The sequence below is a fragment of the Ischnura elegans genome, chromosome 1 (genome assembly GCF_921293095.1).
Source record: "Ischnura elegans chromosome 1, ioIscEleg1.1, whole genome shotgun sequence".
In the NCBI taxonomy this organism is placed as follows: Eukaryota; Metazoa; Arthropoda; class Insecta; order Odonata; family Coenagrionidae; genus Ischnura; species Ischnura elegans.
This window is the reverse complement of record NC_060246.1, coordinates 34,345,202-34,633,559: the sequence shown is the minus strand read 5'-3', so window position 1 is coordinate 34,633,559 and position 288,358 is coordinate 34,345,202. Positions and strand designations below refer to the sequence as shown.

Sequence of the window (288,358 nt, the reverse complement as noted above, 5' to 3'; positions counted from 1 at the left end):
GTTCTGGTTAAAGCCAAATTTGATATTTTCAGGTAATCTACAGTTTATTGGAATTGTAAACTATTTATATTATAATCTATTTGAATCATTTTTGAAATAATTTCCTCGGTTTATAGTAATGCGTTTGCGTGATCATGGTAAAAATAACTTTTTCCTGGTGAAAGAGAGAAATACACATTTTACTAGACTGAGAAATATGTCATCACCTTTATGACGAGGCCTTTCTTCACTAATGGTTCTTATAATGATTACGATTAGCATTTGCTCTTCAAAGCTTGGCTGTAATGTATTAAATAACAGCTCGTATGCGCCCTTCGTTGCCTCGGTTATGTGAATTATTCATTTATATTTCTTTTACGCTGACGTGTTAGCCTTTTTGGAGCTGCTCGCAGAAGATGCACTAGGAAAAAAAGGGAACAGACTTCGGTCGCGATGATTGACCCCAAGAAAACCGTAGTTCCAAGTTAATAATCCTTGGCACCCGAGTGAATTTTACCGCAAAAATTTCCTTCGCCTCAACATGGCTGTCGTGGGCATAAATTTCTTGCGGATAGATAATCCCTTATTTGCTATTATGGTGATGAGGACGTCGAGGCACTGATGAAATACCGAATGAGGTAATCTAAAACAAAGCCAGTCTCTCATCCATTCTTCAGGGACGCATTAATATGAATAGCCTAAGTGTGGTTTCAGAAGAGGGAATTGGGGGCTCAGAAGGCTGCTGCTACTGGAACACCCTCCGAAAAGAATAGCGCGCCCGATGTGTAAGTGGCAATAGACTCGGAAGCAAATGGGCAAAAAAATACGAGGGGTGATGGCCGAGTGAGGAAAAAAGGCTGTTTCGGGAGGAAGGTGGGGGGGTTGAAGAGAGATAGGTGGGGGTTTGGGGTGTCACGGTCTGATATGAGCCCTCGCACGAGAGTGGGGGCTGATTTCGTTGTGAGGTAGGGTGGCTGGATGCTAGGGGGATAGGAGGGATGGTTGGGGGTTTGCTGAGGCGAAGCGTGCGATGTGGAGGGCCTCGAGGAGGGCGGCGCGGGGAGGAGAGGAGAGGGGAGGGGTGGGCACGGAGGCTCCGTGGGCCGATCCATCAAAATTGCATGTCAGTGGCCATTAGCAGCCTTTACCTCCGCTCCCCCACCCCCCCTCCTACCGCACTCTGCCTCCTCCGCCGCTCCTGCTGCCGCTCTGCTCCTCCCGCATCTCTCTCTCTATCGCTCCCTCCCCGGGCGGGTGTTATTGGCGAGTGAAAAAAAGGGAGAAGACGTCTTTCTCTCCGAGTGGTAGCTAGAGGATGTAAGTGTGAAAGGGCCAGGGGGGGGGGGGGGGGGTTGGGAGGCAGGGAGGGCTGCAGTTGCGAGTAATTCGGAAGGAAGCGGAAACCTCGGAGAGGAGCGAGGTGGGGCGAACGACTGCGGATGAGATGGGAATGCAGCTTCGATTTTACTCAATAATGGTGCGAACAGGATGTATAGGCAGCCTTGAAATTTTTTTCATGATTGTAAATGAATTTTTAAAATGAGATTATTGCCATTTATATCCCGAATTATATTCATAATACAGGTTCATAATTATTGCTGGTTCACCCATTTATGCATTGGGCTAAAGTGGATTAACATTGAAATGAAATAGGTAAAAAAAACGGCCAAGATTCAAAAGACTCAGGAAATCCTTATTTTCGGACCTGTCATTGACTTTGCGTAATTGGATTATACCAAGCCATTGCCGGGCGCAGTGGCGGATACATATGGGGAGGGGCGCCCACCCTTGCGGGACCGTCCGCATTGCCTCACTTTGCAGAACCGCAGTTGTAACTATTTTATGTCATAAGATGGCATTGTCTTTAATATAAGTAGTCAGTTTAAATAAGACTTTCTTAAACTTTTCATGTGACGTGATATTTTTTCATTACATTAAAGGTAAAGTTAGCTCAAGATATCTTTTGCCCCCCCCCCCTGTGTTTTTTCTGTATCCGCTACTGGCCGGGGCGAGCTAGATTAGGATGACATGCTGATGTGATGACAGGCCCATTTAGCTCCCTATTGTCCCTAACGTTATTTTGGGTAGAAAGATCACAATTTTCCTCGATTTTATTTTAAAATTCTGAGGAAAATTTGCCGTACTTATGATGTCTTTGTTAAGAGTTAATTCCTGAAGCATTCAACGGCGCACTGTGGGGGAGGGAAAGGAGCGACCGAAGTCTTGCAATAGCAATCTAAACCGCTAAGGACCCAAGATTGCCTGAAGAAGTTGTGGTTATCCAATCCGGCATTTTGCGTGATTCATGTTGACGTAGGATTATATTTATTTACAGTGGTGATACACAACGGAATTATCTGAGAAGCAGACTTGGAGACTCAAGCATTATGCAAAAAAGTGTAAATCTGTGTCGCCTTGTTCGTATTTCCATTACCAACAAAATTAAATAGTAACTCAATTCGCCGAAAAACTCAAAGATTTCGTCTATTTCCTTTTCAATGCCACTCCGACGGATAGCGTTGTTGATAGCTTTCGGGTCTTCACCTGGATGAAAAACGTCTTCATCGTTCACGTCATAGGTGTCGAGTATTTAAGCATAACACCACGCATAATTTTATAGGGAGGGAATAGCCAAAGAAGTCAGTTTTTAGAAGCACTAGCTTTCATGATGTTGCTTGGTCTGTATTCCTTTATCACTGCAAAAATTGTCGTAACTACGGGTATTTTCTGGAATTGATTACTTTGTGTATTCAGTGTATATATGTTTATTCAATATTTATCCATCGGAAGCGCTAGCATTTCATTTCTCTCCATAGCTTTTCGGGTTTGCTGCGTCGAAGTTGTGTTCTGATGACGTTTCGTGGCCTATGATGCCATTCTGTTTTGCGCATAAGTCTTTTCCAAGTAGTATTTAAGGTGTGTACATCATCTCTATTGAAGTTTTCTGTTGATTTTTCTTTTTTATAAGCATCACGAATGATGCGAGGAATATTAAAGTCCGTTTATAGCTAGGAGCTTTGATTCCTCTATCGTGATATAATGTCTAGGATTATTGAACGAATGTTCAGGCTGTTCCAGCATAGGCCACGAAACGTTATCAGAACTCAACTCCGACGCAGCTAACCCGGAAACCAATGGAGAGAAATGCAATCTAGCGCTGCGCAAGTCTCAAGCAGAACTTTAAACGCTAACATTTCAGTATGGACATATTAAAAAAATCATTCGTTTTACTCTCAAATTCAAATATGAATCCAAACCGTCTCACCTAGAGCCATCCATTATCTACTTAAAGCGATAATATTGATGATCCACGTGAATCGACCTTCTGCCTCTTTTGCTGCTCTACATTTTGTGGATCCTTCTTCACTTACTCCAACCATCTCAGATATGGTCTTCCCTGTAGTTTTCTTTCTTTTGGGGTCCAATTCAGCACCTCTTTCATACATTCCTTCCATTTTCTATTTGTCCTGTCCCCCTGATTCTTTTGGACATAATCTCCTGTTTTATTTCAGAATGTTTGCATGTATTTTTTGGGTTCTCTGTTGTGCATTTTTCTCCATCTTCGTATTTTGGCCGCATTTTATTTGTTTTTCTCCTTCTTTCATATCTTTCCTTTTTAGCTGTGGAAGAAATCTTTGTATTTTATAGTTTATCTTTGATATTGCATGACAAGTATGTAGATGATAGGATTCAGTGGACATATATGTGGTGATTTTTTACGAAAAGTATTTCTGGCTCTTCCGTTTTATCATTTGTAAAGTAATTCCTAAATATTCAACGTCGTCTTCTTATTCTAAATGATGTACGTCTATTAGTTAACAGGCCTTAATTTGGTTTTAGCATCTTCAGAGGTGCAAGTATTTGGCATTTGTCTGATTTATTCTCTAATTTTTTGCGTGTACGTCATGTCACCTTAAGTGCCTCTCTATACAAATGAAATAGTATCCTGCGTTACACTGTTACCTTTATTTTTCAAATTTATGTGTTAAATTTTAAACAGGCTAGGCAGAAACGCATTCTCGTATGACGCCCCCTATTATTTGAAACGAGTCTCTCAATGTCCCAGTCTACCCTCAAATCTCCCTTGTCCTGCAACTTTGAGTCTGGTGAAAGAGGTAAAATTTCTTTAACCAGAAAAAAAGCTGTTTTTTGAAACTTGTTTCTAGGTAAAAAAATATGCAATCAATGGTGCGCTTTAGTTTCGTAGACAGAAACTAATTGTGTCTTCGTGTAAAATCTCTGACTCCAAAGATCACTTCACTAATGTTACTCGAGAAGGCACGATGCATGGCTTGCTTTACATCTTGCCTCGTCTCAAATAAGTGGTCCATAAGATTGCATTCCATAGTTGGTCAATACTAAAGGAAGTTCTTAATTATTTCTACTTGGTGATACCCCCGATAAGGCAGCAAGCGTTAATTATGTTGGTGCGTACAAATACGCGCTGTTTCAACTGTTTATTTATTTTAATTTCAGTCAGAAGAGATGAGTCGATTGAATCACCTGAATAATCACCAAAAATACCTCAAGATCAATTCCCTGTGTATTATTCGATGTATCAATGAAATGTAAATCTTTGTAGAAAACTGCTGTAAGGACTGGGGACTGAATTTTTTCCTATTTTCTCTTGCAAGCTATTTTCCTCAGGCTTAGATCATTGTCATAGGATTCTATTTTAACAGGCAAAGAGTTTCCTGACCCTCGAGTCCAAGAAGAGCATTTAATGACACCTAGTGGAGTGTTACCGATGAGGTCTCTGAGTATGGTCTAAATGACATAACTTTTTCTTGGTATTTTAAGCTTCCGACTAAAGTTACGTCAAAGAAGTCGATGTCGTAGAAAACGAGAGGATTCACTTCTGGTCGAGGGGAACGGAAAACGGTGGCGGCAGAAAATGAGATGCGTCTCTGAGGAAGGGAGGAGTGATGGAAGGAAGCGAAAAGGGTGTTAAGAGAGGAGAAAGGGGTTTTTGTGGGAGTATTCGGTTCGCTGGCGGCGTTGAGCGAGCGCGAGGAAGTGGTTTGAAAGGCGAAAAATGGAAACCCCTCGCGGAGGTGGCTACTCCCAAGACGTCTTCAGTTTCATTGAAACATAAACAGCTACATACTTCCCCACTATGCAGTCATCCATCATGGAGGGTGTCACCCCCCTCCGCTCACCTCCTCCCTCGGCCCCATGCTTGCATTCCTCTCGCCCCCACCTCCCTCCGCCTCCTCCTCCCCGCCCCTCCCGGCCTAATCACTCCTAACCCTTTAACCAACTGTCCGCTGCCACCGCTCACCCATCCGGTCGCACCCCCGCCAATCGGTTCATCGGAGTGATTGACTCGTGATTGGGGGCCACTCTCCGGTTCGTCACATTCGGGGCCCGCGTCAATCGCTCGATTCTCTCTTTAAGTAGGACATATGCAATCGGGAATTCTCACATCGATGGATTGGTGTTAACGGCCGGCGTGCTCGTGTCTCTTCGCTTTCGCGTCTCCTCATTCGGGTGAGCGATAAGCTTTCGGAAAGGCGTTATTGATGATCGGGCCGATTGAAAAATGGTAGCGTTTTATTTGGTCAGGGGCTCTATTGGGTTTCATGAATGGTATTTTAAACTAGAATAAATGAAGTTTTTTTTTTACATTGTGTTCCATTCAAGAGTATAAGAGTACATATTAAAATGGAAACACGAATGAACTAGCCGCATTATTACTATAGAACATGAATAGGTGGTAATCCCTTGTATATATATTTGCATCTGTTGGTGCATTCTCATCTGAGTATGAACATTTGCATACTACCTACCGCCTACCGCCTCAATTGTTGTGAGTCGCAGCTGATGATCGAACTTTTTCATTGATCTTTAAATCCATTTCAATACCTATGGTATTAATTTGCACCGCCTTAGGCGATCAGCCGTTTACGAAAAAAAAGAAAAGGGAATGCGCGTACTAAGTGTCGCCTAGCAAGTCCTTTGTTGCTCAGGGAAAAACGAGTTTCTATACCTAACCGTTCGGCAAAATACCTCTCTTCATTTAACTTCTCTGTCGGACCTAGAAATACAGTGATCTTTTAAGACGATCTTCTCCGTGTCTCTCTTAAAAATATCTAATTTTATTTGCTCCATCAATTTAAGCCTAGCAGTATCTTCTGAGTCTCGAGTGGCTCCCAGCCTAATTCGTATAAATACGGTGTAACGCTCTCTTTTCCCCCGTTGCAGTTTTTGACGAATCGCGCTGCTTTCCTATTTTTTTTATTAAGCTGATGGATTAAGTCTTAAGTCTTTATGTACCGGATCCCATATGCTCGCTGAGTATCCAAGATGTGGCAAGAAAGGCTTCGAAATAGCACCTCTCTTTTAGTTTCCTCCTGAAAACCCTCCCTTTTAATAGGTGTGGCAATTTGTGTTGCCATTTGGGGTTTGGCGAACTAAAAAAATGGTGACCATTGTTTTGTTTCAGTCGGATGTAATTAGTCTGCAGCTCATATCTAAGAAAATCATATTATTCGTCACTAATATCAATTTATTTTGGAGGCTATGGCAGATTTTCTCGTCGAATATTGGAATTTTCTTGCTCAATTAAGTTTGCATCCCTTGTCTTTGCTTCTCAGCTGATGATCGAACTTTTTCATTGGTCTTCAAATATATTTCAATATACATATATTGTATTCATTTGCATCGTCTTATTTTTGTCACGTAAATTACTGTTTTCTCTTCGTTGATGCCTCAGTGCCACATAGCTGTCATACGCAGGCTTCCTCATACACATCTTTATCTACATAATAGGTATCCCACGAGCCACCTCTGGGGTGTTTGGCAAGGGTGACTGTTTAAAATATGATTTCATGCAGTTCCATCTTAATTCATTCGGCCAAGAATAATCTAAACCGGTTAACGGTTTATAGTAAGATTCAATATCGTTATGCATTAAGATGTTCCGCAAGATAAAGCATGTCTCATTACATTGTATTTATCTGGATTGACAAGAAGTTTACGTATTGACTGGTTTCAGCGCTCTATATTCTTTCTATGGAATTAATGAAAGCCTTTTTTGAATTTTTGCCATTATGTTTTCCATGACTTTCACTGCATAATATCAAATTTGGTTTATGAAGGTTTTTCTATATCGCGCGAGATATCTATAATGGTCATCCTATGTTATTATTGGTTTGGAGGATTCCGCGGTTATTTAATGACTGTATTCTTCCTGGTAAATGCAGATCAGTTCCTTATACGGTATTAGTCAGGCGCGCACTCATTGGTCATACGGGAATTTGAACTAGATTGGTGGAAGAGCCGTTTAAAGTTGAAGCCTACAGATAACCGTATTCTCTGTTTAAGTTCTTTGTGTTTTTCGCTATTTCGATGGCATACCTTATAAGCGGAGGAATATATTTATTTTCTCTGATGATGGTCTTACGCTACCCGTTGTAACTAATTATGTTACCAAGTTCTAAAAGGCATTCTCTGAGCCTGCGGAAAGGCGAATTTTTTCCTTTTCGGTTGCTCATAAATGTTCTTCAAACCTACATTTCAGGCATATAGATGTTTGCCCGATTTAAGATTTTTCACAGGTCCACGTAACTTCTTACACTCCTTCGTAAATATAACCGACGGAAAAGGATCTTTTTCATGTCGAAGGAGGTCAGAGGTCTTCTTGCCGCTTCAGAAACATGTCAAGACGTCGTGATTGGCGATGACTTTTGCAATTTCTACGTATGGTAAAAATGTCTGTTCGTTCATCATATAAGTATGTCTGGCGGCGTCTCGATAACCATTTTCTTCGCGTGATATGTTTTGAATGATTTTTTCGGCTGTATCCATGCATTTGCTGCGTGGTCAGGAGATGCAGCTATACTCTCAAGAGCGACCTTGCGTAAGAGATGGCATGTACCCGGTGGAAAAGAGTGTGAATGACCGATGTGATTTGGCCAGCATGATAATGAAACTGTTTTCATTCCAAAATTTATCAACGCAGCAAAAACCCGAAGAGAATACGGTCATGCTAAATTATGTTGAACAAAACAAATGTGCTTCGATCGAGCAATTATGGGGTGCAAGAGTTTTTATTGACATAAAGAATGGGTAGGTGTCCATCATGTATATTTAAAGCACATTTTTTTAATGTTTACATAATTTCTCGGGTTATTTTTAGAAATGTTTGGATCTGCCATAAAAGTTGCTTAGTTATGTGCTAACCATTCAATTGATGTGTATCCAAGTTTAGGCTCGTGCCTTTTTATGCTGTTGAAACATTACTTTTAATAAAAAAACTTGTTTTTCAATTCGAAAAGAGAGGAAGCATATAAAGTTAATGTATGTAATGATCTTGTAGGTATCTTTTATATTCGATCGTTCAAAAAGTTATTATCAATCGCAGAGACGTACAAATTAAAATATTTTGAAGATATCAATCATTAATTAAATTTTTTTGCTCTAAATATCATTTTTAGTAGTTATGGCATTATAAAAAAATAAAATACCAAGGAATATAAGGAAAATAACTGTAAAAACGTAGTTGAAATGCCTCCTCATTTATTTAGGTACTGGAGCCGTTTTTTTTAAACCTCCGATGAGCTATGAACAGCGGACTAAGTGATTGATTAAAAACCATTTCATCGCTAAATATTGGTGTCCTATCGACATAATCGCCTCGGCAATTAAGGAATTGGTCGTGCCTTTGGATAACTTTACTATACCATCTTCAGAGGATGTTGCCACCAATGACCCTCGATGAAATTTGTCTATTTCCTAAAGCTCATCGCCCGTTTGAAAACGCTTCCCTCCTACCCTCATCTTCATTTCAGCATTAAGATGGAAGCCACGTGGCACTAGGTCTGTATTGCACGGCGGGTGATCGAAAATGCCCCATTGAAATTGCTCAAGGAGCAGTTTGGGCTGCATCAGCCCTGAGATGACGGGCGTTTTCATGGATCACAACACTTTCAGGAGTCATCATGTCTCTTCTTTTGTTTTGAATGGGAATGGGCGTAATGTTTCACACCCGTGCCTAAATGCATTTTAAAAATTCTCTTTTATCGGCATGAAGGTCAAAACGTGCCCATTCTAAAGCCATTCGACGAGTTTTCTGGCTATCGCTCCGCGGTGCACACTTGGCGGGAGAATCAGAGAAGGTAGTGTAGTGACTGAGATTGCTACTTACTTTAAACTCTGACTTATGGTCAGAAATTACTTGAGTGTGTCGTGCGGAGGACGCGCAGAAGAAGCCCTATCTTCGCAGTACCCGCCTGTTGCTTGAATGGTGTTTTTGTTGAGCTGTGGGAGGTGGAAAAAAAACGGCCCTCGTAATTTCAGGTTTGATTAATAGAAATATTCTAAAGCGTTTCCAGAAGTGGTAAGACACTAACGCTCACAAGTGAATGCATAAATGCATATAAACAATTTTGATGGACCGAAAGGGGATCATGTGTGAATACATGAATCAAATTAGAACAAATTCCATTTCCTGTTTATTTATACATTAAAGCTGGGTGATTATGCGGTGCATTATCGCGTAGACCTTGAGTCTCTGGAATATACAAACTCACAACTGCGTATACAACGATGATAAGCTGAACTTTTCGATCAATTTTTCATGAGTAAATCTTCTCACTTCAGCTAAATTGACCCCTTTCATTGCTCACAGGTACAAGGTGGCAGGTAAAAACCGATGTACGAAAAGCAGCGGGTACACCTCGATGATACAGTGTTGTTGTTGCGCTGGTAGGAATTAAGTACGTATTTCACGCTTTTAGATTTTTATATGACGATATCTATTTTTCGCGATTAAATGAAAAGTGAAAAAAAAACGCGACGGCTAAGTATGAATGCCGGCAAAACTCCGTGTGACGTCGTTCTGGTTCCCGCTGCCGTTAGTGAGGTGACTTTAGGGCGAGGCTCTGAGCGCTGATACGACGCAGGATGCTAGCAGGTAGCAGAGCACCATGCTAGCTGGTAGCGCTTGGCTTAAATAAGGATTATTAATACCTTCAAACGAAGAAAACTTTCCGACCCAGTTTTGGCTGGTGATTATTAAGACATGTTTCTCTGAGCTCTGTGCCTCATGCATGCATTGGTAACCTTAGACGATGTATAACTCCTATCTACTCGTATAGAAACTAGGTCCCTGTGACGTCACGTGGAGTGGCATCGCATGGGCGCCAATCTGGCCTTTTTCAAATGAGAATAAAATTGACCCTTGCCATTCGTCTAAATCGGTACTTCTAAAACCAAATAATTAGTATATTATGAATACACTAATGGTGGGTAACGAATCCCAATCAATGCCTTTCGTTTTCTTTAATGAAGGAAACTACCCTATTCTATACAGGAAATGACTTTATACTAATATTGAGAAATCCCGTCACCTATCTAGGTTGGCGAAAATCTATGCCCCACTGGAAAAATCCTACTCATTATTTTTATATTCTACTGGTGCAAAATTGAGGACAATTTTTAACGCCTTATTGTTAGCCGTCCACCGCCCGTCCCCTGCAGCTATCGCGGTACGAATATCGCCTCAGAGCTGGATTAAGAAGTGATACCTTCTCCAATTAATTATTTACTATGGATATAATTATATTAACGTGACTGGATTGAGGTTTAATTGTTTAAATACGCGCGATTAAATTCGATCAAATTGTACATTATCGCTATGTACGCTTAAAAACTAACTTAACGTATCTTCACGTATTTCAAAAGTGGAACAGACTTTTTCAAAGCTATATTGATTCTCACGTATTTTAAAGAAAAATGTCAGGTGGCATATTTTCCCGTACATGTTTTTGTTGGTGAGGATTTGCCAATTGAGAATAGCATGAAGGTTTGGGGCTGCTGTGAAAAATCATTTATTCATTCTCACCATTGACACAACCGTGAGGTATTACTTTGGGCATTAAACCTACGAATTTAAGATACAATAATGTTTATCAAAGACATATTTGTGTTGAACTATTTTTTTGACATTTTCATTGGAAGCTTGCGTTTACTCGCTTTATTTTGGAGGGAGGACGTTGTAATCATTATGACTTATTATTGTTAGGAATCCGCGCCTTGGGAGTGAGATCCGTGAATGGACGGATTCATGGCGGTAGTGGGACCATTGAGAAACAGATGGCAGCAGGTGCCTGCTCGAGGCAGTTTCTGGAGCGGAATTAGTTCTCTCATTCCGCGGCGCTATACAGATGGCGTTGCTCTCTGTGGAGGGAACATGAAATTCACGAGTAGGAAGCATCGGGGTTGAAACAGTTTAGCAAAAGTAGTTTTATTTAGCTATTTCGGGGATGTGACCTGGATGCTGGGAAATATGTAGAAGAAAAACTATTTCGAGTGTACCAACGTAATGAGAAGTAAGACACTACGCCACGATATTTTAAAATATGTGCAATAAGTGTGTGATCGGCAATGAATCCTTCCTTCTATGCCATTTAATCGTGGCTAAAACTGAAACATTGTAGCAATCATTGAATTGACGCTAATGAGTGGCCGCATCATATATATATTTTCCGGATATTGATGAATTCAGTAATTTTTTTTACAGTTTATATGTCAATGAAATCTTATGGGCGTTCGTTGCTCATTTTAAGATTACACTCATCGCGACTGAGTTATAAATTGCCCGAGTATTTAATGAAATACCTACAATTTACCTTATTAGCTTGTATTATACTCACTGAAAATTATTGAGTTTTAACTTAGGCGGCAATTATATTGGCCACCTTCCTTGTGCATCATAGGTGATGACCAGCAAATGCTGAAGCGTCGGAACAGTCACATTTGAAGATTTCAGGTTTTTCTTGTATTGACCATCTTATAAATAATACTTCGTCATTGAACCCAGTCGCTAAAAACTAGTGTAAGGTCGTGTTCCATGATAAACAGTAGGTTCAGATAGCCCTTACTTATGTACTCTGAGCAGCCAGCCCCAGGGAGGGCAGCTATCCTTGGAGTTTTTGCCTGCAATAAATATTTTTATTTTCAAAGTCATGTCGGAATACTTATATCTCCCTGAAAATTTTTGAATTAATTATGCTTATTTGCGGAATTTGATGCATAAATATCGAACATTTTAACCTCTCCTGATAAGTGAAAAATCATGAATTACTTTTTGCTGATGGCATGTAGATTCGTCATTTTTTTACTTTAAAGCAATCTAAAATGAAAAGTTTAAATATTTATGTTCTGTTCATGTTATTTTTGGAAGGTGGAGAAGAAATAACTTGTTATTGATCAAGCATTCATATTTGAAAAAGAAAATCATCACATGAGATAGGAAATTAATTAAATCCACTCCAAATATTTATTCATAATTTATCTTGGGATTTATAACTGCTACCCAAGAATGTTTAATATAATCATCGTCTTCCACGTGAATAAATGAATTATTATTATTAAATACGTATTTATTCTATTTTGCATCCTTAATAACCTGTCATATTTAACTCGTCCTGGGACACCCTGTTGCCATTCTTCCCATCCGCTTTTCCGTCGACGATTGTCTGCATCAGGCGATCATCTTTCATGACGTCGCCCATCAAGTTGTCCCGCCATTTTCTTAGGGTTTTTGGGCTCTTTGCCCCCATTCATCTAAGCACTTCCTCATTATTCACTCGTTATCTATTTTATCTTTGTCATTCTACCGCAGCACCGCATTTCGATTGCTTCCACTCTTGACTTTTCTGCTGCCGTCAGCGTCCATGTCTCGATCACATAAATAAACATGTTCCATATGTATCATATTATGAATCGTTTCCCTACTTGCTTGTATTCTTAGCCGCAAGAAGATTCTTCTTTTTGTAGAATACCCTCTTCGGCCGTGTTATTTAACTGACAATTATTTTTTTCTTGCTCCATGCATCACTTGTTATTCAGCTCCTTAGGTAGCAGAACTCTTTCACCTCTTAAAATCTTTTGTTTTTCTAATTCAATGTTTGCCCGAGTCTCCTCTCCTTTGTTTACTACTAATATCTCAGTTTAATCTTTGCCGATTTTTAGCTGATATATAGACGTCTTTTTATATCTTCATAAACGTCTTCTTCAGATCCTTCCGTGTAGGACATGTCTGCTATATCGTCATCCCTCTCCATGAATATATACCTGGATGTCATCTCTTTGATTTCTATATAGGATTTTTTTAATATAACCATTAATAATTATTGTGGACAGTGCACACCATTTTTTCACTTCTCTGCTTCCACTTACTACTTCATTTTTGGATCCAAATAGCATCAAGGTACTTGGTTTTTTTGATTTTTATGTAAATTGGGTGTATTTTTTCGGTCATTGTTGAGCACAATTTCTTTCATAATTCTGAGAATTCAATTCAAGTCCGAGACACTAGTCGGCTATGATTTTTCAATTTGAGCCCTGAATCCTGCTGCATTACTGGTAATATGAGAAGAAAATTTTATTATTTTCATTAGCTTAGCGTTGAATAATCTTCTGCAAATAAAAAATGAATTATAGATACAATTTGTAGCAGCCTAAAAATATGATCTCTCTCTACTGCCGCTTAAATGTCGGGGTGGCTCCCTATTCTAAATGTTAAAATTTTCTTAAGAGGATAAGCGTCTGTACATATGCATTTCTGTTTTATTTCTGAACATTTTACATCATGAAAAGCCGATAATTTTATTGTTCGGCATGAGATCCTTAATATATTTTCCAGAAAATGAGCATGTAATGGGAACACAATGGGAATAATGTTTTAGCATGTGCCTATGTATTTCCTTTTTTCCGTTTTGAATTTCTTTTTTACCGATTGTATGTTCAAATAATGTTTTAGCATGTGCCTATGTATTTCCTTTTTTCCGTTTTGAACTTCTTTTTGACCGATTGCATGTTCAAATACGCGTTTATCGACGTACCTAGTCTGACCCGAAGTTTACAGCGAATACGCATATAATCTCACCCTTGATGGAATAGTTAATATTTTAAAGTTGAGCAAATCAATACAAGTGAGTCTAGTTATAAAAAACAAAAGTTGTGATCCGTATCCCGAGCTAACATTTTTGCTATTCTTCGTATAAATTTGAAGATTAGGTACTTTTTGTTTTATGAAATTTGCAGGATTTTGAGTTATCCTTCTTAAAAATTTCACTAAAGAGGTTACGTCACAATGGATGAGCGAAAAGATTTAATCCAACGCATGGGAGAATTTGAGCACAAAATTAATTTCATTTTTGTGCTTGATATCTTTGTCATTTTCTGCTTAAATTGTCCTGCTGTTAACATGAAAGAAGCTTATATTATTTTAATATTTTGCGTGCATTTAGTGTGCCAACTACGGCTATTTTTTAACACGGCTCCTTATAGCCCTCGGAGGAATGTATATCCATTCAGCTATTAATCTCTCTTTATTTATTTTACGTGATATGCCGTGATGAAAAAATATTTTTTTATTTCCTTCTCTCACCAGGTTACCCTGAAACCTAATTCCTTATGGCGTCTTGTTCGCCGCGACCACCGTTGCCTTCCTCAACGACCATCTGATTTTTACATTGCTGTTGCTGCAATAAGTTCTACTCTGCAGTTATTCGTGATCATTGGTATAGTGGGAACTTCTTGCCTTCTTCTAGAGCTAAGAAACTTCGTAGACGGCTTTAAGATGATTAAGCTGCTACTCTTAGTTGGGATACGCCGATTCTTTTGGTGAGGTTATGATGGATTTTGTTTTACGTATCCCGCAATTCTTAACAGTCACAAACTCATTTCCTGGAATGTTTACGTCGATGGTTGGTTGATAGATCTTCAGTCGATTTTAATGCCCAATAGCTTACCGAAATCTTTGTTGAAATTTGCTGAAGCGTTTTAGTAGATTACCTCAACTGCAAATCTTTTCCTGGAAGATAATTTTCCATATTATGTTTATGTAGCCGTGATTTATTGAGAGGAAGTGGATTTTTAGAGCGGGAATTGCAAATGAAATAATTATATCTGTGTTGAGGTGTACCAAACAAGTTATTAATTTTGCCCTTTCATGTATTTGGTGATGAATGTATTATTACTTTTTCCTTACAATTGAAACAACGGTCTCCTAAACAGTTTTTAGTATGGATAGAAAAATAAAATGCATCATCTTAAAGGTTTAACGAAAAGAGGTCTTTTTAGCTCTAACCACTTTAACTATTATCAATGTATTGCTTGAGTTTGGCCCTATTAAATTTGACGGATATGTTACGCAAAGGTTTGAACAAACTACGTAAAGTAATTTTTCAACCAATTCCGTAGTTTCCAATCTGATTTTATTTCTTGCATTGACCATTTGAATTCGATTAGTTTTTTCCATTGTTTGATTTGAGTTTTTCCTCCATTATAGGGATTTCATCCTGTTTTTGTTCCATTGCGAGTTGCACTTGAGCCAGCCAGTGATAAATTACTCAGCCCTATATTGGCGCCAAGCAACAACGAAGTGGTGGATATGGAAACAACCATTTACTGAGTAGGCAAAAAATTTACTCCTATGTTAATATATTATGTCTCTCATTCCCTGATTATTAATGATACATGCGATTATTTGTGTCGTTAATGTAAATTATAGATAAAAATATTCTTACTACGCAGAAATCCAACTTCATAGCGATACAACTTCTTTAAGTGTGGTAGCACGGGCCGATTCTAATCTCGAAGACATCTCTCTGATAATATTCTTATCAACGTGATAAGGATCGGGGTTTATGGAGAATTTCAATCAGTCTGTGTACTATGGGATATTTATGATGTGATTTTATCAAATTTTTTACTTGTACCGTAAAGTGTTATTCCCATTTGTAACACGAATGCCTATTTTCGTGTGCTACATTGCATCCTAACATCTGTTTAACGTCGGTATTTAACTACCGAAAAGCAGAATTATACCAAAAACACCATCTACCGAGAAAAATAAACCTTCCGGCGTGAAGAATAAAATTCACGCACAAATGGACCAATCACATTGTTTGAAAAATCCAAAAATGTTCCTATTTATTTTATGGACCAAGGAAAATATTAACGCTCAAACAACAGACACGAAAAGTCTGTGTATAAGTGAAATGAAAAGAAAGTCTAATGCAATTCGCATTCCAATGAACATAATTACATTATAATTCTTAAAAATACTTTGCGAATCTTTAATGAATATTATAATGAATTAATGAGTTAAATTCACTGGTGGGGTAGCTATAATCAAGGCGAAACTTTATTAAGGTGTATCTTATAAGCAATTCTCATGAATTTCGTATCGTTTTTAATACTTCTATGACTTTAACTTAATGATCAAAATCCTTCACCAAGATATACTGGAAAGTGGCTAGAAAACTATTCTTGTAAATTATCATGTCAAAACAACAATTAGAAGTCGTGTTTCACGTAGTTTCGTCTGTTTTCAGCAATAATATTCACAGTGGATATTAAAAAGTTGTTTATATGACTAGGATTGCCTCGCATTTCCATAAGATATCTCCCGAAACCGTCATGTTTGGTCAGTTTGGAAACAGGGAAATTTACTTTAGTAGAAATCATTTTTGAATCATTAAGCTGGCCGCAATATTCCTATCCTTGAATGGTATGAATAACTTTAAATAAATATTGATTACGCTCGTAATAAATTAACTTATAGTACTTTACATACCTTCAATTTAGCCTTCACGCCAGTAGGACAGGAGACTTACCATCCATTTTCACCTTTTGTTTCCACCGAAAGCTCGAATAAGTAGTGGATAATTTTGAGTTGGCGAGAGGACGCCCTATCAGGGTAATGACATAGCCTTCGTGGACCTTGAGAATGAGTCAAATTGGATACAAGATGTCGCAGAAAACGTAGGCAAGTTGTTAAAATAGTTAAGTGGACCTCGGTTGAGGACATCATTTCCCACGCTCACTTTTGGACAGATTTTATAAAAATTATTCACCAGAGAATGTTTTTAGTTTTCATACGTTTGTTAACTTTTTAAAAGTAGTTTTTGGTGCGGTGGCAGCGGGGTGAAGTCATCGCCTCCCAAACAAGACGTCCGAGGCCCGTCTGGGTAAGTTACCCCTATCCAGGAAATGGTTGTTCGTACACGTATAATTGTTATATTTGTTGAACACCCCGATATAAAATGGCCGATATGTGCTGTATTCGATGGTATGGGAATAAATTTAAAAAATACATGTAGCCTTCGCCCCTCATTTGTGTTAACTGCATTAATAATATTTTCTAAATTAGATAGTGAATGTGATGAAGTAAATAGTGGTGATGGCTCAAGTCTTGTATTGCATCTTTCAGTTACGTTGGAAGTCTTCCTGCGTCATAGGACAGGATAAATGCTTCTTATTGATTTTTGGTCAGCAAGCGTGACTTGCGTTCCATTCTCATTTCTTTTCCCTCACTATTTTACGCCTGATTAAAGTGATGCTCAATATAATATTATTGTGGTTAGCAGTAGCGTAACTGGGATTATGCGTCAGGGGGATAGGGGGCGATCCCCCCCCAGGCAACTGGGGGTCAGGGTATATATGATTCAACACTTTCCCGGCGAACAACTTTTGAAAAATATTCTCGGGATACCGCGCGGGTAAGATTGTAATAGTGCGCCGACGTTTCGGGTACCGACTCGCTACCCATTCTCACGGTTATGGGGGTCAGGGGTTTGTCACGAGTTGGTATTCAGTGACTCGTCTTACTGCCATGATATATATCTTTAACTTTTATCAGATGCAGTTATTATATTTCAAAACTAGACTTATTATAAAAAATAAATTTATCATTACTCTGAGGTTATGGGGGGGGGGGAGATATATCTCCTCATCCTCCCATAGTTACGCCACTGGTGGTTGGTATGCGAATGATGTGAAACTTGCTGAATATCTCCATCCATCTGAAACGTTGTATATTTATCCTTGCCCAATCTTTGCATATTTATCTCAGAATTTTTTTTTCTCTAAAAAGTCCTCTTATCTTGCATAGTCAAAGATCGGTCATTCTACCGAATTTCAATCCAACTTTTACGCCACGCACAAGAAGAACCAGGAGTTTTAAGCATTTGCTTTGGGGACGCGATCCGGTCTTTCGTGAGAGCGGCTGTGCGTTGTTTGCGCCAGAGTGGAATGAGATGATAGGGAAAGAGGTGGCGGAGTCGGTATATGTTGGGCGTAAAGTAAGCGAGGCGGTGGCGTTCGAGGATAGATTATTTTAGCGAAGCCAAAGAGTGGGACTCAGTGGAGTGGAAGTCTTAAAAGGGAAGCAAGATAGCGCGCGGATGGTAACGCGGCAATCAGGGATGTGGGAGGTTTTTGGTGTGGGCAAACCGATGGTGCCTTAGCGGAGGCGGTTTCAAAAGGTGGCGAGGGAAAGGGTGGATGGAAGGGGGCTGGTAAAAATGCTGCGTGGATTGGGGAGGGTGGGAAATTTTGAGAGGCGAATAACAGGAGAGAAGGAAAGAGAATCGAAGGAAGAGAATGGAGAATGAAGGGGTTGGGAAGAATTTCGCGGAGAGGCTTTTGCTGAATTGGCTCTCGGTGCGAAAGTGGGATTCAGTGGGGAGAGATAAGTATTCAGCTTGAATGCACGCATGGAAAAAGTAAAAATAAGAGAAGGATGGGATAAAGATTTCAGTGTATATGAGGAGGAATTGTCATTATATAAATTGAGTGGAGTAGCTGCGACTCCTCGGGATGATAATGTGGTGGTTTCCCCTTGCCTTCCACATCGCAGTACTACAGCCGTCAAAGTAAATGTTACCACGCACGTAGTGAAATGTGTGTCGCTGTACCGACCAGTATGGTCTCCACCTTCGCACATGTGAAGAAGAGCTGCTGCCCTTTCCCCCGGGTGATGAAAGGCATAATTGTTGGCGGCCCCCAGTCGCCAAGTCACGGTATCTTCACAGGTTGCGGTATCATTTAAATGGTCTACCTTACCCAACGGTAGCCCAAAACCCCCTCAGAACACCGCCGCTTTTTGTCCACGACTGCTTATTCGACGAGAGAACTCGCTTTATCTCGCAGCTAACCTCCATATCTAAAGGTCGACCCACCATCCGCAACCCGGAGGACGCACTCGGTGGCATAGGAGAATTGAGTGGAGAGCTGCATCAAACCAATCCTAGGATTGTTGGCCAGTGATGATGATGATGATGAGGAAGAATTGATTCAGCGTCCTTGTTATTATAGTTACGGAAGCAAAATAAGTATATTCTAAAATGTATCGTTGCTTTTGTTTGTTTGGATAGATGTTTCACATTCTGCCTTTCAAATGAAGTAATGGGTAATATTCAAAAGGTTAACTGATGATTACAGTTTGTATTCATTCTGAAAAAAATCGGGTCTAAAATCATTTGATTAATATTTTTGAAGGAAGGAGTTTTTGCGATCAGGATAATTATTTGTCGCGCACTTATAAGCTGTTGTTATTCAGAAAAATTCATTCGTAATTTTCATAATTTCCTCATTCAAGTACATAATAATAAGTGACTGTGCAGTGCAATGCACATGCAAATATTTTTTCTCCTGTTCACGAATTTGTTGTTCTTCGAGAATATTTGTCCACTCTCATGCTTTTTTTAAAGCATTTTTGAAAACCGTGAAATAATTGAATTAACCGTAATGCTAGCAAGCAAACATCATGATTCCTATTTCTCTAAAATTACCTCTTATTCATATTTTCCTCTTATGCAGGAGTGCGGAGTAGTAATCAAGAAAATAGGAACATAAATATTCACATTATTCGCATACCCGAGGCACTGCCTTAATTTTTTTTGTTCTTTCTCGCAAATATAGTAAAAAATAAATACAATAGCAATACAATAAAATGTGTGCTTATTATATATTTTACAGATAAAAGTCATCTCTAACCTCGGTAGTTTACTTTTTGACGCCTGAGGCAGGAAGCTTTATGTGGTGGTGCGAATTTTCCACTTATTCAATATTGTCACCTTACTTAATAACAGTTTAGGTAACTTAGAGTCGTGGTGCAAGAATGATTTTACATGAGACTGGTACTGCTTACACAAAGTATTCTTTGGGCTGCCTGTCTTATTGGAATGGACGTTTGCACGTGTGTTTCAAGATAATTCGTGGGTAAGAGTAGCCCTTGGGGGTAGGTAATTTCAGTTTTCACGAGATAGAACAATGTTAGTGAAAATCGAAATTTGATTAATAGAAGTAATATAATTAAAATGCACGTAGCAAAGATTATGTAAAAATTAAAAGTAACCTAAGCGTCAGTGTGGTTTTCGACCCACGCCTATGTTTTACATTCATCCATGGCCAAAAGAAGCATGGAAGACTGCGTAGGACACGACGGTGAAAAGTGCGTAGGAGGGGAAATATTTTTCCAATATCGCTTGCTCCTCTTGCCTCAGCCCTCGGTGAGCGTTTCATCCTCTTCTCCTCTGTAGCTCGCCTTTTTTATCCTCCGAGTTCCTCATTCTTTGTTGGAAATCTCATCTTTTTGTCTCCCTTATAAGTGAAAATATATTGGAGGTATTCTTAACAAGCCTCTTTTTTTTAAGGATTCTGATACATTTTAGTAAATTAACCCGGTAACGCCTGAATTAAAAGGTTTCTGCAATTTTGTGGCAATCATGTATCCAAATATCAATGAAATTCTGAGTCATTAGGTGCAAAATGTATTCTTTTACCACTAATAGTTAAGCCTAACGATACCATATGCTAATACCAAATTGTTTTGCATTATAGCATCCCAATTATTAGGCTCACATTAAATAACCATACTTTATATTAGATATACATGTTATAGCAATCACAATTACATTTTAAAAACTTCGCATTAGGTGTACATAAGGCGTAAGTAAAGAAAATCGAAATGCTTGCTCTAAAACTTCCGTTTTTTGGGCTAGTTGATGATTATTAATTTTCAAACGGCTCTAAAAACGTTAATTGCAACTTTAAAATATCAAAATTTTCGGAAAAATGTTATTTGAAATATTCTTATCAATTTAAAACTCTCAAACATCCTAATAAACTACGATAAATGACAAAAAAGTTACGTTTAGCACTGTAATACCAGCCGGTACCATTTGGTACCGCTAGGCGTTAACGGGTTAATATTTCTTTCGCTTTCGACGGGGAGATCGTGTGATTTGGTTTCTGCATTGTTAAAAAGACTGACTAGAAGACAAAAAACTACGTATGCTTTTAGGAATCAAAGCCGAAGGAGTGGAACCAAGATTCGCAATGAACACTGACGAGTTAATGGCGGCGTTAGAAGACGCGGGGACAAAATTATTTTTTTACAACTTACAAGTAGTTTTAAATGTTATTTCAAACAAAGAGATTTCATACTTTATGGCTACGTGGTCTTGGTATCTTGAAATGTATTTAAAGTCTAATTTATTCTTAGATATCATTTAATTCATAGCCTCTTCCTTAAGAAGTAAAAAGAAATTCTATTTTGAAATGCGATTTCCGAAAAATGTAAAATCGAGACTCTGTCAAACCTCCCCAGCGATATTGAATTTTCGCGGAGATATTTTTCTAATTATTTGTCCGTGCAATATTGGAATGAACCTTTTTTCATTTTACATGGGAACATTTGTTGTAGACTTGGCTCATTATGAGAGCCAAGTAAAGGATTAAGCATTTCACCATTCATGGTTCCCCGCTCCTTCAAATTTCCTCAATTTGGAATTATCACTTCATCGTTCTTTTCGCGGTTCTCCAGAAATATTACCAGGAAGAACTGACTTGATTAATATTAATTATGAAATATCATAGATGGATTAAATTGTATACTGAGGGACTCTACAACATCACGGTAGCTACATACAACTCTAAGCACGATATAACCTAGTTGTGAGTGGCATGTTAGAAGAGAGAATACAGATCTTTCAATGTGACTTGATACTGCCATTGATTTATTTGCCTCCCGCGCCTACACCCATACGAATAGTCAGTTTGTTATTTCGCCGCAAGGTGGTGTACACTGGGGCAGTACGTAGTTGATTCTTCATCCGCTGCGTGACGCCTCCTCCGCCACCTCTTCAATTTTTGAAATCCCCCGCACCCTCGTCCGTGAGAAATGTTGAGCCGAATCCCCGCTGCCGCCGTCTTCTCTTTACGCCATAAATCAGGAGGCACGTGCTCTGGGGACCCCCGTCGTCCTGTTGACAACGCATAAACAAACCATAAATCTGGGATTAAAAAAAGCACTTCTTGGTCATCACCGACCTCTCTTTTGTACTCTTTAGAGATGGTGGGCATTCAACCATAAATGTAACATCCGTGGAGTCTCCCATTAAACTTTAGATGTTATTTTATTCTTAGTGTGAGATCCACAAACAATAAATGGTGACATAATTCAGTTACTTCGCTAATTTTCGCGAGAAATGGTACAAAGTGGAAGAATGTTTTTTTATTTTATGCTTCCTTTACATGCATCAAGTTATGGTGTATTTTCGGATGCGCTTATGGGAGTTTAATCTTTTGAGAATAAAATGATCTGTTTATCAGGTCGATTACGGTTGAAAAATGTTGTCATTTTTCATCATGTCACCAACTTTTTCTGTTATTTATAGATTTTTCGGGGATAGTATATCTATGCGTTCTTTTATCGTATAACTATGCGGCTTAGCTTTAACTGCGAATGTTCATGAGTAACGGCACAGAATTATTCCTTGCTCTGTAATTGTGAGTAGTGAGATGCGCAAGTCGCCGTGAGTGGGGGATCACTTGAAGGAAATATTGTGTTCATTTGAAGTATATATTTATGAAAATGGAATATTTCAAGATAATCTGGTGTTCTCGAGCTTTCAAATGTACTGAAAAGCTACCACGCGTGGCTTCATTTATATATTGCGATATACACCAAACATTGACAGAAAGAAAATATAACCAGTATATATTACAATTTCATTTATTACTCCCTCTTTCTCCGCTTTGATTTTCAGTTACTTTTCTCTATATATAGCATTTGCATTTGTATGTGTTTTGCCATTCCAATGGAGGTAGCGGTAGTAGATACACATGCATTCCATGGCCTTTATATAAAAAAATAACTGATTTAAGTAGCCATAAATTGTGTTTTTTACCTAAATTGTAGAGAACTGAATGCTCTCATCAGACATTTTACATGAATATAGTTTTACGGTGCTATCAATGATAAATCACAGAAAATATTATCCGAAATTATACCATGTGGAGGTGATTATGTATAAATTAAATAGATGTATAGGCAATGTATGGCTATAAGGGAAGTACCAATGAATCTACATTTTAACAGTTAACAGTTATTTTAACAGTTTTACAGTTTACTTTCGCAGTTTGTGTAGTAATAACAATAGGGTTTTCCACAGCATTGTTCTCTTCAGTCACGAAATTTGGAGATTCTCTGTCTGAAATGGATAGATTGCATTAGAAGGACATTTTATCGTTGTTATAAATTAATTAATTCTATTTTTTTATTTTCCTTCTTTATGTCTAAAAACAACGTGTAGGTGGCTGGCTGAAATCGCTCACTACTTCGAATTGTGTCGGCAACGATTATCAGTCTACTTATTACATTTTTGCGTTCAATCAACGCGAAATAGCGATTGCGTCCGAGGAAAAATATCCCTCTTACGTTTTGTTGCTGCTGAAGTTTTCGTTGAAGAAATTTTGGCATATAAATTTGATGGATATATCCAAAAAGGTCGATAAAACTATATGATGGACGCATTTTTGTCACAGAGGTGGCTTGCGACATAATTCTCTCAGACTGGGAATATAACTGCATGTATACAATTTGGATACTTCCTTAGAGGGCGCATTTATTGGCAGGAATTATTTTCGTTTGGATTCCAAACTTCTTTAACATAGCTGGTATAGCAAACCGTGATTATTTGTTTGCTCAAAAAGGCCTGGCATCAGGACTTAAAAGAAATTTTTTTTCGAAGTTATGCTGCTAAGCAATTAAATATTTTAAATAATTGTAATGTATATTAATTGAACTTTGGTATATAGTGGAATCGAATAATTCCAAGTGAAATTTCAAAAAGTCGTTCAATAAGCTAATTCAAGGTGTAAGTATAAATGTCCCAGGTGCACCAAATGCTTAAACTTATTTCATCCGCAGAGACCATAGTCAGAATTACTTTTTCAGGGTGGTGGCAGTTAGTAGGAGAATGCAATTATTTGAGGGCTAATTTGGGAATGGGTGCACATAAAATTGAATTGTCGAATATAATTGAAAATTTTGAGGACGCCTGTTCCTGTCCTGGGGCATTCAATTTTTCTTCCAATTTTCAAGTGAAGTCAGAAGCACAATAACTAATAAGTATTGAAATTGTCATTCCAGTGACATTTTCTTCCATTTGCGGTGGAATAATCTTAACCAGTTATCATTCCAATGGAGGTAGCGGTAGTAGATACACAGGCATTCCATGGCATTTATATTAAAAAAATAACTCATTTAAGTAGCCATAAATTGTGTTTTTTGCCTAAATTGTAGAGAACTGATCATTTTTTTTGGTTTGGCAGTTTTTGAGAAAAAGCGGCGATCGTGGGCACCCTATCTGTCCACCCTATCTTCCTTACCTTTCCTTAGCAATGTAGTGCAATTTATTGTGTATGTCGGTTGCTTCATCCAAGTACCGTACAATTCCAATGATTTAGGTATTGGATTCCAATGATTGAAATATTTGGATTTCATTTTATTTCTACTTTGCCGTTTCAATCTTCCAGCAATCCTGATAATTTCGTTCATCGTAAAAACCTATTCATCGTAAAAACCTATCGAGTCTTTTCCCTTCCGTGAGTGGAGACCACTATAAACTGTGGTCCCCTTGGCAACTTTTGTTAAGAGCTGTAGATCGCTGACGCCACACCGGATCTCTCAGCACCCATCCCTCTTTACGTTCCCTTCGATGACATAAATAACCTTAGTTCTTGGTCTTCTCTTCCAAGGTGATACTTTACTTGGATTTTAGATCACATTTCGTTTCTACTAGCGTTTCAGCCATCCATAATGTTAACAGCCGTGAGAGTAACCCTCATGCAGTTCATCATGGAAAGATGTCAATTTTTTCTTCTCTTCGGTCAACCCACGGGGTTACGTCTTCATGTATTCGACTAGAAACTCTTCATCATGGGCTGGTAAAGCATCTGAGACATCATTGATTCTATATAGACACCACGACGGTGCGGTGTGTTATACGCTCTGTGGATGATTGACAAAGGATGCGTAAAAATTAGCCTTAAGGATTTCGTGAACTAAATTAATTTGGTTGACCTTACTCTTTTTGGAACATCGTATGCACCTATTTTAGTGATTTTTTCATGAGGTTCATTGCGGCAGCTCAGCAGCAGCTCACCTCCTTCCTGTAGAAATTCCAATTCTCAAAATTCAAAGCCTCAAATGCACCAAATAGGCATGTCTTGGTTTTCGTTCTCGCTCGAGTGTAAAGCAATAGGTTAGTGTGAGAGGTCCCCATAAGAGAAGTTTTCCTTTGAGCAGCATGGTGTGCGTGGAGGTCGCGCCGGGGCAGTCAGTTCTGGTGCTGGAGGGGGCGTGGTTGGGGCGCGGCGGCAGTACGTGGGTCGGGGGCGGATGGGCGTAGGAGCGTGCATAATCACAATGTTCTATCTCTCTCTCCCTCCTAGCCGCCCCTCGTCACACACGGACCCCAAGCGCTCATTTCCCTCCCGCCCCCTTTTCCATATCTCTCTCCCTTTTTCAAAGACTACATTATCCGACGGTCTCGCCGCCTTCTTCCTCTCCCCTCCCTCTTATGCGCCCACCCAAAGCAAACTCTGGGCCGAAAACGCAGCAACCGTTTCCTGATGGATGACCACGGGTCATGGAACGGCGAGTCGGCGTTGTTGCCTCCCCCTCCTCCTCCCCCGCCAAGCCCCTGGCTGCCGCCGAAGCCGCGCTGCTGCTGCATGCCGCCGGCCAGCCGCTAAGGTGGGCACCGCGCGCCACCCGAAAGGTGCCTACCTTATCCTCACTTCACGTTTTTTCACGTCGCGCACTTTCACTGAGCAGCAAACAATGCCTGTTTACTTTGAGACGGTGAGGAAGCGCCGTTATTTTTAGCAGACCGAAGAATGAGCGTGAAACTCATTGGAGAGGCATTTGTTTATTGACAACTTCTCTCCAGTGTGCGATAAAACATGCATAATTACATAATGAGTGGAGGTTAGACACTTATTGCCTTGCAGTTTGGTCTCGCTGTTTTCGGGATGATTTGTAATGCTATGGTTATGTTTCTAGCATGTAATAGTTCTTTTTATCAGGATCGCTAACAGATTTGCGATTGAATTACGAAGCAACAACTCGTAAGATGTCTGTATAAAGATATTAATCTATAGAATTGAAAATATGCATATTATATAAACACTTTCATCTTACATTCTATGCATGAGGGTAAGATATATTTTCATCGGAATCTCGCTCTTTTCTTTTTTCTTCTTAAATGCCAATATTCCATGTGATGGTGGGAATGCCTCGGAGCGAATCACTTTTCTCGCTTCCATCCTCTTTTTATGATCTCGCCGCTAAAAGCATCTTTCTTTTGGCGAATAAATCTTCAAAGTTTTCCTTTTTCTTCTTTTTTTTGCTGTGCGTAGCGGTCGAAGCAACTTATCAAGGAAACATAATCAAGAATGTAGTAGTTATATTCTTTCTTCTATTATCTTTCTTGCCTACGGGCTGAAATTCGATCATATAGATTTAATTTTTCTCTTATTTCCGCATTCTATCCCGACCATATGATTTTTTCTCAACTTACGTGTATCTTATGTCAGCTGTAAGAAAATATTCTTTTCATATGGCGTGAGGAAGATTGGATGACTTAGAAAATTAGGGGGTTATAAAGCAACTTCTAGGAATATTCTGGTAACCGATGTCTCACTCCAGGATCCACGCCGGCCTTCGGGCCTAGCGTCCCAGAATTGTCAACCTGAGTTTTAATTTCACCTTCTTTCTGAAAACTTGACACTTATTCTACTACGGCGTCCATCTCGCTTGGCGAAGATTTGCGCTTGAGTTCATAAAATACTTAAATCGTTTATTTTAGGCCTTTAGGAAAATACAATACGGGTTTCCTTGCTGAATCTAGAAAATCATAGCTGCAGGAGTTATATCACTTTCAAATGTGTTCCCTCCGCGCGGTAATACCGGTTATCTGGCTGCATAAGATTTTTCTTTAATTTTCACGAGTAATGAGTATTCAATTATACCAGTAGTTACTTGTCTCATGTGTCTGAGTGTAAGTTATTAGGTTGTATTCTTCTAGGTTACGCCTTTTTCCAAAGGTCTCCGTAAAACTCAGTAAACTATCGATTAAGATTTTAAGGGGTTGTTGATTCAATTCAGGAATGACTTGACTCCACCAATTACTCGGCTGACCCCTAGTACAGTTTAAAGGTTAATTTTTAAACGAATTTCTTTTTTACCCGTGTAATTTTGAAAATTTCGCACATTTATTAAAAAATAGATACATTCAATGCCCCATTTCATAGCTATTTCATGGTTGTCTGGCCAATTTATTGAAGTGCATGAGTTAGGAACTGTGCTGCACATGGATTATCGCAATACCTTCAGTCGTTTGCGGAACGATAGAACTTCAGTGAGACTGAGTGAAGTTGAATCGTCTGCGAGAGAGTAAATATTAATACCAATTCCTTTTTGTCTAATCTTTGATTAAGGATTTTTACCTCCGTAACACTATTGAGCTTAATGTTTAAAATTCTTTTGGCAGAGGCAGGTTCTCAAAGTCAAGCCAGTTAAATTATGATCGTGCTTATTTTCTTGTATTCTCTTAATATCTTTACTTGAAGTATCGAAGTAGTACCTTCCTTTGCGTTATCATTTTCAGACCATTTTTACGAGTTGCATCATATTTTCCTCGCTGGTATCGGGCTTAATTGGATCAAATTAAATGAATGGCCCATAACATGATTTTTGCCGCACAAGAATACTGGGGTCTTTTCATATTATGAGAGGAAAGCCTTCACTGAATGAGAATACACTGGAACAGTAGGATTTGAGTATCTTAATCTTATTTACTGAGCAATCGTTAGGTTCTTACCAACTGAATGCTGCCATTCATATTTTTTTGTTGCATACTTTTTCTTTTGATTGAGAAATTCTAGGAATTGAAGTAACACATTAAATCTCCCCGATTTTTCTCGTGATGAAACTGTGAACTCCATTCGAACTCTTTCTCGTCCCTACAACCGATCGGCCTTAAATTGGTAGTGTTCAGTAATCAGAGATGTAGGGTAGAGGCATTTTGTTTTATTATTGATAAAAATTGATATGCTGGAGTCCGAGTTTGAACTGAAAATTAGCATCACAACCTTCTATGTTTCTTTCAAACAAAGTGATTCCATTAATCTTCTTGCTACCATTCCTTATAGGCATTTATTACTCGAAGCAACCCTTTAGAAACGATCCTTAAAATTTGTGGTTAATTAATTGAGCTTAATGTTTAAAATTCTTTTGGCAGAGGAAAGTTCTTAAAGTCTAACCAGTTAAATTATGATCGTGCTTATTTTCTTGTATTCTTTTAATATTTTTACTTGAAGTATCGAAGTAGTACCTTCCTTTGTGTTATCATTTTCAAACCATTTTTACGAGTTTTATCATATTTTCCTCGCTGGTATCGAGCTTAATTGGATCAAATTAAATGAATGACCCATAAAATGATTGTTGCCGTACAAGAATACTGGGGTCTTTTCATATTATGAGAGGAAAGCCTTCACTGAATGAGACTACACTGGAACAGTAGGATTTGAGTACCTTAATCTGATGCATCTAAGCAATCGTTAGGTTCTTACCAACTGAATGCTGCCATTCATATTTTTATTCATAATTTGTTACATACTTTTTCTTTTGATGGAGAAATTCTAGGAAGTGAGGTAACACATTAAATCTCCCCGATTTTTCTCGTGATGAAGCTGTGAACTCCATTCGAACTCTTTCTCGTCCCTACAACCGATTTAGTGGGCCTTAAATTGGTTGTGTTCAGTGATTAGAGATGTAGGGTAGAGGCATTTCGTACTATTGTTCATAAAAATTGATATGCTGGAGTCTGAGTTTGAGCTGAAAATTAACATCACAACCTTCTATGTTTCTTTCAAACAAAGTGATTCCATTAATCTTCTTGCTACCATTCCTTATAGGCATTTTATTACACGAAGCAACCCTTTATAAACGATCCTTAAAATTTGTGATTAATTAATTTATTAATCAGTGCAAGATTATACTATTATTTTGACGCCCGTTGCCGTTGGAACCACCGCCAAAATTTCAGTCATTCTTATCATCGTTATCCTCATTTTGATTTAATTTTATTCCTTATTTTTATTGGCCGAAATTATTATTATTGAGAGCGTTCATTTCCATTATACCCATCATTCCTATCAAATATTTCAAACTTCTCTTTTTTGTGCGCATTCATAAATGTATTTGTTAGAAAATACTATCCAATATCTATCTGAATTATTTATGAAGCCTACCTCTTCACCTATGCATGGAAGTCCCATTGTGTTTAGTCATATAACCGGGCCAGCTTGACTAATAATTGCAGCCTACATGCACCTTCTTTTATCAGACAACTTTTATTTAAGTAGCGCGCAAGTAGGTATCTATTAGTTAAAATTCTTTTTTTCCTTACACCGTTTCGAATGATGACACCAGCGTCCTACTTGCCAACGTTGCAGTTGCGCACAGGTTATCGAGTTACTTACTGTATTTATCATGTTTGACAATTTCAGAAGACTACTCAAAGCTAGAAAGGTAGGTTATCCTGGTACCCATTTCCATGAAGTCCCATTGCTGGCATTTCGGGTCAAGAGAATTACTATACTGTAGAAATGCCAATTATTTGATAGGTGTTTGGTATTATACGTTGTTTGTATCATAAAATCCTCATTCCGATGAAGAATTGATGTCATCTTCAGAATATAATTAACTAAAAAATACCTATTGTTTTACCAATTTTTAGGTCTTGAGTACCTCCTTTTCTCTCCCTTAATTAGCTTGTGAATTTAGCTGCCGAAATCACCAAGTTTGATAGTTTTTTTCACATTTTCTCTCCAATTTTCGTTTACAACTCTTAGTGCACCTGTGCTGTTGCACCAAGCTCAGCTATTAGTATTTTAAAACCCTTCTTATGATATGCCTTTATGCTCTTACTTACCAAAAAAATTAGACTTTGGATACAAGTATTCAGTTCGCAAAGTACTTTGCAATGCATTTTCTAAAAGTATTCTCTGTCAACTCCAACTCCATTCATCTCCTTCCCTCCTTTTTAATTCGGATAGGTTACTGGTTTTATTAATTTGGTGTCATGATAATGGCGCTTTATAAATGCTAAATATTAATTAACACAGATCGGAAAAAATGACGTCGGCAGGTACTTTCCGCTCTTGCGGAGTTAGCTCCGTGCCTTTGAGAATAAAAACACCGATACTTCGGTGATCATATACTGATAGGTGATACCGGGGCAAAATTGGGGCTATTCATAGAGATGTTTTATTTCCTCCCCCTAACATGTTTCCGTTGACTTTTTCCCCGTACCTTTAGCTCCAATGCTTTGATTTTTTTTCGGCTACATGTCTGTAGCACATCCTCCGTACCTCCCGAGTGTTTCTATTTCCTCCTGCGCCGTCTCGTTCCTTTCCGCCTGCATCCTCCTCTGCCACCCCATGCCCCCCACCCCCCTCCGCATCCCTGCGATGTTCCCCGTCTCTCTCTCTCTCTCTCGCCCGGCGCACAAACAAAAGCACTCATACACCTTGTCCTTTTTCTCTCTTCTCTCTCTCGTCACCCTACTACAACCATTTTTCCCTTCGTATCAACCTTCGCCTCCTAGATCCCCATTTTTCTCCTCCGGCGTCCTCATCCTTCGCCCCTCCCATCCGCTCCTCCCCCTTCTCCCCGCCCTCCGCGCGCAATCTCCATTCCAATTCAGTCCCCGACACACCCTCTCTCTTCTTCTTCTTCCTTTTCTTCCTCGCGTTCCTTTTCAACTCTGGAATTATCTCCCGCCCTCCGCCTCTTCCTTCGCCGCCTCCGTCGCCGCCGGGATGAGGAAAGGAGGGCTTCTCCCTTCCCGCCTTCCTGCGTCCATCTCCCTCCCTCCCTCCCTCCTTTTTAATTCGGATAAACGCGGCCATTGGACGAGGGAAATCGTGAAGCTAACTGCCTCCAGGGGGGACTGGCTTCGGAGTTCACGCCTTCCCCGTGGAAACGGATGTGCGGCCACGGGAACAGGAAAGAAATCTGGGAAAGGCAGCGGACGTTGCTTTTGAGGAAACTCGTACGTCCATGAAGAGTCTGTCAAGGCTGGAATTAATAAATAATAACTATAATTCGAAGTAGATTTCTCTCCGTAGTCTTGCGTCAGAGAATGGATGCGTCTGGCAGTAACGAGTTTTGGTCGCTTTCAAGAATGCACTGATTTGTAGCGTTGGTTTACATTTGAGTGTACATGCCCGGTAATAATTTCAATTGCGGATAATAGTACTTTCAGCCAATGCCGATAAAAAATATCGAAAAGAGAATTTTTTACCTTCCGTGATCCGTTATATCTACCTAATCACATCTTTGCTTCAGCAATTCGTCTAGCCTAGCGTTTTAGCTAATTGACATAGATTGTTTTATGGTCAAGAGCATCAAAATACTTTGTTTTTTAAATATACCCACCTCACATGCGATACCTACTTGCAGTTTAATCCAAGTTTCTTGCATCGAATGTTTCTGCGGAGGAATGAATGCTTAGTTGTAAAATTAAAAGAAACAATGCTTAATGTTGAGCGTTTTTGAATAAGCATCATCAACACCATTTATAGCCATTGACTGCATTTTACTTTAAAGACAAGTTTCTGCTTTCTTGTGCCAACATTATATCGAGAGTGCTTAGAAACCTTAGCTTCAGTAGTTTTGATTTTAAAATTACTGGTATAGGTTACCTACGAAATTCTCAATATCCGATTTAAGGCTATGTAATATCAGATTCCTATCCGTAACCGCGTATCTCCCACGGACAGAGACCCGAAATTGCGCAATTCTGCTTTGATTATTCAACAAAAAAAAATTCCATTCCTTCCTGTGAAGCTAACAGCGACTGGTCCTATTGAGAAATACTTTTAATATAAAGTGACCTTGGAGTTAATTGCCTTCATTTGTAAAACGTTCGTACGAGCGAGAATTATTAAATGAAACTTTACAACTTTTATTTTGATCCAGATGAGGTGTTCGGTTGATGGATGGTGGGAGGGGCGATGGAAGCGAAGGGAATATGACCGCGGAATGAGAAATTAGTTTGGCCTATAAGGCCCCTTATGAGAGGGTCCTTAGCTCCCAACTAGAGTTCCAATTAGGAAGGCAAATATGTGCCCGGGCGAGGGAAAGAGAGAGAGAGAGAGAACCTTGGAAATATAATGGAGTCGAATGGGAGGAAGCGGGGTGGAGGGCATGAAGGATGACAGGAGGGGAGGGTGGTTGGAGGGGAACGAAGAGAGGAAGAGGGGGGGGGGAGGTGTTGGAAGGAAGAAGCAGACGAAAGCGCAGCGCCGTGGATGCAAAAGAGCAGCAGTCTGGAGATGAACATGAGAAAAGCGGACGGATCGGAAAGGTGGAAACTCATCTTACCGTACACTCAACGTGGATCAATTACAATAGGAATGATTATAAAGTCCCTGTCGCCAATTGAGGTAGCAAATATATTCAATTATGGCTAAGTTAAAGTTCAATTAAGGCATAGACATTCAAAAGTGGAAAATAAATTGACAAACTTTGTAAGGTTCACTAATATATTAAAAAACCAACCTGGGTTTTATAACAAGGCTACATCTTCAGGTAATTTATCATAGTTGTAATAGTCAAGAAACTATTTTATGAAACCTGGGTGGGACTTTTGTTTTATAAATTTGTGAGCCTTACAAAGTTTGGGCTAGTAGGCATAGCCAGAAAACTATGCTATAAACCCGGATTGTTATTTTTTTAAATATATTAGTGAATCTTGCAAAGTTTATTCTTTTATAATATAATATTATAATATATAATTCTTTTATATTCATAATGGGAAAGCTTCGTGCAGTTAAGCAGGTTATCAGTTATATCTGTAAAAATTTTAGTGTAGCACTCTCAGTAGCCATTATCGTATATGTCAAGAATGAAATTAGTTGGACTTGTTGCTACATTTTTTGCAAACACTTCAGTCGAAGAGCTATTCATAATTCTAAGCTCAATTGAGATTGCCTCTCATTGTTTGATTTCAGAATTACAAGCAATATCACTCCTAAATATTTAATCTTAAGCCAAGTCAAACTTGGTATAGTTTCTTATTTTATAGCTTGGTCATCGAATGCGATTACTTCATTCTTGATAACAAGAATATTATTTTTATTATATTTATTTAATGATAATTATGATCTTTTTGATCTTATGTCAACAAAAGTTTATTTTCCTGGTAACCAAAAGAAGGGATACATGAATGGGGACTTTGAATTGAATTAATTTGAAAAAGTATAGGGATCTTACGCCGAGGACACAGAGTATGGATGTACAGAATACGGGTAATAATGAGAATATACCATTACAATCTTGTAAAGGGAAATTCTACTGGCGACCATATTGATAATAAATTAAATGTTCGCCAAATTAAAAATAACTAAGCGTCAGTGCCTCGGAGTTAGTGAATAGGTATTGCTTGCGTAATTGCCTTGCATGAAACATGCATGCTTCCCTGGGGGTATGCCTGGGTAACTTTTAACAGGGGAGCACTCAATAAGGTTTCATTGCAGATTATGATCATTTAACTAACCGCTTAGCAATCACACCAGCTATAATTAAGGTTAGCAGTTCAAAGGTAAGATAAATTAGTACAAATGCCTGGGTAACTTTTAACAGGGGAGCACTCAATAAGGTTTCATTGCAGATTATGATCATTTAACTGACCGCTTAGCAATCACACCAGCTATAATTAAGGTTAGCAGTTCAAAGGTAAGATAACCCCTTCAGCTACTCGCAATTGATCCATATACGAGAACGTACCCACGCCTTGTATATGCTCCGCAACGAATTGCCCATTTTTTTTTAACTTAAATCATAAGCACAAATAGGTACGCATCCGATATTGTAATTTCCAAGCACCAGCAAAAACAGTCATCGAAGAAATATGAATTGTTCTGATCGACTAATTATGTGTAAAACAAGCCAGTATTTACAAATAAAGCTTACCTGACTGAATGTTTCGGAAAGCTGAAAATATGTACATTTCATCCCGAAGTTATTTTTGCACTCAATTGCAGAGCATCAAGCTAAACCGCTTCTTTTCCTTTCTTTCTTCTCCTCGCACATTTCCCCGAAGTGCAGCCGATATCACCGACTACTAATAATTCTTGCAATCCTACGCAAAAAGAAACGCTAGCAGAAATATCTTATGCTAGTTTACTGCTAAGCGTCCATAATTAATTCATTTAGAAAATGGCCAAATTCGCATCGAGTGATTGCGGCTAGTACTGCCTTCTGTCATATCTGTATTTATTTACTGTGTGCCGAAGAGGGGTGAACAGCGTTTTACTTTCAGCAGATTTTGGCTGTACAGATTGCGGCGGAAATAGTTAAGAGCGTAAAAAATGTAAAACAAACCTGCTCACTGATAAGTCAGCACGCACAAGGGGAATATATTTTATGGAGGGGTGGAAATCGTTACATTAATAAATAAAACTTTAAGACTACATTTTAAGAGATATTAGCTGACATTTACTCACGTGGTAAACTTTCCATTCAGAGCTAGAATTTCCTATTTCTTATTCTTTTATTTTGTAAAATTGCAATAGAACGTGAATATATCTACTATGAGAGCTAACTATTTCAAGCTATCCTTGAGTTTTTCGCGCAGGCCCTCTTCCTTGAAATCATTTTTACCAAAGAACCTGGAAAACCCCTGTCTGTCGCGATGTTCTCGTACATCAGAACGGGATAAGATATTAAATTTATCATTAAACATTATTTCTCTGGCAGAGAATATTGCTGTAACATTTTGTGTCCCATCTTTTCTCTCGCCTAATGAACTTTAAAACCTCGGAACAGAACTAGGTCGAAATTCATAACTAAGCATAATACAAAGCCTACCAATTTCACCGGTTTAAAAAAAAACCGATAGAGGTGGTTGTCGTTCAGTATATTAAAAATAAAAACGTAAGATATGCATTTTTCTGTTTTTATGATACAATAAATACCTATATCATTCCTTGATTTTATCTATCCAGTTGAGAATCAACAGGTCCCTTCCACTAGAATTGTAAAAATAAAGCGCCTACCTGCGACAATTCTGTTTTCCTCACTGCTCCATATTCGAACTACCTAATTGTTCATTTATTTAATAATTTTCTCATATTTATGAGCCAGCCCACCTTGTACTATAGCCATCTTAGTATAAACCAAGAAATCCGTAGACCTGCCAATATTTCCGAGTTCAACTTGTGCTATCTCCGTCTTCTGAATACCTTCGGTCGCATCAAACACAACTAATCCTGAATTTTAGTCATTTGAGTTGTTTATTGAATTAAAGTATAATCTTTTTCGCCATTGTTATAGCAAAGATTTGTTGGATTGATAGGATCATTGTTTTTGGGAATCAAAGGGCATATAAGGTAAATATTTTTATATTTAATGCTGGACGCCGCAAATTTTCACATAATCCGATTTGGAAGCTAGAAAATTTGAGGATTGATTTCATAATTCTTCTCCTGGAAGGATCCTTATATGGAAGTATTGTGTCAGGAATAAATGCGTTAGAAATGTATATGCATTACTTTGAGGCAAGGATAAGATCAGCCAATCGCTTAAGGTAACAAAGAGAACTGACTGCAACAATACGCTTAAGTACGAATATTCGAAAGTTTTCTTTTATTTATGACAAATCTGTTCGTTCCGATATTCTTATATCATTAAATATATTTCGATATCGTCGTTGCTTTATTTATCTAGTAGTTGATTAAACGGCATTGGAATTATGACTTAGACTTTCAATAGTGCGCATGGACTTGATACATGGTATATTTATAATTATTAAGAGAGGAATCGTCGCAGAGAATTTCAAATAGTCTTAGAAAATAGCATTATAGCCCTATTTTTCGTTCCAATACCGGACAGCAGATGGTAATGCTAAAAGTTATTATGATAATGACCGCGAGGAAAGTATGGAATCTGAGATGAATATTTTATATACATTGTTTCGTGTATTCCTTCATAATATACTCCGCAAGGTTATATGGGTGTGTCCCTTTCTGCCCTGAAAGTCACGTCAAAGAGAGTAAAAAAAGATAAAGGTTGGCAATTGGTATGGAGAAGATAGCTTGCGTGTTTTAGCGATATTCAGGACTTATAAAAAGCACGCAGTGGGCCAATTCCCGTCTTGTGAGTAGATTGAACGACCCACTTAGACCCAAATGTTACGGCTTGTTCACATGAATCAAAGTCATTTCTTATTCATTTCAACATCGGTGTTTGCGCATGATGCTAGGAGAAATCTGAAACCATTTCCAATCGGTTTGTTTTCTTTCCGTTCCCAGGTAACTGAAGGCTTGAGTGGAGGGACCAAACTTGGCTTCATGCGAACCTTAAGTGGTGACTTCAAGGTGGACCCGTTTTTTCCGACCCACTCCACTACTGAGAAAATAGGACTTCCCTGAGAGTTATCTGCGGTATGTTTCATTTATTGTTGACCTATACCTTGAAGGCGGCGAGCAGAATTCATTCTCTCACGTAACAGATGCTGCTTTACGTACTTGATAGGGCGTTTCAGGAGTAATCTGCAATCTGGTAGGGAAGAAAATTTTAAGCATTTTTTGAGGTGAACTAAGCGTGAGCTTTGACCGAGTATCCAGTACGTATCGAGGACAATACAATTGCGCAATCTCACTCATTTTGAGATTATTTGTTACAGTCAATTATAATCGCACATTTTCGTCCTGACTTAATCAATTTATGTCCTAAAAATCCAGAGTATTAAATAAAATATCAAATAGGCTGGATACCCAAGAAAAATCATTTTCATGGCAACTGCAAAGTGCATCCAAAAACGTGTTTTCGTTTCTATAGCTCAGTATCTAAGGAGTTACGACCTCATGTTCATGGAAAAAAAATGCTTTAAATTGTCTCCACTTCCTCCTCCTGAAGTAATATAGATTTTTTCCTGAAAAATCCAGTAAACATAAATGTTATCAATGTTAACGTAAACCTTGTGTTAGAAGCTTTTGGATTAGGTTGAATGAGCGATGAATTTCTAGCGATATTCCTTTAGAGTCCTCGATTGTACATGACTGAACATCCATTTGCCCAATTATGGAAATATCAGTATAGCATATTTATCTATAACTACTGAAAGTTAACTCAGCAGACTTATTCTTGCCAACGGAGCTAATTTTAGCAATTGAAACAGGGGGAAGAGTGTAACGTCCGACTATTTCCTCTAATGAGTGTAACGCTGTAATAATTCTTTAATTTACAATGTAATGTTAACTATCCGCTCTTGAAAAGTGCTTTCAATTTTCGGTCTTTTTTTCGAAGTGTATCTATGCACTCTTCTAATTGTAAGTAAAAAATTAAAATTTCATGACGAAAACTCCTCTCCTTAGTAAAGAATTCAATCAAATATCAATTAGAATTCAAGCATTAATTTGAACTAAATACAATTTTAGAAATGAAGTAAATTCCGTGCAATGCAAAATTATTTCACAAATACTCTCTGGCGACGTGGTAAGTTGAATCAAATACGTGTGCTAGCCAAAGAATTAAAAAATACCACAATCCATATTCGCTCAATTTATTAGGATATCGGTGAAATACTGGTGACAAATCCCAAGTGGATGCCTTCCTCTTCTGTCGGCAAACAGTCGGTGATAAAATTTTATTGGTTGGCTGTGCCATTGGAAGGGGAAGATTACTGCGCCTAAACATAGTGACATCGGCCAGACTTAGTAGAGATCATCACATAAAGTTCCGAGTTGCGTCACTCTCCATTCCCCGTGCGATATTTCAAGCGAGACAAATATTTCCGCCTCGCGTCAAAACTCGAGCGTTTCGGAGGAATCGGGAGGTCCGGAGCCCGCGGGGATTGTGTGGTCGTGACTGGGTGCGCACAAGTCGTCGTGGGCGATAGCACGTTCCACGGCGGGCGATAATGGGTAGCCGCGAAGCGACGACGCCTGGCCGTTTGTTTTGATACTCGCCGTGGTGAATACGGATCGTCTTGGGCGAGAGCGCCTCCCATCCAGAGGGAGGGCGACGCGATGGGGAGCGTCACGTAAATAATTAGCCTTGTGAAATCCATGCGCGCTGACTGCATGCATATTTCAGCGCGGGGGACGGAGAGAAGGTGGAGTTTATAGGGCGGTGGGAGTCGCAAGGGGGAGAAGACGGACGTGGGTATATAGGTGAGTACATAGAGAATAGTGTGTATCAAAGAGTGTACATGTACGGATATTTTTTCGCTTAAAAATGAGAGGAGTTATGGTGGGAAGGGGCGAACTTGTGAGGTCGTGGGTTAGGAAGAGAGAGAGAGGGAGAGGCAGAAAGAGAGGAGAAGGGATGAAAGTTAAGTGAAGGCTTGCGAAGGAGATGGAGTGTAGGTAAAGTGTGGGAGGGCCGTAATCTTTGTGATCGCTCTAATGAATATTCAGCGTTCTCACTCTTTTACTCCCGTGATGCGAGGACGGGGGAAAAAAGGGGAAAGAGATTTGCGTATGTGTAAGTTTATAATATGGAGAATAAACATAGGAGATGGTTCCGATTTGAAAAAAGAAAAGATGTCTTTAGTCCATCGAAAAAATTATTTTGAACTTACACGTTGTGTCAAAGTTGTAAAAACTGGGCGTTTTTTTATTTTCAGTGATATTTTTTTAAATTCTATATTTAAGATACGTAATGCCTCGTTATTTATGTGTAATTTTGTCTCATTTTCGCGTTCTCTCTTCTTTTGTAGTAAATGAATTGACTTCGTTTAATTGAAGCATTGATCGTTAAATCGAGATATTCAACTTAACATGGCTAATGGTATTTAAAATAATATTAATAATTATCGATAATAATATCATTGGCATGATGAGGTTTAGTATTGAATCAATTTCACATTCCCTTAGTTTCCTCAGATTGACAAAATAATGGTGTAGGACAGAGAAAACGGGGAAATGTTCCCACTTCACGCTTCCAAAAAAATCCAGTCTTTGCTTCCGTGTAAAATGAAATTCGTGTCATAATGATTAGAATATGGCTTAAAATAGTACTTGATATAATTAGGTGTTTTCCTTGTCCGTCTTGGCGGAATAGTTATTTCCGATGAAAATGGATTTATGTAGCCGGTGATGGAAAGAAGGAAAAAATATACAGTGGTATGAGTATTTCCAGGAAAAAATCTGAATGAGAAATTAAGCGAATGAAAAATTTGTTCCCCCAAAAACTTTCTCCTCTCTGACATATCAGAAGATAGATGCAAACAAAACCAAATTTAGTAGTATTCAACCCCTATTCAAGAATCATGCCTCGTATAAATTCTCTTATGTCATCTATGAAACCTCGAAATTCCAGTTAACTCCGATACCTCTAATTACTTGTACCATTAGTACCATACCATGTAGTTTGTTAAATTTGTCTTAGTACTGTTTGGCAGCTTGTTCTCTTCTGTTTATTTCAATGTTAATAAAAATAAAAAACTATTCATAAAGCGTATTCAAATCATGAATTAACACATTTTTTTTAGATATTCATATATTATTTAAGTATTCTGAGGGGACAAAATGTAAGGTTCTCATTTTATTCCACGGATTAAATACGTTACAATTGGCGGTAAGGTGAGCTAATACATTTATTTTCCCTCGACAGTTCATGATTCATTTAGGCAATGTCTATCGCGCCAAGAATATTCGCATTTGAATTAGATTATTCATATGCCTTATGTAAACTTTCATGATGAATTGCTGGCTTAAGATATACTTATTGTGATGAACTGTGTGAAGGATATAGCGGTGGACTTTAATAATTTATGGAACAACTTCTTTTGCCTTAGTTTTCATTCTAATTTATATCATTATACTTCAGAGGGATTTATTATCAGATATCCTGCAGATATCGAAATATCATATACTTCCATAAATCAAATGGATAAGCGTGTATTTTGAATCACTTATTCGGACGGAATTTTAGATAGCTTGTCTAACCGTCATTACTGCGTATGTGATATTAAATTCGAGCTTCTTCTCGAATAGAATATTCAAAAATATATGGAATCACAGTTATCACCATCACTTTTAAGTGATAAGATTTTCAGTCTTCGTTTGGAGGAGGCTGCTTGCGTTCCACGCGATGCTCTTAGGTGTCGCCTTCGGGAGGAATTATTTGGCATCGTGGAATTTTGTAGCTTTAGCAAGGGACGCCGAGGACTTTTCTTCTTTTTTTCCGAGCACTCGTGTGTCAACGTCCCACCATTACAGTGATGATCTCCCCGGGTTCAAAGTACCCCTTTTCCCTCCCCGTGGCTCTTATTCCCATGGCCTCTTAAGGGAGCTGTGAATGGCTCTGGCGGCCGAGCTCAAACAGAGTGCTGTGTGTCCCCCCCTGCGGCGAGCGACAGTGTTAGTGGCGTGTCGCTCACGGCGTGTAGTTGGTAGCTGTTGGTTTCCTTCTTGCTCACGGAGAGAGGCGAGGCGACGATGAGGGCGAGACAGCCGCGAGGGGGCGGTGTACGCTTCCGCCTCGGAGCAGAGAATGAAGTGGGAAAGGGGGAGGGGTGAATTTCGGGTGTGCGTGGGAAGGAGGGGGGTGGGAGGGGAGGTTAGGTTAGGCCTCCACGGGCGCCGTTTTGTACGGAAACTTGGGAAGGAACAGAGGAGGGAGGGGGGTTGAGGGGAGGAAGGAGGTGGGGTGGGTTTTCTGGTGGGGTAGGGGGTCGGAGGAGAGGGAGGTTTTTCGAGGGAGGTATATGGGGATGGGGTGACTCACGCGTGGCAATACATCACTGTCAGTCTCTCGTCTGGCTAGAACCGGGACGTCTGAATAAGGATCGCGGGAATCGGTGTGGCCGTTTGCGGGAAAAACTAGAGACTGGGGGGGTTAGAGGGAGGATGTGTGGTATGGGGAAGGGTTTTCGGCGGATGAGAGGGATTTCAGAGACGCTCGCACCCTTTGCCCCCCCCCTCTTCCCCCACCCCCTCCTCCTCTCGCTCCCTCAAAAGCCACGCGCTATTATCTTGCCCGCCCTTGCCTCCCGGAGTATGCGGTTCGATACCTCGCTCCTGCTCCGCTCACGACCTCTTGTTAAACGCGGCTCTGTGCATTTCCCGCCGTCGGTCGCTTTGGGAATAGGAGGTGTAAGGAGACGAGCTGCCTCTCTTGCTGCCCCTCCCATTTTAACCCTTTCTACTTGAGCCGCAAAGCCGTTTGCTATGTAGCAGACAAGTTCCCTTGCGAACATGTGTTACGGTGCGGTGTGCGCACCCTCGACTCAAGGGTGTCGTCCACATTGTGAGTGTCCCTTGGGAGCTGTGACGACTGACGATTCGGTGTCGCGTTTGAGAATTTTCCAAGGATCCGAAGAAGCATGGGAAAAAAAGTTTCGGACCCAGATGAGCAGAATAGAGAGAATTTTGCCGCTAAGGTCGGATTTATGAGTATTTGCCATAAGCCGTGTGGAATTCTTGCTAACTTGCATGACACCCCTCGGTAATTTAGATTTCATTACATAATTTCATATTTTTTTCTTAGAAATAGGAATGATATTGCAAGCACCGTGAGTTTTGCAGAATTATCCCCGATCTTTTGAGCTGAAAATAATCCATAAATTTTATTTTATTCCTTGAAGCTTAATTCTTTTCAACAATGGGGCTAAAATCATAGCAAAATTATAAGATTTGAAGTATGGTATAGAAGATTGAGAGAGAACATGTTCGGGACAGGGTTTAAAAAAATAAATTTAATTATCTTCAATGGATAAGTTAAGTATTACTTCCAATTCTATTTTTATGCAATTATTAATATGCTATACGCGGTACCTTCATCTTGAGAAACATGAAGGCGTTGTCGAGGACTATGCAGTTGGTAGACCTACGATCAATTCAATGGAATTATTTAGAGAATAATTAAATCAGGAACAGGTTTACCATATCGTAGAATTTATATGAACTATGACTCCACAATTAAGTTTCTCAATCGGAATGACTATGTTTCTCACATCAATTAGAGCAACCTTTCTCTCAGTGCCCTTGCTTAATAAGAGCCTTCTGGGATAAGTTGATTAAACCGTAAATGGCATGGAACGCCACCTATTCCTATCCTCTCTCTCTCTCTCCCTTGAACTGTGCTCCCCTCTCGCAGTTTTCAAATCAAACGATATCGAGGGGAGCGGATTCCCTCAACCTCCCTCCACCTTTATGGATGAGCGCAAAACAGGTCGGGAAAAATATATTTATTTCACGGGCGGCAAAGGAAAACGAGGGCATGAAATGAACGGGGGAGAATGCGGTGGGAAGGAATCCACTCTTGACGGCGGAGAACGGATCGGGGGAGGAGGGAAAAGGGGGGGGGGGAGCGGGCGGTCAGATGCGGGGAGGAGGAGGAGGAGGAGGAGGAGGAAGAGATTGGGGGAACCGAATTAAATTGAAAGGATGTGTTTGGTTTTTTTTCTCCTTGCCGTGAGATGGGGAGAATGGGTGGGGAGCTGCGGAGGGTTATTTACATCCCCCAAGGTGGCGGTGGTGGTTCTACCCTTTGGGGTTCACTGCCCCTTCACCGTTGACCACCACCCCAGATACGCGGCGGAATCTGTTAAGGAGATGAGGGAAAAACCGTTGGGGAGAGAAACTGAATCGTCCCGAAGCTGATTCCTCTCGCTTCGGCTACTCAGCAACTATTTTTTTGCCAACTCTTGAGGTCTCCCCGAAGACTCGTGAGGATTTCTGCTGCGCAGGGTTTTAGGTGTTATTTGGCAGCCATGAAACTTCTTAGATAATTCAATTCTAGTCTAAATCCTCATCTGAATTTCGAATATTTTCGTCCATTTAAGTGTTACTCACGGAAAGTAGTATATTTAAATATTTACTACTGTCGATCTAAAATAAGATCTCATTCTTAATTGGTGGAAAGCGCATCTCTTGGTGGAATTCATTGCTAATGCAGGTAATAAAAAATAATAATTTCAGTTTTTGTGTGGAATGAATCACAATTCAAACACATTGCAGTAGCGATATTATCCGCCTACTACTGGGCATAGTAGCTCTCTCATAACAGAATTATCATGATACCAATGAAGCAATGAATATAATTTAACATTTCAAGTTAACACATCGCAAGTAATAGTAGACAACAGTACATACTCCATGAAAAATATTCATTAGAAATTTGTTACAGTTGGCCACAAATTTCCTGATTACCATTGTTCTAGAAGTGTGAATTTCATTGTTTATGACGGGTAAATAAGGCTTTTATAGATATACACCCTATTAACTTGTTTTTAGAAATTAAATATTTTTTGGTTGAAGTACTTCCACAATTATCTGGAGTTACTTGTTTGGTAGTGGGACTTGTTTTTCCTTACATGTGGGCGTGTGTCAAGAAAATATCGCTGGGCTTAAAGAGTAGTCGATAAGATTAGGACCAAGATATTAAAGTGGGATAGGCATATGGGCTTGATAGAGGCATGCGGGCTATGGGAGAAATTTATGCCGCTGTACAAGCAAGTGGATTATGTTCTTCTAAAATATCTGATCAGAAATAAAAATTTTAGACTCTCATTTACGTACATTGCCTAAGTGAAGGGAATGAATATAGACTTCTTTGTCGTTGGATGCTAATTCATGACAAGGAAAATCCCCTTACATGTTTTTACGTTGCATTAGGAATTTTAGAAAAACATTAATATCAATATGGGGGACGTTGATAATGTTTGTTAGAATGCATTCCGCTGTGAAGCGAAATATTTACGCACAAATTCCTCATTTAATTGATTTTCTAATTTAAATTTCTTACTTTGTAATCATAATGTGTTTCACGCTACCTACGCTCATACCAATATATGTTGCACTTGTCAGAGCATAAAAATGTATTAAGCGTTACAATCATCTCACAATTTAATATTTAAAATGGCATAAATAGTGGAAACAGAATGTGGTCTATATAAATAATAAAAATGATGCTCAATCTCATTTATGAACTGCTCGAGGTCTCTTAAATTTCATAACGATTTTGTCTAGATAAAATGAAGTAAGAGTGTTTTGATGAAAAGGTTAAGAAAAATGCTTTTGGTAATCAAAGACCCTTATTTTTATCGCGTCGTCAGTCTTATCAATTTTAGTGTAAAGATTTTATCCATTGACGTATTAATTTCCAATATTGCTTAGATTCCTTTGCTGGTGGCTCTATGTGACGTATGCAATCAAATAATTATTTTCGTAATTTTATCGTCAGAATCCTCTTGAATGTATTTTACCCAGACTGTCTATGGGCATGCAGTTTCTATTCAACAAATAAGATTTTCATTCAATAGAAAGTGTGCATAATTTCCAGAATTTCCGAAAGTTGAGTGTCAAAAAACATTTTTTCTTATATTCTGTCTCTTTCCCCTAGTTTTTTGTAAACCTTTTATGTGTACCCGAGGAAATTAATTTCCAGCTCTCTTGCCTGGCTCCAAACTTTTAAATCTCCATCTCGATTGTACCGTAACCCCCTTTTCGTTTAATAATCTCTCTTTCATCCGCTCTCCTCATTCTGTCTACACCTTAGCTTCTCCCCTCGTCGCATCTGGAAATGCGTCGTGGTAATGCACACACCTAGGAAAGATATTAATCCTCCAGTTTAGTTTTATTTTTCATTTTCCATTCCTTTATTGTCGCCAACATTATGGTTTATTCTTTGCGGGAAAATCAACTGGATTGCGAGAAGAAATTGTGCGCCATCCAGTTTAAAATAGCGAACGCCTTTGAATGACCGTGACGCAACTTGATCGAAAACACGGAGTAAGAACAGTTAATATAAAATTTCGAAATCTGCCGCGTGAACAGTGGTGAAATATACATGAATTGCCACGAGAAAAAAATTCCCATGGACCTATAATCGAACCGCGGACCTTTAGCTTTCCGGGCCACTGCAAAGGTCACTGCTCTATCCAGTTTTCTGATTTCCAATGGAAAACCAAAAGTCCGTTGTTCGATTCTCGGTCCTGGGGGATTTTTTCTAATGGAAATTCATGTGTAAGAACAGTGTTTGTTCCGTATTTTTAACTATCTCTATCATATTTTTATTTAGAACCTTTTCAATTCACTCGTTTGTACTTAGAACTAAAGGGCGCGCTTAAGACATTATCACGGTCAACATAGGTAGGTACGGCAAGAGAATTACTCGTCGAGTGAAACACCCTTGAAGGTCGCGGGAATCTTCAACTCCGAGTTCCTCCCGTCGACCTCCTCCGTGTGTCCTCCTCCCCTCGCTACGACATCCACCCGCACCTCTCTCAACAGGATCTGTCACCCCGAGCAGAATTCGATGCCCGCCCGGCCCGCTTCCTCACCCACCCACCCACTTATCAGCGCCCACGCAACCATCCTCTCCCTCTCCTCCATGGTTTCCCTTCCTCTCTCTCTATCTACTTCCCTTCCTTACCGTCGCAGTCATCTCCGCCACCCTCTCCAAGTCTTCCCTCCCTTTATCCTCGCTCACCTTCTTCACTTGCGGCAGCTATTTTATTGGCTGATCGATGTGCAAGAAGACCCATTATGTAAATTATTTCTCTCCGGGCGGGGGAAGGGGAAGGGGTGCGGAAGGAGGTAGCGGATGCCATGTTTGGGGGGTGTGGGATTCACCCCCTCCCCCCACTCCTCCCTTATATCTGGGGGATGTGAGTTGTGCTCACTGGGGAGGGCGGGGGTGGTTTGCGCTCCGCTCCGCTCTGGAGTAGGGAAAGGATGAGGACTCGAGGAGAGAGGGATGTTCGGGATGAAGTGGAAATCTCCCCGTGCGGTTTTTGTGCGGGTTTTACGAGGAGTGTGCCGAGGGGTGTTTCGGGAGGAATGGATATTAGATTCTGGATAGGTTGGGGAGGGAAGGGCCAGGGGTGCGGATCAGGGTGTGGGAGAGTGGATGTTAACGCGGGCGAGCCAGGGACGAAGGGAGGTTTTCCGTCCAAAGTGATGGTCATATGGGGGAGGGCGCTGTATGGATATGGGAGGGAAAGTGAGTGAAGAAGAGTGGAAACGACGCAGCGGGCCCATATCCGCGCATCCACGTGTTGTTTTTATTGTTATTGTCCAAGGAAGTGGATCGTTGTTTCCCAAAGATCTGAAGCATGTGGAAGGTTTTCCTTGTTTTAATATTTTGAAAATTCAATGCCTCATGACGAGCATGTGTTATCCTTATTTTATTTCTTACGTTTCCTTTTTTTGTGCGGTGGAATCTATACCGACAACTTTGATCTGAAAGTGATGGTTTATGAAATTGAAAGATTTATAATTTGTTTCTCCCATGGCTTGTAGTGTATCGAATGACGTCGTTTTCTAATTGCTTACTGAAATACATTCTAAATTTGATGTTTACTTATTAAGATAACTTTATTTTAATTGAGGATTTAATACTTAAGAAAATAGGGCGATTTAAATGATAGTAGGAGGTTTTAAACTCATGAATGTCATTGAATTATTAAATCAATGGAAGTAATGATGTGGTATAGTGTGAATAAAAAATTAAAATAAGATTATTTTACTTTTTAGTGCAGTATTTTATCCAAATTCTTACTCATTTTTACATGGTGATTTCCTTCTTAGAAAAATCTGGGACCCTTAGTGAAATGTACACTTTCTGCTATTCGTCTACCGAGAATGTAATTAGTTTGATTGATTAGTGCACAGTTCTAAGGGTACCGTTCAATCCAAGCCATCGGTGATGGGATGTATGTCACACTTTTAGGTTATGGTGGATATTTCTGTTCCCGTAGCCACCTGTTGTCCAGGAATTGAACCGAGTACTTTTATAGCCCGCCTTCTGCCCTCAACATCCACGCAGTCTAACACATTATAAGTTGTATAATTTCAATGATTGTCCATTTAGTCCAATGGTGGAGTCTTAATTAAGTTTGCACGTTATGGTCTTACCCGGCCTTAGCATTATTGCGGTGTATGCAAGACGGTTAACAGTATCACATTCGTATAATTCTGGCTAAGTGTACGATATGTCTCCATTAAGTTCTTTTACTTGATGGTAAAAGAAAAAAAAATTCTATTGATCCTCGTTTAAAAACTCACCGCCTTGGTCACAAGTGTGAACCTTCATTGTCATGGCGGTTATCAGTGAAAGCTGGGTAAGAGTGTTTTTAGTTGAATTGTGGATCAATACTAGATGAATATTTTTCATATACCATCATGACAGAAGAGTTCCTCAAAGCAAAACCGATCGATTGTTTTTTCTTATTACTGCCTCCCTACATTTCGTGATACGTTTTTCCTTAGTCTTCTGCTTCGTGCACCCACATCTTCCGAGGACTATCTCTCTTCCTGAACCCTTATATTTTGGCTTCTATGAATTAGTTTAAGCATTCTTTTGATTCTCATATTTTTATAAGACTCAGCCATGCCAGTCGTAGTGTCTTGGAGAATCAAAATATGCCCTACTCCTATCTCCATGTTCATTTGAATCCTCGATTTCTATCCTTTAATTGGGCCATAGATCCTCTTTATGGTATCTCTTTCAAATTACCAAGGAATTTTTCAACTACTTCTATGATTGATATCATCAGGCAATCGATTTCCATTTTTTAACAAATTGTATACCTATTTGAAAACTCCTTGACTTTCGAAACTCATCACTTCCGATGCTTATGTAGTATCGATCTCCGTTGGGCATTGTATAAGTCCTATTTGAAACCAATATTTTCTATTTCTGAGTGATACCTTGACCACTTGAAACATTAACCATCTTATTCTCACTTTCAAAATCGTGTTGAAAAGCAAAGAAAAGGATGTGAAGATAAATATTATTTTCGTAGAATTTCCTGTTTTTTTATTTATTTATCTCAATTACCCCCGATAGCAGCACAATGAGGCCTTTTCATAGGGAATTTAACCAATCAGCAACAGACGATCACACTCACCCATGTCCTCGAAGGGGCATTCTATCAGGCGGGACTGGATCCCGCGACCTTTAGTATGGTTGGCGAAGACATCCCCGCCGCCTTCGAGGCCGACAAAGTCTGTTCTTTTCTGATTGTTTTCCTTCCAGCGAATATCTCATCAATGGTTTCCTCCCAGACCTGACACCACACCGTTGGTATTCCAGAATGTCTTCTGCATCGATAGCAATTCGTTTTAGTCGAATCATGGTAAACTTTATGCACTACATTCAATAGCGTGACGCCTGTGCAGTTTTTACAGTCATACTCATCACCTTTTTTGTAAGAATTATGCAAATCGAAGCTCTCTTCCAATCTTTTAGAAACTCTTCGGCTTTCCAGATATTGGAAACTACATTGCTGCCAAAGAATTAGAATATTTTGCCGTAAAAAACTCAGAATCGGTGGAAAAGTTGGATGTCGATTGGATAAAGTGGGTTGAGACATCCGAAAGACCCGTTGAGAAGCAAATATGACGACTTTTGTTGACACCAGGTGATATGATCAGCATAAATAAGTTTTCATTGATTTATTGAGAGCACGAGAAGATTTGGCCGATAGTTAGCTGATACTTCATAATATTGCAGAAGAAATCAACCTCGTTTAATTTTGCTACCTTGACATGACTGATTTTACACTCCGATTAACATTACAGCTCTTAACATTACAACTCGTCTCTTTTGCGATTTTGTATGCGCTCTTCTGTTCTTGGCGGTGCATCCTTTCTACACAGCTCCTCAAAATATTCAGCCCATCTTTCTTAAAGTACTTGGCCATTTCTATTTCTGCGCGACTGCAATGTAGACCCTTGATTCATATTCCTAAGTCGTGGTAATTGTTATTCGCACTTGAATTGATCAGTTCATCTTTATGTTTTATGTTTGTCTTCATATTCTTTCTTTATTTTTTTTCTCCCTTTTTCCTGCTCTGTCCATTCTTCTCTCTATTCGGTCTGGTATCCCTTTGCATCACAGTGTATCTATACCTATTATTTTCATCTATTTCATGAAAAGAATTGTTGGCAAAACTGCGTTGTATTCTATTATTTTAACTTCAAGAGCGCCCTTTGAAGATGATTAAGTGGACTTGCTTAACAGCAATCCAACGACAATTGCTCCATTTTCTGCGCTCACTTTTTTACCCATGCGGTTGTTTTCTTTTATCCTCAGGTGAAAATAATATGGTATCAAACAAAAAATTATCACTCGCACGTTTATGAAACTTTCTTAAAATTAAGTAAAGTCTTATTTTCCATCTACGCAGAAGTGTCAAGTAACGGCTGGAATCTGAAATCTATTTAAGTTCTCGCGAACATCTTGTGTTTTAGACTGAATAACTACCCGCGTAAATATTTTCTTGTATTGTCAAGAGCAAGGAATTTGCGTGAAAATTCCAATGGAGATGTATGATGCTTCTGTTTAAAAATAATTTCCCCTTAACGTTGTGAGAGGTTCTTTTATTTTACTCGTCGTTTTCAACCGCAAAATGAGTGAATATAAAATGGATGTGGAAGGCTCCTATAAAATGCTGAAATTTTAAGAAAAAAATGGACAGCAAATATCTAAGCATAAATCTTACTGGTGTTGTTCTAAAAACAGTACCCCTCGAATGAATTAAATTTCCGTGAAGACGCGTCCATCAATCATAGCGTGGACTTTTCCCCAAAATTACAGGTTTTAGCCGCGCCAGCTGACGCCAATGGCCTTAAATAATCTTTCCACGTCTCAGCTTAGAGATGTCCAAAGAGAATGAAAAACTCCCAATTGGCCAGAATAGCTTGTCGGTCCCGTGTACCGCTCCTCCTTCTATATCTCTCTATCGCGTTCTCCTAATGATCAGCGCGTGACTCTCGGCGGAGGCGAATAAAAAATAATGGCAGCGAAGAAAACCCATGCAAATGAAGGCATTTCCATTGCGAACCGCGGTAACATGTCGCCCCCTTTTACTACTGAGACGTGTGCTCTCCGAATGTCATGCTCTCTCCGTTTTCCTCTCCAGTTTTGTCTCTTCGTCCCTCTTTCTTCCTCTCCTTTTCTTGGTTTGTTGAACCAACCTTTGAATTTCTTTGCTAAATTTTTTAACGATAGAGTAACGAACATTATGAGATGAAAATTGAAGTTTGAGATGGTGTTCAGAGAGAATATTGAAATTGCTAGGAATGAATCACATAGGAAACAATTTTGACAATGAATTTCGTTTCAGAACAAATTGTTTCAGAATTTCTCGAAGAATATGGAAAAATTCCCTTTACACTCTAAGCATTATATAACGCCAAAATATTGAGATTGAAATTATATTTTTGTAGAATTGTTTACGTTTAGTTATATTTAGTTTCATATTTACAATACGATTTATTTAAAAATGCAATCAGAAATTACTTTGAATAACTCTGAATTGACAACGAATAGGGATTCAGCAAATATTTTCTTGTATTTATAAATTGTTGACGCTAAACCTAGAGATTATTTTTTATAATGCTATGCATTGTACTCCTTACCCTAGATAGTGATATTAGGGAAATGAAAATATATTAGTCTTCTTTATGTGAAATATATTTCTTTAGACACTGCTATGTACATATTTTTACATACTGCGCTGGTATAAAATTGCTTAATTGAACAAATCATCAAAGACTAGCAGTCTCATTGAACTTCTAATTACAATTAATTTTGTAATTTACAATGTGTGAATTCTGCTTCTAATAATACCTTGGCAGAGGCAAACAGGCAGTAATAATTTCAGATTTAATTTTTTTCAAATTTTGCAATAACAATTATGTGCTCTCTTGAAGCGTAATCTTTATTTTTGTATTCATGAAGCAATTAGATTAAATTCATTGTATTTTGAAAACATCTTTATTAATTGTTTTCACAATCTCAGCAACAAAATCAGAACAAAATTACGGTTTATCTATTAGGTTAAAACCTTGCAGTTTATTCAAGGTTGGAATTACGCACAATTACACTGCCAGCGGTTTTTCTGACTATAATTAAAAGTGTTTTTCCTTTTGCCACTTCTTATAAAACTGCTCCTTCTCGATGATAAAACGTGTTCATTGCAGATCGCATCTAGATTTAATCAAGGTAAACTGTTTTATTTTAATGACTTACCCATGCTCTAATAGTACCATGGTCCATTAAGTTATTTCCTATGACACTACTCAAAGTGCGAGCTATTATTTACACCAAACAATGTAGGAAGGAACAACAACAACACTTTTAAACATGATAGTCTTCGAATAGATTTTTACTCAATATAAAATGTGTCACGGCACAAGACGCATGTCCGAACTGTCTTTATGTTATGTGCATTTGTCATTTATCTTATGTTCGTTATAAATAGAGAGGCACAAATATGTCTATGCCTAAGGTTTCATCACTTCGCCGTGAGGCGCCTACGAAGTCAGCCAAAACTGTTCTCTTTGCACCTGTTCACTGTGTATTTTAACAGCGGCACATTCACTTCAACGCACAACATCCGATTTGCATTCACATAAAATTCTTTCAGCTGAGCTGATAATATTCTGGGGCAAAGTCATTCGCGAGATTAGTTAGGAAGTTGAAATCCGAAGAACTGTTTGAGTTCTCGGAAGGGTTATTTTGTTCATAAAAGTTAAAACCGAAGTTCATGTCACTTTCCTGCGGCATCGCTACAACTTCGTGCTGCCCTCCGGCCTCCAGTTGTTGTTGGGCCACCTCCGTCGATGGAACTGAGCCCGTGCTAGACGGCGGGAATATCCCCCCGGGTGAAGTCGGGGTGCCGAAACTCCCTTGAATATTGGTCTCGCCATAGTAGACGTTTGGTCCACCGTTCACGACGACAGGCCCAGGGGGTCCCATGGACCCTGGGAGATGTTTTGGGTTGTTTCCGTTGCTGGAGGGGGGCTGAGGTGTGACCTGGGTTGGATGCTGACTTGTGGGTGATGGGTGGTGCGCGGGTATCGAAGAAGTTGCAGTTGCATTGGGGTGCTGGGGAGTTGGTGTTCCTTGTGCGGTCGCTCCGTGTGGATGGACCCCGGGAGGTTGTGCCCCTCCTGGAGGATGTGCCCCCCTGTAATCTTCCTGCATTTGCCCACTATAAGAATGATGAACGCTCTCATAGTATGTCGGATCATGCATGTGTGTTCCTGGCATACTCTGTTGCGTTCCATCTCCCCCTCCATTAGGATACATCGCTCCGTTATATTCAGCTCCCATCCCTTGGTGCCCGTAACCCCCGCTGCCATAAGCACTCGCGCCGGAATTTTGATAGTGGTCAACTTGTGGGCCACCAGTTGCACCCGCATTCCCGTATGCGTGATGGTATGGATTAGTGCCTTCTGGACCTCTAAAGGCATGGTGCGCGGATGGAATATTGTGATGCTGGGCTGCATTGCTTTGTTGATTCGTCTGCATTCCCGGGGCTATACCTCCGTTGTAACCCGAGTATTGCTGCATGTCCTGTTGGTTTGGATGATGGTACGCCGTATTTGCGGCAGTATAACCTCCGGGCCCAAAATATTGATGAGGTGGCTGCTGTTGCTGTGTCTGGTGATGATGGTGCTGCGAGTGAAGCTGTTGGTTCCCGGGATGAACGGCCTGAGTTCCATGTGATGATGATTGATATTGGAAGGCGTGCCTAGGCGAGGAAGCGTGCGTCTGCTGGTGATGTTGTTGCGAAACAGCAGTTCTACTTTCAGCAGCTACTCCTACAGCCATTCTACCTTGTTGGATTCCGCCTGTCGAAGCAATGTGCGGACTATTTCCGGGAATTCCATGTCTGCCCGTGGTCTGCATTGCATATGGCTCCGCTGCCGTCGTTCCCGGTCCGCCGACAGGACAATGGCCATGAGTTTGAACCTGCGCTGGATGCTGTTGCGATGGGTAAGAATCTTGTTGCGACGGAGGCGCAGCTACTCCGGGCGAAGATGTCGACATCATGCGCGGAGAATTGCAATGGCCCTGAGGCATTTGGCTTGCGTGCATGGCCATTTGGGGGTGCTGATGTGCAGGATTTTGGTGCTGTTGGTGGTGTGAATATTCCCTGGCTCCGTAATACATTACTGGAGGTTGGCAGCCCACCCCCATCCTTTGCTGCTGAGGTCCGATCATGTGCCCAGTGCGGTTATAGTCTGCTCTTGCATGATGAGGCCCCCTGAACTCTGCCGCGCAGTGACCATAAGCCGATGGCTGCTGCACATGGTGCTGCTGCCTTTGCCCCACTGCGGACAAGTTCACGTTGTGAGTCGCTTGAGCCATCGAAGGAGACTGCCTCTTCATCGGGGACGAGTGAAATCTCGGGGGCGTCTGACACCGGCTGCTGGACGAGCTGCTGCAACTGCTTACGCTGCTGCTGCTACCAACGCTGCTAACGCCGTTATTATGGTGCATGGAAGATGCCATGGATCCCATCGGTCCCGCCGCCACCGAAGCCGGGTTGGGGCTGACGTGGATCCCTCCACCACCTCCTGCCACATTGGACGACGTGGCAGAGGTCGCAGTGGTGGCCGCAGTCGGGGAACTGTGCCTGAAAATGCCATTGGCTGCCGCCGGGCCTTGCGGACTTGGCTGCGGCGGCGTCCCCGGCGTGGACGGCGTCAGACTGCCTCCCGCCGAAGTCAGTTGCGAAGGAAGGCTCTGCGGTGGGGTTGGTTGAGGAGATGGGCCGACACATAGCTGCCCATCTTGTAGTCCCACGATCGTTGGACCGATACTCCCTGGTTCTTTCTTGCACTTAGAGGCTATGCCGATCGGTGACATTCTTGGAGTCCCTTTCAGTGTCGTGGGTGGCATTTCGGGTCCACCCATTACGCCGAGGGTGGTGATGGTGGTCGAGGGACTAGACGCGCGCTCCACTTTGACGTCTCTATTGGGCGTCGTCGGCATTTTCCTGCTCATCGGAGTGCCGATGCCGCTCCTGTCCGATCGGGAGTCCTCGTCGTCTTCGTCGTCATCGTCCCGGTCGTCTTCGTCCTCGTCGTCATCTTCTCCGTCCTCAGCGCTCCTCGACGCCCCCAGCAGCCGGCCTCGCCTGCCGCCGCCGGGCCTCGACGCCGGGGCCGACTCGTCTTCCTCGTCCATCATCATGCCCATCTTATCGTAAGGCGTGCTTCCGCCGCTGCTCACGCTGCTGGCGTTGCTGTTGGTGTTGAAACCTCCCGTGGAATTTTGATTTTTCTGTGAGGAGCTGTTATTGTTCTTGCCGATTTTTCCCCTCTCCCCTATTCCTCCCGGGGCGAGGTCGCAGTTTTGGCAACTTTTCTTATCGTCCAACAGACTGCCTCCCTTGCCCTCTCCCATCTTGCCCTTTCCTCCGCCGCCCTCCCCCTTCTCCGAACCATCTTCTCCTTGCTTGCTCATCGTTTGCCGTTTGTGCTTCATTCTCCGATTCTGGAACCAAACTTTGACTTGTCTCTCCGTTAAGTCCAGGGATGCCGCGATCTCTATCCTCCTCGGCCGGCACAGGTATTTGTTAAAGTGGAATTCCTTCTCCAGTTCAAGGAGCTGGGTGTTGGTGTAAGCCGTCCTCAGCCGCCTCGGAAGGCCATTTTCTGAAATGAAGGAAAGAAAGAATTACGTTAGTGATTTTCTTCTTTTAAGATTTTTATTACAACTAGTCGTTAGCTTGATCAGCGACTGATTAGATGGCGTCCTTTTATTCAGAACATAAATTAAAAATTGCTGTTAAGTAGCTTAAAAGTTATCACCTCGACTTATGTCAAATTATATTGTTATCCGCGAATTTTTATTTTCAACGTCGAAAAGAAACTGCATGCTTATGTGCGATACTATGACTTCTTTTAATTCCTATGAGATGATTAAAATTCGGACCTTAACTCGTAAATTCACCGCCACCCAAATACTTAAGACTTAATTTTTAATTTCGGTTTCTGTATACATTGTTTCGTATTTCATCATGTATGTTAAACATGTATAAGTATGGAAAACAAGTGTTGATAATTGATGTTTGCTTAAACATCTCCATATTGACAAACGACGGATTTTGTTGCCTTATTGTTGGTGGAATCAAGACGTAAAAATACTTTGAAAATTAATGTCTCGGCATTTTCTTGCGTGTGAATTTGAAAATGGTTTTGCACTGTACTTGGGTACCGTGGTTTTGGAATAATTTTGTGGCAATAATTAACTTATGTATGGTTTATTATTCTGCCAAGTTGAAGTTAATATTTTAATAAATGTTCCCGAGGACATCATTCATTTTTTATTTTTATTACGTGATGGGAATTGTTAGGGCTCAATATTTGGTCCCTACATATGACCCCGTGGCTTTCCCGGTGTGTTATGTGTCTATTAATCTATCACATTTAAAGCCCCTGGAGTCTTTACTTAATTCAGCTTCTGAAGGATAGTAAAAAATCCCGAAACAAAATTATATTAGATATATGATGTGAGATGCATGTACATAAGCATGAAATTATACTTTTTTAAATAAGATTGAAACTTTTGCTAACTAGTTTCGCCCGACTTCCATTACATTATGATGATGTACCGTTTCGAGACGAAGGTCGCTGCTAATTTTCTGAATTTGAATTTTAAACGTTAACATTGTTGCGTTTTCATTTAATATAGTTTGGGAATTTTTCAAAAACTCCATCTTAAACATTTGCTGATAATTATTCTAGTCCAGCCCCTATAATGGGTCATGAGTGTCGCCTCTTTGAGCTAGCCCATCTCAACTGCGAGAACTAAAGAAAATACTCCTGGGTTGTGAGGGAATCCTGAGCCAAAAGGAATGGTGCTAGTCTAATGCATTACTCAAGCACTCTCTCCCAGTAATCTGTTTGCAGTTCCACCTGTGCATTCGAGTCGGCCGTGCCCTCCATTCTTTCCGTTTGCGTGGAATCCTGGCCTTCCTGCACACCCGCCCTCTTCTTAGACCTCCCACTTTATTTGGCGAGGACGCGTGCGAGAGGAGGAGGCAAAGTAAGAGAACCAAATGGAGTTTAGGTGGGTGGGAGAGGGATGATCCATTTGTCAAAAGCCAAAAGCGAGTCTAAGCGGGACGCGACACGAAATGAATAGAATCTGTTCTGTCGACACTTGTGCCACGGAGGAGAGGGAGGATTGAAGAAATGCGTGCGAGGGAGTCTCAGGGTTTGGAAGGGATTGGATTGGCAGAGCGAAGAAGACCCCTTTTCCTCCCTCCCTCTTTCGTCAGAGGAGGATGATGACTTGGGGCATCCGCGCATTCGAAAGGAAAACGGGTGGTACTTGATGGCGAAGTGAAGGAAGTGCGTGGAGATGTGGGGGACCATCTGCGAGGGCGGAGACGCGGAGAGAGAGAGAGATGAGCGATCGGCTTCAGGGGAAAGGGAGCGTGACTGGTTTGAGGTACTTCATTTAAAATCACGGGTTTTGAAATCGCTTCAGGCTTTGTTTGGTGGAAGTTCGATGTATCCATAATATGAACTCAAATGGTAATTTCCGAACTTTGAATCAAAACTCAACTACCGACCATCGTTGCAACATATCATGTAATTTCTAGGCCCTTGAAAACTGAAACCTTGTAAATGACTAAATATGTTGAAACCATGGTCGGTAGTTGAGTTTTGAATTAAATTTCGAAAAATACCATTTTTGTTTTTATCATGGATATCACAGCTTTTTTCTACATGAAAGGCAGATTTATCCGCTGGGAATCTCTGAAGGTAGGTAAGAAGTGCTTATTGAATGATATACAAAGATGTTGTACGGTCCACTAGTTTTAGTTCACAAATCACAAAACTTGTTTCGATTGCCTTACAATCATCATCAGACACTGTGTACAAGATTGTCTTACAATCGTCATAATGAGTACCTGATGTTGGTTGTAAGGCAATAGGAACACGTGTTTTGAGCTGTTAAATAAAATAAGTGGGTTGTGCGATATATTTGTTTTTCATTCTATACGCTGTTCCACGATATCTCTCCGGAAAAAGTTAATTTTAAGGAGTGCATAGTTTTGCCCGCCTTCTCTTTTCTCCCCTATGATGGGAATATTTTACATTTAGAAAAGCTGTCTTTATAACCAACGCAACGTCTTTCTAGGATATTATGAAAATTTGCCCGAAAATAAACAGAGAACTTAAATTCTTCCATAAAATTTCAGCAATATTAGCAGCGTTATGTTCGCTCTCAACTCGTTCGTTCCGAAGCTCCCCAATGAGCCTCACGAGACTTTGCGGAATGTTGCCCCAGAAATGGGGTTTGTTTCGATGCAATAACAAATCGTGGGAAGACAAATGGTGGGAGCATGATTTTGGATATCGGAATTGGAAGTTGGAAGGGATGGGTTAAGGGTTTCGCATCCGTCAGTTGAGGCCGAAGAAAAAAAAAAGAAATGAGGAAGAAAAAAAATGCGAGGCAGGAGATGACTCGCTCCAGCTTGAGGGCTGAAATGAAGGCGGAGGAGAGTCGTCGTGTGCGAGGGTGAATAGTTAAAGGGAAGGAGGAAAGTGAGCGGTGCAGGGAAGATGGCTGCTGCTGTCCCTAAGTGGGTGCTGCATCTGTGGAGGGCGGAGAGGGAAAGTGGGGACGCTTTATATTAAATTCTACCTGGCATCACGTGGCATCAGTCTTTTGTCGCCGCTTGGCGAGTGTGCGAGAGGGGGTGAGGGGAGGCGAGGGAGGGACCGCACCGCGTGGAACAGAAGGCGTTCTCTGGGGGCGGGGGCTTTATGGGGGGGGGGGGGCGCATTTGCAAATAGAGGCTCCCGGCATGAGGGATAGGGGACGAAGGAGAAGAAGATGGGAGGGACCTGCGTCTGATTCCAAGTGCGAGCAAAGTTCTTTCTCGGCTCTTCAATCCGGATCAGCTCTCTCTCTCTCTCTCTCTCCCTCTCTCTCTCTAAATGAGACACTTTCCCATCTTTCCCGTCCTGTTGGTGCGATCATTTCTTCCTCAGCTTCCAAGTTAGGCTATCGCACCAAGGGTAGGTTCTGCCTAGCTCTTTCGTGAGTGAAGTCTTACGGAGACAGCTTCCGAGTATCATTTGTCCCCACGTGCGTTGCAAATTACCTATTTGGACCAGGAGGAGATAAATCATTCCACTTAGGAGAATATGAATAAGGCGTGAGGAAACGTGATCAAGGCCAGTTGAAGAAGGAAAGGCGTAGAAGAATAATCCAAAGGTTTCAGGGTATTTTGGTGGAGTAGTTTTTTTCATCCCCGGGGAAGTTTTGATAAAATGTTTTGGCTTGGAAGGAGTACAAACTGGTATTCCGTAGCTATATTGAGTCCTTTAGTATTTGAGCTGCTTATCATCAACGTTTCCCTGTTCTAAAATTTTATTCATATTAATTGCTAAGTGTTCCTTTTCTTTGTGCGTATCTCGTTGTGTGGAAAAAATCTTAATTTTTAAATCTCTTGTCGAACCCTAATCTAATGGGACTTTCAAGGAAAACCACGCTATTTAATCTTATATGAATTTATTTTTCTGAACTCATTCATTTTTTATATGTATTTTTGTTTTTTATAAAATTCAATTTCCTCTCGAAATCAATGGATTACATTTGGGGTACTTAATGCTTACTTTTTCTCTTCAACATTGACTTTTGCTACACTTTGATCGTATTTTGAGGATGCAAATTTTCGTATAATCTCATTTTAGTCGATGTCACTCTCAGCTGACAGACTTATTGTATATATCCAGCCCTGAGAATCACCCGCGATTTGACCAAATTCTAACAAAAATATTGCTTGACATATTTTTAAGGACCTCAAATGGTTAGGTATTGTATATTATTAGCAGGAACGCGGTCCTTACATTTATGGGCCGGATGTTTCCTCTTGATGAATCAATTTATGATTACAGGGATGATTTCATCATTAGTAAAATCGTAAGACACCTTTGACCAACTATGTACCGTCGTGTATATCCACTGCTCCCAACCGTTTTTCATTGAACCACTTCACCACATTAACTTCTTGTTCTGAGAGTGGACTGTGTGGTCGCCTCTTTGTCTCGTGCGCTGAAACCTGGCTGACCTCACCATGAGAGATATTCCGAAGCAATTTATTTTCCGGGCGCAAGGGGAACAAAGACAAGAGGCCGAGTGGAAAGGGTTGGATTGATATGAGACGTCAGAGACGGAGCTGGGGGAAGGGAGAGTGTTAACTATCACCCTCTCCAGAGGGACTTTTCATTGTGTCATTTGGTCAACCTCATTCGGGAACTCTCCTTTGTGAAGGACTTACCCCATTCTGCCCTCCACCGCATTATATTCATTCGTATACTTGCGTGTGAGTGTGTGTTAGGCGAGCAACGGCAATCCCCAAAAGTCCTTCTGCCTCTCTTTACCTTCGTCCCTCCTCGCTCTATTCATCGCCGCTGGGCTACTCCACGCGAAACGGCCCACTCCACACTGTTTACAGCACACACACGGCCTTAGGATTTGGAGCGGCTCTTTAGAATATAGATGGCGTACCGTGTCGTGGTCCTGTGCCTCGTGGTCCGTCCCTTTTCCTGACCTCTCGGTTCCTTCACAACCCCTTCCACCTTCTCCTCCCCGCCCACGCCCCCTCACAATCACCCTCCCACCCCCTTCTCGGCCGACATTCTCACGCTGCCGGGCAAACCGTAGCATATCCGGCATTCCCCCTCCCCCAACAAATCCCTCGGCGCTAAAAGCGAGAGAACTTTTGGTTGAAGCATCGGCCGCCCGTTACCGCCGCCGCCACCGTCCGCGATTGTTGAGTCGCCCATTGTTTTTATACCCTTGCCGCTGCCGCAGCGAAGCGTGTCAGTGTCGCAGTCGCTTCACTTTTGTTCAATTGTTTTCCTCGTTCTTATTTTTTCACGGTCGTCCGTCCCCTTTTTTTGAATTAATCTGCAGAGTAACCGCTCGAGGGATTGCCGTTGAAAAAAAGGAAAGACTTGGGGTGGACGAGGGGGGAATTGGGAGGTGGTTTGTCGTGGTGCATGCAGTGGATGGGAAAAATGTCGCCTCTTGGGATTTAAGCTGAATTTTTTTTCTCTCTCTCGTGAATTTTCGCTCAGTGGATGAGTCGGTAAGCGAAATGCATTTTTTTGGCTTGTGATCTTACTGCGTTTCATGTATGTAGTTTTGTTGCAGTTTTTTCTTTCATTCCACCGTGCTTCATTTGAAGGCGGTTTTTTTTAACGCTTTTTTTGCATCTTCTCATTGCATAATCCTGTTCTACATTCGATGAAATAAAAAGAAGAGCGTTTAGGATATATGTTACGTAGTGCAGTGGCGTGATAAAATGTTTCTTATAATTTGTATTCGAGTCATTCTGGGAAAATAATTATAGGCTCCATAATTGCTTCAATATTAGAGGTAGCGAATTCGATATGCGAATCGCGAAGCGTTTTGTGTCGTAGGTTTGAAGTTCTAATAAAAAGCCTGTACCAAGATCACTCAGATCAAGATTTCGTTGTGACATTATTTTCTTTGACATCCTTTTATTTTTGGTTTATAACGATATATATGCCTATTATTTGATTGAGTTGCTCAATATGTACTACATTAGGCAATTTACTAATTTATTTATTATTTATTTCCATTCCACCGAAAACAGCACTTATTGGCCTAAAGCATACATATACCTACAGGATAAAAATTTTTGTCCATTATATTTACTTAAACATTTATTTTTTATCCAATTGTTGGTATTTTTTCTTCAAATACCTCTTATGGCCATCAAAGATTATTAAAATGTTCTGGGGTAATGAGGATAGACTGCAAATTTACAGGTTTGCAGGCCTAATAAGAACGCAAGTGAGCTAGTTATTTGCTGAACAAAGGAAGGTGCATGATGTTAATATGACCAACCGTATCATTTCGAGGCAAAGATGGAAAGCGTAGAGAGGCTGTATTTTCGAACTTTCTGGAAAAAAAGGAAATAGCGGCATATTTTTATTTCGTCGTTGAATGGCATCTCCATCTCATCTCTTTTGGAAGGGATTTGATGGGGTGGTGCTCCACCCTGAATGTCCCACTCGCCCTCCAAAACCCTCCTCGGCTAACCCCTAACCCCCTCCCCGCCCCTCTGAATAAACTTTCGGCCCACTCACCCTATTCTTCTCCTCAGCACACCCCTCTCCATTGCCACTCCCACCTTCCCCCTCCCACGACCCCTCCGCTGCTGAACATGCATCCCTACCTCTACCCCCCCCCCCCCCAGACATTCTCCTCCTCCTCGCGCGGCTTGCCAGGAGATTCCATCCGCCCTCCTCCTCTGTCCTCGGTCTCCTTCAGGCATCCTTCTGTCTTCTATCTGTATCCCTGACATGGACATTATCATACTTTAATAGGCGGAAGGAGGTTTTCGGAGGGGGTGTTGGGCGGTAACCGTGTGGGATTGGTGAGAAACCGGAGGAGGAGATGTAAGAAGGGAAGGAATGAGAGGGAGAGAAAAAGGGAGTGGAATAATCTCGTCTCGAGGGGAAGAAGAGAGACTGCCCGTATGCTCGCTATGGCTATTCTAATTCCCGGTTGGTGGTAGTATATGGTCAGCTCTCCTTGTGGGTGTGATTGATTTTTATTGCTTCGAGGGGAAATGACGGCGTCAAGTTATGACTGATCCCGTTGACGGTAGTGAGAATGGAGTTAATCACCCTTGTTGGTGAAACAGATAGGTGGGGATTTAATCATGGAATAGGAAACTTAGACGAGATCCACATTGATAAGAAATTTAATCAGAGAGGCACATTTTAAAATCTTATTCAGGTTCAATTCAGGTTGTAACTGAAGCAGCACCTTTGAAAATCATCAAAACCTTTGATACATCAAATCAACAAACTAATGGAAATAGTTCTTCTTATTGGTCTCGTTAAATATTTCATGTCTTTGTACTTAAACCAAATAAGAAATCAAGTGATAATTTAAAATCCTATTTTAATGTACCTATCTGATTGGACTCAATAATCTTGTCTTATTAACGTCATTTGTTGATAAAACTTGTCTTATTTCGATGAAATACTATCCATATTATCTTATATTTATCAATACAATCATCACCCACCACATCATAGGTTTTACTAAATTTATGAAATGTTATATGACGGTCACTCTACGGTTTAAATTTTGCGGAAGTAGAGTTGTTAAATTTGAGTTTGCATTGAGTTTTATGGTATAATTGAATGAAATGGGGACAATACGATATTGAATTGAATCGGCCTAAGACCTGCGGAGTGACGGGAGGCGTCAGAACTGCGCGGACGTAAACTTCAGGTTTGCCTCTGGTGAATTACGAGTATCCTTCTGAGAGTCAGGATGAGAGCCAATGACGCGAAGAGCAGAGCAGGAAGCAGGAAAGAGATGAAAATGAAGTGAGGAAAACAAGTGTGAGATATGGCACTCGGGGATGTCGCTGCGAAGTTATGAGAAGGACGAGAGAGAGAGAGAGAAGGAGAGGTGGAGGCGAAGAGGGAGGGAAGAGGTGGGCGACACGAGGAAAATTTCGTCGGACGGAAGAAGAAATGAGAGGAGAGTTTTGAGGGGAATAGAATGCGCGCTTGCAGGCAGGATGCTGGATGGACGAGGGGTGAGTGGAGGGTGCTTTGGTCTGGAGCAGCAGATGATGAGGGGAGGAAACCTCGTGGTGGCGTACCGAGTACAGTGTGCGTGAGTCGGGAGGAGCGGCTTTCTCAGGGACAGAGAGAGAGGGGGGAGTCCCTCACCCGCTTGATTGACGTGTTCCTCATCAGCATTCCGGCCTCGTGATTGGGCAGACGGAGCTGTCAATCAAAAGTCCACGCCCCTAACCTTCCCCACTCCACCGCCCTCCCCCTCCCTGCCTCGTCGTCTCTTCCACAGTCAACCCCCTCCCCCACGTGAAACCACCCCTCTCTCTCTCCCTCTCCGCATCTCCCCCTAAAAGGGTCCAAAATACCCCCTTTTTCCGAAAGGTGGTAGTGGTGGTTGTATCTTTCCCCCCCCCCCCCCCCGCCAACCCTCCCGAGCCTCTAGCCGGCTACCCCCGCGGCTCTTTTCATGTCATATTCTATGAAGGGCAGGAGAGCGAGCGCAGTGGCGGAAAGGGGTGGATTTAGGACTTTGAATGCTCGCATCTCTCCCTCTCTCCCTTGAAGGACGGAGAATGGTGAAGGCGATGGGTTGGACCAGGATCCGGGTGGAGGGAAGAACGAGTGGGATTTCTTGAAGGCGAGTTGCCGTGAGGCGAAGCGGCGATCGCGGGGCGGAGTTTTGAGAGTGGAAACGAAGGATTGAAGAGGAGGACGGAACGGGATGCTTGAAAGAATGGTGAAGGGGATGCAGTCGACGTTAGACCAGAAATTTCATTTGGAAGATCTAACAGCTTCTGTCACGTGAAAAACTGGATTTAACGGGTTTGGGTGAATGTAAAAGGATTATTGTACGGCTTTTAATAGTCAGGCTGGTGGGAATAAAATATGGCGAGGTTAATCCCATGAAAATATTTTATTTTCAGGGTATCTTTTACACTTCTTTTGTTCAGAGAGTTTCAATAATATTTTTAATAACATCAGGCTTCCATTTTGTGGAAGTTATTTATAGTGATAATTGCATTGGTTCTTTCCCGCAAAACTCAAACATTTGAATCACATGTTTCACATTGGTATATTCAAATGCAAATGCACATTAGATTTGAATATGAATGACCCGATGAATCCGCTTCGCTTAGTGGTTGAACATGTTGTACCTATATTAAAGTTTAGTGGAAAAGTACCCAGATAATTATGAACTGTTTCACAAATATTTTCGTGCAATTTTCTGAGACTTACTCCTAAGAATGTTATTTGATGACCGAATATTGGTCATTAACTATATCAACATCCTCAGAACATAGATATTATTCACAAATTTATATCACGATTTTCTTTCGAGCATCACTAACTCACATTTTCGTTAAGACACTGGGTTTGTGGTTTATTAATGTATACGTTGCAAAATTTTCAAGTTTCAACCCAAAATATTGCTTCGTCCCACTGAATTTTTCGCAATAAAATCATTATTTTTGCGGTGGTTAAAAATATGTTTTGTTTCCCAATTGTGTTCACCAAACAATTACAGTAGTACAATTATGTGCAAAGTCTACTGTGTGCACCAAGTGTTTTTCTGCTATTTATCTGGTACATACTTGCAAGAGTCAGTCAGGACAGATATGGCTAGAGTCAGTCGACACGTTCGCTGGAAAAGGTATGCTTGGATTGCTCTGTTATATCATTGGTGATTCATTCTTTCAGTATTTAACAATATAAATTATACATAAATGCCGAAATTTTCAGGGATGATGCTTTGGTTGCATGGATCTCTTCTCTTTATTTACTCTTTCACGATGACATGGCTAAAGCGCCCTTCAAACGAGGAGTTATTGAATGAAAGGAAAAAATGTAAAACGACACGCTATATAGCATAAAAAAAGATCTTTAAATGAATAAAAAGATAATAAAAAAACCGTACGTATGACTTTCCGTTGACGATTTTTTTTCGATGGAAGGGTAATCAAGCATTTTGAATTCCAAGCGGGAATGACCTACATCGCGCCCTCGGCACTCGATTGACACTTTTAACAAATGATCTTCTTCCTCCGCAGATAGACTGCCTTGATTTAATTAATAAACAAAGCATGAACCTCGACCCTGGAATCGAGAGCACACTCCATTCCTTCCGCGCTTCTAACCCTGACGGATCGAGACGGCTCAAATTACTCTGAATGGTTGTGATTCCACTCTCCCATTCCTCTCACGAGAGCCGCCCCACGTAAACACACGCAATCGTACGCGGCCCGTCGCACTCATAACAATCGCTCATACACAATGATGTGCCGGGATCCGAGGCACAAACACAAAAGCGATATATCCACCCACGCGGGAGCGCGACGGAGCAAACAATAACTCACACGCTTACAAACAGTCACACACGCCCAGTCTATTTTTTCCTCTCCCCCCAAAAAAAAACTCGTTCCTTCTTTCTTTTGATTACCCTTGCCTTTCCTCCTCCTTCTTTTCTTTTCCATCCTCCTCCCCCGCATCCGACCTCAACAAATCTCCCAATATTTCGGCCTCTCAGCCTCCGTTTCGCCTCCAATTCTTCTCTCTCTTCCCGCCCGTCTCTCATCGCTAATCCCGATCGCTCACTTCAATCTATCGCCCTCCTCCCTCACCGCAAGTCCCTCCTTGGGATCCCCCCTCCCCCCCCCCCACCGCATGCCTCTTTGAAATCCCGCACCATCGACGCCGCTCCATCCATCACTGTCCCTCCTCCGGCTCAGCCGCTCGTCACCGCCCCGCAGAAAAGGAAATAAATGAACAATGAGATCCGTGTGCGAAATAGCGGTGCATGTGATGCGCTCAACCGATTTGCTCCTCGCGCGCACTTCTTTCGTGGGCAAACTGCGAGGCCTCCCTGTGGCCGTCTCTTCCCAGACCCTCCATCTCCTTACGCTTTTGTGTCTCACTGTGGCGCCAATGCCGCGCCGAGCGCACAATTAAATTAAAATACCCACGAAGCGAGGGAATCTGCTATAATAGATAGCGAAACGTTCAAAGGAGTAGATCTGAAACGATTGCGTTCCAGTCTGCCGGTATTTTTGTGAATACTTTTATACACTGAGGAGATTATTTATGAGTATAATCTTGGGGAGCCATAATCCGATGAGCGGCTTTGTCACAGTATTTAGGTGCTCTAGTTTTACAATGAACCTACGAATGTGCCTTGATTTTGAATAGCCCAACTGAATATAATTTATTAAATAAATATAATCCTCAAATACAGGCTAATTCTTAATTTTGAGACTTTTTTTGCAATCGGTGGGTTCCTACTAAGGGTGAATTATAATACTCCAAAAACAACTTAGAAAGTTTTGGCGGAGACAAGAGTTTCATTAATGCAGTTTTTTGGTGTTATTAGCATCACGCCGACTTCTTAAAAGCCCGAGTCCACGGCTAAGCTACTTTAAGTAAAATCGTAATTGTATATGGGATATTTTTTCAGCAGATCATACTCAGCTTGCCAATGTTACGATGTAGAGTACTGAAAAATTTGGTGTCAGTAGCTTTAATAAAAAAATTTCTTCATTGTAAATCGATAAATCTTTTGCGAACGCGGTAATTTCCTCTGGTATGCATTGGTAATACTTAAAAAAAATTTTATCTCATCGATCTGAGATATGTTTTATTTGTAATCGTTGGCCGTATATGTTCCTATAATTTCACCACTTTTCTTTCTCATGAAGACGTTTTTATCTTCGAAACTAAGCGAATATTTTTTTTCTCAAGAAAATTCGTATTGATCTGCTACATTTTTCATTTTTCTTGCCCCATTTTTCGTTCATTATGAGGTTGGCCCATTCAGAGACTCCGAACATTCCTCTGAAGAATGACGCCTGTGTCGCCTTGGTACATCCTCAAGTCTTCCTCACGGAACCGCCATGCCCTTGTTTACCCTCGAGACCCTGCTTAGCGACGGGAGGATGGGAAGGGAGGGAATGGAAGATGTAGGATGGGTAGGAGTGGGCGGAAAGAGAGAGAGAGAGTGTGTGGAGGAGTGGTGGTGGTTTTCATTGGCTGATCGCGTGTCCTGTCGTTGAGTGACAGCTGTCGCTCCATCCGGGCGCCCAGTGGGAGGATCGGGGCTAGGATGCGGGTGGATTGGGTGTTCTGAGCGAGGGCAGTGTGGGGTACTACAGCGAACAGGGGGGGGAGGGAGATGAGGATGAAAAAAACAAGGCCGGGGGTTGGGAACCGGCGACCAATAGCGTGGACGGACAGCCGATCCGCTCGTCACCAACTTCCGGCCCGTCTATATTTTTTTTTACCCGTCTCATGTGTCCTCTTTTTCTCCATCCGCGTCCAGCCCTTCCCCCTTAATATGTACCAAACCTTACCCACCAAAGAATGCACCCGCGCGTTTTTACACGGCCTGTTTTCGCCATCATTCACCGTCTGCCGTGCTGTCCACCGCCTTTTTGAGTGCATTTCTGCCGTGCTTGCTTTTGATGTTTCCAACGGAGTTTTTGTTAAGAAAATAGTCGCACTGAGGATATTTTTTTCTGCTAGCAAAGTTCAGCTTCACGAGGTGTTTGTAACGGACTCAGAATATTATATTTAAGGAAGAGGGTAGGTAGGTATGGGGATTTGTTAGCAGTCCTTTCTCTTTTGACGCCTTAAAAGATCTTTAACAACTATAGTATTATAAATGTTCTGGTGTATATGCATAGAATTGGATTTTAGGTTTACAAGTTTCCGAGATTCGGAATTAACGGATACTTTTAAAGAGGTTATAAGGATAGAACTTAATTAAAATTTCTTCAATGTGTCCACTGCACGGTAGTTAATTAGGAAGTATGATTGGCCTATAGGCGTGTATTTCTCTGTGCAGTGAAATAACATCCTGGTTTCTGATTGTTTTTATATTTATATTCGTTTATTTTTTTATGATTGGCAGCGGAAAGTAGAAATTTGTGTTGAAGTATGACATCTCAGAAGTGAAAAATTTTCATTCTTAGTCAGGTCATTCCTTATTTTCACTACGCTAAGTATTATTGAATGTGGCCGCCAATTATTTTGGGATGTAGCCTCATAGGTGACCTGTTACAATTTTCTATTTGCAAATATCGATAAATTTATTACAAAATGGTTTGACGCCCATAGTTTTTTTTGGAATCAGGCTGGTGGTTAATAAGCTTATTTTTCTGACCGATTACTCCCATAAAACCGTACATCATCATAATTGAATAATCGTTATTCATTGTGATTCGTATGGTTGTGTTATATGTATAGAAGTAACGCATGGAACTTTCATATCGCTTTGGTTATAATCTAATTATTCTTATTGCATTATCATTCGCTACTCTAAATATACATACTTCTTGTCATTCGCTACTCTAAATATACCTACTTCTAAATATACCTATTCTAATACATGAACACCTACTAGGGTAAGCATATCTAGAAAAATGAAAAGTGGCTGATTTGTAAAGCATTTGTATAGGTTGATAGCTGACACATTTTTGGAGAAACATCCTTGATACACCGGAATATTTCTCAGTTTTCCCACCGGGTGTAGATTTTGGTAATTCAAAATATATTTTGGGGACCTGTGACCCAAGTCTTAACCCGGTGGGAAACCCGAGAACTATTCCTGCGAAGCATAGGCCGGGAAAAACTCAAATTCTCCATTTTTGATATAGTCACCGCACTTTTCATATGGGCCTGCATGAATTAGTATAAAATGGACCTGTTTAATTTAGACATGTATGTTATTCAAATTTCTGCTATTTAGGATTCTCTATGCCTAGAAATAGTCATAAATTTAGCTTCAATAAAATTATTGCACGATTATAGAGTTAAACATAGGCTTAAAATATTATATTATTAAATGAATTGCTGGAGTTACACACTTTTAAGTCTCAACTTTTTTTAATATCGACAAAAATAAGAAATAACAACTTGTTAAAGTGTTTTAGTAATATGAATTGTGCCAAACATGGAAGATCCACTTTATAGCCTCAATAGTCATTGTAGCTTCATATGTAGTTCAATTCAAAACATATTTTGATCTATATAAAAGAAAAGGACAAAGTGCTCTAAACATTGACATTTAGAACTTGCGAATTAGTTTGGGAATTGGATTTTGATGGTCGAAATGAGGGGAAGTGCTAATTTAGCTATCCGATTACCACATTCTCATCTATCACTTCTGGCCTTAATGAAATTTTTAAATGTTTTGCGTTTTATATTTTCCATAACATAATCACATGTCTCCCGGAAAGGTTTCATTCTATTCGTTGACTGTTTTTATTGCCTGAAGAACTGGACACTATAGCAAATGTCATCTTTTCCGGTATGATTTTGATGACATGGGAGAATACTCGATGAACCGCATTTATAACTAATAAATATGCGTGACTGAAGTAACAATGAACCATTTACCTATCATATCCTTAGTTTTTCCTTTGATTAACGTCCTAAATATCATCGTTAAAATGGGAATAAATACAGTTAAACTCTCAAATATTCCTATCTTGGAGTGTAAAAGAACTACCCTTTGTGAATGAAATTCTATGATTTGCACACTTTCTCCTCCCACAGTTCTTCCCCTCCCGCCATTCCTACCGTCAGTGAGAGGAATTTCCATTTGGCTGAGACCACCCTCGAAGGCAATGCTTCCTCCAACCCCCGCGCCCTGCCTGACCCGCCCCATTCTCAGCATCCGCTCCTTCTCCACACTCACACCCTTTTAAAATCCTACCTCTCCTCCCACCCCCCGACTCATTCCCTTCCCGCTATTACGCGCATACACATCTTACGGCGCTCCCATCCCCTGCTGTCGCGCTCCCCTCCCTCCCCCCTCACCTCCCGCTGTCGGCAGTGGAGTGTGCACGTGGAGTGATAGGAGTTGATGAATTAATCCTTACCTCTCTCTCACACTCCCTCCCCGAGAGTTCGCTCTTTCCTTTCCCAACTTCTCTCCCCCGCAACTCCATTCCGCGTCCTTCCATTGCTCGCCGCCACCGCCGCTATTTTCCTCCACGCACACTCACTCTCTCTTTAACTTCCCCCCTCTTACATCGCCATTCTATTTTGGCTAATTGCATTCCCCAATTTGCAAGTTTCTCATTCGCGGTCAAGCGAACTTTGGTGTGAATCGCTAGAGGACTGGCGAAAAAGGCAAGGTATATTTTTTGTTTCTTTTTTCAGCCCTGAATTTTTTCTGGAGATGATGAACTGACTGCAGAATGATAGTACGATCGTTTTCCGTGGGTAAATAGATTATGTATATTATCATTTGTATATGAAAGGAAAAGCTCTGCTCCCCAAGGAAAGGAGAAAAGTATTCATTAGCGTTTTGGCGTTTAAATGCCCTAGAATCGAGAATGTTATAAGATCATAACCTGGTAATCACACGCACAATAGTAAAAATTATATTTTATTCATTTTTGTCATATTTACTGTGAAAAGTTTTCATCTTATTTTTGGGAGAAACTTCCGCCCTAAAGGTGAGTGAGAATTTTTCGGAATGACTACTGCTGTTGAATTATTATTCTGTTTAGTACAATACGGGGTTGTGTGATTGAAATTCGTTTGCCTTAAGTAATTGCTAGCTAGCTTATCTTGGAAATATGATCGTATTGTTGGATTTTTATTTTTTTACAAAATTCAAACTTAAGTTTTTATTCTGGCAGGGCATTTACTTTATGACTGTTTTATTAAATCATGTTTAACTAAGAAAAATTGGAGTCAAAGATTCTTTACATTTTGACTATTATTTACATAAGGACGAAATACGTTTTTACGGCAAGATTTTGTTTCTCTAATTGGTCTAAAAGTTCTTATGCAGCTGTTTCATTGTATGGACTTCCAACTAAACCCCCGTGCCTGTTATCTGCCAATCTCGATGGACGAATAGCAGGAAAGCTAATGTGATGGATCCGGAGCAATACATTTTTCAGTCATTTTTAGTTAATTTTAATTTTTGATACGTAATACCTGAAAATTTAGTTTTATAATTTTTCTATTTTAACTTAATCGCATGTTGCTTTTACCCCTATGATATATGTTTCGATAAAATTTTGAACCGCATGTTTAAAGAAAGAAAATACTTACTAACCCGTTCATTATGCCAGACCATCGCAGGAATAAATTCTACGTAGAGAGAGGGGTATATTTGTGGTAAAATTCGGAGATTCACTATTTGATGCATTGCAGATAATACAGAAGAACTCCAACCTAATATCCGATCGACGCATTTAAATCTGCTAATTGCTTCTCACACTTAATGTTTCGCTGTAATGCAGAATATCATCGCTTACGCAGGTATTTTCGCAATTAATGAGGTTAAAACCTGTGATTAATAGTATGATGAAGTCCGACGGACAATTTTTGCTTCCAATATAACTTTTGCTCGATTCCTCTCTAAGGTATTTCCCGCGAAAACTTTGCAACAAATTCCAAACTTCATATTGCCTTCGTGCTGCAGGGATATTTCGTATCTCAGTTTGGAAAAGTTTCTTTTTTATTTAAATTACCTGGAATACAATATAATTACTACACAGGGCAACTTTTTCTCAAATTTCAGGTGTCGTTAGTGTCGTTCATCTTATTCAGTCCCAACTTCTCCCCCAACTTTCTCTCTCCTCACCGCGGTTTCTGTTTATATCCCCCCTCTTTTTTCTCCCCTCCCTCCTTATTCCTCCTCCTCCTATTTTCTTCCCCTTCTTCTTGAGCCCAATTTGCATGAATTAAACCCGAGGCGCGCACCGACATAAGGCCATAGTTCGCCCTTGCTCCGCAAACATGGGAGTGGCTCTCCGAACGGGAAACGTTATCCCCCCCTTTCATCCTTCTGACGATATCGCCTCATCCCCCGTTCATGCACCTACATGCTCCACAGTATTTTTTCTCGCTTTTGCGAAGAGTTTCCGAAGATCACCTATACGTTCAGGCTGCATTTGTTAATAATTTCTCATTGTTCCAACGTTACTATTCACTACTGTTTTGGCTGATTAAAGTAATTTGTGATAACCAGGCTCTTTGATTTTTGGATAATCTTCCATATCCTTTAAGTAACTGTAGGGTCCTGAAAGTATCGCAGTTGCAGCACTCTGTTCATATTCTGCAGTTTCAAGTTCCATTACAATTCTAGGAAAATGTTGTTTCCTTAGTGTTAAATCACCGCACTGATTTATTCTGGCTGCAATTTTTGGTAAAAATGTATTCCAACTACTAAGCGTCAAAAATAAAAAAAATAATTATTCAAATATTTAAAGCGTAGAGAAGTGAAAAAGCCCATAATATGAACTAGTTGGATTGACATTATAATAAATTACCCTAATCAGGCCATAATTCTTGAAATGTCTAAAATAAAGAGAATTCAGTTCATCTTAGGTGATTACTTTATCTTTAGTTGATGAAAATAAAGATTGGTCCAGAAGAATAGAATATTTTGGATATATAAGGAATTCCATTCATCTTTGGTTAATATTTAAAACATTTTTTAAATGTGTAATACCTATTGAAATATCTATGTGCAGTATTTTTTCCCTCATTTTGTGATATATCCCCAGGTAACTCGTTTGTGGGACTTTAAACGCCTTAGTCAAGGCTAAAATCACCTCATAAAATATTTTTTTAAAGATTTTAAAATGTGAATGAAAAACACTTAAAAAGAGGAGATGCCGATTGCATTTCTAGGAAGTCCCCATGTCCAGCGGTAGGGAAGAATACATTGCCAAGTCAGTTTTAGGATATCGTGTATTCCACTTCTTGACATTTTTTTGTCTTTATCGAGGCACCTAATTTTTATACTTCCGCTTATTGGCAAAATAATCTTGATACAAAGAACTTGATTCTTGAAAAATATTAGGTCAAATAGACGGCAAAAATACTTGTAAATGTTAATTCAAGTTTGTACCTTGTGAATCACATCTGGTATAAATTTGGCATTTCGAGATTCATGAGAATCCCTAGAAAATTGAGATGAAATATTCTGGATAGCAGAATTCGTGAAAAATTTAATTAAACACCATCTCAAAATTTTAAGTATCACATACGACTTTCAATTTTTATTACGCGTGGATGCTTTTGGCAAATATTTAGGAAAAAATTTCTATCGAAATTCATTCATGGATTATATGTGGCTATGAATGCGCCGAACTAATTGTGCAAGTTCACCCAAGACTTTTGAGAGCATATTGCAATCAATTTGAATTATCTGCTTCCCTTTGGCCGGTAATGAAATTGGTATTGGCATAATAAAGCTGCATAGAAAGGAATGCTGAATTCATAATGGCTTCCATCGGACCCCCAACGGTTCGCACTGACTTACGTCGCGAAGGATGTTATGATCGTTTAATTTTTCGGCCGATAGGGGGTGTCGTGGGTTTTTTTATTGTGTTAACACCTCTAAAACCCTTCACGGATCCCATCCCCCGTCGTCACTCGAAACAAAGGAGGCTCGCCCTTTTCGGATTTTCAATCGCTCTCTGCGGAGAGCGCGTGAATGATATCGGCCGCAGATCCTGCCAGACCCCCTCACAATCTCTCTCACACCACTATTTGATGCGGGACCGCTCCTCCCTTGTGTTCCCGCCGCGTAACCCTGCGGGGGGTGCCTGCTCTCCGAGGGCCGTGCGAGAATCATCGCCGGCCTCCTCCCGGAATCGGTTGAGTCATCCTCCGGCAGTGGGACTGCAGAGGAGGGTGGGGAGCCAATAGCGCGGAAGGGGGTTGCGAGGATGACTGGTCAAAATTTGCATCGGCGTCGCCGCGGGAGTTTGAGGCTAGATCTTCGTGGTGTACTGCAGCGGTTTGCGAGCAAAGTCATGATATTTCGAATGCGCGCTCCCGCCCAGGGTATCGCGGGAATCACCTTTCCGTATCCTGCACACCATACGGGATCATAACACTAAAACGAAACTGTATTATCTCCCGTATCTTATGTAAGGGAATGAGAAGCGAGTACGACGGGTGCTAGTGATATTTTTCCTAAACAGGTTTAGGAACATAATATTGGTAAGGAAATAAATTAATGAGATCAACTGGATATTTAGTAGTGAATTTGATTTTCCACTCGATGTCAGACCAGACCAGTGCACTGCAGTGATGTACTCGTGAATTCGATGTCAACACAAAACAGTTGAACTCATATACTTTGGCCACCAAGTTTTTGTGTATTTCTTTTATCAATTTCTGTAATTAGCTCTGTTAAGAAAAAAATCACTTGTTACCCTTGGCTCCTCACCCCCTCATATATCTCTCATATGTTTTTACCTAATATCTTAATTTAAATGGCGTCAATCCACAAAAATATTTTCATTGCTAATGTTTCCCTATGTCCCTCTTTGTACAGGGTGGGGCAGAATGGACTCCCTGATTTGACGGGTGAATTGTGAAAAAACTAACAAAGATAGTTTTAAAACGTTTATATTTCCCAAAACTAAATTCAATGCCATTTTATTTTTATTTGAATTTGAAAATTTGTTCATCCAGGTGACGACCTTGGCGAGCGATGCACATATTGAGTCGTTCAGAAAAGTTTTCGAAAACTCTTCTCAGCATATCTTCTGATATTCCAATGATGACATCTGTTATTGCCTCCTTAAGAGCTTCCAAGGTCCTTGGTTGAACTTTGTAAACCTCAGCTTTGAGATATCCCCAAAGAAAAAAATCGCATGGACTCAAATCCGGGGAGCGAGGGGGCCACGGAACCTCGCCTCGTAATGAGATCAGGCGGCCGAGAAACTGTCTTTGCAGGACTTGGCGTAAACGAAGGGCGGTATGAGCCGTGGCACTGTCATGTTGAAACCAAAAGACTTATGTGTCATATTGCTGACCATACTCTTCCATTTTAGGATGAAAAAAGTTCTCCAGCTTTTCAAAATAACGCTCAGAGATAACAGTAACAGTTAAACCTCGAGATTCAAAAAAGTGAGGCCCAATAATGCCTATGGAGGACACGGCGCACCAAACTGTCACTTTGGGGCTATGAAGAGGTCTTTGGTGAAGTTCATGAGGATTTTCAGTCACCCAGTACCGAAACTTTTGCTTATTAACTGTGCCGGAGAGGTGAAAATGTGCTTCATCGCTGGACCACAGAATAGCGTCGGGTTGCACAGAGGTTAAAATTGCATTGCAATCATCCGCACGTTTCAGCCTTGTGGACTCAATTCTTGAACGACCATCATCTTGTAGGGGTGTAAGGTAAGGTGAGTGTGTAAAATTTGCCTCACTGATCTGGACGATATTCCAAGGGCAGCAGCATGTTTCCGCGCAGAGCGCGATGGGGACTGCTCAATGGACGCTCTCACTGCCACGATGTTTTCAGTTGTCCTAACACTTTTAGGTCGCCCTGCTGGTTTTCTAGGAAGTGCAGATCCTGTCGCCCGCACATTAGTGATCCATTTCCTAATGATTTTTGCATCAGGAACCTTGTTATGACGAGCCAAACCAAACTGCCTACGAAAAGCCCTCTGCGTTGCCAATATACTATTATTGTTTTTAAAGAATGCTTCTATGACAAAGCCTCGATGCTCACCAGACCACTTCATGGCGATTACTAAAAAATGGCATTGCTTCCCCCACCAAACAACACTACTCCCACCCCGCTAACACACCTGCGCACTCTACAGTGATAGTCTGAAATTAGGGAGTCCATTCTGCCCCACCCTGTACTTGTCCATTAAAGTTGTTCACTGAAAATTATCTGATTCTAATAAATCACTCATCATATTGTAGCTAAGGCTTTTAACTATCGATGAATTGGTGAAAAAGTAACCTTAAGTTATTGTCAGCGCTTTGAGATTTTATTATCATATTACCTTTCTGTATTGTGATTTTCGATTTTCAGGTGATATTGGCGAATTAAGATGGACGTTTTCTCAGCCTAAGTTTCATATTAGTGCAGCACACTCCATCGTATTTCGTATTTTTTTTGGAGACATTGGCCCATGTCAGAAGAAAAATTGGTTCTATGCTTCTACCTTCGGATTCACATTTTTCTTGAAGAAAATGGTATTGCCACATTTTCAGGTGTGAGGTAAATTTTACGAAAGGTTTTATATTGCATTAAGAAGTTGGGGGAAAGTAGAAAGGAATGTCAGTATATATTAGTCGAACCAATTATTTTTGGTTTTGAAATCGTTGAAATGCATTACTAGTTGCTTCCTTATTTTGATTTAATTAGGATTTTTTCTGTATTAAACATTTCGAATTTTTCTCCTCTGTGATGAAGAAAGTTCGTACAAATATGAATGATGCGTATTTCAACTTTTCAACCATCACTGAAGTGAATAGGTATCCCTGTTTTTTATTCATTTTAAAGATGTAAGTTATAAGATTCTAATTCAATATTTCCATTTGTGTAGTTTTGAGTTGAAATTACTATCTCTTAGATTAATTTCGAAAGTAAGGTAGTATTGATTTCGATAGCCAAGTATATATTTAGAATATTTTATTTCGTATCCTGTTATAAATTTTCATATTCCGTCCTCAATTGTGGAAGCTCAGTACATGCGGATATGGATTCGTTATTTCTCTATTCTTGGTCGATTAGGAATGCTAGTCGAAATGCTGTAATCTTGAATTGATTAACCAAAATGCAATGTATATAATTTAAATTCGTTTTTTTTCACTAACCAACGGTCCAGTAATATTACTAGTTGCTTCCTTATTTTGATTTAATTAGGATTTTTTCTGTATTAAACATTTCGAATTTTTCTCCTCTGTGATGAAGAAAGTTCGTACAAATATGAATGATGCGTATTTCAACTTTTCAACCATCACTGAAGTGAATAGGTATCCCTGTTTTTTATTCATTTTAAAGATGTAAGTTATAAGATTCTAATTCAATATTTCCATTTGTGTAGTTTTGAGTTGAAATTACTATCTCTTAGATTAATTTCGAAAGTAAGGTATTGATTTCGATAGCCAAGTATATATTTAGAATATTTTATTTCGTATCCTGTTATAAATTTTCATATTCCGTCCTCAATTGTGGAAGCTCAGTACATGCGGATATGGATTCGTTATTTCTCTATTCTTGGTCGATTAGGAATGCTAGTCGAAATGCTGTAATCTTGAATTGATTAACCAAAATGCAATGTATATAATTTAAATTCGTTTTTTTTCACTAACCAACGGTCCAGTAATATTTTCTAATCACTATAGAACCTCTCTATTTACTCTTATTTACGTATCTTAACATATTTTTATCTTTCTACTTTCAAATTTAACTTGATTTTTCAGTGGTTAAACATATTTTTACAGTTTTTAATTTTCACTTTTAATGCCATTAGTGCTCTTCGCTAACCAGATTCAATGATTAATTATTTTCTAACTATGTAGTTGGTTTCCGCAAATACATTTCGGCAAATACATTGGCAAAAAGGAAAGGGGAGCGCTCCTAGCGGTCAAATTTAGCTTTGTATTTGTGCTTAACTCTTACAAGGTATTATCTCTCCCTATAACATTTTATTTTGAATTTAGCTTTCAGTTTTTATTCACTTTTGTAATCAGAAGGAATGGAAACCAAGGACCTCTTAATGTAATAGCATTATTTGAAGAAATCAATTTCCCATTAAAATTTCTGGAGCCTCAGACTTATCAAAACTTCTAATATCCTTGAGGCATCATTTCAGGTTATTGGGATTTATTACATAGAAGGATAATATATATTACTATTGGTACATCATAAACAATCAGAAATTGGAGTACTGGTTGAGAAAATCTCCTACGTAAGCAAACCATTGTATGTAGCTTTCATGGACTTGGAAAAGGCATTTCATAATATCGAATGGAATAAGATGTTAAAGTCAATAGACTAGATTTCAATGAGAGAAGAATCAAGGACCAGGTGGCCAATATACCGACGCAAAGAGAAAGAAATATAGAAGAAACATTAACGAAGGGGTCCGGCAATGATGTAACCTATCACCAGCACTCTTCAATATACACGTGGAAGAAACGATAAAAGCCTTAGAACTACAAGGAATCAAGGGGATCAAGGTGAATTGAAAATAAATAAACATTCTAGGATTCGTAGACCAAGATATTTGTATTTTATGCCAAAGTGAGAAAATTCCGACCGAAATTCTCAATCGCCTCAAAGGACAGAGAATGGAGCAAGTGGAGTCATACACCTATCATTGGAATACATTCGATGGGACGGTAGAAGCACCTAGGATTGAATATCCCAAGCTGAGGCGGCGTTGGTGGAGAAGAGGCCGACACTACGCTTGAAAAGATCAGGAATGGAGATCAGGAAACTGTTCGTGAAAACATTCGCCAGGGCAGCGGCACTTTATTTCAGAAGCTTGGCCCATCGGAAAAACGGATCAGAAAAGAATAGATGCATTCGAGACCTGGTGATGAAGGAGGATGATGATATTTAGTAGACTGATTTGGTGAGAAATGAGGATACATATATAAATAAGAATAGGAGAAGAAAGGTCACCATGGATCACTGTACGCTAAAGAAGAATGCGGTGCATAGACCATATAATTATCGACAGCAACTATATGGGAAACGTAATGGAAGGAATAATTGATGGAAAAGTCCTCGGAGGAAGACCCAGAGACGGTACCTAGGAGATATCAAGAAGGATGCGGGGAAGAAGAACCGCCGGGAGGTAAAAAAGCTATGCCGGGATAGAAAAAAAAGAAGGGCATCAGTATACCTATCTTAGAATTGCAATTCTGGAAATTATGTCTCTGACTTATCTCTCATTCTCTACCTCGTTCGTTTCATCTCATCTTTTTCGTCTCTTTTTCCTCTCTTTTACATCATCTCTCTTGAGCTTTAGTGCGTACTTTCATTTTTCAAGCCATGCATGAAGTTTCAGATGTATTTATTTGTAGAGATCTTCGAAGTTATACTATAGCACATTACCATTGCTAGTAAAGTATTTAAAATGGTTTATGGAGTATTTCAAATAGACAATATTTTCATGATAAATGACAATCATGAACTATTTTATGGATGCGGGACATAGGCACAAAAATGGAAAGGGAAAACATATTTTTTTGTAATGTGTTGGGTAAATAAAGGGGTTCACTTTTGTGGCTGTGATTGAATACCACAAGAATTCAGGGAATGGATGGAATGGAAAAAAACACAAAACCTGAGAGGACAACCGAAGAGTTTTTAATTTTCTTTCCCTTTCATTTATATTACTTAAATATTATGACTGTGGGCATTAAAGATAAACTTATAACTAAATAAAGAGGATGGCTGAGACAAAGGGTTGTTGAAAGTCGTGGCCGATTGCTGGTTGACTAGAGCCGAAAAAATGCGTTTAGGTGCCTGCAATTTGCTAAATTTCAGCTTCAGTTTCGAATTCCTTATTTTACTTGCAGACAAAAGAGAAATAAGTAAGTGTTAACAATATAGATTTATATAAGATTCGTTTTTTCCCCGGCGAATTATATTAATAAATTATTCTCGGTTTTCTGCCGCGTGATAAATGCTTTGCTGACGTTTCAATGGAACACTTTTTCAATGTCCTCAGAGCGGTGAACACTTTTCTCACTTGGCTTTTAACTCGAGAATTATTTATTAAAATATGGAGCTAGTTTGTGGTTGCGTGAGGGGCGCAGAGCCTCTGAGGAATTGATATTTGTAAAGCAGCAGCACTCCGCGTGGATTCTCGCGCATCGCCCGTCGCTCATCCCGGGATGCGGTTACCTCGCGTTGTGTTGATCCAGCGTCCATCGTCGGGCGTTCGACACGCGTCCCTCGCCAGGAAAACAATGCAGCCCGCGAAGAGTGACAAGTGTCGCGGTGACGGACACGTCCAAAATGTCCCTCCCTCCACTTCCTCCGTCATCGTTCTCTCTCTCTCGTTCGCTTTCTCTCATCTTTTTCATCCCATCCCGACATCGTCCCTCCTGGATTTTAATGCGTTATTTCGTTTTTCGCACCACGCATCAAGGATTCAGATAAAACTTCTTGTAGAGCTCTTCAAAATTTGTCGTTAAAGTTATATTACAGCAAATCGCCTTGCCGCGGTGCTAAACTTAGTAAGCTATTGAATCAAAAATAAATTTTGTGATATTCCACGCAGTATTTTGTAAAATCTCAACCGGTCTCGACGTTTTCAGGTAATTATCTAGAGGTAACAAGAAGGTTCTGATAACTCTTGATAATGACCTAAAAATGTCGAAACCGGTAGAGTTTTTAATAAATATTGTGTGGAATATAGAAAAATTTATTTTTGATTCTATCATGTCACGATTCCACGAGTTGAACCTGCGGGCCATTGATTTGATACATAGTAAATGTTTATAATTTGATATATTCACGTTCGCACTATCTTATTAAACGGTATGCATATATACTCTGTGATGTTGCTTTGAATTTCTCGAGCTTCTTGAGGCCTACATTTTTATATGTGGACTTAAGAATAGGCAAAAATATTACGTACGCAACTGGGAACTTTACGTCCGAATTTGAGTACAAGTCGATGCAAATTAAGCTCAAACTGTCTCATTATAATTCGGGCCACTAAGCAATTGGGGAATTTTTATCAAGAAAGAATGGAAAATGAATCTTCTGCGATGGGCTATCAGAGTAGGGCCTCATACCTTTGTTTATGGCTTAATAAAAAAAAACGGACATTCATAATTATTGCTTAATAACGCGTGATGTCTCATTTTCTGATCGTGCAAAAAAAAAAAGACTTAAAGCTACAATCCATTACGTCATGGTGGTGTTGCGACCCCTTTATCGTGTAGGGGGAGGGGGTAGGTGCTATAGTGGTGCGCGCCAGGGGAGGGGGTGAGATAGCGGCTTTCCTGCTGAGGTGATGAGGCTGGGGGGGGGGGGGGGGGGAGAGAGGGGAGGAAGTGACCGCTCGAGAGCGATAAGGGAAGTCCCGCATGTGTGTGTGTGTGGGAGGGGGTGGGGGAGGAGGGCGTCTGAGGGGAGAAAGAGGGGTGGGGGCGCAAAAACGACGCCTTTGGCCCCTAAGGAAGTCTGCGAGGCCGTTTCCTCATTTTTTTGCGTCTCCTCCGGCGCATCTTCCCCAGCGTCCCACTTCTTTCTTCATCCACGCATTCTCCTCTCCCTTATTTTCTATAATTCCTCTTCCCAGCTGTCCACCCATCTATATTTCCCTCTTCTTCTCCACCATTCCCTTGCAGTCTCTGGAAATAAAATTTCTTTTTCTCCATCTTTATAATATGCGAATAGATTTTCCTGCAGTGTTTTTTTTATAATTTTCTCATTTCCCGTTATCTCATTTTCGTCGAGTTTCCTGTGACATTTCATTATTTTTTGTTATTATTGGAGTTATTATAAACATATATTTACCTAGAATTGAGCAGGTGCTTTGTTTGTATTTAAATCGAAGTGATTCATTTTTGATACGAAATTTCTCTCTTTCATACCATCCTATATATCTGTGTGCCTGCTCTTTCTTCTGATTCCTTTTTTTCCTTACCTTACAATATTTTATTATCGATCTTAATTTTTCATGCATTTTAGAATTGGAAAGGGGGTTGTGGAGAAGATCTTTGCTGGATTTAAGTATGCAGAAAAAAAGCTTGAATGTGGTAGTGTTGTGTTAAATAGTTATTTTTCCGTGATTTGAACGGTAATTGTTCCTTAAAATTTTCTGAAACATGACGTTCATTGGTGGGTAACTGCCTACTGCAGCTTGAGCTTGTAACGTAATCGAGAGGTAGAAGTAGCTGTTTGGAAGTAATTCTCGATACTTATAAAATTCTCAGTAATCTCAATCCAGCTTGCGGCTGCAGCCCAAGCTCAAAGATTTCAACATTTCTTGTCTTGTTTCAGCATTAACAGTTGATTTCGCTTGAATAGGGATGTCTTGAATCAATAAATATGCAGTATACTGAAACTTTTTCTTACTCCTTGATTATTATAAATAGCGTTGGCCTCTTTTTATATTGTTAGTAATATTCAATATGTGGCTGATGTTGAAATATTGTACGACGATTATTAAGTAAAATGCCCGGTAAATCAATACATATATTTTTAATAGTACACAGATGTGAATATTAAGAAGTTTTCTTTTTCCTGTCGAAGTTCTTATTCTGGTAATTTCTACCCGTTTCGGAGGCTGAGGAAGGTGAGGGAAGATATATCTTTATGTGAAGCACGCAATTAGGAATCATGCCTTGCTGGAAGTATTTTTCCGAAAACAAAAGGAGAGATACCGCTTTGCATAAACTCAGCCGGATGGTCATCAATTTGGCCATTTTAGGTATCGAAGTGCCTATGCAGAAAGGAAAGTTTACAATATCAAGCTTACATTTCTGCCGACAATGAGATTGGAAATAATCCAATCCTTCATTTATGTGACGCATAAATGTCCAGCAAGTAAGTAAGTATCTTTTTCTTTCCTTCTCGTTTGTTCAACCTCTTTTAGCACCGCTATTTTGCTTCTAAGTTCTCATAATAATTTGGATTCCATTTTGTTCTACAGGGTTCACGTATCCGTGTCTTAAATTTCTTTGTATACACTACAGGATAAGGTTTTTGCTGCCTTGTAGATGTTTGCTAGAAAATTTTGACTAGTGTTGCTTATGCATGTGCTAGGTCTCTCCGTTATTTTGTCAGCGTGGGTAAGACTGCAAAAATACATATGAAGGTCTTAAAAACACGGCTAGCGTGCACTTTCTGAATATCCTCGTTCACCTTGGCAATCTGTCAGGTTCGCCCCTTCCCTCGCTTCGGTTTTCTTTTTTATCACCGCGACCTATTTTCCCCTTCTCTCGGAACTGCAATTCCATTTGTAGTTAGCTTTTCGTTTCGTGAGCTCTTTTTATGTTTGCCAGTCGCCCCTTTGCTCAGTTTTGATGATCCTTTGTCATTTATTTTTATTTTCTTCTTTCTCTTACTCATTTTTTTTCTACAGCCGTCCATTTCTGCGTACTAACGGTGAGTAACACTTTGTGATTTGCTTATCCACTACGTTTATTTATAAAAGTATTTATGCTTCCTGTTTCGAATTAATATACCTATAGACTACATACAGACTTCAGATATGGCCTGATTATTTCTGTTTCCCTTCGTATACTCCATAGAAAAAATAGAAAAAATTAAGGAGACTAGAAGATTACTTCTTAGTCTTAAAAAAAAAACTTGAGACAATAAGAATTAACGCATTTAGCTTGACTCGAAGAACATCGTGTTGGTACTGGCGAAATTTCTTGACCCGATGGATGTGAAAAAATGCGGGATTTAAATTTATGAAAAGATGATTTCAAAATTACCCTTCTCCTGGAATATTTGAAACAGCAATAAAAAGAAAGCTGTAGGCAAAACAATACCAGGAACAATTATGTGCTTTTCCTCTCTATTTTTATGCGTGGAATTCAAACCCCCCCTACCACTCACCCATTGCCTCTGGGGGTTGAGGGTTTATGGACACCGAAGTATTTATTGCATTTGGGTTCATGCGTTTCGTTCCGTAGTATACAATCCCTTCAAATACATTAAATTTATTGCTTATTGTCTCCCTCTGTCTTTTCATATTCACCTCCCGTGACAGAGAAAATATCCATTTACCACGTCGAAACCATTTTTTATGTGATCATGTTGGCATTGTAAGAGTATTTAATCGTATTAATCTGGCAAGTGTAATGAAATGGACCGAATCTATCAAAACTCGTCTTCTGTGAACTATCGTATACTGTGCTCTGGTGTTCTGATGAGATCCTCATTTTTGCATTCTATTTTCATAAATAATGGGCGTACGACGTGTTTTATTACCGAACTCGGGGGTGCCGGGGTAAAATCCACGCCAGCATAATCAAAGGTCTTTTCACTATTCGAATTGCGACAGGCTTTATTTCTGGTGGCGTCGTGAGGTTTTTACCTAAAAAAATTGGTGTTTGCAGAGTGAAAGGAAGCTAAGATTAGCAAAATTATTGTGCCATTTTTAGGAGACTGCAGCTGACAAATATATTATCGTTTTCTATAGCAACCATAAGTAACAAAGCTTTCCATGGATTTTTTGCGCTGGACCACATACTAAAAAATTTAGGTAGCATAAAAATCGTTCAATCCCAAACATATATGCTATTTTCTAATACCGCAGACCTGGATACGGAGTGAATTCTTTCATGAAAATTTATTTACCACAAAAGGAATGCTGGTTTAAATTTTGGTCCCCCTTTTTGCCTGAGGATGATGAGCTTTAAAAACTTTGGGAGAGAACTAGGTAGAGATTTTTGATTATGTAGTCTGTATGGCCTACCGACTTCAGTGAAGAAGCATTAAACCTAAAAAGAGCATTAAATTACAGCAAATTGACAATAAAAAAGCCAGGCCTGAATTTTTAATGACACAATTACTATGGCTTTAATAAAAAATACACTGTTGTATGTTCTACAGAAGTTTACTTGACCGACCCCGGTTTCAACATTACACTATGTCATTTTCAAAGGTGAAGCGGCCTTTGAAAATGACATAGCGTAATGTCGAAACCTGGGTCGGACACTTCTGTGGAACCCACAGCAGTGTATCTAATTTTATGTTTCCTGTCACACAGTTCCACCAAGTATCGCCATCCAGCCTTAAGTTGAATACTATAGCTTTCCTTGATTCTAATTTCCCAGTTGAGAATCAACGGCTCTCTTGTTAATGATAATATAAATTAGCGATATATATATTCTACCGGCAATCCAATAGGGTAGTTTCCTTCATCAAAGAAACCGAAAGGCATTGATTGCGATTTGTTACCCACCATTACTGTATTCATAATATACAAATTATTTCGTTTTAGAAATACCGGTTTAGACGAATGGCAATGGTCCATTTTTATCCTCATTTGAAAAGGGCCAGATTGGCGCCCATGCGATGCCACTCCACGTGACGTCACAGGGACCTAGTTTCTATAGGAGAAGATAGGAGTTATACATCGTCTGAGATTACCAATGCATGCATGAGGCGCAGAGCTCAGGGAAACATGTCTTAATAATCACCTATTAAAACTGGCTAAGGTCGGAAAGTTTTCTTCGTTTGATAAGGTATTAATAAACCTTTTTTAAGCCAAGCGCTACCAGCCAGCAAGGTACTCAGCTACCCTCTAGCATCCTGCGTCCTATCAGCGCTCAGAGCCTCGATCAAGGTCACCTCACAAGACGGGAGGGGGAACCAGAAATACGTCACACGGAGAGATTTCCTTACCCGTCGCGTTTTCGCGCGCTTGAAAATTTTCACTTTTCATTTAATCGCGAAAAATAGATATCGTCATTTAAAAATCTAAAAGCGTGTAATACGTACTCCAGGAGTAATTATCTTCCGATATAGGCAATAAAAAATAATAGGAAACCACCCTATTTACTAAAGAAAAGTGGATCTTTTCGAAGGAATCTGTTTAATGTCTTTATAAGATCTGCTACGAGTTATATTTTTACACATTTTGAGCTACGCAAGCGCGAAATGCGCAGGGAGTTGCGAATGGAATATTTTTCGAGAAATGAGGCGCAAACGGTGTGTGGGGATGAGAGAGTCTGAGTGTGTGGTGTGATGCAGTCGTGAGTCTCCACTCTCCTGTGGTCTTTGGACCGCCTCATCCTCTCCCTTTCCTCTCTCTCTGTGGCGCGGCAAGAATAACGCCGGCTAAGAGGGATTGCCTTCGTGGGCACATGCCAAGGGACGACGTCGATAATTATTGACCACCTCTGCTTGGAGTGATGGTGTAGGGTGACCCCTGAGAGGGGGTCTTGGCTGGAGGGTGGGTGGGTGGTGGTGGAAGGGACAGGTGATGGAGGGTGGGTGCCGATGGGGGTGGGGGGAACGTGGAGTCTCCGGGCAGGTGGGATGAATGAGGCGAAGGATACGAATGAGGAGGCCGAGTAAGATAGAGTGGAAGGCGGCCTCAAAAAATAAGAGAAGAGGGGGGTGTCAAAGTAGGGGAAGGCGGTAGATAAGAGGGTGGGACTCGAGGAGTTTCTTTTTTCCTTCTTTATGGCCGATGGGGAAAGTGAAGATTTGAATTTGGAGCCGGGAATCTTTTGTAAGGTAGCATTGAGGCAAAAACATCTCATAGGTATGTGTTTGCCGTTGCGATGGAAGCTATTGTATTTTTTTAATAGGCGAAAGAAAATTTTTTTCAGCGTGGCTTGTCACCTTTGTTACCTACCTGGTTATAATATAGGCAGGGTTTTGCTAAACTTTGTTCAGTTACGCTGAAGAGTGTATTTTATGTGATAGTTTGTTATGGTTGATAAATTTTTCCCATGAAAAGTTTTTCACGGAATAGAAAATACTCAGCTGTCATGGTGGATAATAATTTTGAATCTCGTTTCTAAAACTGAAATAATTTTGTAAAAAGCAACGTTGTGCGTTGACTTGAGGATGATAGAGGCTTTGAGCGATGAATATATATAATAATAATCTTGGAAATAGGAATAAATGTATTCATTCATTTTAATTGAATAATCATAATCCTTAAAGCGCTCTGAATGGACCAACATCATTGCTACATTGTCTATAAGAGATTTTTCACCAATCAGAACATTTTCATTTTCCTTATAAACTGAGAGACTTATTCAGTCAGTGGCGGATACAGAGAGGGGTAGGGTAAATTTGTTATAAGGCCTATATAAAGCCCCCCACCTTAGGGTATCCAATTTACACTAGATAAAATGGTAATTTTTTTGGTTGTTGAATGCATACAGGAAAGGAGAGCCCTTTGTCCCTATCCTGGATCCGCTGCTGTTCGTAGTTATTCTTTGAGAGGATTCAAATCCAAATCTATATTCGCTATAAGCTATTCCGTGATTGTTAACCTCGAATTAACGTTAATTAATATATACTTATACATTAAAATTCTATGAATATGCATAAATTACACAAATTGATATTTTTGACGATTCTGTCAAGGCAGCGAAGATTAATCCTACCACTATGAGCAAAACTACCTCTCATCCTCCTTACCGCTGGTAAAATACTTTCTTACATGGATAGTAGTACCAGTTCGATTTTATTTATCCGATATATATCACATCAGTGTAACAGTCATGTTTAACTGACTAAATGGCGGCTAGGAAATCCTATAAACACAGAACCGTTATTTTGACCATAATTTGGAAATTAAGGCTTGGTAGAGAGCTTGAATCACGCTATCTATGTTTTGGTATCAATTCCTCATCTCCTTTACTATTTAAAGCTTTTAAGTGAAACAATGGTCTAAGATAAGGTTACGAGGTAAAACTATTGATCTACTTTTCATCTTTACAGCAAATTGGTCTTCCCTGCAATCTGAAAAAAACGGATGAAATAGTATGCTTATTAATGCACAAATTTGAATTTATTTTATTATAAATAAATCAGCTAGTAAAAGCCAAACTCATACGTCTCACTTCCGTAAGGCTTTTTATGCTGTGGTGAACGGAGCAGTATCAATCGAATAAGCGATCTATCTCTACGAATACTTAAAGGAATTCGACTAGCTGCAACTGCCGTTAATAGAACCACGTTATATACAGACTTGTATTTACGTTTCTTTATTGACGCGCGTGAATTCACCCAACTTGCGTGTACAAGTAACGTGGACTATCTTCAGGAATGGAGTACTTAAGCATGTTTAGTTGGTGTCCGACTTGTTTGTCGCTACTGTGCGGTGGTGTTGGGAAGCAAAATATTTTTCTACTGCCGATCTCCAGTGACATCATCCCTCCATTTAATTTTAAACTCGATGGGAAAACTTTTTGCCTCATCGGAGAGAGGTCAAGTTTTTTTCCATCCCATTCCCTCTCGGACAAGGAACGTGATTCGTCGCGCGCACCCCCAACCCCCTCCCACCCGCCATGATATAGTGTGTATATATATTTTTTCGAACTGTAAAGAGCATTAATAAAACGAATGGCAACGGTAGCCACGAAAGAAATACCAATTACTTGTAGAAATCAATCTCTTAAATTGTTTCTTTGATGAGAACTAAGAGTGGAGGTAGAGAGAGAGAGTGGTTGGTTGGGTAGTGGGGAGGAATAATGTGCAAACGGCCGTGAAGAAGTATTGAGAGAGGCGGTTCGGAGGAGAGTGAGAAAAGAGGAGGGGGGTTTGGGATAAAGAGTGGGAAGAAATGAAGTGGGGGAATTGGGAGGGGGGGGGGGTTAGGTGGAACGGGAATGCTGGGAAGAGTGAGAGAGAGGGAGAGGTTGTTCGCTCGAGGCAGGGAATGGGATGAAAAATGAAGGAAAGGACGTTTAAAAAATTGTACTAACCTAGCCTCGGACAAGAAAGTGGACGAGGTTCCCATCCTTCCACTCATGCCCCCACCTCCTCCTAGCCCTCTTCACCCACCTCCCCCACCCCGAGGGCATTCACCACCCCATTTCTCCTCGTCCTCCTCCCTCTCTCTCTCTTATCTACCGCTCTTTTTCCTTATCCTCCCTTCCCACTCCCTTCTTCTTCTTCTTACGCACTGCTCACTCTTTCATTATCGGATGGGAGGTGGTCGGTTAGGTATGGTGCATGCGAGGAGGAACAGTCGGGTTGTAGCGGGGGAAGAAGATTCCTGGGAAGAGGGGGAGAGGAGGCGACGGCGCTGGGGTAGGAATGAAGGGAGGTCCCGGAGTTTGAAGTGTAACAAAGTGGAGAGAATCGCAGAGTGCTTATTACTTACCACGACGTCTTCGGGCGGAGGATGCATGCGTGCGTGCATGTGTGCGTGTGGGATTCTCCCTCGTCTCAAACCCCCTCCTACTCCCTTCTTCCCGACGCCTCATTTCCACCTAGGCGCCTTTAATTTAGCGCACCTATACCTCTAGTGTCGCTTACTCGGACGTATAATCTAACTGTGTAGGTGCTATTCTGTATTTAGGATTCTACGATGTTATTTTATCGAGATGTGGTAGCTGTTCTGGTCCTGGGATTTCGATTTTCTTTGCTTGGTTTTTAACCGCGGTTCTCTAAAATTTAAACTGGTCCCAATAATATGGAATTCGTTGTATTAGAAAGAATGACTTCGAAGATAGAAAATATAATACGAACATTTTTAATACTGGAGAAAAAAAACTGAAAAGTTATTTTTGGAAGCACGTCTATATTAGCTGTATGTGTTTCATGTGTAAGTATGCGCTGGGTTTTCTAAGTCATTTCATTATTCCCCTTGTCTGGGACAACAGACCTGTGAGTGACAGACCTCTCATCCTGTGAGTGAAAGACATCTGCCAATCGCTTCCTCTAATTTCCAAAGAATGATTCTGTGAGGAGAAACATATATGCTGTGGGGACCCAAAGTGACCCCACGATAAAAGAGATTTGTATTTTACCCGGTAGAATAGGGAGTGGTGAACTGTGAAACGAAGTGCTGAACACGATCTATAAAGCAAAGATGCATGGGTCACAATTCATATCCTCTCTTTCCCTTGCAGCTTTGGCTTGTAAACTGACTTGTGTATTGCATCCGCACATGATACATTCGATTTCATCTCACTTCAAAGGTTTTTCGAATATTTAATACTTAGGTATTGAGTGATGCAAGGGTGTGTAGGTACTGTCGTTGGACAGCACGCTCACTAAGGCGACTTAACTGGAGGAGTGGTGGATCGCTTTTCGTCTCGTCCTCCTCTCGCTCATCCGTCTCTCTTCTATTTCCCTCCCATCCAAACCCCCTGGCCCATCGCTGCCACTCCTGCGTCTTCCCCTTCTAGAGCGATGGATAGAACTGTCTCCCGCAGTCGTATATAACTTAAGACGCTCATAGTCGGCGCCCACGGACGCTTGGCCACCCCGACAATGCAACATTTATCAAGGGATAGCAAGTTCTGACCCCAACTCACCCCTACACTCTGTCCCCCCCCCCTTATTCCCGCGCCATCTCACCCTGGGATTTTTTTAGTCACTCCACCCACACCTCTCGCTTCGACGCCCTTACCTTCACCGCCTATCCAACTGTAACCCCTCCTCCTAATTGGAATTTTGTGGAATGAATGGTGGCGCTAATATGAAAAAAGTGACCTTACCCTTTGGGATTTAGACCGCTTTTTTCTTTTGCATTGTTTTTTAAGTTGGATAAAACGAAAAGTTGAAATATTTTAACAGACTCCATCTTTATCTCTCCAGTTTCATTTAGTCTTTCTAGTTGTATGACTGGTTATAGATATCCACGTTTATCCTCTTACGCCACAAAATGTTGAGATAGTAAGTCTCAGGCATTTCTTGACAACCATTCAGAGTATACCTACCTATTCCTTTATGATGGGAAGTTTAGAGTGATGTAGGTGCTGAAAATATTTTTGGTGAATTTACTCAGAGGGTTTTGAGAATCAATGGTGAATACATCAATAGGTATAACAAAATACATTTCATAGATTCCAAAAAAATGCTCGGAAGAGGACAGGAAAACAAATAAAAATTGTTACAAATGCATCGGAATGTATTTAATGCGAATCGGAGGACAAACGGTGGCCTGGAGAGATAATAATGCGTTGACCACCAAGGAAGACATAAATAGGGAAACCAGCGGAAGACTAAGTGAAACTAGTCGGCCAAAGAGAGGTTAATAGGCGGATGGAAAACGCAGATTGGAATCCCTAATAGGCGTGGAGAAGAGAATGCTAAAACTCGCAGTAAAATTTCACTTTGGCTGAAAATTAAATGTTGCCATGATTTTTACACTTTTCTACTCGTCTTCAGGATAATATTTTGGATGTTATCAAATGTATTACAAGCAAGAAACCTCGATGATTACTGCGATTTATCTGCATTGATCTCTATGCTTGATGACAATCTACTTTTATTTGAATTGACAAAATAAACTCGCATAAAATAATCACTCGCAGTAGTGAAAATAAAAATAGTCCGTGCTATTGGTTTTGTTCTACGAATACCTAAAATATCTAGTTTGAAAGTAATTTACGATTTAATTCGAAAGTTTCTTTTATGCAATCCCATTTTCATCGAACTCTTCCCTCACAGCGATAGTTCTCGCCCTACGTTTTTCCATTTAAAAATCGTTTTTTGTTTGAGCGAGAGCCTATCAACGTGGGGTCGCAAGCTCCTCCCTCGCACCGATGGGCCGATGATTGTTTCCATACGTGATCGAATGGTCCTGTCCGGCTTGCGAGAGCCTCACATAATTTCCTTCCTAACCGACCCACACCCTTAACCCACCCATCCACTCTCATTTGTAATGCACTGGTAAACACCTTCGATGTAGCTAAACGGATCTCCTTACGTATCATTTCACTTGTGTGGCCTTAGACATATATTATGCTTGCCAAAACCGTAGCACACTGGTTTGTATATTTCAACGAAGTTTCTTGTTTTTACTAACCCTATTTTTAGAAATCGTTTAACAATAATTGGGTTGTATTTTTGAATCTCTCGGAAAAGTTAAATTCAGAATGGCAGAAAATAACTAAGATTTTCTTTAGTTCATTTTTTGTCTCTGTACTGTAAAAAAGGGCTCGGAATCTACCTTTTCATGTATTCATGTTTGCATTGGAATGGCTGAGGGAAGCATGGAAAATTACTTGTACCTGTAGTAGGTATTGTGATAAATTCATTTCAATGATTTGGTAAATACTTAATATCAAAATCTAAGGTGTAAAAATAATTGTCAATGTTTTTTTATGCGCCAGCCTCATGAAAAGTATCACGATCAAGCTGAAAACTGTGGTTTATTAAAACTCCAACACTGAATCACATTCTTCTTAAAATAAAAGTTTTTTCCGGACTTCCCATCACAACAAGAGGCTTAAAAAGGCCGAAAACTTGATGCGGTTCTGATGGAAGAGGAGGAGACAATACGCTTCATCTGACCGCACGTCTGCGTTATTTCAAATTTACTCTCCTTTCAATTTCTCTCCTAATACTAATTATGTTAGTAATTATTGATACTCATTCTGTGGTAAAAATATCTTTTATTATGTGCGATAAGATGAAATGCTCACTGACGTTTGAGTTTAACGATTGCGTAATTATTCGTTCCATTAATATATCTTCTTCATTTGCCTTTTGTTGTGTGAACGACGAGGTATTTCGATCCGTTACCTAAATGGATTTGAGTATTCGCCTGTTATGAGATGTAACCTTGCGATACTGTACCGTCTCGCGTTTCGGAGAGCGGGAGACGCGAGGAGGCGAAGGAAAGAGAGCCTTGGGCCACACACATGTGCGTTCACAAACGCCATCCATAACCGATGGATGGATGGAGTGCGTTGGCAGCGGTGGTTGTCTTCCATCTCATAAAGTGCTTGTCTCTTTCGCTTAAAGTAATCGGCGTCTAGCAAATGATAAATCGTTCGGCCATCTCTCCAATGCATTTTTAAAGAGGTACCTTGGAGTGAGCACCAGCTACCGTCCGTGACTCCGTGGCGCTTATTGATAATAATGTGAGACTCCGTCACGATTACGACTGTTTCGTCCATTCTTCTGAGGCGCACATATTTTTCTTTTGGGTGCGCATTATGATTCATAAAATTTGTAATTCAATAATATCTGTAGCCATTATCACCGCGAATATGTTGTTGAACGGAAGAATAATTGTTGCTTCTAACCTTCAGATCACTTTTGCGGATATCCTGCTGACCTGTTATACCAAACTCCACTCTACTCACCTTTGCTCGTTCTCCATCTTCATGGTTGTTTAGGAGATATTATCAGCCTTATTTATCTCGCTTTACGCCTATTTCTATTTATATCGAACGTTATTTATTATTTTTTTCCCAGTTTTTCGAAATTAACTGCATCTGATACGAACAATTATTATGTAAATTATTGCTGGAAAAATGTGTAATTGCTCTCTGCACTCATATACTAGTAGTTTAGTGCCAAGCATATTTCGCTCCTTGCCGGATAGTAAATGTCTTCATTGCTGAAATAATTCATTTTGTCTCCCATTTTGTCTACAGAATCAAGATTGTAGGCCTCGCTCTAATTTTTCCAATTTTTCACACCCCTCCGATATTTAATATCCCCCCGCTGTGAAATGTAACACCATTTCGTTGTAATTGACTGGTTTAATATATTTTCAACGGGGAGAAACCCTGAGGTTTCTACACCTCTCATAACTATCGGCAGTTGACGTATAAATTTGAAGATACGACAGGCAGGTCATTGCCGGCGCAGCGGGGAGGAGGCTGGAAAGAAAGAAAGGAAGAAAAAAAAAAGGAAGGTGCGGAAACGCGGCACTTTCTTTTCACAGCGGTCCCTCTATCAATGTCGGACTTGCCAGCCACCGAGTTGCATGACGGGTAGGGAACGATTAATTAGAGTGTCAGACCCGGATGTGGGAGGGGAGGGGGGAGGCGTAGGCGACAGGAGGACGTTTGAGGTGTGTTCATGGGGTGAATTTGGGAGGGAGGAGGGGGGAGGGGCGCTGGAGGTGGGAGAGAGAAATGATATGATGAGCTCTCGAAAACCTCTCCTCGGCCGTGTGTCTCTCTCTTCTCTTATTTCGTCCGCTTTGCCCCCCTCAAGGAGGACTGGCGTCAATAGCCTATTCTGCGCCACATTTCGGTGATACAATAGTATCTCTCATCGAGGACAGAATGACAAAATATGTTAGCGGTAATAATATGCTCACTTGTGTGAATAGGTTGGTAATAATACAGCTAACCTCTATTCGTGACGTTCAAGATATTATCTGCCTAATGAATGCGGAAAATCACTGGAAATAGTTAAGAGAAAGATTGTCACACACTTACTTTCAAGTGACCTACGAATGCTGATTTTATAATTCATTTATCCTTTGTTAATTGATATAATTAATGTTCATCGTTATGTTGGCAGATGCAATTAAATCATTTTTTCATATTTTTTAATGACAGCGTGGTTACTTTTGTTACGTTGTTACTGAATTTTCTTACTGTAACTGAGTTAATGAGTTTTGTTACGTCGCCAATGACTGAGTTAATTAATTATTTGTTAATTGATATGTTTAATGCTCATATTTGTGCCGAGAGAAGCATTTCAGTTATTTTTTCACAATGTTGAATGAAAGCGTTGCTACCTTTATGTCAATTGTTTACGATTCTTATGAAAATTTCCCTTATTTTTTTCCTGATTGGCTTATTCCCGTATTAATTGTCTTGCACACCATTGTAAATCGATACTATGTTCCAAAGTAGTTCACTCCTAGAACAATAAAAGAATTTATTTTTAATGTTGCATGCGATCTTATGGTGATACATTCTTACTTCGATGGAAAATTATTCTATTACAGTCATCAAGTATAAGATATATCTTCACAATTTCCCAAGGCGTGGTGGCCTGTTGACATTCTTTGACCTTTAACGATAGCCGTATTTTCTTCGGGTTATGGCCGTTTTGATTTATTTTGGGGGACAATAGAAAATTCGGTCATCAAATACCCACGGAAGCCTTTTTCGCCCTACAATGAGTTAAAATCTGTCACCAACAGGATGCTTCCTTTTTTTGTAGTTTCCATTCAATAATTCGTTACTCTCGACCTGAATTGGATATCAGGAGTTGGAGTAGCATTAATTGTACTGGTAAGATCAGTACGTGCTGTTGAATTAACTTTGATTTTTATGAGTAAGAGTGGAACGTTCAACCTAGAAATGGAATTATTAAGTCTGAAATGCATTCTCATCACCACATTATGAGACTCCTTTTTGTCACATTTTTATGTGATTTTTCCTTAGAATTTATTTAATGGAACTTAGCAATTGATGATATTTCACAGGTGTATACATTATTAGGTAACGTGAAGGGAGCTATTGAGGGGGAGAGCACTCCCACTGTTCCGAGTCCGTGGCTTCGCAGTCTGCTACCCTCGGCCTTGCCTCTCTCCCGCAGACCTCAATTACGAAACCTTCTTCGCCCCGTAACTCCTTCACTCCTCAACCCTGCTCCATCGAGCCGCCACGAAACTAATTCACGAGAGAAATATCTATCTATCCATCTGCTAGCTATCCCAGGGCCTGCCCGACTACTTTCTCATTCCGCGGCCTCCGACTCTTCTTCCTACCACCCCTTTCTCTCTCTCCTTAGATCCTGCTTGTCTCCGTTTATTCGCCCCTACCCACCCACCCCTTCATCTCTTAAATCCCCTATTAACGCTATCCTCCATCTTTACACCTCAACTCTCCCTTTTCTCAGTCAGCAGCTGGTCTTATGTCATTTAATTTAGGAATCCATTCAAGTGTTGCCAAGAATGGAATTACTAATATTACGTATAACTTGTAGCATAGGCTTGGATCCGTTTTAAATCGATTGATTCCAACCCAACCATTGACTAATGCGTTCATATATACAATTTCATTTTTGTACATGCTTTGCTCTCACTTATCTATCATGTCCAAATCTGTTACAGGAAACTATTTATCTTTGCGATATTGATCTGTATTTTTATCCTTTTTTTCCACATTCATGTTTTCATTATAATGTTAGTAACTTTTAAATAAATACAAGTTTTAGCGGAAAATTTACAGGTCTTTACGGAAAATTTACTGATATTTAAATACCAGCTATAAACTTTAAACTTTAGCGAGGTAAGGTGATTATGAAATGAAAAAAACTTCGTTTTATTCCACCAATTTTTGTAATGGTATGACTAGTTTCGACGCAGCGGCGTCATCATCAGATGCCTTAAGAGAAGAGGTAAGGTGAATTTAACTTTACAATAAAATAAAATTAAATCGCGGATTTAAATGGATCGAATTTGGATGATTACGCCGGAAGCCTATCATAAGTTACGCGATGACTGTGGAGTAGGATTTTCTTCTATTTAAGATCCCTCCTTTTGAACTAAAACAAGTGATGAAATTTTGTCACCACTTTTCCTTTCCGGGAAGTGGTAGATTGTTTCCAGAATGGGTATTTACGGCGCATTGTTACGAATGGATTACTCTCCCTTCCCATATTTAGCCATTATCAACCAGTCGGCTGGCTCTTTCATCCCTCAAAAATCCTCGCTTGAAATTGATTGTTCCTTCATCCCCGTTCCTCTCAGTCTTCCAAAGAAACGCTTATCTTTGCTCTTTTTTTTCCTCTCCTTCGCTTTCCCTTCTTCCTCCCGTTCTTTCCCGCTCCCTCCCACACTCCACTCCACTCCGCTCCCCATTCCATTTTCCTCATCTCCTCACACCCCGACGCTCTTTAACAGGAATTGTCTTTTGATCATTAATCTGCCCGACATCCACCGCCTCCTCTCTCTCTCTCTCTTATTTCGGTTTCGTTTCGCTGGCTTTCCCTTATGGTTCGTTCTCGCGGTGACCCCCTCGAGGCGAGGGCCGGGAGGGGAGGGAGGCGCTCGCTGTCTTCGCCGTCGCCCTCCGCTGCGTGGGAAGTTATTTCGCCCGCTCCTCTCCTTCCAACCTTCCTCTATCCCTTCCACGCTCCCCACCCCTTAGGCGTGGTTGAGGAGGGGACGGACTCGAGTAAGGAACGATAAATAGAGTGAGAATGAGAAAAGGGGAGAAAAGAACGAGGGAGATGACCCGAGAAGATACGTATTCTTTCCTCTCCCCTTCCTACCCGTGTAGTGTGATTGAGACGTTTATGACTCTTTTAAGATGTCTTTCTCGACGGGGGATATCCTTACGGAGGGGATTGTGCGGAGGAAGCGTGGGATATATTTCGAGCAGTAGGTTGCCAAGCGTCTCGTTTTCATCGGATTTCTCACGGATTTATTTTATCACTTATGTGCGAATATATGATGAGTTTCGGCGATTACCCTTATAAAACTAATTGGATTAGCTTAAAGGTGTTTTATTTTATAGCTATAGTTTCTATACAAGTGTAGTGCAACTCAAATGACGATGCCTCCAAAGGTTGAAAGCGCGTGCAAAATGAATAAAACCAATTTAGCTGTCGAAGAAAATGATAAATACATAAAATTTGACCTCCGAAATCGACTTAATTCAATTGAAATATTTTGCTCCGCCGTACAGTTTTCATGCGAAGTTGTTATAGCTGGCTTTAAAAAATCTTAATGTATTTTAAATTTTGCTCGGATGATAATGGTACTTCAGGTTAGATTTCATAGTTTTTCGTGTTGCAGTTAGAATTCTGAGGTAGAATAGGAAATTTTTCTAAATTTTTCCTGTGGTTTCAAACATTTATATGGAGTGATTATAATGAAATTATTTATTAGTATGTATTTGGGCGATTAAATTAAGATATAATTCTTTCGAAAAAAAATTTGCTTAGAAATTGTTCGCTACGCACGTTATGCCGAAATACTTCATATTAAGCATAGCTAATCTAGCTGTATTAGAGTGTTGGTTGTTTGTACTGAGCTTTGAATTTGAAAGGAATTTGAATATCTATCGGTAAATGACTGAGGAGCGAAGCTCTAAAATATGGCGAAAAAGAATGGATACGAAATTACTTGTTCTACATAATTATTAGGTAGTAGTGTGCGGAAAACAAATTAAATATCGCATGCCACCAAGCATATATTTAACGATTCGATGGACCAAAATTTGCCAAACATTGAACATAACGATGTATTTCTTTATGCGAACTCCGCGATGGTACTTCATGATGTTGGAGAAAAGCTTATTTTCATTCACATAATTAAGTGGGAGATTTCTTTTTCCCGTAAAAGCAGATAGTTATGTAGAGGCAATTATTTAAGTACCTTTATATTTACAGTAATCTACCATGAGTAAAATATTAATTAAAATTGGACTTTGGCCAAGTAATGAAATCTGTCAACTGTGGAAATATCACAAAAAATGTAGAATATTTTAATATCATGTCGATATAATTTCTAATACTTTAAGTGTGGGAATACACTAGGACTGTATTGTATTTCAATAACATAGTTTTATTTCATGTTTCCTTTTTTTCGCACCAAAATATTAACAATTCAAAGGGACTCACGGCTTCAGTGCACATTGTTTAGTCCTGGGTATTATCTTACTTGTATTTATTCTCATGATTTTGGAAACTTAGACAGTAACAAAAAATTAATAGAGGGGTGACATCGAGAAATACTGCAAAGCTATTACTCGTTTTCCTGGAATCTATAAAAAGAGTCTCAATTTGATCGAACGACCTAAACAAGTGCACATTTTGGTACAATTATTTGTTATCATTCCTCGTCCAGGCCAACCACCTATTTGAAAGCCTTGAAGACGATAGAGGGAATAGAAGATGAACATTTGAGTGCGTTCCTTGTCTATTTTTTTTGGTTCGGAATGGCACACGGACTGCGAGGGAGGGCGACGGGCGTCAGGTGCTGGCACAGGGAAGAAGAGAAGTGTGCTTTTGGACGGGCGCCGGGAATGATTAGGAGTGGCTCAAACCGCCTTCCCGTGCGCTCTCAAGCGCGCCCCTCCTCTCCAGAAATCAGCCAACTTGCTTAGCATAACGACTCTAGAGGAGTCTCGTCAAGTGAAGGAAGGAAGAGGGAGACGGGCGTTCTCCTCGAGCGGAGGGAGCTGATGCCGAGGAGTTGGCTCGGGGCAGGAAGGGTGGGAGTGCAGTTTAATGCTCGAAACGGGGGCATGAGGATAGGGTGTCTTGGGGGAGCGTGGTTGGAGCGGGATGAAGGGTTTTCGGGGCAGCGCGACGGGGGTTGATCGCGGTGTGACTCCCATCGTCTGCTCCGGCGATCAAAAACTGCCGGCGAAGAAGCCCCGGGCTTGTTTTATTATTATTTTTTCTCGGCGCCCCGCAGTCAGGATTGGAGTAAGCGCTGGAGCTGGAGGAAGGAGTTCCCTGTTGTGGGTTCTCGGAATCAACATCTCTCGGTAATGTGCTTGCTATTGCGGAGGTGTGCAGTTTTAAGCCGGAGAGAGTTCTCATTCTCTATCGCAGAATGAGTCGAACTTCTTTTTCCGCACTGGAAAACGTGTGAAGTCAGACGAAAGCTACAGTAGACGAGATGCCTTACCTCAGGAATATGTGAGCATTAAACCTTAAAATTATGTAAAAATTACAGGAGATGCATAAAAAAAATAATAGTTGAGTATGTGTATTCTGTTTTTGGTCGTAAAATGTGATGGATGTTGCATACTTATGTATTGTTACATATTTATGTTATGACGGAATAGTTGAAAGGCATTAATCGCACTGGATATTTATGAAAAACTTTTGACGGTAATTTGGGATTTAGTTCTTCAGCTACGACGTGCATGGAGTATAGGAAGGAAAATACTCTGAAAACAAAAGAAAATTGCCTTTTGGCATTGTTTCTCAGTCGATTAATATGATTGCTGGAAGTAATGGAAAAGTATTTATACACTCTTAAGTATACTTTAATAATTTAAATCATCAACCGATGAACTTGATAAACTAGAGCTTGGCTAGTAAATGACGGGCGGAATCAAATGAAAATGCATTGATAGGCATCTTATGTGGGCGCCTTACTTTTGTTTACTTAGTTATTGCCAGATTCTTGTTTTTAAACTGACTTATAAGCTCCGAATCAAAAGAAAGAAACTTTTAAAGGCTGATAAGGGCATAAAATAAACAAATCGAGGATGAAATTTGTTTTGATACACAAAGTTTTCTGTTAAAACTTCATGAAGCTTTTTCTAATGAGTGTTATTTATTCGTTAAAATTACGTGACCGATGTCTTCTTATACCTACGTAAATAATTCACTATTTTCAATCCCACTCTTTTCCAGAGTTTAAAAATACATGTGAAAAGAAGATTCTTCCATAATATTCATTCCTTCACAGGCTTGGCAGCTCTAACATTTGGTGCACAACGATGTTGAAAATGTCTATTCCCCTACTTTGAGCTAACCATTTCAAGATTCAAAGCTTCAAAGCTGGCTGAAATATTCCTGCCTTTGCTAATAAAAGTACGCATTCCCGGGAAAGGCTCCGAATTTGCGCTTCCATTTGCAGACGGTAGTTATTTCTAATGGAAAATGTGCATTCGGTATTCAGGGTGGAACCCACTCTACATATTCAGCGTGTTTCTTACCCGTATGGAACTCGCAGTTTTCCCACTCAATCCTCTTTTAGTTCGACCTCATCACCCGCTTCCTGAGTGCATGCTGAGACTCTGCGGCACATTGAAGCTCCCCGATTCTTTCTCCTTGGTTGTCTCCGAAATGCTCTGCTTGCGTCTCCTTTTCATGCCCCGTTATTGCAGTTCTCAACCTCCTACAGTTTTTGGCCGTAAACGCTTTTGTAATTCCCCCTTTTCTCGTGCCTTTTCTATTCTATTACTTCCACGTCTTCTCCTACTCGACTCCTTCGCCTCCTCCCCTCCAAAATCCTTCCCTGACCTCTTACAACCCCACTTCCTGCTCAACTTGTACGCTCTTCTTTGACTCCGGGCCATAGAGAGCGCCATCAAATCTTTCCACGACTTCCACCCTGCTTTCGAGCCCGACGTGCACCGGCGGAGACCATCATCTCGCCGAACGATGCTCGTAACATGGCCAATAACCATCGGCATTGCGCGATTACGGTAACGGCGGCGTATGGCGAGGATCTTCCGCGAGGATAACGGAAGAGGAAAGGGGGGTTGGTACATTTAGATGTACTGGATCGGGAGGGCGGTGGGTTGGGTTAAGAAAAAAGTGGGATGAGAGATGAAGGATCGTGGGGGGAGTTGGGGCAACGTTGGGTGGATAGGGTTGAACGGGCGATTGCAGAACGGAGGAGCGAGTCGGGTAGGGGTGTCGCCCATGCTGGAGATAAGGCGCCAAGTATGGCGGTGACGGGGATAAGAAAGCTTCTCTATTGGAAAGGAGCTTCCCATTGGACATCTACCCATCCAGAAGTATCAGTCGCCGCCGCATTCTAAGGCAATTGGTTCAAATAGACTTCTTTTTCTGAGGCTATCGTGAAAAAATTCTTTAGGTATCTTTAGGGAAATAAGAAACGTATTTATGTGACTTAAAACTTACTTGTTTCCTAAAGTAAGCCTTAATAGGGTTGTCAGAGTATAAGAATTGCTTGTGACTATTTCCGGAAGTATGTTATGCTGGTGAGAGTTTGCTAGATTTTGAGATTTTTCAACATTCACGCTATGGGCTTGATCAAAGATTTAATTTCTCATGGAGAAGTTTTCGTGCGTGCTAGATGGATATTATTGTTCCAAACTAATTATTTAATTTGGGATAAGACTAGTATTTTTACTTATATTAATGTGACGAGTAACTAGTCGATTTTATTGCGAGTTGTATCGAATGAAGGGCAATAAAGGAACCGCTCCTTAACGTGAGTAAATTTATGTTATCTCTATCAAAATAATTGGAGTCATACGCGAATAGCTTATACCTTGTTGTTATTTAAGTATTATTAAAAAAGGTCAATAAAATTTATTACTGAAAATTATTTAGCTACTATAAAATTTGAACTCCTTAGCGTACATTTCGCCCTAGGGTCTTGGTCGATGTCGGACTGGGTGTTGTCGCTGGAATAAGTCTGGAGAGGCGTATATTGTTGATGGCTATGAATTCCACCTGGGCATCATTCTCTTATGAGGTAGTGCTCAAGAGTCGACTTATTTTGATGGCATAGCCCGTAGAAATGTTCAATCTTTTTCAATTACCATTTCGGCTGAGGATGCTCCGCGGTCAAGAATAGCCGTACAAATCCTCTTCATCTTTTGCGATTCGTCAGGAACTCAAAGAGCAGTGAACCCTTGAGGCACGATTATGCAAATCAGTCTCCTTTGTCTTTATCCTTCCCACCCTTCCCTCATACTGAAGGGGGAAATATTTGCCATTCGGCCTTCGTTCAATAACCTCCTCTCCATCAAATGCTTCATTCTCCCGCCGCACACTCATCACTCCTTTCCTTCCCACCTCACACATTTATTCATTCTGACATTCATCTTCTTTCCCTGTTTCATCTGAGCACGTGGGGGAGAGGGATGATCGTGCGAATACGCAAGCCTACTCCCTATCCATGAGGAATGCCTCCCTTACAGTTTCCGCATACGACCACTCGCTTCAATTCCTTAACCAACGAATGTGGGCTGTACCTTTTTTATCTAATCTCTTTGTGGAGCCGTACGTCATTTAATTTGCATGGAAATTTTATCTTTAATTATTTTATTATCAACATATTCATCGTAGCCAAAAAGAATACAGATTGGTATGAGGCATTTTTTTCCGTTCTCGCGAGTATGTAAATTCCTTATTGAAGGATGAAGCATCAATTTAATTGGGGAAAAATGGGAGAGAACCCTAATATTTCAGCAAAAATTGAACTTATCTTGTAAGCCACGTCAGCATAATAATAAGAAGTTGAAGCTTGGCGTATTTTATGTTTTATTGGATTGCTAAGAAGTTGATGTTTTGTAATTTCTTCATAGCGAAGGGGCTTTTCAAGGATTACTTCCCAACCCTCGCTTCCACCACATTCCTGTACAATATCTGTCCTTGTCCTCAACCAAATGACTGAACTGAAATACCTTTCTCCGCGTAAACTATTCCAAGTGACCATTCGCAAAAGCTTGAGATATCCTCAACCCTTCAGTTGTTTCAATCGCTCTTTCCTTCTTGCAAAGATATTTATATATTGAATACAAAAACGATGCCAGTGCACCTTAGGATGCTTCTCTGCCACAAAACCAGACCTGACCATACATATTTTTCCATGTTGATTTTTAGACTTAATTGTTCCATTTGTTGTAGATTGTGGAACGCATTTTGCGGTAGAAATTCCTGTGATTTATTACGAAATGTTTACACAAACTCATTGCTGTATAAATAATATTGGAAACTAAACATAAAACTTGTGCCAATGCCAAAACTTTTTTACTTTCAGCCGCAAGAAAGCAAATATTTAGCATAAATTCCATTTCAAACCATGAAGAGTTGACCGTAGTTTAATTAATAGTTTAGTTGACGTAGAAATTAATATATATCCGCTTCATACATAGTTTGATTTCTACATGAGAACATGTGTTATGAAGCAGCATGGTGGTTATCCAGTGTGGTAAGGAGCTTATCCGAATACGTCAAGATGACATTTCCGGGCAGGTTTTTCATTTCAATTCGTTTCCATACATTAATAATAATAGCACAAATCATCTCCCCTGAGATCGTTTCCAGATGTATCCGTCACTCGTAAAACGTTTTGTCTCTGTTTTCTTTTTAGAACTCGAGTTTTTGAAAGAAAGATGTAATTTCAAAAGTTCCAAAAATGCATTTACACGCTCATCCGAATCTTTTTCCATTTGAAAATAAGAAAAGGCGCGCGACCTCTCCCGCCCCCTTTTCTTATTCAACTTCTCCATAGCATCCCCCTCCTCCTCAACCCCCCCCCCCCCACCAAATCGCGCCTCCCCCCGTTCAACCACCCTCTCCCCTACCCAACCCACCCGAGCGTCTTGGTGTGATTGCCGCGGGGATGAAGGAGGAGGCGTCGGCGTTCGAATTCTGGAGGAAGTTTTTTCCTTCTCCACCTCGGGGGCCGGAGCGGGTAAACTCGTTGCTCTCTCTCTCTCTCTCTCGGTTTCCTTTTTTGCATCTTTCCCCGTGTTTTCATTTTGTTTTGTGCCCTCCTTCCCTTCCCCCCCCCCCCCGCCACACGAAAATCCCGTCATGAAAATCGCTGCGGCGGTCGCTAATCTCGCCTCAAGGCTCACAACCCCCTCTTTCGCCTCCACATCTCCCCTACCCTCTGCTTCTAATTCCTCATCCCTTCAACTGCAACCAACCTCCTTCCCCCCTTCTCACGTTCCGTCGCCTCCCCATTACATAATTCCCACCCCCAGAGGAGTTCCCAAAAAAAAAGAGAGCTCCCCGTTTCGTAATGCGCGGACAAAAAAATAACATCTTGTCTCGCCCCTCCCGGCGTTCTCCCCTCCCCCTCCTCCTTCTCATTCTTGCTTCCTCCTTGTGTCTTTTCAACCTCCCGCCTACGGGTGTTTCTTAAAAAACGGGAAAATTTCCTCTTCTCCGTCTCTGTTGCTCTTGCCGCGTGTCCCTCCCTCTCCCGCCCGTCCACCGGTTCCTCATTCCCGAAAACATCCCTCCTTTTATTCGACTCCTCCTCTGCATCGGAGCATCCGCCCGGTACACACACTCTCTCTCTCTCTCTCGCGCCTTGCTTCCAATTTCCAACCGAAACCGCCACGCCCCCATCGGACCGCAAACACAGATTTCGACCTCGCCCTCGGAACCAAAATATGTTACCATTTTGAGTGTATTTCCTCACATTAATTTGATTTCTTCCCCCTTCTCTCTTGGTTTCTTTTCCACGTCTGAAAATATAATTGCATCTTCCAGTGCACACTCATGATGGATTTTTCACTGGGAATTTTCTAAATTTTCAATTTTGTTATACATTCAGGTTCCAATATCGGCAATTATTGCTGTCACTGCGAATATTTAGCTTCCGTGGGTACACAAGTATCCAAATTTTGGCTTATATAAACTTCTTCATTTCATTTGCTTATCTTATCAATGATTACGTCGTGATGTATGATTTAGATATGTGTGTATTTGCCTTTTACTTCTCCGCATACCATAACATTTTACTCCCGTAGAAGAGAAGCAATTTAAAATATTCAGATTAAGCTAGACATTTAAGCTGTTGGTGCTATCAAACGAAATTTGTAAATTACCATGTGAAGTGAGTTGTGAAGTGAGTTGGATAGTTTTGTTAGTTTTTCATGCTGTGGGTGCCATTGAGCATAATATGTTAACCATTAAATTGGATATCCCGAAAAGATTCTCTTAAGCCTTTTTATCAATTTTATGATATTCGTTTTCTGGTCATTAGTGATTCGAAGTTCAGAGTTAATATGCTGTATTTATGTCTAACAAGCAAACCTGAGTTAATAAAAGTTTGGATTTATTTTCTGGGTAAAGAAATGAGAAATCCATTGTCACTTATGATAAAAAGCCATAATAAATGTAGCAATAAGCAAATAAATTTACAGTTAACGTTTCAAGGGTGTATGGACATATGTTTCCGCATATTGAATCGATACTGATGAAATTTAAATTTTGTATGCCCTATCGTTACGTATAAAACGATTATTTACCGCGTTAGCTCGAATCCCCTTTAAATATCATTACATGACCGAGAAGAGGAATCATTTTTTAACTTTTAAAACATGAATAAAGGAGCTTTGAAACAATAGGATGTTTTTGCAAGACACCGCCATTTCAAATGGGCTGGGATTCTCGGAAAGGAATTGTTATTTGTGGAGACTGGTATTTTAACTGATATAGAGAGATGTGTGAGCCCGTTACGAAATGGTCAGTTAATTATTTCAGCTGAAACGGCCGAGAGTAATTACGTTTTTTATTTTCGCCCGAAGAAGGAAAATACTGCAGAAAATAAGGTAAAATATATTCACACGGTACCCAAAAGCATGATTTCCAATTGAGTTTCAAAGGCTGTTGCCGTCGTTTTATTTTCTACCCACTCGTTTCTTGGGAAAACAAAGATGATCATTGCCAGAAAAAATCCGGTACTTATATTTTTCATTTAAGCGGCTGGTAACGCTATCTCACTAGGGTTGGCCAATGTGTAAAATGCTCATAATATTTTCATTAGATTGGTAGGTGTCTTAATTTTTTGTATGATTAAAATTCACACCAAATTATCTTAACAATAACGTAGTGAAAGGAAGTAATATAATGTGACATAAATTGTCTTGGTCTATGCCACTTTCACTGTAATAGACTTGAAAATTACATTTAATCGAATGATAGTGACTATGGTAATTTTTTTCAGTTTTATTGACACTCGCAACGTGTTTCCGCCTTTAAATGTCATTCACAGATAAAGACTCCATCTAATGTGATATATCTTGGTATATTTTTCTAGTTGAAAACGTTAGTTCGGTGCATTATGAAGACATTAGTTGTTATTGACGCAATATTCAATTGATTGTCATTCAATTTTAAAATGGCATTTTATTTGCCAACATTATTATTTTTATATTTAATGCTATTTTTATTTGATCTCCTAGATTATTGATTATTAAACAAATACGATTCAACAAACCTGTAAGCTATTAGTTTCGAAGATATTATTACACAGTAATTTTAGGGCTCATAATGCAATGTTGTATACTTTTCAAGCATTGATGCTTAATTTTTCCTTGTCCAGAACATAAAAATTCGTTTGGAATGGTGTCATCTCTCTTATCTTGTTTTTGCTCTGTTTGCTTGTGCGATACATTAATTACTTCAAAGTTAGATTTGTCTTTGCTTTACGATCACATTTACGGCGAGTTACCCAACTTCACGAGGCTCTACGGCAATTTCCCGGAAGCGCACGTTCAAGTGCCGAGATTAAGGGAAAGATTTCTGTAACCTCTGCGGCGGATATTTTGCAGTTGACCAAGGAGAAGGGATAATAGTATATCATATTAAATTTTCAAGAAAAATCCGGGAGCGAGGAACAGAATGGGTTTAATTTATTGGAAAGGAAAAGAGTTGCGGGGTTAGCTTGAACTCTGACTGCAAGATTAAAGGAATAAAGTTCTTCTCTACCGTGAAATACAGTGGGAAGACCGTCTCAAAATTGGGTGGACCTCAGAATTATCAAGAAATTAGTTTCCTTGGGTGGCGTGTATGGAGTGTGGGAAGAATGGGGTTTTAAGGAAGGGCATTCCTTGGAAGGAGTGAGGGTGGCTGCTGCTGTGTGTAAGCGCGGTCTTCTCATAATGGGGGGGGGGGGGTGTGAGGGTGGATAAGCCAGAACTTTTCTTGGGGGCCCCGGCGTCTGCCTGGCGCTAGCTTTGCTGGTTGGGAAGGGGTGGAGAAGAGAAAGAGAGAACCAAGTCGCGAGTTGGACGTGGTCGTTTGTAAGGGGAATGCGAGGCGTAAAAGCGGCAGCTGAGACCCTAGCACCACGAAGCAAGGCATTAGAAATGAATAATAATCATAGATGACGCGATGCAACGGAAAATTTAGCCAACGAAATACGCAACTCAAGTGACTTACGCCAAATATTCTCCGTTAATCAATTGAAAATATTTTAAAAGTTATTTGTAGTTAAATTATTTTTCTGGTAGGGGTGAATTATCTTAATAAAATGAAAAAAATTGTTGTATTCCACCTGAGGATGTCGCTGAGTCGAAACTAGTCGTGCCTTAAAATAAATTGGTGGAATAGAAAAAATTTTTTCATTTTATTAACGTTAAAATGAACTACCACAAAGTTGAGCCCGAGACGATGGAGGCATGACTATTCATTCGAACTATCTTTCCTTTGTATTAAGCATGCATCACATATCCTGTATTAATTTGATAGATGATATATCAAGTGGTTAGTGTTTAAATATAACTATTCTCCAGAATAAAATGTTGCATTGCAGAAAAAACTTTTATTCTATGAAACCATGTGTAAGTAATTATTTTATTGTAGTACGTATTTATCCAAAATGGTTGAAATATACCATTGGTGAGAATATTTTGAAGTTCTTCGTTAAAATTAGGGTTATTTGGAGATATTAGATAGTGTAGTAATTTGGGTATCAAACACAGCTCGTTGTTATTTGCTGTAAATGGTCTGAGAAGTGTACATTACCTACTAGAATTACATAGCGCCGATGATGTTAAAGAGGAGGGAATGACTTTTTATCAATATTTTTTACTTCTCCCGTTTTTTATTCATAGGTTCTCTGGATTAGAAATGTGACTTTTCCATTGATTGGCAACTAAACAAATTTCAAATGAGTAACTGACCTGCAATACCACTAAAAATTCAAAACAAAAGATATTTTTTTAAAGAAAAAGGCCCTTCCTTTCCCTTTCAACCTCAGACTTCTAGAATTTTTTATTGTTTTTCTTTTGTTTTGGAATAAATGGTCAACATATTTCCTTCAATTACATAAAATGTACCATGCATATAGTACATTGGCCAAATATTTGTGTAGGTAAGGCGATATAGGTGAGGTATGGCAGTGAAATTTTTCTGTTAAGGAGAAGAGAAGTTTAAGATATTTAAAGACATTGTTCTGAATTTAAAGAAGGCAATCGTAGAGTTTCAGATGAGTTAGTGTCGAGATTTTTCTACATCTGACTCGACTAAAGAGAATTACTCTATAAAGAAATAACACAAGTGTATGGGGTCGAATGATTGACATTCAAGGCTTAGAAGGCGTGATAAACTAAAAAAATAGAACTATGAGTGAATCGTAATCGTGTAATTTCTCGGATAGTCGAAAGGAGTTTATAGTTTACTTTCCCTGAGGTAACAATGAGGGGACCATAATATGAACTGAAAGCAGAGATTTGGATTAAAGGCGCTTTCTTAAAATACCTGATTTTCATTCAATCGCCCTGAGAAATTTTAGAACTCCGTGTTGCATCAAAGTATTTTTGAGATTCACAAGAACCAAAGAAAAATATGCATATTATTATCCGTCATATTTGGGCAGTAATTTGATGTGTCAAATCTATCTTCTAGCACACAACTCATGTCATGGACGTGAGGAAGGGGCTTGAGGGTACTACAGTCTTCTAACGAAAAGGGAAGAAAATATTCTAAATGTACTTTTTAGAGTATTTTGTGAGAAAACCAATTTATATATTGATCTTTTTGTCCTTTGAAAGTCGTGGATTCTCATACCCATAAGTTTTGTGGTGTGACTCTCTTATGATATTTTTTAATGGATCTTTACCCCTGGTTCGGTATCAGTATTATATTCCTTTCGTTACACTGAATTGCATAATCGAATGATTGGTTTACTACTGATCAACACATTTCTATATCCCATATCAATTTATCTTTCGCTCATTAACTCCGAAACCAGTATGACCTTTCATAAGTATTATTACCATCGTCCTCCTCTTCATACTGACGAATTCCGTGTATAATTTCTATGATACCTGCATTTTTTTTTCGTAACTGCTCTCTCCCAATACATGCCGTACCCACCGTGTCCCTCATTTGTACGTTGCTCCGCATAGACTTTTTTCTACGATTGTGATCCCTGGATTACAACGAACACGAAATCTTGACTATATTGCGATGAAGGAAAATGCGGACACAATTTAAAACAACATCGAAGAGTACCCACGGGGAGTTCCATTTAATACTTAGGAAACGTGATTGGTGTGGAAACGAATTGATAACATCCTGTAGGCCATTGAGATATGAGCATGGAGGACTGATTAAGTGCTACAGATGGAAAGAAGGGAAGTCGTAGTTGTTCTTGCGGTTGAGAGAGTGAAAAGAAAAGTGCTGATGGAGGTTATAGAGTAATTAAATTGAGTGATGAGGATCAAGAGGTTACTAAAGTACGGGATAACTATGGGAGAAGTATGAGAGGAAACGAGGTTTATGGATGGGGTGAGAACACTCCGGAATTATGAGCCGATTGAATGAAAAATTTTACCTGTCACTGCGAAGTCCTGGTATATGTGTTCTAGTATTCATTTTCCGTCTCTGTGAGAACTTATAAATTACTCATTTTTGTCTCTGTAATTATTTTTGTTCTACTCTGCGTCTTTGATTTCCCACTCACTTTGTATTTAGAAGAGCATAACATTCCTGTATTTTAAGAACGATATTGTGAATGGCATTTAATAGTCATTTGCCTTTTTTCGAGTCTTTCAATACAATTAACGATGGTTGACTTTTTGAGTCTTCGAACATTTTGTGAGTCACGCAACACTTCTGAACGTAGTGCTTTCGGGAGACCTTGATCCATGTTTTCGAAGGAGTTGATGACAAATTTTTCCTAAAGTGTACTTTAAATTAGTAATAATACTTTTAATATAGATAATTAAAAAGTATTTATTTATTGGGCACAAATAAGTGTTGATAGATTAACAATTTTATTTGTGCTTAGTGAAATTGTTTTCATAAATGGCGTAATAGGCAGACATTTTTCAGTGGTTGGTACAGTGTCAATATTTTAATTCAGGATTTCACTCACCAAACAAAAAAAATACCCTCGTGTGATCAAATTCTCTACGACTTCCCTGCTCTTTCTAGAATATTTGTCCTAGGAATGTCTTTCTGACCCTCGCTCCTTCTCTCCGTGTCTTCACCCTCTTATTTCTCCCGCATCTCCCCTCAACCCCACTTTCACTTCGCCCGGCCTCCCAACAACCAACCACTCATGCCTCACCCCTTTTAACCCGGTACCCACCCCATCTCCTCTTCACCCCCTCTTCCTGCTTCCCAGGGCAACATACTTTGCCCCTCCAATTCGCCGCCGCTAAAAAGCCTCCGCCGCTGTCCCCTCCCGCACTTATTCTTCGTTATCTCTCGGACCGATGTGTCTCCCGCACCCTTCTGCTCCGCTCCCTACCCCACCCTCCCACACCCCTCCCAACTCCTTCCTCTTCCTCCTCTCCCACGCTGCCGTTCCTTAATACTCTTTGCTTGTTATTTCCACGCAAGTAAAAGATGCCATCCCTCTTGTTTCCAATAGTTCATACTTTCCCAGCGCCGTGTAATTAATTTTCTTTTTATGTTACATGCCTCCGGTCTCGGACCATTTTTCTGCTCTTTATTTTGCGCTATTATATTACCCCCGCGCCGAGCCTCAGTTGTTGCTCTTTAGTGCGTTCCTTTGTACGCTTCCCTTGATTTAATTTGAGGCGAGGAAATTATTTCGCGAGGAAACCCGTCCAGTTGGCCCACATTCTCCGCTCTTCAGCTTTATCATTCGCTCATCGGGTTATTTATTATCTCAGTGGGTTAAAATTTCATTTCATTTCCGGATGGATAATTATGCGGCGCAGTTATTATGTTCTATTCGCAGAGGATGAGTAGAGAAAGTTTTCCTTCTAGCTGTTCTCCTATAATGATGGTAATTTCCATGTTGGTAAGTGACAGAATGGATATTTTTCAATTGTGAAATGATTGTAATGGAACTGAAATTACATGCCTCTATAAACGTGGCAAAGCTTAGGTAATTTTCTTCTTTTCTCAGGGCTCATCCTAAGAAAAGTCCTACAGTCATTCCTGAATACGACCTTTTAGAATTCTTCAAACCTGTCTGAAAATGATAAATGTTTCGTCTTTCGACAAGTCACTTCAACGTCTCATTTCCAAGCGTGAAAGACATATGACGTGTTGTATTTAAACATATCGCATACATTACTAGATAAATATGATATTACAACGACTGATTAGTATAGTTTAATACTGATGATTGATTTTGTAACGTAATTACCGCAGAGTATAGTGGGTTCTGAGGATGGTCACTATAAAAATGTTCTTAAGCGTTTCCAAGTCCTATATACCTCTATCAAGGCTCAAGACTTTTTCTGCAGACTTCGTTATCTCATGAAAATACGCTGATGCGAAGCTCTTACATTGCGAATGCGAGGAACATACGGCGGATGAAGCTGACTTTCTAACATACTTATTGAATTGTTGATAGGAAATTACGAGGACCCTCAGATCTTGGAAAGAACCTTAAGAAGATAACTAGCAGAATATTGAAGGCTATACAGAGAACAGATTGAATGAATGAACATGGTTACATTCAATTGTAAGATGGAGTGGACGAAATCGGCCAGCCGCACAAATGACTTTTTTTCTGAAATATAAGCTGGAGGTTTCGAAGACTAGATACAAGGAAAAGTATTTCTTGCCCTTGGTATTGGTCATAAAACCACCTCATTGAAAGTCGTTGAAAGAATAGCACTTCGCTGAAATGCTGCGGTGCTTTGCTCTGAATCTCCTATCTGTTGACAAAACAATGGGAAGAATGGATAGTTTTTAGTTACTTGCTCGAATGTCTTATCTTTCGGTATAATTATATGAAGGATTTAATTAATATAGTTATTAATAATTTGAGTTATAGTATTAAAGTGGAAATATTTCCCGCTTCATGGACTTCTGTGCACTGTGACTGAACTAATGCAAACAGTTAAGGATTGCATGAAATGTACAAATTTTTAGCATCTCTCTGGTGGTATCCAAAGACCTTTGTGCTACCATTTGGCTAAAAAATGCTGTAGTCAAAAGTGCTCGTTCTAGGAACTCCGGGCCCTTTTTCATTCGTAATCGGTAAGAACAGTGATTTTGTAGCCAAGTTGGTATTTATTTTCAATATAATGTAGGAGATGCCTCTCGGTGGCAATTCCTCATTGAGGTCCTCTTAGTCACGAGTTTATTGAGTTGATGTCAACTTTTTGAATAAAAATCTAATCTGCCCGCATATCATACCGAAGACAATTGAAAGTACACTTCATTCTCAACCTATTTACGTGGATGCTTTTTTATTTTGGAAACCTGGTCATATAATAAAATCAACTCTATAATCCGGCGAACGCTAATGGAGATAAAGAAAATTCAATACTCAATTAAGAAAATACGCAGTAATGATGTCATTCCATAAAAATTCTCTAGGGAAAAAAACATGTCATGCTTTTAACAGTCCCATCTTTCCTTATATGTCAATAAGCATGACCAAGGGGTAAAAACGAAGAATGTCTTCTAATTTAATCATAAATAACATTCATGGCTCAACATCCATGTTATCTTGCCTATCTCTCATGGAAATGTAACATGAAGGGGCGAGTAGTCTTTAATGAGGTATTTGTCAAGACATTGCTTGAGGTATATTTGTCCATGCTTCCTTAATCTACGTGTCGTTTCCCTCGAGACCTCAGACTCAGGCTTATCACTTTGTCGTAATTTATTCATATATGTGAATTCATCTCCAGTTGATGGATTAGCAAGACTTAATAATTCGCCTTCAAAAAGTCAGATGATAAATTTGTGAAGGGACATGGATATGAGTTCAGTGATAACGTGCGATCCGTCGTTGATTCTTGTAAACTAATTTTTTGTGCGCGCCTGTAAGGGCATAGCCATGTAGATAACGAGTATTACGTAAGCGTGTATCTATCTGACAATGGGACATTTTCAGTGCCATATATCTTTTTTTCGATTGAGCGTTGAAAGTTTTTAAAAACATTTTGCAGCTGCCATTCTCGTTTGGTTGGGATAAGGACGACCATTCTCGCAGTCTTTAATCATTGTGCGATATCTCATAATCATACGAGACAGTCCCATATCAGTCCTAATTCCACATCTTTTCCTCTTATTGCTTTCTTATTGCTATGGGCAAGTTTTGACCGGAAAGAAATTATTTATGGGGTTATATGCTAGTGATGTTTCCCTGCATGGTCACGCTAGAGACCTATGTCCAGTGATTTCAGAAACCAAAGTTCGTAAGTTTCTGTTTTCATTCTGTATTTTATTACACCTAATTTTTTAAATATTTTATGTATCATTGAAGAATTTAAACGTATTCAAGTATGTGTGTATGTATTCCTTGTATCCTCTAAAATTTTGGAGTCATGCATTGAATTTATTTAATTTTTTTGCGTCTTATATTTCTGCTCTTGAATTTTATCTTATTAATGATGAGGTTAAAATAGAAGTTGCGCATAGGCTAGGTAGAGCTCAGTTTTACCTTAAGACGCTGTTAACCTCATAAATATTACCATGTCAAATATGCTTTTCGAAAATTTAAGCGATTTAGTATTTTCTAGTTTTACTATGCTTTAATTAAAAAAAACGTAATCGATTGTAGTTCTAGTTAGTGACGCCTGTATTCATTTAATGAAGGGGTAAAATATACACTTAGAAGTATTTATTATGCTTATATAAAAAACACATTATCGTTGTTGTCGCCTATCGTCGATTGTTTCCAGTTTTGATGTCGTGGCGTTACTCCGTGCTCTCTCGCTGGAAGGAAAGACTTCCCTCCACACCCTCTCTCTCTCTCCTTCCTCCTATCCGCATTCTTGCCCCCTCCACCGTCAACTTCCCCGCCCACCGCCGACGCCCACCACCGCCACCACTCGGGGGCATCTTTCGAGAACCGGTCGAATTGGAATTGGAGGAGTCCCAGAAATTTCTTGTGGTCGGCGTGCGAGTTTTGGGGGAGCCAGTCAGAGCGGGAGAAAAAGGGAAGCCGCGGCGGCCCCGCCCACCCCAGGAGGGCGGGAGGCCGGCCAGAGGGAGTCGTCGGAGAAAAAAAGAGGAGGAAAGAATTAGTTCAGAGTGAGAGGAAGGAGAGGTGGCGGTGAACGTGCATAGTGTGGGTTGCCGGGAGCTGCTCCCTACCCTCCATTGCTAGTAGTAGTAGTAGAAGTAGAAGTAGTAGTAGGAGGAGGAGGAGGATCATAACCAAGGAGCCGCCCTCTAATGTGGGGAGAAAAAGAGGATGCTATGAGGATGGGTTAGATGGAGTCCAAGGTGGGGTTGAGATGGATGGCGGCGGCGGCGCTCTCTTGCCCGCGGATCTCGATGGCATGGGTGGGAAGTACTCGAGGCTAAAAGAGTTATGTGTGCCCCCAAATAGAAAAAATATCTCGTAGACCTATCCTCTCCTGTTGGTAAGGAAGAAATATTTCGGATGATTATAATTCCCTTCACCTATTACCTGTTAAGCCTCTTTTTATAGCATGAGAAAAAAGTTTGATGAAATTAATCTGGATGGCACGAAATATCCCCAACAAATTCCGAAACTTTTCTCTCTTTATATCACCTTTGGGCTGCCTTTGATGGATCTACTTGAGTTTTCCATCATAATTAAGTAGTTACCTACTCTCGTAAGCTACTTTTTGTGTGACCATGATGGGAAAACTCAAATATAGCTATAAGCTATTACGAAAATTCTATTTTAATTACCACAATTATGTCTAAAGCCCATGGAGTTTCCCGATCGACTTTTGAGTTTATAAAGCAATACATATGTTTCTCCACTAACAAGGATTTTCTGTAAATTATTCAGATAGCATTAACATTGAAATAAGAAAAAGAGCTATTGATAGTAATTATCAAAGCATGAGGTTCCTGGGAACAAATAAACACAGTTTCAAATATGGTTTGCGGCCCTTGTCCCTATCAAATCAAAGAAGTATAACGTGACTTTTAGGAACGATAGAGGAACTTTTAGGAACGAAAAATTTAAGAGAAATATTATATGCCTTTCCTGTTTCTCTCTTTCAAGAACTTTTCTCACGTATAGTAAGTTATTGAGTGAATGAGCAAGAATTCACGCGGCGTTAACTATTTTTGGTTTAAAGAATTATGGGCTACTTAGTTTACTTGCATTAAAAATTGTTGGTATGACGTCGAACAGCATGTGATAAAATATTTTATTGAATGGGTATCAATTATTGTTTCAAATATGTAATGATATTGTTATATACAGAATTTTTAGTTACTTTTCTACCTTAGTGTTAGCGTCATAATCATATCCTCTTTATGTTACTTTACCTTGCTTTATACCACTGGTGACCAAAGGCGTCATCAGTGGGAATAAGTGCGTATTCAGGACCAAAGCTAGAGGGGGGCAAGCCATGATCGTTAAAGTTGCAATACTGACGTTATTTTCTCGTAAAAAATTATTTTAATTACATATTTTATACTAATATCACTTCCCTTGGCTTTAGAGAAAATTTGTTCAAAAACATAAATTTACTTTTCATTCTAGGGGGGCCACTTGTCCCCTCCGGGCCCCCTGCTGGCTACACCCATGAATGGGAATATCTTCATCCTTGGACCGTAACTTGCAGAATCATGTGTACTATATCTTAAAACTTGTATAAAACAACTTATTTAAAGGAGCCGAAAATATTTAACAACACCCAAACATAAAATTCTGAACGAGGCCGTCGTTCTGTGCTGGCTAAGTACAGGTGAAGGAGCGGAGTGGTAGAGAGTGAAGCAGGCCGACGGAATGCATTAGGAGGAAGGTGAGGTGTTTCAGGGAGGGCCACGAGAAGTAGCCGACCTGAGAAATGGTTGGGAGAAGAATTCTAATGAATAAAGGATGGATGGTGCGAAGGACGAAGTTAGAGGCATGGCAGACAAAGAGACATTCCCCGTTTATGTTGAAGATGGGAAGAGGAAAGGAAGGCGAAGTGCAGGCCGGAAGGGGAAGTAGCGCGACGCCGGAGAATATCATTTTTAAACGCAAGCCTTTGTTCACCGGCACGGCGCGCTGGAAGGGTCTGTTTTATTTATACCCATTTCAACTTTGTTTATACCGTCGTCTGGCAGCACTCTCAGCATGGTGGATCATTTTATTAAACATTCACGCCATTCCCTGCAAGTGGCGAACTTTTCTATCGAATTTTTAATATTTCACCCAGTTTTATCGTATTTTTCATCGCTTAGCGTCCTTAAAATGCAGTCCTCCGCTTTAGTGCCACGATTATTCTATTCTGCAGGACGGCCGTACTCCATTCCTTCCAGGTGAGGAAGGCGTAATAAATTCCTGGGGTGCTGCTGCTGCTCGGGGAAAAAAGTTTTGATCCCGCATTTTTTGAGGCACTTGTGAAAGTTTTGCACTTTGGGCTCAAAACGCGGCACCGCTTGCGACAGTGGGTGGGCAGTGAATTTCTGGAGTGGGTGCTTCAAGGAAAGATGAAGAAGAGGTCTTGGGAGGAATGGGGTGGACGGAGAGCGAGGTATTCTTGGGTCTTGAAGGCGCAAGGATGACGTTCTAAAATTAAAAGAGTTCGATTCAGGAGGCGATGACGGAAGGGTATGTCACCTACAATGAAAAGTTTATGATGCCGTTTGATTTTTTTTTTGAATCCTTGAAGGCGTATAATCCGTTACGATTCGTCGGCAGAGTAACGGAAGCGTCGGGTGACGTGCTGGACATTTCGGCTTTTTGATTGGTTGGGTAAGCATTCTCTCTTCGTTAGCCGAAGAAATTATCTACTTTTGAGCTGATTAAGTAATCATAGCTGAACGGTTATTTGATTATAACGTCTTGCTATTATTCTTTGTGCTAGCTCGATACTGAAAATGTAATTCGTAGAGTATTATAACCGGTATTGAAACTGTGCTTCATCATCTTCTTGAATTTGCTACGCTTACGGTCAGATGTGCATTCTTAAAATGTCATGCATAAAATAATTTTGAAAAAATTAGCGTGTTTTTGCGGTGACCCAAAATTCCCATGTCACCATGAACTTAAGTCCACTTTCGTTACATGAGCTGTAATAATACCAAAAATTGCCGTCAATGTGAAATGGTTGGCTCAATATGCCTGCCCCATATTTTGATTAGATTTTTGGACTTTTAAATAAGGAATAAAGTGTTACTAGCTTATTTTTTTAACTTGGGTGCAATGAAAGATCAGAAGCTTTTGCTCAGATTTCTTTTTAGAACAGAATACTAACTTGCAATCATTGGCAGTGGGAGCTTGAGTGGGTTAATAAATTGAATACCTTGGTTTTCAATCTCCTTATTTACCTCCAGTAGTGACGGATAAATCAAAATATATTTTCAGTTTACTCCGTGTGTATTCAAATAACGTTCATCCACAGCCCAATACTTACAAATATCGTCCCATATTCATCAATAGACCCGAAACCAAGACGAATGTTATTAAAGTATTTACCTTGATTTATACTCCTCACTCACTTGATTTCACTGGCCTCCGATTTCTGAGATGGAGGACACAAATATGCTATCTTTACAGATAAGCATTGTATGATTGAAGTATGACTTCAAAAAGAGTATCAGAAATTGATTTTCCACTAAGGAAGATTTCAATTTTTGATCAAAATTTTCCCTATATAAAAAAATTATCGCATGTTTCTCAGCATCAAATATTAAATATAATTATGAGGAAAATTCCCTTTCATACCGTTTTCCAATTAATTAAATATAGATATAACTGGCCTTTTTTTCATTGTTACCTATATAAAATAAAAATTTATGGTAAATTATATTTTTTAATGGCCGTCACAAAAGAATGCAACCGCTGTTGATACTGCTTCAGTATCAGCTGCAATTTAGGGCGGCTACTTCGAGTATAAGCAATTATAATCATTCAAATAAATGAATAATCACTATAATAAATGCTCTCCTTATTTTATTAAATCTATGCCATTCTAAAAAAACGGTACGATTGAAGCCCGAAGAAAAGTGTTCATTCAGCTTAGCCAATCATATTGGGTCATCGCATTCTCTAATTATAGGGATTTTTATTTGGGGCGCAACTCCGAGATTTTCACTCGGACCGTTAATTTTTGATTGCTACCTTTGCGTCGGCACTCGGTCATTCTTAGCCATTCGTCCTGCAGTGGCCACGAATTCTCCTTTCCACATCTTTCTCCGTCCAATCCTCCCTTCACTCCACTCCCCTCTTACCCCCGTCTCCTCTCCCACCACTTCCCGACACTTCGCCGCCCAACCTGCCGCCTCGCCGCACGGGACTCCCACCGACGGAGCACATGCAAATTCCTCGTCCATTCCGTCCTCACCTTCCTCCCACGCCCCCTGAATTCAACCCCTGCTGAGACTCCCCCACCCTTATTTCCTTTCCCTTTATCACGTCTTTCTATTTACCCTCGGAGTCGCGTAAATCGTCGGGCGCCCGTTATTTCATTTCTCTTGGAGGACCTTTTGAGGGTAAAGGGGTCGCAGCGGAGGGGTCACTTTACGGTCAGTTCCCCCCTGACCCTCCCTCCCTCCCTCCTCTCCGTCCGCGCTACCACCGCAAGTCGCCGCCCTTGTCGTCCGACGAGAACCCCTTCTTTCCTCCCCCCTCCACCATGGGAGAAACTGTGTTCATTCCTCCCCCATACCTTTGGCTCTCCACCCTCACAAATACACAAGAGTCCCTCGGTGTTCTCTGCTACTAAATGGGACGATGATAGCGTCGCCATTCATTACTGGCCAAAAACCCACTCGCCCCAAAACCCAGTGCTCCCCCCCTCTCCCCTATTACGGAGCTACTCCCCTTATCGTCTATATTTTACCTCGCTCCTTCCTCTCCTCTCATTATTCCTTCACCTCCTGGTGGCGCTACACGCACTTCTTGAAGCCATTCGTCATAATATTAACTCCCTCTTAAAGCTCCGATCTGATATTTAATCAGATCTTAATCGTTTGTCAGCTTCATTTTTGCTCTTCCCCCCCTGCTATTCTCTCTCTCGCTCTCTCATTCGGGCCGTCGGTTGAATTACTTCTCTCGGAAATTAGCTCGGGATGCATATGTATGTGCGTGTGTCTGTGGTTGGAGGTGTGAGTTTTGAGAGCTCGAATAAAATCCACCGGGAAAATCTGGATCACGGTGGTAAATCTTGGCCGCAGGAAGTTTTATCGCTCCTTTAGCTCAGAGGCGGTATTTCAAGCTCCTTCAGTTCCTGCAATTGCAGTTATCCGTAGCACTCTTCTTCGCATTAGTGTTATTTCTCCACGGATATCTAAAACGGAAGCATCAAATCAATGATTATTCATATTTTATGGTCCTCAACAGTACTATTACTATGCATCCACAACAATTTGGTCAGGTAATGAGCGACGGAAGAGGTCCATATCATGGATACCGATGGGGACGGTTAGAGCGAAAAAAGCCACGTCCCTAGTTTTGCTATTTAATCGTTGTTCCTTTTTTCGATCATTTACTCCCTATCCCATTAAGTCCATTCTTGATTCTTCATCCTTTTCTCAAATATTTCTAAATTTCAAAATTTATGCCGTTAAAGTTAATTATTAGATTCCAAGTGATGGTTGTTATCTTGGCTACCTTTTTAAGCTGAGCTCACCACTAAAGTATGTTGGAAATATTTTTTGAAGTGAGATTTGACACATTGCGGGGTGTTATCTCAGGAAAAAGTATTTCATTAAAGTGCTACTTTATCGTGCAAAAAAACATTAATCGTCCATGATTTCCATCGATTGCTACTTTGACCATAACTATGAGAAACTTTGAGGTTTTATCCGACTGCTAACGTTTTTATCTTTCTCGCCTCCTTCAGTTCTTTTTAGTCTTCCTTCTTGTTTAATGTTATTTAACGTCCAAAATTAAAGGAAATTGTGGAATTATTAAGATTAATTTAGTATTTAAAGTATTTTGCTTGCATTTAAAGTATTTAAGAAGATAAAACTGGGACTGGTTGTTTTAAAAACATATCATCATATTTTTCTTGCTCGAGGTTTTCTTGCTCAACTCATCTTCCTTCCAGAGTAGGAGCAACGTTGAGCAACAGGCGTGCAAGCGCATTTGATTCCTTCATTCCGTTCCTTTCCTTGGAATGATAAAACCTTGCGTTTATTTGCCATTCAACGGAGCTGTCTTCTTATTCGGCATTTGTCTGAAACGATTCGATCCCGTGCTTGCTTCTTTCGCCTTAAATTTGGTCTCCATCTCTTTCATGCAAATCCTCTCCTTTCAAGTGTCACTTATTTTATTCGCTGTTAAAAGGATTACCTCTTTTTACGATGCCATAAGCCGCTCTCCCCCTATCCTTCCAAAACACTCTCTTCCTCCCATTTTAACTCTTCTCGCCCCTTGACTCTTTTCCATATGCAGTGAAGAGCGAACTCTTTTCTTTTTTAGAGGCATTCTGTTATTGGCGAGTAAAGCTCACTTTTTTCTTTCCAGAGTGGTCTGAGGATAGAAAATCGGAGCTTTTTATCCCTCATTCGTATTTCCTGTTCTCTGAACAAGAATGGACGGTAAAAACAATGGTTCCTCCCTTGCAGAATGAAGGCTTTTATGGACGCTCTGATCCATTTGCATTCGTATCACATAGTTTCTAGTTCTCAGCATGACAGTGGCCGGGGGCCTTATAAGGCGACGCTGGAATCTGCAAATACTTTCATTCATCAGAATCTGTACCTGCAGCATACCAGCATTTAAGTTGAGCATATGCCCTTTCAATTTGATGGTATTATTAAATATGGGTCGGGTTGGTATCTACGCGTATTAGAACTTCATGCCTTTGAGATAATTATCGTGGACATTTAGTTGTGTGAAGAACAGAGGCATCGGAGAGCAACTACTGAGAGCTAATGCTGCTGAAAATGGGGCGAATGAGATCAGTGCGAGGCAAACTGATGGATAATAGAATAAATGAATGTAATCGGGAGTACTATCAACAAAATAAGGCCTTTGTGGAAAGCCCACAATAAGAGACTAATTTAAAGATGTCTGTAAGGAATTGAAATCAAAGTATCAAGGTAAATTCGAAGGTCAAATTCATTTCCTAAATTATAGTCGTTTGTGAAACAAAGTTGCATAGGTAGTGATTACTTGATTCAGCGGTGAAATTAGAGAGTAGTAGTTTCGGCTTGGTATAAGCCAATCTTGGCATTAAATAGCTTAATTAAAAACAATTTCAAGTTTCATTCCCCATAAAAGATTCATGTCGCGTCCTCTATTGTTTCCGACCGTGAGAATATTACGAATGCAAAAAGATCGTTCTTAGAAAATGCAAATCAAATTCGTCTTTTTTGAAACCGATTACCCTTGGCCATTAATGGTGTGAGTGTTTACTTTACCCCATTTGGAGAGTGTTCGGAGAACAAACGGCTGATATTTTTGGAGGGTAAGAGCGGCGAGTGCACGTCACAATTCGGAGAGGAGGAAAAAACAACGGCTGAGGAACGGGAATCGCGTTTCGCCGACAATATCGTTCATCAGCATCGGAGCTGGGAAGAAGGCACATGAACCCTTTTGCCACGCAACGCGAGGATCACCCGCGTCACGATGACGAGGCGTTTGTGGCAGAGCCTTCCCGTCCCGTTGGGCTGATGTTGGGGCTGGCTGGCTGCCTCCTTCTCCCCTCGTGGCGAGAGAGCCCCGGAACCGGCCGCCGAACGGGAACTGAGCAGGCCCAGGCCAAGAGTGCCATGAATCGATTATAGGCTTTCAACGCAACCGGCTTCCCTCGCGGCCCTCTGTAATATGGGTGGCTGAGGAAGACGTTTTAATTTGTAATGGACTTGCCCGCTTGTAATGTGGAATTAAGGGAACCACCGATTGAGATAAAAAAAAGAGTACACACTCACACACGCGCACTCATTCCGAGTGTTTGAGTGAAGCAATTTGGTGGGATCGGATCGGAATCAATGCAAGCGCGCCAACCCCCCGACGCCCATTTGGTTGTTGGCCAACGGTAAATTGGATGAGTCCCTCGCCTGTCTTACACCCAGACTTCCCGCACCTTTTTTCTTCACTCTCTCCCCTCGCCTATCTCCACACACCGGAAAACTCGGTGCGGACAAATTTAGGGGGCAATGTTGGTTTTTTAGCTATTACATTGTGATAATTACAGGGAAACTACTCGCACAACTGAGTGCACTCGTGGTCTCTGCACAACTTGAACAGTTGCAGTCATTCCCACAAAATATCCGACTCTTATAACCATGAGACATATCGATGGCGGATTTTTTTGGAGCGTTCATCTGTCCTGCTACTGGGGCAAATGCATTACGTGATTAAGATGAATCGCTTATCAATTTTGTGATATAGTAATAAAAATTTGTTTCTTCTACCGAGTTTGTCTGCCAGACGAGTCTACTAAGTATAAAAGGTTTTGCGATTTAGTCGCGAATTCGAGTGACTGCGGAGATGATCGCAACAAGCTTGATGTGTTTCTTTCTGAAATCAAGCAAATTTGGTCTTTTGGTCAACTTTTCTTTGCAGAATCAACTTGTTACAACTCTAATGCTTAGCTGTGTTATAAAAAAAGAAGCCATTGATAACAGCCACTCTGTCCGAGGAGCCCTACGTATTTCACGAACATTAAATAGTCTCATGTAGTTGGAATTGGGATTTCTCATTTTTTTATAATTTTCTCTTTCGTTAAATCCTGTTGTCAACTGCTGTTATCAGCATATAGACCCATCTCAATGGCACTAAAATTATCCTCCGTAGTAGGTACATTGGATTTACTTTTCTGAAAACACCCAAAACTTCTTTCCTTATTCGCCGGAAATGGCTTCTTCTCATGTAGGCACATTCATAAAGCATTCGCCGCGCAGATATTTTTGGATACATTGCAAGGAAAAATGTTCTGCTCGAATGCTAAATTTTAGTTTTTATGTGGTTTATGTTTAATATTTGTAACAAACCTTTCTTTAGGAGATGAAAATACAAAATTAAGAATTTAGTACTTTTAAAATATAATTTTTAATGCTTTGGACACATTTGGTTCAGCATTGGAGAGATTTTGTTATATGTGGTTGCTTGTTACTTTAAAAATTCTTTCGTAGAGATAGTAGGCAATTTACTATGACAGAATTTGGCAAAAACAAATTTATAAAATATATAATGTTATGTTGATGGGGATGGGATATTTTATCTATCTATTCGTAGTAATAGCATGCCACCGAGGTGCTAAGAATTTTGCGATCCACTCTTTGTCAAAATAAAGGAAATTAAGCATTACAAATTATATCTATCTGTTTCTGATTCTTCTACTCAGTCAAGAAATGTATTCCAAATAATCCGACCTTTATGTCGCATCATGCATACCTATTTACAATGTTTTCACGTCACAATAATTTAATTTTTTAGTGATTTACTTTTCATTTTGTGAAAGCTTTTCTTATTTTTTTGGAGTGCCCTCATTACATTTTTTGTGATAATTCTTGATGACCAGTACTTATTATCGTGGGCTAGTAAGCTGTTTGTACCAATCCCTCTATTTTTGGAAATATTAGGCACACTATATGGACCTGATTAGTTTTCTTTTAATTTGTAGAATGCCACCTTCCATGCATTGGGGAAAGAGAATTAGAATTAGGGAAAAGAGAACGAAAAATGTGTGAGGAATGGAGGGAGGAGAAGGCGAAGATGCCGCCTGCGATTGTGGCTAATTTTTGTAAGTGCTCTCTCTCTCTCTCTTTCTTTCCCGCCGTCCTATTCGAGGCGTCACGCGGACGCCCCCTTCCACTCCCTTCCGAGAAAGCGCACCTACTACTATCTCTTGGCCTTTGGGCGGAGACACTTGACTGACGTATGCGACCACGGCGATAGGGGCCCGCCACGGGCGGTAATTCATTTTTTCTTAACCGAGATTAAGATTAAAAATGAAGTCGTCTTATCTCACTGCATTTATCAATGACATCCCCTCAAAAGCTTTCGTCCCAAAAATTGGGAGATCCTTAGGCGTGATTATAGCCTCTCCCGATGGAAATAATGTTTTGTTTTCATCATAACATCAGGCGAAAAGTTAGTCTCCGTTTAGATAGAGTAAACATGAGGCAATATCACGTTTTCTTAATTTTAAGCCTGAATTTTCGTGGAAAGATATTTATTCTTATAATTTTATTTGTGCTAAAATGATCGATCGGTGGTCTTTCTTGAGGATTATGTAGGTCCTCCTTTGAGTATCACTTGCCTGTGTATGAAATAAAAATCGATTGATTTGAAACGGAATTTCTGAAGGTACTCTTATAGTCTCTCCAAATTTATCTTTTTTTAGTCCCAATATCATTCTGTTTTATTTAAAAATGACTTTTTTTGCTTGTCCATAATGATTGATACAATCAAAGCAATCATTTATTAATGAAGCTTTTTACCTATTGTGCTTTTTTCATGGGGTAAATGATTATGTTAAAGGACTAGGAAGCTTACTACAGTTTCCTCACTTACGTTAAGGAGTTAATTGTGCGTAATTAGATATTATTATGGATTGTTAGTGTGCTTTTGGAGCTGGTGTAGTGGTGCATGCGTTATGGATTGTGGTCTCTCGCAAATATTTGATATACACTAAAAAATTTTGGCTTTATGGAGACATTCGTAAAAACTCATAAAGCTTATGAATCTCGCTGCTCATGTAGGTACCTAATTCAAGTCTTTATGAAGCCCTCGTGTGAAGCATAGGGTGTGAAATTTTTCGGTGTGATAATGAAGCCTGAGCACAATGGAGCAATCGCTCTGGCCATCAAATTTCAACGGAGCATATCCGCGATCTTTCAGATCGTTATTTTCGGTGGTAGCGAGTTGGCATTCAGCAGACGTACAAATTAGGTCTAGGAAACCGGAAAAATAATCTCACACCTCTCGGAGCGATGTGCAAACCTCTGAATCGGTTTTTCATCCCGCTATTCCACCGAGGACGGAAACATACGGATGACGAATGTAGGCTAAAAGTGAGATGGTTAGAAATGTCTCGATTGGTTGGATATTTAGAGGAAGCGATCGCTAGTAAATGAATTTGCGCCGTTGAAGGGAAGGAAGGGTGGAGTAGAACGTCAGTTTGTCATTTACAGTAGACGCCTAAAGAATCGGATATTAGAGAAATCTGTAAGAAAAGCGGAGTAATGATCTCTGACGGAGTAATGCGCTTGAATCACGGTGTAATCAAGTAGGAGTCGGGATTCCTCTAAAGATTGTGCTCTGTCTATAAGATTTGATCTAATTAGAATCATGCACTCTCGCCACGAATACCCGGACCCGGAAGGGTGGAGGGATCTTGATATCGTGTTGGTCTGCTGTAAGCAGAAAAGGCTTGGGGTACCTACCTAGAATAAGCGTCTCATCCAAAGAACGTAGTGATGCACTTGAATCATCCGCTTTGGATTTCCTATCCACATTGGACATCAGAAAAGGCTTTAATATCTCCGAGAAACGAACCCCGTACTCTGGGAATTGTTAGCCAACACTCTCTGCCCCGAATCCTCCACGAAGAAAAAATTAAACCTGGTGAGAATAGGCAGGAGAGAGTGAGAGAGAGAGAGAGAAGAGAGGAAGTTATCTTCCCCTATTCTCTCAGGAGGAGTGAAATGCAAAGATGGGGAGGCAAGAGGGTGGAGGTGGGGGGTAGAAGAGGGGTTACTTTTGCGACTTGGCGTGGGAGCGACGGACCAGAGGCGGCTGGGAGATCTCCGCGAAGAGTACATTTGAATAACAAAACAAAAGTGCCGCACTCCTGATGTGTTATGGGTCCGGAATTTTTATATGGAGCTTTTCTCGAGCGCCCTACGGCCTTTGCTCCGTCACCCCTCCACGAAACTGGCATTGTACTTGGTCCCTCGTCGCCTCCTTGCTAGCTGCCGTGGCCGCCCTTGCCGCCGCGCCGTGCCGTGCGTTGAGAGCCTCCTCCCTTCGGGAAACTTCCTTCCTCCGCCCCTGCTTGCCCTCTCCATCGAGGCCGCCTCCTCGAGAATACACCCTTATGGGGCTGTGAACTCTTTATCACTTTTAAAACCGTCCTCTCCACCCGTTGTATCACAATGGCTGTTTTCTTTTCTCTCTTTTCCTCTGCTCCCCTGTCAGGTCCGCGACCCCAGCAGGCGCTGGCGATTTGTTAAAAGGGCAGGGAGAGGATGGCTTTCCGAAAAACGGGGTGAATAAGGGATTTTAGATTCTTAAAAATGTTGATGCTATAGGTGTGAACTTTATGAACTCGAAAATCCTTTCAAGTAGATGAAATGTAAAGAAAACTTTAAATTTCGCATACATGTTTATGATTTATGTGGAATTAAAGTTTTTTTTACCTTTCATTATGCTAATTCGATTCCATGAAGTCACGCTTGAGACAAAGGATCCATTTTAAGGACTTGATAATCCTAATGCACTGGGTCTGCCACTTTTCATGGAGTAGAAGGTTAAAATATCGCTTGCAAAATTTGTGTATTCATTCCATTGGTGTCGTCTTTCAGTGGTGGAGTAAATCATAAAAAAATCCTAATTCATCGAAATTATCATTGTAATAGTAATTCAAGTGTACTTAATTATTTAACTAACTTATATTTGTTTTTATAATTTTTAAAGCGTTTTAAGGCATTTTTGATACACATGCGTCAAGATATAGGTTCGTTCCTGTGATAAAAGATATATGGTAATTGCCTGAAATTTTGATGGATTTTGCATTAATTCTGTACGAAGTGAAGTTAGCAGTGGCGACTCTTCGCCTCACCGAACTCCTGCTGATTCATTGTCCAACCTTGAGATGAGTGTTATTAAAATTCTTTCTTTGTCATATTTTTGAATATTAATGATCAAATTAATTTGTCAGCTTACTATAAGCTCTCCAAAAATTCTGTATGAATGGACTTTTAATTTAAACTGTAATTGGAAATCAAATTTGGTCATTAAATCGTCAAACTCATATTTTTAAATGTAATTTTTGAGACATTGCAAATTTATTCTTGGCAGCAAAGGTTTCTTTAATCAGTTTTTGAAAATATCTTCGACGTAGGTACATTGCCCATTGCTCATTAGAAATCAAGTGTTCTGCTATGCCATTCGTAATTTTTACAATAAATCAACCATTCTCCCAAGAAACGTCATCAAAGAGCTTTGTGCATCTTGTTTATGCTCTCGTATCATTTCTACGTCTAGAATCATCGTTTCTTAGATAATGCCAATGCTAAAGAAGATTCGATTATTAATATTGACGATGGCTCATTTAATCTATGACGCCGGCTGAATTCTTTTTGTCTTGTGCATACATGCTATAGCTACGTTATTTATTTATATTTCTTTCCTTTCACCTAGTTATACCGGTTATACGTACCGCATTTTAGGGTGGAGTTAGTTCCTTCTATCTTGTCTGCTTCTTCACCAGGTTAACATACTTTGTGAATGTAGTTTGCGGAACCAATTTAGCCTTCCGAAGCTATTATGTGTCGGAGAACTTCTTCCCCTCTTCCCTTCAGAAAAGACAGCAGAATGAGCACCCCCTTTTTCCAGCTCCCACGTTTTTCAATTGCTCGTCCTTTCATTCAATAATTCATACCAATGAACTTTTATTAAACCGTCTTCATTCTTCAACCATGCCCCTTAAACTCTATTTAGTGCCCATGCACTTGAATTCCATTGAATCTTTTCCGTCCCGCCTTCGTTTGAATTCTTAAATTTTGTTGGCGATGTATAAACATTCCTAGAATCGGGTTATGTATAATAAATTTCGTTAATCTTTCCTTACAGGTGCTTTGGCGCGAGCCCTCTGTGGCGGCTATAATCAAGCCCTGAGTGGGCTCTATTTATGGGATTTTCTTACTTAAGAAATATTCCTGCGGAATAACGAGGATTTCATTCTTTTTTGTGAGTGTTCTTCTCATTTTGACATGGTTACGCAATTAGTACCCTCTTTGACGGTATACGTTGGGTTTTTAATATCCTTATCTCCCCGGTGCGTTTCAAAACCTTCCTTGTATAATCATACTGCTTTAAAGGTTTGGCCACGAGAATTCTTAAGATCAAATATGCGAGTCAGCCACGTTTGAAGGATACGTATCGGGAGGGAAAAATTTTAAAAAGAGAAATCGTGGTCATTCGTTGACGCTCGCTTGTAATTCGACGGAAAAACAAGTTCTGCACGTTTAGATTGAGATAAGAATAGATTTATTCGTATTTATAGACCCAGGCGCGTTTCCCATCCCTTTAATTACCCGCTTCGCCCTCTTTTTCCACCCTCATTCCTTACTCGCCCTTCCTCATTTCGTTCCGCGGACTCGCTCCCTCCCTGCCCTTAATGAAACAACCCCCCTCTCTTCCTAGGGCAATGCCTTGCATTCTTCGGGGGCGTCCGAATAAATGTCAGGGCGGAGATAAAAAGTGATATGCCACATCAACGAGACTTGTCTACGTAAACCGCCTCGTGTGAGGGCAGCTGTCTTCGAGGCGCGAGGAAGATGGGCGAGTGTCTCTCCGGTATGCCCCTGCATTGCGCGGCACCGACTCTGAGGGAGGCCCTGAGGGATGCGAAAAGGGGTGGAGAAGCGCGGGCCCGCGACGGTACGAAGGCTCGGTGGCTAAGGGCTCCGAGGGTGTGAGAGGAAAAATTCTCCAAGACATCGCCGCTATTTAAAAAGAAGGGTGTTGGAGGGGAGGAAGGTTACGGATAGGGACCAGGAAGATGGGACAGACGAGGAAAAAAATAAATGAAGGTTAATCCTCAGGGGACACATTCACTTCTGTCTTTCTAAATTTTGATCCACCCTCCCCTCTGTTTCGCGAGCAGACCCCTAGTCTTTCTTTTATCTTCCCAGTCGTCTCATCCCTCGCCTCCTCGCCGTTCTTTTCATGAGAAGGTAAGGTAGGTCCTTAGTTATCGTCGTTGAACCGTATTATGACTGAAAAACGTCTTGGGTTATAATTTTTATGGGATCAAGGGCAAGGAAAGAAAATGTAAAAAAAATGGAAAGGACAACTTTGAATATTTGTTCTTCGTGTAGGTCAATGACTTAGAAGGTGTATTATGCTGAAATGCAATTGAGAAAAAAATCGCCTTCATGCGTGAAACTATAGTAGAATATTTGATTTCTCGCTCTTCATGCACGGCAACCATAAATTATAGCACAGAATGTTTGCTATGATTTCAATTTATTATTAGGTTTTTGAATAATATAAGTTAAGATGGCTTAATATAAGATAAAGACTCTCACGATGACGGGTATTGAGGGTCCAACTAGTTGAGTCACAAACTTTCAAATTTCTAGTGGAGTATGATTAGTCCATTCTTCTCTAGATCGGATTACTTAGTGCTCATGACGAGGTAAATATATTTCAATTATTTTGACGGCAACGTCGGTGTTAAACTGTTGGGTAGCAATGGAAAAGTTGTGTACACATTATGTTTCTTTTAAATTACTTTGAAATTCAATTTCTAAGGTAGTAATCCAATCAGATGACTACGTTTGGTATTTCATTTTCTCTCATTACTTTACGTCTCGTCATGGCAAGAATATCATTTTCAAATGGGTGGACGAATTTTCCACTGTTGAGCTCCGCACTGATGTGAGTGGGGTTGGTCGGGAAGCAGTCGACGCTGTCAAGGTGCAACCGATTATTTAAACCGCATGAGTTAATTTGTGCAACAGTGCTTACTGAAAAATCTCATCCTTCAGTACCTTATGAGATGGACGCTGATGCGTAATTATCTTTTGCGAAATTTTGTTTTTGTGTATTTATTTAATTCGTGTACCCATGTGGCAAAGTTCGGCTCTTTTCTGGAAAGCCAGGGATTTCAAATCAGAAGCTGCAAGCTATCCAGACTTTTTAACTTACAATTCGATACCTCCACTTCAAAAACGCTCAACAATCGCCCACCAAATCAAATTCGCTCATCTAGATTGCCCTTATAGTACTAGATGAGCGGATTTGATTCGGTGGGCGATTGTTTAGCGTTTATGCAGTGGAGGTATCGAATTGTTATTTGGTTTTAACTTACAACGGTTTATAATGAAGAGAAACTGTGGACGTCAGTCACTCAAGAGGTTAAATGCATAAAGAGGTTTTGAGGAATCTTTAGCATCTATAGCTATCGCTAGTTACCCAGTCACATTTCCTTACACTGTAATATATAAACCCATGGTATTGTAGAGTAAACTCTCCTCGGTGACCACAAAGTTTAACGTTCCTTCGTATGAGGTATCCCCCATTCCAATTGCCCCTCCTATTCCGTCCCACAGAGTGTCAAGTATCGCGAGCCCGAATGTCTTTCTTTTTGCACCCCCTTCTCCGGACTTCAGAGGTCGACAGGTGCACGCGAGGGGGCCGGGCCGTGACTCGGCACATCCTAGCACCGGGCGCGCTCTCAAAAGACAAGCGCAATACGCTCCGCGGGAGTCAGGGATGGAGTGGGAGGAGGCCGCGTGGTTTTAAGGAACAGCAGCGGCACAGACTCTGCTGGCTTATTTCATGCGATATCGGAATCGCAGAGACTAAGGTATATTCATATGGAAATGATGTGTAAGAAAAATTAAATGAAAAGTTATCTTCATAGCCTCCTAATGAGAAATATTGTTGACTGCACCCGTGCTGTCTTGAATTACAACATGTATTTCGGAGAATTACTATGATGTTTAAAGTTATGAGTCAAATGCCATTTTGAGGGAAAATATAAATGTTGTATCGTTACTCTTTGTCTCAAGAATATGTCTTTTTTGGCCTTTTAATTCTGGAAGTAATTTGTGTGCTATTGTGATATTTTGATCCTATCAGTTATTTCAATCAAAATTGAATCCTTTCTAGAAGATTATCGGGATAAATAGCTCTTTGCAATCAGTGAATCTATAGCAGAGTTTGCCATTGGGGCCAGAAGTTATGCATGAAGCCTTTGAATCACTTTTCGTTACTCATGTTTTAATTTAAGATAGGGATCAGTTATTCCGAATGAAGATCTCAGTAGCGGCTCTTGCTGTTGGAATGCATACGCCATAATTGTGAGAAATGAAGGGATCTGGGAAGACAAAGAGATAGCGGATAAAGGTGAGTGAGATGAGGTGATTCTGAGTTGAAGAACAAAGGTCGTCCACGTTTTAATAACACAGTATCTCGTCTTCGGGTCGCTCTTTTAAGATCCCGACGTCCCTTGCCATAATAGATCCGCTGGAAACTTTCTGCCCGTTGGATTGCTTAGTCACCGAAGGCCGAGCGGGGGTCGGGGTGTGAGGTGAGACTGGTGGTTTTGCAGGAAGTCCGTGCGGACACGAGGGCCTTAGATCTCTCGGTTACGATTTCAGTGTTTCGTATTTGCCAGGGCTCCTGGACAGGGATAAAACTTTATGCAGTTTTATGTCCGTTTTTCTCATAGTTCCACTGGACTTTTATTGATAAGTAATAGTTTCCCGAGGAGAGTTTACATTTCTAGCATTTTATTTGTCCGTATAGGTGGGTATCTTAAATCTGTAACTGTACGTAGAAATGGCAATGGCTCTTTTTTTAATCTTTTATCGAAAACTTTAGTGGATAGAATTTGGGTTATGTATTCCTCGGTAATTTTGGGCATTCCATCAGCTTAGGCCTTACACTCTTGTGAATAGGGTAGTTTCCTTCATCAAAGAAAACGAAAGGCATTGATTGCGATTCGTTACCCACCATTAGTGTATTCATAATACACAAATTATTTGGTTTTTGAAATACCGGTTTAGACGAATGGAAAGGGTCAAATTTTATCCTCATTTGAAAAAGGCCAGATTGGCGCCCATGCGATTCCACTCCACGTGACGTCACAGGGACCTAGTTTCTACACGAGAGGATAGGAGTTATAAATCGTCTGAGGTTACCAATGCATGCATGAGGCACAGAGCTCAGGGAAACATGTCTTAATAATCACCTACTAAAACTGGCTAAGGTCGGAAAGTTTTCTTCGTTTGATAAGGTATTAATAAACCTTTTTTAAGCCAAGCGCTACCATTCAGCAAGGTACTCAGCTACCCGCTGGCAGCCTGCGACGTATCAGCGCTAAGCCTCGCCTCAAGGTCACCTCACCGGGCGGGAGGGGGAACCAGAAATACGACGTACGGAGATATTTCCCGGCATTCATACTTGAGCGTCGCGTTTTCGCGCGCTTGAAAATTTTCACTTTTCATTTAATCGCGAAAAATAGATATTGTCATTTAAAAATCTAAAAGCGTGAAATACGTACTCCAGGAGTAATAATCTTTCGATTAAGGCAATAAAAAAATAATAGGAAACCACCCTATTTAATGGAGAGGTAGAAATCATTATACTAATTTTCTACTGGAAAAAGTTCAATTACTAATCAATATCTCTGCATCGTTTAGCATTTCATGATAAGATCTTCCATGCGATTAAATGTGAGTGGAGGAGTCCCCTTGCAATTTCAAAGTATTCTTCTCAAATCAAACGTATTCTTGTGAAACATATCCAGGAGAGAAGACGAACATACCCTATACCTCGAATGCTTCATGATTATGCTGTCCATTTGTGATAATGTTTTCCTCCCTGGAAATATGCTCTTTGATGATATAATTCAGAAGAATCTCATGAAAACAGTGTCAGTGAGGTTACATTCGAAAGCGGTTCACCGAGTGCTTATTTCGCCGTTTTTGTTAGGGTCCCTAGGCTTAAGGAAAAAATTGATCGCAGCCCATCACTCCGTCCATCGGCAAGGGTGGGGGCCTAATCGGTCCAGAGTTCCTCAGCATCCGGAGCTTCCCGGAGAACAATTTGCTGCCTCATCATCACCCGGGAGGGCAAACACGATTCCGTCGAAGCGTGGCCCTCGCCCTTCGACTCCTTCCCTCCGTGCGCCCCTCCGCCATCTTGCCAACCCCCGCTCCGAACTCGCCCTTCTCCGTGCGACAACCCCCGCTTGCAAAAAGGGCCGCCACCACCCCCACTCCCCCCCAGTGACCCTGTCTTCTTCCTCTAACGCTCTCCATCGGAAAGCGATGACCGGAGGGGTGAGAGAGGTTCACCGCCTCGTTCCTCCCTCTCCCAAGTGTTTCGCCACTTGCAGAAGAATAATCCCCGGCCCTCGGAAGCAGACGTAGGCGCCTTTTGAGGGAGTAATCGAGTGAGGGAGTTTTGCGGGGTGGGAACTAAGGGGCCTGGACCTTAGCGAGTGCTTGATGGAGAAGTTTGGAAAGAGCGTCAGGCGGGAGTGGAGGAGGTGGGAAATACGGGGGAGGGGGATGTTGGGGGTCAATGGAGGGGTGGATGGGAGTGATGTGCTGTGAGCGTGTGTCGTTCATGAATCGTTCGTAATGAACGATTCTTTGATTTACAAGTTGAAGATTTGACCGTTGAATTGGGGATTTTTATGAGAATTACTAATCAATGTGTTCTCGAATGGGTTAATGAATGATATATACTGAAATAATGCTGTATTTGCAATCAAAAACTGTTTTTAATGCGGATGAATAATAATCCATTCGCTACGCAATGAATTCGTGCTGAATGTTAAGTAAAGGATGGATTTTACTGAGACTGGACGAATATACACGCGGACGCTTTAGTCAGGCAAAGAGTAAAAGATGTTCTTTATATGCTAGGCCGATTGAAAAGATGAAGATTTCGCGTTTCTTAGTACTTGAAATATAAACGTAAGTAATTCCATGCAAAGTATTTGGGTCCATTTCAAAGTCATTCTATACTAATCAATAATTATTTTAAGATATCGTCATGAGAGAAATCAGTTCAAAAATTACATATTCGTAATAAACATATACTTTAATTAAAACATCATACGGCTAACTACGACAATATCCCTGAAACTCAAACTACAATCATTCCATTCAAAATATTTGGAGTCATTTAAAAGATACATCTATCTTTAGTTAAATTAATTTATCATCATCATCAAAATCGTTTCAAAAATGATGCTATTGTCTAATTTTTTTCAGATTCGTGGATCATTTTCTCAATGAATAAAATCCCAAGAACCTAGCGTGACGGAGAGGAATTTTTCGATATTGAAGTGAACACTTGAAAATTTCCGCGATTATAATAAAATTTATTCCGACCTAGGTTTTGATGTTACTACAACACCTGCAAGCTACAAAATAATTCCAGGTACAAAATGGTGGCAAATGATTAAAAAAATAAATTTTATAATCGCGGAAAATTGCTAGTGTTTATTTCAATAATTTCTCAATCAGTGAATATGGATTTCGTTCTGTCTTCTGCGATTTGCTATACTTTCGCGAACTACTTATGTACGGTTAGAAAAACCAATTCATCCGAACCGAATCGTCAAAGTGTACCGAAATTCCGACTTATAGCGGAGTGAGTTCATCCCCGGGGCTGGGAAGTGGGGAAGGCGGAGAGGGTTTGGGCAGGAAGCGGGCGAGTTAATGATTGAGGGTCATCTCGGGGCGAGTTCTTCTTCTCTGCTCCGGTCCGCACTCTTTCGAGAGGAGGCTGTTTGTGGATGTGGACTATCATCCCCTCGTGACTTCGAACCTCGTTCCTCTTCTCGCCTCCTTCCCCCTAGGGATCCATCTCCTCTCCTGCACACTCTCGAGCGAAGGTGGAGGAGATGAAGCGAGGAGCTTCCTTTATTTTTTTTACGCTTTTTATTTTCCGAAGGGGTTCGTTTAACGAGTTGGGCGTAAGTTAATTATTTTTATATCGACTCATTTCACCCGCTGACGTTTCGCTAATTTGCACCTCTCCGCAGAGCAATTAAAATGCCTATGTACGATGCTTAGAGTATCTTCCCATACGCGCATAACCGATGCAGTCCATGCGATAAAGGTAGCGACAAGGCGGTGCTGCCACCCTTGAGTATCTTTAACGGTGGGTTAACCACGCATTGAGGTATGCACTTTCAGTGACAAATCGTGTATTTGATTCACCCAGTGTATGCTATATTCTCCTAGAATCAGAACATGTATAAAGTCTAGCAATGTGATTCGTTGGCATTGAAATAGAGATAAGGAACGTTTATTTGATACATTTAGATATGACCAGTAACCCGACATAAATTGCAAGTTTTAGTTCCAGTTTTTCGTTCCGCACAATTTAGTTTGGTTTGGTTCAATGGCAAAATTTGATGTTTTGGTATCACCTCATCAATAAAAATTCAATACAGCACATTATATTGCTAAAATACGTCTTCTATGGGAAATTTATTTAAAAAACCTTCTGTTTCGTCATATGGGGTTTAATTTTCCATGAGGAAGCCAACCATTAACATTTTGAGATTGAAAATTTGCTGCTACTTCAGAAGAATCTATTTAATGGTGGTAAAAAGCTGAGCTTGTGAAAAAACTTTACAAAGGCAAAAAAGGAAACTAGGTCACTAATACATGCATTATGTGGTGGAAGGTATATATTTCTTGTTGCGGCCATTGAAAACCATTAGGCTTTGCCTTTAGTCAAATACTTATCAGAAATTACGTAAATATGGATTTAGAGCAACGTTTTTAGTCTTGCATATGTGCTAATCGGTTTGCAGCAAAGGAACTAAATAATTGGCCTACTGGTTAACAGCTCACTTTCATTTTTATTAGAATATAAAGTTATCCCGATAAAAAACATTTTTGCTCATCGTATAGTTAACGCTTAAAGGAATTCAACTTCCTGAATTGAGTCAGAATCTTGTATGCATTCACAAAAGACATTGCACACCCTAACACGCTAATACTTCAGAGAAAATTATTGATCCTTTGATGGGATGAGTTATTGAGGTTCGGTCTTGAAAATTATTCAGCAACTTTTCATCAAACCGCAACAACCAATCCCCATCAGTTGTAAAGGAAAAAAGGAAAAATTATATAATATGTAAATATAAAATTTTGGGCAACAAACTCCAGCAGTAATATATGAAAAGATACTTTATTTTACAAATTACTTTCACTTTGTCATTTGCTTCAAAGGTGATTACACAGCAAATTATGTCGGCGGAATATGTTATTGGAATTAAAAATGTTAATGTTAAGATTTAATCGCAGTTTAAATTCTAAGAACCGTTATATTCACGAAGAGGTTGTGCAATAGGCAACATTATAATCTAATCTAAAAAATCCGTTTATCATGCAAAAAAAAACTTGGTCCCTCCACTTGGAATTAATAAAATATAGCATTCACCGTTTGATGAACGTGGACTTAGATTTGAGCATGGGAAATTGAAAAAGAGGTGCGACAAGAGCCTCCGAGGAAATCCTTGACCAAATCCTCCAAGATTAGTCGAGTGCTTTCGGAGCAAGGCAAGAGAAAGTGATTTAACGGTGGTAGTTAAGAGTAGGTCGGCACAGGAGGAGGTTTCGACGAAGGAGGTAGAGTAAGAAGGGAGAGAAGAGTGGAAGGGCTGATTTGGAGTTTACTGAGGGTTCAGAAGAGGTTTTTCAAGAGAGACAGAATTTCCTATGGGGGCAAATGGGAGGCACTTATCTTGAGGTGAGAAGCAGCCGAGTTAGAAGAGAGAGAGAGAGAGCCCTGAGGACTAGCTCTTTCTTAGCCCCACCATTCATTGAGGAGCAGATGTCCACCGTCATGTTATGATCACCTTGTTCCGTATTTCCTTTCATCTAGAACATGATATTGTATCCCCAACTCACAAGTTGTCGGTGTACACCGTGAGCCTAAATTGCCTTAAGCTCTTGCATAGACCCGGTGAATAGCGTATTTTATTTTCGGAGATTATCTCCGTCGGCCACTCCGGAAGCCGACGATTCAGCCCACTGTAAGCGAGGGGCTCCTAATGGCACATGACGCAAGATGGTGCCTGCACAATTCATTTTGCTGTAGGCTGTCATTGCTGCAGTAATGTCTTTACGAGGATGAATTTCCTGAGGACCTTATGTTGAAATATGTTATGATTCAAACGGAATGGAAATGTAATTGTTTTTGCTTGTCATTGAATGTATGATTAAGCCGTTATTACGTTAAGTTTGAAGTTTTGGCGTTTATCCTATGGTATCGCCTATCTAGTGGCATTAGAACTAGAGAACTGTGGCTACTTTCTTGAGGGAAAAACTGGTGGTTTAGATGACGAAAAAATTACCTTTATGTTAATTACGAAAGCTGTAATAGTAATAAGAGAAATAGGGCGCATCTCTTTACAATCTTGTTCCTTTCTCGGTAAGGAGGCTGGTAGAAGAAATGTCAATCGTAAATAATTCATTTCGATTTTTTCAGTTATTCGTAGTTTTCATAATGAAGCTATTCTTCGGCTCTTTTACGCGCAAGCGAGTTTATAATACATGCCACATTATAACTCACATAACGGGCAGACTTTGCAACGTTTGTGATGCGGCTAAACAGATACCTTCGTCATTTTTCTCCAAGGGCAACCATTGTTCCGATGGACGGCGTCCGTCCGCTCTTGATTCCTTCCTTCCGATGCGCTATCACATCCATCCACGCCGTCCAAAAACGTTGGAGGAGAATGCCTCGAAGGTGTGCACGTGAGCGTGTGTGCGTGTGGCTGTCAAGCATTTTGATCAGCCGCCAATCGCCCTTCGTCAAGTCCTTATTAGTCAATAAAAAGTCTATCTAGCTTGTCACTCCCCGGGCGAAATCATATTATTTAAGCTTCGGCCTCAAGGTGTTCGTTCGCCTCTTATCGCGTTACGGCGGACGGAAAGGAAGGAAGAGCGGCACGTAGGTATATAGCTTTCCCTCACCTCTTGTGCCTTCGCAATTACCCGTATTCTGCTGCGGTCGTCCCGCCGACAATCGCGATCACCTGCTATTACTAGCGCTTCAAAAGATAAGGATCGGGAACAAAAGAAACAGATGTCGAACTTCTATAAATGCCTATCTCCCCCCCCCCCTCTTTCTCGCTCTCATTTTCCTTTAAGAACTTCATAGGGTGACGAAGCGAAAAATGTATCGACCCTTTCAGTGGTGACGTGTTTCAGAGATAATAATATTATTTCCTTCGAGCTTTGTTTTCGTTGAGAGTAAAAAACTAGCTTTGTCCCCTTCGTCCTATGCTAACACAACTAATAGCAGTTTTATTTGCCAATAGTAGTAGCCAGTCTCAGTGTGGCAGGAAACAGATGGCCCTTGAACTAATTGGGGAGAGGTGTTGGAGTGGAAACTAGTCACTTACATTCCTACCGCTTACGACTCACCCGTTATTGTAAGAGATTCCATATCAAAAACAGAATTTTTTAATCCACGTCGACATAGTTTTATACAGTCATGGCTCATTTTATAATTCCTATCACAGACAAGGGTGCTTGTTTTTGAACGCACTACCGAAATGAAAAGAAAAATTAGTGTTTAAGCCTCTATGTTCCTGCGATACCTGGTTTTCAACCGGGAGATTTTATATTTCATTCATTTTATGACAATTAACAAATTTTTAAACATTATTTTCTTTCATTGAATTTCATTTTCTATTCTGCGCTGGTATTAATTGATAAGATAAATTGTATTACGTTGACTTATATAATGTTATTGAATTTCGTTCATTCTTGATTATTACATATTATTTTGGAGATAGTTTTTTGTGCGAAAAATCCACAGAGAAATTAATTATTCACCTTGACTGGGATTCGAACCCAGCCAGGTGCTTTAACCAGTTAAGCCACCGAGGCGTCATTCTCCCCTGTGAAAATTTAAGGACTATACCGGACAAGGTGGTATGGACTGGTGAGCATATGATTACACAAGGACAATTTTCGCTTTTTCTCTCTACTATGATCATTTTATTTGAAGTTCAACACGAGCACCTTGTTATTCCTTTATTTCCGTGGCTCACTCATGCATTGGACTCCTTGAAGCCTGCCTCCTCTCAAACCTCTCTCACAAAGCTACACGACTGTCTCCGAACTACAAGACCACTCCGACGAAACTTGTTTCTTATTCCGTCACTTCCTGGAGTCATTTCCCACACCCATCTTTCCCCGAAGCTCCTCCTGCGAGATTCTTCGCCCCGCATTGGACTCTACCTTTAACCCTCCACCCCTGTGCGACCCTTGGGGGGGCTTAGCGCTCGACTCCGACCCTCGGCTCGCATCGAACGGCCATTTCCAGCGGGCACTAGCACTACTTCCATCCGCTTCCTCGGAAGGGTCGTCTACGTGATGACACTAATTTTTCATCTGCTCCAAAATTCTCCCTTTTCTCACTGAGACCCTTTCGCGTACCCTCCTTCCGTTAGCCTTGGCTCGCCCTTATTCACCTCCCATCATCCCTTAGCCAGTCTCCCCCGTTTGCCATCCTCCCCTCGTCTCCCTGAGATGATTCCCTGGAATCATTAGGCCAACTCTGTCCATCCCGTGTGTTTGCTACTCCCCTTTTTTCCTCAGTCGAGCCTGCATCCCCCCCTTCATTCCGACAAGATATCTTGCAGAAATCCTACGCCTACCCAGCGCTTCTTCCATGTCCTCTTGCCGGCTGATATTGGGTCATCTCAGTGATTCCTGGATAATGTCACGGCTAAATCGTGTCAACTTAATTCTTCTTTATAGGAGACATTGACACCAGCTCTCCCTCTTTTCCAATGTCAAAATATGGTATTTACGTTTCCAAACGTAATTATAGGGATAAAAAGACAGCCGCATAGTCAATAAAAAATTTACTCTTTGAAATTTAATGGAACAAATTACTGACAGCTATTAGCTTGTTATAAATTTTATATTATTAATATATTACATCTTGTCAATGATATTTTGATGTTTTACGGGCCGCTTTAGCTTCTCAACACTGCGAATGGCAATTCAGTAAGAGGTAAATTATACTCACTTCTGGTCATCGTGATACGTGCCTAGCCATACGTAATTATCTGAAATTCAGCTGTAATGATTAATTATGAGTAAATGGATATGTTTATGCCTTACCGAAGTCCTACGAAAATAATAAATAAATTTATCCTACGAAAAAACTTATCGGTGTCGAGTCACAATAGGACACATAGTAATCACTTTCGGTCTATTTCCCTGTTACACTCCCTCCTATGACTATTTTATCGTCACAGTTTTATAAAAAAATAACCGATGTCCAGCATAAGTCCTGAAGTCGTGAACGGTGAGGAGAACTTAGTGAAACTAATGAAGGCAGTTTGTATCATCTCATCTCTACGTAGCATTACAAGCAGCAATAAGCGTTCTTTCTCTATCAAGAAACAGTGGAATCAAATAAAACACACATGGACCTGAAAACGATGAAATGGGGAAGCGGCGAAGCGAGGAGAGACTGATGGCCGCTCTCCATGGGGTCAACGAAGGATAGGCAAACTCAAAGGGCAGTGTGTGCGGATGGGATGAAAGAAAGAGAGAGAGAGAGAGAGTGATAAACGAAGTAAAAAAAGTTCCCGTTCCACTCCATCCCCTGTCGCCACACTATTGTCGCAGGAGAGGCGGCTTGCTGAGGGAAACAATCGCAAAGAAATGAGGGAGATGGGAGTGCTTGCTTCTCAGTTTCTACGTCGGCGATTTCGTCGGTTCCGCCTCTCCTCCCTGCCCACCAGGGATTCCCTCCCCGGAGAGGGAGGGAGACCCATCGACCTCCCAAAGCGACAGATTATTTTTTCTCTCGATTCGCTCGCTTGCCATTGGCCACTCCGCGAAATCTCGGATGCAGCGAGGAAATCCGTCTGTCAGCCGCAGGAGGGAGTGGCCGCCCCAGTTGTCTTGAGGCCTCGCTGTGAGGTCCGCGCGCCGCGTCACCTTCTCGGTCGGCGATCACCTTACCGCCATGAAACTACGAATTAAACTGCAAGCCGCCTCAAGAGGCGGTGAATATAATATAATAATAATAATTAAGGCAATACATAATATATAGGTACCATTAAATTTGATGCGTTGTTAGCGCGTTCGGCTTATAATATATTGAAGTCCTTATAATAATAATAAAATCTGTAATGATCACAGGTTCCCCCAATTACGATCATTTTAATATGTTTGGACAACACATTTGAAAATATTCATGCCCAGGCGGGACTCGAACCTGCATCCATCGGTTGGTAGGCGTGCACTTAACCCCGTCGCCACCGAGGCCGGAATTCTTCGAGGGAAAAACGAATTCCTGTACCTTTCCGTTGTGTAAAGTGACTCTCATATTTTATCGTTTCTGTCGGTCATGGAAATATAGTGCGGCACTATGTTAATGTTCAGCTTGCCATTATAAAATATGCCTGTTTTTAATTGCTCAACCAATCTAAGCTTACCGCGTGGCATCGTCGTCTCAAGCGACTCCTAACTTAATCCGAGTAAATACCGTGAAGCGCTTCCAGCTTGCTCGTCGTTGTTTTTAGACCGATCTTTCCATTTCATTTGTTCTCTGATCAATTCTGTCGCCATATCGGGTGGAAATAGATTCATGCCCGCACGTAACCGCCAGCATCGCTGTTGTCTCCGCGCCTCCCTCATCCTTTGCTTCGTCCAACTCCCACATGGGAGTTAACATCGCTCCCACCGCGACGCATCAATCCCATTTGTGGTTCCGCGCGCTGGCCTCGACTCTTTGCTGCGCGTCTGTCTGTGTGGGCATGCGTGGTGGGTAGTCGGTCGGCTTCCTTTGAAGAACCCCCGCTGTCGGAAAATTTCACGCTAACAATCACAGAGTAATCACGGATAAAAGCGTAAAAGAAGGACTCTCGTTTTGCTCCTCCCAGGACCTTCCGACTCGCCCGTTACTTCTAATCCAGGATCCCACCTCTGCATGACTTGTTCAGTGAAATTATAAAATAAAGCTGATTACTTAGAAGTAGTATCATTAATGCAGTGTACAATAATATAGTTATTATTTGAGATTATTTTTATTCAGTCCAGTGGAACGTTTAGAACGCTCTTTAATCCTGATGAGGGAAATTGAAACATTCCTCTGTTTGAATAACTAAACTAATTGGATTAGTCATGTCTTAGTTTTGTAAGAAATCTCATTTTCCTGTCATAGTCTCTATCACCATGCGTAGAATACTATAGCTATCTTTGGTCTGATTGTTAACCATCGCATATTATTTAAGGTCGTAGCCTCGATACTTGGAGGAGTTAAAATTTCCTGATGCAGTAAATTTTTGCAGCCACAATTTGTCCCATGATCGACCTATATTTGTTCGATAATCGGTCTAACGACCGGTTTTTTTTGTTGCTGCGTTTCATATTTGAAAATATGTAGCACCATACGTGGAAGAGCCGTAGTTGCTTTGAGAAACTCAGCACAATATGCGATGGAACGAATATATAACTTATATTGTGGTACACGAGATAAATTATAAATTCTTGCCGACGGAAATCTCAATCGAATTGAAAACTACCAAGAAAATTAACCTAGATAAGAATTTTAATGCACCCCCTTCCTTAACTAGCCATCATCAATAAACTAGATAGCTCGTGATCCGTTACCAAGATGGCTACGAGTGTGCACTATCGTAACTCTGGGATCATTTACTTTGGATTATGCTACAATGCCCGAAATCGTTTCCGTCTACTCTTTGGGTGCACCGAGAAACCTCCTCCAGCTAAAAATTCTGAAAGCTGGTATGAACTCGCCCCGGCTTTTAACCATCTTATATCATTCAACCTCTGTCATCCATTCCTTCCATGACATTTGAGTCTTTTTGTGCTCCCTGGCGCCCACGCGACTTGACGGATTGGATGCCATCCCATTGGCGAGTCAGGGGTGGAGTCATGCGATGTAGGCGGTACTCTTCACTCCCCTTCCCATGCCTTGCGACTTAAGAAACTCCACCTCAACTCCTACTATCAGACAACGAAGGAAATCATTTTCCACTGCCGTTCCGTCTCCCTCCTCTTCCTCACGATGTCGTCAACCCCCCTTGGCCAATGGCGACCGCTCTCATCCGAGTCAGTCGGAGCCACCATCAACATAATAGTAACAGGAATAACTCACACACTTGGCTCAAACACTCCCCTCCCTTGTAAAAGGAGGAGATTTGGTTCGAATTTTCTTCCAATGCGCTTCGTGGATATCCGAGGGCAAGGCAGTTTTCTCTCCTCCCCTTACCTTTCAGCTCAAGGAATGAAGAGTTGAGGAAAACGATCTAAAGTTAAGCTTTTGAAGAGCACGGGAATGAGCTTGTGTCTTGTTTTTTTTCTGATAAATCGGTATATTCTTTGCACAGAAAAATCATACCAATGGTCTTGGCTTTTTTCATTTACTAACGCTGAGAAAAGACTTGTCCATTGGTAGCTTTGTAATTGGTGAACGGAGCAACTTCAGCATTGGTCGCCACATAGTAACACTCTTAGCGATGAGCATTACCTAGTTGGTGACGTACTAGAATGTCTAGAATGTAGCGTAAAATTTACCTGATATAGAAATTATTTCATAAAAAATCTAAGAAATTTTATAATCAATTTTGAGATACGATTTGAACATGACCCGACGACCATGATGACAGTAAATGCTGAGACCAAATCGGAGAGAAGCGTCGATGAAATTTCGGAACACTACCCAAATATTGAGAAAATCAATTGAATGGCGGTGAAAATTTACCATATAATATAGGTATACGCGAAATTCACTTCCGTCAAAAATTAACTAACAATACACCCTTGAATTATTAAAGTCTTTTCATTCTCCGTGTAGTCTGCCCTTCAAAACTAATTCAGCTAATCAAAAAAACACGCTTCTTACGGAATATGGTATCAAGATGTATAAAGTAAGCTCTTGTACTCCATAGTCATTAGCGCTCTATTATATATTCTATCAAATTTAAATGCGTAAAATTAACACTCTTAAAGTGACTTTTGCCTGCCATATTGACGTAATTATGCCGTGAACGAATTTTTTCATGTACTTAGCTTTATCTATCCTTGTCTCGTATTTCCTGTGAGCTGGTTATAAATGAAGTAAAAGTTGTGTTGTGTTGCATTCCTTTAGTAATTACATACGCACCCATTTCAATCTGCCATTTGTCATGTTATTTAATGTCCTATATAAGTATGTATCGTATGAAAAGATTTGTACGATATGGCCTTATTTTCATCCCAGATAAGTGAAAGCTGTAATAAAAATATATATATATCATGTTACGTGTTTTTCCTCCGTGGCTCTCTGCTGCACGAAAATTTCTCCTCGCATATCTTTTGAGTAGGTTAATGGCCATCCCTCATACGCCTCTCTCATCCTCAAATAAATTATAAACGGTGGCATAAAAATGAATTTAAGATGTCCGCAAAACGGGTTATTTGTTTGAATGTTTAAGTAATCTATCTCGTCGATTGGAAGACGAGCATTTCATCAATCTTGCCTCCTCCCTCCCCTCCCCCATCCTCTTGCTTGATTTCTTTCACTATCGTTTCTATTCCCACTCTCCTCCTCTATTCCCCTCCAATTTTTTTTGCTTATTTTTTTCTTCTTCTCAGTGCTGCGCCATATTTTTAGCCCTCCTATCATTTTTTCGGCTCCCTCGCGTCATTCTTTTCCCACCCACCGCCTCCCGCCTCCCTTCCCCGCCATCTTTACCCTTATCTTCTTCCGCTTGGCGGAGCCTTTCTTTGCAGAGTCATGTGTTCGTCACTGTGTTCCCTCTGCTACCTACTCATCCCATGTCGTTCCCAGCTCATGGCATCTTCTCTCTCGCCGTCTCTTTTCTATTCCCGTCGGCGCTTTATTTTTTTATGCATCTTATGTTCGTGGACATACAGTAGTGTTGTGGTTTCATTTTACCATCCGTGTAAGAAAGGAATTTATCTTATAGAAATGGTCTTAACCATCCGAAACGTATGCGACCGCATGCTTTCTTTTAATGCTTGTGTTTCGTGGCTTTGTGACGTGGAATGGTTCGCTGAATTAGATGATGATATCTTGAAATAAATTTTGTTGTATTTGTTAAAGAATTACTATGGCATATTTGGTATTTATTTGGTATTTGGATGGTATTCATTCGATATCCATCGAGAGACAGGTAATCCTCTTAGAGTTCCTTATGGCATATTTTGAGCTGGACAATAAATACACTGCCATGCTTCCTTCGTGACTGATGAAATTAACTCCACCATTTCCACCTTCTTCAAGTATCGTACGTTATTCTCTATTTATTCCAATGCATTTCGACGATAATGCTCAAGGCAGCTTTTAAAATCATCCAATAAGTTGGATGTTTAATTCTCTTGTTTTTGCACTTTGCTAGCAATTGATTTTTGGAGTTGTAGAGGGTTGCGAGATACCTAATGTAAAAACAATAAAAATGAAATAATAAAAAGTTTTTTCGTGTTTTAAAGGATTGATATGAAGGACCATATATTTTATTGCGACTGTTTATTTAATATGACGTATATGTCTGAAAATCTAAATAACTCAGACGTGTATTACTTGTTTGGACCTCTCATTTGGTCGTCTTGATCCCTTGCATCTTAATTTCATAATCAATGTTGCGGCGCGACTTCATGAAAATGCCAGTCATCCAAAACCAGTACTTTCGAGAATATATTAGATATTTCTGAGGTGATGTAAAGACAGTCTTGGAGGTTTATTCAGCTGTCACGCAAAGCCATTACTTTCAAAAAGATTTGAAATATATTGTTTTATCGGTGATGTGAAAAAATTGTTACACGACATAAAACGTTCAACGCCTTCATCAGTCATAATTTGACGGAATGAATGCCTCCTAGTTGCAGTTGGTTTCCCGTTACTCATCTTCTTGTTTCACATTTAAATATACCTTCAAATTTCGGGGTTGAAAGGAATATAAGTGCTATCACTTAAAGTCTTAAAGGTTATTTTTCCTTTTCTTTGCCGTCTATTTGCCAGCCTGGAAATTTCCATTTGGGGTCATCTTGGGGTTATGACACTATCTTATTCTTCACAGTCGTTATGTCGCTGCCGTAAGTCAAGGAATTTGGGTAGGTACTTGATTTTGTCTTCACTTAATTCGATATCGATAGTGTTTCTTTTTATATTTCTAGTTCTGAGACCCTTTGGATATTTTCGCATTCTCACTGCGCCACGCTGCGCTAGAGCACGTGCCGTACGAAGCCGTTCGCCGAACTTTACAAGCCGGAAGCCGCTCTCAAGCGTGCATTCGCGCCCTGCCAGACAAATTAGTCGGCTCCCGGGCGAGAGCTGGAGGTGAGAAGCGAGTGATTACGACCGTGTTACGGTGGGTGAGGATGGAGGCGAGTTGGGAAAGGAAATCGAGAACTGGATTCAAAATGCGGTCGGAGAAGGTTCGAACTTGACGTTCACCTCGAGGTGCAAATAAGACGAGGAGCGACACGAGGAGTCTCCTGTCGACGGTAGACCATGGTGGTGGCGCAGCGAGGGGGGAGGGAGGGTATGGGGATAAAACCCTCTCAGAGCACAGAGAAATTTTTAAGTTAAATCTATTTTATTTAATTGGATTGTTATTACTTATAGAATAGTATGAAGGTTAATAAAATATCCCTCAGAAGGCCGTAAAACTCACCATTTTGAACCATTTATCTTAAATTTTTTTTCCTGGCGGAGGGCCCCGCACATCCCGATTACGCCGGTGGGTATGCAATACCCCCCAGTATTAGTTGCGCTTGAAACCCCCCATAGCCTTAATTCCTAGCTGCGCCCCTGGACCATGGGACAATGTGAAGTGACTCTTTCCCGACGTATGTGAGCAATGAACGTCTCTAGACACCCCTTTCGGGTTAAAAACTCGGTCTTCGCCAACGTTTCAAAATTGAACGTAATGAAAGCACTTGTCTATTTGTACGCTTATTAATTTCTACCGACCCAGGTTACGGCACATAATGCCATTTTCAAGGTAATGCCATTTTTTCTTGCAAAATGGCGTTATGTTCCAAAACCTGGGTCCGGTTGAAATAAAGGCGCGTGGAAATAGGCAGCTTCTTTAATTGCGTTTAATATCAAATATTTACACCGAATCATGCGCGGAAAATTTATCTTTTATGTTTCGAAATTTGGCCGGTAAAAAGAAAAAAAATGAACAAGACCAAGGGTTCCACCTCAGCCAATCATGGAATTCAATCATCAGGCGCATTCACCAGTCAATTCTGGTATAACCCCTGGGAAATCGTATATAATCCCGGTAGTTCTAATCCCAGTATCAAACTGCCCTGAAGACGAAGAGCAGCGCGCTCTTTGCCAGTTCGGCGAAGATGGAGTTTTCAACTTGAGGCCCGAGAGACTCATTGCTCATGAAACTATGCGATATCAAGGGTACATTCACCATGAATTCTTTCATTCGTCTGTCACACTGTGTAGTGACCGGCGAATAGATCTTCAGAACTTGGTTCCCGGCCCTCGTGGTTGGAACATCTAGAGGCCCACCGTGGGCATCCGTCCGATGTGCAGTGACAAGGTGGCCACCATAGCGGCCCCAAAATCGCGGCCTGGAGGCGGCGTAATCACTAAGATTGTTAAAAACACTGAGCTATCTTATCAAATTTGATTCTCATTGTACTCAGAGGGGGTTCATACGATAATATACGTCCTCGAGTTCGGGTTTCGTTCAACGGTTTGGCGTTTTCGCATCGGTTCAATAGCCGGTGGAGAGAGCAGGGGAAATGGTGAGGTAAGTACATTTTGGCGGTGTGAGATGAGAGCATGACTCGGGTGGAGACATAACGGAGTGAGAGGGGAAGGAGAAAAATCGGTTCCGTGCGTGTGAGTGCTGTGGTGTTGGTAACGAGGAGTGCGCGGATCGGTGCGAGTGGGTGGGATGCGAGGCTAGCAATGCAAGCGCTCCACGGTGGCGCCGCGTCGCTCATAACCATTTCCACGACCCGTCTACTTCAGGCGATCTATGGACAAACCCCTCCCGAAGTATTCCCACCGAAAAGTTTATTGCTTGACCTTCACCAATACTTCACTATTATATGGTTAATGTCTGACGGAAGATATCCCTCTTTTCGCATGAGATTTTGGTGCTTGTCGCCACGATCATACTTCACTGCATCTTTTGGTGAATATCGTGGAGGAATTATATGCGAGACATAGTATCGCGACGTCGTAATATATATGCCGGTCGCTCCTTTCATATTTCAGTACATATTTTAGTTAATGTTGCGGAGGAATAATATATATCCGTGCTTCTTAATCTTGTAGAAAAATACGGTTCTCATAAGCATTGGTATTTTTGCATAGTTTTGTCATGGTCATTGTCATGAGCTATGACAGCTAATTTGATTTTCATTCTACTAAGAGGGGGCTTATACGATCATGTCCATCCATAGACGTTTCCCATCTAGTTCTAGGTAAGAGATGGGCAATGAGGCAAGACATCGTGGGATCTACCCACCACCGTTAAGAGTTGAGGCACACAGATAGTGAGAAAGATATAGAACAGGCGTTTCGGGATACGTTTTCTTGAAATGGCAGGCGGATAGGAGCTAAACTTGTCTTGCTAGGATACTAGCAACTTTTAATCATTTAAACAACTCTTAGAAATTGGATAGAAGATATATTTTCCCATCTATAGATAATTGTTTCAGGTATTAAAGATAAACCTTGAATTCATTTAGCTACTTCATAGTTTTTTATTGTTCATGCCAAAACGTCTTATGGGAAAGTAAAAAAATCAAATGAGTGTTCTATCGTCATTATTATTTAGAAGATTTTATTCAATGGCGTGAATTAATGGTGATTTTCACGTCAATAATCCGCAAGACTTTAGATCTCGTCAGGCCTCTTCAACCTATAATCCTTTAGTTATGCGTTGGCCAATCTCTTTGGTCTTATAGCCAATAAATTCAGTTGCTTATCTTCATTATGGTAGTAAGGTCTGATTTTTTGTTTTAGCTAATCCGTAAGTTAATCTATTTCGAGGGCTATTTGTAACCTTGTGCGAGTCGCCAGGATGAAGTCTATCCTTTCCTTTGGCTTATATTAACCAGAGTAAGAGAGTATTTTGTTTCCTGTCTCTGGCAAATTCTTTCCCAGAATCCATCCATAGGGGCAATCGGCCTTCGTCCCTTCTCCGGCCCCGCCTCCCTTCCACTACTTTGAATGCACCCTCAGTTCACCTTTCTTCCGTCCACTCGGCCATCTGTCTCCGACTGACGGTGTACTGGAGTGATAAAGAAGGGAACTTGTGGGCCACTCCTCTCCCCCATGCACCCCTTTACACCACCTATCCATCTCTCCTCCGTCCGTCTTCCACGAGCATCATTTCCTCTTTCTCCGTGATTCCTCCTCTCCTCGCAGCATCTCTGGAACTCATTCTTATCCCTCCACCCACTTCCAGCAACCCCTCTCCTCCTTTCCTTCAACCCCCCACACTCCTCAATCCCCGTCTCAGACATTGTAATTTCCTCCCATTTTTATTAAAAATGGACTGTCACGTGCAACGAAGACTCGGCTATTTGGCCAGCTCCGTTTGATAAATAGCGAGCGACCTCGTTTGGTCATCTGAATTTCTAATCCCGCCGCTCCGCCTCCTCTCCCCCCCCCCCTTCCTCCGATCATCTCCCAGTCTCTCTCTCTCCTCCCCTTTTTCTCATCTCCACTCGCTCCTGCCTCCCTCATCCGCTCTGCCCAGCATCATTCCAAGCTGTCCCTCTCTTTCCCATCCCTCAACCTACTTCGTCCCTTTTGACCGTGCGATTTGTCATTTATTCGGCTTTGCGACTTTCAATCCCATTTCTACCCGACGCGGCCCATCCCCATCACTGTCAATCTCCCTGTCCCCCAGTCTTCATGTGGTCCTTGGACATGCCCGCTTCAACATTCCTAGAAGATGCCGCTGCACGTAATGTCGCCGCGTACTACTTTATATGGGTACACATGTTTGAGTTACCCACCAAAGGTTTGTCAACGAGGTCGGAAGCTGGGAATGATAAAGAGCGATGGTCTCCTTGGCCAAGACATCTGCAGAGGGCGATTCCGGGCTTTTGTCGCGCGGAATCTCCATGATATTTTCTCGTTGTGTGTGTCTTGCGCAATAATGTGGGAAGCGGCGGAGGAAAGATTGGTCTCGGGCATCAGGTAGGAGGAAATTATTCATCCCGCGGGTCGATTTATTATGCATGTGCGGTACTCGGCGTCATACCCCTTTGAGATGAAATCCTGTTTATTTTCTGGGATGAATAAAGAACTATTAATCAAATCCTTCTTTGATCTCTGGATTTATTACGTGCGAGTGATTCAGTTACACGAGGTAGAAGCCCATTCGTCCCATTGGCAATAAAGGAAAGGCGTATGAGGAAGGTGTGGACATACAAAATGTGATTTCATCATGCTCCGGCTGTCTGATATCCGCCATCAACGAAAAGCACGATTCATATCCTTTTTATTCATATCACTGCCCTTGAATATGCATTTAATTGTTTATTTCTTTCCTGTCTTTAAGTATCATTATCCCACATTTCTTTTCTAGTTCGTATTAATGCTGTTGCAACCTTTCAGTGAATTTCATGTCAAAGAAACTGTTTTCTGGAATTATTGGAATGACCTTTTAACAACATGAATTGTATATTTAATCGTTTTTTACATTTAAAATTCGTCAAATGCATCTTAATACCGTAATTTATATTTTGACGGAGATCAGCCACTAGAACTAGGCACCATTTTGTAATAGCTGTTCGTCGCTGACATAAGCCTTTTGATAATGAGCTAGTAATACTTCTTATTTATCTCTACATGTAAGCTAGCTTAATAACCTACTTCAACCTTATTTTTTTCTGTAGCATGGTGAATTATAGTTTTCTTCTCAATAAGGGTTGCGCTTTCCAATTTTTTGATCTATTCAAAAAATTTAGCTACCTAGAAGTTTTTGGCTTGAATACCAAAACAGTATATTTATCCTTAGTTACCGGATGTGATATGTAAGCCGTAAACTGATGTAAGTAGTCTGAATTAGATGCTCTATACCAATTCAACCAAGCATTGATCTGATACCCTATGTTATAGCTTCTGACTCTACTGTCTATCTAAATGATCTACCTAGATTATCACTGTGCCTCTGCTCTTTTGTCATTTCCTTCCGTAATTTAGTTGGTGCTATTACGCATCAAGAGAGATTATTTTATTTAATTTTCCACCTTACGTAATATTATATTTGATATTTCGATGCTCAAAATGTTCATAAATACCCCTAATCGACCTTTAATATAAATTTATTGTTTCAATTCATTCCTTGATTGGAATAATATATGTTGTAGATTTGTTGATGAAGTTCTAAAGAAGGTTTCACCAATTTTCAGAAGTATTAGAATTGACTTCGTAGAACACGTCATTTCCGATTGAGATTCAAAGATAAGCTGTCCTTGCCGGAGTCAAGTATGATTGGGAAAATACAGGATTACAAAGACGAGCCTGATTGAAACACATGGTACATACTTAAAATTAGCATTTTTGTCACTGTATCGGTTTCATCACAGCAGTACATTAAACTAGTAGACCTGCAAGTAAGCGTGAGAATATACAATCTTTAGAGCTATTTACGCCTTATTACACAAGGAAGGGTTCGAAACCGATTCATTACCGCCTCCCACCTGAGTTATGTATTGATTACTGTCTCATTCCTTTTTTAACATAATTTTTTTTACAGATAATGGCGGAGAAATGTTGAAATCGGTCAGGTTAGGATAAATTTGTGGCCTATTAAAAATGTTTTAAATTTCTGAGGAATAGAATTCTACCGAGTACTGGTCGAAACGAGCCATCATGATCGAAGCGTTATAAGTGGCGTCGCGTGTGATTGAAGGAACAGGAGGGGGGAGGGAATTCCAGGTATTTTCAACGCGCAGGTATTCCGGGCGAAGAATCGTCCATCGCGGTTTTTAAATGCGAGCGCACCTGCCGCCGTCACCTTGGCTCCGCGGTCGTCGGAACACGAGCGCCCTCTCGCCGCCGCCGTCGATAAATCAAAAGAGCGTCACGCGCAGTTGCATTCATTACCGCGCCACGGGTCGTCGTCTTCCCACCCCCAGCCCTCCTTCTCACACTCGCTCACGCAGCCATCCGTGCCATTTTCCCTTCAATATTTCATCTTCGCTCTCCTGGACTCTTCCGCAATCATTCCACAAAAATCCGCGCGAAGCAGACGCCCGAACCCGAAAACAGCGGGCTACGCTTGACGTCGCCGATCGGGTGCCCAAACTCACTCCCTCTGCTCTCATCATCGCCCGTTCCTACCTCCAAAAAATTAATTCCCTGCGGATGTGTGATGGCTGTGCGTGGAATTCGGCTTCGTACCCAAACCTTAGCGAAAGATTGATGAAAGGGTACATCATGAAGAACGTCTATTGCAAAAAAAAATTCTCCAAAAAAAATATTTGTTTCATGTGTTAACTATTCTTTTCTCCATTACCCTGCGACATCAATCCCTGGAAGAGTAATCCCCACAAACGGATTCATTTTTTTTTAATTGAAAAGAAATTTAAGGTGGCCGCGGTTTGAGTTGTATTCAACAGTACCTATGATTTTACACTTTCGCGGCGAACAGAATAAGTAAACTTTTCTCGAGTTTCGGCGCGAGTAAGTAATTCTAAGAGCGGCGACGTTTCGGGTTCCCATTCTCTAGGACTTTGTAGCCTGGTAATGGGTGGTGAATCGGACCCCGAAACGTCTGCGCTATTAGAATTTCTGCGCGGAAACCCGAGAAAAGTTTATTTATTGTAATCAATAGGATTGTTTAATTGTGAACTTTCCTGAGATAAAAGCAGTCAAATGTGCTGGACCAAGTGCTCTAATCCTGTATTGACATTGATGCATGTTGGTTACTGGATGCACGAGCAACAGTGTTTCTTTTGCTACGAGTTTTAAAAAATTTCGACTGCGGTCCCCGGACGTAACCCGACAAGTCTAACGTTGCCCGAGTTGGAACTCGTTGAATTTCAATGAAATAAATAAGGAGTCATATTTGACTGCTTCATCGCCAAGGGACGTCCTCTCCTCATTTACGTGTAACTTTAGTGCGGACGTTGATTTTTTAATCTGTTCTTTCACCTGTCTTGGCCACAACTGGCCTTGACAGGGTGACTAATCTTTTCCAATACAGCCCGGTTACCTTTGGTGTCACGCTGGCCTCCCAACCTCTGGGAATTATTCTGAGGGGGTAAAGGGTGAGGGGGTTTGAGGAAGGGGACGTCGCGACGGTCAGTCTCGGGTGAAACCCTAGCTCACATGTTGACACTCGCGTGCAGCCATCTCCCGTCCCCTCTGCAAGCAGGCCCGAGTTCTTTTTTTGGCACGCCCGTGTTCGTCCGTGCCATGTACACATACGCTGCAGAGCCCCTCCACCGCTCCTCCGGTCTGCCGCCCGTTAGCCAATGTCCACTCGGCCGTGTTTGTGCGCCCGACCACGTCGAGTGACGAGCCATGACGTTTCGGCTGCGCACATCACACCGGGGAGAGGGGAGTGGACGCCGGGGAGGGTGGTGGTGTGGAGAAAAGGATTACATGCGAGATGGCGAAAACGCCATTTCCAAATTTAATATTCTTTATGTTCCCAAGAGGTTTAGTGAAAGGTCATGCGGCCACTGCTAGTGACGCAAGAAAATATGTTTTAACAAATTTCCCTCTCCATCTACCTATACATTTAAACTACAACAGTCTTTAAATATCTGATATTTGTGTTCAATAATGGAAATTTAAAACTACCCATACTCCTAGTCATCGATTGATTGATTTTAATGAATTATTCGCATTAAGTTATATAATACATTTCCTTTTACCAACGCAGAAACGTTGTTTACCCCAAGTACGTGATTACGAAATTATTTAAGCTGTTATTGTTTCATTTTCTTGTTTGAGATCAATCCATCCCTCATGTATAAATGCATATCATCAATTCTTTCACTATCCTAATATGGATTCGCTTGTTGTGCCTCGCTAGGCTAACCCATTCTTTGGGAAATCAACAATCGCCTATACCATTGATTAATTAATTTATTATCAGAAAATGAAGCATCAAAGTTCCGTAAGGCTAAATGCCTGTTGACAGACCTTGTTTTCATAAATTTGGTCGAACTTAAGAACTATTAAATGTTAACGTATAAAAGACAGCTCAGGCTCATATAAATAGAAAAGGACAAAATGCACCTCATTCAAATAAAATATAATTACATATCTAAGAAAATTGCCTGCGAATGACTTTTTTAACAGTTTATTTCTTATATTTCAATTTTGCCACTCATCTTTCCTTTCCGAATTCTTTCTGACATTTCCTCAACAGTTTAAAGATAAAGTAATCCCTCTTACGTTCGCCAAACCTATTATTTATTTTTGGAATTGCAAGAAAGTTTCCTTTTGTTTTTAAGTACTCAGTGTGATCCTGTAGTCTTCACTTTCATGATATTTACTGAAAAAATAGGTTAAAAAATAAGTGTTTTTATAAAATGCAATCAAATATTCATCCAAACAAATTAAACAGATTTACTTAACTGCAATACCAGCAATATACTGTTGCGTATCATCTATACAGGAATAGGATCATAACGTATGTATGGCAACACATTTAATGATTCGATACTTAAGCACACGGTGATAAGTTTGGCATTCCTTTAACTATTCCAAGTTACATGTAGTGGTCGTCAGTTACTCGCTTCTCTTAATGTATTTGATTTTGGATTAATTGTCATTATAAATCATTGCTAGCTCAGCCTAAGATTATTAGGAATGCATTGATTGTGTATCATCTCTCTAGCCTAAGCATTGCATGATTAAGTCCCCTAACTGCAAATAAATTGACCAAATTTCAGTCAAATTTTATCAGTTTTATCATTGCGGGTTCAATTTTTGGTGGAAAAAATGTATTATTCATGAATGAATAAACACTGAAAATGACTTCTGACAATTAGAAATGGCTACCATTGTTCTCTTTGGACTATGAGTATAGTTAAGTCGGCAATATGGGAATGTCCACACTTAGTGTTCTATTGCTATCAGTAAGTTTTTTTGTCGATGTACTTGCTTTTTTGATCTTATGTGTTTTACATTTAATTACGATCTTACTTAGAATAGGTACTTGTTCTGTAAGCCGAATTAGGGTCATCGAAACATATCTGAATACGATTTCTTCCATTGTGCAATGAATACGCTCTGACTGTTTTTAGGCGAGATTGTGTTTCGCACCATTCGCATTCCCGAGATTTGTAATGCTATTGGGATGCCTGTATCGTACAGCTCTTAATTTTGAAAACAAGGTAAAGTCTGGTTAAATTATATTTCTGTATTGTAAATAAAATATATAATTTTCCCTTACCAGATTTGAGCATTCTAATATAAACATACGATTTGATAACATATTAAAAACATATTACAGCTTAAGGATATGTCATGCAGCGGTGCGGTGATGTGTGCTGGCTTTTTGAAAAAGCACAATATCTAAAAGTAATATTGTGTGGATATTGTAATGATGTTAATTTACCATTGATTTTTGGATATTAATGGGAATTTATAAATTGATTTAATTCCGTTCAAACATACGTTTAATTTGTTCCAGTATGCAAATACATCAACAGAGCAGAATATACAGTATAGGCTACAGACAACACTACCCAGATATTTAGAGAATTCGGCTGGGAGCCGCTAGAGACTCGGAAGCTGCGCGCTAGGCTTAGATTGCTTGAAAAATTGGGGAAATATATATTTAAGAGCGACACGGAGAACATAATATTAGAGCCGAACTTTATTTCCAGGTTCTATAAATTAAGATAGATATTTAGCTGAATGGGTAGATATGAGAATTCGTTTTTCCCCTGAACTATACAGGACTTTAATAAATGCTAATAGTAATTTCGCATTTCTATTTTATGTGTAAACGGCTGGTATCCTAAAACCCCCTGCCACACACCTTTTAGGCGGCTTGCGGGGTAGTATGTAGGTGTAGATGTGGATGTGAAGGGATGGGTGGCTACGCAAATAGTCTTTTCTCATACTGGAATGATGGTGGTCAGGGATCAAATACGTCGCGCGGGCGGAAGGAAGGTGGGAGACAAAATGAAATGTAGATTTTTGGCCGGGGAGAGAATTATTTGTTAGAGTTCGGGCTCAACTGGAGGGTGAGGGCGTGGGCGGGGGATGAAACGGCGATTTCGGTGGGCAGCAGTGTGAGGAGGAGGAAGAGAGGGAAGCAGGGGAGCGGTGGAAGTGATTGCCAGTCGCGGTTGTTGGGCAGTGAGTGATGATGGACGAGAGTTTTGGGAGAAATTTTGACACCGCGGGTGACGGGCGGTAATCACGGGGCGGGTGGTAAAAAAATGTAAAGATGCCCCGGAAACGCAAACATATCCATGAATCTCGAACCTTTTACCGATGCATTAAGAAGCGTATGGAGGTGAGGTGTCGCTTGATAACAACCGGCAACATATGCTGAATGAATTTTTTCTGCAGCGGAATTTATCCTGTGATTTCATTAGGTCGAAAATTATTTAGGGCTTTTAAATGATTTTCCAATGGAGTTTCCGTGGAAGAACTTTACATTCAGGGACGTTATCTCCGGAATTAATTTTTCTCTTGAAGCAATGAAATAAGTGTATACCATCTGTGGATCATATGATATATTTCTCAAGCACCAAAGGATTTTCTCTCACTGTCATTATATGCTTCACTGAAACTAAAATAATCGTTGGACGTCTGTGACACTAAAATTTATTGTGTTATTACTTACTCAAATCAATTTTACGAACGTTGAATAATATAATAATCCAATTTTCAACTAGAGGCATTTTATCATTTTAATCGTCGTATCTCAGTTTGGCATACGCGAGGTGTTTGTCATTTTTTGAGTTGATATATTTTGGCTCAACGATTATGGTCAAATTTAACTATCGCCCGGATTTGGCTCCCTTATGGCAAGTGGCCTTAATCTGGTCGACGTAAGAGATCGATGCGTGTGCTAAACCAAATATGGCTCCGAACTTGTTTTCTACGACGGCTTTTCCCTCTATAGAGGCTCTGCAAGTGAATAAATAAGAATCAAAATCATGCGAAAGAATAAGTATATGGCTTAATTTTGTGGATTTTGGTTATATCCAAATCAAAAGGGTGGCTTTCCAAGCATAGGTAATCATTTCTTGATCACCGCTCTCGCGGCCCTAATGATTGACATACCGCGGGTGAATGCCGCGCTCTATATCGGATATTTCACCGACGTTTCGTGAACGACTGCTGGTCACTTCTTCAAGTATGGTTAGATTTGATAAAAAAATCCTTTATACCACGCGACATAAACCCGTATGTGACTTTTTTTTTACACGTAATCACTTAATCGACTTAAAGGCTACGGTTCCATTACGAATGCTTAAGTGGTGTGGAAAGATTCCAAATGTGACGTACACGAACATCATGCCATTGGAACCGGAATAAAGTTAAATATAGGAGAACGTCCCCTCAAGGATTTGCGATAGTATTAAATTCCATTTCCGATCCGATTTTTCAGGTCGGGGTCGGGAGAAGCAAACTCGGCTGATTCACCTAATTGACGAGAGAAATTAAATGATTCGGTTGGCCGTGCGTTAAATCCAACACTTCCCTCCCCTTAATCCTTGCCGCGCATCACAATTTTTTCGTCTCCATGATGAAGCATTTTATTCGAATGGACACTGAAAGCAAGCCACTGACGCCGCCACCAGCGAATAAAAGAGCGGCAGCTTTTTTTTTATTAAACTCTACTCCTAAGAGTCCCTCCGGCGGATGAATGGTGGCAGAGACAAATAAAAGGAGAAATAGAGCTGCGGCTCATCCCGCGCTCTTTCCGCTTCTTTTCATTCTTCTCTCTCTCTCTCGTCTCTCCTCTCCGCCGACGTTTCCCTCTTTCTATTCTTCCCCCTCGCTCAATCACTCGCGAAGAACGGGGAGCAAGATAGAGGAGGGAGATTGGAATGAATGAAATTAGGGCCATATTAAGAAGCGAGAAAAGAAACGATCGTCACTGGAAGGAAAGGACGCCCTCCGCTTGAAATGCTGCCAAATAATGGGTTCGTGATATATTATGAAAGGGAAGAGTCAGACCTTGCCGCCGCCGCCGCTGTAGGCACCCATTGGAGTCGTCCATGCGCACAGTGGCGAAGCACGGTGGCACACATCCGCCACCGGGAGCGTCACGCGTTCCATTGACATGCCCTCTCCTCCCTCCCCTTTGGTGCCGGATGGATAGAGAGTCCGCGCGCCACCGTGGTACGCTCGCCTTCAGGATGCCGACGGGTCGGGAGACCGCCTTCCATTGTGCTCTCCACCTTAACCACACGTTTGTGCCCATGTGTGTGTATATAAAAGGGGTAGTGCCTCTTCTTTAACTGCCCATTCTCATCCGTGCTATTCAGAAGCCGGTTGCTTGGTGGAGGCGTCAACCTGACCATTTTATAAGCTTCCGACTGCTTCTTTCTGCCGACTCCCCCGCGCTCATTTATAATCGAGGTTTCAAAGTGTTACGGACGAGTGTAGCGACAGTGTTGAGGTGGCAGCAGGTGGGGGAGGGGACGATGTAAGATAAACGATCCCGAAGAGAAGCTGGGGGCAGCGCGGCGGCGATCCTCACACACCCCTGAGCTGTTGATGGGACATGTTTTCCGCCGTCTCTCTCTTTCTCCTTCCCTCCCTCCCCGTCGGACAGTAGACGCACTTCCCAGACGCGGTGGTGCACTTATCGTGCTTTCAAATTACCTTGGATGGTTCCATATCTACTGTGCGTATGGCCATATTTAAAGGATTAAGTTATAAAAGGAGTTTTCTCACTAAAGTCCATGCTATTGGTAAATATTAATGGTATTAATTGATGCAATTTTCTGATATCCAATAAATACAATCGCACAACTAGTTAATTTCATTGTATTGGGAATCTTATGAACTAGCTAATCGAAAAACTTTAGGAAAGATCTTCATGAAGAGATTCATGAGAAATTAGTACTCTATAGGTATCAGGGTATCGTACTCCTTATTTCATTTAGCCCTGCTAATAACAGAGCTAGAACTTTTTATCATTTACATTGATATAACATTTGATTTCACCTTTGCATTTATTAACATTTTTTTAATGTTACCTTAGACCTGAAAGGAACTCTTTTCCGACCTATGTTGCTCCATCATTCAATTTCTTCAGTTTTATCTCAGAATTTTTGTTTTATCCATTTATGAGATAGTTATAAAATCATTTCTTTTACTCAGTGATTATATAATATTTCATTATTAAATTGCATAAAATATAACTTTTTTATTATTAGATTCTCAATAACATTATCTTTACTGAAAACAAAACCGAATTGTAGACTATAAAAAATTCTAAACACGACTGTATCATCCATCATTTAGAAATAAAAATAATGCTGTGCGATAAATACTGATGTGTTGGCGGTGGATTTAGTTGTGTTGTGAGGTGAATGGCTAATGGCTGGTATTAAATGGCTGATGATCATTTAAACTCTATGAATTATAAAATTCTTAGTTTGCCTACGCACCGCACTAACGTATTTAATTTTTACGAGAAGTGTAATCATTTCAGCATTTCTGCTTTAAGTTTACATTCATGTACTGATCCATCATGGTCTCAAAGCTACTGTACTTATTTATAATGTGTATAACCTCGCGTATTTCCCTTTTGTAGAACTTATGATAGATTATTCGAACATGTACACTATGGATTTTTAATCGCATTCATTTGTGATTTTCTATTATAATGAATCGAAATTGGCTATTTAGATGTATTGTTTTCAACGTGCCGCACGTTCATATCTACATGTATGTGTTCACATGTGTGTAGTAATTCAGTTGCAAATATGAGGATTGTATGTCGGTCAAATTAGCTTGATCGTGATATCCATAGAATTGGATTTATTGGATGGGAGCTGAATGTGAGGCCGGAAGAGAAAATTAGCGCTATTTATCGAAGGAATAATCAATTGGTAAAATGGTCTTGGCGTTCGGAGCAAGTTGAGGAGTGGCGCGATTGGGAGATGGTGTTCTAAGTAGCTTCGCATTGGAGTGGTCGGGGGAGAGGTGGAAGAGTTTCCGCTCACCACTGTGGGTACGGCGAAAAACCGAGCGACTTAACAGAAGGATGAAACCGTAAGAAGGGTGTATGAGTGTTTTCGGTGGAAGATTTATGTATCAGTTCGAGACGTGGCGTGGTTTGGGTCGGCATTTTGGGAAGAGCGGGGAAGATGATGGTGAGGTGCGAGTGAGTTGGCGCCTCGGTGGGCCTCTGGGTGCGGCTGTGTCAGTGAAGAGGAGCGATAATAGAGGCTGGAAAGGGGTACGTTGGTAAGGGAGCGGGAAGGGACAATTGATATATCCAGGGAGAGGAGAGCGAGGTGGTGGTAAGAGATCATGCTTTAACCGGGCCTCTCGATATGGATTCTCGCTGGATGAGTGGAAGGAGGAAAGCGAACTTGTGAGTTGGTGGTGGCGTTAGAGATGAAGAGTGGGCGAGACGGGAGAAACAAAGATTCCTGAGGGTGGACGAGGGAGGTCTCTTCCATGGGAGATGGAGAAACAGCGGCGGAGGAGCCGAATCCAATTCCTTTCCAGTTTGCCGAGTCATCATCCCATCTCAATCCGACCTCTCATCCTCCTCCTCCCTCAAAGGCGCCCCACCCAGGAACGTCCTCCCCACCTTACCCCCCACTCCCGAGGTTGCCTTTTCTCTCCTCCTCGACACCCTCCTTTCTCCCCAATATTCTCTCTCTTTTTCCATCTCTCTCTCACTGCTTACCAAAAGTCTTCGCTCAAAGCTTCGGGAAAGGTTCACGACGTGTGGGAGGGGATGTTCTCGGCAGTTCTGAGTCAGGAGGTGGGAGGAAGGGAGGGAATAGATGAAAGAGTCGGTGGATAGGCAGGGCGCTGGTGTTTGGCGTGCCGGGATGAACGATGTGAGAAAGAGAAGTCAAAGGAGATTGACAAACGAAAGAGTGAAGGAGGAAGGATGCGCTCGGGAGCCGGAGGAAGAGAGAAGCGAAGGTGGCAAGGGGATAACAGCTATTTGGCGTCGTCATCGAAGTAAAGGGGCGACGTAGGAGTGGAGGGAAACGAGTGGGAAAGATGTAACCCGAGGTAAACAAATGGAGTTTGTAGAAAAAGAACGTTTTAAGTAAATCTTTTGCTTCCACGAAAAGTTCAGATGTGAGATTGAGCATGATACGCGGTTATTTTTTACTTCGAAATACTTTAGGAAACAAAAATTTGTGATTAACGGCCATTTTAAAATATTCACTTACATCTATTCCCTTAGATAGCGTTGATATAGTCACTTTAACCAGCTTTTGTGGTAAATGTATTTTTTTTAATTAACGAAAATTTATATAAGACTATGTTTATAGACCAAACTAACATTTGCAGGATATACTATGTCTAAGTTGATTTATTGATAATATTTTCACACTTTCCCTAAAAAATTACTTTTACTGTTTAGCCTTAAAGTTGCTCTTCAATCTTTTTTCCCGATGTAAACCTCCCATTCATATGAATTAACTCAGTTGCGAAGAAATCTTTCGTCTTGAGATGCTTAATTTTTTTCTAAGCCTCAATTGTTAATGCATACGACAATGAAATATTGTCCTGGTTATGAGAACTTGGAAAGAGAAGAAAAATGATATGGCAATAAACTATTTCTTAATAAGTGCCTCGGTAAGTTAAAAACAGCACGTTGCCGTACTTATATCTAAGACTTAGCATCTTCTTAGTGACGTAAAATCGATGATGGATATCGATTATTCGCTAAAGTAAAAGGAAGTTATCATTCCCAACTCAATTTTTGAAATTCAAAAAGTCATTCCCCCAGTCGGAATCCTCACAATTTAGACACAAGCGCTCGCATCTCCCTCGAGGGAGACGTTTCATTAAGTTGTCACCAAAAAATCACCACAAACAAACAAAAGAGGGGGGTCTAAAGCACTGCTACTAGGCGTAAAGGTCATAAATCGCTAAGAGGAAGAGTAATGGATTTCCACCTCTCCAGACAAAGTGTGAGGGAGCTCGAAAAACCGTTCGGGAGCGGGGGGAGTGTTGTTGGGGGATCGGGAGGAGGAGCAGGTGGGAAATAGAGCAGAGGTTGGGGGGCCCGTTCTTCGTGTTGGGGAACTCTTGCGGGTTGATTTCCTCTCGGTCGCGCGGAGTGGCCGATGGCCCGCAATGAGAGGAAGAGTAATAGAGGCCGTGGGGCGACAGTGCGGAGACGGGGAAGTGTTGTCGGGGTTGCGGGCGAGGGAAGCGAAGAAAGACGCGCGGGATGAATGAGCGACTGCGTATCAATAGAGGAGCGCTCGGAGGTGGCGAGTAATGGGGCTAAAATGTAAGGCCTCCTCACGTCATGATCACAGCAAATGGCGAGAGCCGAATCTGAGAGTAGCGTCGAGGAAATTTCGAAACACTAATGTATCAAAGCGATTATAAAAGCTTCAATATCACTTGTGGTATGACTCTATGGTTTTTATTTATTCTTAACATTTCAATATGTGTTCTAGCACAACTATCATTTGTTTTTCTCCCCCTCACCAAGGCGCAAACTCTTCACAAAACACTAAAGAATTAAAACGCAACAAAAGCAAACAGCAAATGAACTTCAGAAAATTAAACAGAATGATAACGTATGTAAAAATATTTATAAAAGTGATGTAAGTCATTCATAGTAAATGCATCAAAACTACCCAAATATTTCAAATAATTAATTAAATGGTGACTAAAATTTACCATGGTAATTCATAAACGAAATTCATTTCCACGAAAAATTCACTTAGACTCTTGAAAGTTTATTCTAAGTCCTTTCATTCTCTATTACCTTTGAACCTAATTCAGCTAATGAAGAGAACACTCTCCTTACAAAAGAATGTGGTATCAAGTTGTATACAGCAGGCAGTATGAAGGTGTTAAATTCTTTCTTTTTTCGTTGTGAAATTTACTTATTATCTCTTCCAAACTAATTTTTACGGATGGATTTGTAAGGGTGCTTATGTTCTAACGCTATCATGATTAGACAAATTACAAGAAAAGCATTGTGGCAATCATATCTCAATTACGATTTGATGACGCCCCTAACCTATGAAAATTTATTAAAGTTCATTCAAAGTGGTCCGCTTAATCTCTTGTATACCATAGTCAAAAGTGCACTACACTATCATATTTAAATGTGTAACATTAGCACTCTTGAAGTACCCATTACTTACCTTACTGGCGTAAATATGCCGTGAACTAATTTTTCATGAGCGAAGCCTTATGCAGAGGCAGTAGTGTTGTCGGGGGTGCGTGAGGGAGGCGCGGAAAGACACGTTCGATGAATGAACTATCAATAGAGGAGTGCTCAGAGGTGGTGTTGGAATGAGCAAATATTGTCCCTTTTTATTGTATCATTCATTAAATTTTTTATGTTGTTTTGTTTTGGCTCTTTGATTAAAGCAGTGGCCGGTGGTGTTTTCGTTTTTAGTTTGTTTTGAAAGATAACCAAGTATTTTGTTTGGACCACATTGTACTCGACCAGTCGTAGTCAAAATACCCGTTGCTGTTCTCAATATGTTTGAATGATAAAGGTTTTTGCAACCGGAGTTTCCCATTTTAATAGGTGGCAAGTAATAGGGCTTAATTTTAAGGGCCCCATGCATTCATATTTCTTCATCTCACGCGACCTTCGTTTCGCCACACGATGTATGTCTTCCCCATTTTGTTACCACCTTGACTCCTCGCAGTCATTTCACCTCATAGTCCTCGCAAAAACTCAAAAAAAATATATGATGGATGAGCGAGTGGGGGACGAAATCAAGGTCTCGTGTCCCATTTTGAGCTCTTAGTCGCTGTCGAATCTGACTCACTTTTATCTTCATCAGAGGCAGTCTATGTCAGTGTCAGCAAAGTACTACAATACGATGCAATGTCATGATGTCGGTCTTCTTATTGGAAATATATTTTAGTAGGATAAATATCTTGGCAGATATTTTCACCCAGGAGAGATTCGATTTTACTGATTTTTGTTGCTCCTAAGAAATATTTTCGAGAGCCATGTGCTGCGAAATTTTTTCCTGAAGGCAGTGATTTAGTAATGACTATGTTTGCAAAAGCCTATTTTTTTAGTGCTAGTTTTTCCACAAACTTGTAAACAGTGTTTTGTGTAGCAACGGAAATTAATCAAGTTTTAACTACGGTTATCATCTCATATCTTCCTCTTCATTCTTTTCTCTTTACCTCCCCTTTCTTTTGCCTTTTGCGTCTCGCTATTGTAATCGTCAATGGGTTTAATCCCTATTTTCGCGTAAATTAAAGTGCTATTCTTTTTAAAAATGGCGATATCCCTCGAAGTCCACCACTATGCTACTTCGTCATCTTCATGCAAACTATTTTTCAACACGGTTCCTTGATGAAGTGTATCGCTCGCTTCGTGTCTAGGCTGTAATATGACAGATACGTCGGACGAAGACGTAACCGGGGTTGACTGGGACGTGAATGCAGCGCGTGATGTCGTGCTGGGAGGTTGGCCATTAAATAACTCGCCTCCCGCCGTATTTCACTCCTCTTTCACGCGTCTCCCCCTCCCCATTCCTCTTCTCTCGCCGCTCACTCGCATAGCATAGCATAATATGTCTTCCCGAGGCCCCAAACCCTTCTGACCCCAGCGCTGCATGGGGTCCACTCCTTATAGCCTCCCACGACAGCTCTCCCGCTATTAATTGGTTTATTCCCTAACCTAGCTCTGACATTTCGCTGTCCACACGCCATCCATCTTCAGCTGATCATACCTCCGCTCTCTCTCTCGACTCCCGCATATTTCCCTCTCTTCACATCGACCCTACCGTCGTTTAACTTTCTACCGGTGACTACGTAACTTCTGCCCCCTTCCTTGCTTATATCTTGGGTCATGAGGAAACCTACTCAAAAGGATTTATTCGGCTACTAATTATGAAATATATTCCAATTGATGAGAGTTTGCTTTAGATAAATAAGGTTGGAAATATTGGAGCTGAAAGAATTTTACCGTCGAATAAATCATGTGAAGTAATGTTTCTTCAGGAAGAAATTAGTTATTTTGGTTTCGTAAGTATCCAAGAGTTCATTTAATTATCTGATGCTCATTTATGTAGTCACTGGATATTAGGGCAGAAAATACATGTTCATTGGCCTCTAAGTATAATTATTAGATATTCTGACGAGTCAAATATTAGAATGTTTCCTCAAAATTGAACAGCAAATGGTATCTTGAGAAAAGTTATCTACTGAATGGTTGCAATTTTAGACCTAACCACTGCGCCATATTGAAAACCATAAATTTCAGAACATAGGATATGAAAGTAAATAGGCAGGTAAACCTTCGCAGTCACAAGGTAAATGGGATTTCGTGTTTTATAAGCGTCGAAGAGCTTGCTCTACTTGAGGGAAGATATCCCATGAAATACAAGATGTACGTAAGAGAAAGGTGAGGAAAATATTTCGTTTAAAAAAATATGTGTAGCTTTGCCTTAAGCGTTCAGCAGCATAACGCATGAAGCAATAGTTCTCCAGTTAAGAAGATTTACTGCAAATAAAGCGCCATTACAGAATATTTTCATTAAATGGCTGGGAAGAATCGTCAAAAGTGAACTCTTTGGGCTAGTGAAAAGCATATGCATCGTCGTAAGTATTCTGTGATATAATGTTGGAGTTGAATGATGATGTAATTAAAGAATGGAGTGGTGAGCTGGCGCAAATCAGTTAATCTTGTAATTGGTACCTGCTAATAATGAAATGAGGTGACCAATTTGGTATCTACATAGTTTAGACGTCTCTTTTATGCATGTGCAGCTCAACGAAATTAGGTGCTTGCTTATTATATTGCGGAATGTAATCTCTAAAAATTGTAACGCCATCAGTAGCACTACTAGTGAGTTGCTATTAATTATTATTCTTAATATCCTACATGGGTTCGCATATTTTTTCATCCATGACATTTTTCTTCCATTAATAGTAATGCAGGAAGGAGTTCGCATGCACTGCAGTTTTTACGACTCGCATATCACCTCGTGAGCTACCTTGGCTTATCTCTCCAAACCTGTCTCAAGCGCTGATCCTCAATTTTGGGAGTAGCATATCTCTAAATGCATATGCCGTCACCGGAACAAAGCCGTTTGCATTCCGGCACTTTTGGAGGTACCTAGTTGTCCTCCAAAATAGCAATTGGTGCTGTAAGCTATCTTCGCGGCGCGGTATTTCACTCGTTGCGTGATACGCCTACAGGAAGGTTGAGTGAACTTGCCCAGAACGCAATCCCCTTCGGAGTAGAATGTAATTTTTTACCAGGTGCCTGACTTATCGTTCTCTTCCTCGTGGGATTAATCATTCTGGATCATGTTCTAGGTCGTATATGTTACATGAATAGCGATGGAAATTGTCCTACACATGTAAATGGAATGAAAAAGCTAATTATACAATACAAAGCATATTAATCTGCTTACGTAACACTCAAATGGACTGTTCGGGCAAAACGTAGAAATTAATTTAGATTTTTTATTGTTTCAGTATGTATTGGACATTTTTATTCCCATTCTTTAGGTCGTAGCTATGTGTTACATGAAGAGCGATGGAAATTTTCCTAAATTTGAAATAGAATTACGTGTCAAAAAGCAAATAATACAATATCAATTAAATTAACTAGTATACGGAGCATTCAACTGGACTGTTTATGTAAAACGTTGTAATTCATTTTGGAATATTTATTTTTTCAATGAGTTATTAGGGACATTGTTAATCCTCGAACAGCTCATCGTGGAAAACGATGTTTTTTTCCGTGTGTGTGTGGAATTCTCAGTGCTTTCGAGTGCCGCTGCCTCGTCCGTAATCGTCCACGCTCTCCGCTTCGTTTTTCCACTCTCCGACCCACTTTCGCTCCAGTGGCTGGTTGTTGGGCAATGACTCCCGTCGCCCACCTCTCTCTTTCCTCCGCCCCATGCATAACCCGTGAGCGTAGCCTTCGAAAAGAGCAGCAGAAGCCAGCCCTACCGTCGCCTCCGCCAACTCTTGAGCCCCTCCCCCCCCCCATCGCCTCACCTCCACCCCCATCCCTACGTCCTCCCCCACGCCACCCTCTTTCGAATCTTTTCGCACCCCTTTTTGGCAGCGATCTGAGACACCTCTCTCTCACTCGCCCTCTCGCGAGAGAACCGACTTGGAACGAACGGAGGCGCCTCTTCTTTCTTCTTTTCAAACCGAAAGGTCTCCGTCGGGAGAGCTCTTCCCTCCTCCCTCCACGCACAAGCACCGTTCCAGATAGAACGCGACACCCCAAACCCTCTGCCATACGTACCCAACGAATCTCTCCCCCTCCCTTCTCCGAGAAAACCTCAGGGGTTTTCGATGATAACTCCTCCTCCTCCTCCCACGTCTCCGCCCGCAAGGTGTATGCCACTAAACCCTCTTCCGAGTCCGTGGCCGCGAGATCCTCGGTAAAGCCTCGCCCGTTCCCCGCTCTCTCCCTCAAGCCTCGGGACGCCCCTCTTGCCGCTGCATACCTCGATGGCCTCTCCACGCCCCCTCAAAACCGTCTTGTCTTTATTTCCCCGCATAAAAGGAATGCTTCGTCATCCGTGAATATATAACCCGCCATGTTTCACCGCAGTGCACACAATGGATCGTAGAAATCAATATGATATTTTTCGAAATGTGGGTGGTCGGAGTATTTGACTTTTGCTCACGGAACAGCGAGAAGTATATCATTCAGAGTAAATACCGATGAGAATTCACGATTTTCTGTGGCTCTTAAATCTTACGTATCCACACTGTTTTTTCCAAATAAAAAATGCATTGTTTGAATAGGAAATCATTCGTAATAATAACCAACATTGTTAACGGTAGTCTAGTTTTACATTATCTATTGCATTAATTCAATTTCTGCGCCATTACTCTGGTAGTTGTGATAAAAAAAACATTTTTAATGGAGATGAAAATGCCTCCTGGCGGTGCGGATCTCATTATGTTCTTTTGATTTATCGAGCTCGATTCAATCCATACAAAATTATGAGCGTAATTTTCAGTCAGATTTGAACTCGATCTACAATCTCTCTTTTCAACGATTGGTCTACTAGTGCTTGAAACCAGGCTTGATGACATGGTGCTGGGTCCTCCATCAGCATTCGCCTTGTGAGGAAAACCCCTTCGAAGTACTTTAATTCAAATAATAGCGTGCTTGCTCAATTTATGCAGAAATTCCGCCTCTGCGCGCCATCTGCTTCTGTTCTGCGCCGCGGTCGCGACAAAAATATTCATGAATGGATCGCTAGATCCGCCGCACCTCCGATCTCTCCCTTTCCTCCCTTAAACCCCTCCCTGTTTCATCCCCCCTTCCCCTGGCCCCTCTCGGGAAAGAGGGATAGAACTCTTTCGCATATGGGGATGGATGCGGAGGAAGAGAGGGATAGGTACCCCTTAGAAGGCCTTAGCAATAGGGATAGAGAGGGGAAGAAGGGCTTTTGCGTCCGTGAGGGAGGAGGGGTTGGGAATGCGACGGATTTGATGCCGGAGAGAGAACGGGTAAGGTGGAGCACGATATTGGGACGCTTCGGGAGTTTAGGGAGGTGGGGTGGGACGGAGAGATAGAGGAAAATAGTGAAACGAAGAAAAGGTGGGGTCGGTTTGTGTGTGTGTGACTGCCGTGGTGGGGAGGGGAGGATTTAAGAGAACGGAGGTTGAGAGGGGGGAGGGGAGGGTGAAACGTCTGCCGGGGAAGAGGAGGCCGTGGGGATGATGCATGTGAATTCAATTTTTTCAAAACCGTCTCCTTTTTTTTCCTCGGGAAGCGTTGCACATCAGATAAGGGAGTACGGAAATCGAGGCTCTGGCAGAGAGAGGCGGGAAAGGGTGAGGAAATGGCAGCGAGTGGTGGTGGGGGGGTGGGGGGGGGGTGGCTGTAGAGGGAGATAGGAGGCGGAGGAGCGGGGTTTCGGGGTTCGAGATAAGGAGGAGGGATGCGAGAGAGGCGGGATTTCATGGATGCCTTCGGAAGGAGTTGAGATAGATGTGGAGTTGATAATGTGGGACGGGGAAGAGTAATGAGGTGACGAATGTAAGGAAAGGAGGGAGGAAGAGGCGGTAATGGAGAAGGGGATGGCATTAGTACGATAGGGGAGGATGGAATTGAGAGAATTAGCGATAAAGGAGGGAGGAAGTGGCGAGCTATAAGGAAAACGGTGAAAGACCTCGATGAGAGCAGCGTGAATGAAACTTAAAGAATGAATTGCAAGGTCTATTCGAAAAAGTCAACAATTATGACCTTCCATGTGCTCTTTCTTGTATAATATTGGGTAATAACAATTTTGCATTCCTCGCTCTCTTCTTATGAAAACCAAAATCCTTGGAAATATTTAAAGTTTTATTCAATTTTTTCATCCATCGTTAATTGTGTTGTTGCTTTATTGAATGCAGGTGACATCATTACATTTTTCTGGGAAATATTAACTTGATATTGATAATTATTTAGATATTTGTCAGGAATTATATGGAACCAATGTGGTTATAGATATGGCGAATTAAAATATATCGTATTAATTATAAAGTTATTGATTCCCATAATGTTAACGAGTGCGCAAATTTCTGGGGTACAGTTTAACCTCGATAGAGATTTTTCCCTTACAACCCATCTTCCTATTTTCGGATATTTAGAATGAAGAGTTCTTGAGAAGCATTTATTTTCCCAGTAAATAAAAAAGACAAGTGCTTTGTTAAAGCTCCTAAGTACAGACTTCATTTTCAATCAGTGATCACATCTCTTGTTGCTTGCCCATTTTTGAAGACAATATCTAGTTTGATTTAGCGGTGGTTCTTCATTTATAGGGGTCACTTCTATTTTTTTCTTAAGTATCCTACGTCATACGGGCATGAAAGTAATTAATACTTTTGCTTACCTTCTACCATGAGTTTCGATATAGCATAATGATCACAGCTGCTTCAAAATTTGATTTATTATGGCGCCAATCAACTTTATCCATTTTTGTAGCTACATATGGCACCAGCGAGTCTTGAAATCTACGGAGCAAATTTTCTCTTAGTAGAAGACAGATGCTATTACTTCTTAAACCTGCTGAAATATCTATATTGATACGTGGCTTGAGATGAATGGTTTCATGCCTATGTTATAAGCCAATATCTACCAATTAATAAAAGTCACAGCTTGTTTCATTTTTCTATAATAATCAAATAATATGAATGGTTAATGATGTATCATCAATTAATCAGCGCTATGTTTTTCTACCCATCAAAGATTCTCAAAAACACTCATGAACGTGTTTAAAAACTAACTGTACCAGTCATAGTATGAACTTGTGATTGAAACTTTTGTTTCATGAATAGCAATTCGTGCTCGAGATTCATGGCTGATTGCTGGCCCAAAAGTATATTATTTCACCGTTTGTTTGTATGCCGTATGTTTCAGGTGCCCAATGTCCTTGCTATGTCTCTCAAAGTGATTAACCTGCCATTCTTGTAGCACACACACTTGTAAAGTACACTTAATTCTATTAGCTGGGCTTTATCACTCTTGTCAATATTTTTCACAAGAGCGATTTTTTATTATTGTTATCAGTAATTACTTTCAGTTGATTTTTCAGAGTGAAATCATTAGCTTTCTGTGCTTTACTAAGTCTACCCATAGCATATTGCGTAGGATGTGTCTTTACTATCAGTCAGTACCATACCGATTGCGGCTAGTATACGGGTCAGTGTCAACATTAGTCATCATGTCTCCCTCCATTGCTTTGTCTCTGAAAAGCTGAAATGACTCCTTTTATTTAGTCTTCATCTTCTCCGTAAATTCCAGTTGATTAGTGAAAGACATGACGACTCGTTTGGAATGGCAGTTGGATGTCCGATTACGCGCGTGAGGCGGCCGCTTACACATCTGACCGCAAAACAAACGCAATTAAAAGTGAAATAAAAAAATAAATTTCCGAGAATGCATTTGGGGGATCGAGGGTGTGCACGCTTTTGCCGAACGTGCGTTTCCCTCCTCCATGCGTTCACCGAAAAGAAAAAAATTCCCCGGAATGTAATCACTGAGGGAAACGCACTGTGTTTTTTTTTGCGAGAGTGGGCGGGGAGAAATGGCGGTCGGCGTCGTATGGCTGAATTGTCATCCGTGGATCATTCCCTCGTTAGTGCGTAATCGCGGTTGATTGCAGTCGACACGAGAGGGCAGCAGCGGCGCGGCGGGTAGGTGTCGACCCTCATGGGTGGGGGTGGGTCAAGGGGGGAGGGGAATGCGTCCCTTGTGTATCCTGGAGCCCATGGTGTGAGAGGCAGAGGTGGAGGAGGGGGAAAGGGGGGGAGTGGAGAGGTCGGACAGCCGGGAGAGAAAGGGTTGGATGCGTATATGTCAGTGCATCAGGCGCCGGGGCGTCAGCCTGGGCGGTGGCTAATGGGGAGGATAAATATGAGGACGGGGAAGGAGAGGCGAGGTGCCTCACAGAGCAGCGGTCGGACCGCCCTCTTGCGTGGTCTCGCGTCATCCGCGCTGTCTGCATTCGGAGAGTAGGTGGCACGGATGATTTGCGGCTGGGATGATAACAAAAAGTCTTTGAAAGGCTCATCGTGGCTTTATCCTTTAAAATAAAGAAAAACATTCCTAGTTATTTCTGCGCAAGGTACTCTGGTGGCTATGGCATGCAGATAAAGTTATTGACGCTGAATTTTTGCGGTCATAGGCCCAAGTTAAACTGTGTAAAAATTCATATTTTTCGCGGGAATTCTGTTCTAATTGAGATATGTATGCGATGGGATACCATTATGAGGGGAAGTAATTTTTTTAAATGTTATTTTAGTGGAATAATGTTAATGGAAGTCCTATACAATAATAAGATTTGTATCTACTTTTCCAAGTTGCCACTTGTTTCCATAATCGAACCTATATCATCTTAATATATCATCGATGGTGACTACAGTGACCTTTAATATAATCGCAGCATCTTCGCATGCCAATTCATTAAAAATTTTAATTGGAAAAAAATTGAAATATTTTAATCATAAGGGAAAGTAGTAATGTTTAATCAAAATTCATAACATTTACTACTGCATTTAATCTTCCTAATTTATCCTTCCTTATTAGTCTATGAATGAACTATGGTAGAACGTTGTGAAATAACGGTACAAAGTAATGATATTATCAAGGGATAAGTTAATGCCGAAGACCGTCAAATTTGATAATTTTAATTTTCACTGCTCACATTTTTGTCCCAATGGATTGATATCGCTGGGGATAAAAAAAACTAAGCTCATTCCAATGAGTGTGACAAAAAACGAACGAAACCGTTTATGAAATAGCCTTACTTTTTTGCAAATGTTCGTGATTACTGTGGGTATTTCGTATTTTTCTTACCTCTAATCCCCATCGTCTGGTATGAATTTTCACATGAACGATTGCATTTTTTTTTAAATCCGACTCCTGTGATTTCTGGATCCCACTTTAATCAAACCAATCATTCCTCACTTAATATGCGTCATCGATATCATCCAGCCAATTGGCTAACCCTGTCACCCTCACTCCATTGCAGGCGCCAATCCAATTTCGCGCTTCTCCCCTCCCATCCCGATCTTAGTCCTGGCTCGACCCACACCATCCCCCTACGCTTATCCCACAACCCACCCCCTCACCCCCGTCCCCACGCACTGGAATCACGTGACGAATCATTTTAGAATTAAACTCCTTAAAAATCCATTTGCTGGCTTCGCGGGGGTTGGCGAGGGGGGAGCGGTGGTCCTGGCTCGGAGGAGGGTGGTAACTAAGTGGGTGGAGGCGGGGGTGGGGTTTAGAATGGTTTCGAAGCGCGGTGGTGGAGCGGGAGGCATCAGGGTTTGTTGGAAGAGTGGAAGGCTTTGGCAAGGAGTGGAAGGAGATTAAAAACTTTGAAGCGGAGTGACGTTCCCATTTTGTCGCGGGCGAAGCAGCGTGGAACTTGGTTAGGCCATGACAAGGCAAAGTGAAGGACTCAAATCATGCTTAAACTCGAAAACTTCCGTCTTTAAATCTCATTCATCAAAATGGAACTGCTTGTATGTATGTATGTGTTTATTAATTGCCTTGGCGAGGGAAGGTATTTTCTGTGAAATTAGTATAGCCTTTGTACAACCTGAACTTTCCAACCCTGGCGACGTACCTAAATGATGCCGGTGCTCTCGTTGGGAAAAATATTTGAAAAGATGCAACGAAGAATTTTTGAATACACTAACGCAATAATGGCTTATTATTCTTGTAAGGAAATTACGAATTATATGGATAGTGGAAATTTACTATTTCAATGTTTTGCCAAGGAAAATAAGGTAGCAAATACTTAGTAACGCTCTTAAATAATTGAGTTTGTTTTATTCATTCTTAGTTATTTCACTTTGCCTTGCACATTGCTCATTGAATTTCATTAATTTACAATTATTGATATTTATTATTATTATAATATAATTTAAATTTATATTGTATTTTATATTTCTTACCTTACAATTTATTATGTCTTTGTTTCATACATCGTAATCTGATACATACTTTTGCTGCTGTACCCTTCGGCCCTGATATAAAACTTCCTTTTTTAATTTAGCTAGTCTACCATAGAAGTGGATATTTTACATGAAATAAATATGTTTTCATATCTGCCTATTACTAATAATTACCTTCCTTAACTGTAATTTCGTCTCTCATTTCAGTTACAACTTCCAGCCCTCACCTCACTCCACTCTCGCAAACTCATCACATATATTTCCTTCGTATTCACGATATGATTTCCGACTATCTCCCTCTACTCAATGTCGCGACGTGGAGTCTAACTAAACTGGTTGGAGTAAGGATAGTGCAAGTGATGAACCGGCTTGGATAGAGTATGTGGTCGAATTGCAGGGGTAAGCTCATTCATTGCAAGTGAAAATTTCAAAGATGTGAAGTGATAGTACTTTGCACTTTTCCACGTAAAAATTTATTTCAACAAAATCAAAGAGTTGACTCCGTTGAAACTACAAAGGTTTTTAAACATTGACTAATTTTTAAGACGTGGAATTGGACTTTCATTTGAAACTGCTTTTTATGTTTTAGTCAATTGACCTTTATACCAGTACTTGTATAAAATTATTCCTAACTCGATGCTTTCATACTGCCAAGATATTTCGATTCCTGCGCAAACATGTCGAGAGTCGAGACATGTTTTACTTACTCTGATATTTTCGATTATGTGAAAAGTAGATGCATTGCTAGAACAGAATATTGATCCCAACGTCAATAAGTTTTAATATGGAGATTTCCCAGAACCTCTTGTGTAACTTGCCACGTAAGTCACGCTGCGCATGCGCAATAGCGAAAAACAAGTTCCAAACACTCAAGGCCATGTCATGAGTGGGCTCCTCTGAAGAAAATGTGAAGTGTGACATCAGTGATGTTGGTTGTTGTTGTACTTTAGTCAATGGCAAAGTGTATTTGTTTTTACCTGGTATATGTTCGAAGTCTGAGCTGATGCACACCTTTTGGTGGAGGATCTCCTTCCCTTGCCAGATTTTTTTTCAAGGTTTTCCTATTCTCCCTCTTTCTCTCTCTTTCTTTCTTCTTTCTCCCCTCCCACGCTATCTTCTCCTCGTGTGTTCTCCTCTAGTCTACCCGCTCCGCGTCTCTCGTCACCGGCTTCCTCCTCACGCATCGAGAGACGTCTCCCGCCCCTTCCCGTCCGCAGCGATTCCCGCGCCCCCTGCTCGTCCAGCGGCGCCCCCTCAAGTGTCACTCTTGCCAGTCATTAGCGCCGAATGTGAGCCCGACTTACATCTCCCCAGTGACGCTCAAAGAACGTCACCCTCACTCCCTCTCTCCCTCTCCGTGCCTCTTCCTGGAGCAGCCTCGGAATGCTCGGCAACTCCTTCAACTTATTCTTTTCCAACTGTTTCAATGGGTTTGTATTTTAAAGGCGTATCATATATTAAACCGGAAATTGCAAGGCAGTTGTAACTACTGAGCTTGTTTTCTTTCCAGAAGATTATTATAGTTTACAGAGCTGCCGGTCAGCTCTTTATTCATCGTCATATTTAGATTACATTTTTATTTATCATTTAATCTTCAGCCCCTGAATTTAATCTAGTTAGGCACTATAATTATCTCTCGATTTTTTATATTACCTACCGTTAAATGTCTTTTACAAGCTAAAATGATTTCACAAAATATCGCCATTTATTGAACGCGATGGCTTTATTTTAATTTTATAATGCATACAGTTAATTCCCAGCACTTAAGTCTGCAGTGGAAATAGTCGGTGTAAAATTCAATCATAACTAAGCATAGTATTAAATCTTGATTTCGTCAACCAATTTTCGATAGCAACTGTCTCCAGATGTATTTTTACTTTAACCTAATGCTTATGGATTTGTTGGGTCAAGCGTCAAAAGAGTCTCCGTCAAACCAGAATTAGTTGGTGACATAAATTTGGAATGACATTACTAAGAATCAGAGTTTTTCATGATGAAGAGAGTTGAAAAGTAATGAATGTTTGTCGAGGAAGATCTTTGCATATTTCTGTTCCGTCAAAAATATTTGGTCATGATGTACACATATCGAGAGCAACGAATCGTTCAGGTAATTATCCTGAATAAATGCGTGAGTCCTACAACTTGCCTAAAAGTTTTCTCTATTTGAAACATGCTCAGTCTTTTTTTTTATTTTTACTATTAAACCTATTATAGAATTAACCAGATTTCAGCCAGTATTTTTTTCTTTGTTTGAACCAGCTGATTTTAATTGCACTATCACATGTTATTTTTACCCATCTCGCACCATTCTGCTCTTCAGATTTTTCTCAACATCTGCTCGTAACTTTAGAAGGTATTTACTGGTTTTGGTAACAGTACACCGCGACATTGTGCCCGTGAAATCGGCAATGCTTTAGCTGGCTTTCGTGCTATGCCATTTTTATGTTGATTTCTGTAGCTGAATAGAGCCCGTAAAAATCGAATGAGAATATAACATGAACTTCACGAAGAATTAAATGGAATGAAAAAAAATTATCGAAGCGTCATTTTTCTGTAAAGGTGTCTAAATATGTCGATGAAGTGCCTACTCACTGCAAACGATGGGAGGGATATCAGAATATTGAAAAAATTCTCTCCATCTGATGCCAATTCACTTGTCAAGCCCGATCAACGCTCACTCTTTCATTTTAAATCGTGAAGGGTTTCAGTGTCATTGACTTGAGTGACGCGTTGACACCCAACGTGCGCTTCCCCGATATTGAATCAAGCGCCATCTCCCGTCCTGCTGCGATGAACGCCGGTTATTTTGCAGCACTGCCCCCTTTTGGACTTAGTACCTATCACGTTGATTCTATAAATGTAATGCGTAAAAAAAGCAGTTGACCTCCTAAGCCATGAAAGGTATTAATTTTGCTTTAATCAAATGTAGGCGGATGAATAAATGGGAATTTTTCACATCATAACGGCCTTGCATACTATGAATTTATTATATATTTTATTTATGAATCTATTTAATATTTGTTTCTCACTGAGATAATTCTTTATCGAATAAAATTAACGGGTTTCATAAATAGATTTTGCACTAATTTTTCATGCCCACGATTCTTTATCTCACCTAAATAAACTGATATGGTATTGTCATCATATGGTATTTCAGCACTACTAAAATATTTGTTTTTTCTTCAGCATTTATATTGCTCACATTGTTCAGATGATATTGATGACACAATGTCATAATTCTATTCTTTTATGGAACTAGCGGCCAAATCGATGTATGTATGTATCTATCTATCCACGAAATCAATGAGAATTTATACAAATATCCTCGAAATTGTCAGCTTGCATCTCCACATTTACTTGTTGACTCATTAATTAGTGCGATAAAAAAGAATAATAACCCATCTCCTAAATTTTCTGTACCCCTTATGACCCCGAGTTTTTCAAAATTCTCTAATCATGCATTTCTCATTAGTTTGCAAGTCGTGTTCCATGTTGAATGTATATACTTATCTCTCTCTCTCCTCAAATAATATTTTTTAGATCTCTCTCTCTCTCTCGCAAAAAAGAGAAAATTGAGCTGCGGTGGCATAACTTTTCATTTGTCTCTCTCCCGTGCAGACTTGGCTTTTCCTTTGTTGCATAAAAATTATGAATGAATTTAGTAGTTTATTCTCGCTCTCTGGCACTTTCCATCCCTCGTGCAATTCTGCCTTTGTGACGTGTATCGCCTCCATCTGTTTCACCTTTTCTTGCTTTATCATGACCGGCCGCTTCTCCTTTACGCCAGTCCCTCTCCCAGCGTTCACGTTTATGTATGAGTCTGTGTAAAAGTGCACTTTCGTGTCGGGCAAAGGCTCTGGTCACATGACGGGAAGCGTAATTAAGGTGGCGAGTAGCCGATGTCGATAAATCAGCCGCGTGGCCCTTGCTCCATTTCTCCGCTCTTCCCCAGCACATCCTGCAATGGAAGGAGGTGGAGAATGCGTGCGGTAAAAAGTAAATGCTCCGTAGGTATCTTTGAAAGAAGAGAAGGGAGGCACGATATTTGAGCTAACCATGGCGGGCATGGTAAAAATGGAATCCAAAAGTGTTTTGGGAGGAGGAAATTATTAATATCATTAAGTTCTTCCATGAAATTACTCGTGATTGAATAGTGATTACTACGATCAAAAATTTATCAAATTTTTATGTAATATATTTTGTGATCGGTTCCCACGATTGGTGTTTCTCAATTTTTTATGGCTTTCGGATTGGATAGCAGTTTTCATAATCTTTCATCAGGTAGAACGACCATGTCTTAAAACTGAATTATCGAGGGTGAAGTTTTAAGTGCCAATCGTTTTGTTTACTTAGGTATGACATTTTGTAGTTCAACGTAGTATTTCACGTATTTTTGAGATCAATAACTGGTAAAAGTGAGCAGACAACTTTTTGTTTGTTGAAGTTTATCTTGTGAAAGATGAGAGAGTAAAACATGAGTTTTGATACTTCAAGCCATTTTAAATGCTAAAATAATTCTTTTATGAAACTCGTTTTTATCAAAATGACGATTTTTTGAGATTATGTGCCGATTACTTGAAGACCTAGTTTCAATTGGACTAAATGGAGCTTTTAGAGTACATATGACCACTCCAGTAATGTTTTTGACTTAGTCTTTAAACTTCTTACCACTTTTTGATGCTTGTGTTTTCTTTGTAATTGCTTGTTAGAAATGTATTAACCGAGTAAGAGTTGGGAGTATGTTTGTGTGTATGTGAGGAGCTTAGAAATGTGGTGCCCAGCTGAAGCGTGTGATGGTTCTTGGGGGGGGGGGGGTGTCGCTGCATCGGGCGTCTATGGGGGAAGGACGCTGATAATAAGGCCGATAGCGGAGGGTAGAGACAGGGAAGCACTGGAGATAGGACGGTGCTGGTGTCAGACAGGAAAGGAGGTGGGAGCAAGGAGACAAGCGTTGAAGATGAAGCCCTCGGTTTTTGGTGAAAAGCAATGTCGTTGGGGTAATATCTTTCTCGTATCAGCCTCGCAGAGCAAGAAATTTTAGATCGTCCTTTGCTGATTTGTTTATTTTCCAAATTTTTCGTAGAAGCCTTACTACTGCACTACTGTGAAATGAATTTTCATATAGGAAACTGGTTTGAAGCGTTATATTTCAATATTTCTACTTCGTTCTTGAGAATGTGTTGCCTTGAACCGAGAACTTTTCCATAAACAATAGCAACGATTAATGTTAACGATAGATTTTATGTTCCATAAATTTCCTGCTAGTTGTTCAGGCCAATAGAAACTGCGAAAGTTGATCAGAACTTGGCATTTCATGATTGAAATGTTTTAGTTTTCTTACTATGGAAATTATATAATTTATGAAAGTGGTTTATGAATGATGATACTGTAAGTCAAAGGTGACTTCGGTGCGTGCGTATTTTTTCTTGCGGAGGGAAGGCGACGTATGCCTAAAAACACGCCCTCCTGGCCTCTTTTCGCCCGGCTGGAAGACTGTGCCTCCCGCCTCTCCCTCGTTCCTCTGATGTCCCCTTTAGCTCTAGACTTCAACCTGAGCATCCCGCAGCCTCGCAAGGCGAGGAGGAAATGAAGGAAGAAGAGAGAGATAAGTGAGAGGAAAAGGGTTGCGGATGCATGGGGTTGGTGACTGGGAGTGCGGCAACAGCAGGAGGAGCAAGATGGATAAGGAGGAAACTTAGGCGGGAAGAGGTTGGTGGCTGTGGGTTCTAACAATCGCTGGAGCTCTCTGAGGGCGCCTCATGCTCTTAGGGAACCCCTGCATTAGTTACTTTTTTGTTATTTAAAGCATATTTCTTCGAGATAGCCGCATTATAAAGCGGATTCGAATTTTTCATAAATTATCATTATTTCGCCATTTCTTGCGGAAACACAGACAAGTACTTTATGTGAGGAGTTGGAAATGGTAGCAATTCCGTATTTTCGGTCACATTCTAGTCACTGATTGTATATACAGTATAAAATCAACTTTTAAAAACTTGAAGTAGTGCATACAAATACAAAAAGAATTCGCAAATGTTAATACTTTTATTTAGACCATCTGCCATTCCAAAAGATGATCATGTCACTTAAATAGCATTTCATTAATAGACGTATGAATAAAGTAATAAACTATTAAAACATATCTTGAAATGTTAAAAAAAATGGAAGAACTTTCAACAAAAAAATACTAACGAAGGCCTATTTATATCTAGGATTAGCTGGAACGTCATCTTTGTGGCTTGATTAGGAAAGCTTTCGTAGTACTTAGCTAAAATCAAGATACGGCCTCCAGGAAATAATGCAACGAAAATCACAGTGTGAGGCTCCCATTTTTAGGTTAATTTATGCTGGGACTGTGAGTTAAGTGCATAGTGGCATATTGTTCGAGAAAGTCGGAATAGCCCCCCACCCTTTCCCAATCGTCCCCATCCTAAAAGCGTGCATGTAAAATCTCTCCTAAAAACCCTCAATAGAATCGATTCCGGCCTACACTTGTGTGACTATCCGATCACTCATGCGCACTGACAGCCGTGTGAATTTCACCTCCCTCCATGCAACTCCCGCCCTCCCTCCTACCACCACCATTCCGCCACCCCCCGCCGCAGTCGCCGTTTCCCCCGGGAACCCCGCCCCGCCCCCTTGCCGAGCAGCGGTGGCCGCCCCCGATGAGAGAGGTGTCGAGGACCCCCGCTGCCTAACTGGCCGTGCCCCCAGCTGCGGAGATGGGCAGGGAGGCACGAGGGAGGGGGAGATAGACGAGCCGACTGGAGAGAATTGAGGTGAATTAGGAGGGTGGATGGATGGGATGGGTGGAAAACGAACAGATGCAGAAACCAGAGTTCCAACCAAAGATTGAGAGGCAGAGAGAGAGAGAGAGAGACAACAGTCCATTAGAGCAAACATAAATGAATCGCTAACTGCAGAAAGGCATCATGTCCAAGGTGGACGATTTATCTTATTTTTTAAGTTGTTGATATGTGCAAGGCTAAACGTTTCCCACTAAAAGGAAACATGCCATGCTAATAACACCGAGCATATGTTTCCTTATAGTGGGCAACGGTGAGTCTTGAAACTAGCAAAAAATTAAAGAGGACAAAAGAAAAATCGTCCAACTTTTACATGATGCCTTTCAGTAGTTAGCGATTTAAATAAGGATCACGTTGAAGAGCCTTATGAAGTTTAAATTTGGTGGCTGAAATGCATGGTATACCTATTCCCCCATAGAAAGTAAAATTTAAAAATTAAGAGAATCGCTTGCGATCCATAACAAGCTATCTTTTAAATAATGGGGCCAGTTCTAGAGGAGTGAGGGACTTTTCTAAGGTGACTTGTTAAGTTTTCATCGCTTCCTTCATTGCTATTTGATATTCACCAACTCATTCTTAACTACGTGGTATTCCATGATAAGGTGTCTTGGATCTTTCACTTTTACTTATACCTCTACTTTTATAGTTGTATTAATGAAAGTAAACTATCCAGGAAAGCTATTTGATGTGTCTGATAGTAAGCAGATATAAAGAAAGTATCACCTTTCAATTAGCATTAAGTGATCAGCAATGATATAAAATTATTATCTGAATTTTAAATGGAATATGCAAAAATGTTACAAAGATCATACTGATGGATGAAATTTAATTAAAGTCGGGTTAAAGCTTGAATGATATCCTGCCTCGCTAATTGCAAAAGAATCTTAGCAGAAATGATGAAACGATGCTCATCCAGCTTAGTTGAAGAGATACATAAGCCATTTTTATGTTTGGCGAGGATTATTTTTGGATTTTAAGCATGCTTATTTCTTTAAATCTCTTGGAAGTCCCAGTCCAGCAAATTCACTCAAAGCTCAGCGATGAATGAGGCGTTGACTAATTTTAATCTTCAGAGGAGAAAAAGAAATAGCAGCGCCTTTACATCTGCCTGGCTGACGATAGAGAGAACAGAAACGAACAGCAGTTTGGACCGATTTTTGAGCTAAAGGTTGTGATGGATGGGTTGGTATTGTCGTCGTTTCGACATAGGCTGTCGGGAAGTGACTGGCGAAGACGGATCAACGGTACTGGACCTGAGTAGAGCCGTTGTTTCCTGCGTATTATGATTCAATGAATGAGGAATTGAATGCTGAAATTGCCGCATTAGTGACTGAGATGAGTGATGAGAAACGGCCGTTGAATCCTGAACTGAAAAACGAATTGACAGTGGGGTTTTTGAAGCTTAGAATTATCTGAATCGATAATATAGGTGGCAGTTGGTCTCGAAGAAAATGTTTAAGAGTTCTTTATTTGCTTTCTGCTGCAAGTACATTATTGAGATAGGATTAGAGGCTTGGGAACGGGATACTTTCTCATCTAAACCCACTTTATCCTTCTTATATTTCTGTACTTTATCCAAATACAATAATGGGATCGGATTAGAGACTAGGTAAACGGGACAATTTAAGCCCATTCCTCTTTATCCTTCTATACTTTCTTAAATATACTGAAGAGTATCCTGAGATGAAATAGTCGATGGAATTGGTGGCAGCCAAATGAGTTCCAACGGCCGTTTTAGAAACATTTTTGGAGAACAAAGATTCCTGAATTTTGATCTCAGCTGGAAATATTCAACGTTTCAATGCGGATCGACCCGCATGAGAGCGATTTCTGGAAGAGATGAAAGGGGAGGGTGGGCGGGGGTACAACATTCCTCTCCCCCACCCTCCCGGAGGAGTTGGAAAAGGGCTTCCTGCTGGAGGAGGTTTGAGTTGCAGCCAACCCCACCACCACCACCACCCTTTCCAGTCGAGCAAACCTCCCACAGCCACTCCTTTCCCACCAAACCCCCCTCGCCCCTGGCCAGCATAACACAGCCAGCCAGCCTCTTCTTCTCTTTTCTCTCTCTCTCTCTTTCTCTCGGCACCTCTTTCTGCACCCTCCCTCCTGCACCCGCACCCTTTTCTCACCCCGCACCAATCCCACTGCCGCCAACTCGCTCGCTCGCCCAATCTCCCGCACGCCCGCCCCACGAACGAGGCGGAAATGGCTGATGTGTTGCCGCAGATAAGGGAAAGGGAAGCAGCGGTGAAGGCGACATGGCCGATTCTGCGAACGGATATTACGCGGTATTAAAAAAAAAAAAAGAAGGGGAGGAGGAGACGACGAGTTGGGGAACGAAGAGGGAAGTGAGAGGCACGGAGAAGAAGAGAAGGGAAAGAGGAAGTACGAAATGGAGGTGGAGGAGGAGAGAGAACGAAAGATGTGCAAGGGAGAATGGAAATAGTGGGGATCGGGGAGAGAAAAGGTGTTTTTTGGAAAATTTGATCCAAGGAAGAATGCCCGGAATGCTCCTCATGGGAAGGGGGATATTTTCAAATCCTCGGATGCGGTATTTTTTTAAAATGGGAACCGCTATTGGGACTCGATGAAAAATAAAAGCAACCTCGTGTTCTCTCCTTGAAACATTCAGGGTTTAGTGGGCCAAGCCTTTCAATATAAATAATTAATTGATTTTGGAATCTTTCCTTGAAATTTTTCATCTTAAATGTAGCCTTACTCGAAGTTCGAATGATACTGAATAAAAGAAGTTGTTTTCGATAGACGGCTGTATCATTTTCTCTTTCCTTCTCGCAAAGACGAAACGGATTTGACGGAATATCTAACATGTTTTGGTTCTAGTTAAGGTTCTGTTATTTATTTCATGAAATGAATTATGGATAACTCTTCTACATTTATAATCATAGAAGACATTTAGGCGCATTGAACAGATTTGTCACTACGTCACCAATTCGTGTGGACTCTGCCATCGTTATATGGCTGTAGAATTTCTGCAAAAATACACTTTTGGAGGTGGACTTTCTTCGGTATATTTGCAATTCCATAGGAAGGAAAAAGTAGGACTCTCCTAGACGATAAAGTACTTGTCTCATTCAAATAACCTGACCCTCTTTCTTAAGATATTACAGATTGCACTAAATATCTGTTATGGCCTGTTTAGCCAAAATAATGGAAAAAGGCGGAAGGAGTTGAATGATAAATAGCAATTAAGTAATTCTTAGCACTTTTAACCTTTCATTTTCAGTTTCGGTTCCTATATTTCCTCAAAAAGTTGAGTTATCTACATCCAATTCTATTGTAGATATCAAACCCATAAAGCGTTTCGATTAAAAAATACTACCTGTAAGTCTCAGTTCCTTTCAATTCAGGCGAGGCAAATATTTGGTAATATTTACGTACTAAAATTTAAAATGGTTTAGCCTACCTTAAGGTAGATAATTTTGAAGTATTCCAGAACCTTGAGTGTTCACTTTACCTCGGTGTTTGAGATTCCCGATGAGTTTGACTTATGAGTTCGTAATTCAGAAACTAAATTCAACTTAACTCACTGTAATTGGAGTTTGAGAAATTGTGGAAATTTTCAAGGGTAAATTTACAAAATAATGTATTTGACTAAGCTTTTGTCTCTCATGGCATCCCGTGAATCAAAAACAGGGTATTCATGGAGTGCAATATAACACGCGGAAGTACTTTTACGGGAGTCATTTCAAACACGTGAAACGGCGGTGGCGCACTTAGTTGAACGTATGCGGCTCAATTTGTGCTGGAACTCAAATGATCAAGTCTGGAGTGTAGTCTGATCAAACATTCAGAAGCGGCATTGGCGACTCATAATACCAAGTGGCAACCAAGTCAAGTCGGGTCAGGGTCAAGATTTGAACAAAGTATTGCTAATACCCGTAATTTATTCCCGTAATATAAATGAACTCAGCGGTATAAATTGAACTGTATTGAAACCCATGGAGGCCGAACTACTTAAAAATGAAATCCATTTTTCAAGATTTATGAAATTGGATAGTGTTGAAAGCAACTCACTTTTTTATTTTTCCTTATTTTTGTGGGATATAATAAAATATTCGCTGTCTACTCAGAGGTTACTATTGCAGAATATATTTCCTTTCCGTTTTGCTGCCCGACTATCCCTTACTTATAGCACGGATATGTTAATGGTTACATCTTTTGTCTATTGTGCAAAATCTCACCGCGTCTATATAAATGCGTCTTTATTGTACTCGATTACGGTCGTGCTTGTGGCGTTTCGATTGGCAATATCAAATGTAATATGAATCAGGAAGCATCAGGCGAAATCGAAAAAATAACAATAAAATAAAAATCGCTAATCACAACACTTAAAAATGCAATGCTACATGTTACTAAAATCAACTATCACTCATGTAGAGCATAATCATTCTTATTTTCTCTTTTATACCTATCCGCACCGCATATATCATTGCACCGTTTGTTTTTTATGCTATCTCTCCCCTTCCATAACCTGATCTTCATTCCTATGCAAAGGGTTCCGCGGGAAGACGTGAATTTGGGTCATGATTTTTCATGCTTCCCCCTTCCTCCTCGCCTCTCCTCATAAGCGCCGATTCCCTCTACTCCATAACTTTCTTCCCTTTCCGCCTGCTTTTCGTGGGAAGGAGGCCTCCTTAGGGTCAGGTGTTGTACTTGTCGTGTCCGGCGCCCAATAGCCTTCCTTCCGCACCATCCGGCTTCTCCTGCCCTTCCACGCAATAAATATGTTCCATAAGAATGCGGGAGGCGCCTTCAATCCCAGGCACGAACGAGAGCTCCCTCCACTCCCCGACTCCATCTCATATATATGCCCCCTGCACCAGGGATGTGAGGCATATACCAGTAGATCCAGTGTATTTTTCCACACTCATCGATATCCCGATATGCCGGTATAAACCGTCCAATGCTGTAAATCGGATGTAAAAATCTGAGGACAATGAATTATATTATTATTAATATTAATATTATTATTATTAAACGCAGAGACCCGAAATCTTGCTCAAAGTATAATTTATTCACCAGAGTTTATCATTAAAGGGAGTTATGTAATTGAATTCAGAGAGTGAGGTTGTTGAAATTCGCTATGGTCAAGAAAAATGGGGAGTGCACTCTCGAGGTTTATAGCTATTGTATAAAATAAAAAAAGCATGATGCACTCCTTTAATTTGATTTTGAATCTACTTCAGCTACCACTTATTTGGCGCTGCTAATGAGCATTCTGAAAAGTATTATGCCTTAAAAAATATAAGTCATGTGAAATCGGGGATCGCTGCTTTACTGATACAAGAATTAATTTTAACATTAACTTGGAGGACATTTAACCCATATTATAATGGAGTGTAAAGCTCACCAATCGAGCTCAAATATCTAAAAATGTCTCCTCGAAAGCATTGCTCACTAAATATATATTTTTCTAAAATACGTAAATCACCTATTTGTAGCATGTTTCCTCAATATCCTTCATTGGTCAAAACTCTACTTCATCTTCTAACATTTTGAAAACTTATTTACGTTGAATGAAGACACATGTAGTATAAAGCCTCAACAAGGATGCAACAGATCCTAGAAGAAAGGTGGCTATATCGTATACGCATTATATATTGTACCGCTATATCGGTCCTCCCTTGTACAATTTAGCGATATGCCGACCGATATATTTTGCAGTCGGTATATATTTAAAAAATATCGGATTTCCCATGTATCGGCATATTTTTATGTACCGCACATCGCATATTTACGTATCCGATCATGCATCGTTGGAGAATGACGAGAGGCGGGTCAAACGGCTGTGCACGGTGTGTTGCGAGGTGCGGCGAAGGTGGCAGAGAGGAGGGCAGGTGCTTGTGGGGTGCGGGAGAAGGGGCCGTCCGTCCTCCTCCCTTCTGGGGGTCTTCCCGCAAACTTTTCGCTCCGCGGCATCTGCTCGGGGGACTCGCGGGGGGGAGGAAGGGTAGGGAGGGAGAGAGCCACGCACGGCCACGGATAAGGCTTACACACACACACGCACTGGTCCCCGAGGAGGATCCAAGAGGGGGTCGAAGGGGCCATTCTCGTCACGTCCTCATCCTCCGTGTTTACGGCCAACTTCTCTTCTGTCTCTCTCACTTCTCTCGTCGTGTGGGGGAGAAAGAGAGGACCCCGTTCCCATCCTATCTCCCCACCCACCCTTATCCTATTCCGCCGTTTTTTCCCTCCCCCCCCCCCCCCATATCCAACTATGACAAAAGGAAAGAGGGAGATGGACAAGTCTTCTCTCTTATATTCCAAGGTCCTTCCCCCCTACCCCCCTGACCCATTCCTAATCGTCTGCAACGCCTCCTCGACGCCGCTGTCGCCCTCCGCACTCTTTTTGCCATTCCGAACGCCCCATGCATGGAGACTTTTTCACGGGAACGTGACCATATGAATGGACCATATCCCGAAGGTGAAATGGAACGCGTAGACGCGTGATCCTTTGATGGATGGCGAGATCTGTATTCAAGTTGCGGCGTCTTTATATGTCCGAAGGAGAGGCGCGGGGAAGGAAGGCAGGACTTCGGTCGGCTGGTGCTCTGAATCGGAATGCATGCACCTCTCCATCGCCCTCATATCCCTCTGATGTTCACATACACTCACTCCATCCTTGCTATACCTCTCTCATGGCCTGTTCTCGCGATGCTTGTCTCCTGATCGCAAGCAATCCTTATTTTGACTGGTGCCTGAACTGTTTTCTGTAATATAGCCGTTGGACATGTTGTAGATTTAGGTCAGCATTGAGTTTTATGCGATAGGTTCACTAATATATTCGCATAAGCACGTCCCGAGTTTTTTTTTACCATGGTTACATCGTCAGATGCTATGTCGTCAAACATCATGTCATTACGAAGTAACCATGCTATGAAACCCCAGTCGTGCTTTTTCAAATATATTATTGAACCTTACTAAGTGTATTCTTACATTTTCCGTAATGGAAAGGTTTCACACAGTTAAGCCTGAAATCATCTGTCATATTAAGTTTTATATTTTCTATTAAGTGATAACAATCTTGGAATTTTATAAATGATAACTTTTTGATTGCAATGATTGTGGACATCTTAAAATAGGTAGATAGAACTTACAGTTAATTTTCCAGCGAAATTACATTTTTCACTCGAAGAAAAATTAACTAGATCTGATTGTCATTTTTTATGAAAGAAGAGCTCTACATTTTCATGGTTCCCTGTTGATTATATTTTCAACTTTAGCATTAATTTCTCCAAAGGTTGATAATTAAGCATTAATTAATGTTAAAACAAACTTATTTCCCCCGTAGAAAATATCCCCCTAGCACTAGATGAAAGTCTCTCTTGTATAATATAACCCATAAGTCAGAAACAGGGTGAGAGAAAAAAAATCGTTGCTATTAATATTGGAATAATTTCGAAAAATAGAATGCTTAGTCATTATTCAGTGATTTCGGGCGTATAATTAAAAATTTCAAATTATTTTAATGAAAAAAAGGGAGCTACCATAAGAAGAAAAGAAAACCATGATTTCCGTGAAGGTTGTTAAAACTAAATTTAATTTTGTCTTTTGGACTTTAAATTAACCATATATTTCAGTGTTCCTTGATTCGATTCTCCTTGATTAAACAAGAGACGCAATCATCAAGCGTTTGCTGCTCTGCATTCTAAACACCCCTTATTTGAGTCTTTTCATTTTTACTGAGGATACTTTATGCCGGAAATTGTGACGTAATCTGTTTATATACTGTTTTATGCACGTCATAATAAGATGAATCAAACGCTATACTTAGCATAGGAAACTAATTTGCACTAAGTGAGAAGAGAGAGGATTCTAATGATGTATTCAAAGAGTCGCCAGGAAACGTCTGATCCCTCTTAAGCTCTCACTTTGCGGGTCTGAACCCAATCGCTTTTCGGGCCACGGGAGAAGTCGGAAAAGCCAAACAAACAAATAGGCAACATTAATATGATTGAAGAAAAACATTCACCCAGTTAGATCCATGATGTAAGACTCCACTCACTGTGATACTCAAAATGCAGTTTGCGCAATCGAAAATTCCCCGTTCCATTTGATCCGGAAGGGAATTAGAAAAAAAAATCACTCGTCGCAATTTTTCAATCCTAGAGAGAGAGTTAGGGATGGTGGTGGTGGGGGGGGGATCGGTTGGGGGAAAAAATGAAGAATCGCCTCCTCAACTGCGGCCTCGGAGGAAAGGAAATTGCAAACACCAGCAAACACACTTAAGTCTGGATCCCCAATTCTTCCCCACCCCAAACTCCGTTTTCCTTTCGCCCTTTTTCAAAATCCTTCCACTCCGATACACTCCGCGCTGACGCCATCACGCCACGAGGCCCTTTCTAAAACGACCCGACCCCCCCCCCTCCCGCCCCCACACTCCCCCTCTCATCTTCAAACCCTCCTCCTCCTGGAAGAATATCCTCCCTCGCCCTCCTAGGACCTCGCAAACACCCCCATACTCTTCTCTCCCGTCGAACTCCTTAGCAACCGTTCCCTCCTCCCCCTTTTTTTTAGCCGGCCCAGAGATGAATATGCATTCTCCACCCCTCCACCTCCACTGCACAAAACTCCCCTCTTCACCTCACTCCTATATTTTTTTTCTATTCTATAAAATTTTCGGGGGCGGGGGGGTTCAAGAGGGGTGAAAGGGATTGGCAGGGGGTTGGGCGTCGATATTTAGGCTTACTCGCGGAGGGTGGGCCTTATCGATTGCAGCGACGACGGTGGCGGCGCCTGTCAAACTGAAAGGAACGCCAATATCTTAAGGAGGTGATGCCTCGACCTTCGACCCCCGCCCTGCCCCCCTCCCCCCCCCCCCATGCCCTCGCGCCATTTCTTTCTTGTACGAACCTCTCCCCCCATCTCCTCGCTCCGTCACTTCGCCCCATCCGCTGCGATCCCCCCCCCCCTTGCCTTCCTTTTCCTCACCTCCTCCTCTGTCTTCCATAACCACCGCGCTCAAACCCATCCACGCCTGATTCCCTTTGCATTTCGTCTTCCTCTCTCATATTTACCCAATATTCAATTTCCTCCTGCTCTTCCTGGGATTCATTTGCAAAGCTTTCTGCCAAGATAGCGAAGAATGCCCACTTCGATGATAAAGTTTCATCGTTCAAAAACCTCCGATTTTTCCTCTTTTCGGAAAGTATTTAAATTAATATAAAATTTAAATATATTTCAATGGATATCGGTATTTAAAATAACAAAAAGTGGCCTATTAGTGGGTAACTCAAGTTAATTACCCACATAAAATGTTTAACATTTATTGATTTTGATAAAACAATTATTATTATGTAATCATATTTTGGTGTTTAATTTAGAATATCCTTGACTATCCTTTAAGCGTCAACTTATCCAGGATTTAGTGCTTCACCTTTAATATTTTTTCCCACCTCCAATAAACATCGACCCACTGATGCATAAGTGAGTCATTTTGCCGACGTAATATCAACGTTGCTTTGATGAGCAAACATCTTATAGTTATTATTTCTTGAGCATAAACTGAGAAAAAAAATTATTGTTGCCCCCTCTATTGCTCTTTCTCCCAGAAAAGTGGATGTTGCTTATATATCAATTGAATTGGTTCGATGAGGTCCATACGTGTGACTTTGGGTCATTATGGGACAACTATCGCGTTTAGTTACTTGTTTGTGTTTCGCTTCACGAGTTTTAATATTCTGACTTGGCTTATTTATGTACAATGCAGAGAGTAAAACAAGTTTCATTTTGAAAGGCACCTAGTTTTCGTGTTTACATGTATTACAGGCAATACATATAGAATGTTCCATAAATATCATAGGAAGCGTTTTGAATTGCGAGAAAATTAAAGAAATACGGTATTGGGTCATAATCGTAGTATGATAGAGGTGGGTTAGGGAAATGATGAATGATCTGCCATTGCTAAAATAGGTGCAGTTAAACCACACCTTGTTTAGGACTTTTTATTTTGTAAATTATTTTTAAAATATTGCTATGGTAGAAATCAATGTATTCATTATATGTGAGTTATTTTGCGTCGCAAAATGTGCATATCTGTAGCGTTTCGTAGAATAGCATAATTTTCTTAATTTTTTTATATTGAAAGTTATCTATTATTTTTCGAGAAAATTCCATGATACTTTGCGCCCTTGGAATTTGCATTTATACTGAGTGAAAATATTGAAATCCTGGCTTGAGGCTGAATGATAAGGATATGTGCTCTTTTAATAAGTGGAGTGTTCGCCCTGGTTGGCTTACTCGAGCGGGAGATCTTTTTCCTGTATCATGCACTCAGTACACATAATCTCGCGTGCGGGGAAAAGAGAATCCTTCCTTATCAAGGCGCACGGCGGGCGGTGGCAAGTTTCCAGTGAAAGGATGAGTGGGAAGGCCCTTAAAGAGTGGCCTATATTTCCCTCCCTCGCCTCTCTGGGAAATGCAAGGCACGGCGGGGTGCTCTCCTCGGGAGTTTTCGGTTTAATGGCCGAGGGGGTTGATGCAAAGACGAGAGGTGGGTAGTTTGGAGATGGCGCTTTGGGAGGTGGGGGCACGAGGAATGTCGGCAGAGGTCGTAGTTTAGGCGGATTGAAGGTGCGGGAAGAAGCGAAGCGACCGTGGTGTAAGGGGAGGGAGGTAGATACGGCGGAGGGCAATAGCCCGCGGCTATCGTTTAAACAGTTTTTTCCTTATTCGCTCGTTTTTTGTTTTATCTGGGGTACGCTCGCTCTTCCCACTCCACCTCGCCTCAGCCCGCCACGATACCCTCCCTTTTTGCCTCCTGTACACATTCCCCACCCCGCCTTCTTTCCCCCCGTGTGGCCCACCCAACCAGCCGCCACCTAAATTTGACTACCTCATTAAGTAAAGGGACGTAGTAGCAGTCATTTGTTTAAAAGGTTTTCCTCCACCGGAGGGAGCTCTCTTCGGGAGGAGGGGTTGAATATAGGTGGGAAGAGAGGGAGGGGGAGAGAATGGGCAGGGGAGGCGGAGGGAGGGGGGAGGCGCAGCGGGAGGCTAATGCCGGATAGAGTGTAGCTGCATAATCCACTTTAAATTGCGATTTCCTCCTTTTCGAAGACCGAGTTCGGTTTTTTAGAGAGCAGGTTTGCGGGCATGGTGGGAATTCTATTGCATTGGGTAACGCTGATCACTCAAAGGAGTGCTCAAAAGAAACGATTAATGTGCGTTTTCTCTATTTCATGCGCTGACCCCTGCTATGCCTTCCTTTAATAACACCTCTATATCCGTAGCATTTGAGTGAGCAGCCGTTTTTTAGAAAGCTGCTTCTTTATTTTTTTTTAAACTTATGATCATTATTTTCTAATGGTGGACGAGAAAACATATCCTTGGAAATTAAGTTTTGAAATTTTAATCTTAATTGTTTCAATGGGAGCTTTTTAGTACGCATTCATCATGTGGTATAGTATTTGTGAAGTAGAGAATTTATTTTGCCAATGATATAGAATATTAATAGTATAACCTGGTGAGGGCATTGCATATTTTTAATAAGTATTTACTCTTTTCGCATTTGGTTATTTGCGGATTTTGTGGCAAGTGGCATGAAAGCATGAATCAAACCATATTGTAATGTCTCGGGTATTCATTTGACTGCTAAGCAGGAAAAGGATACAGATTTTTTAACTTAATTTTCTGATATGTTTACCATATAGGAGTTAAGTTAACCGAGAGAGTTTTTTTTCTTCAGGGTCGATTTAAACACTATGCTACCTTTCTATTTATTAGTTTTGAACGAAATTTTTTTTTCGATGATGAATACTAATTTTCCTGGCTAAATTTCAGAAGCATGAAAATGGTTGAAAAGTTAAGACTATGAATGATTCCATTCAACTATTCTATTATTCTTCAGGATTTATTTCCTATTTTCTGAGAGATTTTTAATCATCTTATTGCCTTTTTTGCTCAACCTTTGATACTGTATATCATAATATTTGTAATCAGTATTATGCTTGAGATTTGTTTTACCAAGCATGGATTAAACTTGGCTTTTATACTCAAGGTTAAATGTATTGAACAGGCTAATTCTAAATGTAAGTTCAACTAAAATAATGGTCTGGATTTTCTACTACTCCGGGAACAAAATGAAATAAAAATCTCAAAACTGGTCAAAAAATGGATATTCGAGCATAATTACTGTCTATTTAATGTCGTATGGTTTGTGTTGTGATTTCATAATTTATTTTTATATTTATCCAGTCTCTATTCGTCAGATTTTGGAGTTGGCAAAGCTCGAAAAAGAATATATTCCAAGCCTTCGCTCGTTGATGTCACCTCATCTTAAGGGGGAAAAAGGCTGCTTCCAAGGATTAATTGAGCAGTTGCCGGGATATTCCCGAAACATCAAATATTGGGAGCTTATTTTCATAATCAGAGCGGTCGGATGCCTTAATGACTCGTCAGCCGTTAAAGCACGTTTGAATCGCTCTCCGGAGATGAGGAGCTGGCGTCGCGGGGAGGGAGGGAGGGAGTGGCCGGGGAGAGAGGGAAATGAGCGGGGAGGTTGGATAGAGCGGTGATGTTTGCTTTGGCGGATCCTGAGGACGCGATGACGGACGTCACAAAGGTGATGGCGGAGGGGTGTATATTGGGAGCGAGGAAGGGACTCACTATGTCGGCGGAGAGGGTTTTTGACAGCGGGGAGGGAGGGAGAGGATGAGCGTGTCCGGTAAAGACGACGGAGGATGATAGATCAAGGCTTTTGAAGGACAAGGAGGGAGGAGCAAAGGGCTGATGCAGCGACAGGGAAGGAAAAAAGGGTTTAAGGAGAGAGTGGGAGCGGAAAAATGAAAATCGGTGTTGGGATGGAGCGAGGATTTGCAGGGAACAGCGAAAGGGGCGATAAAAGATGAGGAAGGGAGTGATTGGTACGAAAATACTCTTCTGGGGAAAGAGAGAAGGGCTGTATATGATCATCTAATTCTATTCGTCCTCGGTGTTTCTAGTGAGTTTATGTTGGCAAATTACTACAAGACCGGTCTCGGTGGCGGTGGGGTAAAGTTCTAGCCTCCCAAAATAATGGTCGCGGGTTGTGCACGCTTGATTGTTAAATGTTATTACCCCCGATTTAAAGGCCGAACAGTTCTGTTTTCGGTGTTGTGTGAAATAAATAAATAATAATAAATAAATAAGACGTTCCTACTTCTCATGCTGTGCTTAGGTAAATTATTTGTTGCATTATGGTGCTCAATTATGAAAAATATATTTTAAAATGATGTCTAACCTTTTTTCCTATCCTAGCAAGCTGACGTCAGGTCTCTCCCGTTACACTTAGTCATTGCTTCTCACTCGAGACAGTTTTTTGTTTACATGCAATATTTTTCATTGTCGATTGTTCATCCATGATTCCTTTGACTGGCTCCTCATTTCCACAGCGCTCACCCAAAAATGATCATTTTCATGTCCACTCGTGTCACATTGTTTTCAAAAAGGCTAATAACCATCTTCCCGAAATTGTAATTTTGGCTGTCCCTTGAGATAATTTTTGTTTAAAGTTCTATAACTTTTGTTAAAAATTCTATAACCTATTTTCTAGGCCTCCCAGAAATCCTATGCTCTCTGAATGTATTAACCGTCTTTTACGGTTATCCAAATGAAAACAAATTTCGCTCAAGCGACACCGAAATTGATATTTGCATCGTCCCTACCTACTCCCGTCACTTTCTAAAAATTCACTGCTTAATTTTGAGAAGAAAAACTGAAGAGGACAATTAAAACAAAATTTTAGCAAAATTCCACTCGTTCTTTGCAATCAATCAGATTATATGGGACTGAATTATTTTATTAGTTATATTGCCCTGCTCCTGACATAAGTAATGCTTTTTTATTTTAGTTTCCAAAAAGTTGAACTTTTTCCCTGGGCCAATTTTTTCTATTTCAAATTTAATTATAAGGCTAAAGAAAACCTGCTTTGTAGCCAATCAGGCTATCTATATGCCTCCTACTTTTAAAGTGCATTAAACGACTCACTTGTGAAAAAGTAAAAATCATTGATTTACCACATATGAGGCTCACTGGAAAGCTTTTTTTGAAAATCTTAATACCACTAAATTACTCCCGAGCCCCACAATGATTGTTAATTCGTAGAGGTACATTCCTGAGTTAATAACAGTCTTGACAGTAGGGTCCACTTTTATATCTTTGAAAATCCAATTCCTTTTTCGTTTAGCCTGAGTGTGAGCCAGGTATTTCTGCTTTCGTCCTTGCAATATTTTTTTAGTTGTCTCAATAGTTATGGAGCGATCAAGTCGCACTAAAATGGGCGTTTCCATTTGTTTCCATATTTAAAAGCCACTGGAATACGAAATGATCTAACTGACGTACGTCAGTTCCTTCACTAGTGGGCCCTCCTCTTTTGAGTAATTCCTTATCTTAGCAGAGGTCGACTGTTGAAGGCATAGCTGGGAAAGTGCTTTTACCGATTGCATTCAGCGATATAAGCTTAACAGTGAGCGCTCATTTATTAAAAAGTCGATAAATGTATGGAGAATATAATCTGTCTCTCATGTTGTCATTCGGTGATATTATGTCATTTTCCGCATTAAAGCTATTACTAACGCTTACGTATAGTATCTGCTACCAAAAAATTTTAGAACCTTCCATTTCATCTCAAAATTACTTCAATGGTAATATTTCACCAGCTTGAGGAGACTGCTACAGTTTAACGACCAAATTTTCTTTGAATAATTTTTGAGTCGCCTGATAGGTGAATCTATCGGTGAAGTTTACTCCACTTTTGCATGCATTCCAGTTAATATTGGCACTAGTTGTGTAAAAGGTCCCTTTCTATTTTTCATACCAGTAGATTTTTATTAAATTCTTGGAAATGGCATTTGACTTTCTATCGCCGATGCTAGGATGTATGTATAGACGCGGATTTATGAATTTGAGGCCGTTTTTGGCGCAGTTTGGATTTAAGTGGAAATTATGTGTTCTCCCAACAGAAATGGAAACTAAATGTAAGTAATATAGATGCTGTGATACTATATGAAATCTGCCTTGAAAAGATTGCTCGAATAAATCGTAAACACGTCGTGCCAACCGCACGGACAATCTGCCCTCGTATGATTTGACATGAATGGCTTGTTACAAAATGGCTTGTTGTTGTTGTTGTTATATGTAGTACTGAATAGCCACTTCAACGGGTTGTTATATTTTCTTAATGATGCAATAGGTTCTTCGGTCTACTTCCATAATTTAATTGGTAAAAATAATCGTTTTCCCAGCCTGAGACTTTCTATGGATAATTTCAATTCTCGGAATGGGATAATCTTCGCGTCAGTTTCAAATATAATTGTTGTACATTTTTATTCCTTTTATTTGAAATAAATCATTTTACTTTCAGGAACACTTTCTTTTTTTTAACTATGAATTCCCTTTTATTTTAAGTGCTCTATGTTCTTGTGGTTCTATTTGCATTTGGCCATTGTATTTTTTCTGTCTTTCTACTGATCGGCAAACTTTGTTTTGGATACGTTTAATGTTTTTACCTTAAATACGTTGGGTTTATTTAATGATTTGGTACCTTTTTAAACTTCGATTTGAAATGTTAAGCTATAGAAAGTTTTTCAATTTCGTTAATGCATTATTACAGGAATGGTAACTTGATTACTCCTGATGGTTTCTATGAAATTGGTGAAAAAAATAGATTACGCTTGCGGATGTTTAAAAAAAATATGTGAAACGAACAAAAATATTTAAAAGTAGTTAAAACATGTATATATTTCTCGTAATGTCAATGTTAACGACCCATCTAAAGAATTCCAACTTCATATTGAGATGAACGTGGTTTGTTTTCCTGATTATAGTCATATCATTTTGCAGAAAAACGAAATTTTGAAACAGTTATTGACCCCATACGTCTATATTTAATTGTAAGATATTGAGGATGTTGCATTTCAAAAGGAGGGATATGATCAATCAGAAAACTTATCCGCCATTGTGCTGAGGAAAGTACTCTAATATTAGTATTTTGATATTTTGAGATTCAAACGCGTTTTAACAATATTTAAGTAATTAATTTCACAAGTCGCTTTCTTGGACGTAATTGGCGTGCAATCATCTCTGGTATAGCTCTCTTTTCATCTCTATTTATTAGAAATAATCAAAATATTATTTGATGTACACAGCAAATAATTGCCAGATTTCCTGTTATCTAAGATAGACGCTGACATTCGTACCGTTCATAGCGCAGCTTCCGGTATAATTTGATTCAGTAACGTACTTAATATCCCTTCACGGAATACAGAAGATGACATATTGTATTAGATGAAACAGGATGTTGCTATTCTAACGAAACCACTCTCATCAGTCTTCATATGTTAAATGGCAGTGCTCATAATGTGCAATGTGACATTCCAACTGCCCATGTTCCCTAGCCTCAACCCTGTGAGAATACGTGTTTGGATACAATGATTTCAAAAAATCTACGAGAGAGAGAGCCGTTTCTAATTCATCAACTTTTTTATCGTTTTTTTTGACCTGCCATCTCTTTAAGTTTCCTTTACTTTATTCCTAGGTGTTTTTTATTTCTACTCATTGCCTTTTGCTGAAAATTCCGTCATATACTGTACGCCTTCATTCATTTAAGGTATACCGATCCATCAGTCGTAAAATCCCTTTCGCCGTTGCCGCGGTTAGTGAAAATAAAGAGATGGGGAGATGGCAAGCGAGCATTCTTATGTGGCACATACTCAAGCTGTCGCTTTTCAGGCTCTTTTTGAATTTCCAAATTGAAAATGGTAACAATAACCCACTTCCAACAAACAGCTGTCAAAATTTTTTTTCCAAACAGGACCCAATCCATTATTGACAATGCCTTACTGAACTTAGAACATAGGAAAATGTTTTTGTCCAATTTCATGGATGGTATGTTTCTTCCACTTTTTCACTCAAGTGAACTCTAAATTATTCCTCCTGAAATAGAATGACACCACTGTTCTGTAAACTTATTGTGAGTGGATTGTATCAGTTTAACCGTTGCCTTTCATACAAAATACTACTTCCTTCCCTGATTATTCTAGCATCGAAGTAGACAGGGGATATCACTAGTAAAGAATTTTCAGAGAGGTTTTTTCATCACTATCATCATAAGAAAATAAATAAACACATGATGAAATTACTTCATAAAGACAGTCGCAGTCCTGTTTATTCAAATACTTCCATGGCTCAATTCCGCAGGTACTGATTGATACAGTAACACAATAGAATGGTAAAATTTTATCAGACATTTTCGACGATTACAATCAAGATTTTAGTCTTTACTTTTATTCATTCTCAGCAATTTAATTCTTCACGGAAGCATTTTGTCGATTGGACAGATATATAAATCGTTAAATATGTATCTTTTTCTAGAGTCATTCAGCGAACTTAATTGTGAAAGAAATTAGTTAGTATTACTGTTTACTTAATTTTTTAACGGGGAGGCAGGAAATCTTACTGTTCTTATTTCCCCTTCCAATTCCAGATCTTAATACCCTGCAATCCTAAGCACGAGCATAAAATGATTGACACATGTATTTGCAGTCATGAGGCATAGGACAAATTTAAAATTTCATATACTCCTGAATAGTAAAACAGCTTTAAAATGTCATATTTAAATGTATTTGGTGCATTGAAATTCCATTGATGATAACAATGATGGCCTAAATCACATGACACACCAAGTCAAATGTTTCTTACTGAAGGCAATTGTGAAATTTCAGGGCTGAATAATCGTAAATTTAACTGCGCGTTGAATGGTGCACCTGGATCTTAAGTATTTTTCACATCATACTTCACAAATTTACTATCTGTTTAGCTAATTCGGTTCAATAGGACCTCAACTAGGAATTATTATAATCAAAGTAAAGTCTTCCGACAATACAAAGTGTTATAAGTAGAAATCTTCGTCGCAGCTGTCTTTCTCATATATCCGTTGAATTCGAAAATTTACATTATAAAGACTGTTTTTAATGGCTTGTGTGGGACTTTAGTCAATAGTAATTAGGTTTTTATGCTAATTTAAAAGTTAATCTCTTTAGAAAAATATTCCTCCAAAACTTCGCGTGATATATTTTTCGTTACCATTGTTTTATATGTCTGTAATTCATACTGGTAAATAGCTTAAATGAAAGAGGAAATAATTGTCACCTTAAAAATTACAAAATATTCAACTGCATCCTGGTAACTCGCGTTCTTAATACTCCCGTCGACACAAAAAACTTGATCTTATTATTTAGGCTTAAGATTATTCAAATGCGTTGCTTATATTTATACGTTATCTTTTTGTCTTGATCCTATTTCTCTCGAACCAGCAGGTTTATCAAGTTTAGAGTCGAAAAAATGTATTTTTCATGCAATAAGTGTCAGTGTATTAATATTTGAAGGCCAAAAATGACACATACCCATAACATTTTTTGAATGCCACAAACGTTGGGGGGGGGGGGGGGTTCTGCACAGCAAAGTTGGCGGTAAAAATGTGGATGTCATTACTTGGAGTGGAAAACGGGCGCAATAATGGTGGGTAAATAGGACTGAAACGGTTAAGAAAGCCGTGGGAAGGGTTCGGCGGGAGTTTTTCGGGGGAAGTTGAATGAGGAGGCAGACGGTAGACTGGCGGGCGGGGAGGGCGGCCGCAGCAGAGGAGGAAGGACCACTGACGGCAGTCACTCACCCCGGGAAGATGGATCGACCGTGGTTTCCTTGCGGCCGATTCTTCCTCTATACTCAGATGCATACATGCATGCCCACACACTCGCTTTACACTTCCAGCACAGTTAAAAAAAAAAGTAACTCTCGTGGTTCATGGGTTCGTCGATCGGCCCCCCCTCTCTCCCTTTGCATCACATGTTTTCGAAGCACCGATGTTTTGAAGTTGAAGTCCCGTCAACCGTTTGTTCCTTCGGCTTGACTTCTGAGATCCAGAAGAATAAATGTTCGAATGAGACATTGTAAACATTATTGACTTTAAGGAAAGCAAGTTAGTCCATTTATTTATTGGGTGCGTGACGCTTGTTTTCATCATGTTGGAGTGGTTTGTTCTCATCTGTCATGAAAATCTTGAACTTAATATCTTTCGATGCCTTTTAAACCTAGGTATAATTCATTACGGGATGTTACTGGTGATTTTTGGATCCAATTGTGAAATCGGAGGTAAAAAAAACTCAAAAATCTAGAATATCTAGGTCAGACTAGCAGTTTTGAGAGGCATAAAAATATTGCTCTTAAATGTTTAAACTATTTTTTTCGGCATTGGAAGGTGGCAAAGAGAAGAAATACGAAGTAATACGTTGGAAGTTTCCAAAAAAATCGGAATGATCTTCTAAGCAAATTCAATGTAACTAGTAGTATATATTAATGATGACAACTTCCAATCATAAGTGTTTCCTTATTGTTTGCAATTACTAAAGAGAACCTAATAGACACGAGGATATAGAAATAGTTCAAGGACAAATGCGATCTATTTCTCGTATTTTTACTATTTATTCAATCATATTTGAGACGGGGATAATAAATGAATTATTAAAATATGTTAGAACGTTTCCATTGATTCAGCGATAGGATTTAAGAATGCGTTTCATAGTATTTATTAGTTTGGAACGTGGTGTTTTACTTAATGAATTCGTACTGTAAATAAGCTGAATGAATAAGTATCAATATGCAGTAGCATGGGTTCTTGTTATGTTAATAGTTATTTATTGAAAATTGCTCATCATGAAAATGATTTTAAATAATTCCGTCTTTACTCCAGCTTTTGGAGTTGCACTTGTGACTGTGATATGTCGTGTAGATGTGGCTATGATTTTGTAGCTCTAAATTAAGTTAAGGTTTTATAATTGATGGTTCATTTTAAACTGCAAATAGTTATTAATATACCATCTATTATGTTACTTCTATCATTCCATTATATTAATCAAGAGCGTCGAGTTGTGCTTCACGTTACGAAACGACTATTTTAGACTCTGTTTGTCGCCGGTATTGAAGGGGTTGAAATGCTAAGCGAGAGTTGAAATAGTGAAAAAATTAATCACTAAATGCAGATAGGCATTACGTCGAAGTTGAACTATTTTTATTTTTTTCTTTAAGTTGTTGCTAGTTGCAAGAGATATTTGCATATACAAGTTCTAAATGTCCATTCATATAAAACAAAAGTATTTAAAAAACTGTATGTGTGGCGTAAATGGGTTTATTAAGTTTTTTTCTGTCCTGTAAATTTAGCCAAATTAGACATGACTCTCTGCAGTTAGCGGTGCAAATATTTTGCAACTTGCCCTAGCATTGAAGGCGTGTATAGAAAGATTATTGATCACTATTAAAAGTTTGTTTTAATACCACCAAGTATCTATACCATGTATGTTTTGTTTAAGACTAGTTGCCAAAAATATTTTTCATTAAATTCCAAAAGTTTTAAGTGATATAAGATGCTGTGACTCACTACATGAGACAGATATTCAGCATTACATTTAGTAATCCTCAATTGTTGTAAATACTATTAGAAGAGGTGTCTGAAGCATACAACTTTGGTGAGGTGCATGGAAGTGTATTATCAGTTTTTCTCAATGAGTAATCAATTATTATGGCGCTGGTACAAGATCAAAAATTCAGTAAATTGTATTTTTCTTCATCTCCCATGACAAGGCCTGCGAATAGTATGGTCGTATTTTCAATATCTTAAACACTAAGTCACAAAAAATCCACCAACACACTAAAACGAACACGAAGTTAAGTGTGTCACTAATTATACTGTATTCACCTCTGCTTCATCAATACATAGGTTTGAGAATGCTATCAGGTTAGTTCCAATTTGATGTGAGACTTTTTGGGTTTTAAGCTATTTGCTACAATTTTTAGTAGAGAAAATGTCATGTTTTATCCATGAATGCCACACATATATCATTTCTATACTATTTAAACATTGCTGGTGCATCACTAAAATATATTTATCCGTGATGAAATAACACAAATAGTAATTTCCACACTTTTAATACAAAACTCAACAAGCGACAATAGTTTCAGCACATTGTGTAATTTTCAAGGCTGAAAATGACATAATTTGACAAAATGACACCATGAAACCATGGTCGGTTGTTGAGTTTAGAATTGAAAAGTGTGGAAATTACCATTTGTGTTATTTTATCATGGATATATCGAAGTTCAAAAAATCGAGCCCGAATCGTTTTTATACATAAAACATCTTTCCTACAATCCTCTGCTTATAATGCCTTAAAGTCAATCAAAACAATACAATATAATGAAATTATTAGCTCTCCCAAGGTTGCAATACACCGCATTATTTCCCTCTTAATGCTTCATGTCCTGGATCTTAATTGGCGGGCTTTCATGTGCCAAAATAAAAAGCAAATAAACACTTGAAAGCATCTTAAGTGTATAATATCCTATTGCTCACTAAACTACCTGTTTAAGTAATTTTTAATTTTGGTATTAACTTAATTTATTGGGTGGAATTAAAACGCTTGACACCACTTTGCTATATCAATACACAATCACAGAATGCCCCGGGTTAACAATTGTGTCTCATCCTGACTGATAGAATGCTGTGATCCTGAGGGTGTGTAGTTTTAGGGAGAGCGAAGACGTTCAAAAATACTATTTAAAGTAATTTATCATTTTATCCGTTAGATCAACATTTGCACCAGGAAAAATAATGTTTTCAGGTGGTAATAGAGTAAAAAATGAACCATATTTCAAAACCAACCTAAGATTTTACATCAGGGCAAAAGCAATTTAAAGGACAAATACGATCATGTTTGTATGTTTTCATCATAGCGGAAAAAAGGGTATAAAAGCCTGTACATCGATTTCATGTTAGAAATAATGATTTAAGATAATAAAACCTCATTCTCTGAGTCGTGGAAATCCTATCAAGGCGGGCTGCAACGCAGTGTAGTATGCCTTACGTTTACCACAGCTGGATGAACTAAGCATATTGTATTGTTAAAGCAGGTTTAAAATTTTTCGAGAATCGAGAGAATATCGCTGAGATTGGACGCGTAAAAAACATGAGGAGATATCAAAAATACGTCCACTCTTTGCACAATTTTGTCTCCGAAAACCTAGGCCCAACTGTCGCCGTCTCTCTCGCATTGGATGCGTCTCTCGCAACATCACTTTTTTTCCCTACGATTTATTGAGCACAGAGGAAGTCATAAAAGCGTGAGCATTATTCATCACCCGCGTAGATTCGACGAACAACAACGTGATAGACTCGAAATGTTACGGCTGACAGCCGAAAATATCTCCCGAAGGGGAACTCAGGGCCAGTAGGTAGCGTGGGTGGCAGCCGTTTCGTACCAGCGCAGCGGTTTCTGAAGCATGATGGGGTGGTCGTGTTTTCAGCTGCAAGATGGGAGACCCGCAAGACATCAATAGCGGAGTGAGGCATATAGAAGGGATTTGCGAGAATGCGCAGAATACAATTTAAAAATACGGACCGGAGACTGATTTGTAATATAACGAGACTTACCGTGATGAATCCATGAGAAAAACGAGAAAATTAGATTGCAGTGGCGCAATTTTTCACAATCTTTTCTTTGTTCTCTTTCTTTTGCGTGTTCTATTTTCAATTTATCTATAACGTACGTGGTGACCAGATTTCACTAGTATTTTTATCTAGAAAATCTGTGGCTAACTCGAACTTTTAATGGAATTCAGCTATTAAATTTGATTGGTATGAAAAATTATGAAGCTTGTAATTGAAAACACATTTACATGAAATGGGTGGATTTATGTCAAGAGAAATATATTCAGTGCAGAATAATAGATAAGATGGATGAAATGAGAGATCGGTTGAAAGATAGTCATTTTGGAATTAATTATTTAGATTAATAAAATAATAATCAAGGAAAATGTTAATGAATCTGCATCCATTTGAACACAGCGTGCGAGGACACAACGCATTTTTTTAATAGCAAGAAAACGACGGATTTTTTAAAGAACCGAATAAAAATGAATTTCTCTAAACATTTTCAGAAAGAGTATCTTATTTAGTATTAAATTCCTTGCGATTCCATTTAATTTGTTGCTTTCTTTGGCAAGTTTCGGGTAGCTTAAGCAAGTCATTTTTTACGCTTTGCGGCAATTAGTATTTGAAAGTAAAGAGGTCACAAGCATAAGATGAGGTACGCGGGAAATCCAATTTTGCAGTTTGAATAAATTTGATTGAGATGGATCCAAATTAAAATAAATGCTAAGTCTTATTATTCGCCCTTCGAGTTACGCTTTGGGTTAAAATATTTTCACTACTGTCTTATGCTTTTCATTTGCAAGATTAAATTTGCATTATTTAAGCATATCATCAATGAAATCGATGGTGGAGGCTGATGCTTAGTGGAATTCCTTTTTGACGAATGAAATACTTTGCACAATTTCCACGTATAAATTTTATTTACCTATTCAACATGTTTCACTGTACTATAGCACAATCAGTACTCAGTTAAACATCTCGGTAAATGAAATTTATATATGGAAATAATGCTGCCATCCACAGCATTGCACAAATATACCCACCATCAATTTCGTCAAATCATCCAGCACTGCTCCACAGGCCCAGTTATGCACGCAGTACAAAATTTCGATGTTACACACATATTTCATCAGTGCATGTTTTACTTGATCTCTTGTCCCGAATTTATATATTCGGTACTGATTACCTTTTACATTTGTCCTCATGATGTTGCCGTACAGTGAAGCATGTTGATACGGTAAATAAGTGTGGAAATTGTGCAAAATATTTCATTAAATTTCCATATCATACATGACTTTCAACTGGAAAGGATATTTGTTATAAGGTTATTTGTATCAAAATGTAATTTTACGTGTGTAATGTCCGATACAAATATCTTGATATGGATTATTTAAAAAGGAGTTCGAGGAGTAAGTAAGGCTCATTACACCTCTTTACTTAGGACCCGTCAGGCTTGCGCCCTCTTGAGGCGCTCAAAATATGTGTAAATAAATTTACGTGAGATCTGAAATAACGTGCGAAGTTAGTTATATCTCGAGGTAATTTATCGTGCTGCAGGGTAATATTTCATGGCCCATGGGCTCGCGTTATCGTCCAGCACGCCCCCTCGTCCTATTCTGAGAATCGATCCACGAGGTCATATTTGAGTGCTGCTGAGTCAAGTAGATAGCGAAAGGAAATAATTCGTGTGAAATACCATCCTTCTGTGGTATGGAATCAGTAACGGATCTAACTTCGAAATAGTTGCATGGATTTTAATCAAAATCGAACACACTTTTTGTTTCAATGCGTTTGTTACAATTGTACGAACAAACGATATTTTAAATGTCTTCATTATTGAGCAGGAGTATGCTTAGTGCTCCATGCAAGACACTTCTTGACATACAATGATAATTTTGAAAAATACACCTTATATTTAAAATAGTCATGAGCTAAGTCAGTATATATCAAGTTTCAGTGTACCAATTGATGTTGATATAGCTCATAAGAATCCATCTTTGCGAATAAAATTTTTCATAACTTTCATAATTTTTTTAATTAATGTAATTTTCATGGAAACTAGTCTAAAGTTTGCCCCACACTGTGTTGTTGAGCATGCTGAGAAAGAGAAGCAGTGAAGTTCATCGAGTTTGGTTCATGATGGAAGGAAATAAATATTGCGTTTTATTTTATAAAAAAGGCGTTGGTACCCTAAAAGGATCTTGCATATATTCCAACTAGCTGACCCGGCGAACTTCGTACCGCCTAACATTCAATGAACTTATAGTTTAGTTGTACCATTTATAAATAAAGAGCAGCTGTATCGTTTTAATCATATTTGATTTATTATAAATTAAATGAGAAAATATTGATGAAATAAAAATTATACGCATTCAGTTGTTGGCTATTTGTGTTATTAACAGTAAAAACATGTTTTTACGTCTAAGTCCGCAGCGTAAACTTGGCTCGTTCACTGGACAGGTTAAGGCAACGCTAGACCGACGCTTGACTGATGCTCAAAATAGTGTAAAAAAGCCGCTATGAAGCAGAATTCGTATCAAATGACTTTAGGCGCGCCAGTTATAGTATCTCTGTTTGGAAAAAATGCACTGCGTAAACGTGCTGCACGCGTAAACGCACCACGGTGTGCCCTACACATTCGTCAAGCCCCTTCTGATAAACCACAGTTTTTGTTTTGTTATCAGATAAAGAGAATGAAGCCAAATAAAAATGGCGAAGCGAAGCAGGGACGCAGCGAGGGGGTTTTTGGGGGGTTAAAACCCCCCCAAAAGCTCAGAGAATCTTTTTATAAAACATTTGGTTATTAATATTAGGGGGACGGATGAGTCACAAAATATTTAACTGTTCACACAACCGCAAAACCTACCATTTTGAACCTTTTATCCTAAAGAATGTCTCGGGAGGGCCCCCACACCTCTCGCTTACCTTGGCGAGTTTTCTATACCCTACAGACCCGCCAGTATTAGCTGTGCCTATCCTTAATTCCTAGCTGCGCCCTTGAAGCGAAGGAAGAAATACAGCGGATGGTTTACCGACTCGTAAACATACCACATATTTTTTACCATGAGAAAATCATGGGTTTTCACTGACACATGAGAACAAACATCACAAAAACTGAAAGACTGACCATGCGATTTGTTAATCGTTATCACGAATGCAACACGAATTGGAAATTGAATACGTTTAAGCTGAAAAGAGCATATAAGTTGGGATCATGGAATCTTCGGATTGAGAACTTCCTCATCTTTGAATTTTCCTTTGAGTATAGTGGCGTGAATCACTTTCATTATCAGTTTTTTTAATAACCAAACACGTTCCGTTGGATAGTTTTGGTTGGTTTAGGTTTCGAAAGATCATGAACACAGAGCATACCTTTAGCTGTAAATCTTACCGTGGTAAGCCAGGTGCGTCCAAGGAGTTTAAATATTCAGATAGATAGTTGGTGACTTCGTCCTCGTTTATTACAAAGTTAAAAGATTTGAATTCATGCAGAGTACACAGACATTACTGATAATCAACAATTGCTTGGAGATTTGTTTACACACGCGGTAGTTATGTGTTTGTTCACTTTGTTGACAACTCAATTTGAGCTGAGCTTACCTCTAATTCAATTATTTTTATACTATTTTAATATTACATTAATATTTTTAACATGTTTGAACATTTAAATTTTTTTAATATTGTTAAAAAGATCAGTCATTAGTAAAAACGAAAAAAAAACTTATTTTTTTGACCGTCTTAACAATCAACTCCTAAAAACATATCTCTAAGATAAAGTTGAATTTTTTTGTGAACTTTTCCTATTTTTTAATGTCCTATATGTTATCCGGGGCTGAGACGAATCCAAAGATCCCAATGTCACTAAAATCGGTGCGGCCGTTCTCGAGTTATAAGTGTTCTAACTAACACGATTTTCGACTTTCTTTTATATATATAGAAGATATTAAAAGCATTAAATCGAAGTAGAGGTTCCTTTATGTGCAATTAAATTACCTCATGATTCTCGGGTCTATTTCCATGGTGAAAAAGATGAATTGAGTATCTTATTGTTCCATTCGATTTTCATCCAAGATTAATTTTTAACAATTTTAAAATTTTACTCATGATATTAACAATGCAATTTCAAAACCACATACTCTGGAGCGCAATTTAATAATTTCAACAAAACAAGTTGTAAAGTCTTATTGTGAGGTTATGAGCAGAATGAAAAAAAACTGGGTATAAAACTAGTAAGTTAAAAAAGTAAATTAATTATCTTGTGAGATTGCGGTGTGTTTGCGGTATATTTAGTACATCGAAGGTTGTAATAGTTTTCTAAAATTTTTGTCCAACCTTAAAAAAAATTTTCGCTCTTAAAATTTCCTCGCTATAATTAGTACATTATGTTTGTGAATTTAAGCAGTCATGAACATAATTATATGCAATTACTTGGTAAAATTAACCTAAAAAATACAGGCCTTGTCATGTTTTACGGTTGCAAAGAAAAATTAGAAGTCCAAGAATAACTGCATATGTTTTTTATGCATACCTACATCTGTGTATTCCATAATAACGAGCTCGAATTCCTTGTAAGCCATTGGCACCTGGTATTCATGAAAATATACTAGCAGAATATGATATGTACTTACTAATTTTTAATTCAATGGATAGGAAAACAAAGTCATCTTGAAAATAGTTTAGTTTGTTATGTAAGGCACATTGTTTGAATCTAACGCCGCTGGATTTTAATAGCTAATTCTCTATGTTTTTGATGAAACCAGATTTGTGCACATTCAATCATTATTGAGTTAAATTTCCTCATATATATAATAATTATAATGCTATGTGAAATTCCTCAAACAGAAGATTTGTAACTGCGTTATATATGTATGTCGCTTCAGCCTCTGGTTTGCCAGCTTGAAAATAATGCTATTAGTATTAGCCGAATGAAATAGTCGGTTTTGGTCATTTAACTCGCCAGACTTCCTTGGACTTTTCAATTGCGAAATATTGCTGTGAGTGAGGCTGCATTTGAATGATTATCCACACAATACCATAAGTATCGTCATAAAAAAATTTAAATGGTGATACTAAATTGTGAAGCTTTTGTTAATCTTCGCTGCATAATTGCGTTTCACATTAAATTTTTAGAAGCGTTGATTCCCATCGTTTAATGCAATAAATCATATACCTATAGTGTCATATACATTATAATTATACTTATTCGAGCAGAAACTAGGCAGGTGAACTTCATGGACACGAAATATATATAATAATTAATTGGGGTACAGGTGTTGAATTTCACATTACAAGAGCGTGTCATGAAAATAGATCTGCTTCTGATTAAAAAAATATGAATGAATGTTTAAATTTTGTCAAAAATCATCTAAATAGGCATAAAATTCTGGGGTTAAACTTGGTTGTTTGAAAAAAATCATCTGGAGAGAAAATTTATATCGAAGAAAATACATTTGTAGGTATTAATCTATTCTCGTAAGTTCTATTTCTTTAATGATTTCTGCCCATTAAAAATTCATTGAAAATTTAATTAAGTTTTTTAGTAGACTTTAATTATATGCTGCATGCACTCTGCACTAATTTTCATGGTAGAAATGATCTATTTCCGTAAAAGTGACATTTAGGACAAAAATATCGGAATGAAATCAAGCTGAAAGGTTTGTCCTTTCGCAAAAGTAGTTTCGCTTTTCCGTAATTTGAAACCACTCGGTTTATTTTTTGGGGAATGTACCATCGCACATCACATGATGTCAAGTTTATCTTAACTCACAATTGTGGAGCATTAGGAGTGCCGATGTAGTTGTTCCAATTCTCACCTCAAACAGTAAATAATAATAATAATAATGTCGTGATGCCCATGCCCATGAGAAAATAAAAGTACAACTTTCTCCATTTCCATCTTGGTAGATAAATAGAAGTAAAAGAGTAAATAAAACAAGATTATGCTTTATTTCGTATCCCGATGTCCCTTCATGAAATACCAAACAAAAAGGTGCAATTGAACCTTAGACTGCGAGAATAAAAGTGGATAATTTATACAAAGTTTTAAAACTCTTAATGATGTTGGTATGCACTGTCAAATCTTTTTTCGTTGTAATTGATGCCATCAAATCACATATTACCTATAGCCCAATATTATCAACCGTCCATGGTGACAGATATTTTTGGAAAATATGATGGAAGCCAAAAATAACTTAAAAATAGAATTAAATTGATTAAGAGGTAAGTTTATATGGTGTTTGGATTCTAATCACTGACGGTTTTTTAATTAAGAATAGAAGTCAGGTTTTGGTACGCTGTGCCCAACTACAGAGAAAAATTGTCTTTTGATGTTAAATGCATTCATGCTTATAGTGTACTCAAATTCATTTTCATTTATCATTTTGAAATTGAAAGTGCGTGTCCTGTTAAAAACTCGCTAAATTACTTGAATTGGAAATTAAGTGTAGTATTCACTTCCATTCCTTCTATCATTAGTGAGGCTGTGGCATTACCTATAGTTTCCTGGTGTTTATTAATTAGTATAATTGTTCTCTAATATTGTCATAAAAATATGCTCTGGTTAATGCGCTAATTTTGTATTGAAAGTAGAGTATCATGTAACTCCCCAGGCGTTATTGTCGTTGGAAAAGATATTTCATTCAATAAAACTGCATACCTCTTACCGTAAACGTGATAGGCATGCCGGTTAAAGTGATGGCAGATATTTTTCCTTTCGTATCCGAGAATTAGCTTACTTATAGATGAATTGCCCATACAAAACTTACATATGTATAAAAAATAGAAAAAAATTGAACGCTAATACTCCAACTAGCTTCATTGATTCAAGTTTGGTCCCGAACGTGTGTAGGTGATTTGACCATAGTGGCTGGACAGTAAAATTCCATCAATACTGCGGATAAATTATTAACTTCGACTTCGTGGCTAGTAAAAATTCAAAATAGGCTACTCTTGACTAATTACGATTTTATGCCAACTTTTCATTTGATGCAGCTTTCCGATTTCCTTCGACAGTTGTGGGATGTCCCTGTGACATTAATAGACTCTAAAGCATGAGTCTCGAGCGTGTATATGTAGTCTAAGAAAATTATTAACGCAGCAGCAAAAAGTGGGCCCGCTTGATACTGCCGATCGTGGTAAATGAGATCCCGTCAAATGCTACCCGCTCAGTTCAGTTCGCTCCGCTGGAGGCGTGAGCGCCCGCTGTGCGGCGTCCGTGGGTTGCCGGGAGGAATATGGCTACCATGCCGGTGTGCTTTCGTTCCGTAACTGCGAGGAGAAGCCCGAAGATTTTTATCGTTTGGCTCATGAAGTACTCAAAATTCCACCTCTGTTTTTGAGCATACGTTTGTGGCTTTTCCATGGAGCGCCCGTTTGATTTGCTTTAGCGTCCTTTATATAATCGCTTTGCCGGTTGCACAGGAAAATAAAATATTTCATTCTATTGTATTAAATGTTAAAATTCACATGTATCAACTATACTTTCAATTAAAACAATCCATAAATGGTAGCGAATATGTATCCTTGATGAAATGCAGTTTTGGTTTTCAGCGGCATTCACATATGTTAATTCACGTCAATATCTATTTTCCAATTTTAAAAAAGCTTTTATTTCATTAAGAACTTTAAGTGGCTCTCTCTTACAGATTTAAATGACTTGAGTTGCTGCAAAGAAATCTTAGTGACCAAGTTGTTGATATTACTCATTTTCATAAATAACATGGCTTTGCCGTGTACTCAATAGGAACTTAGGTAGCCAACATAAGTTCCCTCTAGGTTATTTCCATTTATAAATGCATCCAATTGCCAGAAATAATCTATTTGTCAAATTATGGATCTTTAATATTGCTACGAATAAGAAACGAACTCTATCGTATCACTATGGAATGTTTATTAGGGATTTATAATGTTGCTATTCAGGTAATGTCCAATATTCTTCTTACTGCAGTAGCTACATGCATATTTACTTGGACATTGTGTTTACAGGAAATATTGCTTTATATTTCATTGAAAAAAATGTACAAGGTGAATCCCAATTTCATTTTGAAGTAATTGTGCGTGAAAAAATGCTTTTAAGCTTATTTTCCCCTGCCGTTCTTTCCATTAGCCTTATATTATAAAAAATAGTACATTTCGCTAAAATGAAGATGCATGTTTTGCTAAGATTCCATGACAGCTTTTGTATCAGAAGTTAAGATTGAATAAAATTAACGTAAACAGTGACTTCTTAAAATATGCTGCATACTTTAAAAAAATAATTTTCTTTACTTGAAGTAAAAATATGTGCATTTGCGTGTGTGAAAAGTTTCGTGATTTTGCACAATCATGGAGATAGATATTGCTCAATTGCTCATTAATAGCTGTAAAATTTATTTTCTGCACTAATTCTTCGAAGATAAGCTGTTACAGACCTTAAAGTTCCAATTCAGTTTAATTTTCATAAAATACTAATTCGCTGTATCCATAGATAAATGGATAAAATAGTTACCTATCACAAGGTTGAATTAAATCATCGGATTATAAGTAAAAGTAAGATTTTAGTGAAAAATACCAAATATTTTCGTGCCAAAATTTTTGCTATATCGTTATGAAAACTTTTTCATGGATCCATAAATAATAAAACCAATATTTTTTTATTTTTCATTGAAAATATGTTTCAACGAAAATAAGGCTAAAGGTTTGAATCAACCTTTAGCTGATTTTCCATGTGATGCAGACCAGCTTTTTCATATTAAATCTTATATGCCTCCTGACTTGGTATTTTCATGATATTATTGTTACATATTTGAGGCTGAGATTGAAAAAAGCTTCCATTTTATATAGTGACGTATATTTAAAAATAAGGTGATTTTGCGGGAATAAGTTAGTTAGTACGCGATTATTTCGGCGAAGTATAGTAATAGTGGTGATCTGTTCCAGGCTCTATTGACACCCTGTATTTGCCTAACTTCTTTAAAATCAGCAAGAAAAGCTATTTTTTGCTTCTGCGCAAAAAATAAACGTAAAAATTTCTTTGTTGGTGATTTTAGGGGTTGGTGATTTCTATTTAATTTTATGGTATGTTAAAATTTTTATATTTTAATTTTTACATGGATAATAACTTTCCTTGGCAGGTATCTATTGTAAATGAATTCAAAATAATTTTGTTAAATTATTTCAGGAGATGAACATTTGCATCCGTGAATAGCCAGAATAATTTGGGGAATGCTGTTTTGATTATGCTCCTTAAATAATAATAGGTTTCTAAGCGTTAAAGTACTTGACCTAGAGCAATGTAAGCTTGTTACCTAGTAATTGATTCCAATTTTATCTTTAAGAAGTTAATGAAAATTTCGCAAAAAATGGAAATCAATGGATACTTATCGAATTTGAAAGACAAAAACAAAGATTATAGTGCCGGGATGTGAGGGAAATTATTTCTTTATATTCAGGTCTCACATTAAAAGGTGTTGTTTTATTAATTTTAAAAATATTTCAGCCGCAGTCGTTGAGAACCAGAAAGCTAAACAACTTTTACACTTGCGCACACTTCTATAATTTATCCATCGCCAGACAAATGACGAAGTTGTGAGAACGAGTTGCGAGTTGCTTGCTGAATGAATGGCTATATTACTTGCTAAGAATCAGAAGTATTTTAAAGACTGGAGTTAAGTAGCATTTAACTGTAAATTCAGCGAAACGTAAACTATTCTATGTAAAATCAAGAAATAAGACCTCTGCTATGATACACGCGCAACGAATTGAATACTTTGACTTTGCTGCATTATAGTTGCACGAAATGGTGGAAGTTTGTTGCGTTACTTTTAGTGTATATCTTTGTTATGATGATGCAAATGTGTCTGAATTGGAGAAATTGATTTTTTTCTTGGTTGAGCCTTCAGTTCAGAACTATAAGGTAATTGCCTAAGCCTCGACCGAAAACCATTAGCCGTGAGTTATACGGAAAGCAATGAAAAATTAAAAACTACTGCCGGCATTGTGTGTGCAACGATATTTTGATTTGAAATTCAATGTTATCTGTTAATTCTTACCTAAGAGTTAATTTTTTATGTATGAATGTAGTTTACTTATTTCAATTTTCATGCAAACATTAACACATTATGACTACTACTTATACTTCATTCTTTGAAGGGGTCTCTTCGTTGGAGCCTTCTTGTATTTTATTCACATATAAATAAGATAAATGAATATGTATGCAAATACTTAAGTGACAATTTCAATCGAATTCAATGGTGGTTAAACCAATGTGATTTTTCAGATGCATCCATCTATTCTATTGTGACAATATGGTCCTACCAACGACTTAGATCATCTGAACATTTAAAGCTACGACCAATGAAAAGCGCTGGTACATGAGGTCTTTCGTTTGAGGCATTGTGAAATGGGTGCCTCCAATGAGAATTTCCATCCTTAAGATAATGTTTTGATTTTCATATTTTTCATAAACACCTGTGTCCTAATGAAACAGTAAAACGTTTAAATGTTTTTAAATTTAAGCTGTGTAACGAAAAGGAAATTCGTCCCTGCTCCGTATTGAAAACATAGACGCAATATATTATATTATATACGAAACTTATGGGAATGTTTACCTTCAGCCACAAGTCAATAATGCGAAGAACCTTGTAATGTCATGGCTTACTTTAGCTTTTTTGAGCTCCACACTAAAGATTACATTCTCAGTGACGCAGTTCACAAGTCGATGAGTATTTCTCAAATTTATCTACTACCCGGTTCTTCTTCTCTCTTCGCTGCAATCGTCACCCGGATTGGACAACTAAAATTGTCGTCAGTCATCGCTTTTAAGAAATTGCGTTCAAGTACCTCTACAATTAACACTTTGCCTTCATTGAATATGTAATTAAATACATGATATTGATTATTGTCGTCAACAAAAGCTCAAATTCCTTGATTTGCGCTCCTGTTCATCCGGCCTTGATATTGTAAATGGACGTATATAAATGCAAACTGAAATTAAAACTACACAATAAATTATGCGTATTATAAAGTAGTTAAAACAGTAAAAGGCTTTGTGTTTAGACGGGAAGTGCGCAGTTATCATCTTCAAATAATGGCTATCATCTGAGACTTACGCTGATGTCGAATCTTACGGATTCTGACTAGTGGTTATTTTCCGTTGAGGGTATTGATACTATGATATCTATTGTGAAATGAAATTTAGTTAGAATATCAAGTCACTGAAATTTTCCGGAAGGTGATGGTTCCATTAGTGAAGCAGTTAATTTTTTATATCCACCTAAATCGCCTTTGCGAAGCACTATTTTCCGTTTCATTAAATACATTTCGTTTGTTTTGTGGCACTGCTTGCACAAAGACGCCAACGAGGTATAACATGCATGGGTTTCGTACATTAAAATCAGTAAGATGTCGACAAGAACCAATGATTATATAATATAAGTCATGTTAACCGGGAGGAGTACGAGAGCACTGAAGATGATACCATAGGATATGAGTGGATTAATACTTATGACATATTTAAAGAAGAAAATCCGTGTACAAGGGATATTCACGCTAAACCGATGAATATGAATCTATTGCACGCTAAACTTAATGCATTTGCCAACAAAATATTGACGAAAGCTTCCCTTATTTTCAATAGATCAATGAAAACTTATCAATGTCGACCCAATCACCCGATGTAAACATTAGCCGCCATATTTGTTTCGTAAGGCTTCCCCACAACTTTTTACGGCCAAATGATCTAACTGCTTGTGCTACCATAGATGGTATGTACGTAAAACTGCAATATATGTGCTATGCACGAGAAAACCAAGCGGAATTCTTTTGCTACCATGGACAAACGCTAATAATTACAGTGCCGATTACTGAAAACATTTTGCCTCTTCATGTTTCCGTGAGATTGAAATATCTAATATAAACCAGATATAGACATTCAGTAAATACTTGCGGATATTTATCACCAAAGAATTAACTTCTAATCAATTTATATGTACTAATGAAATGCAAACGTTTCTGTAGTAAAGTACACAGGTAGTTGGAATGAATGGTTAAGTGCTTACGAACACTGTGAAGAGATACTGCGGAGGAGAAGTTGAGTTGTTGGTCTTTTAGAATTGGAAAAAATTATAAATCCCTTGTTAAAATTCCACTTGCTTAGATATTGAACTTTTCTTTTCTCTTTTTGCAACAGGCCCTTAAATTATTTCGTATTTTTCAGCTGAACCAACAACCTTTGCATAAAATCTATTGAATCATACATGCTTTAATCTGCATTTTGATTAAATGCGTTAATACTTTGCCTTCATAGTTGAATATGATTTTATTGCATAAATTTGTACAAAGAAATCGAAAAATTGGCCATTCTTTGCTATTTATTTCTGTCGATTATTGAGGAACTCTATGGTGTCTTATAATAAAGTAAATGCCTTTCAAAACCTATCCATATTCTCGTAGACTATGCGAGGTTGGTTAGGAAGCTATCGTTAATAAGCGGTACATTGTAGCTGGCGATATTTAATGTATTATGAAAATAAAATTCATAAACTGTACTCGGAATTTATTTGAATAACTATTTATCAGATGAAGAAAATAACAGCTAATCATCATCATAAAATAAAAGATAATCATGTAAGGAAATCCATTTGGAAATCATAGCAATAAATACGAGTTTTCACAATTTTCCTTCTCTGAACTTGCATGCAAAGTTTGAATTTTACGCCTGTGGCTTCTTCCTCAATGAACGCTAAAAATGACCCACCGTGAATTCTAAATATAGTGTTGTTAGTGAAACTTCGTGAAACTTGATGTAAGTTTCATCTTTTGCCTAAATCAGTCGGTTCTTGGTCATGAAACGCTATGCACCTGATACGTACTGTACTAATTAAGTTTAAGGTAAACATTATTTTTACCATTTTATGCGAGATTTTAATTACTTACAAGAAGAACTGCGACAGTATATGTGGTTTGTTTCAAACCTACCTTGTGAACGACGGTGAATGTTACCTTGCTTGTCATGGTAAAAAAACTACCCAGGATCGGGTTTTGAACTGCGAATATTCAGACCATTCAATAGACAACTGCGCTATCCAGGTTTTTTAATTTGCATGGAAATTTTACCGAGTTTTAATGGTACTAAGGGTACCTTGCAGTTAATCAAGGATGGCTATAAGGATGGTTATATTGCCATGGAAATTAAAGAATCTGGATTGCGCAGTGGCGTACGCAAGGCCCGGAAAGCCAAAGGTCCGTTGTTCGATTCCCAGTCCAGGTCAGTTTTCTCTAATGGCAATTTATGTGAATGTACGTCAGTATAGTCGACCTATATGAAATTGTCGCCCAGAAGTAATACATTTTCTTTATGAACAATCTTGTGGTTTCAACGTCGCCTCTCAACCCGTCTCTTCCCTCAATAACCGAAGCCGGTCCCTCAATGGAGTTTTACCTAATGTCAGATGCGAATAAATAGAAATGTTTCTGAAAGGAGAATATGGTCATGAGAGCAGTTTCCTTTGTATTTCATGAGTATTTCATGGCTAGAAATGCGGGAAATTGCTGAAAAATTACTATCCATCTTAATAGGAGCTTACGTTGCCAAAATGTTCCATCTTGCTTCCATTTGTAGAATTTAAATATACATTAGTAATATATCTGGAAAATTAGGCAGTTTTTTTTAAATAGATAATAGAGCCAGTGAAATTAGCCTTCATTTGCTACATTTTGTCTCTAACTAACAGATCACTAATTTAAAAAAGCTTAAATAGTTACAGCGTATTGATTTTTTTACTGATTCTTATTAATGTGCTTATGTACCTATCTATAATGCCGTCAGAATACGATTGAATTATTTACTTTATTGAGATACATTTGTAGGTATAGCCTTTATTTCGTATATTCCAGGCATATACTTAGGATATGAAATATCCATTGACTGAGATACATCGAAGCTCTCACGTAGTTATCCATTATATTTTGAGTATTTTATTGATTGAAAATATTTGGAGAGACATTCAACGAATGGTGAATTATTAATACTCATCTCATTATCAACTGAAGTTAACAGGAGTGACCCACCTGGTAAATCAGACCCTGTGCAAAGCTTCTTTTAAATTTCTTATATTCTGCACCGGTATTTTATTAATCTGTCAGTGTGGCCATAAAGTGAAATCAAAATTGTTAGCCCCGAAATGATTATACGTACAAAGCATGGAATATGTTTTTGTAGGCAATCTTGGCTCAATATCATTGTAATACAGGACACCATATTTGAGCACAACACACAGGAAATAAAATGCAGCGAGAGCCTTTAACGTATTTTTTTTATTTTCATAGAAAAGCGGCTCCCAATTCTTACATTGATTTTTACACATTGGTGTATTCTGAAATACTCGACATTCACGGCGGACTCACATGTTATTGTGCTTTTCTGAATTTTCCTTGTCTTGCTTTTTTGGCATTGTATATACTATATTCTGTAATTCCAATTGAACGCACTGAAATCTTTTTATTGTTGCAGTTCTGAATGCATAAAATTATGGCTGCAGTTAAACGTCACTATTTGAGATCAGGCGAAAATTATGTGTTCTGTGAAAATTAGCTTTTGGAAATACACTGGATGTGTTCAGGATAAAGGTAAATTCAATTCAATTATAAAGGTCTATGTCAATTGCAATTCAGAAATCACATTGAACTGTGCTTTATTTTGTTATTAGCGCTTTATAATTCTATAACTATGACATTATTTTTTAAGATATCTACAATTGGAAGAAAACTACGGAGTAAACAATATTTATTCACTAATCTAAACGCGAAGATATCATGAAATTGAGCATGACAATGTGCCAGCACTTTTCCTCATGTTGCGTTGAGCTATTGTATCGCTATCAATGCCTTATAAATTCTCGTATGCTTAGTGAAGTGTGTACTTCGCGTATCAGAATATTTTTCTGAGAGTTTAGTTATGGAATAGACTGTAGTCTTCAAGAAAATAAATTATTTTACAAATTGAATGGGAACCAATCAAAAACTGATAGTTATGATGGCGATAATTGTTCCAAGTAGTAGAGTGGAAACTAACTGAAAATTCAGACATCTTGGTCAATTAATATAGTAGGTTAATATAGGTTTCTAATGTGGACTCCGTCATTTATCTTAGCAAATAAAGGCATCACATGTGGAATCCTCGTTGAAATTTAAATATCTCCATCTTCCGTGCATAGAAAATCAGATGAAATATTCTAAAAAATATTAGCGGTTAAACATAGATATATATAAATAAAAGTATTTTTTAGCGATTTATTGCGAACTTTCTGAATTGCCGAGTCATACGCGTACCGCTGCTCTCCGATTGACCGAGGAAGTCACCTTTACGAGCGATACTGCTATCGGAACCCGGCTCTGCGAAATTTTACCGGAGCACGTTGGAACACTTTTTCACCGCAGGACAAGACGACAAGAACACGGGGAACGGGCAATAAAACGCCGTTTTACGGGTGTTTTGCCGGAGCAGAGCGTATTCATTAGGGAGGTTAACACAATCCCGCCAGGCGGCCTTTACCCCCCACTCGCTCTCGTCGACCCCGCAGTCGCCGGGGTGATTTGTCGCCGCTTTGGGCCTCCGAGCAGAGGGAGAGAGAGGATCCGGCGTGTGCGGGCGGAGAAGGAGGAAGGAATAACTGTCGGAAGGCAGGATAAAAAGGGGAGAAGAAGAAGAAGTAGAGAGTGTATGCCGTGTAAAGATTGGCTCCCTTCCCGCCTCTATCCACTCGCACGCCCCCAATTGAGACGGCAATCCACTCGCAGCGACCGCAGCTTAACTCTTTCGCCGCCCGCACGTCCTTATTGCGCCCCGACGACAAGTGCGGTATGGCCATGCGGCGGCGGCGACGGCAAGTGAGCCGCCCGGCGGAAGGGATGAGCGGGTGGAGAGGTGCTTGAGAGCCGCTAGCCCCTTCCTGCGACCGCCTGAATGGTTTTAAGGCCTGTTTACGCGGTACATTAACACGTACGGGTTAATGTCTAAATGTATGAACGCGAGAATGAACGCCAAAATGCACCGTGTAACCACCCAACTTGTGCGAATGCATGCACAGAAAATAGAACCTGTTCTAATTTGGTTCATGCATTCGTACATGTTCCGTTCCGGTCCACAAAAATCATTCACGCAAACGTACATTAACTCGTACGTGTTAATGTATCGTGTAAACAGGCCTTTACGGACCACTACGATCATGTCGGCATTATTCAATGAAGTAATTTGGATTCGTGAAATAAAGACAAAGGACCAATGTCTCGAACGATCGTATTCATGTACTTGGAGAAATTGGTCTTCGATACTTTCTGAAGATCTCTACACACCTCTGCTGTCTCGTTTAACTCTTTGTAGTTTGTTTACATTTACTTCATGAATACTGCCAGAAAAATTCACTGTCATGAGAAACCATGGCTTTACATAAATTGTTAACCGTGTAACGGAGCTAAAAGAAAATGTCTCGAACGATGCAATAGCAATTCGTGTACTTAAGGAATGTGTCTCCGATATTTTCTGATAATCCCTACAAATTTTACCGTGGCGTTTAGGTCTTTATTGTTTATTTACATTTAAGCCTTTTATCCTCTGTCAAAACAATTCATTATTATGAAAAACCAAGGAAATTCGAAATTTCACTTTTTATGTCTCTTTATCCATCCAAATATCCAATGCTATGAAAAACAATTGCTTTTTTCCGATACTGTATCTAATTTATTGCCTACCTCACTGTTCAAACAGATTCGTTGCTATGATTGCTTTACTTCAAAAATTTATACGGCATGAAATGGGCAGCTAAAATTGCCTCGAGCTCATGGCAGAAGTATTTTTTTTACAATATTGTCCTAATTTATTGAGAAACGTTTGCTCTATTTGTAGCTTTAAATGGACATTGTCGATAAAATAGTCCTACGGATAGCAATTATATTTTTTAAGGAAAATAAGCCATAAAATAGTCCTTTTGGAAATATCTCAGAGTGAACTTTGCGTCTACCTTCTGAATATTTTAATATTTTTTTATTTTTAAATAATGACACTTGATTTTAAATTTCGTTCCAAAAATATCCATCTACATTGAAAAAGTTAACTTTTCGCGTCATGATATTCCTCGTTGGTTTTGAAACTATAGCGTTCACAATTAATTTTAATGGTACATTTACATGACTGACTGGGTATACCACTGTTCTGGCTCATTTTGGCATAAGAAGGAAAGCCTCCGTACTTTTGAGAAGCAATGAGAAAACTTGCTCATTTAAGGGATTCAATGAGCACCGTGATCGGTATGCAATTATTCATTGGAATACGCTCCTAATTTTCCATTTCATTTGATTGTTTTAAATTTATTTAAATCCACTTTCTTACTATTATGTGTAATTCTATCTCAATTGTGCTCTGCCACGAGAAACGATACGAAAGCTTGTTAAACACTACTTATGGTTTTCTGATTAGTTCTTACATTATTTCATTTATGTCTTTATCGATCGTTTCCTCTAAGATTGTTATTTATGTCATTTGATAGTTTAATATTTACCAAAGACTTCTACAGGTATGCTCTCCACACCAAGACTCCACTTTGATCGAGAAATTTGAAACCAGTCGCATTTGTTTCACCTCACCACCTATTTTGCCAGTACTAGTAACCTTTTTGGTAACTATCCATAATACTATTGGTTTTGTGCATTTTTGTGAAACGTTGCCGTTAGATATTGCTTACAAGTAGTTATATAAATAACGCAGCGTTTTAGACGCATAATAAAGACATAAATAATATTATGTAACCGTTATAGTGATCTATTAGCAGTCAATGTAACTATTGTAATCGTACGCCAGCATGCATGTAGAAGGAATTCAAGTAACAGCGGTATCTTTCAAGCTTTACAAAATCATCTGTTTACCTCAATAGCGACGAAACGCATTTCAATATAAACTAATGTATGCATACTAGCACTTTATTTTAATTATGGTTCCGAAAAGTGTGCATTTAAATAGAACAAGCTGAATTTTCGAGTCATAATAATCCTCACTGCACTTTACTAGTTTTGAAGCTATAGCGGTGACAATCAATTTTATGTAGTGCATTTCCGTGACTGACTTGTTACCGCAGTCCAGCATGTATGACGGAAGAATACAAGTTACAACGGTATCTTTAGTACTCTACGAAATGATTTGTATACCTCAATGACGATGTATTTGGATGCGAACAATGGGATAAAGGTACGATATGCTATTGGGGGGGGATGGATATGAATGAATGGGCTATGGGTAGTTCAGTTCACAAGTGGGGGAGGGTGACGACGAAGGGGGCAGTTAAAAGATTTACGGAGTGACTGAATGATCTGTAAATTGACCTGCGGAATGGCCCCCCTTGGTCCATTTTAGGGGACCCTCGCGCCGGGAGGCCATAACTCAAAGAGTGGCGGGAGTTCGTTGGGGGGACATCCGCCACCGACCGGGCTGAAAGGGCGCTCATATCCCGGGCCCGTTCGGTTTGCGGAAAGCCCACTCGGAGGGAAAGTGATTCGTCGGCTATCTGATGTGGGCGCCAATGGCCAAAAGATTCGGCCGAGATTAGAATGGGTGAAAAATCGTCGAGGTTATAAAGTGCGAGGCAGGCGCCTGCCGGGAAAGGTGAAAGTTGGAGTGGAAACGTAGAAGGTGGGGTCGGAGGTCATGTTCCTTCGAGCATTTACGAGGGTAATGCTAAGCAAATGAGGGGTTATCGCCTGCCGCGAAGCTCCGAAATCGGGAACCTGGATTCTCGCCTGAGAACTATTCTCGTCCCACTTTATGGAAAAAGGAAAAGTTTTGCCGAAGCTTGAGAAATGCTATTTCTAAATATTGTATGGAATTAATGGCAACAGAGAACTAGGATTCATTTCCTCGCTCAGCCAGTTTGCTTGGTCAACGACGTCAGTCACAAAGTGGGTCTTCGAAAATGTCGATGTATATTTAGAAATTTTTCTCATCTCTCGTGTGTCTAATCTATATCTTATTCAATAATTGATAGAATTTCATTCTCAATATATTTATTGCTCCACCTATATTTCTTTCTCTGCGGCATAAGGCGTCAAAAACTCGGATAACAGCAGTAAACAACAGATTCAGTAGCGACCATACTTGGATTATGGCATTACCTATAACACGTATTTACTAACAGTGTGAGTCCAGTTTTAAAAAAGAATTTCAAAATATTCTAGCTGTATCCTTTCATTAATTCTGAATTACTTGTTAATTTTTATAATTAGGAATCTTTGCGTTAACTTGTTCGTGATAATGCCTATGTATTAAAGTTCTGCGCAAATATAGGTCTTTTCTTTGATTGGTACCAAAAAAAGCAAATTCGTGAGGCTTAGATGTAAAGAATAGAATTTTTCGAGATGAAACTTTAACTCTATCATCTCATCAAGATGATTTGTAATGAAATAACCCTATGCAAAGTAGTGAGTGCGTTTCAATTTAATGTTTGTTTACAAATAATGCCATGTTCTAGTGGTAGGCAATCTTTGTGCCGACCTTATTGTTGCCACTGTATTTGAAGGGGATGGTTGGAAAAAAATATATCACGCCTATTTTCATGGATGGGTTCGTAACTTCTTATTGTTAATATTGCGCATGAGGTAAGCATCCTACGGATAGTCGTAAGATGACTTGTAGTCTCAACTATTGAATCGTCACTTTAGATAACTAGGTATTCTAAATCACAGTCAGCGAAGAAGAGAGAAGGTAGATATTGTGGAAGGGACAATAACATCAGATGGGTAGGTACTGATGTTAGTTTACAGTTAACATATCGGTACCCATCTATCCGAAACAGGGCAGCTGAACGTCCCTCAGACCGGATACTGTTTATAAATGAGATATTGAGAAAAGAATGGTGTAAGGAAGGAAGAAGTGGAAGGGTGTTATGGAAAAAGGACACTGCCAGTATAGTGTAAGAGAAATGCTTTCAAATTGTAAAACCGAATGTTTATATTCGTGTGACGATGTATATAAATGGTCGAAGGACTGACAATTGAGTGAAAAAAGAGGAAACGAAAAGGGATATTGGATGTGAGGGGCGAAGGAATCTTCAAATAGTGCGGAATGCCGTCACCGTATGGACCGATCCCGGGGGGTCTGTAAGGAATGAACAATTCTTTGTGGGGGAGGAGGTTATGGGTCTTAAAGGAGGTGGGCAAGGGATGATCCTTATGGCAGTGTGTTTTGCATCGAGGGATAAGGGCATCGGCTGAGGTGCGTGCATTGTGCGTACGGGCGTATAAGGAGATGTAAGCGGGCCATAAACATGCCCCGTATACGACGCCACGGCCGATCTGCGGAGCGATGGCGTGAGAATTGTTGCTTTGTGGTGAAGGAGCGGCTCCGGAATAAGAAGAAGAAGAAGAGGCGAGAGAAACGGAGGTGTATTTCCTGCTTCTTTCCCTTCGCTTTTATCCTCGTATTTTTACGCTACTTTTATGGGTTCCCTTCGAACGGTATAACGTCGAAAAAATTTTAGTTTACTGTTCCTTCCAAAACCTTGAGTGAAACATACGCCTCCATTCGACACTCTACAGGTAAAATCATTGCAAACAATCGGCATATGTTTTAGGGGAATTTCGATAAATTAACTGCTATTGGAAAGTTACTTCTATTCATTGGTATAGCTTAAAATAATACCTTTTACCCACGATTTCCTCCATGAAATATCATGACAATATGATTAGAATAATGTGTCAAAGAGATTCAATTCCACCATGCATGCAAAAATATTTAAAAAAAAAAAGGGATTTGCTGCATATCAAATTGACATAGACGTCTTCGGATAAAATCGGTAACTTTACGTGTAAATTTGGGACCAGTCCAATGACGATGAGGATAGTTGTCCATGCGTAAGCGAACAACTTTTAGCTGCGCTGCTCTTGTCATTTTTCCGTGGCACCTGAGTACTTATTAATGCTCTCCAATTTATATATCTTGGCATCGAATAAAGCATTTCCCGGTGATTGCATATCGTATTGATTGCCTAATAATACTTATATACTAACTCATATCCCTTGTTTGTTTTGTCATGCCTATCTTTTTTTCTTTCCTTGCCGAGGGCTGGCACGGGAATACGTTGGATTCGTTAACAATATATAGTAAGCTTCGTTAATAATATAAAACACCATCAGGTTTTAAAAACTAAATAAATGAAGACAAATACGATAAAAGCAGAGTTATTCATTCGTAACCTACATAAATTCAGCTGCGCTACTCTATGATTTTCAAAGTTACACCTTCTGACGTATAAAAGTGTAAAATATGCTCCTAATTTCTCCATTGTGGAGACGAATTAAATGCGTGCTGTGAATTTCAGATCACATCGATGACTTATACTAAATTTAAATTATAAAAATATATTTAAATTTTAATACGTTGATGCACTAAATTCGTACTTTTTTGGAACATAAGGGTAATGTAAATCGCTTAAAATCAGCAGATGTGTTTGGAATGAAACTTCAGTTTGTATGCAAAGTCAAAGATTGGTTTAAGATAGTTACTCAATCATAAGTGAGTGTGTATAACCATTTGGTGAACTGTGTGTGCAAAAAATGTATGATGATCAGATTGTCTTACCTTGTTGGCTACTTTTCCTCGTCGTCTTCTTCTCTTTCATCCACGGGTATTCGGGAACGTTGACTCCGGGAGGAGGGGGCCCTCCGACCCCTGGGGGGCCCACACCCATGACCCCCACACCTACCCCACCGCCCCCAGGTCCTCCAACACCCACCACACCGCCTCCGCTGCCGTCGTGGTGGCCCATGCCCCTCGCCACGGCCTCCAGCCCTGGGAAGCTCCTCGGGGGCCCCCCCTGCATGGACATGGGCACTTGGGAGTGGGGGTGGGGCGGCGTGGGGCTCGGCCTGTGGCCCCTCATGGGCCCCCCGCCCTCCATGTGCGGCGGCGTGGGCAGCCCCGTCATGAAGTCCGCCATGACGGGCGGCTGCCCTCCGTTCATGAAGCCCGAGTCGCAGGCCACCGCACCACCGCCGCCCTCCATGTGGCCCGGGAGCCAGCAGGGGGCGTTGACGGCCGCCGCCCCCGCCGTCGCCGCCACCGCCGCCGCCACCGCGCCGCTCTGCGCGCCCTCCGTCCCCGGCTCTCCTCCGCCGCCGCACTCGGCTTCCTCGCTGCCACTACCCGCCGCTGGTCCGACCGTCCGCCCGCCCTCCTCGTGGCTTCCGCCGACGGTTCTGCCCGTCTGCTGCTGCTCGCACTGCTGCTTACCTCGCATGCGGACCGCGTCCACCTGTTGGGTCTGCGGCGGATGGTGCCGCTTCCGGAGCGGTCATCTCGTATTGTCGGTGGGAGCGGGACGGGTGGGGTCGGGTGCTTGGCGGGTGCAGAAGGGCGCCTCCTTGCGCCGGGAGGTCGCGGCTGGCCGAAGGGGTGAAGGCGGGGCGCCGCGGGTCGCCCTCTCCCATCACGCCCTCACCCCCTCCCGACACTCGGGGCCCTCTTACAAATACAATCCGCTATAACAACTCAAAGAAGTTCTTCCCTATATTCCCTTTCGAGTTCCGCAAGATTAGCTAGCGCCCCAAAATAGTTACAATTTCCGTTATATTCTCTTTCCCTATCATTAATATCACCAAGAAATGATAGAATCAAGCTTATCAATGGACGGCGTTGCCTTTTTCCTATCCCATAAACTATTATGATAACAACGCGAGCACTGTCCTAAGGCTTTCCTGTGTTTGGTTCACACTCCTGGGAGAAATAAGCACATTCGTAAACACATCACTGGTCCGTCGGTACACCTTCGTCGATCAATTTTGACTATCGATAGAAATTCTCAGACAGTTGTCTGTTTGGCTTGATCGAATTCAATAACACTGAGGCATCACTGTCACTCCTCCACTACGCTCGTAAAAACCTCTCTCGTGGGGCCTCGCTCTCTCTCCCCTGACAGGTGGCGATCGCGTCGGCTCTCCTCTCGCGTTGCCGCCTCTTTCCGATGACGCAGCCAGCGACTGACGGGGGCAGAGCGCTGTGCATGGGGGCCGCCGCCGTCCCGTCCACGGTGCCGCGAGGACTCGGGGGCGGCGGAGGAGGGGGATTGGAAGGGGGGAGGCGGTGGAAAGCAGTCGTGGAAGGGGACTCGGTGGGCGTGGTAGGCGGAGTGCTGTGTTGTCCGGGGGAAGGGCGGCGAGGTGGGGTTTGCGTGCTTAGAGTCTTTCGCGGGGGGCAGTGGCCTCGTAAGGAGGACCGGAGGCGGGAGTGTGGGGTGGTGGCGCCGCGGTGATGTGGAGGATGGGGGGAGGAAGTGTAACACGGACGTGTGTGCCAAGTGTTGTCCCGCTCACGTCTTCCCCTTTATCACTCTGACAAGGAGTCGACTCTGGGCGCGTGCATTGGTCCCGGAGGAAGATCTCGGCGCGGTCCACCGTCGAGATCACTGCAGCTGAGGCTCCGCTAGAGTCGTCTCGCCGCGGAGGACGTCCGGCCGGGAGCTTCACTTCTCCGGAGGTGCATTGCATTTGTGGCGCTCGAGGCAATTGTTTTGTTTCACTAACGTAGATGCTTGCCGTTGGCTCCTCTCCCTTCACTTCCTCTCTCTCTCTCTCTCTCAATCTCTCTCACTCCACTTCGTCCCGTGGATGTTAGTATTCGAATCCCCTCCACGTCGCAATACTCTTCTCCCTCCCTCGAACTCACAAAGCACCACTCCCTGTTCTGCCGCTTTCTGAGCAGCGCCGCCACGAGTCACGTGATTGGCATCGACCAATGATAGACGCACGGGTGATCTTTTTTTAAATCTCCCTCGCGTACTCCTCTTTTTTCCTCTTGATGTTTCCGTGTATTTGCTGTCCCGGCTAACTCAGAGGCAGTCAGCTGTGATTTACATACCACATTGATCTTTTATGTGTATTTACTTTCCTGTCCAGTTGGAAGTGAACGTTGAGTGGCCAATTTGATTTTGTCTCCGTAATTCACCCGTGGTTAACTGGTGTTGACGAATGAGGATGTAGAGTAAATGTTGGTAAATAAGCACATAAATTGTGGAGTGGTTGAGCAATACGGTTTTTTGGCTTTAGCGAAATAATAGACCATAGTATTCAAAGCTACGCGCGGGTCCACGCCATAAATTGGCATTCTAAACCCTCGTGCCGAAGCCAAATGTTACTAATTCGCATGTATCCCGGAGAAGACGTCGATGAGTTGAGTGAGCGCCGCAGGAGAAGGATAGACTAACACGTGGACTCTCCCGCTCTCTTCACAGCCGAGTGGGCGGGGACTCGTCTCGACTCCTCCTTCCACACCGATTCCTCCTCCTACCCTCATCCTCGCTCACCACCATCCCTGCCTTCCTGGAGGCTCGGCTCGTCCCACTGAAAGAATCAAGTGCTAGAGCGTCTGCCTCCCATGGTCATCCGCTCCAGAGGAAGCACAGCAATTCTCCTTCCCCGCACCTCTTTAACTTCTTGACACTTTTCTCTTTCTGAACCGTCTGTCCTCAAGCGCGGCTTACGATCGGAGCTGCATGGTTTGCGTCCGGAGCCTTAGACGATAGTTGGAGGAGTTTGTGGTATGGTACCCCAAGGCACTATCTTTGGACCCCTCTTCTTCTTTCCCCGTTCCTCTCGGCTACTTCCCCTCCCTCCCTGCGCAAATCCCGCCTTGTCACTCTCCGACCCACCTTCCCCTTCCCCCCCCCCCTCTACTCCCCTTAGCCAAGTTCCCTGCCCCCCTTCCCCCCTACTATATCCGGATAGGCTCCACCCCCTTCTTCGTCACGTGGCGGTGGAGACTCGGAGAGTGGGTGGCGTGTGTTTGTCAGTGTGTGTACGCGCGCTCCTCTGTGCGAGGTACCCAAAAGAACTCGAATCGGGTTTCTCCGGTTTATCTGCTCCTCCATTCCGGGCCCATTGTCACGGTCTCCCTCCCACTCCGGCCCCCTTTTATCCCAGCAAGTCCCCAGGGCCAACAACGGCAACAATCGCGGCCTTTTTTCTCTCTGGCATGTCCATCGGGTCACAATGTCCCTCCGAGCTCACTCATCCTCCCACACCTCTTTTTTACACCTCTCTCTCTCTCTCTTTAAGTATTTAACATCTCTGTCGGCACAATGGCGGCGAAGAAGGCACCGTGAGACGTGGCCGAAAAATGAAGACCTCTCTCACTTCACTCTCCACGCGCCTCATCTGCCTGGGCCGCCCGTCCCCTCCCTCCCCGACGCCCTTATTTATTTACGCCCCCCGCAGCGAAATGTCTTTTGTGGAAGGTAACTCTTTGGAACGAGGAGTAGGCGATGGATGCGAGCTGTAAGAGCTGGCACGGTGCGCCCACCCGCTGTGCGAACACAAACTGCTTAATGCTTGTCGAATCGACTTCCTTAACACGTGCCTACTGTCCGTGATCAATTTATTATGGGTCCCGGGTGGATTTTCGTTGAGGAAGGATGAGAATGTAGATGTCAGACTTACACTTGCGTTGATTTTGGAGTGTTTCCAGGTTCTAAGGGCTACTCATGTTTGGGAACCAAATTACCTTCAGTTTGATTTTTTCCATACTTTTTTATGGTTCTGTCATTTGGGACTTCGGCATTTTGACACTTATAAGGGCATTCTTCAGAATCATGCATGGGATAGGTGGTTTTTACTTTATCCTGGTGGTACTAACTATGATATACCATTAAATTCTCTGAATTATCACAATCTTCAATAGGTATACTGGTACATGATTTGTCTAATCTGTTATAATTTTCATTGATTCCTTCATTAATTCAAATAATTGAAACTAAAAAATAGTTTTTAAGGGGATTCCTCCCTAAAGACCTCACCTTCTTTCCTCCAATGTAATTTTTATGATTTTTCCACGGTTAGACCGCATGGCAATTGCACCATGTATTACTTGGTCAACTTTAGATGATGGACGAAATGGAGTATTATATTTAACATGCGATATTCTTTTATAACTCTTGTGAGGATAACGTTATCATGTTAGCGCTCCAAAATTCCTTGTCACCAAAATTTTGGTAATGAACCTCAACTATAACTTGCAATGTAGCATGAGTATCGTAGTTAGAAATTAAATTAGCCCCTTAGACTATTTAGCTCCAATTTAATACGTAACTACTTCGCGAGAGCCAAAAACTTATTGAGGACGCATTTCCTCAATAAATATGGTCGTTCTTGTGGACACCTACTTCCATAGCAGGCTCTCGCATCCCAACTTAAGTGCCCAATGAAGCCAAGGAGAAGGTATGGTATGTTTTGCTTACCCCCATCGTGAACCCTTCCCGGCCTAAGGGTCCACGATATTTCCCCCTCCATTCCCCATCATCCCCTCTCATCGCACCCCTACCCATTCCCATCTTGATACTCCCGTCGACGACCACGCCAAAGGAAGAGAGAGAGAGCCGAAGATGAGCGACGGTGCCGCTCTCTTGTGGCCTAATCGCCAACCTCTTGCTCTCAACCACTCTCAGAGTGGTTGAGTCTCTCTCGTGGGGTCAGGAATGGGCTATGAGCTATAGGATTATGACTTGCGATGGTAGCGTGGTGTAGCACTTATTACCAGCCAAACCCCCGGAGACAAGCACTCAAAGGTCAACCATGGTGTAACGCTTTGACGAAGGTATTGGAGACGAAAGACAATTTAACGAGATTAAGTTACTTTTTAAAATCAACTTTCTTAGGAGAGATGTCGTGGAATATAACTAATGATAATGATGGACGGAGATATAGTATTGTCCACACTTTATTATCCGAGTGCGACACGTGTTTCGAGTGCCATACAATCATCCTCAGGCACTAAAGAAACTGACAAAAAATTCAAATACCAACTGATATATACATCTTCAAAAAAGTAGGGGAGAGGGGGGGGGGGGAGAGAAGAGCGGGTATAGAATCAGAAGGTAGTATGTGGTGTAGGGGGAAGAGGAAAGGGGCGGTTGTATTAGGGTTTTAGGAGGAGGAACATATGAGATATTACATCATACAAACAACCAGAAAACAAAACACTCCCGGACTTGCTTTACTTTTTAACACTCAACCAGTGCAGCTTTTTAGCTACATCAAATTTGTACGTTCAAAAAAATATGACACAATTGAGAGTTGTTTTCTTGTTGTAAAATTAAAGTCGCTAATGAGAATAAAATAAAGTGGTAAATTTCCACACAATTTTATTTACAAAATACCGGCCCGGTTTCGACCTTGATAATGACACTACGTGTCGAAACCGGGTCGGTATTTTGTAAATAAAATTGTGTGGAAATTTACCATTTTATTTTATTCTCATGGATATAAAACATTTCCACCAGATGTCGCCGGACACTGTGAATTAAATTCTCTAATCTGTAGCTGCCGTAATTTTCATGATAGCATTGCAAATGTTCACATTTTTAAACACCCAGTCATCAAATTTGATTTTATTTTGAAAAAAAAACGCTGAGTTAGGAAAGTTTAAAACTCCATTTTAAGGCGTCGGAAGCTAAGGTTGAGAGTATGGCTGGAACAAGCTCATAGCATGATAGGGGATTACGACACTTTCTGGAACCCTCCCCCTCAATTTATTCAGGTTTCACAAAAATACTGTGTACGGTTTAGTATCCTGCCTTCACTAACATGCAGTCATGCATCCAAACTTGTTTCATGCACAAATTCGTTCTATATACAATTCAAACGGAGTTCATGTTAGTGGTTTATGCACCAAAGACTTTGTTTAATTTCGAGTCTCAAAAACAAAACAGAAACAAGAGACAACGCCTTCTAAGTACTATTTGCAGTTCATTTGTCAACGAATCTCTGGCTTCACGACTGTGTGAGAGTTCTACGCCAGCTTTACTCTGATTAGAGTATAATGGGTATCCGGCATTGAGTTCAAAATAATGCAGAATTAACCCAATTAACCAGACGGCCTTTTTTTAGACATATCACTGGAAAGAATATAAACATCAAAATAAATATCTTGGGCCAATGAGAGAAGGCATAAGGCCAATTTGCGATTCCACGACGATTTTCAACCCATTTCAAGGACTAGCCCTTCATCATCTAACCTGGGTCACAATTCTACCCGGCGCTAACTGGAGTTACGAATACGATATGAGCTCGTGCCAGCGCTAACCATTGTAGGAATAGCAAAGTTGGAACGAGGAAATACCTTGTGCATGGTAGAGGTTCCGGGATGGCATCGCGCATAGGTTAGGGCGTAGGCAGAAAAATTTTCAGGTTCATTTTAGGAGGCGATTTTTGGGGCAGAGTTTAGTTTCGCTTATGAATGCATCTCCAAAAAAATATAAGGATACCTCCACTGCACGAACGCTCAACAATCGCTCACCGAATCAAATCCGCTCTTCTTGTAGCCCTAGTAGTACAAGATGAGCGGATTTGATTCGGTGGGCGATTGTTGAGCGTTTGTGCAGTGGAAGTATTGATAAGTTTCAGGGCATTTGAATCCCCTTGAAACCTCCGCTCTCGCTGGTTACGACCTTGGTTGGAGGTCCAGTTCCTCTATATGTATGTAATGAGGAGAGGGTTCAGAGGGTACGTGGGTGAGGATGGGGAGCCAAGTAGGTATGATGCTCCGCCGCCGGCACTACAGGGGAGGGAGGTCGCAACTATGAAGGGAAAAAATACAATAAAAGCCACTCTCCCGTGGCATCATAAATTCATTTTCCTCTCTCTTCTTTCAGCTGGGAAGCCATTCTCGATTGTAGAATGGAGGACTTTCTTCGACCCTCCCGGACTCTATTCCGTAGTACTGCGTGTGCCGTGTTTATTTAGAGGGCGCGCAGCACGGAGCCGCACGCGCCGACTCGGAAGCGGCGGACATCGCTCCACCGGCTCCGCTTCTCTCTACCGGCTCCGGTCGCCTTAATGGCACTGAAATCCCGATCTCCGCCACGTGGACTGATCCCATAAACTCGGTCTTTTGATTGTTTTCGTCAACTCACGCTCCTATTGTCGTATCCTCCCTGTCAGCTTTCTTCCAAAAACTGGCGACAATTGTTGTTGTGAAACAGCTTATTCATCCCCGGTTTCCGACACTCCAAACTCCTGGATCTAGAGGAAGTATATTATGGCTAGCATCCTGAATAGAAACACGTGGTGCTGATAAGTTTTATTCCAGTAAATACATCGCTTCACACTTTTAAAAAATGCCAAAAGAAATATTCAGTTAGACACGCTTTTATTTCGCTAGAAAATATCGTCATTTATCAAATAAAATAAAAATGAAATTTGGGTGAATCTTCGAACAAAGATAAATTCTTGCTCGTTTGGCTAGTAAACATTTCCTCTAAAGACCAAATACCATTTTATTTCTGTAGTACGATCACTGGATTACATCATATGTGCATTGAAACCTACGACCAATGGAAGCGCTGTTTGATGAAGCCCATCGGTTCAGGCAGAGAGTGATGTTTAGCTCCAAGGAGAATTTCTTTTTTAAGAAAATCTTTCCTTTTCCATATTTTTCATCCACACCTCTGCCAAATGAAGAAGTACCTACGTTTTAATGAATTTAATTTAATTGTATAACCGAAAAATTTAATTGTGGCACATGGGAAATTTTATTTTCACCTGCTAGTAAATAATGTAAAGAAATCTTTAATTTGATAATTTATTTGGTTTCTACACAAAAATTATATTCTTAACGAACCAGTGCTCATTTAGCATGATTACCATCAATTTAGATGAATCATCATTTTTAGATTACCATCGTCAATGAAAGCTCAAGTTTTGTGATTGCGGCCCAGACCACCCGGCCATGTTATTTAAAAAAAACAAGTACAGCTGTAAAGTAAAAATTACTGCCAACCTAAACTATGCGCATCGTAACATGTCATAAGGCACAACGTTCAGGCTGGAAGTACACAGTTATCATCTTCAAATAATGGCAATTCGTTTGCGGCTTACTCTGCTATCGAAACTTATGTATTCTGGCAAACGAGTTACTTCCCGTGTGAGGTTCTCGAATATTTCAGCCTTCATGAATTAAAGTTTATTATGAAGCTTATTTCAAGCCTACTGCGGGAACGAAGGTGAAATTTACGTAACTTGCCTTGAGAAAAAATTTCTCCGGACCGGGGATCGAACCTCGGACCTTCAGGGGACATTGCACAAATCGATACGCTTGTACTGGTGGCTTCTTGGAAACACAGATTCTCAATGGACCGCAAGGGCCTAACATCTAGCATCGTGAACCTCAGCATAATAGCCATTGGGATTAAAGAACCTTTTTCTCATGACAATTTATGTGAAGTTTTCCAGATGTTGAATAATCTATTGGCTGTGTAGCCCATGTTTGATTTCAAATTAAATTATATCTATGAGGCAAAATTTCTTGTTTGTTCTGATACATTTCGTTTTCCCTCTGGCACTTGTTGCACAAATACGTATCAATAAAAGGAATGGGTTTTGTGCATTCCAATTTTTACGATGCCAACAAAAACCATTCGTATGATATTAGTAATACTAACCGGTAAGAGTATGAAGCGCACGAGGCACGTCATAGTGCAATGTAACTCATGTACGAAAGCGCAATCAAAATTTCGTCGAGTTAAGCGGTGAATTGCTAGAACACATGCGGGAATGCGGGGATACGACACGGCAAAATAGCCCCTGCTATAATTCTGAGCTCGTTTTCTCGCAATTTTAACATGTTTTCAGTGCTAACCTGCGTGCCCCGTTTTAAACGACCTTGTGGGTACTTACGATTACATCTTTTTCATTGGAAGTGAGTTAATTAATACTTAAGAGGGTGACTATTCATATGAGTGGTTTGGAAGCCAAGGGGTACAAGTGATTTTTTTTCTGTTAGGTACAGAAATTAGGCATAGAAAACATACGAGATGAATTAGATATTTGATATAGTGCATTTTATTTTCCACTCGATGTCAGCACAGAACTGAGACTCACTCGTTTCCCTTGGCAACCAATATTTTTGTATTTCTTCTAATAATTAACTTTACCTAACTCTTTTGAGAAAAAAATCACTTGTACCCCTTAGCTTCTCACGTCCTCATATAAGAGCGACCGCAACAAATAAAGCGAAATAATAACGGTAAAAAAATCCTAAAAGCGAATAGAAATTCCATGCCATAGACCGTTCCCTACAGTTGATGATAATCTGAACGTAAAGGTAGTCAAGTAAAGGTAGAAGAAGTAAACAAAGTCGCTTTCCTCTGCAATGTAATGAGCGTATCAGCATATTGGGGAAATATTTTCATATTCGCAATAAATCAATGCAACCTTATCAATATTAACTTATCAATCGCCTAATGTAGACAAAATGCGCCATACTTGTTTCGTAAGGGTTCCTTTCGGCACCTCACCCCAGTTCATCCAAAAAGAGTCCAGGTCTTGGCTTTGGCGAACGATTGGCTGACTTTTTAACGGACAAATGGTCTAACTCCGTGGCAGGGCTATGAAATATCGGGTTTTCACCCAATCTATGTATAATAAAATTAGTTTAAAGGTTTTCAAAAGATCCTCCATCTCAGGAATAATGGTGAATTAATTTAAAACCGTTTAAAAATAAAACCTTGCTTACATTTATCGAAGTATCTGTGGAATAACACTAACTTAAAGATATAACCATTTTAAATCATTGAATCACATTGCAAAGAAATACGATGGCTTTTATCCCTACCGTCGAATCTGCATTGATAAGATTGGATCTATTTCAATAAAAATATTACTGAAATCCATTTCAGATTCGCCCTGATTTGTGGTTTCACGGGATTTTACATTTCCGGGGTTGTTGATTTCAATCAGGTCATTTTTTTCCACCCCACACTCAAGCTCCCCTTTCATCCAGCTTCCTCGGCTCTAATATTTCCACACCATGGCCCCGCCACCGTCCCAATCAACCGGCGTCCATTACACCCTTGTTCTCTCCCGTTCCGAGGACCCTCTCCTTCCGACTTAGTCACCCTCCCACCCAACTCACTTCCCCACCAAAGAGGTAAGTAGTATTCATGCTCCCAATCCTCATCTTTCGATTCCTTCTCCCGCCGATGATCCTAACGCCCTCATAAATTTGTTCCTTGCACCCCCTCGGTCCGCCCTTGGTCTACCTCTCCTCCCAAAAACCACTCATTCTCTTATACATTCGCGTCTGCTCTCTCTTCCTCTCCACTTCACTCTCCCTCTCAAACTACAACTCATTCCCTTACCCACGAATAGATGCACCGCGACCCCACCCAACCCCCGGAATTTAATGACATCAAACAAATCATGGCCAATGAAGGAGAAGAATGAGTAAGTGGAGCGGGGAGACAGTACGTAAGGACTAAGGGACGATGGGGGTGGCATTTTTTCTTTCTTGGGCGATTTGCGTGGGTCGGCAAGGAGGGGAAATCTTACGCGATTTGCGGGGCACAGGCAGAATAGAATGCTTTTCCTCGGTCCATTCCTTATCCCTCGATTTTTTTTCTTATTCTTCTCCACTTTTTTCTCTCTTACCCGCTCGGTTTTTTCTTAGTGAGTGTTCACGGGAGAGTTGGAAAAGGGGGTGGGGGAGTTTTTGGTGAGTGGTTTGGTTTGTCTTCTCAAAGAGTCATTTAAAGAATGGAAGGACACGGTTTGGGTTGGGTTCGTGGATGCCGTGAGGGGTTAAGAGAGGGAGTTGGTGCGTAATGCGGACTGGAATGGAGGTAAGGCAGCAAGGGAGGAGGGATGGGACGGAGGAGATGTTTGGAAGGAGGAGGGAGAGACCCTGGCTTAGATCCGTCCTCTCATGAGGAAGATGCGGGAAGGAAGAATGATGAGTTTACCCTGAGACTTCACTCGAGTAGTGCGGCTAACCATCCATGAACTCGATCGGTTTTTCTTCTCATTTCGGTACAAACATACATAGTTATGTTAAGTATTGTTTATCTACGATATTAGGAAGACTACTCAAGATTATTTGATGGAGAACTTATAGAATTAGGATGCGATGAACGTGTTTTTTTCTGGCGTTTTTTTTTGTTTTTTTCCTAATATCTAAAATGTATTCATAACTTTTTCACTCTTCCTTTTCTTAAATTGTCTGCTTAAAATGTTCCCAGAATCATTTTCAACGGATACTTTGCTTCTTCGGCTGACTTGAAATCACGAAGCGAAAGATATTACTGCATTAACCATGCGGGGGAGGAAATATTTTTCTCTTGTGTGCATATTTCCAATTTTCATTTTAAGTATAGGAATTGGTTAGTTCGCTTCATTTAATGAAGAAGAATGGGTTTTTGGTGTGGTTTGATGAATGGGTTTTCTTGTTTTTATTGTACACGCCGTAATCCTGAATCCCAATCATAATGCTGTTCATGGAATTCAAAAGATATCTTTATTCGATATTTCCTTCGTCAGCCAGCCTTCTTTCCTTAATTAAAACCGTATACTCTCTTTCCTTCCTTACCATTCCTTGCGCGTCAAAAATTCTTCTCTTTGACTCATGGTCTTCCTGCCTCTCCCTTGTATAACGGTGCTTATTATGCTTTGTAATTGTAATTTAGTATCACATCTAGCAATTTCCTATCCTCACTCACCTTGTGCGACGCTTGGTTGTTCTTTGTCTTCTCCTTCCGTCTCGCCTTTTGTAACTCTTTTCCCTCATTTTATGCGTCAATCCTCATTCTCTTTCCTCCTGGTTCTATTTTAACAATCTATGCAGTGCTAAGGTATATCAATATCATGCAAGAGTTTTCTTTGGAGTGACACACACCTCTTGTATTTGGACTCTCCTCTATGTATAACCTAATTATTCTTCGGTTGTATTATCTTTTTTATGCATGTATTACTGAACTTGCTTCATTCCAATTTTATTCTCTGATATTCAAAATTTTCTGCCTTGTAGACTTAATCAAATATCAGATCATGCTATTGTTTCTGAAGGTTCTGATATAAACGAGAGTATTTTCTCTTCTGGGAGATCTTCAGTCATCATAGTTATCGTATTGTTCACTAAGCAATCCAAGATTAAATACCGCTCATCTCTCAGCCTCGTTCTTTTGATTCTCGCTTCAGAAAATTATTTCATTGATTCACTAATGTTTGTCTCAAGTTACAAATTCGCGATGGTGAAGTTGTAATCATTCGACTGTTTTCTGGTTCTTCCTCTAATTTGGTGCCAATTTTTAGAATTTGCGCATGATCAATCTGCAGTGACTTCTAAAGCTTTAACTATAATATGAAATAGGTAAAAGTATAATATGATATGAAACTATGTGTGTAGTAAAGCCAAAGCCATGGAGGGTGATACAAAAAAACGGAGGTCATTTTCGAATTAAGCGACCCAAAATTAGCCAGAAACACCCTAAATTGTAGCCAAGCATTTTTTGAACTATTTTTTGCAAAACAGTGTTATTGATCATAACTTATATTTTATTTTTCTTCAGTGAACCATTTAAAATTACGTCTTCTTTCTTGAGCCTAATGGGATATGACCTTTCAACGTAAAGCCTTCAATATTAGTATAATGTTGTTTTTCTCTCCCGGGTAGGCAATGCTGCTCTTCGTTTTAAAACTCGAGTACCTACCGTTAGAATATGCCACACTTTTAGCATGTTAAGGTTATTCATATCTTTTTCTTGATTTTGCGAACGAAAAACCCCACGATCCCATCTTTGAGGGGATTTGAACACGTGGTGTTGGATCAATTAAATGGAATCACATTGGAAAATTCCCTCTGGAAGTAAATAAAATTCATATTTTCAATACTTCATCGTCATAAAAATAGCTCGTCCCGTATTTTTATTGAGATCGAGTGTAGAGTTTAGGAAAAGGTTGGTAGTGTACTCAGTGCGTACTAAAAAGTTCGATTAGGTACTGATATGATAGATAATATTTTTCACTAGAATATGAGACCTTTGGATTGTAATAACTGCACTTTGAAAATTTATGGAATAGGTTCAACGTCTGAGAAGTATATCTCCGTATACTAGAGTTTTTGGAACATATACCGTAATTTTACTTTAGATTAAAAAGATGATAGTACTTTTAAAAAACTGCTCACCCCGGACTATTTTGTTGCCTAACTTATCAGTATAAATGAGAAAAAGCATTAGTCAGCAATTATCATCTTCGTACGTTGCCTTAAGAGGCGGGTGATGGTGTTGGAAAATTTTTCGATAACCCAGAAGGGATTATATACATACTGTTAGTAATTAAGGTGCGTGATGCTAGTGTTTTGATTATGGCCCTAATTGCACCTAAAGAAAAGGAATTCATAATCCTATCCTTACGGTGGCACTTCTGACTAATTTTACCTTTTCTGTAACACTCGGAGATTTGGGATGGTTTACTCTCCATCCTTGTTTTTCATAGTGAAAGATATTTCTTTTGGAGTGTTCTTTGAGTCTGCGGCAGTTTACAACCTAATTCGTTTAAAACTCATAGACGCTCTCTGTTCGCTCGAAGGTGTTTTCTTCTTTTTATCTCGCGGCTTTCTTCGTAATTTATTTTCCTCACGAATTAAATCTTTCTTCTCCGGAACGAAAATGTTTTTCAAATAGGTATCCGAGGTGCGGCCTGACCCGAAACAGCAGAATCTCTCTTTTGCTTGAGGATCTTTCCACAGTACTGAATAAAAGCTTTAAGAATCTGCCACTAACATTTCTTACGTGTGCTTCGACCATATGTTTGATGATAAAGCGGACGCCTTTCTGTTCTGTTCATTCACATGTATGCATGGCGATAAATGGATTCATAGAATTCATGCCCTAGAAATGTACTTCCTTACATTTGCTGATGTTAAAATCTCCCGCACCTGCTCCACCTAGTGTAAAAAATATTTGTGGCTGTCCCTCGAATCTTTGGTTCAAAATGCTTACTTGCCTAGAAATGTGTAAACTTGGCAAAAGAACAAGCAATCGCTTTAACAAAAGTTGTGCCGCACTTAGAAACTACCCTGATGAGAAATGTTTTATACACTGCTTATTTCGAAATTATCTCCCTTACTTCTTTATCGCAATATAGGATATTTGTATACTTTTCGTTGAAATTGTTATTTTTACCATCTTGAAACTATTCTTCTCTTAATTTATCCACTGATACAGTTTTGAAAATAACGAGTTACTGAAGTGACTCAGAATTCTTCACCAGTATATTTGTTGATTCATGCCATGTTGTAATCCAGTTAATGTTAAGGCAGTGAGCGACTCTACTTGGTGTTCAACTTAGTTTTTAACATCATCTGAGTAGGGTCAAAAATATCTTCCCTGCCTCATAGTTCCCCCTCTTGGCTATCTTCCTCATCTAGGTATCATTTTTTCTTCCTCTTTGTTTCTTGAGGAACTTATTATTGTAATCCATGTAAATTCTTCAGACCTACAGAAGTGAACTGTGTATTAGGTTTACTTCTTTTCCCAATACTTATCTGAAATTTTGTGAAATCATGCATCTAAGTTTGATAAGCCATCTTATTCACTAATAATTTTACCCCATGAGCGTCGTTTGAAATCCTGCGGATTTACTTCCTCTGCTTTGGTAATTCATTCCACCAAAGGTATATCGCAGTGCATAACGAAAGATCAATTTTTTAGTCTGACTCACGCCTCTCCGGTAAACTACTTATGGTGAACGTTGCAGGGAATAAGTGACGGTGGTGCTATTACCTTTCTTGAGATCATTTGACAGAAGATTGCTAGTCTCACAGGACAATCACTAATTTCTCTACATCCCATATCATAATGTCGTATTTTAATAAGGTAAATCGCCGTGGTTATGCCGTGAAAAATGTGATGCCATGTGTTTCTTTCAATTTTTCTTGCATTTTAACATGTCGCGCCGAAATATTCTATTTAAAAAATGTGAATTCAGGGTTGATGTTATATTGCATTTATTGGATTTATCTTGGAGTGCTTTGGAGCATGAGATACATTTAAATTTGAGCACTTATTTAGAGTAATGCCGCAAATAACTGTCGTTCTTTCAGTCATCCATTACGGAAGAGTTACTTGGTGAAATAGAGGTGGCAGTGACCGTTGTGTATCTACGCTTCGGGGCATTGTTACTCCCGCTATTATTTGAGACAGACGACATACCATGAATATTATTTGACGTTGGCTATTTAGGTTAGAAACGCATTTACCTCCTTCTGGGCCTCATGTTTCATATTTTGTTTTTCACTTACGAGATTGAAGACGGTACTGTTTTCCAGTTTCGGGCTCGAAAAAAATCGCAAAGCAGTCACAGTTTTGAATTAACCTTTTTGTGCAAAATGACTCTCCGTCTTCCGAGTCGACGTACTCCCAGCACGCACATCACTCCATGCCAACGCACCTGCGGTTAACATTCCTCGGGTAAAAAATGCATACAGTCCCGACGATTCCCTTCCACGTCCGGGGGATGAGAGAGAGAGAGAGGGGTAACATCTCTTTCCCTCTTAAGAAGGAACTGATTGAATTTCCCTCTTGAATAAGGAGTCGGAATGGAGGAGTGGAATAAAAAGGCTTCCCGAAGTGAAAAAAAAGAAAGAGCTTGAAAGAGAGGAGGCTTTGGGGGAAGGAGAGGTTGGCGTGGTTCTGGCGCGTAGTAAATTTGAATCGATGTGGGTGGCAGGGGGGTGGTACAGGAGAGGGGAGGGTGGAGAGAGAGAGAAGGGATTGGAGGACTTTGACATATCGCCTCGTGCATATTTTAATCTCGGTAGCTCTCGCAGCTGTGGATTTTATGACGGCAACTGGATTTCAAAAGGGGTGTGCATGTCTCTGGGAGAAAGGGGGAGTGATTTTGAGAGCAGCGGTGGTGGTGGGGAGAGGGTGAGGGTGGTGGGGGCAGCAGAAGAAGATGATGGGGAAGTGGGGGGGGAGGGAGTGATTGGGACGGAGCGAGGGGGCGTGTTGTGTACGTCGCGAAAGACAGAAGAAGGGAGAGGGCGCACGGGATGAATGCGTCGAATATATTCTTTTCGAATGAAGGAGTTGGGCAACTTGCTTTATTCCGCTGGGTCCGCCCTCACGAACCGACCTCTCCTGTCTTCTCTGGAACCTTACCCATCAGCGTGGCTAGCGTCACGCCACGATAAGGGAGCTGCTCCGCCCGGTATACAATTTGGGGAGGAAACAAAATGACAAGGCTATATTCGGAATTATCTTTCATCCTGCGAGAATTTTCCATGTTCGGAATATCTCTTCGGACCAAATGGGGAGAGTCCTTTTGGAACAGTTGAGGAAATATCTCTCTGGTATAATTTTTTGGTTCTCATAAATACTACACTTAATTTAGGCAAGAGAGTGAATGAACGTGAATTTCTGTATTAAATCCCGGACAAAATTATTTCAAATATCTTCATATCTTACTTTATATTACGAAAACAACTGCGAAGGGAAGTTTGATTGACCTATATCGCCGCACATCATTCCATTTTTGGAAATTTATTTTAATTTTTATGTGGAATAGTTTAACTCCTTAATATATTTTCCTGTGTACTCTCGTTACGTGGATGACACTAAAATCATTTGTCTTATTAGAAGCGTAACGCTTTTTTATTCACAATTTTCTATCTATGTATTTAACTGTGTGTACTTATTTCCCTTCTCATGCAATCCTGGCGTATCCTGGCGTGAGATTCGATGGCGTATCTTTCGTTGTTCATCGGTAAAAACCCGCTGCAGGTTACATTACGATGGGCACATTCAGCGGAGAGAAAAGCGGAGTTAAGTATGACTCTTGACGTATCACTGGAACTATGCCTTAGATTGTAACTGGGCTTCAGAAAAAATAGGTTTTGCAAAGAATTTTATTAGGAATAAAATTACTGAAACAGCGACTTTACACTTGATGCTTTCCCAGCGAATAATATGAGTAATATTTTCTCGGGATTCCCACCAGCTAAATTTTTTAAATGTATGCAAATAAAACGGCATTTAGCAGCTCTAAGGATGAATTCCCAGGAGAGGTCGAAACATTGGCTAAAATGAAGAATTTCACCCGGTAAGGATCCCGAGAAACGTTTACCCCATAGAGAGCGAATTGTCCTCGTCAATAATTTCTTTGATAAATCCGGGATTAGAATACGTCAGGGTTGATGGGATGATCTTTTACTCTCTACATACACCAAGTGCTTGCCTTTGTATGCAACTTCTACTTGCCCTCTTAACCCTTTCCCTTCCACTCCGCTTAACACGGCAGTCCCACCGCCACGGCGCGCCGTCTCCTGAGTGTGGCGCTTTCTTGGGAGGAAGGCCCCGCCGCGGGGTCAGAGAGGACTCCCCTCCCCCTGTCTCGAATATCCCGTGGGTATCGGACCGAGTAAACCTCCCCCTCGACACGCCCTCTGGCCTCTCCCCCCCCCCCCCCCCCCAAGGAACTCCCGTCTTCTCTGCCGTGGAGGGTGGTTGTCTCACGGCGATTGCGCGCGTGTCCGCCCCCCACGGACCGCGATCCATCTTTGTTCCCTGTCACGTGGACACACCGACACCACGCCCTCCTCTCCCACCGCCTCCCCCCTCCTCGCCCCTTTGGGTCCGGCGGGAAACCCCTACACCCACTCCCGCCACCCCACCCGCGCTTTTTTTTCCTCTCTCTCTCTATACTTCCCCAAAGGTGTAACTTACCAGAGACCTTCTCGTCCCTCTCACACTCAAACTCTTGATACCACCCACCCTGCATTTTCCTTCCTCGCACCAATTTTTGTTACTTTTTTTCCGATTTTCCTTTTCGTTGTGTTGTCGCCTCCTTGCCTCGCGCCGAGCGTTTCAGTTTCTGGGAACTATTTAACTCATGGAGAAATGGATCTTCCTGGTTTCCACCTAGTATGATGCGAATGTATTTTCCATGTTCGTATTTTTCTACGCAACCATATCCTCGGTAGCAGTGGGGTTAAATTCTTGCATGCTGACCTTGAATTTGGTTGGTGCTTGCAAACATGCCTGATTGAATTTTTTCGCCACCCTCGTCTGTTGAATATTCTTTTCCATAAAGTTCAATGCATGAGAGGACCAAGTAGTCCTCAATACACTTTTGGCATAAAGAATAAAATTAATAATGCCACGGAAGTAGGGAGAAAGTTGATAAATAATATGAATGGCGACATCCCTAAATTTAGATCCACCACCATGCGATTATGATTTTATTCTATATTTTTTCCTGAACTAATGAATCTCTATTAAGAGTTTTTATCAGCTATTTATAATTTCCTGTTTTTTATATTTCCAGAGTGGGTTTCATTATTTATGTAACAGTATCCCTGCGAATTTTAATGTAACTATTTATGCGACCCTGATTTGAAAATTAGACTTTGATCGTTGTTTTTTGAAATTACCGTGGACAATAAAAGGCATTCTTTTATGTAGCCTACCTTTAATAACACACCTTTATATGCGAAATAATTACCAGTAAGAAAAGTCATTTCCCTTGAGGTAGGATTGATTTAATCGACAAATTAATAAATAATATCCATTATAGTTCATGTCCAGCACCATTATAGAAGTAGAATATCCTTTAAGTGTAAGCAATATTACTAATTTTTTAATCACACATGCTCTATTAAATTTATCGATGGTGGATAGAATGCAGATGATGGAATTAAACTTGTTTAAAACTTTTAGCTCTTATTTTTTTCGTGGACAACGATTAGTAATGTCAGCTAAACGCATTTAAGCTTTGAGAATTATCATGTAAGTTCCTCTTTTTGCACGAAAAAGTGGCAAGCGGAAAAAATGGATACCTACGGATCTAGAAATGTGTATCGTATTTGGAATGGGAATGCGAGACAGTTTTAAGGAAAATATGAGGAAGGCATTATAGAGGGGAAAGGGAAGAGTGACTGTTGCGGAGGTAAGAGATTTAAGGGAGTTGGGGAGGGAGGGGGTTTGGGGAGATGAGACTCGGTGTCCGGAAGGAGGGACTCGTCGTTGGTTTTGGCGCCTCACGGCGGGCGACGCCGGCGCTCGGGGGGGCATTAAAAATATCGGGTGGCAGTTTGTAGCCAAAGTTGCCTCGGAACAGTTACATCTGCCGCGACCTAATTTAGTATGCTAATGTGTTTTCTCGCAAGAGGGTGTGGGAAGGAAGGGAGGCGAGGGAGGTGGCAGAAGAAATGACGACGCGCCACCCACGACATCTGGTCGACGCGCATGAAGTTTTAAAGGAGGCGCCCTCCGTCTCCCGCGCGCCTTGTTTTCCACACCTTATCCCCCCCCCCCCCCCCCCCCCGCGCGGGATTTTCTTAATTAAAATCTCGGATGGATTCACTCCTGTGGAAACAACTCCGTGTGTAGTCAGCTTGGATATTTTCTCGGCGCTCCTACGGCGGGTAGATTCCAAGAAAAAAATTACGTAGACATTTGGAGTGCTCGGTTCGGAGAGCATTCATCCACGCTTTTGCTCGGCGATTTTGTCTCGTCTTCTGATGTTTCTTAACGTGTGAATTTTTATTGAATTTATCTGCTGATTTAACGTTTTCAACCATCTTGAAAAAGGTGTCGGCTGGAATTTATATATTTAATACATTTACCGTTATATGTAAACCTGACACGGCTGTAATGCAGTGCTCATTAATGTTTGCTCAAGTTTGCAGAAATTTAATTTCTTGTTTTTTATCATAGGGATTCCGAGTTTAAATGATGGAAATATTTAGCGGCTGAGTTAAATTATTTACATGACTTTAAGTTATTAAGGACACGATGGTAGTACATCCCTCCCTTTGAAGACATAACTCTGAAGAAAACTTAAAATTATAAAGCACTGAAAATACTCTAGGAAATGTGCATCTACGATTTTGGCTAATCACCTCGGAAAATTCTTACACTTTCAGCTTCTCAGTTTAATGCATGAATAAAGTTTTATTCGAGAGCTCAGATATTACTGCAATCGTTTTGAGTTTCAAGCAGTTTTAGCAGCATATTTGGGCCCAACAGAGAATTATTTGTTGTGAGCATGATATATTTAATTTGACGTCCTATTCATGAGTTTTTACTTTAATATGTTAAACTTTTATGATTAGTTGTTCACTACCTGAATCATGGCCAAAGCCTATGGCAAAAAAATTGAAATTGAGTTCAGAAAAATATATTTACTAGGTAATATAAGATGTGAAGCTAAAGCTATTATTGAAAATGAAATATCCATCCGATATAAATATGCTCTTGCTCATAATTTTCTCTAGTATGCTTACCTTCGCATAATTTTTGTACATCCCGCTGCCTGCATTGGCCGGAATAGAATTTTATACTTGATGGCTTAGCATTTTCTTACGAAACTTATGTTTTACTATTTAGGATTCTATATTCTTTACCTTCCATGATATTCTCTTACTCATTCGATGATTCAATCCGAAGGTTGATTTAGGCAGGTGAGAGTAGAGTTCATCTCAACCCTAGCAGTATAAATTTCCATCATTCAGGATAGGAAGACTTTTTCATCTCCCTCAGCCACCTCGTGGAGTTTAGCTTTGTTCTGCTTGTAGGCTAAGTAAAGAAGAATAAGAAGTGTTCGCGCATCGACTCGGCTATCACACTTCTCTACCGTTTTCTTTTTTTATTATGAATGGAGTAGGTGATAACATTATCCGAATGTAATCAGCACTAGGAGTTCTGGTTTCCTGAATTAATTTTCTGATGTCATAGTTATTCGATCCGAGAGTGTATTAGTTTCAAATCGCAGTAATAAATATGCATGAATATAAATAGAATGTCTTCTTTCCTCGGGAAATGAAGTTGAGATGACGTATAAAGGATATTCTTTGTTTCCTTACGTATTATTTTATTATTTACTCCATTTTGAAAATTTTCAATAGCCTGAGTACGCTGTTTATAAGGAATGGCTGTTTTTTCAGAAATAATTTCTTTTATGAAAAAAATTACTTGTTTAATAGCAATTATGTAGTAAAAATAAGGAAGGCAAAAAAATTTGCTTAATTTTTTTCCAAGAGCATTTTAGCCACAAATAGTTATTGCGTTACACTGACCCGCATCATGGTAATTTGATCCACAACTTAATTGGTAAAATTCAAAGTTTTAGGAGATCGACAAACTTTTGAAGGAAAAGTTCGCAAATATCTAAATAAAATTTGAGCCAGAAAGTATTCACCTAATCCACCCTTTCGGGGGGGCATTCCTTTAAAGCGCAGAGGTTACCAAAGGTTGTGCAAAATTCTGCTTTCATCGCTTCAAATACAAAATCGCCAACTTGGGCAGTTAATTCGGATCTGGAAATCCTCAACCGTTGCAGCCCTGTGGGGCAAAGCGCGCTAAAGCCTCCTCGCCCCTCCCCCCTTCCGCCCGCGCCGCCACCGGTCGTAAGGTTGACTCTCCCGCACCTCCTCTCCTTTCTTTTCTTGCGCCATTTCTCTCTCTCTCTCTCGCCACAGCGTCTGCTGCAGGTGCTGATGATGCCGCCTCCACGCCTGCGGTTCTCCCCTTTACGAATGTACGCACGTATACGCTCAACCACCGCCAACAAACACTACCGCCACCGCCTCCTCTTCCTCCGCCCTCTTTTTCCTTGCAGGGACCACTTCCTTCCGCTCCTCCCTCCCTGCATCTCTCACCTCTCCCTCCCCCGCGACTCGTAAAAACGTTGCCGCTCCGCCGAAAAATTCCTCCGCTCCTCCCCTCTCAAAGTGGTCCTCACACCCAGCGGGAATTACTATCCTATCCTCAACTCCTCCTCTTCCTTCTGCTCTCTCCATCCTCCCTCCCGCTGCCGTTTTATTTTTTCTTTCAAATTTTAAAGCCGTTAGAGAAAAAGCGCCAAGAGAGGGGGGAGGGGAGGAAGGACATAACGGGAGTAGAGTTCTGGGATTGGGGCGTGAGAGAAGGGGGTTATGGGGCGCCAAGGAACGGGTGTGCGTCGGGAGAGGGATATTCGAATGGCCGGCAGGGACATAGGTGGGTGCCACATGCACAGAATCACCTCTTCCTTGCCGTGAATTGTTGGCCGCATTTTATCATTCCCGATGCTCGTACGTTTTTTAATTGCCCACCCCCCCCCCCACACTTGCAGGGTAGCTCACCCAAGTGAGGTGAGGGGAGCGTACTTTTTCTTCTTCCCCACAACCCTTTCCCTCCTGCTGTATCCCTAGCCGCTACATTCCCTCCCCCTGGTCCATTTCCTGACTCTACTTTCCTCCCTTTCCCGATGACCCTCCCCTCGGAATCTCTTAACCCATCCCTCCCTTTCTCTCGCCCTCGCTATACTTTCAACCCTTCCACTCCTCTCCTCCCAAGAGTATTCCAGTGGGCGTTTGTTGTTGTCCCAAAAACGTGTGGACGTCGTTGTGCGGTCTCGGAGAATCGCCGTTCCCGGAGAGTGGTTAGCTGTGATGCTGCCCGCCTTTCTTCCGCCCGAGGTCCAAAAACACACACCGCCGTTCCTTCTCCCGCCCCGGGCGACCTCTTCGGGAGCGGTCAGAAGATGACTGCACCGGATGCCGTCCCGCTCCCCATCCCCCGCATCCCTCCACACCCCAACATCACCCTCTTCATGACGCATCCGCGCACGGCATCCTGCGACCCTCCTCCTGCGTCCCTTCACCTTTTTATCCGTTGGTGGGGCGCTGCAAGGGGTGGAAGCGAAGAATGTGAGAGAGATGCAAATGATGTTGGGGTGGCGGCGGTTGGGGTGCGGGTTTTTTAAGGGGGGGTTGGCATCTCACGCTATCGCCCTTCTTGCTCTTAAATCCCGAAGAGGTTGAATGGGAAAAGAAAGGGGGTGGCGACTCCATTCTCCTCCCCCTCACGTCGTCCCGATTCGTCCGTTTTCACTTGGTGGCCGAAAAGAAATGAAAAAAAAGGGTAGGGTGGGGATGGAAATAAAAAGGGGGCACTTATAACACGAGAGGTTGAGGTACTATAAGGAAAGAATTACTCTCGGCACCTCCTAAAACTCACAAAGTCGCATTAATGCGCCCTCCTGGACGCGCCTCAGCCACTTCACCACCCGGCCCCACCGTTCTTTTCTCCTGTAGTCACTAGCCCCGTTTTCTTTCAGAAACCTTGCTTTCCAAGCAAGCAGCGGTGGAGGGAGAGCCAGAACATGCCGTCTATCAAGTGTCATCTCGTGTAGTTATGTCACTTGCATCTAATATTTTAAGACATGAAGTGAGTCGAGCAATTCATTGTTATTATTTGCACAATTCCTCATATTTTATGCATGGTTGGATACGAGTTTTTTAAATGGTGCTTAAATACCCGCTGAAATTTCTCCTATTTCATTAAAAGTTTTTACGCCAGAACACGGAATATATTATGTATTTATCTAATGTATTATATGTACTTCATAGCCTTGATCAAACCTCTTGAAGATTTCTTAAGATATCTGTTTTCTGAAATAAGCATAAATATAGCAATATTTGAACGCTATCCAATAACCCCAGTAAAATAAGAGTAGCCACGTTTGTCGCAGATATTCGGGATTTGAATCTTTTCATGCTTTATGGATTTATTTTCAAAGTTCATTATTTAGAAGCTATTTTAATGTCAAATATACTAACTGCCATTCATGTATAAAGTTCAAATCATTATCTCTTGAACTTTCTGGATTGTAAAAATGTATTCGGCGACTTGATGTCAATGATTGTTGACGTCTAATCGTGATTTTAAGACCCATTGTAAGCGGGTAAATTTATAACCCTGCATTCCTATTACCATACCATTGGATATCAATTTTTTGCTTATTTATCTATTTGAAAAGTGTTGTCTCACAGCTTCTGGAGGTACATTACGTATGTATTTCTGCGCCGTGGCTATCGCCTCTTTTGTCACAGTATATTTACATATTCCAGGGAGGAGTCCGAGAGAGAGAGAAAGAGAGGGATGTAACGACCGGGTCACCTGGCATAGCCTCAAACTAATTTTCTGCTGTTCTGAGTCGAAGAATTGCTTCAAGTACGTGGTTTCAACTTTATGGCAGTGATGCACCTCCACGAAAAGGTAATCTTTTTATTAAAGGTGTTTTTTTTTCTCACGAAAGTGAAGTATAATCTGGTGCATCGAAATCGGTGAAGAAATGTGTGTATAACTCAGTATAGTATTCCAAATTTTTAATCTGATCGTTGGGGAAACGCGCTGCAGCATTCCAGGTCCCAGGTGAATTTGTATATTTTAAAACTTTGGAGCTCAAAAAATAACCATTTTCATTGCTCTGTATTCAATTCAATTACTCAATACCTAAGTTACTTGATATATAGGTACTCTTGAATTGAGCAGGTGAGAATATGGCAATACTAATTCGCATTGTTATGCGTAGATCAGATCTTTTTAGCCGTTAAATACATTATGTATTATTAATGTATTTTTCCTCGCATATTCTGACTGAATATACTTCGTTGCGCATACTAATGACTTGCTTGGAGCTTTTCTGTTTTCTGTTACAAATTTGCAATTATTCTCCCGAAAGGTAAGAAACTTACTGCCTACCATAACTTTAGAAGTATGAAAATCCTTGCCCAGTATGTTTTTTAATTGCCTTGATAATGCTTCCGTAATGTGTCATTCCAATTGTTATTTTACGCATCCATATAGTCAATTTTTACCATATTTTTCCAAGTTTCAATGCAACCTTGATGAATTTGACCGCAGATGGTACTGATTGAGAGTATTAGCCTAAATTCCGGAATTTCGTGAAATGTCTTGGGAAAGTTTTCAAACTAACTTCCTTAAGTCGATATGGTATGGTATGGTATTTGGAGGAGGCGACCGACAGCTGAGGTCATTTGCGCCATGAGGGAAGGGTGAGGAAGGAAGGGTGGAGAGAAACCCGGCGTCGGCGTTAGCCTTCTCTTAACGAAAGGCGCCAAGGGGACCACGGTTAAGTCGATATTAAAATATCCGTGGCTCTTGCTGTCACGCTACTCAATGCTCTTCAAAATGAACTCATTCAATCACCAATTTTTTTCCTCACACCTCCCTATTTTTTCAACTGGGCTCATTTTAAGTCCAATCCAATTTGGTCCAATCAGTTGTTTGTTTTGCCTTTAGAGTTTGTAGTCCATGTTTTATTTCATCAATTCATATTCTCCCAAATATCATTTCATCGAATTTTCATTTCTTCATCTGAGTTTTTCATTCCTCTCTCAAGCTTAGAATCACAGATCGTGTCACAATTTTCCGCGGGATATGTGTCGGCATTGAGGGCGGATTTCGCCGCTAACACCATTCGTTTTACATCGGATGAATCACAAAGTCGTGTACATTCGCTCGCTAACAGGCGAACAATGGCTGCGAGAGAAGGCCTGCGAAATCCCCATCGAGATTCCTGAGCCACCCCCACTCCCACACCCAGCACGACTCCTCCTCTCCCCCCCCCCCCTCCCCCTTTCCGAAACGATATTTTACGACCTTGCTTAACAAGGCGCACTAATTCGGTGAGTGCGGTCTCTCTCTCTCTACTTCCCTCCCTCTCTTTCCCACCCCTCGCAATCTCCCACCCACCCTCCTATTCATTCTACGGACGTTTTCGGGAGGGTGGGGGGGGGGGGAGGAGCAGGCGTTGTTCGGTGGCCTACCTGTGGATTAGGACCGCTCTAATGGCGAGGAGTGGGGGTTGGTAGAGGAGAGAGGGATGCTAAGAGGAGGAGGAGGAAGGGGCCGAAATAAGGTGTGGGGGGGGGGATACTATTGCCGCGCCGTGTTTCGAGTTTGCTTCAACGTCCGATTCTCACATTATCCGCTCCGTTTTCGCCCCAAATTTGTCCGAGTGCAACGGCGCCCAAAGTGCGCTCTCCTTAACCTCGAAGCCCAGTTTCCACCTTCCGAGCGTTCGCAATGGGACTTGAGCACCACGTGCGCGCACACACCGTCCTTCCTCATCGTTTAAGGAGCTCCTTTTAACGCCGCCATCAAATCCCTCTCTCGCACCATCCACGGCCAGCCAGTCGTTCAAAAGTGCTCCATCCCCTCTCTTCATCTCCTCTCTCCACGGTACATACTCCCATCTTTTCCCTCTCCCTGGGCATTTTTCTCATGCCTCCACTACTCTTCCCTCCCACTGCTCTCTTGAAAACGTTCTCTTCCTCCTCATAGCCATGCAAAGTGGGGAATTTTTCCTTATAGAATGGTCCTGAAATGTGGAAAAATGAATCAGATTTGAGAAATATGGCGAAATAAGAGAAAAAAAATGATTTTTCAAAACTCAGAAACATTTGGAGCGATTAATTGTGGATGGAGTTTTTAAATAGCGAAACCCATGGACTCTAAATTTTTCCAGACCAAGGAAATTTTAACTGCACAGATATAGTTATGGCAACGATTTTATACGTAGTTCATTCTCTGTCACTGTATGGCTTGAAACACCACAAGTGATCAACAATGTTTACGTTTAAATTTTTTCCCAAAAGTGTACCATATTTTTTGGTACAATCATTTCAATTGGCATCAAGGACCGATAATAATTAAGGAAGATGATAAAAAGCATGGTGGTGCCAAAATTTTGTTGAGAAAAATAGAGGCCACTTATGTTACCAGAAATTTGTGGTATTTATTATAATACCACATAAGATGGTAACAATATGGATGTTGTTTAAGAATAAGACGTGCTAAAATATTTTTATTAGTTATTTCACCATATAAGAAAATAACTTATGACCATAATAATTAGACCAGTTGAAAGAATTTGTTATTATACCAAGCCATATAATTAAAATATAGATGCTGTTTAAAAACAATATGCGCTAAAATATTCAGAAACCGCTCCATCGCCACTATCCAATTCCTCTGTAGCAGTATCCACGGGTATCCATTCGTTCAGAAGTGTTCCTTCCCCTCCTCATTTGCTCTCCCGCAGGTCTCGCAGTGAACTCCCATCTTTTCCCGGAGCATTTTTCCGATGCTCTCCCTCTTTCTCAAAAAGTCGCTCCAAACTCCGCCGAGGGCAGCCAATTGCACAGTCGTGAACTTTCCTCCCCCCCCCCCTCGGGAGGTTCGTCCGGGTGCAATTATGTGCCGCAGTGCGAGTCAGCGTGAACGGAGGCGGCCGCTCGTGCAATTAGAGCCGCTTAGTCGGGAAGCTAACTTAAACTTTTATCAAGGAACGGAATACAAAGGGTGGAAACCAACGGAAGCTTTTGTTCCACGAAGCGCACTTCATTTGAGATTCAGGAAATGACCACCACTCGAGTCGGAAGTTGTGTCGTATGCGAAAGACGGACTTTACTCGCCTACCTACTCGTTGAGGCTTTGGGTGTTTGAGTTTCCTTGTTAATAACCAAATAGCCTTTTTCAGCAATTAAACTTGATATTCTTTCGCCAAAATGAAATTTTTACCTAGTAGGTCTTTCCATTGGACTAAATTTAGCTTGAGTATATTTGAGTTGTTGTCTAAAAGATCTCCGCAATTGTAAAGTCATTCTGCTTTGAAAACCTTAATTAGTACCTTTTTAATGCTTCATATAACTTCAAGTAAGTTTAATGAACGAAACCATTACTTATAACTTCATGCTTCATTTTGAAACTGCTGCCTGTTATAATCACGAATTAGGCTCTTGTTTGCGTAGATTTGATATTTAAATGCCATTTATGGGCACTCTCAAGTTCTGAAGTAAGTCATTGTTGCAGTTGATAGTTGGCAATGGAAGAAATAACTCTGCTTGGCCTAACGTCTTCTATACTTCCAATGGACATACTCTTACTCTGTTACCGCTCGAACCCTGTTAACCTGAAAACTCAGCCTAGTCTTTCAAATATCTTTCGTATCTTTTATCCAAGCTTGCCATGAAAATAGGCATTTGCTGCCCAGTAGTAAGATAAATTGATGACGGCGCAGTTTATTTAAAATGAGCTGAATACTCCTTATTGGCTTGATAGGATATGTATATAATATTTTCATAAATACTTGTCATACTCTGGTGTCATCAACGACCCTTGCGTTTGCTTCGGTTACTATTTTTTGCTCGATTTTCTTCAGAAATTGTTCCAACTATGCCCTCTTGCCGGAAATCAATTTGCTTCTATCTCACGAAATCTGAGGAACAAGTGGGGAATTCAAAAACCCAAACAAAATGCCATTCCTCCGCCTGCTAGATTGCTCGTGAACCCCCACGCATCCAATGCACCTGCACGCTCAAACGCTGGGTTCCGCTCCCCTACTTCTATTTCATTTCCCCACTCGCAAGTAAGCGCATCGACTGCTCGTCTTCCTCACTTCATCACTTTTCATTATTATTCGCCTTTACAACCTCCGCCGCCCATCTTCATCCTCCCATTACCTCGTAGCCTCTCCGCGTCCGCTCTGCTCACCGCTCCTCCCTTCCCTCCCTCCATTCTCCGGCTCATCATCAGCCATCTTCATCACACCCAAATTTTCCTTCTGAGGCTTTATTTTTATCCCTCGGCTCATTCAGCAACACCACTAAACCTTCCATCTCGGCACTCTCCTTCTCCTTTTCCGCTTTGCACTCTCCACCCAGGCACACGCACCCTCTCCCACTACACATTTCACTGAATACGTATTCCACATGTTGCTCTCCCCCATTTAAATATTAAAGCTGCCTTTTTCCGCCGTTTTACGCGAGGCAGATTATTGCACAAACAGAGTGAAACTATGGAAACCAAGTGGTGAAAATAGTATCTTGCAAATCGACGGATTCTATGAACAGAGGAGCAATTCGATACCTCCACTGCATAAACGCTCAACAATCGCCCACCGAATCAAATCCGCTCATCTAGTACTACTAGGGCTATCTAGATGAGCGGATTTGATTCGGTGGGCGATTGTTGAGCGTTTATGCAGTGGAAGTATCGAATTGTAAGGGTCTCTTTATAGAAAGTGCCCCAGTGACAGTAAAGGAAAACAGTGAAACCATTTTTAGTGCTATGAATTTTAAAGTAGCGCCTGACAGTGAAATAATAAATAATTGAAGTTTTATAGAATTTAAATTTTTTCCGGTGTATCATCTGCTGGATTAGCTATCGGGTTTCCAACCGGGTTTAGTTTTGGGTACATGGTCCAAAGTTTCAACGGCTAAGTCTGCCATGGTTTTCAGGGGTAGAATGTGGTGTCAAGTTCTCGTCGGTATTCATACACTCGAGTGCCGTTCAAGTGGGCCCTGATTGGCTGGTTCTCGATTGGTGTTGTTTTCGAGTATATTGTGGTTAATTATGCTCTTGCACGTGTTGCCACGAAAACAACACCGGTCGAGAATCAGGGGCCATTTGAACGGCACTCGATGGTATAAACACCGACAAGTACTTGACTCCAAATTCTATCCCTGAAGACGATGGTAGACCTGGCCGTTGAAACTTTGGACCATGTACCCAAAACAGTATCCGAAAAGAAACCCGAGAAATATTCCTGAAAAATTGACGATGTTCAACGTAGTGCATGGAGCAATGTATTCATGCTGATTTCAATTTCACAACGTTCTATCTTGAGAAAATTTATATTTACTTTTATAACTCTTCGAACAGCGTACAAAAGGGTGGAAATAACCTCTGTTCCTGCGTACCTGTGCTTGTGTGAACATTTTTCCTTCGTCCTTGTGTTCCCTCTTCCTGCCCCAATTCCCTTTATTCATTTCTTCCCATATTCCTATCCTCGCAGCTCCGTACAAATCATTCCCTTCTCCTCTACGAGTCGTCCGCCTACCCTGTTCGGGCCATCTCGGACTCCGTCGACCCCCAAACCCGAAAATCTAAAAGCTTCTCACTGGCTTAAAAACGTTTTCCCCTCCTTCATTTCGCTCTCCTGACCGCAGAGCGACTCGAGCAAGGAGTCGACGAGGGTAATTAGATCGATAAATAAAAGTGGCTTGGCCCGTATTTCGAGGAATGTTGAAGAGCTCTTGGGAGGAGTATTGGATGATCTGTTCTTCACCGTGTAAAGCGTTGTAAGCAGTCCCAGTGCGTTGACGCCCCAGTTGTGACGCTGAGGAGTGAAACAGCAAAAAGTTTGGAAATGGATATTGGTAAAATGAGAAAAATTCTCTGCCTTAAAAAAAGTCTTACTGATCATCTTTTGCATTGGTAACAGAAGTTCTCTCATAAAGTAAGTCTCAAACCCCTGTGGGATTGATGTTATATTTGGTCTCGGTCAAAAATAATTTTTAAATAGCTTTATTCAGTATCCAAGAAAGTGTGTTTCCTCAAGTTGATTCAGAAATGAGGTATTAAAATAAGTATGTAAACATTATAGTGACATTATATAGTCATGTGTTTACAATGCTGACGGAGAGACACCATAGCAAAATCCTAAAGTTCAAAGTCTCATTACTATCATTGCTATGACGATTACAAGATCATTACCACGACGATTAGAATGATAATTGGAAAGTGAAGACATCTTGAAGTAGAAAACTATATGCAATTCGATATTCTCTTAAACCGAGGTTGGGTAATTTGGGTTTCCGTGATTCCATTGCTGTCTTCTTCTGTAGGAAAATATCTTTTATTCCCTAACTAATAAAATACTCCTTGTATTCATGTTTTTTCAAATATTAGAACTGTAACTGGCGATTCAATATGTAAATATATCCCAGTTCCCCACTGGAAATATTTTAAGAGTTGTGAATGAGATTTTGAGATTATATTATAATATGTTTTTAAATTATTGCATGCCATGGGTAATTGTAGCTCCAAGCCCTCCAATTGTAGCAAGACATTTTTGAAAAGATGAATTAAATTTTTATCCAAAATTTTTCCTCATTACATTTTAGTCATATTCTTGATATCCACCTTACTTAAAGCTATTTCTGAGATCAGCATGACTTGAACAGAACAAATTTTGGCATGAACTTGTCATTTCTATCGTCCTGTATCTATCTCATGAGGAGAAGTAAACTACGTCCTTATTGATGAAATCAAATAATGCTAAATAAAGGGATGATGCGTTGAATTGATTGCTAAGAAGGGTGCCAGTGGATGAAGAGGAGAATATAAGGAGAGAGAGAGAGAGAGAGAGAGTGCGACGGGGGAGGGGCCGCACGTCGTCCACGCGTCGTCAATCGTTCGGAAAGGAGTCGCCGCGAACGAGGAACTATTTAAAATAAGAGCGGCGCAAAAAATATCACCTGAATAACTCGCGGTGGGAATTTTAATTGGATTTTCATGAGGAGTGCACGTAATCTTTTTCGCTCATCTAGAAGCTGCCCGTGGATTAGTCCAAACTATTAATCTGAAAAGAAAATGGAGCATATTTTTTTGCTGCGGGAGCCCTCCCGAGAACTTATTTTGCCTTAAGTTGTATATAGATGAGTGTATAAAAATTGGTACTGATGTGACGATTATTTGTGGTTCATAATCATTTTCCATAAATAATTGTTCGGTAACATTAATTAATAAAATTAGCAGTTATTGCATCCGGTGAATTTACAAACAAAACCACTTCCTTTGTAGAAAATTATTGTTTTATTACTAACATTTGATTTATCGAGAAGGGCATAAATAATGACTGACTCACCCTTAAGGTTTGCTTCCGATAGGTTACGGTAAAGCTCACCCTAAACTTAGCCACAGGCGTGTTAGTTTCACACCTTAAGGGTGGATAGACCAGTGGTTTTCCTCCGGCCACTTAGCACTTAAAGGATTTTTTAAGAAAGCCTCACCTCAACTTTGAACCGGGCCTCTAACGATCACCATCTAATCGCTCTACTCACTGGGTTATTTTTCTCCGTATAGAATAACTCAAAGTATCTTAGTTTTCATGCTACGATATTGTAATTTATGGTGTTTAATATTGAGTTTACATATTACGCAACAATTCACCCCTAAAAATCCTTCAAAATAAGATATTCTAAATATTTTTCTGTAATAATAATGCTGCGGAAGCTTTTACCTGTGTACTTGGGTTGGAACTCCTCCCATGGTGTACTCACTTTAACTCTCACGCGGTATTAGGTGAAATCATTTACATTTACGGTCCAAAGATTGGACTGCTTAACAGCGGCGCAGTAGCACTGAAGCCATATCTACTCCTAGGAAGTTGCTCATTTGTCTCATGTTGAGGCCGTGGCTGGCGTACACGCAGCAACCTTGCGAGGAAGCACGATGGGGTGAAAAGTAATAACTTGACTAATCCCCCGCCACCCTGCTTCGTGCAACCCTTTCCTCGCCCCATCGCTTGCTCCCCTCCCGTGGTTCATATCCAACCCTAAGCTTCTCTCTCCCCCACCCCCCACATATCCACGACTCTCCACGGAGTTGCAATTAGCCGTGTTTTTGAAGTAATTACGCCCTGACAGACTTGCTCCTGCTTCTACGAGACCCAAAATCGTCCTTCGCCCCCCTTTTATCCAATGCTCTCCCACTTAACAAACCTGGAAACCAAGGCTCGGGTGTTTGTTTTCTTTAGGGCGGCAATAATATTACCCCAGTGACTCCAGTTGTTCCTTGTATAGATGACCCAAAATTCATTAAAAAATCCGAAAGTTGTTATTGAAGAAGCGATTTTATCAATGAAATTTTCCATTATAGTAATTTTCTTATTTCATTTCTAGGATTACACAATGCCAATCCAGTCCTGAAAATTTTGGAGAGACTGTGATAATAATAACCATGCGGTTAATAACCATAATGTGAAACTGGGCATATTCTAATTAATACAAAGAAAAACATGGGTGTGTTAAATATCATATTATGCGTGATATTAGCGAACACCATGAAATCCTTTGTCATGACTTGGAATCTCTCCAGAACCAGATATCTGCGCAGGTAACGTAATAGGACTTTGCTCGGCTTTTATTAATTGCGATGCTGAGAAAGGAAACCTTTCAGTGAGATACAATAAATATCACTTTGGTCGTACATTTTTTTTGGGACGGACGGAAATGATTAATTGAAGCTAATATATTTGCTTTATTATTTTTTATCACCGAACGGATTTGCTTTGTTATTTTTTGTTTCCACAGACTTCAATATCATCTGTTCTATGAAAAAAAAAAAACGAGTTCGAAATACCGTAAATATATTTAGTTCCATTATTCATGTATGCGACTGGGGTCCTTTCTTCTGCCATCCATGACACCTCGTAGGTTTTCCTTGCGTATTTCTTAAACTGCACAGGCTTTTTATTTTCAATGAACCTAAATTTGCATTAGATGTAACTAGCGTAACATTTTTCTGTCAGCGTGTAATTTTTCTAAATTATACTTTTTATGAGTGTATTGTATTAAGGAATAATGAAATTTTTATTGATAATTATGAAACCTTTAAAAATCCGAAATATCAAGCCAATGATAACCATAAACCATAGCATATGAATCATTTTATTTTGCTATGGCTTCTTTTTGGATTACTCCAAATTTCGTTTTTAAATGCAGAACGCCTTATTTGCAGTTGAGATAATTATCGAAACGTTGTGAAATAATAATGTAATTATGAATTAGAACGGCAATCATGTTATATTTTGCAAAAATAGTATAAACCATCGCTTTTATGAGCTGCATAAGTTCGTTTGTAGTTTTCACACCAGTTTTGTTATCAAGCGTTTGAAGTGGTTGCATAAACTAATAGTTTTCCAGCACTCGCATACAGTCTAACAACTCATTAGTTAGATACATGTGGACTTGATAATTTCGAATACCCAACCATCGGGGTTTCGAGAAAAGTTTTTTACGCCTCTAAATAGTTAATCAACTTCCCAATGATGAGGAAGATTGCTGCTGCAAACTTGAGCTGAAATCCGGACTTCTCTCAAGAAACCAAGGGATAGTCCCATTTCTCTTCTTGCCGGCTAGCTTCCTCTGTTGGTAGGTTGCTGTTCCACGTTGGTCGTGGTAAAAGTGGAAGCGCGTTGAAGGCTTGAATATCGCAGTCATGTTCCGAGGGTCGGAGGAGAAGGGGGCTCGCCCCTTGAACCCCAAGAAGTGTATGAGATGGGCGAGATGTTGGTCTCCCCGTCGTAAGAAACCAAGAAGGATGGGGTCTCGCTTGTCTGAGGCTGCGGACAGGTCTGCGGCGATGCGGAGGGCGCCTAGCGAGGGTTTAGGAACGGATAAGGGACGAGGGATTCTGAAGGCGGCGTTTGGGAATGGCAGCCGAGAGATGAACTTGGAGGGAGTTGAGCGAGTGTATATAGTGTATAATTTTGCATCCATAGTATTCAGATTTAAAACGCCGAGCTTATTAATGAAGTTAGCCTAGGGGTGAGGAGGAAGTGCTTTCTGGGTATCTGAGATGGAGCTGAGTGGGTTGAGGGATTAACTTTCGCAGCGATAGAAATGTTCTCCATGAAAAATTCGTATTCAGGTTTGTGCTCCATATTAGTTCCAATGTCAACTAATCATAGACACATTAAATGGTTAATGAGGTGAGACAGCCGTTTTCCATTTCCACTCTCTGTTTACATTTTTTTTACTACTCCACCGCTATTTTTTGTTTTGTACATTTATTATCTTCAAGGAATGCGTAAGACTACTTGATTTAGAAATAAATTATAATGAAAAAAGTCATTATATATTTCCGTCCGGCCTCCTATAGCTCACATAGCGTCGGATATTTACTTTTCCCAAATGATGGATTTCAATTTTAATTTTATCGACCCTGACCGTTATATTCAATGTGCCCTGTGGTGATAATTCGAAATGTTACCTAAACAGTGCCTCTGATTTTTTCTGCGAAATTATTAATTACGGGTTCCACTGAAAATATAATTTTGGATGACGAACGTACTTTACTCAGCAATTAACTGGAGGAATGATGTTACATTTGATACATGGAGTAGTTTTTTTACTCGAATTATAATGCCATGCCATTTTTAAACTAATGTGGGTCGCTAAGTAAATCATTCAATTTCACAATATCTACAAATTCCATCCATTCAACTGTGGCAACCTGTAAATTAGTTTTCAAATTTTCGTTCGAATTTACTCGCGGGCCTAATAAGGATGCCATATCACACCCTTGCTTGAGGCGTTAGACTGGCACATTAGTTGGGGAAATCGGATGTTTTGGAGGCGAGTTTAAATTGCCTAGGTATTGGTGGTGACGTTACGTGGTGAAGTCGGGTGTTAAGAAGCCGTTGGGATACTCCAAGGGGCGAGTTCTTGCGGCATATGAGCAAGAAATGGAGCACAGCGATACAAGAAAGGGGCGTCAGATTACTTGGCCGTGTCTTGGGAAGGAAGGCAGTGGAGCGCGAGAGGGGAGCCACTCAGGCGACATTGATACCGTTCATTAACAGAGAAACTCCGTTTATAGGTTGTTGTGGGCGGAAAAATGGAAACTGTTATGTTATACCGATATTGAAGGCTTAGTAACTCGACTAACTTTCTTTAAAGAAAAACAGTTACCCTTAGCTGTTGAAATATTCATTTCATATACCTATTCTTGAAATATATAAAAAATTTTATCCATCTCTAACTTTTATTCGGAAATCTCGTATTTAATGGACGTACTGAGCACTTGCCAAATAGAGACCGCATTCCTGTTTACAGATAATTTTAAAGATCCAATGCTCCTTATTACGAAGAGCAATGTTTTTACCTTCACTCTCTTATTAATTCAACTCGCAGGTTAGTAAGGAGAGGTTCGATTTTACCACATTACGAATTAAGGCACATCAATATGAATAGCACGCATTCATGGGAAGAAGGACCAGATCAGTTCCGCTGATCACCGCTAACACGGAGGATGTTTGTTTGGGATTGCTACCAAGGTTCACCTGGGTTTGAATCTGGAACTTCTGTAAAATTTGTCCAATACTTTACAAAGTGTGTCACCATCATCCTCGTTCCTACTGAATTGAGACAAAAGAAGTCCAAGCGAATGCACACGAAAAAACAAACATGCATAAAAGATTCACGTTGGAAGAAAGAAACATGTTTCACTGCACTGCAGCACCATTCGAGCTGCACCGCATCGTTAAGGTAAATTCACAAAACAATTCATTGCGTCAATACAAATTTTCTAATGAGATGAAAACTTCAGATACCTACTTACAACATCGTGCAAAAACTAAAATTCACTTAGGATTTTTAGCTTGCGTGACAATTACTCAAATCTAAATTTTTAACTTTTATACTTTTCTTTGGCTTTTGAATATTTTCGGCCATGCATTTATTTAAGTGTCGTTCCATATGTGAAGCAGCCTTTTCTAACTTAAGGATGCATGCGTCCATCCTTTTAAAGCCTTCAGTTGAATGGCTGTTTGTTTTTATCGGCTGTATTTGCAGACAATTGAAAAACAAAATGCCGAGTGCATTTATTAGGATTAGGAACGGCCGAGAGCAAAGCAGTTAACATAGACTTATTTAGCCACGATCCTTTTTATGACAGCGTAATTTTACATCCAGAATATGGCATGCGAAGGATATCGGAAATGTTTTCCGCTCCCATGCCGTAATACACTCACGCTGCATTTGATTCGTGAGTACATGGAACCGGCCGGATAAAATATTGGCGTGAGGCATAATTTGACGAGGAGAAATTCGGGAAACGGTTGTGGTGTGCTTTGAGAAACGTGGCTTCACGTCATGAGGGAGAGCATGCCACGCGGATGGAGGAGTAGCGAGCGGGGAAGGCCACCCACGAGTCGCTCGCTACGAGACTGATTGGCTTCATATTCAAATCGATGCCGTAATTGTCATTCATTAATGTAAACAAATTGCCTTGTTATACAAATATTATTAGCGGACATCAATAATACCATAACGACGCGGAATCAGTAATTAATTGCCGTTCTTCGGCAAATAATTACGCCTACCATTTGCCTTCAATTTTTTTCTCGCATGCGCTAAAATGTAAATAACTCTGCTGGGATAATTTTGGAAAGTTTTATTGAAATTTATGCAAGGTATATATTTCAAATATCTTGGCAGGAGTTCAAAAGTGATTTTTTTTCATCAAATTCTTCCGCTTTCCTTTACAGAAGTGCATAGTATTCATGATTATCAATTTGTCACACTTAATGTTGCTTAAAGAATCTAAATCATCAAGCTCACTTATCGGGAAATGGGACTACCTACTCCGACTAATAAGTCATTAAATGATTCATCACTGAAGTGTCGAAAAGGCATTCCATGCATTCCCTTCGAAATATAAGAAGTGTTGGAAATGATAGATAGGAGCAAAAAACAACCTTTCATTCCTTTCGTATTTTCGCATACTGTATAATTCATCTTGCGTAAGGGTTGCTTTTTCCTTTTTCGTTAAACGAATCGAGGATAAAATGATGTGTGTACCTCATACTTTCTTTTTACTGCCATGAATTGTAGTCATGTCTGTGCTTATTCTCAATTTTCAGCTGCATGGAGTTATAAAATGAGCTTTATTGCAGCCTCTTTGCCTCAAGCTGTATGTGAAGTGATTTAAAGGAACTGAAAAATCTGTTCTGAATCTATAGTACTCTACTTAAGCTTTGGGGAGACTGGACAAGAAACATAGGAGCAGGAATCAATTGCCACTTTTCTCAAAATGACTTTCACTATTGCATTTAATAAACGTTTTGCAGTTTCCTATGAGTGATGACCGGAAATAAATATCTTTGGAAACAGAATCGAGTGCACCACATATTATGACAATGCGAGCTATTGGATGTGTAAACAATATTGAGGTATTCTTTGACTATGACTTTTTTAATGAGTTTGTACGGCTTCGTTGGAATTTGCCTCAGCACAAATGAATTGATTTGTCTACGTAGAAGTGGTCAGCCGAGTGTAAAATCATACTGTGATAAATTCCGTGGAAATCTTGGTTCGTAATGCGATGAGTGTACAATATTGTCGATACTTTTATTCGTAGTAAAAGTGACTGTCCAGTAATTTTCGTCCATTTTTAGTATCTCGTGTTGAGCATTTTTTCCTAACTCGCGCGAAAATATCTTGATACGTTGGGAAAATTATTTCCTCACCCCCGGTTTTTAGATATAAAATCTTTATAAAAAACTGAATAATTTTCACTTTTTTTGTCTTTATCTGCCATTAGTTATCCATTAGTCTATTGAAAACTTTCTATTTGACTCGAATTTTCCTGATAAATGTGATAACCCACATTAATTATGCTGACATCGTTAGTTTTCGAGTCCATAGCTGATTCGGTAGGTGTTTCTTCGTCACTTTTCACTTTTTTCCTCATCTTTTGAACGCCATAATTTGGTTCATGTCTATTTATTTTAATAATATTTGATATGGTATTCCTTTCAATGCGTATATAAAATCAATAAGAATGTGATTTATCTCTCTAAAATTGTAAATAGTCTCTCAATGATTATCTTATAATCTCTTTCTCAGCCCTGAGGCGTGCCTGATTCAGCTGCGAAAATATTTCTTCGTGATCTTACGTAGTGACTTAGCGATTGGTGGCCCGCATTGTTTGCGTCATGATATTCGTGCGATTTTCTTGAGGAATAACGGAGTTTTTGATGGAATATTCCGAGCAGACCGAGATGGAAAAAGAGTATGATTGAGATCAAATCGATTTGTCCTTAATTTCTTCCCTGTCGTGATATTCCTCCTCATTATTCGTGAGGAAGAAACTATGAAACGGCGTCACGACATGACTTTTCCTTCGTGTGTGTCTGCTAGCATCTCACTCGGAAGCCCCCCCAAAAAAAACTTCTTTTTCTTCCAGAGTGAGAAGGGGGCGTAATAGCGGGTGGCCGGCGCTCGCAATGTGGCTCAGCTGCGGTCGTAAGCTTCACGAATCTCTCCCTCTGGCCACCATGGAGGCCTTTGGTATTTCCGGTTACTCATTTTTCCCCTCTTTCGTTTGCTTGCTCGATATGTAATTCCTCCTTCTTCACTGGAATATTTAATACCTCTGCTAAATTCTCTTGATTGTCGTCTGAAACGGTCCAGAAACCGCTACAATAGGGAACTTGCATATATTTCAGATATAAACAATAGCCCCAAAATTATATAAAAATATATGTTTGCATACCTCGGTGAAAGTTTTTTTATTATTTTATGACGTGGTTTGCGATATTTAATGCATCAAAGTTCACGAGAATTTTCAAATGCAAGTGAGAATCGAAAACGCCCGATGATTGGCTGGTAGAAAAGTGACATCATAGTTCAGTACGAGGAGGCACGGTGGCACGGCCATAGTAGAGGTTGCATACTTGAATACAAGGGACGGCGTGGTTATGATTCATTTATTGAAGTGCAGACGTATCGGAGTTGTTCATTGTGACTTCAGGGCTATTATTTGATCTAATTCTCCTCCATTGACAGCGATAGATTGCGTAAAGGTGATGGAATATGGTTATTCCTAGGCTGATCCTAGCAAGCTTCCTGTTACTGATTCCATCATGATAACAGGGTATTTTAGTGAAACTGTAGACTTCGTCGATGCCGAGAAATGGAAAGGTAGCTGATGTGCATCTGAAATGTTTTATAGTTCATAACAAAGTGAGACTTGCGTATAATATTGGCGAAAGCGTATACTCATGTGAAATGTGTATTCTTTTGGCAGTCCGGTAGAGAGTCTTATGGTGAACTTATTTCCACCTCGAAGCTGTCGATGATACTTTCAACTTAAAAATACCTTGCCTGGAGGGCGACAGGAAGCTCTGAGGAAGCCAGACTATCAATGTTTCAATTTAGTAGCGATAATATAGAGGAACTTCCAACACAATCTACCATCTTGTGACTCAAAAACCCTGAAGCCACTTCCTATTCTGCAGAAAGAATCGGTCAATCGCACTTCGATCAATATAATAAACACAACGTCTTCAGGTGTTAAGAAGTTACTTTTGTAATGAAAGCCTTCCTAAAGTAGCATTAAAATGTGAATATTTTCCAAACAGAGTCACAAACATTTTGGGAGCTTTTCTCACGATATATCTGAAACCTACTCTAAAGGCGAGCTCATCGTCATTGCGATCGGTTGTCACTTAAAAATTCCGTATCGGAAATCCTAGAGGGATGACCTTCGACGATGACCATGATCACCTGCACTCTCACTATCACTGGAACCCGTGGTGAAAATATCATTCCAATCCAATTTCTATTTGGTTTTAACTGGGGAATGAGCAACATAGAACTGCACATTCTTTGGGAAACTTTGGGTTTGACTTTCCCTCAAACACCCCATCCCATCTCCTGTGGTGCACATCAGTCCTATCTTTATACGATGACCTGACAACCTTTAAATGGATCCTTGGTTTATCCTGACAACCAACTAAATAGAAATTGCTGATCCACACGTCTCCCTCTATCTCCACAGTTTCCAAATCAATGAATGGGCCGCGGAACATTCCTCTTGTGACTCAACTTTTTCTGAAAAGCAAGCAAAGGCGTAGAATAAAATCAAAGAATGCTGCGATTCATTTTTTGTGACCACCTCTGGATTCCATTCTTTTTCCATCTACAACTTCCTTTATCTTTCGGGGTAAACTATGGGACAAGATAATGATTAAATATTTTCATTAATTTATAACAAAATATAAGTTCTAAAAATACCCAAAAGCCATTTTATTAATCCGCACTGATGAGTGTAAATTAATGTGGAAGATGAATGCTGTAAACTTAGTAGTTTTCCTTAGATTGAGTTGCAAAGTTCATGAAGTTGACAAAACGGCTAATTTTTCGGTGCGCGGAGTCATTTATTGCACTGACCGTGTCTACATTTTTCAATTTTTTTGTAATAAAATAAATCAGATTTAGGATACAATTTCCTTTAAAATGACGTATTGTTCATTATTATAGCATGCAGTGAAGCCAGGATATAAATTTGCAAAGTACAGCGGCACATCATTTTGACGGCGACAGTAGAAGAAAACGCTGTCTTCTTGGCTGGCACTCGAATGCATGAGGATCAACGTTGCTCTATATTTTCATATTTCCTCCCTTGATTTTAAACATCACGAAAATTTCTATGTCCTTGACTTGATTGAAATTGAACAAGTGCCATAAATAATTTGAGTCCATCGTAACCATCGAGAAACACCTATCTCGATTTTTGTCGAGAAGTTGAGTTTTTATTCTACGGCGGCCGAATTATCGAAAAATCTCATTTTCAAGTTATTCAGTCGATGAAATATGGAAACATTATTTATATTAAAGTTATCTTCGCTCACATAGCACACGGGTTTATCATTCCGTTTATTATACTCTTATTTTTCCGTGACGCTCATCCCGACAGACGGCATGCATCGAGGCTTTTCTTCTAATTTCCTCCGTGGGAATGCAGACGAAAATTTTTTCTGGGGTGTTATTGCACAGAGGAACAATGCACCACTTGTAATTTTTCCTTATTTCACCCATGTTCTCCTTTAAACGCAACGTGGCTCTTCCAAACCTGCAGTTACTGAGCTTGGATCTTGGACTCCTACTGAACTATGACGTCACGGCCTAAGATTAGTGGGGGCGGTATTTTTTAGCCCGCGAAATTCGGGAGACTTTTGGGAGTCATTTTCTAGTGTATCAACTGAATTTTAAGCGGAAAAAAGTATGTTGCGGTACTAAGTGTTTACTGTAGTATATCAGCACACTGTTTATAAAAAGTATGCAATTTCCCTATTTTAATATCAATAAAACCCTTACACCTTCAATGGTTTCCAGCTCAATGTTGTGGAATTTAAAGTTCAAAAATGACACAACGACTTCGTTTTCTTCCATGGATTTATATTCTTGGTACAACTTGGTACAAGGAGGTTGAAACATGTTGTACTAAGAAAATCAATCCGTGGAAGAAAACGAAGTCGTTTGGTCATTTGTGAAAATCCTTATACTTCCATAACGTTCAAATTAGGCATAGATATCCCACTAGTAAAAATATATTACTAGTAACGATTCTGTATCTTTAGGGCAAAACAATATATCCCTTGAAGTCAAAGTGGCTTCTGATAATGAATATTTAAAGTTATATGTGAAGGTCTCGGGCATTAATTGAATTGTTTTGTTGCGTGCATTGATATTCCACCATTCTATGGCTTTGAAAAATTCCCTTCCAGCTTGAAATGAATAGCACTGATCCGGCATATTATGTGACTCATCAATGATTCATAATAAATCAAACATAAATCACCCCATGATTAGAGCTCTGCAGAACATTAATTTCACTGCTCGAAGCTCCTCAAATTCTAACGGGAAGGCTGGTTCGCGCTGAAGTGTTTCCCACGCATGGTTCTTGAAACACATTTGACTGCTGATATTCATCCGTGATCTTCCCATTTATAAACACCGAAACCACCTTATCTATAAAATATATTTATTATTGTTTCGAAGGAATGAATTGTTCAAGATGAATAAAATATTGTTGACAACTCAAGTTTACTATTTTTGATGAATATTAGAGGAAAATTATCTGAGAAATCGATGAATCGAAGAAAAAGATGTATCCCAAAAATGGTGATAGCATGCTAAATATGTCCCCCTTCGGAGAATTTCTGCTACTGGAAGGTTCTATTTCTTCTACTTGGACATGGTGGGTAAAGAGAGGCAGCTTCTAGATGAGATACGCTGAAGACAGAAGGTATGGGTGGAGCGAGTACTTAGCGGGGAGAGAATGTTGAAAACGGCGTAAGAGGATAGAATGTTAAGTAAACAATGGAGAGGAAGTAATAGAATAGGATTTTTATATGTAATGAAAGGGAGTAGGCCTCATTGTGAATTGAAGAGGGAGTACATGAACGAAGAGGAGGCTGCCAAAACGCTTCTTAAGTACGCCATGGAAACTTACCTTAATCGGTGGAATACTTTAATAATAAAACAACTTTCGATCAGTTAAAATTCGACTGAATTGGTAATAAGAATAGTCTTTGATGATCATCTTTAGGGAATTACACCTAAACGTTAGGCATCTGAATATCTGGGGCTGCGAAATTTTTTTTTCAGTCCTTTGTGGCTGGCCCGAATGTGCCCTAATCCGTCATTTTTGCCCCCCTCGAAGGAGAGCCAGCGCTGAACACTGCCCTGGTGGTCCGTCATTTGCGATCGGAAAACGAGTTTAAAAGAAAAAAGCGGAAGTGGGTGAGAAGTCTTCCGTGGTAGGGTTCGCCTTTGGCCGCCGGGACGGCCGGCAAGAGGGACCCGGGGGGGAGGGGGAGGGGAGGGAGGCCGTGGGAGCCGAAGAAAGGGTTTTTTTTCGAGTGCTGCGTGGCGATAGACAAATGAGAACATGTCGTGTCAAGGGCCGTGAGTCGCATATATTCATGGCCTCGCCCTTTTGATGATTCCCGCATGGGCAGTGGAGGGGCAAAGGTTGAATACCACGCCGTGCCCCTTGACCGATGATACTTACCCTACGGTTCAAAGGGATGGCGAGGTCCCCTGTGATAACCATGGGAATGCCAACTTCTGAGAGAAAGAAGTGAGGAATGAAGGGCAGGGCTTGGAGTTGTTGAATGTCCAATACCAATCGACATGCAGTGAAACGACTTTTTCGCATGAGTAACGAATAACTGGTCTTCTTCCTTAGGCTTACCGCATTATAGAATCAGGAGCAATAAGTAGTCATTTTGTACAATTTATAAGTCGGAATCAGTGGTATCATGGCGAAAGCATCAGCTCCGGAACGCACTTACAGTACAGTACAACGATTCACTTAAGCAATTCACCCAATCACCAATTCTTTCAGCAAATATTGAACAAAGAAATCGAAAAAAATTGTTTTGGTAATATATTAGACACTTTGTGGCTACAAAATCGAAAAAATGCTATTTGGCTATTATGTTCATCCTTAATAAACAGTGCCGAAACTGCGTTGCGGCACCATGACACCACAAGTCAAAATGCGTATTTTCTTTTTACTCTTATGAATATCAAGCGACACAATGCATTCTTGTTAAAAAAATCTTCATTGTTCTTTATTTTGACATCCGATTTTAAAAATTTTGACGCTAGGGCATAAGAGATGCCTATTCAAATTTTGACTTCATTTGATGTATAATTTGAGCTGTCCGCACAATTCTAAACGATGCGAAGGAGAAATAATTCTCGTATTTGTGAAGCATTCGGAGCTAGTTTCGAGTTGGAACTAGGATGAGAAATTCAGTTGGTGTTCTCAACAAAGGAAACGTTTCAGGATTTGTACCGGGTAATTAATCCATTATGGAAAAATGAAAAACAATCTTGCAAAATTTCAAATATTTATGCAATTTTTTGTCCTATATATTATCTACATGTACCAATCTAAATGCGCGGTGAGATGACTTGTATGAATGGGCCACAATAGGTCAATTTAATGAGCCACCAAATATGAGTAGCTGTTATACCAAAGTTTTCAGCGAGGAGGGAATTCAATAATTTTTAACAAATTGGAAGTTTTGAAACCGCAGGGTAACCAGGCATAATCCTACTGACTACGTAATTTTATCTCACTAGTGAACGCTCTCAATTCGACTCTCTATCGCTGCCAATCCAGGCTTGCCAGGTTTTTTAAAGTGATTATATCTGACCGTCTTCAGTGAGGCCTTCAGAGAAGAAAATTATTTCAAGTGTGGATATTTAATAGTGACTGATATCGAAGAGTGAATCTTTTGTAGCTGAGATCTCTAGTATGTGCATTTTCTCCGGCTTCAGCGGTTAACGCGAACTAGAAGCTGATGCATGACCCTTAGGGGTGAGGTAGAAGCTGAGTTGATCTCAGTGACTCAGTGGCGGATACATATGGGGGGCGCAATTGACGACCTCCCTTGGGGGGCTGTCCGTATTGCCGAACATTGCAGAGCCAAAATTGTAACTTTTTTATACCATAAGATATCATTTTCTTGTATATGCGTATGATCAGTTTATATAAAACTATCTCAAACTTTGCATGTACCATGATTATTTTTCATTACGATAAAAGTATAGGTAACTCAAAATATCTTCCCCCCCTCCCCTTTAGTTTTTTCTGTACCCGTTACTGCAGCGACTCCTCCATAGATGGATTTCGTTATGTCCACTTTTGGATCCTAACCCTTCAGCGGTTGACAGCCAGGTCCATCAAGCACTAGATATACACTTCACAACGTTCTCGAAGAATATGTTTTGTTCCTCGTCCGATCCAGCCTGTCCTACCTCACCTATCTTGACTGACCACTCTCGTTCATCCATCGGAGTCTCCTCATCTCCCTTCATCATATCACCTTCTCCTCCACCTCCCCCCTCACTAAATTCGTTCCCTTTACTCCTCCTTTCGTCCCCTAGCCCCTGTCCACACATCGCTCGCTGTTCGCAATGGTGTCGAGTGACCAGCCTCCGCTGCAACCAGGCAAGAGGTCAAACGGACGGACGGAATCCTGCGCCGAAGGGACATTGGGGCATTTTCAGGCGAAGGGTGGAGTTATGTAAAGTTATACGGACATGGGAGGGATGCAATGCAAAAAGAATGGAAATAGGTGAGTTTTGGGGCACGGCGGGAAAGGGTAAGGTTGATGGAGGAGCGGGGACGACATTTGCCTCCTCCCCACGTGGTGGAGGAGATTGAATTTTATTTGCCTGTCACTGCGCACGCACTCTTGATGACAGACACTCAATCACACACACTCGATGAGTCTCGGGGAGTGAAACGGCTGGGGAGGGGGGACGGAGAGGTAGTGTCCGAGAGATTGGGGGGGGGGGAGGGAGAGAGGGGTCAGCTGGATATCACAGAGGTTAGGTATTCTACTTTTATTTTCAAGGGGGGTCGAGCGGAAGGGAGGGAGGAGGAGGTCCTGCTGACTGTTGCTCAATGGTCACTCAGCGTCCCCGACTGGTCAGCGTGCGAGTGAGTGAGATGTGACATAGCGGAACGTCGTCCCTTTTTCACTCCTCCTCCTCCGGTGAGAGAGCACACATATGAATTTCACCTTGCGCAAACTGCCCTTCCCTCTTCAAACTCTGCTCCCCTCAAGTTCCCCTTCGACCTTCATCATTCTCTTCACTCGCAATCCATTTTCTTTGACATTTTTTCAGAAAAGAACAAAAGAGTTAGGCATCTATAGATTTTTCAAAGCGGTCTGATAACGTATTTTAAACGTGTGATAGTCACGCAGGTAATGAATGAAACAGTTCAAAAGGGGATATGCTCGTATACCTGTGAAGCTTGGATTTTTTCCAAAAGTTAATGCAATTGAACTGAATGTCCTTCATCTTTATGCAGCAAACGATTTAGAGCTTTGTCCGAGTTCCAACCCCGAAGAGCCCATCCTGCGCCCAGGGCTATAGCCGCGCTTGGGAATTCTTGCGCTCTTCGCGCTCTTTCAACCGACTCCAGCGCTGAGTAAGGAATAAGCCATTGTATGAATCACAAACAATGGGCAAAGATTTCCGAAAATGCTGATTTTGTGTTAAAACTGGTTAAAATTAAATGACAGAAATGGTTGCAAAGTGGTCCTCATAAAATTAATGGGATAAAGACTACATACAATAAAAAGCACGAAGAGTGCATACGTAGTTTAAGTAATATTAAGAGTAAGTAGTTAAACACAATATCATGTTTATCACATGAAAATAATTCCTAGATTTAATAAAAGGACTTTTAACGTATCACGAATGTAACATACTTCTAATGTTATTGGTGATGTTGATTTTTATGAGTAAAACTATTTAATTACGACGCGAATGGTATTTGACGATGTAAATATGCCGCGCGAATTGAAGCTCTGTGGAGAAAAATTAGAATACATGCTACGGAAGTTTTACAGTTTATTTATCTGATAATTTATTTCAATAGCCATTCCTTTAATTTTTCACTTCATTAGTATTTTTGATATTTTGAATGTCTTTGCGTAATTGGTTCAACATGCTTGGTATTTGAGTAGACATTATTTCTACCAAATTCAGGATAAAAATTTGGTTCAATATACAATTTATGTCTACGATTGACGTTGACCTCTGTATCCCGTAGTAGGTAACTCATAATTATGATGGTTTTCCAATATACAGACATATCTAATGAGTTTATCAGTTTCAATAGTATGTTTAACTCTTTGTACATTTTTGCTATGTTGGTTCAATCACAATTTTTATGATTTTTTCAGCGTATGATTTAAAAAATTCTATTTACCCGAATTCGTTTTAACATATTAAAGATTGTGTTCCCAGTACTTCCCCAAATTGTGATGCCATATGTTAACCCCTCCTGACCCAGAGCTTCTCCTTGGAGAAATTAAATTTCAATACTTTTCATTAAAAAAATCGAGGATTGTCTACCAAATCATAGTTATTGTGGCAGCTAAAAATTTCGCCATTAAACTTTACAGCACTAATAAAGCGTAGTTTAAATTTTTCCGGAATAGAGCTGATAATGTATACATTATTATTATTATTATTCATTGCTGCAAGCAGGCTATTGCCTGGTGGCAGCATTAGATGTACATGAATAACAAATTCTGAACAATACATAGAAACAGAATAGATATCCATGGTAAAAATAATACGCTAATTCTAATCTCATACAACTAAGAATTTAACATTGTCCCAATTAACCAATTTCAAACAATCCATTAAATACATATGTTACTTAGAAGCAGCATTGGGTTATAATGGGTCAATAGGTTTTGTACTTGACTGAAATATATATTAATATTCATTTGAATAAACCTAAATATTGGCACCAGGAGACGTTTTTTTCCGCACTTCTCGCCGCGGCGGCGCTGGAGCAATATGAGCGCGGGATGGACTGAATGCCGCCGCGAAGAGTTCGTTGTGTCTGAAGCGGGATGGTCGTGGGAGATGGGCGGGTGCGCGGATGAATAGTGGGTGAGAGAGAGACGGGGGAGGTGAAAGAGCCTGATAAATTGCGTCAGCAGACGTCGCCGTGGATGTTCTTCCCTTTTAGAGACAAATCACTCGGAACGGCCCAAGGGGGGACCGCGAAGGATGGCTGGCTGCTCGCGGGGCGCCTCGGGTGGCCAAGCGAAGCGTCTTGTCAGATGAATCGTCGGAGCCGTACGATAAGCTCTCGCGTTGTGAAATCGTCCTTTTAATCATTTCCGAAAACTGAAGGATCTTAAAAATTCCATAATACGGTTGTCATAGAGTTGGAGATGCTTCAGGAGGTTAATAAATTTCATGCGTGATGTCTCAAATAAGAGTCTCTTAAGACGAGTAAACTGTTAAAATTCAATTTTTTTGCTGATATTAAGATTTAAAAATACTATCTCTCCTAAACCTCATTCATTGTTTATCGTCCGCAATTATTATGTAGCATATGTATTTGTCAAATTCCTACTCTCGGGATTTACACTAAAAGCTGATTTCATCGAGAGATAAAAGTAGGTTACCACCTGGTGAAAATTCTCTATCTCTTTGCCTCTGGAGCAGGTTAACTGAGTGGAGTTTTCGTCGCCTTCATAATTTCTTCAGAAAATGTATCGTTTCTTTTGTTTTATTCAAATTGAAATGTGCAATAGCCTCTTTATGTCTCATTATTAAACTCATTAAATATAATTTTGGAGTGAAGAGTTCCGTCATTGCCCAAACATATGTATTTAATTTCAAAAAAATGTATTGAAAACTCAATGCCGTTCACTCCTTGGAATCTTTCAATAACACCTGACCTTTCCTCTACAAAGACCTCCCAGCTATAATTTCTATTTGTCTTCCGAATTCCCGTTTGAAATCTGACCTTATCAAATAAAAATCTTTTGGTAATAATTTTCCAAACAAATTAAACTTTGAACGGTGTTCGTTTACTGGTTTCTAATGAGGCCAGCGTTGAACCAAAATTGAAGGATTTTCTCTAATCCTTCTTGTTAGCTGACGGACATCGGCCTCATGTTCAGTGCTAATACACCATTCAAGCGTTTAACATATCAAAATTATTTTGGTACATCCATATTAATTATCCATATTATAGTGATTATTTGGGTATTATTGATTGAACAGTTTAAGTAAAAAGTCATCAACTTCAGCGATTCGGAAAATTTATGAGGACTCCAGTTATACCTAGTGAAAAAAAGTTTTCCTCGAATGATGAATAAAACAATTTCGCGGGATTATACAGTAGGTCTTCGCTTTTCGATTTTGAAAAATATTTGACGCTTCAAAGACTGGTGACAAAGCTGGTTAGGGCATTAAAGATATTTTTTAAAATTTGGATATGGAATACTCTCCAAGTTTATGAGGATTAAACAAAATGCGAGGATATGTTTTATCCTTGAATTTGATTAAGAAAGTGTCATGATATTTGCTGAAATCGGATGCCTGTAAATTGAGTACTACGTGATAATGAACTGGGCATTTGTTTTTCTCTGGTCAATCTCATTGAATGGGTTCAAGGCTTTCAACTCAGCCACTTGAACCCATGACAAGAGATACAATTTTGCCTATCATATGCTACAGTATAGGTCTAATATTCCAATCACCGATAGGTTTTCAATTTGATCAGGCGATTAGTTTTGCGACACAAGTTATCTTACACTTTTATGTACTTTTAAAATAGTTGATCGATTACGATTGGAAAAGAATTTTACCACCGACTTGAACGCATGATAATAAATACAATTTCACCTATCATATGCTGTAATTCAGGTCTTACATTTCAATCACCGATAGGTTTTTAATTTGATGAGGCGGCTGGTTTTGTTAGATAGAAGTTAATTCAGACATTTGAACTTTTCGAATAGATGATTGATTATAACTGGAAAATAATTTTAACAACGACTTAAACCCAGCAGTGTCTTTCAGTGGTGATATGGGTAGTCATGTTATTATTATGAATTAATTATGTTTTATGCTGTGTGTTTATTTTCTTAGTGGGATTATAACGGAGAATTTGATGAGCCTTCATCATGTCCATCTATTCCTTCCCTTCTCTATTCACCCTCCGTATTCATCCTGCCATGGAGACAAGAGTGGGTACACGAACTTAATATGAGCAAGTGCATGACGGTTCATTTCTTGCGGAATTCGTCCAACTATAACCATGTTTATGCAGTGGATGGTATTAACATAAAGGCAACAGACGAAGTGAAGTACCGGGGAGTTACAATAACCTCGAACATCACGTGGGGAACACATATAAGGAATATTTGCGGCATAACCCTGAAGAAATTAGGATTCGTCAAGCGTCATTCGTATTGTGGGAAGATATCCGGATGAGAAAGTAAAAGAAAGGTGCTATTTCGCACTCGTCCAACCGCACCTTGAATATGCAGCGAGCGCATGTGATCCGGTTCAGGAGGACTTAATCTGCGAACTGAACAAAACACAAAGGAATGCTTCGATGTCCGTCAAAAACCGAATCGGGCGTACAGACAGCGTTAACCAGATGTTACGCGAATGAGGCCAGGAGCCGCTGGAGACTCGGAGGCTGCGCGCTAGGCTTAAATTACTTAAACAATTGAGAATGGATATCTTTAAGAGCGACACAGAGAACATAACATTTGAGCCACACTATACATATATCCAGGTCCGATAGAAGCGATAAATTAAGAGAGATTTTTTGCCGAACGGATAGATATAGGAATTCGTTTTCCCCCGAATCATAAAGGACTTTACGAAACGCTTGTCCCAACTTCGTTAGAGCATTTCTTTTTTATCTGTAAACGGATGGTGTCCTAACACCCCCTGCCACACGCCTTTTAGGCGGCTTGCGGGGTATTATGTAGATGTAGATTCTTACATCCCCTTTTTGTAGAATTAACGGATGAGAACACATGCTTCTTAGCTTGCCCCTTTCTTTCAGTATCCTCTGAAATTTCATGATCCCATAAACCCCTTCTCACTGTAACAGCTCATCCAAGTGCCTGTTAAGTCGGTCATACACCGCCTCTTGACCATCCACGAACAACGTCATACCTTTTTAAGCCTTCGGGGGACGAATTATTTGAGATGCGCACTGTGCACACATTCAGAAATGCTCGTTCAGGGGCGACAGCAGGTGGAGCAACAAAATAAAGTGTGCTCGCTACCCTTTGTTTTGTTTTTTAGAGACCTTTCAGAGTGGGCGGGTGGAAATAAAAAAAACACGTAGGGATTCTTTCTCTAAGGAACCGGGATGGATTTTTTCTTCAGTTTTTATGAGAATCCCGCGCACTTGCGGCCAGACAGTTATGGCCTGTCTGGAGTGTCTCTAATGTCTTCCACACCTCAGTCATGTAGCGCTCTGGATTCGGCAACTGAACTGTCTTCATTAGAGGGAACATAGTGCGTAGTTTTTTTTCACTGAATAAGTAAAAGCTTCTTACCATCCTATAATACTTATACCATGAACTTTTACCGAATTCGGCCTTCTTTAGTAATCATCAAGTACTGGACGAACCAATTGCCTTGATAACGGTTCTGAAAGTTTCAAACTCTGATCGGTTTTTTATTTTATCAAATCGTATTACATAATAGGTAATGCTTTTTATCCTGTATGAATTTGTTTTATTAAAATATGATTGAGCAATTTAGGAGAGTATCAGCTTTTTTGGAAAATATCCACAGAAATTACTTATTTGCTGAGCGATAGCCCTTGTGTGTGGAAAATGAGCCCTTCTCCACAAGAATAATTGACTAACCGTCAGCTGTGTCCGAGTTGCTAGATGAAATATTACATTTCAGAAATTTATTTAGTGTATATTCAGCATTTAATGTAAATTTGAGGACTGAAAGCTTTTGTGTGGAGCAGAATGTCCAATAGGGTGCATCATCGGAGATGTTTATTCTAAGTATTTTTATATGAATGGAAATTGGATGCTAATGTATTGTTACGCAAACAGACCTTTTAGTGGTTTACTTTACAATCCACAAATTTTGCTTCGTTCTGCTAGTCTAAAATAGCTGTTTCAGTTTTTAAAAATCACTGACATGATAACAAATGCAGGTTTTAATTCCTTTGAAAAATTTTACTAAATTACCCAATTTATTTTTGACGAATCTGCTTGTTACATTGTAGGTACACCTTTGTAGTATCATTTTGGTGAAGATTATTTTTTTAGAGTGATCTTTTGAAAATAGGAAGTGTCCTAAGAGGCAGTTACAGGTAAAAACTTGTAATCTGGAATCTTATACAGAAATATTTGTCGATTCAATGTTCAATTTAGTGTAAGTACTGGAAAATACCTTGTATTTTTAAAATGCATTAAAATAGAAGAGTTAACTTAATAATTTGTAATAACTCTCTGTATTTCCGTCAGGAAACACCGTCATCGTTATTACAGCTTAAAACTGGAATGATTAACGAACCGAGAACCCGAAAAAATTAATTAATTTCATGATAAAAGCATGCATTTCAATCTTCCACGCCGAATTTTCCTCGCACGCCGAGGCCTTAATACCCTCTAAGTTCCGCATGTTCCTTATATCTCGCTATCATGCATAAACACAGGTATGATTAGCGAGGCAGGGCCCTAAAATTCACGTGTGCACGAAGTGAGGTGGTGGTCGGGGGAGCTGAAGGGCATGTTATGCTATCGGCAAATTGAATGGGAGGAAATTGTGAAAGAACCAATGAAGAAGATGGCGGGTTACATCCGTCGCGCAACCTGAGCCTCCGCTGCGTGTGATTTATCGTCTCTTTCCAATTCATCATCATCCCATTCTCCTCGCTTCCCATCCCTATTTCGATTCCCTCCCACCTGACCGACAGAGCCGTCTGCCTAATCCCCCCTCTGACCTCCTTTTTCGGCATTTCCTAACGAGAAATTCTCCTCCTCATGGACGTCGGACTGTCTTCTTCTTCTTCGTTCCGCTTTTCCTTTTATTTCGCCGACCGCCGCCGCCGGGCCGGCCCATGCGGCTCCTTCGTCGCTTTTCTCCCCATTCAATTCCTTTGGTTTCTCTCACTTGGATGAATCTCCGCCAGGAGCCGCCACCTCCTCTTTTCTTTCTCCTTTGCACCCGCCGCCGGTGAGGAGTCGGCGACCAATGGAGTGGGCCTCAGAGCACAAGAGCGAAAATGAATAAAAAGTTGAGCGTCGAAACGGAGGCCGTTTCAAAAGTCACTGGTCATCGTTTTTTGTTTCTTTTCCATCCGTCTGTCTCTCCGTCTGAGAGAAAAAGGTTTCGCTTCATGCGCGTACGTCGTTCCGTCTGGACAGGCGCAGTGTAAACAGACGGTACCGCGATGGCAGCCGGCTGCATCCAATTAAGAGATTTGTATTGTTCTTAGAGAGCGTCATCGAGTTGTATTCAGTTAACCTCGAGTGTTTTCTCTCAAGCTGCTAAGATTCACATTTAAAGAGCTTTTTGCTCGTATTATCTCGGTTCCATATACTATGTAAAATTTATTATTTTTTGTTTGAAACGAGCTTGCGATTAACCCAAACTATTAGCTTTATTCAAGTAAGTGCCTAGAGTGGTGAGTAATTGAAAGAAAGTTATATTGCAATGCTCAGATTCTCTGTTGCCACCGAAACGACTTGGTATGGGATATTTTAATTGGTTTCCATTTCATATTAGGGTATGTACTTGAAATTCATATAGCATCCTTTCATTTTACCCTTTTACTATACGCCGATGGTGTAACTATGGGGGGATTAGGGGATAGATCCCCCCCAAAGCCTCGTAGTAATAAAAAAATTATTTAAAACTAATGTTTAGTTTTGGCGTATAATAACTTTTAACCTAACTGCTGATTTAACCCAAATTTTAAGTTTCAAAACGATGTAAAAAGTATTTCCGGGCAAATCATTTTATTTTTTTTTTTTACTGGTCGCCCCCCAGGCCCTCTCATCCCCTTGAAATCATATTCCTAGTTACGCCTTTGCTAAACGCATTACATTCTTTTTCCTTGTTTTATAATTTATAATTATATTTCCAACGGTAATATGATAAATTTAACGTATGAAGGTACACGTTTACTTGTGTTATTGTTACTTTTATCTCTCACATCATGAAATATAAGTAATTCCCAATTATTCTACCCTGAATAAAATAAAATTTTCGATGAATTTATCACAAAAATTGTTATTTTATCTGGTATTACATTGGGTAATGGATGGATTCATTTCAACTTGGCTCGAAATTGTTCCCTCTATACCTAGAATGGTTAAAAATTTTACTCTTATTGTTGATACCAGCTCTTTCCTGCATGTTTCTCCCATTTTCTTTTTCCGATCTTTTTCAATCATTCTTCTTTCTTGTTCCTCACCTACACTTTTCCCATCATATTCCTCGCTTCTCCTCTTCCCTCTTCCACCCACTTCTCTTCTACCAATGAAAGAATTCAAATGCCAATGGTTCAATATCCGAGTCGGATCACGTCTTCGGAGCCAGATGCCGGAGACTTGAAGAGGCTACTGCTCCCAGCACTCCCCCTCCCCCAACTTCTTCTTCTCCCCTTCCTGTGCCTTCAATTCATTGGCTTCCACCTCTCGCTCCTTCACCTCCATGTGTCTCTCTCTCCGATTCCTCGCGTACCCTCGTTGCCTCTGTTCCCCCTCTTTCAATTCCCACTTCCTTTCCTTCCTCTCTTCCTTTTTTTTGCCCTCGTTGTCATTTTCTGTTTTTTTTATCTCGGTGCGCTTCAGCTCATGTTTGTGAAAGATAGGAAATAAGAGATGTGTCGGTAAGTATTGGATTTTAGAGGTTTCTGAGTACGCGGGAGTCGGTGGTTATTTCACCGTTGCCCTGACGAGGAGCGCGGTCATGAAGAGAAAGAGAGGCGGAAATTTTAGGAGGATTTGGTGCGCTAATTCTGAAAGTCATCGTCCCATGGATAAATCAACTTCTATCAAGCATTTATTCGAGAAAGGTTGGCCCTTGCAGGTTTTTTTCACCACTGCGTTGTCCGAATTATTGGCTAATCACTCCGCAATATTCATTCACCTTCTTCAGACGCCTAATATCCTCTAGCATTAAATTGAAGAGAAGGGGTGGCAGATCATTTCTCTGGCGCACCCCTGTTATTGCTTTAAATTTTGGTGTACATTTTCCATTTACTTTCACCAAGGATCGTGGCTTCTCTACACACATTCTTGTCAGGTTGACATGTTTATCAGGGATACCAAATGTTTTCATGTTGTCATACATTCTCATTATCATTCTTCCTGTTTCCGCTACCATATGCTCTGTAAAAATCTATAAAAAGTATATGAACATCCTTGTTATATTCCCAATATTTTGAAAGAGATTTCTTAATGGCAAATACTTGGTCTGTAACAGAGCGGCCCTATACATTTCCAGCTTGTTGGTCAGTTGTATTTTCTTCTATGTAGAATTTCAGTCTATTTAACATTATTTTTGACAAGTACTTTATTGAATGAGATTTTAAAAGACATACCCCTCTATAGTGGCCACATTCTGTTTTATTTTTTTTTGTATATAGGAATTATGAAATACATCATTGCAATCATCGGGCAAAGAATATTTCCTCCAAACTTCCGCTATTAATTCATGGAGGTTAATGGGTTGTGCCTTTGTAAATTAATTTCAATCTTGTTTCAAATGTCCAACTTCATAAATTTCGATAGGGATACCATCTTTCCCCGGAGCTTTATTATTACTAAGCTGTTTAAGGCTTAATTTACTTCGATAATAGATGGTTCGCGTGTGTCAGGTATCACATTTTGAAAAAATTTCCTCATCTTCTTCACCGTCACTGAAGTTGTCATCAGCATGAAGTAATTTAGGGAGATACTGCTTCCGGGAGCTTAGCGCCTTCTTTGCCTCACAGGTTGTGATTGAATTTTCATCTTTGATGCTATTGGTTTTTGGGTTGAAGCCCTTCCGGGAAAGCCTCACTTGCCTGAAGAACTCATTTTTTTTGTTCTGCGCCCACTCTTCTCCCTTCTCTTTTTACTGATTCGAGGCGTAATTGCTCGTTGTGGCTCTAAGTCTTTTAACTATTTGTTTACTAAGTTCATGTTAACCCTTTATCAGATAAGTTGATAATGTCACAAGCTCAAGCCGAGTCCAGGACTCTAATGACGTCACCAACTCATGAAAAGTGGACGGTGTAACGTCAGACGTTTGTTTTGTTCCCAATCCTCTTTATTTTCTTGAGGATAAAGTTCCTTTTTGTCTCACTATTTCAAGCAACTTTCCCTTTCTTCTCTCTTCTCAGCAATCCCTCTCTACCTCTAACAGTGATATACCTGAAACGACGGAAATCTTTGCGTCTCCTTAGACAAATGCCTCTTCAGTATTCACTATCACATCGTGTGTAAAAGTGAACTTAATAAACTAATGTTTAAAAAAACTTAGAGCCCATAGGTGCAATTACGCCTCGAATCATTAAAAAAGGAAGGAGAAGATTGGGCGCTAAACAACAAAATGGAGTTATTTAGTCTCCTCCTATCAAAAACTCCCTAACAACATCAACATCAATAATTGAATATAAAACGTTACTAGGGCAACCTCCTCATTTACTTATATTACAATTATGAGCAAATGGCTTACAGGGAAAGATTGTTTATTCGTCGCGACTTACCTTACCCTTCTGTCTACCAAATTCTATCAATGAACGCCGATTTCGGGTGAGAGTGAACGCCCCCCTCCCCCCTAAACATTACGGGTGCGAAGCATTGGAGTACTCTATCAATGCCTTGTTTTCAACTCTTTTGGTAAAGTTATTAGTGCTTACGGCGACTAAACTTCAAAAGCATTTTTGGGTTGCCCAGTTTTACAACACGTTAACGATTTTGATGATAGCTATGATATCGTATGCGAAAAAATTCTTTTCGGATATTATTTCACCTTTTAATCTTTTTAAGTTTATCGCAAAAGGTCGACCTTACCCCCAATGATATCGTATGCGAAAAAATTCTTTTCGGATATTATTTCACCTTTTAATCTTTTTAAGTTTATCGCAAAAGGTCGACCTTACCCCCAACTTTGGAAAATATTAATCCTCTTAATATTTAAGGAATCATCTTTTTCGATTTTTTTTTAAATCCACCCTCTCGATACCCTCACCTATTGAATAAACGATATTAATTTCCGTGCCATCATAAGGGGAGAGTGGCATCGGGGTGCTTCACGCGATTGGCGACCACGAGGGCAGAAAGCGAAGCGAGAGGGTAGGGAAAGGGGTGACGGGAGTTTGTCTGGGAGGCTCTGCGGAGGAGGCGGAGGGGGAGAATGATGGGTTTGGCCACCCCTCGCGACGAGAGCCTCTTTGCACAGGGGCGATGCGGGGGAGGGAGTCGTCCCAAGGTAAACACCGGAGACGTGAGAGGGGGCCTCGGGAGGGCATGCGACAAATGGTAGGGGGGGGGGGGGAAGCGGGCAATTCGGCCAAGGAGCGATTACCAAGGCTTACGAGTGCTTGAGCAGCTCCGGGAGGGTTACGCAAGTTGATGGGGGAAAATTTTTCCATTGCGATGACGTACTTAATTGACAAACTATTGAAAAGTTGTCACGTTCAGGGATTCTCGGCAAAATTAGCTCGCCCATCATAGCCCGTGGATCCCCGTGGGTTTGAGTAAGGTCCATTTTTAAGTGTCAGTGGCTTTTTCCGTACTCACTTTTCCTCTGGTTTCATTGTAAAACGTGTATTCTGTCAGGCGATATGGAAGTTGAAGTATGGATTTTGTAGTGTAATTAGCCTGGCAATGTAGTATACATTGAGTTGAGTTCTTTTACTCTTTTGGTAGTGATACTTTAGCACGCTATCGTGCGATTAATTTCATTCGATTTAAGAATAAATTCCGTAGATTTAAGTTGAGAATCAAATTAAAAGGAATGCATTAATGCATATGGTTAGTTTGCTTAATAAAAATGAAGGGGCGTACAGGTGAATTTAGGTATTAAATGTTTCGATGAAGTCTGGAGAAGTAAGTTATTAGATACATTTTCGATGTTATGTTGGTGCTTTTACTGCGTTCAAAACGAAAATGAGTATTAAAAAGGGGGAGAATTCGTGAGGGGGAAGTAGTGCAAAGATCGCTGTCGGCCGTATTGGTGAGTGTTTGCGCGGTAGTGAGAAGAAGCGGGCGAATAAAAATAAAATAAACTCAACGGGTCCGCTGCTTCCCTTTTGTTTATTAAGTGGGCTGTGTCCCGTTTCTGAAAACTCCTCTCGTCATCCTCCCACCCATTTTGCTGATATATCCGCCTAATATTTTTGTGTGCGCGCCCTGTCAACTGTCACTCAGAAAAAGGAAAACAGACCGTAACGCCATCCCGTGAAACTAGAGAAAATTTATATCCCAATGCCAAACACACTCCAAAATCGACCTTTTCACCAGTTTTTCCAAAATATCTCGATTTAGTTTCAACCCGTGGTTCTAATGTAATAGCGAACTAACGGCACAATTACAATAAATTTTCCCTTCGCCAGATGGGTTTAAATTATATAGCTGTACTTATTTAAATCAAGGCTTAAATTGACGTAATTTTTTTATGATGTAGTATCAACGATTAATGTCCAAAATCCGTCAAAATGCAATGATGTACTTATTGAATTTATTATTTTTCATTTTATTTAGTTTTTTGTAGTTATACCTGAGTGTTATTCATGGAACGTTAATAGCAGTTACTTGGGATGGTTTCTTTTCTTTTCTTAGTTCCCAATTTTGTCTTTTTTCATCCATGCTTTCGCACTTTTCAAATTTATAACTCGTATTAGGTATAATTGAGTATATGATTATGCATATATCTCTGAAATAAGAGAAAAAACTGTCCAAATATATACGAAGGAATTTCATCCTTACTGTCTTTAGTGCCCCAAAACACGCTTACGAAACATCCACTCCTGTTTGTAACATAGCCTTCATTCTACTTAGTCGGTGCCCGTAAGAATTTCATTTATTCGTTGGGACGGAGGAGGAAGAAATCATGTATACACATTCAATACTATGTGGCTCTGGCGCAAATTAATTTATCCAGTTAATTGTATTCGTAATGTTTTTTCATCATGTAAAGAGACTGATTTTTTGTCAAAGCGCATTTTCATGCATTTTTTTTCTTTTCTCTGTCGTGTTTTGCGTAGCCTCTGATGCTCATGCATCACCCGGCTGCATTGCTCCGATGCTTTTCCTTCCCTCCTGCCGAGATTTCCATACTTTTCCCCTCCAAATGGCCTCCCTATGCATATCATATCCCCTTTGACCATTCCTCCCCACCCCCCCCCCCTCCCCCGTCGTCCAGCCTGATGACCTTCACGGACTGTCTCCGCTGCATTATTCCTCTCGGGGATTGAGAAGATAAATCGGTTCGCCCGGCTGCACCCCTCGCCCGCTGCCACACAATGATATGCTCGACCCGAAGCGGCCTACATCACAGGCGCAAGCTTACATGTGGTACAAGGGATAGAGTAATTTCAAATCTACCAGAGTGAAAAGATAGCTTCTTGGATCGTTGAATGACGAGTTTTCGAGTGAGTTCGAGGTGGTCATATATCTGAGTGGATGTACCAGGATGAAGTATTCTTTCATATTTTTTTTCTATATTTCGGTTTAAGTTTTATTTTAAATGTATCATTTCCTCTTAATATGCTGTGCTAACAAAAACGTAGTGAGCTAAGTGTGAGAGCAGTTCATGTAAAAGGCTCTGTCTAGTATTAACTCGTCCCCGGTACAAAGAGTAATTAGCGTTATTTATACCAAAAGGAACAAAATATATTCACAGAATTAAAAAATTCGAATGACCGTTAAAAATTTACAGATTAACTTAAGCTAAAAATGCCGAAAGTTTTCTTTTGCGGCGAAATTTAACTAGCCAGCGGTCGTCTACAGTCGGTGCAATGGAGTCGATAATTCCCTCGTATCGTAAAGTTTTCTCTGCGTAACAAAAGCTGTATTGGTCTCCAAATCCTGAGAGGAAGGAGTGGGGAAGGAAGGATCCCCTTGGAATTTGTGGAAAAGCAGGCTTTAAGAGGAGAAGATTCCCTCCTTCAGACGGCAATAAAATTATTCACTTAGTTGGCTCCGTCCATGCTGCATTAGCCCCGTGATTTAATAAGTCCCGAGCTTACATGCATATATACTTTGATCATTGTGCTGCCCTCTCCTGCGAATACGAAAGGGAGACGCAGAAAGGGGTGGAGAGAGAGAGAGAGAGAAAGAGGGAAGCAGGAAAGAGGGGAAGGAGGGGCGAGTGAGAGGAATGGGATCTTTGGCCAGAGTTTGGCAATGATGCGGCCTGGGGGGCGGCTTCGGAAACTCCGGGGATCTTTTAGGGGTTGAGATCGGGTGGAGCGGTTGCGTCGGGAGTAGAGCGTTTATGGGGAGAATCCTCCACCCTCCTCCGAACCTCGGGGTAGGTAGTTTGTATGCGGGGGAGGCGATCGAGTGCCTGCGAGGCCGGTCGGTCGGTCGGATGGCTGCTCCTCCTCCTTCTTCTTCTTCTTATTTCTCGGTCTCGGTGGCGTTGGGGTGGAATGATGTGGGGGTGGTGGAATGGGGTTAGAGGTCTGCTCGAGGCAGCCTGGGATAAGAGTGATGGGGTGAGGAGATGTAAGTCGGGGATGAGGGGGGATAAACCTCTCGGCCCTCTCCGTGGCTTCTCACCGAAACTCTTACCTTCCATCCACTCCACTCCAAATGGTCTCTTGTTCTTCATCTCAACTCGCTTCATTCCCCGCACTCTTTCCCTCCACATCGCTGTCTATATCACTCGGATAATACACCTGAGTCGAGTCTTTGGGCTGAAAGGTACTTCATAGAGCTTTTATGCGCGGTTAAATCATTGAAGAAATCAAGATATCATCGTTTTATATTACTTTGTGGCATGTTGTTGCATTGTTTTTGGGAAGCTGTTGCCTATTAAATTATTTGAAGCCTGCAATTAACGTGAAATATTATGAGTCATTACGTTGATTTGTCATGGAAAAGCCTTCCTGGAATAATTCATCGGCATATTAATATAAATTTCGTCAGCATTTTTCATAGGAAGATTAATATGTAGCTGCTATCTAAAAAGTAATTACTGTACTTCAGTAGCTGATGAATATATATATATATAATTAATTATTATTATTATTATTTGGCTATTACTTATATTTTATTTAGTAGAAATTCAGTAGCTTCTATATAGAGTGCGCCTATAGTTTCAAAAAAATTAAATTAAAAGGGTGCTCCGGTGGTGCGGCGTAAATGATATATAACTGATGTGGGGAATAAAATTAAGGAGGTAGGTAACGGACTCAGCAGAAAATAAATGGCAATGTATCTCAAATTTGACGATTTAAAACAAAATAACATTTACTACCCTGCAATTGAACACATTAAATGCTCTTTAGGCTAACTTCTCTGATATTTTGACGCCTTAATGTGACATAAGGGTCATGAGGCAAGGGACGATAGGTTATAGCTATGGGGAAGCAAGCGAATCCTTTCCTTAAGTGAGCATGAGTGAGAGGAAATCCGACGAAGTAAAGGAGTGCGAAGGGATTTGTGCGAGGAAACTGTGGTCGAATTGCTGGTCGAACAGGAAGAGAGTTGTGTGCCTAAAAAAATGAAATTCTGGATGCAGCCATCGTCGGATTGTTTGTATAGAATTCATTTGTTGATTCAAATTATCTTCAACATTGCATTGAATTCTTGGACCCGAAGAAAATATTTCTTTAATTTATTCTGAATAAATGAATACCAAATCAATGAAAAATACCAGTATATGAAATGATCTATGTCATGGATTCTCGAGAGGTTTTAATCGCATTGGGCTTAAAGTGCGCAAAAAAAACAATACAATTTTATTATTCGGCGTATGATAAAATAAAATTGGTCAATTTTTGTCCATGGTCAAATAACTTCATTCAGAGGTGCAATAATTCGCAATTTCTTGATTCTTTTTCTGAGCGAATCTCCCTCTTACTCCAGATACATAATTTATATGGAAGGTGATTAGGCATGGAAATGGTAAACACATAAAACGGGGATAATCGGCTGTAGCTTTTCGGTCTAAGATCAAAACGGCCAAATCCAATATTGCGTGATGAACTGATATAGCGTTTTTTTTCGTTTAATTTCCATTAAATGTAATTTTAATAAGAAGGGAAGTAACAGGCTTTCAATGCAATATTTTTATTAGTGTCTCACTTGGTATTTTTTCCATTTCCTATAGGAATACTCAATAGGAAATTTCAGTGTTGCCTTCGACTTTTGGTTATTGAACAGCCACCTTGAGCACTCTAGTACGCATTGACCCTGAATAGCAATGTGCAGGTCGAGATCAGCCTTTTTTCCCAATAAAATGATGCCAAAACTCTCCTCCAATAGGTCTTTTTTCTTTTCCGACCAGCAGCCTTGGAGTACACCTCCCGACCACGTCAAATTCCTCTCTCCTGCAGTCGGGAAAGAAGACGCGCGTTCCTCGTGGCCCCGATATTCCCCCACAATGCCGCCGCAGTCGCCGTCTCCCGCGGGACCACTCCATCTCGACCGCCCCCCGACGCCTCCCCCGGCTGATGGCTAAAGAGACTTCCTTCCTCCCGAGTTGAATGCCCCCGGGGTTGCTAGGAAAGCGCGCCTCTGAGATGGAGGAGAGCGTGTGATATTGGGCGGGAGGCTAAGAGGATGAGTGCGCACTCGAGATGGGATTGGAATGAAGAGTAAGGAGTGAGCTGAGGGGCGAAGAAATGAGGGCGGCGGAAGCCTTTTTGGATGCCGAGTCGGGAAGGGCTGAGAGGTGTTGTCTGCGGAATCAGCGTGGATGTGAAAGCAGCAAGAGTTGAGTGGGTAGCGGTGGTGTGAGAGGAATGCGTGGGAATATAGCGAAAAGCCTAGGTCAAAAGAGTGATAAACCAAGATATCGGAATGGCCACTTATTTCATTTAACAGTTCACAGTACGCGTTTCGATTGCCTTGCAATCATCAAAAGTACCTGATGTACCTGATACCAGTACCTGATGCTAATTGTAAGGTAATTGAATCACGTGTTGTGACTGTAAAATGAATTTAGAGGGTAGTACAATATCTTTGTTCATCATTCGATATGTTGCTCCACGATACGAGTTATACGAGTTTATTACACGAGTTCCTCCCAGAAAACTTTAACTTTATTAGCTCAAGAGACTAAGTACTTGCTTTTTGAACGTTGTTTTTTACGGTGTTTCCTCAACCTAAATTGCATGCTCATTGGTTACGGGCATCTCCAATTGCCGAGAATGTGATCTTATTGAGGAATTACTCACGAAATGTCTACTATCAAACGGTGCGCGATCACTTGTAAGACTCGGAATGCACCATTTCAAAAGCACGTTGAATACGCAAGCCTTTGATTCTCTCTTCTATATGATGGAAAGTGTTCAATTAGAGTCCAATGTGTCAGCCTTCTGTGTGTAAAAAGTCACCCAATTATGCTATTGTTGAGTCTCTGTGCGTAGATGATATTACCATTTTCATATTTTATTTTTCTCTGCCTCATGCTCAATTTTTATTATGAAATATCTGAACTAAGGTTTCTTCTTATATCCTTAACTTACGATATTATCAGCATGTTTGATTCGGATCGAATATTTGATTCTAAATATCTTGCTGGTGTTTATGCTTAGTATTAGCATAACACCTTTCTCCAATCTCTCATATTTTTCGACATAAAGAACTTTTATGATGTGCAGCTAGTCCTACTTCAAGCGAACCGCTATTTAATTCGAGATGATCCAGCGTTCTTATATTTCTAGAGTCATTTGTTGCCGTAGTTTTGCATCGATGTTACCGATTCCCGCACCTCTATATATCATCTAAGTGCCATTGGAATTGTCACTTTAGCTTTTTCACCGCTAAATGTCCCATTCATTGTATTTAATGTGCAAATCTTGAACCATATTTTTTCGGGGTTGATGATATCCCTAAATGTGAAAACGTGCCCGAAAATGAAAATAATATGGTGGTAAAATTAGGGACTGACATTAAATTTTACCTCATTTCGGAGCACAAAGGTCGGACTCAGAAATCCATTTTCCCCCAAAAAAGAGGCTGACCTATCTTATATTCAAAAGAAGTACCCTAAGTATTTTAAACTTCTGTAGAGAAAATTATCGAGCTGCAGATTTGCGAAAGGTTGTATTTTCACAGTTAAATTTGTTGCTGAAACCGATTCAGCTTTCTTAAGTCTCCTTACTTGGGGTGTCGTAAAGGAAGACGGGGTTGACTTGAGGTGTGCGGGAGAGATATAGAAAGGGAGACGGTTAGGAAAACTTAGCAGGAGCACAGGGGCATTAAAGGACGGAAGCGGGGAAGTCGGAGGGCGAGGTTAATTTGCGGACAATCTGACCTTTGGGTCGGCCGAGGGATATGAGACGGGGTTCCCTCCTTGACCCCATCACTCCCCAAGGTGGGGCCCTCTCGTTCGCTCGCTCGATAAGGTCCCCTGGGCTCCCCTTTTCCTTTAAAGATGCCATCGCCTTCCCGGTAAACTACGTGCGTCCACTGCCCTCCTCCGCATGTCACACCGCTCCTCAGACTCGTCTCTCCGCCATCTCCCCCACCTGCCGCTCGTGCGATATGTCCGATGGATGTCAGGCCTCTCTTGGGCTGGAGGGCAAAAGTTCAGAAACATCGTAAAGCCCATCTCATGCCAAAAACTACGGAGAATCCGCACTTCAGATGCTGGTCTCAAACTCTCACGTGTGGGTTAGCGTAATTTAAAAAAAATTCGAAAAAGGTATGCTACTTTTCAGAGAAAGATTAAATTATCGGTGTCCTTCGTTGACATTAATCGTCTTGATATGCATAAATATATAACGTATTTGTAATCTGCATCCTTAAAATTGCTTGTTCCTTTTCAAAATATTAATATCCATAATGGCATTTTTGGGTATACTTCCGAGCCTTTGGAGTTAATGTTATTTGGAATTAACTACTAATTTCTCACCTTATTATTTACTAAAGCCATCGCGTTTGACATATAAATAGTATGCTGACTTTCTTCTCGTTTTCTTTGCTCGTAATTAGTTAAAGTGATTCCATTCAGTGAGTAGTATCAGCAATTGCTAAATAGGTTGGTAGATTGGGTACTCGGTATGATTGGTAGATAATTTTTTATCATAAAGGAGTAAGATAGGTACAAAATGTTGGTGAAGGACTTAACTAGTCCTAAATTTTCAGAAAATTAAGTATTTTTCTATTTCGTACTGCCTCCGTTTTGGTATGTACAGGAATCGATATCAAATACTATACGGCATTATTCGAGATTTCTTTCATTTGTGACGTCGAAT

General features: G+C 40.3%; 1 protein-coding gene across 1 annotated transcript; it reads right to left on the bottom strand.

Annotated features, from left to right (window-relative positions):
* Positions 1 to 50,554: 50,554 nt before the first annotated feature.
* Positions 50,555 to 224,008, bottom strand: LOC124158707 (homeotic protein proboscipedia-like). Its single transcript, XM_046533952.1, has 2 exons — positions 223,261 to 224,008; positions 50,555 to 54,549 (listed from the first exon to the last, which is right to left on the bottom strand). The coding sequence occupies exons 1-2, from the start codon at positions 223,916 to 223,918 to the stop codon at positions 51,524 to 51,526; spliced, it is 3,684 nt and encodes a 1,227-aa protein (XP_046389908.1). The 5' UTR covers positions 223,919 to 224,008; the 3' UTR covers positions 50,555 to 51,523.
* Positions 224,009 to 288,358: the final 64,350 nt, after the last annotated feature.

What these genes read in the sequence shown, in the direction of transcription:
- LOC124158707 (XM_046533952.1), bottom strand. Translation starts at nt 223,918, where the DNA reads ATGCGAGGTAAGCAGCAGTGCGAGCAGCAGCAGACGGGCAGAACCGTC. An exon ending in GAGGAAAAGTAGCCAACAAG is followed by an intron (nt 54,550 to 223,260) that starts GTAAGACAATCT and finishes CCTTCATTTCAG; the next exon opens with AAAATGGCCTTCCGAGGCGG.